Consider the following 288358-nt stretch of genomic DNA (forward strand, 5'->3'; position numbering starts at 1 on the left):
TTGGATGTTTTTCACTCTCCTTCAGGGAGTTTATCCAGATCACATACACACAGAGAAACAGCACCCCTTTTCCCCACCCCACTCCCACTCCAAGTCTGCTGCTGTGTAGTCCTCTCTAACCAAAGATGGGACCAAGGGGAAGGTGTGCAGAATACTCTAGGACTTTTTCTTGATATCCTAAGGGGCAGAGGAGAGGCAAAGGAAGAAAACTAGAGAGAACCAAAGACAAACCTCTCTAGGAACACGTATTTAAAAAACAAAATTTCCAAAAAAAAAAATTTTCCAAAGAAAATACGTAAATGGTCAATAAATACATGAAAACATGCTCAACACATCCTTCGGGAAATGCAAATCAAAACCACAATGAGACACCACTTCATACTCACTAGGATGTCTAAAACAAGAAAGACAGAACATCACAAGTGATAAGAATCTGGAGAAACTGGAACCCTTGTATACTGCTAGTTAGAATAGGAAATACTGCAGCTTCTTTGAAAAACAATTTGGACGTTCCTTAAAAAATGAAAAATAGAAATTCCACTGAGTATACACCAAGAAAATTGGAAACATATGTCCACACAAAAACTTGTACACAAACATTCATAGAAGAGCTATTCATAATAACCAAAAGATGGAATGAACCCAAATGTCCATCAGCTGATGATTAGATCAAAAGTTCTATATCCATACGTGGGGTGCCTGGGTGGCTCAGTGGGTTAAGCCTCTGCCTTCGGCTCGGGTCGTGATCTCAGGGTTCTGGGATTGAGCCCCACATCGGGCTCTCTGCTCAGCGGGGAGCCTGCTTCCCCTCTCTCTCTCTCTACCTGCCTCCCTGCCTACTTGTGATCTGTCTGTCAAATAAATAAATAAAATCTTTTTTAAAAAAAGTTCTATATCTGTACAATGAAATATTATTCAGTCATGAAAGGAATGAAGCATTCATACCTGCCACAACATGGATGAACTCTGAAAATATAACTGAAAGAAGCCAGATACAAAAGTTCATGTATTCTATGACTCCATTTATATGAAACATCCACAATAGGAAAATACAGAGAAAAAGTAGATTCATGGTTACCAGGGGGTTGGGAAAAGGGATAATGTAGACTCATTGCTAATAGGTCAGGGTTTCTGTTAGGGGTATTGAAAATGTTCTAGAATTCGACATAAGATGCTTTTGAATATATTAAAACTTACTTAAAACAAACTTTTGAATATATTAAAACCACTCAAAGGTAAATTTTATTTTTTTTTAAGATTTTATTTATTTATTTGACAGAGAGAAATCACAAGTAAGCAGAGAGGCAGGCAGAGAGAGAGGAGGAAGCAGGCTCCCTGCTGAGCAGAAAGCCCGATGTGGGGCTCGAACCCAGGACCTGGGATCATGACCTGAGCCGAAGGCAGCGGCTTAACCCACCCAGGCGCCCCTCAAAGGTACATTTTAAACGGTATGTGAATTATGTATCAATAGAATTTTAAAAAAAGGAGAATTTGATATTGCTAAAGGACAACTAGGGCTCTGCTGGGAACTCTAATCTCAACTTGAAAGGTTTTTCTAGTTACAAAGAGCACCAGCCTCCTCACTGCTCAACCCCCACAACTCCCTGACGCAGCCCGTAATCCACAATCCTCAGCTACTCCTAGAGGAAAACATACTAAGAGAGACCGCAATGAGCAACTAGAGGAGGACTGAGACACACCTGGCATTAGCAGACATTCTCTGTGAGGGCGTGAGGAGGAGAGCGAAGAGAGGAATGGGAAGAATAGAAGATGAGCTGCTAGATCTCAAAGGGATCACGTGCTGAGATGTAAGGAGGGCAGAGGGGCTCCAGAAAGGCCACTTGGGAATCCCTTCCCAAGTACTGACTATATGTTAATGTGGCCAATATAATTGACACAAACATATTCGACCAGAAGATGGAAGGTCAGCTCTGAGTAAATGCGAGTCTTGTCTGCCTCCTACGCCCCTATATGGGTTCCCACGTTGCTGGCCTAACCTCTCCCCTGGTTCAGGGGCTGCTGCGTCCCTGCCTTTAACTCCCTTCTCTCTCCTAGGACTTGTGACATCCTAGGAAGGGATGTCAGTGTATTGCATGATCAGTTGTTTATTTAACTATGTACAAAATCAGCTCTAAAAAATCAGACTGATATCTAGGGAAGATGCTAGGGAACTGACTATCTTTTCGAAAATAGCTTTTATCATGCCTTTCTAGGCCAATTGTACCACTTAAAAAGCAAAAACTACATGGGTACCTAATTAAAAGATTTCAACAGATTCATAAAGAAAGCAAAACAGCACTGGAATACCAGGGTACCTTAAGGAATTAAGCAACAGAGTATAAGACACCAATGAGTACTAATTTCACAAAAAGAGAGACATCGAGCCACACGTGCCTTCTGACGAAGAACACATCAGCCTTGAGGTTGTCATGACAAAAAGAACCTGGGCTGGGATAAGTGGAAACATAGAGGCCCAGAGGAACAGACTAAATAAACTTTGTTCTGGGGAAGCCATCAGCAAAACCCAGACCATAGGAGATACCATATATAAGTGATCTGGTTTCTTCAATAAGTGAATTGTAAAGAAAAATAAGGGAATGGAGGGGAAAACCTATGGAATAAAAGATGCTTAAAAGGTGTACAGATATATATGTGTGCAAAACCAGACAAGCATTTAGGAATGCACACTTGAGCGTTAAGACTATTAAAAAGGTGGGAAGTAGTTGTAATAAGTTAGGATAGTGGTTATTCTGGCAGAAGAGGGGGGTAGTGGTTGAAAGGGGAGCATACTGTGGGCTTATCATGGGCAGGTGTTTATAGGAGTGTTAAAGGAATTATTTCAACCTGTTCATTTGCTTTTTACGGTTTTCTGTTACTTGGGTTATAACAATAAATTGTTTCTTTAAAAAAAAAGATTTTATTTACTTATTTGAGTGAGAGACAGAGAGAGCACAAGCAGGGCAGAGGGAGAGGGACAAGCAGACAGCCCACTGAGCAAGGATCCCGTGGCAGGACTCGATCCCAGGACCCTAGGAACACGGTGTGGCCTGAAGGCAGACGCTTAACAGACTGAGACACCCAGGCACCCAATAAAATGTTTATAAAATAAAAATTAAGTTGATTAAATGAAGTCAGCTGTGATGGAAGAGATGGAAAGAAAACCCAGAAAATGAAGAGAAAACATTAAGAATAACAGAGCAAAAGTCACATTTATGACCACAGAATTACTTTTTACAGAGAAAACAGAACCCACTTCTCTACCATAAAGTCCGTGTCACCCAGGACTTCCTTCTGTAAAATGCACAATGAATTTGGCCACCCGCAACTCTTTCAATACAATTAAGAAGATGGAAGAGCCCACCGAGAAAGGATTGGAAAAGAGACTGGCTAGGTGAGAGTGCGTGTGGGTCGGCAGAATGTGAAGTGTCTTGAGACCACCATTTGGCAGAGGCCTGGGAAGCAGCAAGGAAAGCTTGGGGCACAGTATCAGTGTTGACCCTCATCAGCAAGACCCCAGCATCCCCAGGAGCAGCTGGAGAAGTCAGGACCCATGCAGGGAAATGTCAGCTGTGTCACAACCTTGGGAGCAGAGAAGTGAGGCCTCTGTGTCTGCCTGCCCACATGTCTGTCAGCGTGACATTTTGGGTCAATAAATATTCATCAGGATGCACCATTTCAGCTGACCTCTGCCACCCCTGCTGCTGGAGGAGAAAATAAACAGGGCGAGTGGGTGCAGAGGACTTCTGCCCTTTTCAGAGCTGCCATTGTGCTCTGTGTGAGCCAAGAGCTCAGACAAATTTTTGCCTCCTTGAGTCCCTTGGGACTTTTGCATCTACTATCTGGCTTAGAACCAACTCATTCCCCGGCATCAGCATGTCAACTATGAAAGAATAATATTCCAGGGGATGTTAGTAAGTCAGTGAGCAACACTGTCTACAGGCAACCCGCCTGTGGGAGAGTTCCCTGGGCACGGTTTCTTTCTTCCTCCTCTGTGCCCCTGGCACCTAGTTCCATATATCTGTTTGGCTTTTCTTCTCATTGCTATTGCCTACATACCTGTCTCCACCACTAGACTGGGAGCCAGTCATTCATTCAATTTCTTTATTGAGCAATTCTTATGTGCAAAGAATTATGCTAGATAAAGTGGCAAATAATATAGTACTCACTGAGCTAAGAGAGAGATATTAGACAAACCTACAAATATATGTGTAAGTACACATATTGTGAGGGATAAGAAAGAAAAGAAAAAGGCAAGACAAAAGTGATTATATAGGGAGGTCTGTGTGATATTGCCAGACCAGGAAAGGCTTCAGTGAGAAAGTGGTAAGTAGGGATTGGCTGGGTCAGCTGTGGAGAGCATGTCATTGGGCGGGGAGTGTGTCCAGAGCATGAGGGTGATGGAGACAAGCCAGGGATGGAAGGGTAGACAGGACCATAAGGTGAAGAACCTGGTCGACTCTGATAAGGATCTTAGATTTTTAACATACGTGCCATGGGAAGGAGCACATACTTAGAAAGGGGGAGACCCATTAGGTGACAAATGCAGTGGACAAAAGACAAAAGGAGTGACAGAGGAACGATGGACCAGAGCAGAGAAGGTGGTAATGGAGAAAAGACAGCAGCTCTGAGATGTCTCTGGGAAGCAGATTTGGTAGGAATGGTGCCTGGATGTGAGCAGTAAAGGTTCATTCCATGACTTCTTGAAGAGCACTTGGGTAGCTGAATGTGCCACTGATGAGCATAACCCAGTATCCAAACAAGACAAGACTAGCATATATGTGCACAAATGCTGAAGCACGACTGGACTCATTTATGAATATTGATATAAAAACTCTAAATAAAAAATTGGCAAATCTGATCCAGTAGTGTAATTCTAGCAGCTAGCCTGTATTATGTATCAACATTTACCACAGGATGAACACTGTCCTGGTATTTGCATTAACTTCTTAACTGAAGCATAACTTAATTACTTATATTAATTCATTTATCTCCATGACTACCACATAAGTACTATTATTATCCTCATTTTACTGATGAATAAATTGTGGTTCAGAAAAGGAACTACTTGAACTATATCAATGTGAATGACTCTCCGGGACATAATAATAAATAGAAGAAGCCAGAAACTTCTTCCCACATATGATTCCATCTATATGAAGTTCAAGAATAGGAAACCTATGACATCTATGGTGTCAAAATAGGGGTTACACCTGGGGGGAAATAGTGATTGGGAGGGAAAGTGAAGCAGCTTTCTTGGGTGCTGGAAATGTTCTTTTTCTAGATGTAGGTGATTTTTACATGATATATACATACCAACCCATTGTAAACTTCAGATTTGTGCACTTTACTATATATATTTTACCTCAGTTTTAATGAAAAGCAATGACATTCTTGGGAAAGGCATTGGGAAGACACAAAAATTTAATATCTTTATAGAGAAAGAACCCTGAAAACCAGCAAAAAACAATAAAAGAATTTAAAAATCAATCTATTAGCAGATGAGGGACACAAATAGACATTTCACAAATAAAGAAATACAGTGGAAAATAAATATATATGAAATCTAAGTCAAAAACTAAGAATGCAAGTTAAATATTAATGAGATATTTTTCTCCTAACAAATTGATTTTTTAAAAAAGTTGATAATACCACGTGCTATGATAATGTGGGGAAATTCACACTCAAATGTTGCACATATAAATTGTTACCAATTTTCTCAAGCCAATTTTATTGAATGTATCAGGAATCTTTTCAACTGTAGATACTTTATTTTTAGGGAGAGAGAGGGTGAGTGATGGGATGGAGAGAGGCAGAAGGATAGAGAGAATCTTAAGCAGGCTCCACACCCAGCATGGAGCCTAACTTGGGGCTTGATCTCACGACCCTGAGATCATGACCTCAGCCAAAATCAAGAGTTGGAAGCTTAAGTGACTGAGCCTCCCAGGTGCCCCACTCAACTGTATATTTAAATGGTGATTCCATTTCTCTAAATTCATTTTATGGAATTACTCCACAAATGTATTTGGCTATACCCATGTTCACCATATCTCTTGATAAAAGCAAAAATTTGGAAATTAGCCCTGCATAGTTCATTAGTGGGAAAATTATTGTATATTCATACAATAGTGTGACATGCCACCTTAAAAAATAATGATGCTGATCAATATTTATTAGCATGGAGATGCCTATAATATATTTAATTTTTCTAATTGGGTATAAAATCATATGTTATTATGTGGGTATTCATATGCATGATATTCATGCATGTTATTCATATGCATGATATAGATAAATATGTATAATATATATTATATAGTTATAACTTCATTAGCTGGATGTTATCTGCAGGTAGGACTATTAGATGATACTTATTTCTTCCCTATAATTTTTCTCTACCTCATGAATTTTTTTTTGTAAATAATAGTAATTTTATTTCTCCCTTTCAGACTTAGATCTAATTTCCTTTTCTGTCTTACAGCACTGGCCAGACCTTCCATGCAGTAGCAAATTTGCATAAGACTGAAATATTAAGTAAGTGTATCCAGGGGTGCCTGGGTGGCTTATGGTTTGTCTTTTTAAAAATTTATGTATTTTATTTTATTTCTTTTCAGTGTTCCAGAATTCATTGTTTATGCACCACACCCAGTGCTCCATGCAATACGTGCCCTCCATAATACCCACCACCAGGCTCACCCAACCTCCCCCCACCCCCAAACCCTCAGATTGTTTCTCAGAGCCCACAGTCTCTCATGGTTCATCTCCCCCTCCGATTTCCCCCAACTCACTTCTCTTCTCCATCTCCCCATGTCCTCTGTGTTATTCCTTATGTTCCACAAATAAGCGAAACCAATGAATTTTTTACAGTAATATATTTTACAATCCTGTGTGTGTGTGTGCACGCATGTATACACAAAATTTAAAAAGAAAACACATCGAGCTAGATTTCCTGGCAGCTTTCATTTACCATGCTTCGCCTACGTTATTTCTCTTTGAACAGCATAAGCTTTAAAAGATGGCGGTCACCATTCATTTAGTGGAGAGTTTCTTACCTGGGGCATTGTTTTTCACCTTGATAGAGTAGTCTGAAGCTGCCTGATTCCTTCTGGACATCTTTTCTGAGTTTTGAGGAGTGTCCTACATTGTAACCCCCAAAGCAAAGCCAGAAGTTACTATCCTAGACTCCCTTGTTGCTGACATCAGACATGTGAATTAGGTGTTGCCCATCAGAAACACCCATGCGCATCCTTAGCTTGGAAGCTAAAGCTACATGGAGGTAGACATGAGTGGCATCCATCCCAGCTGAACATGACCACGGGGGGCTCAGTGGCTGAGCTCCTGGCATCCAGGACCAAGCATTATCAATGCAAGCTACAGTGTCTCTCCAAGAAAAGGAGTGGTTGCCAAGTGTTGGCAGCAATGGTATTTTCACTGGAGCAAACTCTATAGTCTGATTTGGTGTTGTTTCTGGCCTCGTCATTTCCAAGTCTGGTTTTCTTGCCCTCCAGGGGATTCTGGGAGTTGCTTAATATTTGTACAAATTATTTTTCTGCCTAACCTAACCAGAGTGGATTCTATTATTTGCAACAACAACAACAACAACAAAAAAAAACCTGTGTCTAATAGTATTACCTTTTTACAGATGAAGAAATTGGTTCTTTAAAAAATGCAGAAATTTCCCTAAGATTACACAGTAGTACACAGTGAAGCAACAAACACGTCCAAGACTTTTGAGTCAACTTCTAAGCTCTTTAGGAATTTAAAATTAAGGTATTTTAATACTCACCATGAAGCAAGTTCATCAATAAAAGCAAATGTTACCATTTAATGAATAGTTACTACATACCAAAATTGTACATCAGTTGTGAAAGGGATCCTAGAAATCATCTAATCACCCTAATTTACAGATGAGGAGACTGGGGCTTGAAACATGATAGAATTTGTCCAGTGTCCCTCAGGACAGAACATGGGAGAAAAAATTAGGTTTGCTGACTCCCATTTCCTTTACATCAGTGGAGGATGAAGCCATTTCTTAACCCACATAGAAGTGCATATGTCTCCCAAGTCCAGTGACTAAATGAAAATCTTGTTTAAATGTAAGGAGACATAAAAATTAAGTGTATGAGGAATAACCAAATTTAAAATATTGCAAACCAGTTACATGGATACTCTGGACCATGTCACCATCACCCACTTTGGGTATAACTGAGAAGCTTAAAATAGCTTTTGAGGGAAATTCCATGAGAACATCGCCTGGGGAACTCAGATCACATTTCCATCTGGCTCTGACTTTACAGAATCCACAGAACTTAATTGACCAGGTTTGATGCAAGAAAACTATCTTTTCTGCAGAAATTGGGAAAGTTGTTAGATGCCTTGTTAATCCATAGAAAAATACAAGATTGACTGCCTATTTTTAAATAAAAATATTTTAGAGTAAACATAACTATCTGCACATGCATATAGAATAATTTTTGTGTCAATAAAACCCAAGATGTGTTTTACCCTCAGAACCATTTTTACTGACTCTGGGGAGAAAAAAATCTTCTGTCCTATGAAGAAAATTGAACCTTTAAATTTCTGATTCATTTCCCTTTAAATCATCCCAATATTGCTTTTTATGGGTTATGTAATAGCCAAACGGTCTCTAAGGGGCTATTAAATCACTTCAAGCCTTGCTTCCTTTAAAATAGAATAATAAAATAAAAGTTAACATGGAGGAAGTGGTTCCAAGTGAATCTACTTGGTCTACAAAAGTTCGCAACAGTCTAACACTCGAAACATCTAATTGAGTTCTGAATTTTGAAAATTTTTCTTTTCCCAGGAAGAGTCCCCATGAAGACTGCTCGACTGCTCAAAATCTATCTTTTATCAGAAAAATAAAACCCTAAAACCAGAACACCCTGTTTTTCTCCACCAGAAACTACCTTGAGATGTTTTAGAGTGACGGTATTACACCAATCTAAACCATATGTTTAGCCCAAGAGATAATTATCGGAAAACTATACTTAACTAAGAGTCTACTTTTTCAAAACCATTGAGTGGTTCAAATAGTTGAGTGTGCAGTTCACTAAAGGTGAAATTAAGTAGAATCACACATTAATACAAAGTGGATTTCTCTTCTTTTTCACTATTTTTGAGAACAATGCCTCTGAATGGTTAAAATAAATCAGGTATTTTTGTCTTGAACTCTGCTTTATCTTAGTTTTCCCATGAACCTACTTACATGAACAACTTGGGTAATTTGGAAAGATAATTTAAGAAATTTAAGAGTGAAGAAGACCTTTCTCAAACAACAGTTTGAAAACAGAAGAAATCCACCATAAGTTTCCCATTTCCAGGAAATTGGAGAACTGGCCATTCCAGTTTTTGGCTGGATAAAAACTACCTCGAATCTGAAGGCACACAGGCAAAGATGGCAACAGAACACCTTAAGCAGAAGTCGGAAGAAGAAGCCGTTCAGAAGTTAACTAATTTACCTCCTAGTATTTATTCAGTGCCAACTCTGGAAAGACAGTATATTGGGCACTGGTGATATGAGTAAACTAGAGAGACATGCATTTTCAAAAAAAAAAAAAAATCAGATGACTAGAGGTTTGTTTAGGAGTGCCATGGTTTGGTAATAACAAATACTGATTCCAGGACTCCTTGGTGGCATGTTTTGTATTTTCAGAGAAAGGAAACATGGATGTACAAATACCCATTGATGATGGGACTCCTGGGTGGCTCAGTTGGTGAAGCAACTGCCTTTGGCTCAGGTCATGATCCCAGGTCCTAGGATCAAGTCCCACATCAGGCTCCTTGCTCAGTAGGGAGCCAGCTTCTGCCTCTGCCTGCTGTTCTCCCTGCTTGTGCTCGCTCTCTTGTGCTCTCTCTCTCTCTCTGACAAATAAATTAAAAAAAATATTTTAAACAACAAAACAACAACAACAAATACCCATTAGTGACTCTTTATTTTTAGTGCTGTGATAGTCCATCAATGTTTTGCATACCTACTAGAGCTTTCCTTATCTGGGATCCAATGCTATAATCATTATAGCACATATGATTCTCTCAAACTTTTGTTATTTTTAATTAGTCTGTGTCTCATCCTAACCTACTCACACCCAGCTTGTCTTTGCCTCTTTCTTTACTATAAAAATGGAAGTCATTGAGGTAGAACTCTCCCAATTCTTCTCTTTGCCACCTTCAAATTTGTCTGGGTCCTATAAATTTAAGGTAATCTCAATAAATAACATCCATGATATATGGGAGGAAATTGAAAATGACATTAAAATATTTTAGAAATGTTAAAGTGCAGGAAAAGATGTATATATATTCAAAGAAATCTTGAAAATAAAAAGAAATGAGAGATAATTAACTCTACTAGACAATACAATATATCTTGAAACATCAGTAAATAAAAATGTTTGCTATTTAATAAAAAAGGAAAAACCAAAGGAATAGAATAAAGAGTGGACTCAAATATCTATGAAATTTTGGCTTATGATAAAGGTGACATTTCAAACTGGGTGAGGAGAGGAAGGAAGAATTCAAAATATGATGTTGGACAACTGGCTAATCCCATTGGAAAAAATATTAAAACTATATTTCTCTCATCAAAAATAAATTCCAGATGGAATAAAGATATAAACATATAAAAGAAAAGATTTAGAAGAACATAAGGAATAACAGCAATCTTACCTTATACCCTGAGATAACTGAAAAAAAAAATAAGACACATAGAAACAACATGATTTTAAAACATTGGACATCAGGCAACAAAGGACAGTAATCTCTGAAAGATGGACACAGATGACACAAGCTCCAGGATTGCCCAGCTCCATGCCTAGAGAGAGTTTCAAGGCTGCACTATAGGGAAGGGGGAACCAGGTATAGTTCAGTGATCTTTCTACATTGGAGAAATGGAGTTGGGAGTCCAGAAAGATCAAGGCCACTGAAGCCACTATAGAGAAAAGGGCTGAACATAGGGAAAGAGCTCAGAGGTCTTCAGAGGATCCCTTGCAGTATGCAGGTCAGTACTGCTCAGTAAATATGTATGAGTAAACTAGTAGAAGCCCCAGATACTGGGGAAGCAACCATGTGAAAAGTCTAGAGAGAACAATGCCTCACAAAGGGCTGGAAACTATTCCTGCTGCCAACTACCACCATGGAAAAACCTCAAAACTCACAGAGAATCAGGTACTCAGAAGAGTTTGCCTTATTAATGGAGAAAATCTAGTTCTAGGCTGAACACTGCTCTGGTTCTACCTAACAAAGCTTAACAACAAGCTTTAAATGGATTAGTATTTTCCAAGTAACTTAACTGTGTCCTAGAACAAAACTCAAGAATATTCACTGGAATATTTCAAAATAATCAGCATCCAACAAGGTGAAATTCACAATGTCTGCCATCCAATAAAAAAACTTACCAGGCATGCAACGAAGCAAGAAAACATGAACCATAATGAGAAGAAAAGTCAGTACATAGAAACAGATCCAGAAATGACTAAGACAATAGAATTCGTATGTAAGGACATTAACTCATTTATTATAAATACAATCTACACATTCAAGAAGCTAAAGAAAAGATAAAGCGTTCCAAGTTTAGACTTGAAAATTATAAAAAGGACCCAGCTCAAATTCCTAGGGGTGAAAACTATAATGTCTGAAGTGAAAAATACATTGGATGGAAATGACAGCAAATCAGACACTGAAGAAGAAAGTCTTAGGGAACTGAAAGACATAACAATAGAAGTAAGCATTCTAGATTTCTTAAAAAATAATTTTGAAATTATGCGTGTATTTTAACATATTAAATAAAGCAGAAGAGCTGAAGAGGAAAAAAGACTGCCCTATGTGACATGAAAATTAAAAGTTGCTTGACATAAAAACTGAACGAGAGTTTTAAAAGACACATAACAAAGTGGGTTGAAAATATGAACAGTATATTTGAAAGTCCAAGCTAACCTTCTAAAATTACAAAGATTCTTTTTTTTTAAGACTTTACTTATTTATTTGAGAAAGAGAGAGAGTGAGAGCACAAGTAGGGAGGAGAGGGAGAAGCAGGTGTGGGGCTCTATCCCAGGACCCTGAGAGCATGACCTGAGCCAAAGGCAGGTCCTTAATTGACTGAGCCACCCAGGTCCCCCCTAAAATTACAAAGATTCTTAAGATCAGTAGGGGAAAAATGAACAATTTTTCTCATTTGGAAAAGTGAGAAAAGTATGTTGTATAATTATATATTGCTATACAGCAGATTACCCCCAAAATTTAGCAGTTTAAAAATGAATGACAAATACCTACTATCAGGGCTTCTCTGGGTCAAGGATGCAGAGTGACTTATAGGAGAGGTTCCAGATCTCATGAGGTTGCAGTCAAGCTATCCAGAGGGGCCACAGTCTATAGGCCTCTCTCTTTTTTTTTTTTTAAGATTTTATTTATTTACTTGACAGAGATCACAAGTAGGCAGAGAGGCAGGCAGAGAGAGAGAGAGAGAAAGCAGGCTCCCTGCCGAGCAGAGAGCCCGATGTGAGCTCGATCCCAGGACCCTGGGATCATGACCTGAGCCGAAGGCAAAGGCTTTAACCCTCTGAGCCACCCAGGTGCCCCTCTATAGGCCTCTCTGGAGGGGGATTTGCTTCAAGTTCATTCATTCCACTAGACTCTTACACATATTATTTCCTTTGCCATGAATTGCTTCCATTCTTTTTATAGCTGGAAAATTCCTGATAATATTTTAAAATCAGATCAAATGGCATTTTCTCTATGAAGCCTTCTCCTAATTCATTTTTAATCATTTCCTACTTTTTCATCAACCTGACATTGTATACATCTATCTATTGTAACATTTACTACAGTTCATTTAAATTACTTGTTAACATGCCCATCTTCCCACTAAACTCTGGGATCATTGATGTTAGGTATCATATCTTATTTTGCATTATGTTCTTAGGACCAGGCACATTATTTTGTTTGGTGAGTTATCATCTCAATAGATGCAGAAAAGCTATTTGACAATATTCAACATCCACTCATGATAAAAAGGAAATTTTTAATATGACAAAGGAATATACATCAACATCACACATAACTATGAAGTTATTTTAATTGTGTATAAATTAGGGGTGCCTGGGTGGCTCAGTGGGTTAAGCCTCTGCCTTCAGCTCAGGTCATGATCTCAGGGTCCTGGGATCGAGCCCCGCATCGGGCTCTCTGCTCAGCAGGGAGCCTGCTTCCTCCTCTCTCTCTGCCTGTCTCTCTGCCTGCTTGTGATCTCTCTCTGTCAAATAAATAAATAAAATCTTTAAAAAAAATTGTGTATAAATTAAAATCTCCTTTGAGGTAAGTAACAAGAAAGATGTCCAACAATTTCTATCTTCTACTTTCTTTTAACATTACAACAGAGGTCTTAACCAGTACAATAAGGCAGGAAACAGAAATAATAAGTAAAAGGATACTTGGTAAAAAAAAAAAAAAAAGAAGCCAAAATTCATAATTGGAAGATGACATGATTATATATGTAGAAAAACCAATATTATCTGTAGCTAACGATATTTAATAAGAATTTTTAAAAGCTGCTGGATACAAAATCAATATACAAAAATTCTTTTAGAGAGCCCCCAAAATATCATATATATGTAGGAATTTGACATGTGACAGAAATGGAACTGCAGGTCAGTGGGGAAATTATAGTCTTTTCATAAATGGTGCTGGGGCAATTCAATATGCATATGGTGGGGAAGAGAGAGGAAAATGAAACTGGATCACTCTCTCAAACAATACCAAATGTCAATTCATAAACTTGAATATAAAAGGCAAATTATTTAAGCCTTTAGAAAATAGTATATCTTCCTGATCTTCATAATGAGAATTATTTATTAAACATGACATAAAAACACTAATCGTAAGAGGAAAAGATTAATAGACTATATTTAACTTATGCACTATGTTATCCATAAAAACACACAAAAAAGGGAAAGAACAAATCACAGAATTTGAGGATGTATTTGCAACATATCTAACTGACAAATGAAGAGCATCCAGAATATAAAAGGAATTCATACAAATAGATAAGTAAAAAACAAAATCAGTCCATCAGGGATAGAGCCAAAAGACTTAAAGACACAATTCACAAAAGAGGACATTTTTAATTGGCCAATTAGCATTTCCTCAGGCTCTCAACCTTAAGGAAATGTAAATTAAAAAACTACAATGAAATTTTACCCCAGGCTCATCAGGTTCATAGAATTGATTAAGTCTAGTAATGTCAGGTGTGATGAGAATGTAGAGCTCTTGGAATTCTCAGTTAGTGAGAGTACAGATTAGTGCAACCTGTTTTGAAAACTGTTGTTAAATTTGAAGTTATACATACCCTATGGCCAGAATTCTACTTCTGGGTACCTAAGCTCAAGCAACTCCTGTACTTGTCAACTACAATACATGTACAAGAATGCTCATAGCAACATGATTCATATTTGCCCCATGGTTAAAATAACATCTGTCCATCAACAGTAGAATGGGTGAACAAATTGTGTTACCTTCATAGAATGGAGTATTATACAGCAAAAAAATTATACAGACAGACCTAAGGAAGTCAGACACAAAAGAATAATTAAGTTTATGTAAACTTTAAAATAAGACAGAACAAATCATAAACTATATTTATAAGGGACCTATTCATAAAGAGAAACAAGGACTGTTCTGAGGGCTGGTAATGTACTATTTCTTAATCTGCACAGAGGTTACCCATTACTTCTTTGAATACAGTACATTTAAGTTCTATGTATGTTTCTACATGTTTATGACATTCCAAAACTTGAAAAAGGCTTTAACAAAAGATGAGGCAAGGTCAGCTAAACAATCTACTGTTAAACTCTGCTTCATTTCATAGAAAATATGATTAATAACAAAATTTTCCCCTTTGTATCATATGTTATTCTGCAGTCAACATTGAACTCCATAGAACACCCATCAAGCTGACTGATTTAACCCTAAGGCCCAGAATATTTAGTTTCTCAAAGAATCTACCTCCAGGTCTATGGCCATACAACCCCGAATACACTCAATCTTAGAAGCTACACAGGGTCAGACCTGGTTAGGATTTGGATGGGAGACTACCAGGGAATGCTAGGTGCTACAGTAAAAAAAAAAAAAAAAAAAAAAAAAATTCTATCTCCAATAAGTAAGAAATGATAGGAATGTTGCTTACAGAAATATCTGACCTTCAGTAGTATTGAACCAGTTTCCCAATATTTCAATGTATACTTTGGCATTTTTTAATAGAAAATTTAGATTGTTTTTGTCTTAGCTCTCCAGATAAAGAACTTGTATTCACATAATAATAATGAAGATAACAGTGTTCACATATCGATTGCCTGAGTTTTACCTGAGGATTAAAAATGCATTGTGCTTGGGGCACCTGGGTGGCTCAGTGGGTTAAGCCTCTGCCTTCTGCCCAGGCCATGATCCCAGGGTTCTGGGATCGAGCCCCACATCGGGCTCTCTGTTCATCAGGGAGCCTGCTTCTCCCTCTCTCTCTGCCTCCCTCTCTGCCTACTTGTGATCTATCTGTCAAATAAATAAATACATAAATAAATAAATCTTTAAAAAAAATGCATTGTGCTCTTGCTCTGCTCTTATGCATTATATATGTGGTCTGATCCAAAGTCCACTGCAACCCTACAGTGCTAGTGTATTTATAATGGTTTTGCAGGTGACATTCACACAGTTTAGGTAATTTGTATATATGGCTAATAATCTAATGGCTCTTAGCTAGGACTTGAAAGCAGAACTTTTTGATTTCCAACATTAATGTTTTCTGCTATACCACATTGTTTTCCCTGAAAAACCCAAAGTATGTCAAGCTGAAAGTATTAGATTAGCAAAATATTAACCTCACTGAACACCTGCCATGGACCCAGCACAGTAGAAAATACAGAAGGGGTAAGGCATAGTTGAGAGTGTTGAAGGGGTGACATAAAGTCATGCCTTAAGGAACATGATGATATCTCTCCAAGCCTGAGATGCTATGATCCAAGCCAACGGCAAAGAAGTGGCCACACATTAAACCACTGGAAAGGCCGCCTGGGTGGCTCAGTCAGTTGGGTGTCTGCCTTCGGCTGGGACCATGGTCCCCCGGGGTACTGGGATCAAGTCCCGCATCAGGCTCCCTGCTCTGCGGGAATCCTGCTTCCCCTCTGCCTCTCTCTCTCTCTGTTTCTCATGAATGGATAAATAAAATCTTAAAACAAACAATCAAACCAGCCAAAGAATGTACCAAACACCATGCACTTGAGATCAAAGCTGTTTGATATGGAAGTATAGATTCTGCCTCCCTCTTTGTGTTACTTTTAACTTTTATTCATTTATTTTTAAGATTTTATTTATTTGACAGAGAGAGAGACAGCGAGGAGGGAACACAGCAGGGGGGGTGGGAGTCAGAGAAGCAGGTTTCACATCAAGCAGGGAGCCCAATCCGGGGCTCGATCCCAGGACCCTGGGATCATGACCTGAGCTGAAGGCAGACACTTAAGAACTGAGTCACCCAGGCACCCCTAACTTTTAAATTCTTGAGATTTGTGCCTGTGACTGACTTCCACATGTAGTTTGGCAATAAACTATGAATAACCATCACTTCCATGGCTATTTCTAGACAGTTTGGCCTCATAATTGGGCTTTAGCTATTTCCACTCTTGTGATTAGACCCAACAGTGCCTAATAAAGCAGTGAGTGGGGAGTGGGTGGGAATAATGGATACCTTCCCTAGATTAAGGACTAGAACAATGGTGCTTAATCAGAGGCAATCCACCAACTATCACCACCAGAGAAGAGGAAGGCTGCTAAACATCCTTCGATGCACAGGATAATACCTCCCTCCCCATCCCCAGCTCCCCAACAATAAAGAATTATCTGGACCAAAATGCCAACAGAACAGGGTTGAGAAACTCTGGCCTGAAAGAAACTTTAAGAGAAATAGAACAGAAGAACAGAACAGAAGAGACTTTGGGAATATGCCTGATGATTACAAAATTTTTTCAGTCAGCAGAAAGTAAAAGCACACACACATAATTGCTTAGAGGAGATGATGGAAGATCTCAGTTTATATTAGCAATAGAAAAAAATCCAAGAAACAGGCATAATTTAATTTAAGCAAGTTTAAATATAATTTTTAAGTAAGCATTTAAATAAAACTTTAAAATGAGCACACACACAGAAACACATATGACAAATAAAAAAGCACATCATATTCTTGGGGAGAAGCAAGCAATATCATAAAGATGCCTACTTACACTAAATCTATAAACTTCACATGCCCTGATTTTTTAAATGTCAAAATGACTTTTTTTGAACTAGACAACCTGATTCTAAAATTCATATGAAAGAAAACAACAACAAGGAAAATGGGAAAATTATGAAAGACAAGAGTAATAAAGGGAAATTATTTTTACTGAACAAATAACTATTTATTTTTGGTGCATTATTTTATAAACTAAAACCAGTTAGTTTATAAAATCCAGTTTATTATATAATCTATAACATAGTAAAGAAGAAGGAAGACAAGTTTTTTCTAATTCCATCACTCAGAAGTAAATAATTAAATGTTTCTTGGGTGGACTTCTAGTCTTTTCTTTAAAATAATAAAACAATTTTTGATGATCCCAGGGTCCTGGGATCGAGCCCTACATCAGGCTCTCTGCTCAGTGGGGAGCCTGCTTCCCTTCCTCTCTCTGCCTGCCTCTCTACCTACTTGTGATCTCTGTCAAATAAATAAATAAAATCTTTAAAAAAACCCACAATTTTTGAAGCTACAGATATTTAAAATAATGTGACATTGGCATGAAAGATAACTGGAACAAACTAGAATCAAAAAGAGGCACAAGGGCTCCTGGGTGGCTCAGTTGGTTAAGCCACTGCCTTCAGCTCAGGTCATGATCCTGGAGTCCTGGAATCGAGTTCTGCATCGGACTCCCTGCTTGACAGGGAGTCTGTTTCTCCCACTGACCTTTCTCCACTTATGCTCTCTCTCTCTCTCTCATTCTCTCTCTCTCAAATAAATAAATAAAATCTTTTTAAAAAGAGGGGGCACTAATTCGATGGAGATTTTATATATGTTAAAGGTAACATTTCAAATCTATGGACAAAAGATAGATTATTTGATAAATGATATTGGGACAACTGGGTAGCCCTCTGGAAAACATAAAGTTTGATTTACCTGTCATTTATACATATACTAGAACAAACCACAGAATTTTGAAAAAGCAATCTCAAAGTGGAAGAAACTTTCCTAAGTATTTCACAAAACCAAAACCCAGGACTTATGAAATAAAAAGTGAATATATTCAGCTAGGTAAATAGAAAAGAATGACAAATAGGAAAATATATTTCCAACTTAAATCACAAGGAGTGAATCTCCCTACTATAGAAAGAGCCCCTCTAAATCAATAGAAGACCAACAACTCGATAGAGATATAAAGAAAGGAAATGGACTGTCCATTGAAAAGGGAATTCAAGTGGCTCTTAAGTTTGTGAAAAGAAACCAATCTTACTCAAAATAACAGAAATACACAAAGATGACTTACTTTTCACCTCTATCAGATTTTCAAAGTTCTAAAAAATTGTGTATGTGTGTGGGTATGGGGAAAAACATATTCTCACATGTTAGTGATGGGTGTGTAAGTTGACGAATCAGTCAGGTTTGAATTAGAAAACCTGATGCACGCACCTTTCAACCCAGGAATTTTATCCTACGTAACTACTCACACATGTACAAAATGTGTAAGTTATTCAGAGAGGCATTGCCAGGAATAAAAAACTGCTAAGACCTTTAGATGTTTGTTGATAGTGACTATAAAAAGTCAGAAAGAATATAAATACCCATTAACTGTGGACCACAAAATTATTGAACATTTACGGTATGGATACTATATAGCCATAAAAAGTACTGAAGGAGCTATTTATGTGTGAATATGGAGCAACCTCCAGATCTGCAAAATATATTGCTAAGAGAAAGAGTGAAGAGGAGAGCAATGCATATAGTATATCATCATTGGTATAAAAATGGCGGTGGGGAGATACACAGTCACACATAAATGCATATTTGGTCGCATGTGCATAAAATCTCTCTGGAATGATATGGACGCGAGTAACTTCGGGTGTTTCCTCAGGGTTGGGTGATTAGGTGGCAAACATGGAAACAATACTTTATTAGTTGGACATATATTTTTGAACATTTTGGATTCTGAACCAAATTGGACCAACACCTAATTTGAAAACAAACCCCAGCAGGGTCACCCTGGTCTCCAGCTCTGACCAGCCAAGTTTCCTTCCCCTTTTCCCACCTCCCCTGGCCCTTTCCAAGCTGCCGAATAGAGAGTTTCAGACAGGGGGATATCTTTCCTCTACATGCCTCAAACCAAGGTTGGAGCTCTGCATGGGTTCGCAACCGCCTGCTTTTCAATCCACAGGGGTGGAGAATTTAGCTTATTTTTAAATTGGGTGGAATTTAAAAAAGAACTGCCAACATGATTAAATAGACTGGAGAGGCTGGTTCATAAAGAAAGATGAAAAGACCTAAATGTGTGTAATTTGGCTAAGTGACAGCAGGGCCAGGCTGCGGTTAGCACATACAAGTATTCAAACACCGGGACAGGAGAAGAACATTCATGGACATAAAGAGGGAAAAAATGAAAATATGAAAAGAAAAATAAAGTGTCTCGGTCTTTCTGTCTGTCTCTATCTCCAGAGGAGCCCCTCCAGGAAAGCAGTGGATGTCTTGTTCCTTGCACAACATCCTAGAAAATCTTTACCTTTGCAGAATGTAAAGCCCACATCGGCTCCCAGGCTGGGGTTTAGATGTCAACATGGAGGCTGGACTTTAGCTCCCTTTCCCTCTGCCATCTCCTGGATCCAAGTGGCCACCTCACTTGCTTTTTCTCCCTTCCATAAGCATACCCAATGAAGGTCAGACAGTCTTGCAAGGGGAGGGGTCTGTGCAGAGTATATGAATCATTTATTCATATTTCAAAATCTTGTTGGGTGCCTGTGATAAGGCTGGAAAACAAGACTGCCCTTCCCTGCTACTATCAAGGAGTTCGTGATAGCTCATGATGGCTCTACTATCAACGAATGATTGTTGAGATGACCAGGTTGACACAGATCAGCTCAGCAACAGTACTGGGCTGTCCATCAGGTCCAACTCTCTGATTAGTCTCTCATTAGGCTTAACCCTGGAGCCCATGGAAAATTTACATTACTGCAACTCCATTAAAAATTAGTCCCATGGAGGTAATTTTTCTCATTTCAAAAATCCAGCTGCATGGTCTCTTTAGTTGTTGTATCTATCCCATCCCTTGTATTTCCTATTAACTAAACCTCAATCCAAATTCCTTTGAACTTGTGTATCAGTGTGCCAGGATATATGCTAATGGATATACGCAGCAATGTGGTAGACTATATAAAAATTTTGTGTGCATCTATGTATAAAGGCAACAGTATGTTTGTGTGTCTCTGGGTTAATATCCATGTGTTGCTCTGTATCTAAGAAGATGCACATATGGGCAAGATGAGCCAAAACCAAGATGAGCCAAAAATAAAATTTAAGAAGCACTCTGGTATGGATTCCAAAACTAATACCTAAGAGTATATTTTAAAACCATTTGTGGCTTATGTTTATTTAAAGTTTTCCCCATTTATCAGATGAAGGAACTGAGCTGTGGCGGAAACTGGGCCCGATGTGCTTACTGTGGGCAGCAGCAGGTGAGGCCACACCCCTGTGGGCAGAATAAGAGGGTCTGAAGGAATAATAAGTATAATTCTCAATTATCCTAAAAAGTCTTCTGGGTGAGGAGATGAAAAATTGGAAGTTGGGTCCTAGACTGTGGGTAAGGAGAAAATGACTTCTTTCTGGGCTCTGGTTCTCTGAGGAAGAGGCCCTGGGGAGGCTAGCCTGCTAAAGGCTTTCCCACATAATGGGTAGGAGCCGGACTCTGCCATATGCAATCAGGTCAGGAGAAAAGCACGCCCAGTAGCAAGGGAAGAAAGCAGACTCCTGGCAGCTATGCCATGATTAGGTTTACCTACAGATTTCAGAATACCCAAACACACACAAAGAAGTCCAGAAGTGATTCTTCCAAGGATACTGTTGTAACTTCCCCAGGTAGTCAGTGACTCCACTGTCCTTCCCCTCTACCCTCCTCAGCATTTGCCTTGAAGCCTCAAGACTGCCTCATGTTCCAATATGGTTGCCATAACGCATGTCATGGCACTCACACTCATTTCAGGCAGCAGGAAGGGAAAAGGGAAGCATCTCCCAGTTTGACCAGCCCCTGCAAGGAGATTTTCCAGAAGTCCACTTCGATTGGCTTAGCCAGAACTCAGGCTTGTGACCATACCTAGCTGCAAGAACGACTGGGAATGACATCCTTTTAGCATGGTTCATCACCATCTCAAATAAAATTGTTTTTCTGTAACAAAACAAGGAGAAAATGGATATGGGGTGGAAAGTTTTTCTGAAGTATCAGGGCAGAAGTGTGTCCTGTAGCGGACCACTTAAGGATGGCTAGCTGCCAGCCGAAGGATGATTTTGGTGTGTGCTCCCTTTTCGTTCGGTCTGGGGCTGTACCAAAAGTGACATAAGTGTTACTGTCTGTTCTTGGCTGTGCTGTGAGGCCTTCAAGAAAGGGTGTGTGTCCGCTCTTGGGCAGAGGCGAGAGTGGCACCCAGAGGCTGTGGTGTTGATCCAAGAGACAGCCCTGGCTGTGCAGAACCACACAGAGCTTTCTGCAGCAGTGGAGCGCCTTCAGACTCAGTCCCTGGATCGAAGTGGTCCTTGCTGATGAGGGGGACACAAGCAAGACCCCTTTTAGAGGCTCCCTGAGAAACATAAGAGGGTAGGAACTCCTCAGAAGCGGGCTGGGATTGCTGTTGTGCAGGTGAGGGTGAGCTCCGTGCCACACTACGCATGTGAGCTCATTTACAACCACGGACAGGTGAGCCCAAAGGACATTTGCATGACCCGAAACAAAGGATGAATTTCAAAACCGTATGTTCTGTAAAGAAAGAATTGGTTAAGAAAATGCGGCTGCCTGCATTTTAGGCTAAATTCCAGCTTTTTAAAGTGGTTGATGCTCACTCTGGTAAGCTTGGTGATCTTCAAAGCATGTTTCGAGGAACTCTCTAGTATTGTGGAGTACCTCAGAGATCAGAGGGAGGCCAAAGGGGCTAGGCTTTGGTCCCCAAATATCACATAGCTTACAACATATTCATATTTTTGCATTCCATATAAATTTTCATTTGAAAAATTATTCCCACTGCTCAAAAGATTAAAGATTTCTGGCATTAGTATTAAACTTATTAATGGTGATTATCTAATAAAGTTGGTCTCATTACCTTAAACACAGAAAAATTGCAGAAAAACTGAATAAGAGGGTGTGGATGTATTATACCTTCTCTTCTGGGGAAAAAAAAAAAAAAAGAATCCCAGGGTGCCTGGGTGGCTCAGTCAGTTAAGTGTTCAATTCTTGATTTCAGCTCACAGCTTGATCTCAGGGTCTTGGAATGAAATCAGGGTTCATGCTCAGCGGGGAGCCTATTTGAGGATTCTCTTTCTTCTCCCTCTGCCCCTCCTCCTGCTCTCTCTCTCTCTTGCTTTCTCTAAAATAAATAAATCTTTAAAAAAAAAATCCCAGCCTGAACAACATGCATTGAGATATGTCATGCCAGTCGCCATGATTTAGGTATGAAAGAATTTTCTGGACATCATCAACTACAACATTTAGGAAGAGAGGAAGGGATTCTACATGAGGACAAGCTTTGAAAGCTTCTAATTATCCATCTGAAAAGATGAAAGTAGTGGTGGAGGGAATGAGTGGATGGGTGGAGAGTGCAGTAAAATCTGATTAAAGTTTTCCAGGTTATGGAGGATAAAGAAATGGAGAGCCATAGATTCTTTAATCAAATTTGGGAATACCAGACATGGTGAAATTTGAGTCTGAAAGAAGCAGATATACAACACACAAAAGGAAGTACCACTTCTTCCCTACAGAATGAAAATACAAATTGGGTACAGAAAAGATTGAGAGACATTATGGACCACATGCGTTCTTGTGGGTCCTGACTTCAGTGGGTGGCTCTTGGAACTCTAATAGGAGATTATAATCTACAAATGTCGTAGAGTCTATTCTAACCTTTTTGAGCCAGTGTTTTTTAGGGTAATCATGACTTTTCACATACAATACCATCATTCTACTTTCAGACTCAGATACTGGTCTGGGAGGACCATGGACTGACATGGATTCTTATGAGTGTTTACATAATGGGGAGTACTGGCATTTCCTCTTCAGCCAAGTTTTCCTAAAGCAATGAGATATAATGTCAATCAAAGCACAATTTATAGTACACATACTTCTGCTACTCTCGACATAAGAACATATGCATGCTTTGCTTGGTTGGCATTATGCTTTGTTTACCATAACACAGATGATAATTATGACCAGCAAGTACTTATGTCATGCTCTGTTAATAAGAGTGCTTTTAGTAATCGCTATCACAGGTCATTATTCCCGATTAAAAGTGAAATGTCACACTGAATGCTTTGGACAATGAGTTAAGGTAGTATAGCTATATACAGATAGCTTTTTATTAGAACTATCTTTACTGCTGAAATTCCTGCAGAAAAAAAAAATCGACTTTGTTCCTACCAATCCAAGGCTCTATCTTCTAGCGCTTGGTTTCCTTCTGAAACCACGGGATTGGGGCAAGGAGGTTACTTAAGAATGCAATTATTGCGGGGTAACAGAGCTGTGGGCGGCTGAGAGCTCTGAGTAGGCAGCTTATCATAATCAGGGTAGGAGATGTGATTCAGGCTGCTGGAGAGAGGCACGAGCAATCCTCTCAAGACAGAGTCTGCTCCAATACTTAAAAGTGTGGTCCTTCACTGAAAAAACGGGGATTGCCTTTGAATTGAAAAGCTGCAAGTGACCTTCCAAGGTCATCTAGTTCATCCCCTTCAGGCACAAACCCTTAGAACCCATAGTAATTCAATGATAAGGCAGCCTGAGAGACAGGGCCTGCATTCCAGAATCATTCCAACATTAAGAACTTCATTGCCAAGAAATTCCTCTTGGGTTTAAATACAATTCTTCATGCTATGGCCAATTTGCTTTTGTTTTTGTTTTCTATTTTTTTCTCCTGAGAGACAAATAAGCTGGAAGACTAAGGAACCAAAGGAACACAACCTGCCCAAAGTTGGTGAATTCAAAACTAGACAGCTCATTCTGTATCCATTCTTTCCCCCAGATCTAAAAAACAGCAAATGCTTTTCTTGGCAGGCAGAGGGCACTGGCAGGAGGCAGCTGGTCTACCTGTTTGCCGACAACTAAAATCCTCCAAGGCTCAGGGTACAACACACCAGGGAAGCATTTACTAGTGCCAACCAAAAAAGAAAGAAAAGGGTAGAAAAAAGAGGAAGGAGAACAACAATTTAAAAGTCTACAAAAATACCGAGCTATGTGAGTCTGAGCGTGAGGGTGAGCAGGAGGTCTCTTTTTCACCCAGGTAATGATTGTACAAGCCCCATAAGGAGATGGTTAAATCAAACACCGAGATGACTGCTCTTAAGAGGGGAAAAATATGTCAATCACACTTTGCCTTTGACACAAGGAAATTCCTTGAAACTGAGAATGGAGAGTGGAAGGGAGGGAGAATGTCTCCTGATGTGGGTGGCCAGGAAACCGGGGGCCAGAAAAGCATGAGAGGAGAGAGGGAGAAAGACAGAGAGGGAAAAAAACACAAGATTGAATTCTAATCAAAATGCTATGAGGCGTTCACACCAGGCCTTGAGAGAATATTAACAAGGTTACCCGAGGGGGGGCCTTTAGCCCCAGGAATTATTAGTGAATATGGAATTATATTTGCACAAACATTACCAGATGCAAGGAGCTAAATGTCCTACAGATGTGGAAGGAGCCAGAGTATGTTCCAAATAGGCAGCAGCTTTGTTTGTTTTACCCTTCTTGTAAGAGGCTGGGTAGCACGTTTCTGAGGGGTTACATTTCTGGAATGACCACCATACCTCTAGGCCCCCGTTTCTTGCCCATTTCTTCCCCGTTGCGTGCACCAGCCTCAAAAGTATCTCAGCCCAGGTCCACATGGAGTGGCCTTGAGGCAGGTTTGACAAACTTACCAGCTTACCTCTACTAGCTCCAGGTATCATAGTGCTCTAGGTGGATCATTGTGCTTCAAGAAGGGATTTTCTGAAAGATGAAAGAGTTCAGAGTCAGGTAAATCACAGCGATTTCCAAGAGGAGCTGTGAACTCAAATGTAACCAGCTGATGTTGGGAGGTGGGGAACCCAGCAAAATATGGAAAGAACAAAGAGTTTCCTTCTGACATGCCACCATCACATACTCAAGACTCAGTTTAATTTAGATTCACCACTGCTGAAGGAGACATAGCTCATCTCTGTGTTTGGAGTTGTTGCCTTCCAGAGTCTCCTGAACTTGTAACCTTAAATCCCTGCCACCATCTTGCTCATTTTGAGTAATACTTGCCAGTATGGGGGACAGAATTGTTCAGCACATTCATAGGGCATATAGAGGTTGGTGACCACGAAGCTAATGGCATGAGACCCTCCAAGGCCCTGGTAGGGGTTCTATCAATGTGTGGGCATGGTTATATGTTTGGTAAAGTTTATAAAATTAAAGTACTTAACACTAATTCATTAATTGGTGACTGACTTTCCCTCTGCCATATCTCCCTTCATGTAGGTTGGCTTTGGAGTTGAGTTGAAGATCCATTTAGCTTGAGTGGGGTGGGAAGTATTCTGTAGTTCACATCACTTTTGTCTATAGTTGATGCTAGCCCCCCGATTGTAGGAATGGATTTCAACACTCTTATCATTCATTATCTATTCATTTAGTGAGCTGGAGACCAGACCGTATCATGCCGGGATAGGAGTGTAGTCTACAATGCCCAGCCCCGAGATTAGGAGGACCAAGAAGGAGAAACAAGAATTGAAATGTACAGAGTCAGAAGCTAACCCATGAAAGACTTACCTAAATCTTGCAACTCTTGCATGAAAAACCTTGATAGAACTTTTCCCAAATTTGACAACAATCATGAAATTTTGTGTGACATTACAAGCAAGTTGTGTTGCTGAAAAAAAATTCTTCTAAACTATCAATAATAGAAAACAAATTTTGATCAATCATATGAGAGGAAAGTTAAAATATGTTCTCATTCTCTACATATATTACAGAATTTTTGTCAAATGAAGAGGCCATCAGAATATAGAGCAAATATATATATATATGTAATGTATATCTACACACACACAAAAAACAGGTATTTCAGGTAACTGATAAATTAAAACATCATGTTGTTTTCCTGAATTTTGTGACGATCTTGATACTTGTTAGTTTGTTGTGTTTTTTTAAAGTGATTTGTTGTGATTTATTTTCTTATTCTAAGTAAATACTCACTTTACTATCTTTTTTATAAGATATTTATATTTTATAATCAGACTTGTGTATTCTCTAATATTATATAAGCTTTAGACCCAATATACCCAAATTTGCTTCTAGTGCTATGCACTATGTTAACACAACCATTTTTTTTTAAATTTCATTCATCAACTTATAAGGTAGGCCTTGTTGATATCATTTTAGAAAAGAGGAACCTGAGACGTTTAGTCATGGTTTCTATATGGATTTGAATCCAGGGTCTGCCTTACGTGAAAGGAAATAAATTAGTCTGGCCCTAACTGTATTCCCTACCCCCACCAGAGGGCATGCTGAGTCCTAAAGTGATCTTTCTGTGCTTTATCTAGTCTGGTTCAAAAGGCTTCCACCAACACCCTTCTCCTTCCCACCCTAAACCTTCTGCCCCCTGAACTACCTCATTGTTAATAGATCTGATAGCTCTCACTGCCAGACAACTTTTCTTCATTTCCTTTCCATTACTATGAAATCTGCCCTCTGGACCTCTTGGTCAACTTCTTCTTGTGATATTTGACTGTTTTTTGATGGTGTTTACACTTCATTAAAGGAAGAGGAAAGATACTTCAGTTCATCTGGGTGGAAGAACATATCATCTCACTTCTTCCAAGAAGCCCACCACATTCATTTCAGGCAGCAAAATCCCCATGCCATCCTCTCAAAGTCCCTTTATGACTTGCTATTGGCTATTCACAACCACACTGGATGTGTTTGCTTATATTCTCTTTCTTATTAGAAAACTCAAGATTAGCAATGCCTTACAATCTTTACTTCTTAAACATAAACACATATTTGGATTCCAAAATTGTTGTGGGAACTCCATGAAAAGTTCATACTGTATGAAAGGAACCAAAGTCTATTTTTTTCTTCAGTACACCTCCGTATCCATCATGTTGCTTCCAAAATGAAAAATATACAAGTTCATTTTGTATAAAAACAGAAAACCTCACTTCTGTGGTGAAACAAAAGCTCATCAGATGCTGAGACGCTGGCCTGGTTCTCCCATGTTCTAATGCATGGCTTTAATTCTTTCAGTGGGTAATAATGGCAAACAAAAATGCTTCAGTTTCTCTATCTGTGAAATAAGAATTGTGCTATTTCTTTCCCATTTACTTCACAAAAGTCTCATGGGGAGCAGGAGTTAAATGATTAATGACTTAAAGCTCTTAGGCAAACACAAAATGCTTAATAAAAATAATCCTTCCTTGCCACAGTGATAGACACCAGTGGCCTGATGCGAAACCTTGACAGAAATGGAAGGCAATTCAGATAAACTTTGGGCCTTGACCATGAATTTGGGCTTCTTTTCCCCTGGTGAGGACAATCTGGGCCCATGTTCCTTGACTTCCTCCACCGACCTCCACTGACCAGACCGTTTATAGCTCCTGCAGGCTCAAGCCCAACCCCCAAGTTACATCAAGTCTAGCTTCCTGGTTGCAGAGGAACAACATGTGGGAGACCGTAAAATGCGCCATTGTGCGGTCAATATAATTTTATTCTCTCCCTTTCGGGGAACATGCCTGCTCAACCCATACCACAACATTATTAAGAAAACTAGTTGAGATCAAAACTCCATTTTTCATCAAGTTTAGGCCCTTCCTAAGAGAAGCCCTTGCATAGCTCTGGAAAGAGTCTCTGAGTGAACATTTCCTGTCATGACTGAAGGAACTGGGGTGGTGCTTGAAGGGTAAGTATATCTTTATTGGCAGAAACCATAAGGTTGTTTTAAAAGGAACCAGGGATTTTCTGGCCTATTTTTAGGTTATTGTGTTTATTGAACATAATCTCTTCCTGGTTTTCAGGTTTAATAAAGTCATGTGAAATCACCCTGGACGCAAATTTGATCCATGAGTAAATTCAGAAAACTCAAGGTGCATGCTTCTTCAACCAATTCTGCTGCACGTTGGACTGTCTTGTCCTAAAGCAGCTTTTTAAAAAAATACCCTTCTTTAAGAGAAGGAAAGGAAATAAGAGAGTTCCTATTAGAGAAAAGAACCACTAAGCTTTGTCCTGTTTCATGAAACAGAGAACAAAGCAGTACGAGGAGCTTGGACTTTGGAATCAGACAGACCTGGGTTTAGAATCTCAATAGTATCAGTTTCTAGCTGTGAGATCTTGAGCAAGATAAATCTTCCCTGAATCCATTTCCCTGGGGGACAAAATCTCCGTATCATAGAGCAGCAGTGAAGACTGAATTAGATATTGGATAAAGTGCCTGGCAGAATACCTAATTTACAGTAGACAGTTCATATATAAAAGCGAGGCATAATCATGGGAATGAAAATAATACATTCCTTGACTACCCATATATCAACAAAGGGTCTTGAGGATCAATGTGCTGGGCACCAGAGGAAAGGCAAAAACACCGTGATTTACACAAAATGAAATTTACCCTCAAAGATCTGCCCATTAAGTTTCATTTTTGAAAATGTTATTAAAAATATGTCTTTATATATTCTCTGGCTTTGTGTAAAATAACATCCCAATCATAGCATAGGTTCTTGAATTGTGCAGGTTATAACTGCTCTTCCACAATATACTTACTCCTCAGAAACACTGCGTACCAAAAAATTACATGTTCCAATGGAAGGGAAATGGAGAAAAACATATTCAACTTTGTAACCAGACCACTAACAAGACCAGTATTGATGATGTGGGAGAGAAGCCCAGGAAAGCAGATCAGCTGGAGACTGCCTCAGAGGAAATTTAAAGATACATAAAAACAATAATGTGGGGCACCTGGGTGGCTCAGTGAGTTAAGCCTCTGCCTTCAGCTTGGGTATGAGGGATGGAGCCCCGCATCGGGCTCTCTGCTCAGCAGGGAGCCTGCTTCCTCCTCTCTCTCTGCCTGCCTCTCTGCCTACTTGTGATCTCTGTCAAATAAATAAATAAAATCTTTAAAAAAAAAAAAAAGAAAAAAACAATAATGTGACTTCTGCTTCTGGCTGAGATGGAGTATCAGGGACTAGATTTACCAAAAATAAAAACCTAGACAAATACATGAAACAGTAGCTCTCAAGATGATTAGAAACAAGCAATGATGGCCAATGGTCTCTGAGTGATGGAAAACTAAAAAGGTGAGCCCTAGGATTGCCTAGCTTGTCTGAAGAATGTTTCCAGCCCGTGACACAGAGAGAAGGACTTGGCAGTCTCCCTGACTTGAGGAGATGGAGCTGGGCATCCAGGTAAGCCAACATGGCTAGAGTGCTCATCATAGAGAAGAGAAGATGAGAAAATTGCAGAGAGAGACCTGAGATCTACAGTGGGTCCTCTTCATGGTTTCAGTCCATAACTGATTGATCATGGGAGTAGGGAAACTACCTGAGACTACAGAACAAATCACTTTATAGACAAAGAACAAGCTGTCCCAGGGTTCATACAGAGCCAGGACAGCAGCCATTCTTATCCTCCAGCGTGGAAAACCTCATGATTCATGAGGCCGGGGTTAGTAATGAAAAGGTTCCTACCTCAGCAGTGGGGAAGAACTAAGCCTAGGCTAGATATTGCTCTGGTCCCACCAAACACAGCCTAAAAGCAAGGCCCAAGTGTTATCAAACTGCTTTCAGATAATTTGGCCATATTTCAGAACAAAGTTTTATAATATTTTTAAGAATATAAAAATATCCTCCATCTCATAAGATAAAACTCATAATGTTGCTCATCTAATAAAAAATGACCAGGCATGCCAAGAATCAGAAAATAAAACCCATAATGAGGAGAAAAAAAACACAAACAATTAAAATGTATCCCCAAATGACCTAGCATTACTAAATAAGGACAGGAAAACTGTTAAGATATGTGTACACCATATGTTCAAAAAATTAGAATATTGACATATTTAAAAAGATATGAAAGATTTTTAAATTTAAGTTTAATTTTATTAAACAGAACTTCTACAGTTGACAACAAACATGTCTAAAATGAAAAATACATTAGATGGGATTAACAGCAGATGAGACATCATGGAAGCAAAGACGAGTGAATGTAGAGACACAGAAATAGAAACTATCCAAATTGAAGCAGAAAAGATTAAAAAGAAGAAGAGGAACAAGAGAGAAAGAAAGTGTTATTGAACCATGGGACAACTTCAAGCAGCCAAATATGTGTGAAATTGGAGCTGTGAAAGGAAAGTTGGGGCAGGGGGAGATACCAAATATTTGAAAAACGAATGTCTGCAGTATTTTCAGACTCGCTAAAAAATATAAACCCGTAGTTCTGAGAAACTCAATGGATTTCAAGCCAAAGAAATATGAAGAAAATGACCCTAAGGCACATCATAATCAAATTACTTAAAACTAGTGATAAAGGGGAAATCTTAGAAGTCTGAGAATGACATTTCACACACAGTTATAGAAGTAAGGACGACACAGAGTTTTGTCAGATACTATGCAAGCAAGAAGCTAGTGTTGAACAGCTTTAAAGTACTCACAGAAAACAGACTTAAACTAAAAAACGGTCTGCTTGTGATCCTCCCAATAGACAGAGGAAAAAGCATTTGACAAATTCCCATATCCAGTCCTGATTTTTGGAAAAAAAAAAAAAAAAGAAGAAAACTTTCTCAACTTGATACATGGCACCGACAAAGAAACCTATAGCTGAGAAATCATGCGTAATGGTGAAAGACTAAATGCTTTGCCTTCAAAATCAGGAATAAGTCAAAGATCTCTGCTCCATCACTTCTCCTGAACATTATACTGGAGGTTCTAGCCAGTACAGAAGGAAGAAAAAGAAATAAAAGGTGTCCAATTGGGACGAGAGAAGTAAAACTGTCTTTATTCATGGATGACATTGTCTATGTAGAAAATCCAGGGAAGCTACAAAAAAGCTACTAGAACTAATTAGGTTAGCAAGCTTGGAAGACAGAAGATCAATACACAAAATACAATCGCATTTCTATATGCCAGCAACAATTAGAAACTTTAAAATGCTATTTATAATAGCATCAAAAAATACAAAATACTTAGGGATAAACCTGACAAAAGGTGTTTAATATTTCTATACTGCGAACTACAGAATATCACTGAAGGAAACTTGAAAAGACCTGTAAATGGAGCAATACACTGTGTTCATGAATCAGAAGTTTCAATATTGTTAGCATGTCAGTTCTCTCCAAATTGATAGATTCGATGCTTTCCCAGTCAGAATACCCCCAGGTTTTTTGTAGAATTTGACAAGATGATTTGAGAATTTATATGAAAATGACAAGACTCGAAACACTTGGAAGTGGCAGGACAAAGGAGAACTTAGACTATCTAATTTTAAGACATATCATAAAGCCACAGTGATCAAGATGTGGTATCAGAGTTAAGGAAAACAAATAGATCTATGGAACAGAACAGGGAGGCCACAGCTAGACCCACACACATATCGTCCATTGATTTTATTTTAAAGATTTATTTATTTATTTATTTATTTGAGGTGGGAGGAGCCGAGGGAGAGAGAGAAACTTCCAGCGGAATCCGGAATCCCCTTGGGCACGGAGCCCAACGCTCAGGACTCTGAGCTCACGACCTGAACTGAAATCAAGAGTCAGTTGCTTAACCAACTGGGTCGCCCAGGTGCCCCATGTATGGTCCTTTCATTTTTGGCCAAGGTGCAAAGGCATTTAAGAACAGAAAAGAAAGTCTTTCTAGAAATAGTGCTGGCACAATTTTATAATTCATATACGAAGAAGTCAACTTTGATCCATAACTCACACAGATACTGAAAATTAACTCAATAAAGACTATACATCAAAATGTGAAACCTAAAATTGTAAAACTATAAGAAATTATTTGTCAAACCATCTGATGTAAGTTACAGATATCATATCATGACATTCCAACCCTGAGTACTTCAGCATGTATCTGAAAAATTACTATCTTTCCATGTTACTGTTATCATACCAGTAACCTTAACACTGATAAAATATTATCTCATATAGAATCCATATTCAGATATTCTCCATTGATGCAGTTATATCCTTTTCTTGTTTTTTTTTTTAATGTAGGACCAAACCAAGGATTATGATTACATTAAGCTTCCATGTCTCTTTATCTCCTATATTCTCAAATAGTCCTCCTCTCCTAAGTCTTTAAATAATTTCATGACATTGACATTTTTCAAAAGTCCATGCCAGTAGTCTTAAAGGATGTTTAACAATCTGGATTCTCATATTGGTTCCTCAAGTTCTGATGCAGGTTAAATATCTTTGACAAGTATATTACGTAAGTGATGTCGCACATTTCCTGCTGTATCACCATACCTAAGGCTAATGTCATTTGCTGCATTGGTGAAGCTAAGTTTAATCCTTTGGTTGAGTGGCATCTGCTAAATTTATTTATCATAAAGATATCTTTTGTCTTTGTAATTAATAAGCAATCTATGATGTGATATTTTGAGATATATGAATACTGTGCTCTCCAATAACAGTTCACCATTAACAATCCTTTTTCAGTCTTCTATTTTTAAATTGAGATATAATTGACATATAACATTGTATTAGTTTCAGGTGTACAACATAATGATTCAACACATGTATGTACTGTGAAATGATCCTCAAAATAAGTCTAGTTAACAGCCAATATTGAAGATCTCTACCTGGGGTATCAGGGTGGCTCAGTTGGTTAAGCCTCTGCCTTCAGCTCAGGTCATGATCCCAGAGTCCTGGGATCGGCAGGGAGCCTGCTTCCCCCTCTTTCTCTGTCTGCCTCTCTGCCTACTTGTGATCTCTCTCTCTCTCCCTCTCTCTGTGTCAAATAAAATCTTAAAAAAAAAAAAGAAGAAGATCTCTATCTGAATCAGTTCTTCCATTGGTGGTTGAAAAATGGTAAATTTATAATTTTATCATCTCTTCTCTTCTATATGTATTAGTTGACATTCTTCAATTAAAACAAGAGATTTTCTCCTTCCTCCTGCCTTGCTTTTTTTTTTTTTTTTTTTTTTTTTTTTTTTAGTAGTATCACCATGGACACAGGGACTTTTAAAAGTTCAATTTGTCGGGGCACCTGGATGGCTCAGTGGGTTAAGCCTCTGCCTTCAGCTTGGGTCATGATCCCAGGGTTGTGGGATCGAGCCCCACATCGGGCTCTTTGCTCAGTGGGGAGCCTGCTTCCCCCTCTCTCTCTGCCTGCCTCTCTACCTACTTGTAATCTCTGTCTGTCAAATAAATAAATAAATAAAATCTTTTAAAAAAAAGTTCAATTTGTCATGCTATTATATTATTATGATATTTAATATATTATTAATGTGTTATATGTTATTACATGATATATATGTCAATATATGTTATTCTTTGTGTTGCTCAGATTGTCTCAAATTTTGCCATTGGCAGCCCCTTCAGAACTGCTCCTGTGTCCTTTAGACATGACTTCTTTAGTCTTTGAACACTCCCTTGATTTGATTTCTGGTACTACCTATTTTGGGTACATCTTGTGCTTCTTCTGCTCCAAACTTTGAACTGGCCATTTTCCCAAAGAGCCCAGTTGTTTTTAGTAAGGAACAGTATTTAGGCACCAAGACCTAATTTCCAGGTGTACTTACTGCTACTGACACAGAGTTCATAATGAATCCTCCAATTTCCACATCCTTCCTCACCCTTCCCTATTGTACATTTATCTTAAACAGGAAGAACCCGAGCTCTTAACCATCTCAACGTATTTTCTTCTTTTGCTCTATCCTACATTACAAATAAAGTAATTTCCGTACTCCAAACGAATCCTAACAACAAACCTAAATTCCAGAGTTTGTTACAAATCTTTTGATCCTTAGACAATATCCTGTTCGGGTTACTGTGTCCAAAATTTACTTTAATTCTGTTAACCTGCATGGTTATAGTATCAATTTGATAAATGGTTAGGTTTATTTTTTTTCCTGGTTGTATTCACTTTCAGGGTTTGCTTCTTTCAGTCTTTTCAATTCAATTTAGTTTTGAATTTGTAAAACATTTACATACTCAAAAATTCATATTACATAAAAAGATAAACCCACGGACACCTTGCCCCCAGCTCCATCTTATCTAGCTCATTACCTGCCCCTTATCCCACCTAAGGTTACAGGTGGGTAGCCTATCATTTTGGATTTGTCCTTCCTGTGTTTCTATTTTTTGCAAAAATATTTTTATTTTTCCTTCTTTCTAACACAAAAGTTAACATATTCCATAAACTCTGTTGCATCTTGCTTTTTTCACTTAAGAGCATATCCCAAAAATCACTTCATATTGGGTCACAGAGGTCTTCCTCACTGTCTTTCATGGCTTCATCACACCCCAATGCATGGATATACCATAGCTGACTAGTCTCCACAGGAAGGAAATTAGGTTGTTTCCATTTTAATTGCTCTCATAAATATTATCACAATGAATAATGTTAATTATATTGTTTCCTCTTTGTTGTTGTTGTTTCCTTTTTATGTGTCCAAGAGTGTATTAGCTTGCTAGGGCTACTGTGGCAAAATACTGTAGACTAAGTAGCTTAAACAACAGAAATTTAGTTTTTCATAGTTCTAGAGACTAGAATCCAAAATCCAAAATCAAGGTGCCAGCAAGTTTAATTTCTTCTGAGGCCTCTCCCTGTGGCTTGCAGATGGTCATCTGCTTGCTGTGTACGGACATGGTCTTTCCTTTTACTGTGTATTGTCCATGTCCAAATCTCCCTTCTTATAAAGACACCAGTCGTATTGGAATAGGAAGCACACATACAACTTCGTTTTGCCTTAATTACCTCTTTAGAGGTCCTATCTGCAAATACAATCACCTTCTGAGGCACTGAGCATAAATGAATTTGGCAGGGGGCACAGTTCAGCCCATAACCGAGAGTAAATGCTAGAATTGTCAAATTCCACTTCATTGGGTTAATACAATTCTGTACTACCATTAGCAATTAAGTACTTATTTTTTAAATTTCTTAAAATATCTGGAAAGAACTACTGCGTAGCAATGGGCACCCTAAAAGTTTTTCCTTTCATACTGAAGGTTATAGTTTTATTCTTGCTATTCCTGCTGCCCTTGCCCAGGATAACCATGTTTGAGTTCCACAGATTCCATCTAATATGGACATTAATTTCCTATTTACTGATTGCATGTGAGATACTGGATGTTATAGAAATATCTTTTGTAGCAGACCAGACAGGACTTTACATTCTTGTGACTAAGTTTTTTTTTCCCCCTTGAATCTGGATATTGTTTTGCAAAAAATTCCTGCCCAGAAAAACTTCTCTACAGTTATGATTCTGAGGGTGGGGTATTAAAGAAAATGTCTTCATGTGGGCATAGATCCAAGTGTTCCAGCCTGTGTGAGAAAAAGGGAACTGAGCACACTTCATACTAGAAGAATTTAAAATGAGAAGTCCAGATTGTACTGTCCTTAGGGTACAAGAGGAGAACGAAGGGCAGTACTTGACCGTTGTCCCTGCTTTGTAGGTATATCCTGTAAAAATTAATTCTCACTTTAGGGCTATGATCTCATGGGGGAGATAGTAACATTGTTAGAGATTTATAGCTATCTCTAGCCTTCTGCATCTTGTTACCATAGGGTTACCTCCCTCAGTGTTTACCCGTAGGTAGCCAGTAAGACATATTCCCTTCCCCTCTGTGAGTCTGCTCTTATCAGAGCTCTGTTTCTAACTCCCCCCTCCTGTGGTCTTCTTTTGATGAATGGTCTTCTCTTCTGGGCTGTAATTTGCAAGTAGAATCTTAGTCCCTGAACAGTTACAAACAAGTGCTCTAAATCTCTTTAATCTTTCTTAATTATAAAAGGAAACATCCTCTTATATCCTGTTTATATAGTACAGATGTCTATGAAAGTAAAAAGTTAAAGTATTTCCCTGAACCCAGAGATAACAAGTTTCCAGGGATGGGAACAGTTGAGAAACACACTCTCATGCGTTGTTGCTGAGTGTATACATTGGTTAACAAGTTGGAGGCTAAATTAGGAGATAATTATCAAGATGCGAATGCATGTAATCTCAGAATTAGCCATTCCACTTTTAGAACTTTACCCTGAAGATATTAGATTTATTGTCTTTTGTGCACAAGTATGTATTTACAAAAGTGTTCACTGAAGTATTGCTTGCAATAGTAATGATTAAAAAACAATCCAAAAAGAGATTATATAAGCAAATAATAATACTTTCACTCAATGGAATACTATCAAGCTTGTAATTTTCTTTTAAACCAAGATACAAAACTTTACTGATAATTAAAGATGTTTAAGACACAATAAGGGAAAAGCATCAAGTTGTGGGACCTGTACAGAAAGACAGCATGTGATTTTTTGTGACCTTTTTGTAATATGCATGGACTTCTTCAGGAGGGATGCAAAACCAATGGCTAACAGTGTTTCTTTTGGCCCTGGAGACTTGGGGTAGGATGTTGGAAAACAGAACATTTACTTTCGTTTTGTATTTTCCTTTACATTTAGATTTTTCTTTTCCATTAGCATGTTCGTGTGTTCTTTTTAAAATGATACTGGAGAGGGAGGAGTCAAGATGGCGGAGAAGTAGCAGGCTGAGACTACTTCGGGTAGCGGGAGATCAGCTAAATAGCTTATCTAAAGATTGTAAACACCTACAAATCCAACGGGAAATTGAAGAGAAGAAGAACAGCAATTCCAGAAACAGAAAATCAACCACTTTCTGCAAGGTAGGACTGGCGGAGAAGTGAATCCAAAGCGACGGGAAGATAGACCGCGGGGGGAGGGGCCGGCTCCCGGCGAGCGGCGGAGCAACGGAGCAAAATCAGGACTTTTAAAAGTCTGTTCCGCTGAGGGACATCGCTCCAGAGGCTTAACTGGAAGCCCAGGCCGGGTCAGCGCGGCCTCAGGTCCCGCAGGGTCGCAGAAGGATCGGGGGTGTCTGAGTGTCGCAGAGCTTACCGGTATTAGAACGGGGAAGCCGGCTGCAGAGACAGAGCCGAGGAGTGACTCTCAGCTCGGGGTTGCCTTGAACCGGTCGCAGGCTCGGTCAGCTCGGAGCGCGGCCGGAGGCCAGGGTGGCGGGAGTCATTTGGCGCTGTTCTCTGAGGGCGCACTGAGGAGTGGGGCCCCGGGCTCTCGGCTCCTCCGGGCCGGAGACCGGGAGGCCGCCATCTTTATTCCCGTCCACCGGACTCTACGGAAAGCGCTCAGGGAACAAAAGCTCCCGAAAGCGAACCCCAGCGGATTACTCAGCACGGCCCCAGGTAAGGGCGGTGCAACTCCGCCTGGGGCAAAGACGCTTGAGAATCACTACAACGGGCCCCTCCCCCAGAAGATCAACGGGAAACCCAGCCAGGACCAAGTTCACCTACCAAGGAGAGCGGCGGAATTCCAGAGGAGAAGAAAGCAAAGCACAGAACTCATGGCTTTCTCCCCATGATTTTTTAGCCTTGCAGTTAATTTAATTTTTTTTTCTTTTTCAATTTTTTTTTCTTTTTCTCTTCTTCTGCTGAATTTTTTTTAACTTTTACCGTTTTCTTTTTTTAACGTTTTTTAAATAGTTTATCTAATATATATATTTTTTTCCTCTTTTTATATTTTTTCTTTATCGGCTTTCTTTTTTTTAATAGTTTCTTTTTTTTTTTTTTTTTTCTTTCTTTCTGAACCCCTTTTTTCCCCTTTCTCCCCCCTCACAATTCGGGATCTCTTCTGATTTCGCTAAAGCATATTTTCCTGGGGTTGTTGCCACCCTTTTAGTATTTTACTTGCTCCTTCATAAACTCTTATCTGGACAAAATGACAAGGCGGAAAAATTCACAACAAAAAAAAGAACAAGAGGCAGTACCAAAGGCTAGGGACCTAATCAATACAGACATTGGTAATATGTCAGATATAGAGTTCAGAATGACGATTCTCAAGGTTCTAGCCGGGCTTGAAAAAGGCATGGAAGATATTAAAGCAACCCTCTCAGGAGATATAAAAGCCCTTTCTGGAGAAATAAAAGAACTAAAATCTAACCAAGTTGAAATCAAAAAAGCTATTAATGAGGTGCAATCAAAAATGGAGGCTCTCACTGCTAGGATAAATGAGGCAGAAGAAAGAATTAGCGATATAGAAGACCAAATGACAGAGAATAAAGAAGCTGAGCAAAAGAGGGACAAACAGCTACTGGACCACGAGGGGAGAATTCGAGAGATAAGTGACACCATAAGACGAAACAACATTAGAATAATTGGGATTCCAGAAGAAGAGGAAACAGAGAGGGGAGCAGAAGGTATATTGGAGAGAATTATTAGAGAGAATTTCCCCAATATGGCAAAGGGAACAAGCATCCAAATTCAGGAGGTTCAGAGAACCCCCCTCAAAATCAATACGAATAGGTCCACACCCCGTCACCTAATAGTAAAATTGACAAGTCTTAGTGACAAAGAAAAGATCCTGAAAGCAGCCCGGGAAAAGAAGTCTGTAACGTACAATGGTAAAAATATTAGATTGGCAGCAGACTTATCTACAGAGACCTGGCAGGCCAGAAAGAGCTGGCATGATATATTCAGAGTACTAAATGAGAAAAACATGCAGCCAAGAATACTATATCCAGCTAGGCTATCATTGAAAATAGACGGAGAGATTAAAAGCTTCCAGGACAAACAAAAACTGAAAGAATTTGCAAATACCAAACCAGCTCTACAGGAAATATTGAAAGGGGTCCTCTAAGCAAAGAGAGACCCTCAAAGTAGTAGATCAGAAAGAAACAGAGACAATATACAATAACAGTTACCTTACAGGCAATACAATGGCACCAAATTCATATCTCTCAATACTTACCCTGAATGTTAATGGGCTAAATGCCCCAATCAAAAGACACAGGGTATCAGAATGGATAAAAAAACAAAAACCATCTATATGTTGCCTACAAGAAACTCATCTTAAACCCGAAGACACCTCCAGGTTTAAAGTGAGGGGGTGGAAAAGAATTTACCATGCTAATGGACATCAGAAGAAAGCAGGAGTGGCAATCCTTATAGCAGATCAATTAGATTTTAAGCCAAAGACTATAATAAGAGATGAGGAAGGACACTATATCATACTCAAAGGAACTGTCCAACAAGAAGATCTAACAATTTTAAATATCTATGCCCCTAACGTGGGAGCAGCCAACTATATAAACCAATTAATAACAAAATCAAAGAAACACATCGACAAGAATACAATAATAGTAGGGGATTTTAACACTCCCCTCACTGAAATGGACAGATCATCCAAGCAAAAGATCAACAAGGAAATCAAGGCCTTAAATGACACACTGGACCAGATGGACATCACAGATATATTCAGAACATTTCATCCCAAAGCAACAGAATACACATTCTTCTCTAGTGCACATGGAACATTCTCCAGAATAGATCACATTCTTGGTCCTAAATCAAGTCTCAACCGGTATCAAAAGATTGGGATCATTCCTTGCATATTTTCAGACCACAATGCTCTAAAGCTAGAACTCAATCACAAGAGGAAATTTGGAAAGAACCCAAATACATGGAGACTAAACAGCATCCTTCTAAAGAATGAATGGGTCAACCAGGAAATTAAAGAAGAATTGAAAAAATTTATGGAAACAAATGATAATGAAAACACAACGGTTCAAAATCTGTGGGACACAACAAAGGCAGTCCTGAGAGGAAAATATATAGCGGTACAAGCCTTTCTCAAGAAACAAGAAAGATCTCAGGTACACAACCTAACCCTACACCTAAAGGAGTTGGAGAAAGAACAAGAAAGAAACCCTAAACCCAGCAGGAGAAGAGAAATCATAAAGATCAGAGCAGAAATCAATGAAATAGAAACCAAAAAAACAATAGAACAAATCAACGAAACGAGGAGCTGGTTCTTTGAAAGAATTAATAAGATTGATAAACCCCTGGCCAGACTTATCAAAAAGAAAAGAGAAAGGACCCAAATAAATAAAATCATGAATGAAAGAGGAGAGATCACAACGAACACCAAAGAAATACAGACAATAATAAGAACATACTATGAGCAACTCTACGCCAACAAATTTGACAATCTGGAAGAAATGGATGCATTCCTAGAGACATATAAACTACCACAACTGAACCAGGAAGAAATAGAAAGCCTGAACAGACCCATAAGCAGTAAGGAGATTGAAACAGTCATCAAAAATCTCCAAACAAACAAAAGCCCAGGGCCAGACGGCTTCCCGGGGGAATTCTACCAAACATTTAAAGAAGAACTAATTCCTATTCTCCTGAAACTGTTCCACAAAATAGAAATAGAAGGAAAACTTCCAAACTCATTTTATGAGGCCAGCATCACCTTGATCCCAAAACCAGACAAGGATCCCAACAAAAAAGAGAACTACAGACCAATATCCTTGATGAACACAGATGCAAAAATTCTCGCCAAAATACTAGCCAATAGGATTCAACAGTACATTAAAAGGATTATTCACCACGACCAAGTGGGATTTATTCCAGGGCTGCAAGGCTGGTTCAACATCCGCAAATCAATCAATGTGATACAACACATTAATAAAAGAAAGAACAAGAACCATATGATACTCTCCATAGATGCTGAAAAAGCATTTGACAAAGTACAGCATCCCTTCCTGATCAAAACTCTTCAAAGTGTAGGGATAGACGGCACATACCTCAATATTATCAAAGCCATCTATGAAAAACCCACCGCAAATATCATTCTCAATGGAGAAAAACTGAAAGCTTTTCCGCTAAGGTCAGGAACACGGCAGGGATGTCCGTTATCACCACTGCTATTCAACATAGTACTAGAAGTCCTAGCCTCAGCAATCAGACAAAAAAAGGAAATTAAAGGCATCCAAATCGGCAAAGAAGAAGTCAAACTATCACTCTTCGCAGATGATATGATACTCTATGTGGAAAACCCAAAAGACTCCACTCCAAAACTGCTAGAACTTGTTCAGGAATTCAGTAAAGTGTCAGGATATAAAATCAATGCACAGAAATCAGTTGCATTTCTCTACACCAACAACAAGACAGAAGAAAGAGAAATTAAGGAGTCCATCCCATTTACAATTGCACCCAAAACTATAAGATACTTAGGAATAAACCTAACCAAAGAGACTAAGAATCTATACTCAGAAAACTATAAAGTACTCATGAAAGAAATTGAGGAAGACACAAAGAAATGGAAAAATGTTCCATGCTCCTGGATTGGAAGAATAAATATTGTGAAAATGTCTATGCTACCTAAAGCAATCTACACATTTAATGCAATTCCTATCAAAGTAACATCCATTTTTTTCAAAGAAATGGAACAAATAATCCTAAAATTTATATGGAACCAGAAAAGACCTCGAATAGCCAAAGGAATATTGAAAAAGAAAGCCAAAGTTGGTGGCATCACAATTCCGGACTTCAAGCTCTATTACAAAGCTGTCATCATCAAGACAGCATGGTACTGGCACAAAAACAGACACATAGATCAATGGAACAGAATAGAGAGCCCAGAAATGGACCCTCAACTCTATGGTCAACTCATCTTCGACAAAGCAGGAAAGAATGTCCAATGGAACAAAGACAGCCTCTTCAATAAATGGTGTTGGGAAAATTGGACAGCCACATGCAGAAAAATGAAATTGGATCATTTCCTTACACCACACACGAAAATAGACTCAAAATGGATGAAGGATCTCAATGTGAGAAAGGAATCCATCAAAATCCTCGAGGAGAACACAGGCAGCAACCTCTTCGACGTCAGCCGCAGCAACATCTTCCTAGGAACATCACCAAAGGCAAGGGAAGCAAGGGCAAAAATGAACTTTTGGGATTTTATCAAGATCAAAAGCTTTTGCACAGCAAAGGAAACAGTGAACAAAACCAAAAGACAACTGACAGAATGGGAGAAGATATTTGCAAATGACATATCAGATAAAGGGCTAGTGTCCAAAATCTATAAAGAACTTAGCAAACTCAACACCCAAAGAACAAATAATCCAATCAAGAAATGGGCCGAGGACATGAACAGACATCTCTGCAAAGAAGACATCCAGATGGCTAACAGACACATGAAAAAGTGCTCCATATCACTCGGCATCAGGGAAATACAAATCAAAACCACCATGAGATATCACCTCACACCAGTCAGAATGGCTAAAATTAACAAGTCAGGAAATGACAGATGCTGGCGAGGATGCGGAGAAAGGGGAACCCTCCTACACTGTTGGTGGGAATGCAAGCTGGTGCAACCACTCTGGAAAACAGCATGGAGGTTCCTCAAAATGTTGAAAATAGAACTACCCTATGACCCTGCAATTGCACTGCTGGGTATTTACCCTAAAGATACAAACATAGTGATCCGAAGGGGTACATGCACCCGAATGTTTATAGCAGCAATGTCTACAATAGCCAAACTATGGAAAGAACCTAGATGTCCATCTACAGACGAATGGATAAAGAAGATGTGGTATATATACACAATGGAATACTATGCAGCCATCAAAAGAAATGAAATCTTGCCATTTGCGACGACGTGGATGGAACTAGAGGGTATCATGCTTAGCGAAATAAGTCAATCGGAGAAAGACAACTATCATATGATCTCCCTGATATGAGGGAGAGGAGATGAAACATGGGGGGTTGAGGGGGTAGGAGAAGAGTAAATGAAACAAGATGGGATTGGGAGGGAGACAAACCATAAGTGACTCTTAATCTCACAAAACAAACTGAGGGTTGATGGGGGGAGGGGGTTGGGAGAGGGCGTGGGGTTATGGATATTGGGGAGGGTATGTGCTATGGTTGTGAAGTGTGTAAACCTGGCGATTCGCATACCTGTACCCCTGGGGATAAAAATATATGTTTATAAAGCTGTAAAAAAAAAAAAAAAAAAAAAAAGAAAGAAAGAAAGAAAGGATGAATACCCAAGTTTTGTAGCTACATGGACGGGACTGGAAGAGATTATGCTGAGTGAAATAAGTCAAGCAGAGAGAGTCAATTATCATATGGTTTCACTTATTTGTGGAGCATAACAAATAGCATGGAGGACAAGGGGAGATGGAGAGGGGAGTTGAGGGAAATTGGAAGGGGAGGTGAACCATGAGAGACTATGGACTCTGAAAAACGATCTGGGAATTTTGAAGGGGTGGGGGGTGGGAGGTTGGGGCACCAGGTGGTGGGTATTGTGGAGGGCACAGATTGCATGGAGCACTGGGTGCTGTTATGCTGAAAAAATAAAAAAATTAAAAGGTAAAAAAAAAAAAAAAAAAAAAAAAAAAAAAATAAAATAAAATGATACTGGAACAAAAATAGATATAGAGATCAATGAAACAGAATAGAGAGCCCAGAAATAAACACACACTTACATGGTCAATTAATCCACAACAAAGGAAGCAGGAATACACAATATTGAAAAGACGGTCTCTTCAACAAATGGTGCTAGGAAAACGGGACAACTACATGCAAAAGAATGGAACTGGGCCACTTTCTCACAGTATACACAAAAATAAACTCAAAATGGATTAAAGATCTAAACGTGAGACTTGAAACCACAAAACTCATAGAAGAAAACATAGGCAGTAATTTCTTTGACATCTGGCATAGAAACATTTTTCTAGATAAATCTCCTAAGGCAAGGGAAACAAAAGCAAAATTAAGCTATCGGGATTATACCCAAATAAAAAGTTTTTGCAAAGTGAAGGAAATGATCCACAAATCAAAAAGGCAACCTATCAAATGGGAGAAGATATTTGAAAATGACATATAAAATAAAGGGTTAATATCCAAAATATAGAGAGAACTCACACAACTCAACAACAGCAACAACAACAAAAAGAATAATTTGATTAAAATGAGCAGAGGACGCGAATAGACACTTTTCCAGAAGACATCCAGATGGCCAACAGACATGTGAAAACATGCTCAACAGGATCATCAGGGAAATGTAGACTAAACCACAATAAGCTATCACCTCACACCTGCTGGAATGGCTAAAAATCAAGGACACAAGAAATAACAAGTATTGGTGAGGATGTGAAGGAAAAGGAACCCTCATGCACTGTTGGTGGGAATGTAAATTGGTGCAGCCACTGTGGAAAACAGTATGAAGAGTCCTCAAAAAATTAAAAATATAAAATATATATATATATACATATATTTAAAAAATAAAAAATATAAATACCACATGATCCAATAATTCCACTACTGGGTATTTACCCAAAGAAAATAAAAACACTAACTCAAAAAGATATGTGCAACCCTAGGGGCACCTGGATAGCTCAGTGGGTTAAGATATGTGCAACCCTATGTTTATTGCAGCATTATTTATAAGAGCCAAGATATACAAGCAACCCAAATGCCCATCCATAGATGAATGGATAAAGAAGATGTGAGATAGATAAATGGATAGATAGATATAGATAGATAGATAGATAGATATACATTTATCTATCTATCTATATAATTGAATATTACAATATTACTCAGCTATAAAAAGAATGGCATTTGCTACAACATGGATAGGCCTAGAGTATAATGCTAAGTGAAATAAGTCAGTCAGAGAAAGAAAAATACCATATGATTTCACACATATGTGAGATTTCATAAGCAAAACAAATGAACAAAGAAAAAAGAGACAAACAAAAAATAGACTCTTAGGAGTGCCTGGGTAGCTCAGTCAGTTAACTGTCTGCCTTCGGTTCAGGTCATGATCTCAGGGTCCTGGAATCAAGCTCTGTGATGGACTCCCTGCTAAGTGGGGAGTCTGCTTGTTCCTCTCCCTCTCCCCCTCCCCCTGCTTGTGCACTCTCCTTCCCTCTCTCTCTCTCTCTCTCTCAAATAAATAAATAAAATCTTTTTTTTTAAAATAGACTTTTAAACACAGAGAACAAACTGGTGGTTGCCAAAGGGGAGGTAGGTGGGGGGATGGGTGAGGTAGGTAAAAGGGGTAAAGAGTACACTTACCTTGAGCACTGAGAAATGTATAGAATTGCTACTGTACACCTGAAACTAATGTAACACTGTATGTCAATTATATCTTAATTTTAAAAAGCAGAAAAAATATATATAACTTACACCTATAGCTCTTCTAGGGGAGTAAAGAAGAAAAGCAAAGAAAAGAAAAATTGAAAAAGTATTTTAAATAAGCAATTTTCATGTTCTTGGACATAACTCCTACTTACAGTTCCCTGTTAAGTAAAACATAATGCATTTGTTTCCCACTGTCCCCTGAACATTTTCTTTTTTCTACCTCCTTTCTTTGCAATAGCCATTCTACATCATGAAAGAATGGTTGAGTTTTGTCTAAGGTACAGCAGAACCAGTAGGGAAAAGAAAAGTGAGTTGGGCTTTGTCTTCTGTAATTCTTCATTATGTTATAACAACACATCTAACTTCCCAGGCAACACACCAAGGAACGCTTAAGCAAAAAGGAAAAGAGCAAGAAATTCCAAGTGAGGCACTTGGGATGGAGAAGTGCAGATCCTCTCCCTCCCAGACCATGATGCTAGCTAGCATTCCTAATTGTTACATGTTTACATGCTAAATCCTGGAGACCAGGAAACAGTGTCCTCATACCCAAACTGCATTTCAATCTGAAAATGTGGATACTTAGTTACTTTGTTATTGGGGAATACTTGACTGATACTTACTTGAGAAAGACCAAGAATTACTAGAGCGGACTAGGCTAAGGAAAGCTTTATGAAATAATAGTATCTGACCATCCTGGACCTGCAAAAATTTCCCAGGCACACGGGGAGAAAAGTACTGTCTAACCCTCATAGTTGGGCAAGATGAAAATCAGACAGACATTGGATGCATCGGAAGGCAGGCCATCAGGACCGTAGTCTGAGAATTCACAGCTATGTCTCAGAGTTGCTGCATGTGATGGTTGACCGTGTCCTTCCACAGTCCTGACATCTTCTAGAACTATGGCATATGTAAATTAAAATCAAATGAATATTTAATTTCATTTTTAGAATATTTAGGATTATTTTGCAATTCCTCTGGAGAACTGCAGGCTCCTTGGGCTAGCTGACCCCTTCCAGAAAAGGCAACTGGTGTTGACTGCTTCTGAGAAGTCAGGAATGTTATGAAATGGTACCAGGATGTGTCACTGTCACTTGTTTGGTTTGCATTAAAAAAAAAAAAAAATTAATCAACAGTTGACTTCCTTAAGTAGGTACCCGAACAGTGTTACTTGGCCAAGATTTCTGGAAACTGTATCACTGATTAAGTGAAAGCAGGGCCCAAGTCCTTCCATCACCAACCTTTAGCAATTCCAGACGTGGAAAGCCATCTGTACCCTGGCTAGGCCCAGGACAGCTGAATGCTGTAGGCAACAAGTCACCGCTCCTACTTACCATTCCTGAGTCCCATCCAATGATGTCCACTGATGTGCACTGAGTCAGCTAGTGACTGAGCACAGGGCAGATTCTGCTGCAGCTGTGGGAAGGCAAACCTAACATCTGCAACCCACTTCAGAGTTTTCAAAGCATTTTTCCCTCGTCTCTCCTGTGCTCTTTCTCCTATACAACCACAAGGAAGAGGGCAACTCAAATATGGTTTTTGTTACGTACTCAACTTGCATCCCTGCTCAGCCTGTCAAATCAGGCTGAAACATCATTGGTGAATATTTATTTGAGAATTGCCAGAACATTTTTTTTTTTTTTTGCTTCGCAATCATTAAATTGGAAAACCATTTTCCAGCCTTCCTGAATGAGAGTGTGGCTTCAGATGTTTCAAAATTTGCCCAAACTAGTGCCTACATCGTACACTATTCAGTTCAATGAAATGATTATTAAGTACTCTGTGTGCTGAGGGTGTCCCACTTATCACTTGTCACTTGTCACCCCTATTGAGTTCTAAGTGTGTGTAGTTCAGGAATTTTCTTTTATGTTCAATGTCTCAAGCAAGACCAGTTGCTGCTCTAGAAGGATCTGAGGGGTCCATGGAGCACAGTCAGGAGATGAGATAGGGTGTGAAAGACCCTGTAATACATGGGAGCACAGCGTGCCAACTAAGGGAGCAACAGGAGAGGTGCTAACCCCATCTTGGGAGAAGAATATATCTTGTGTGGCTTGAAAATAGATAGCCATCACATCTTCACAGTATGTTAAGGAGAAACATACTGTTTGAATTATAGAAAGTGGTGTGAAAGCATCCTGTCTGGGGAAGGCGGATGAAAGCATGCATATTCATCCCTTGGCTTTGTCTGTGTTCATCATAAGCCCGTCCCTTATCTCATCATGGCCTTGACTCCTCGTGAGCTGCACAGGATATTGGCTCTAAATAGATTCCTGGGAAAGGTCTGAAAACGCTGTGTCATGCCAGGGCGTGGGACACAGTGAGTGAAGGGACCAGGGGTGGACACCAGGACTGGGGGAAAGGGCATTGACAAAATGGCTGGCTCTGTTTAACAAAATAGGCACGGCCGGACACAGACAAGGCCACAGGGCCCAAACCTTGGTAACAACTGGACCATTCAACTGAGATGTTAGTTTTGGGATTCTCTACTTGCTCTCCCCTACCCCCCACCGATGCTGTCCTCCAGGCAAGGTTAGATGCCCCCTCTGGGGCTCCATCAAAGCCCTGACTTCCCCCTGCTGGCACTTGCTTTCTATAGGGCAATCCTCTGTTCACTTTTCACCCCTCTTGAGCTCTGTGTGTCGTTCAGGAATTTTCATTTATGTCTGGTGTCTACCATAATGCTTGGTTCAGAGTAACACTCAGAAAATATTTGTTTCTATTTTTAAAATTAAAAAAATACTGGAAATCCTCAAATTAAAGTAAAACATATACACACACTTTGTCCCACTTCTTTTAAAACAAATTACATAGAGATATAATGTATCTCTATGTATATGTTCCCCATTCATATCCTTCCTTTTTCCTTTGCTGAAAAGGGATATATCAATATTTGCAGTCAATACTGGTTAAGTGAATTAATAAATCAATAAACAAACAAGTCTAATCAAGTTGAAGAAGCCAAGGGAAAGGATGTCAGAAGTCAACTCAACAATCAGAAGGATCATCTCCCCAATCTCAAGATCTTAAGTTCATTACATCTGCACAGTGCCTTCTGCCATGGTTCTGGGGAGTGGGATGTAGGCAGCTCTGGAGCCCATGATTCTGTCTACCATGGAGCCCACGGGGCAGAGAGAGAGAAGATCAAGTACTCTCCTTCTGGAGTGCAGTTTGACCTCGCTCACTTTCCTTCTTTGGATCTTAACTTCCTTATCTGTAAACTGGGGAAACTCACTCAACAAATACGTTACTAACCATCCACCATTCTAAGATTTAGAGATACAGAATAAAACAGACAAAATTCTCTGCTGTTGTGATGGTTACATTCTAGAGGAGGAGCAAATAAATTAAGTAGAAGATGTCAGATGGTAACAAGGGTTGAGGACTGGGACCCGTTTGTCGCAGGCAGAGTAAGGTAAGAGGGAGGCAATGGGGGAAGAGGCCAGAAAGGGAGGCTGTGTTGGAGAATGCAGACCATTTGGGCCTTACAGGCCTTGGTAAGGACTTGGGATTTTTTCCAAATGACATGTAAAGCCACTGGAGGGTTTTGAGGAGAGTGGGTGACCATAATCTGACATACATTTTAATGGGTTGTTCCAGCTGCTAATTAGGAGTAGACCGAAGGGTTTAAAGGAGGAAGCAGGCAGAGAGGTGTTCATAGCTTATTCTCTTCAACTTCCCCTGTCAGGATGCCTCATTCAGGCGCACAGCCATGCTTCCTTTGCAGCTACCCTCCTAAGGGCACCCTGGTCCTCTTTCCAATTCAAAATTCCATTCAGTCCCTCCTTCAGAAACCGCTCAGTTCTCACCTCAGAGCTGTAAGGGCACTCAGGGAATTTGTTTTCCCTTGCCGCATCTCCAGATGAGGGAACAGGGGCCCAGGACTTTCAAAAGCCTGGCCAAGTCCATACAAAGAACAAGGGGAAGAGCCAGGACTGCCCCTGAATCGGAGTCAAACAAAATGAAAAAGTCTTTATACAAAGATGTTTTCCCTGAAATGCTTTTGTTGCTTGTCGTTTCCCTCATTAAACTGGGATTTTGAAGAGTGCAGAGATCATCTTTCTTAGCATTGTATACTTGGCACCTAGCGTGGGGCCTGGTACAGGATAGACCCCCAAAAGTATTTGCTTATGTGGACATAAAAGAATGTCAAGCCCTCAAGAGTCTGTGTTTATATGTTGTAAGCATTGTTTCTCCCCACCCCACTGCAGCCCACTGCCTCACAGTGTTAAATGTCAGACAACTGGAAAGGTCTAAGAATCTATGAGAGCTAAGCGCAGTGTTCTAGGAAATGAGGCCTTATTATTCTGACAAAAGGTGTGGAGTGGGATCTTCCTAACACAGTAAAGGTCGGTGTAGAGACCCTTTCTTTTTCCTTCCTTCCTTGATCCCTAAGCAATTCTAGGATGAGAAGAATAAGGAGAAAGCAGTCCTACTGCATGTGAACTTCTGTGCCCTCGGCATGGACGTCTTGCTCTTACTGAGGGGGAAACTGACAGTGACAAGGTAATTGCTCAGTGTAACCAGGGTTGGTGTAGGAGCTGTGCAACTTGTTGACTGGTAGACAGGCCCTAAGAAGTGCATCCCTGTTCTGTTAGTGACCCTGTGGACTCACACTGAGTCACCTAGTTGCTCATGTTTTCTTTCTTTTTTTTTTTTTAAAGATTTTATTTATTTATTTGACAGACAGAGACCACAAGTAGGCAGAGAGGCAGGCAGAGAGAGAGGAAGGGAAGCAGGCTGAGCAGAGAGCCCGATGCGGGGCTCCATCCCAGGACCCTGGGATCATGACCTGAACCGAAGGCAGAGGCTTTAACCCACTGAGCCACCCAGGCACCTGCTCATGTTTTCTTTAAACGGGAGACTTGAGTTCCCACTACCACGTGTATTCTCTAGAACGGCATCTACCCTGTTGTATTTTAACAAGTTGACAAATCTTCCCTGCAGTACTCAGCTTCCCCAAGGTGGGATCCTCATCTTTCTCCTCCGTGGATCCCAGTACTTTAGATAGTTTCAGATTAATAGTAGGTGGTGGATGAAGTATGGGAAAGAAGAAGGAAGGATGGGAGATGGGTGGGAGGAAGGAAAGAATGCCAGCTTTCCAGGTCCTTCTGCCTTTTAAGTTTTCAGAGTGGGAACCAGGAAACCCTAGCCGAGAAAAGAAGGTGATACAGGTGGTAACTGTAAGAAGTATTGTACATGGTGCCTATGGTAACACAAGATCGCCTTTTTGGTCCTTTAGTTTTACAGGCTTGCAGTAAGCAAGCGGTGAATGAGTAAATAGTGTGAACAGAGTAATGGCGCCTTTGACCGGGTGAACTTGAGAGTAACTGGTTCCCCCTCTCCTCCAGCTCTTGCTCCATCTCCAGGCTCTCTCCCCGGGCACTAGCTGCCAACCTGCCCCCACCCCAGAGATGCACGTCATATTAGAAGACCCGTTATTTCACCTTTCCTTTGAATTTACTCTCAAAATGATTTCCTAACAACATGCTCTTCAAGTTAGTCACATTTTGGCTCAATTCATCCAACAGGTTATCCAAGACAGTTTCTAGGTCTTCCACACATGAACAGTGCAGGATAATAATTAATAGTTATAATAATTAGTGGTAGTGGCATGATTAATTTTAATAACATAATAATTAATAGATAAGAAATCATGAGGTCCCAGCTGGGTCATCTGTCAAAACGGGAGCACATTTCATTCTATCAGCCAAAGTACCAGGAGATCCTTGGTTAAAAATGAGATCCCTGTGTCAGCATAAGCTTATTGGGTTAAGGGCTGGAAGAAACCTTGAGAATTAGCTGCTTCAACCACTCACAATTTGTTTTTCCAGGTAAAAAGCAGCCTGAGAGGTTAAAGACTTTCCAATATCACCTTGCTTGTTTTAGCAGGGTCAGACCCGGGTATAAAATCCAGTGTTCTTTTCAGTACACCCATTGCCTACTGGAACACAATTTCTTCTCTCTTGTTTCCCAATGCTTTAACCCTCCTGATGGAAGTTCATCAACTTAGATGCAGAACTGATACGGACAGATCCTTGAGAAGAGATGCTGGCAAAGAGAGAGCCTGGTGATAAATAGTGAGATGATGCAAGCACGAGGGCTGAATCCAGAAATAAATCATATCTTCACATACTGTTTACAGAAATTGCGTTTTGAGTAATTTCCATAGAAATTATTTTACCCACCACAGGAATGTTTCTCCCTCCCACAGGGATCTGACCGAACAGAAAGAGAAGCAGAATGGAGGAAAAGCAGTAATTTAGATTTATATATAAAACATTAGTGGGAACCTAAGTAATCACCCTCAACTAATCAGAATATTTTATGCATTCTGCTTTTTAGTGGAAAGAGCAAACCACAAGAAAGAAGACATATATTGGAGATTTTTAAAATGCTTCCAGGGCTTATTCTAGGCTTTAAATCCCCCCCCCCACTAATTCCCTGCATTATCTTTAAAATATCCCACTGCACACCTCCCTCTTCTTCCTCACATGTGTTCATTTGTCCATTTAATCAATTTGCCAATATTTACTGAGGCCCCCTCTGACATCTCAAGTAGTCTGATAGGTCAGAGATGAAAACATAGCCTTGCCTTCAAATGCAATGTCTGCTTATAAAGTTATCCTAATAAGATCTAGCTTTTTCAGAGTTGTATTTCTCATTCTGTAGGTGGATAGTTTCCATTTGGCCTTCCAGATCCACCGTTACCATTTTTCAGCCTATTCTGGGCTTCTGGGAGATGGGGGATAGGGTACAAGGACTGACTTTTATGGACCAGATAAATCATGTTTCTTTGACCCAAGTTCAGCAAATGGGAGGAACCAAAAGATAAGATCAGAGAATGAGAAGAGAGGGAGGCAGGGCTATCACCCCTATGCCATCACCCCCATCATCTCATTCCCCACACCTGCCAGGCTATGGGTGGCTATTGGCTACCTTCCTCTCCTAAGATCACAGCACCTGCTAGATAACCCTCTTTGAGAACTCTTGGGTTAGCAGCTCTTCAGTCATATAAATCACTGTGAATGTCAATTACAAAATAATGAATACATTTCTGAGAAATAACAAAAGCAATACGATTGGGAACTATGTGAACTGCCACCTAAGACAACTAGAAAAAATGAAAATGAGTCAGGATACCCTTTCTTGTTTTACCCTTTGAAAAGCTATGTGGAGGGGGCACCTGGGTGGCTCAGTCAGTTAAGCATCCAACTCATGATTCTGGTTCAGGTCATGATCTGAGTTGTGAGATCAAGCCCCATGTCGGGCTCCACACTGAGCGTGGAGCCTGCTTATGATTCCCCCTCTCCTGCTGCCCCTCCCTACACTCGCACATGCATGCTCTCTCAAAAAAAAAAAAAAAAAAAAAGATATGTGGAAAGCCATCTCATGGCCACAGTTAACTGAGAAAAGTTTAGTATTCCCTGTTTTTCATAAATCTAACCCGGCTGTGACAGGATGACAAGTAGGGCCCATTTTATCTGGTGGAGAGTAGCTGTATTTATAGTATTTATAGATCTGATTCTGTTTTTTCTTTACTCATTTGCTTTTTTAGATTCTACATGAGTGAAATCATATGGTATTTGTCTTTCTCAGTCTGACTTATTTCACTTAGCACAATACCTTCTTAGTTCCATCCATGCTGTCTCAAATGGCATGATCTCATCCTTTTCATGGCTGCACAATATTCCGTGTGTGTGTGTGTGTGTGTGTGTGTGTGTGTGTGAGAGAGAGAGAGAGAGAGATCTTCCTTAATCACTTGTCTACCAGGTGACACGTTGCTTCCATATCTTGACTATTATAAATAATACTATAATAAACATAGGGGTACAGAAGATCTTTTCAAATTAGTGTTTTCATTTTCTTTGTAACCCTCCTATTTTTACTCACTTTACAAGTATGAAAAAAGAGTCACATGAAGGTTAAATGGTTCACTGAGATCAGTAATGGGGTCAGCATACAAATTTTCTCCGAGTTCATGCTCACTTCTACTAATTAAGGACAAAAAGTAAAGAAAATCTTAGCTGATTGCAACTGTCAGTGGATTTTGGAAAAGTCTAACTTTTCCAGATCTAACTGGTTAAGATGGGATTTGACTGAGGCAGTGAGGTTTAACACTCTCCCTGTTTCAGAGAGATCAAGATTATCTTTTCATGTTTTTTTTTTTAAAGATTTTATTTATTTATTTGACAGAGAGAGATCACAAGTAGGCAGAGAGGCAGGCAGAGAGAGAGAGGAGGAAGCAGGCTCCCCGCCGAGCAGAGAGCCCAATGTGGGGCTCGATCCCAGGACCCTGAGATCATGACCCGAGCCGAAGGCAGCCCCAGGACCCTGAGATCATGACCCGAGCCGAAGGCAGCGGCTTAATCCACTGAGCCACCCAGGCACCCCTTTCATATTGTTTTTTAAGAAAGATCACGATCTAAGCATGGTGTCTCACTTTCAGTCGTTCCTAGCATCACACCACAGAGATAGAATATGGAAAAGGATCTAATAGAGTTTGATTACTAGACAAAATAGAAAGGAGCCTATTTAAAAAACACTCAAAGAAACTTTGTTGAGATCTAGTTCTTTTTGTAAAATATAGACTCAGAAGTGGGAAGCCTATTCACCCATTATGAAGTAGCTGGGAGCAAAGGGTGATTTTAAAATAGAATGAGTGTTCAGGTAACATATAAGTTTTGTCTTCAGGGCCGTACCTTCTGGAACAGATACGTCATGCAAAGAGAGAGAACAAAGTAAAATGCTCTTCCAAAACTTTAATTCGCTGATTTCTAAGCTCCCTTTCTTCCATGGAACATGTATCCTAAGACTGAGGGTGAACAATGGGAATAGAAAATACTGAAAGTAGTCTCCTACATTTCTAGAAAATTATTTTCCCCATTCTGGATCCATACTTACAGTAGCAATTCTCTCTCTTCTTTGAAGAGCTGTACTCTGATGTGGAAGTTTGAAAAAGGTATATAGAGAAAAGATTAAGTATGAACAAAAGTTCCAGGGCCTGCACCATCCCCATATAATCAGTCCTCTTCCTGGTATCCCACGCTAAGGACTATACCAGTAATGGAGTCATTTCTCTGAAGATCAGTGCATGCAAATTATCCACTTATGTCTGCTCTCTCCACCCTTGTCACCTTCTCCCACTCCCAGTTGTGAAGTAGGAAAGATGGTTCTTAAGGTAAAAAAAAAGTTGAATCTGGAAGAAACTATGCCTTGGCTCTTAATTTTAAGGGAAATGTGCTCTGAGAAAAATTCTATTTTGCTACCCACATCACATAGCCACTCCCTTAATTTTGCTAGATGGCATCTTCCAGGAAAGTGATAGTAAAGTCTCCCTTAAGCCTCCTAAGCCATTCTCCCAAAGACCAGATAGGCCTCCGCTTATTATCCTCACACAAAGAAGATGGTATAATATGCACTTCCCCGCAGACTGCTAGGGAAAGACAGCATCTTTTAATATCAGGGGTCAGAGATGAGTACATCAACCCTTTAAAAATCATTTAGTTGCCTTGACTTGGACGCGTGACACAAATATGTGTCTTCAGGTGAAACCTTGCCTTTGGATCAGCGCTAGCCTTAACTACTTCACTTTATACTGGTATCACTTAATGTAGAGACCTTGTCTGGAGATTGTGGTTCTTTCTATCCTACTCTTATTCATTGTGTGATTTTTGTCAAGGTACTTAGTATCTTTGGATTACTTTCATCGCTATGAAACGAGGGGCAGAACTAGAATTAAGCCAAAGGTGGTGGTGGGGGGGGAGGCAATCTCCCAGTCATTATTAGTTTCCTGCGTACTTCGGTGACACTCAGAAGTGATCTCACAGAAAGGTGGACTCTGTCTCACTTTGACTTAGGTCCTTAGAATCTGAGTCCAGCATAAGATGGCATAGCCCTACCCCAACTTATGAAGAGCAAGGTTTACCTCCACTATGGAATCTCCTCCTCCATATTTGAAAAACATATTTAATATAAAGGAAAGGTCAGAGGTGAATGGGTTGTGCTTTAAGTAAGTTTTGAACATAGATGCCATCTAGTCTTTGCAGTCTGCAAAATTCTTCCTTAAGTGAATAAATATGTAGGGCAACTCTCCATTACCTTGATCAGCATCTAACACCAACCTGACACTTAGAATTAAATTAGAGAAACAAAATTAGATACTTTGAGACTGGAGGGCTGATTACACTGCTAGAGCTAAGAGTGGATTTAAACTCTTTCCTTATCCCATTTAAATCTAACTAGATATAAACTCTCCATTACCGAGGAATAAAGGTGTGTCTGCAGAGGTGGAGGTTCCCCTTGATGTTCTTGGACAAGGAAACCTAATCCTTTCTTCTGACACACATGGTTGCAATAGAAAGCGTTCCCCAACTGCCAGTCTGGTTTTAATCTATTGTTTCAAGCAAGACGAGATTTGCAGGGACTGTTAAGGAAAGAGCAGAATTACCAGAACTTATTATAAAATAAAAATGTTGATGAGATATCAAATTTTAAACAAGTTTTCAAAGTTGTAGGCACAAACATCTGTAGACATACAGTGTATGCCGAAAGTATGGGACTATACAAGTTTTTAATTGTATCTAAAGTCTGCTTTGAGTACAACATTTATATATCATTTTACTAAAGTTCGTTGGCTTACCAATGAACCAAAATAATAGCAGTGGTGAAATAGTGCCAGTAAATACAGTGATGCTTCATTTAAAAACACTGTTGGACAATAAACTATTCCACAAGTGAACTTCTCATGTAACCTAACTATTCCTGCATTATGCAAGCTTGTAAAATGTTAATCACTTTGTATGCAAACATTTCAAAAGCTTATTATACAATTTTTCATTAAAAGATACACTGAATAATAATTTTCCTGAAGATACAGGATTAACTTTGATCAGCATCTAATACCAACCTGACACTTAGAATTAAATTGGAGAAACAAAATTAGATAATTTGAGACTCACTAAAATTTAAAATTCTCATTAAAATATGTTGACTGTAGTGCACTTCTTAGAGGAGCAGAAAATGGTGACCTTACACAATGTTGAGCTTTTTCATGCTACTTTCCCAATGCCAGAAGGTTTCAGAATGCCGTTGTAAGAGTACAAAAGCAGACGAAACTAGCTTTGCTTTAAATTAAAACTAGTGTCTTTTCTGCTGTCAGCTTTCCCTCCCGGCCATTAAAAACATACCAACCTCTGAAAATTAGTTACATACTTTGTCGAAGTAAAATTTAGATTTAAAATATGTGCCTGCTCTGTGCAAAGTATTATACTAGGTGCCGGGAGAAATATAAAAAATACAAAACATAGTCCTTGTTCAAGGAGCAACCTGGCTGGCTGAGTAACACTCAAGAGTCATCAAGTCACTACTGTGCTGGGAAACAATTTATTACTCTAAGCTTAGTTTATTTATTACTCTAAGTTTCAGGTACTTAAAAAAATAGATATTGAAGTTGTTCCACTTGTGTTCAGATATACCCTCTTCAATGGGAGTATGCCTTAGAAGTAACTTCCATGGAAATATCAGTCACGTGAGTCTTTGTAGATAAAAGACTGAAATTACTGCTCGAGGAAATAAAGTGGGCAGGCCTGTGACAGCTTTCTGCTGTAACCCTGCTTTTATTGCTAGGTTTTATCTTCTAATCCAGATGGCTGAACATGTCAGAAGTCTAACCTTACTAATTCCTAGGGTCATTTAATTTAATTAATAACATATCTGTAAAAAACGGTATTTTAATGCTTAGGCATTTATAAAACTGAATGTTTACAAGGGATACTGTGCATCTTTATAATAATCAATCATCACTTTCACGGGCAAGCCTCTTAGCTCAGTTTCAGTAATGACCACATTTTTGGGGTTTTAAATATCTTTTGACTACTTACTTCTTCTAATTTCCGTCATCTGAGCACTTCTATTCCACAGATTCTACCTGGTGGTCTCAAAGAGTTCCATACTTTTAAGTACCATCCGTTTTATAGTTTGGCTCTCTCTCCTGGCCTCCTGACCTATTTAATAGTCATCACATTTGGAACTACGGCACACATCTCAAATTTATGAGACAAAACCAAACTCAACTGATTTGTTTAAGAATAACACTTGATTTTCTTAGGGTTTTTGTTTTTTTGACCTTTATCATTCCAATTCCTTCCCTGCTCATTTCTACACTACACCAATTGCTCTTAAATTTCACCAGTACTTCGTACCACTCTTAAGAGATCTTAATGTATGGTTTTAATTCACAAACTTTGTCTTAACCTGTTAAGATTTCAGTTGCTTTAAGAGTATGGGCATCCTTATTCCATGTATCTTGTACCTCTCCCTGTGGAAATGTGGTAATTTTCAGTATTTGTTCAATAGATAAATATAAGAAAACACATAAAGGAATTCTGACTAATCTCTTCTTGTTATATGTTTATTGATAGGTTCTTTTCCTTCTGGGAGCTTTTTGAGGGCATGAGCAGAGGCAGGAATACAGTATGGATTCTTCTCATAATTTAACCCAAAATGCAAACAATTTCTTCCATCAGGTATCACCTTCTGAAGCCCTCCCTGGACCAGGCTTAAGCGCCACAATTTTATCCCTCTTCCCCAGTCTTGGGGTTTGCTTCTAGAACACTTGAAACAGTGCGTCGTTTATTTGCCTGTTACGCACTAGGCCATCTAAGATAGGTGTTTGGCACCTTCAGTAGCCAGCAGATGGTAGGGTTTAACAAATGTTTGTAGACTGAATGCATCAATGAGGCCACATAAGTCTCACAGGATCACTTAATGCACTAGAGGTGCATTAGAACCGGACTGGGTAGGCCACATTCGTAGAGACACTTCTTTTTTTTTTTTTTTTTTCGTAGAGACACTTCTTAACAGCGGCCTCTGCATGGCTAGAAGCGCAAAGGCAATTTATTTGACTTTCAATTTGAAACGCTGCTACTAAAATCCCCGAAAGACATTCTCCCACCAGGAAGCCTGCTCAAAGACCAGGTCTCCAGGGCAAACACTAAAAAGCCAAGCCCCACCCCGTTCCTATCCCCACCTGCTGGGCAAAGACCGGACTCTAGTACACCGCTGCACAGAGGTACGCCCGGAAGACAGGGGCGCTTACGCAGCAAGCCAAACAGCTGCAACTCTGGGACTGGCTCTCTGGGCAGACGTCACTCAAGTCACTACGGCTCCTCCCCTCTCAAGATGGCGATGCGCTCAATGTGGAAGGCGCGTGGCTGCTGGAGCTGCATCCGGGCACTTCATAAAGGACCCGAAGCTGCTCAGACTCCCCAGGTAACCATAGCTGGCCTTTCTCCCGCCAGCTTCCCATTCAGCTAGGTCCTTCTTCTCTCCCCTCCCTCCACTGGTTTCTCTCCCCGCGTTTCCTCTGGAGAATACCGAGCCGCTTTTCTCCTAAGGTCCACTCTCCTAAGACTGCCTTCCTACTTGGGACGCGGCGACGTCGCAGGGATGCGCGATGACGTCACCCGCCGTGGAGGGGAGGAGCGCGCGTCGGCTTGCCCACTTGGCCTACGCTTCTTTCCCTGTCCCGCTGTTGCCGGGCAACGCGGGAAGCCTAGTCCTCTGTGAAGTTCTCAGACCGGAGGGCGGGTCTTTCCCCAGCTGCCCGCCTTCTCACGGTCCCATTACTCTTTCACCCTTATTACTGAGGGCCCAGCGGAGAAATTAGAGGAGGTCTTGTTAGGAATTGGGCGACTTAAGTCGGAGCGGCCACTTGACATCTTCGTTCTGGCAGGGCGGCATATCAGTGTCACGTGTCCATGCGTCTTCCCCCTCGGGTTCCTCATTCCCCAAAGCAGACCTGCATGGAGCAGGCTCTGTAAGGGAATTATTAGTTGCCAAAGTTTCGTTACCCTGTCGTGCTGAAAGCATGAACACCCGCTTCAACCCACCCCGTCAGTATTTCCAATTTTACCCTCATGGGGGAGGAGGATCTATATATACGTATATACATATATACATATATACATACATATATATATATATATATATATAGCACCTTTCACTTACTCAGATACTTCCTCATTCATTCAGACATTTACTAAATGTCTTACAAGTACGATCTTGGTGGTAGGCACTCTGTTGTACATCTCTTGGGACATATCTTCAGGGACCTACGAAGAAAATTGAGATTCAGTGGTTATCAGATGATTTCTTGGCATCCTCGCATATTCGTGGTCAAAATGCATAGGTGTGTGGATTTTGTGTGGGAACTGGTGTATTGGAAAAGAGCACTAGACTTGAAATTAAGAAATCGAAGTTCAAGAGATTTGTCTGCCACTCGCTAGGACTTGTGGCAGGACAAGTCAATCTCCCCGGATTTATTTTCTTTAATAAAATGGGTGGAGGAAGGGTGGGACTGATTGACCCATTAATGTTCCTTCAAGCTTTGGAAAATCTGTGGCTCCATGATTATGAAGCCAAAGGAAGGCAACGTGATGGAATTATGAAAAACCAAGATTTGAGTTTAACTTGTTTTTCCAGTCATCTCATAAATTACTTAATGTTCTGTAGTTAAGTTTTCCTCTTTGAGATGGGCCTCACCAGATTCGTTTAAGGATAAAGGAAATACCAGAGAGCTCTTTGTCAACGAAACAGCTACTTAAGTGTTATTTTACATTTCAGGCAGCACTGTTAGGTAAGAATTGATTCAAAATTAGATAAATCCATTCAGTACTCCTCTCTTTGAAGTTTGAGGGTTTGATTCTGCAGAACCAGAATTGGTTGATTACTATTTTATAGCTAACTAATAGCATATTAAAACCTGTGGTACCAAAGTAACTAAACCTTAGATCCAAACTTCCTCTTTCCAAACCGAAGAGGTGAGGATGTCATGAGAAATAGAAAATCAGAGAGAAAAGGAAAATAAGCTAGAGCCCACTAATGATTACCCAGGGAGTTTTAGGGCACTAAGTTATTATAAATGATAAGAGAAAAGTTCTTAAACCTCTGTTATTGTTTCAGTGGAATTAATGAATATGGTTATCTTAAGGTTAATCAACTACTAGTCTAGATAGTTTCAAAATGCAGAATTTCCAGAACAGATCAGTGTTTCCAAACCTTTAATTTATCTTTGAGTAGACTAGGAATTAATTGTAAGCAAGAGCATTTCTTTTTTAAAGTATAAGTCTACATGTGATTTTCAGTCATTAACTATGATGGTTTGAAAAGCTAATGTAGTCTTTTGAAAAACCAACTGAGAAAAGATACAAAATTGTTTTCATAGTGTAATTATAATATTGTTTGTAAATAAATATTTATTAAATATATGCACACACAAAAAAGACTGGAAGGAAACAACCAGTCTTAACTTTTTTGTTTTGCTTTGGTCTTCCTAAATAGTGGATTAAAAGTCACTTAAATTTTCTTTAGGCTTTCTATATTTTCCACATGTTCAAAATTGAAGATATATCACTTTTAGACTCAGAATAAAGTGTTAAAGCGTAAATCTCCATATAAATGCATAGTCATTAATATCATCTGTGATATTTTAGATCTCTAAAAACCTAAAGAGATACTTGTCCCACAGTGCTATTATTAAAGTGGCCTTAGAAAAGGAATAGAAATTTATGGCCACTTTTCCTGTATGTATCTTCTTTTTCTCTTGAAAAGCTTCCTTTGAAGTCAAAGCGATTTTTGTGAACAGATGCAGAAATATGTGAAGGAAGAATTAGATTCTTAAACCAGATGTATTGGACATTTTTACGATATCTCATAACCTTTGTAGAAAACAAAAATTATTTTGCAAGAGAATAGTCTAATAGAAAATACATTTTTATCATATGGATGATTCTATCAGAAACTAAGAAATAGCCAAGTTGCTGGTTACTAGTTTGGTTACCTAATCACTCCCTGAGGTAAGAGGCCAAAGTGAGTGAGCCAAGGCAGCGCTGTGTTGAAAACTATGACTGATAAAGCTTTTTGATTCCTAGGTTGTTTTAACGTTTTCTTTAAAAAACAAAATCTTGAGTAATAAGGTTGGCTTTGAGGACCTTTAGTTACCTCAAAGGCAGGCTTTTGCCCCTGAAGGCTAGAGATAGACTCAAGTTTCAAATAAAAAATAGAGAGAATCCGGGAATAACAGTGTTTCAAGCCATACTCATTGTGAGTTATCTACAATTTATGTGAAAGCTCTTTATTTTGCCAGGTGTGACCTCACAAAAAACTGTTGACGTTTGACAAGATGAGAGTAGTCGCAGAGTCAGAGGAATGAAGATTTGACATGCTACTTTTAAATAGTGATGGCATTAGGTAAATTTAAGCCTGTCATCGTTGGCCAAACACAGAATCCACACTTCTTGAAGCCCTAACTTATGATGATGTTGTACCAAGAGTGAAATATTGATGGATAGTAGACTTTTGCAAGAATATTTGTAGTCATTCAGTGTAAATGTCCACATTTTGCTGCAGTTGAACAACAAGCCTCACTCTTAGCTGTCCTAAGCAGGGTGTGGCCAGTATTAACAGACCATTCCCAATGTTAATGGCTACCAAGTTTAGCCATTAGATGAAGCAATCATGCCTGCAAAAAAAAGAAAAAGAAAAAAAAGGCAATATATTAAATTATTGTTCCTTTATTCAGTTCTCATGACTAGGCTTTTCAAACAATTCCTCCTTTTTAAACTTTTTTTCTTTTAAAATGATTTCAGATTTACCAAGTTGCAAAATTAGTAAAATTTACCTCCTTCACCAAGCTTCCTTTTACATAATCATAATACAATGATCAAAGCCAAGAAATAAGTTTGGTACAATACTAGCTAAAGACACATTTCAAATTTCACCAGTTTTTCCACTAGTCTCTTACAGGTCCTGGTCTGGGATCAAATCCAGGATCCCATGTTGCATTTAGCTGGCATGTCTCCTCCAATTTATGGCACTTCCTCACTCTTTCATGACCTTGGCACTTTTGAAGAGGATTGGTTAATTCTTTACTAGTTTGATGTTTTCTCATGATTAGGTTATGGATTTTTGGCAAGAATACCACCAAAAAGAAACTGTTCATAACAAGGCTTTAAGGCAGGTATTAACACCTTATTTTAAATCATGAGGAAACTGACTTTAGTTAAGTAACTTGACTAAAATCACAACGCTGATTAATTGTGGAATTAGGATGGTAAAATTTACTATTGGGATTTCCTTCCCTGTTTAGCAATTAATATTTGTTGGTAGGTTTCTGTGATCTTAATGACATTAAAATGGGGTAGCTTTCCCAGTGATGTTTCCCTTAGCTTGTCTCTGCTCTGTTTTGTTCATACAGCTTGCAACAAGAGCTAATCAGCATGGATAGCTCTAAGGAGCTTCTATAGACATCATTTTGCAAGACAATAACTGAGCTGGTTTGATGGGGCTATTTCATCTCTGTGCTTTTCTTAAATGGTCTTGCATGGACCCACTCGAATGGCCCTTTTAAGCTTAATCCGCCTAGGATTAAAAATCCTTTTTAAAGATTTTTTTTTAAAAATTTATTTGAGAGAGAGACAGAGTGAGAGAGAGAGGGAGAGCATGAGAAGGGGGAGGGTCAGAGGGAGAAACAGACTCCCTGCAGAGCAGGACTCCAGGATCATGACTGAGCTGAAGGCAGTCGCCTAACCAACTTAGCCACCCAGGTGCCCCTTTATTTTTTAAAGATTTTTTTTTTAAATTTATTTATTTGAGAGAGAGACAGAGAGTGAGAGAGAGAAACCTTTTTAGATTGGTTTTCCTTGCGAACTGACTTAGCTTATTAGAAATAATTTTTAAAAGTATATTTGAGTAGATAGTGGAAACTAACTGATGAAAACCGAGAGGAGGAATAGTAAGTAGATGCTGAGGATTTTTGGTAGTAACTATTCTTGGCATCCGCAGCCAGGAAATGCTAAAGAGAGTAAAGGCTGCTCCCTGAGATCTTTCTCAGTCTTTTGCATGGCTGCAGGTTACAGAAGAACTGTCTGCAGAGACTTACCCAAATATATATATTTAAGCCTATATCCATACAAAATCCTGTCTTTCAGAAAAGGAATGGACATGTAGCTAGCACTTTCTATGTGCTAAGTCCCTGTGCTATGTGCTTTATCTTGGGCAAATAATATTGTACCCATTTTATAGAAGAGGAAACTAAGGCTTGGAAAGATTGGATAACTTTCCTAGGTCAGAGCTAGTAAATGGCAGGACTGGGATTCAAATTCAGCCTCATCTGTGCTTTTTCCACCGGTCCAGTCGTCTTCTCTTGCCAAATAAGATTTTGTATCAATTCCTGTTAGATAAAACATAAAAGCAGAGTTTTTCTGATTTCAGGAGTAGAGGAGTAGCTAGAGCCCTGCTTCCTTGACATCACTACCTCCACTCCCCAGACCATCTCCTCCCCCCACACATAAACAAAGACCTGGGAGATGAGGCCACACAATCTTAAATTTCTTATGATGACATTTGAAAAATACTTCAGCTTCCTAACATATCCAAGTAAGTTTGTTGGCTGAGGACCACATATGATGGATGAATTATGTTCTAGGAGCTGCCCAGAAAATAAGTAGTTTGAGAGTATTCACTTTGATATGTGTGTATTTTATCAATAAAATGCAACGTGTGTTCTATTTATTTTAAGCTGCACAGGCACTAAAGATAATAGTAGTTGATTTTTCTTCTTTCCTTCTCTTTCTCCTTCCTTCTTTCTTTCTAAACCCAGCTTACCTCTGTGTAGTATGCTGATCATTGTACACAAAGATGGTTCTCTGGATTCCCTCAGTCATTATTATAACTAACCCGGCCTCTAGCCTCCTCATAAAGAACGGTTATCCAGCTCTGCTCTTGATTCCATTCTACTGCTACCATTCAGGTTCAGGAATTTCCCTTTTAGAGACTGCAACATGAGGCCTAAGGCTTCTTTTTGAATTTCCACAGGAGCCATTTACTCATGGAGGGTGGCCATTGCTCTGCTAGTGTGAGACACTGGATGCAGAGAGATAATTTATAGGCACAGAGGTGCTACATGGACTCCAGCTTGACTTAATTTAACTCTGTCCGAGCATTTACAGTTTTCTCTATATATCATTTCTTAGCAATACCGTATCTTTTATTCCCAATAGGAGGCATAACACTTTCTCTTAACGTCCCTGCTTACTGGATGAGTCAAGATCATGTCAAGGTTTTCACACCACCCTGACATCTGAGTTCTGTTGGGCCTCTAGCCATTTATCAAAATTCATCTCCAGCTTTCTTTTTTAATGGTGCACAGTCATCCTGGCATCTATTGAACGTACTTCTGGTTGGTTAAGGAACTGCCTTTCGACTGCCCGCTTTGTCTCCTAAAAGGCAGAGTTAAGGGCGCCTGGGTGGCTCAGTCATTGGGCGTCTGCCTTCAGCACAAGTCATGATCTCCCGGTCCTGGGATCAAGCCCCACATGGAGCTCTCTGCTCAGCAGGGACTCTGCTTCTCCCTCTCCCACTCCCCCTGCTTGTGTTCCCTCTCTCTGTGTCTCTTTCTGTCAAATAAATAAATAAAATCTTAAAAAAAAATAAAATAAAAGGCAGAGTTAAGCCACCCTGATTTCTAACCGATGCAGATTCTCACAGCTTCTGCTTCTCAATCCCTTGCCCTCTAGGCTAGGACAGCAGCCAGTGGACAGGGCTGTCAGTCTCTCCTTCGCATTCCTGCCCTGATGCTTTGGCTGAGACTCAATATAGGGCCAGGCAAGTCTACTGTGGTTAGAGTCCTGAATGAATGAGTTTGGTTCTATTGCTTCTTATCCCAGGTTTTTAGGATGATAGTTGTAGATTTTTCATTAAGGGTATGTGAAAGCTTAAAATAAAATAACAAATCTCACCTTGCAAAAAATTTTCAAGTGGAATCTCTTATCTTCTGTAATATCCTGTTCTAATTTAACACTTTGTAGTCTCCAAAATGCTTCACATATTCTTTTAATCTTGAGTGCAGCATACCAAGTTTCACTATTTAGTCACCTAAAGTTTTGACTCACTGATTACATTCTCATCTTCTAATTTTTTTAAACAGTTGTAATAACGATGGATCTAAATCAATATCAGTGTTCTTTAAGGTTTTGGTTAAATGGATGTTATTTTCACATTTGTACTGAAATCATTTAGCATTCTGACAAACACCATGTAAACAATAGTAACGGAAGCGGTGATACTAGCACACATTTATGTTTACCATGTACCAAGCATGGTTTTAAGCACTTGACATCAATTAGCTTATTTAATCCTCACAACCCAGGGAGGTTTGTGCTCATATGAACCCCATTTTGTCGATGAGAATAGTAAGAGGTTAAATGACTCACCCAAGGTCACATAGCTAGCAAATGTTAGAGCCAAGATACAAACCCTGATAGCCTGATTCCAAAGTCTGTACCCTAACTGTAGTAAAATGCCATTAAGTTTTGAAACAGATTACCCATGGTAACATTCTGATAACTGCCTTGCAACTTTTAAATCCGTTTCATGAAAGCCACTTATATATCTTGCCATGGTGACATATACAGCAGAAATTATAAATCATCCTTTGTTGTCACTGCTCCTACACTCTTGTTTGTCTCAGTGAATTATGAAGAAGGAGCAAAGCTGTCTTGTGAATTTATCTCCATGTCTCTATTTGGCTACTGCCACTAAAATTTCTGTGTATAAAATCAGGGCTTTAAACACATGAGTCCCAAGGTGCATGTAGGAAGCTCTGTTTACACACAGTCTATAGCTAAAAGGTCAACCTGTGCACAGCCCTGCAGAGGGGAAGTGGTGAGTGCTGAAGCTGATGGATGACCAAAGGACCACTATCTAGGGTCTAGTTGGGATTTATGGCAAGAGTACTTTCTTCAAAAGAAGGGGAGGTGCAAAGTGGGAAGACAGGAGAGATGAAAGTAATTAGTGGTGTGGGCCATTTCTGCAAGTGATAAGTAAAAATGTTATGCTAAGGAATACTCATTCCAAGGATCTTTTAAAGGGGTCTCTAATTCAGTGAATGAATTAAAGTGAACTGTTTCTCGTTAGTACATCAATTAGGATGCTGTTGAGGCTTTAAAATGAGCGACATTGAACAGAATTTATTTTACACGCCAAATAAAAGACTCCTCCTGACCTTTTCCTAATACTCCCCATGAACAAAGACTGCATGGGCCATTCTACTTTATAGTCGTTCAGGCCCACACTTTACTCACTATGTTACCTTGGGCCCCTTTCAGGAAGCAGGAGAATGTAATGGAGAAGGGATATGGAGCTGTTTACCCAAATCCCTGATTTGGATTCCTGTCCTCCCATGGGGAGAATGAGCTAAGCAGCCATTCCATAAATTTGCTGGAAGAGAGAAGAGGTCTCTTAAGCAGAGGCTAAGTGTGCGACATGAGGGTGGAGTCCCAAGGGAGATGTTAAGGACCAGACTATGTGGAAGCTCTTGCCAGTTCTGGGGAGAGAGCCAGGTTGGCCCTCCATGGGATACTAGTTACCTGGCCATCTTGGTTGTGAAGGAAGATCCTTCTCTCCGGGCAGGCAACTTTGGCTTCTCCAATGGCTGGCAACTTTCCAGCCACCCCCACGCCACCAAGCTGTGAAACTCAGTAACCTAGAGAAGCAAGTGTCTAGAGAATAAGCAATCACATGAACATTATACTGTCATTTTAAAGTTTACTGGCCCCTTCCCAAGAGGAAGTACAATAAAGCAGAAGGTACGTGACTCTTGGGATCAGTTAGGCCTGGTTGTACCAATTCTGTGATGCCAAGAAAATTATCTAATCTCACTAAATTTTAGTTTTCTCGTCTGTAAGGTACTCATAATAATGCCTTATAGGAATATGTGGATTCGATTTCCTGCCATATATATATGGCTCTTCGCAAAAGTCTTTTTGCCAGTGCATAGAACCTAGTGGGTCGTTTATGCTGGATGATGATTATTTCTTCAATAACATATAATTCTACTCAGTGAACTTTCTCTCCTCTACCCTTATCAATCTTAATAATCCTTTGATTCCCCCATCACCATACTTTCCTACCCTTCCATTCCCCATCCCCAAAATCATTCTCACCAGATTAATCCCCTTAAAGCAGCATTCTAATTATGGTTTTTCCCCTTGCTCAGCAACCTTTGGGGGCCTCTAATGAAATTTAGTCCCCTTAGAGCTCCACATACAAGACTTTCCACAGTCTAGATCCAAAACACTTCTCTAGGCCATTGCTGTCTTACATGGATCCTTTGTCTTGGTGTTCATAGAATTTGTAAGTTTGCACAGAGCTCTTCCCTTTTACTTCTTTGTTAATGCCACTGTCTCTTCATGGAAAGGCCTTTCTTCCCATTCTTATTTGTCTGTATTTCACCATTTAAAAAAAATGAAACAGAAATACACAATTCCAGACTTCAAGTTATATTACAAAACTATACCAATCAAAACGATATGGTACTGGCACAAAAATAGACACATAGATCAATGTAACAGAATAGAAAACCCAGAAATGAATCCACAACTATATAGTCAGTCTTTGACAAAGCAAGAGAGAATAATCCAAAGGAAAAAAGATAGTCTCTTCAACAAATGGTACTGGGAAAACTGGACAGCAGCATGTAAAAAAAAAAAAAAAAGAAAGAAAGAAACTGGACCACTTTCTTACACCATACACAAAAATACATTCAAAATGAATTAAAGAGCTAAATGTGAGACCTGAAACCATAAAAATCCTAGAGAACACAGGCAGTAACCTTTTTGACATTGACTATAGCAACTTTTTCTAGATGTGTCTCCTGAGGCAAGGGAAACAAAAGCAAAAATAAACTATTGGGGCTTCATCAAGATAAAAAGGTTCTGCACATCAAAGGGAACAGTCAACAAAAATAAAAGGCAACCTTCGAATAGAAGATATTTTGATGGCATTTCTATTAAAGAGTTAGTATCCAAATATATAAAGAACTTATTGAACTCAACATCCCCAAAATAATCCAATTAAAAAACGGGCAGAAGACATGAATAGACATTTTTCCAAAGAATACATATAGATGGCCAACAAACATATGAAAAGATACTCAATGTCACTGATCAGCAAGGAAATACAAATCAAATCTGACACCTGTCAGAATGGTCCAAATCAACAATGCAAAAAAACAAGTGCTGGTGAGGATATAAAGAAAGGGGAACGCTCACACTGTTGGTGGGAATGCAAACTGGTGCAGCCACTCTGGAAAACAGTATGGAAGTGCCTCAAAAGGTTAAAAATAGAACTACCCTACAACCAGCAATTGCACTAGTAGGTATTTACCCAAAGAATACAAAAACAGTAATTCAGAGGGGTACATGCACCTTGATGTTTATAGTAGCATTATCTCCAGTGGCCAAATTCTGGAAGTAGCCTGGGTCCACCAAATGATGAATGGATAAAGAAGAGGTGATATATGTATATGTATATACACACACACAAACATACATATATAAAATAGATATATGATATGGAATATTACTCAACCATCAAAAAGAATGCAGTGACATGGATGGAGCTAGAGTGTAACATGCTAAGCAAAATAAGTCAGTCAGAGAAAGACAAAGATATGATTTCACTCATACGTGGAATTTAAGAAACAAAACAAATGAGCAAAGGGAAAAAGAGAGACAAAGGCAAACTAAGAAACTGACTCTTAACTATAGAGAACAAACTGATGGTTAATGGGAGTGGGGGTTGGGGGGGATTGAATAAAATAGGTGGGGGGGGGGGGCGCCTGGGTGGCTCAGTGGGTTAAGCCTCTGCCTTCGGCTCAGGTCATGATCCCAGGGTCCTGGGATCGAGCCCCGCATCGGGCTCTGCTCCGTGGGGAGCCTGCTTCCTCCTCTCTCTCTCTGCCTGCCTCTCTGCCTACTTGTCATCTCTATCTGTCAAATAAATAAATAAACCTTTAAAAAAATAAAATAGGTGGTGGGGATTAAGGGAGGCACTTGTCATGATGAGCACCAGGTGATGTATGGAAGTGTTGAATCACTGTATTATACATCTGAAACTAATATTACCCTGTATGTTAACTAACTGGAATTTACAACAACAACAACAACAAAAACAGAACTTCTATATTGGTCCCAGGAAACTTTGTTCTGAAGTTGGAAATGGTTGCTCCCATTTTGGAGTTTTATAGGACTTGGTACTTTCCTTATAGAAATTAACACATCCTTCCTTATATTCTGTCTCTGTTTATAGGTATTTGCTTTAGGACAGATGGAGAGTGTGCTCTTTTTTTATTTAGACCTTATATGAACACTCCAGCAGGAAATGGCTTATAATTAATACCAGGATTCCACAGGTGCAGCCTTAGGCTGCTACTCAGCAGGCAGATCTTACCAGAAGTAAGTTCATGGAGACCTCCACCAGTCATAAAAGCTGGGGAGGGAAGGATTCTTCCTGTTGAGCCTTGGCTATGATAATTATATGTGTGAGAAAATGAGTTATTACTTAAATCTTTGGCGTAATAATTCCTCTAACAGAAAGAGCTCAATAAGTATTTGACTGAATGAATTCAGTGAAAAGTAAAGCCAAGGAGGTCAGATGAGAGAAAGGACATACCATTGGCATTTAGCATATTGTTGAATTTAAACCATACAATTTTATGTATATTTCTATGTATCTAATTTTAGAAGATGTTCAGTGTTTGCTGCAGTTCATAAATGATCTTATTATTGCCCTAAGTATCCAGATATTTATAAGTGATTGGAAGGTAATACCAATTTTATTTCAGTGATTTTCCAAGAAGGCTGCTGTCATTTCCAACTTGTTGCTATAACCGACTTTTATTGCTCCTCTAGCTCTAAATTTATTTTCACAGACATAGCTTATTATACTGCAGTTTGCCATGCATATCATTTTAAATTTTGCTACCTCTGTATATAGAAAAGTATACACACACACAGGATTAAGATGAGAACCTTTTATTTGGAGCATAGTTTTGCCTCAGAATACTGTCTGGTTCAATAAATGCCCTGTATTATTAATACAACAACTGATGTTGTGTTTTCTAATATTATAAATCAAGAGTTCATGTAACTCATGAAGGAAATAAAAAGCTCATTTATTATATCAACATAACCTTCTTTTCTTAATTGTCCATCTTAAGTCCCTTTAAAGCAACCTGTCAAACTATGCCTAGTACCTTTGCTCTATTGGTCTTGGTATGCCCTTCATAGATAAATAGTCCTAGGTCCCCCTGCCCTGTTATACTATATAGACAGTGAAGTCATTGATAAGCTTACAGTTTAATGCTGTTTATTTTTCTTTGCACCATAGTAAGAGTAGAACAGTGTGATTCAAGCAGAATTTAAATCTATAATACAAAGAGCTTATATTCTCTTCTTTTTAAAGTGGCCAGTTGTATTTTAGTAGTTGATAAGGAAAGTTTTATTGATATATTTGTTACCAATTTATCCTTGACATGTTTACTAAAACCTTAAATCAACCCAGCATAATCATAGAACTGTCACAGATTGTCATGTCTGTTAAAAGGGATTGGACTGCAGCATCTTCCAGATAAAGTCTGTGACTACAGTGGCCAGACATCTTGTTAAATCAGGGACTGGTTATACCCACAAATCTTTTAAAATGTCTTGCAAATTCCAGTGTTTCAGCATCCATATGACATCTCCCACTTTGTTTTTCACGTTCTAAAATGGAAGAAAAATTCTTTAGCAGACATGTGTCCTTAATTTTGATTGGGAATATATTAACATGTCTATGACTCAACTAGAGACACAGCGTATGCTCTAGTCTTAGTTTAACGTCTAAATAGGAGACTTGGGAGTCAGACTCCCATGATACCTGTCTTCTTGAAGGCCAAATACCCACCTTTAGAATTGGAGATAGGGTCATCCAGCTTCCATCTGGACCACATGTTAGGAGGGATGGGGAGAGAAAAAGGAGTGGATCTTCAAAAAGTAGTAACAAAGCCATGACTGCTGTTAGGATTACTGCCAGATGAATAGCACTTAAATTTGTGTCTTCTTTAGTGAAATCATCAAGAAAAGCATGTAAAGTGGGAAAACTAATTTTTAAAAATAAAGGGTTTTTAACCCTCTGTAGGCTCAAACTCTAGGAGAGAGCCTAGAGTTGATGAATCTGAACAGAGATAGGAGAAGAGTTGCTGGAGTATGAGTGTGGATCTAGGGATTTCAAGGAGGTAGAAGATTTCAAAGATGCAATAAAGAGCAAGATAGTGGTATGGTCCAATAACGACTAAAAATTATTCACTGGTTGGGCGCCTGGGTGGCTCAGTGGGTTAAAGCCTCTGCCTTCGGCTCAGGTCATAATCTCAGGGTCCTGGGATCGAGCCCCGCATTGGGCTCTCTGCTCAGCAGGGAGCCTGCTTCTTCCTCTCTCTCTGCTGGCCTCTCTGCCTACTTGTGATCTCTGTCAAATAAATAAATAAAATCTTAAAAAAAAAGTTTAAAAAATTATTCACTGGCATGTACAATTGGTATGTCACTAAAGATATAATCAAGTACAGCTTCCGAAGAGTTATTGGTGCCTAAGATTAATTTCAGTGAGACAAGAAGTAAGGAAGTAGGGATTGTTGTCTTGTGGATCCTGAGTGAGAAGGAAGTGTCAGAGAGGGGGAAGAGAGCTATAAAGAATTGTCTGACCAAACAAAGTTTTTGGTGGTAGGGCCTTTTAAGATGGAAACGACTTGAGCATGATTATAGGAGCCGGTGAAAAAGGAGAGGTTGAAGATACAGGAAAGAGATGGAAAGAAATAAGAAATGCAATCCAGAGCAAATGATTAAACACACTAGGAGAGACAGATCAACCCCGAGACTGGAGGAAAGTTGACTGTGTGTCTAGATCAGTTTTCTGGGAATAGGGTGGGAAATCAGGGACTTCAAAACTTGTGGGGTATAATTCTCTGAGGGTTTAGCTGAGGAGATGAGATAGGTTAGTGGTTTAGTGTATGAGCTCTAAAGTCTGACTGGGTTCAAATCCAAGTTCTTCTACTTGATAACTAGATGTCCATGGGCAAGTTACTGAACCTCTCTGTCTCATTTTCTTCATCTTGTAAGTTAAAATTTTGAATTCTGTGATCAGACTGCTAGGGTTCAGAGCTAGTAAGCTCCACCACTTAAGTCCCTAACTAGCATTATGTGCTTGGCAAGTATTAACCTTTCTGTGCCTTAATCTCTTCATCTGTAAAACAGAGAAAATAATAGTATCTACCTCAGAGAACCACTGTGAGGATTAAATGAGTTATTATAAGTGTCTAGAACAGTACGAGGCATATTGTAAGGGCTATATGAGTTTAGAAAAAGGATTCAATAAGCAGTGTTGAGAGTTGAGAGCCTAAATGAGATAAGAAACCATAGATTAAATTTAATAGGTAAATTCTGCATTGCTTTGAGATTTTTCACCAAAAGTGCTTGGCCAGCAAGGTGTATAAGTGAAGAACGAGCTTTCTAGCCTTGATCCAGGGTTGGCCTTTTATGTGGCTACTGAGACTTAATGGCAAGAGCAGTTAGGGTTACAAAGATACCAGAGTTCAGGGATGCCTGGGTGGCTCAGTTGGTTAAGTGGCTGCCTTCAGCTCGGGTCGTGATCCCAGCGTCCTGGGATCGAGTCCCACGTTGGGCTCCTTGCTCGGCGGGGAGCCTGCTTCTCCCTCTGCCTCTGCTGCCGCTCTGCCTGCCTGTGCTCTCTCTCTCTCTCTCTCTCTGGCAAATAAATAAATGAAATCTTTAAAAAAACAAAAAAAACAAAAAAAACAAAAAAAAACCAAAGAGACCAGAGTCCAAATGATTGACCTTGGAGCCAGGCTGGGTAGGGAAGAGGAGAGGACAAATAGAGACCGCTACACCAGGAAAAAAAATAGGCCAGTCAGAGGCTCTGATTCCTAAATGAGCTTTGAGAGCAGGTATAGTAGAAATAAAAGCATGAAGAGTTGAAAGGTAGAAGATTTCAGACTGAGTGGAATATTGACATTTATGATTTCAAAAAGGGAGGAGTCATAGGTGATGACAAGGTCCAGTAGCTAACTGTGAATAGGTGCTTAAAGCTGAAGAGACCAAACGAATGTATCGAATCTTGTGTATTGCATGGATACTGTACCTGATCCTTGAACTCTCTTGGATAATGGAAGTTAGGGAAGAAAGAGAGCCAGCTTCCTAAGCCTTTAGTTGATGGAGGAGAGTATTCAAGAGGTGGGAGCATAACAGCAAAGGGCTGAATATGTGTAAACAGTTAATCTCTGATTTTTGTAGCCATGTAAGACATTTTGGTCCATTTATACCCAATGTCTCCTGAACTATTAAAAGACTATTCAGTGGAATATTATTTGGGTTTGTCACCTGGTGAACTGTGTCCTCATCTCTAATTCATGGGAGTAATAAGGTCATGAATATTTTATTTGTATTGATGTATTCAACAAATATTGAACACTTAAAATGTGCAAGGTGTTGGAGACAGACCATTGGAGAATATAGACAAAAATCTTACATTTCAGAGGCAGAAACAAATAATAAGTAATTAAAATATATAATGTGTTGATGATAAAAAGTGATATGGAAGAAAAAAATAAAGCAGAGACAGGAGATGGTAAGTACAGTTTGAGATTAGGTGGTCAGTGAAGGCTTCCAAAAGGGTGACATTTGAGGAAAGACTCAAAGGTGGTAAGAGCATGTACGAAGTGCGTATCTGGGGTGAGAGCATGCCAGGTGGAGCAAACAAGAATGGAAACGGACTAATCTGGCATGTTTGGAGACCAGCAAGGAAGCTGATGTGGCTGAAGAAAAGTGAGCATTTCCTTCATTTAGCAAATATTATAGAGTACTTAGTATGTGTTGGATACTTCTCTAAATACTTTGCAAATATTAAATTGTGTAGTTCTCATAACAATCCTGTATAAACCCTGTGCTGGTGCTAACAGATGAGGATCTATAAAATAGATGTTAAGTAACTTGTCACAGGAGCAACAAAATGCACATGGCCAAAAAGGAGAGGGAGCGAGTGTTCTAACCTTGGGTTGAATTATGCTGCCCAAATAGGTGGAAGTGGGGATTCAATTATGTAGAGCCTCAGAAGCAATTGTGATGATTGTCTTTTACATGGGTTGAGTTGGAAAGCCACTGGAGGACATGGTTTAGAGGAATGTTATGATCTGATGAAGGTTTTAAAGCTTACTCTCACTGCTAAGTTAAAAATAGAATGCAGAGAAGCAAGGATAGAAGCAAGGAGACCAGTTAGGAGGCTAGATCCAAGATCCAAGCAAGAGACAGTGATGGCTCGAACTTGGGTGAGTGGTACAAATGGTTTCATGAGACGTGGTCAGATTCTGGATATTTATTTTGAAGGAGGTAAAGCCAGTAAAATTTTCTGATTAGATGTAGGATGAAAGCCAGAAGAGAGTCAAGACCAATTTCAAGGCTTTTGGCTAGAGCAAGTGGAAAATGAATTTGCCACTTACTAAGATGGTAAAGACTATAAGTAGAACAAATCTTAGGGGTGCAGATGAGGAGTTGAGTTTTAGATATGTGGAATTTAGATGCCTAGGAAACATCGAAGTGGAGATGTCAGGTAAGCAGTTAAGATTCATGAGACCGAAGCTCAAGGGTCAGGTCTAGATGGGGCTGAAAGTATGTGAGATTTTGGTACAGAGACTGGGCGCTTAAAGCTCTAAGACGGTTGTGATCACTTACCTAGTGTTTGTAGAAAGCGAAGAGAAAAGTTCCAAGTACTAAGCCTGTGGGCATTGCAACATTAAGAGATTAGAATAATGAGAAGAACCAACCAAGATAGTAGTAGCCAGATGCGTGGAAGGAAAAGTAGAAAAAGGTGACTGTCCACAAGCCAAATGAGGAAAATGTTTCATAGACCAATGCACATGCACATGTGCACACACACACTCAAGTCCATGCACATACCCCCACGCACACCACATATCATCTATGAATTTAGAATGAGAGAGTACCAGTCACTTTTGTTTACTGATTACCATAGTCTCTACTTGCAGGCAAATTTAATTAGAAAACCAGATTATTAAATAAGGTAGCTTGATGGGTGGGGAATCAAAACAAGGAGAGTTCATTAGATCATCTTATTGGCTGGTGTAATCAAGTCATCTCCATTATGGGACATACCTGCTCCCTGAGCAACATATTCTTGTTCTCTTTCACAGCACCATTTCCCTTGGACAGCTCTTTAAAACACACTGGCCAAGGTTTTCCCAACAGAGCTGCTTTTCTAAGCTTCTACCCTCCAGGGGACATAGTCTTTCTTTAGATATGTTAATATTCCTCATCCTGTTTCTATTAAGTCTTGTCCTCAGAGTTCTTGTACTTTTTGTGGGGGAGGTCACTATTTCCTTTGATTAAAATGTGGACCTTCTACCAAGAAAAATATGTCCATAAACTCTCAAAACTATGTGTGCAATTTCAGAAGCCCATAAACCGTGGTTAAAAACTCCTAAACTCACAAAAGGTAGACTTCCTTTCTTTCAAATAGTGAGCCTTCTTCCTCATTGCCTTCTCTGCCTCTAACCAGTTACAAAGCTGGTCTTATGATCTATGCCATTGGGTTTTTATGTGCAATGGTTTCTAATGAAGTGTTTGTGGTACTTCAATACATAAAGCCTCTTGTCTGGAGAGTGAGGTTGACCTTCATACCTTATTCCTTTCTGTATGAATGGCTTTATAAGTGAACTTTTAATGTATGCAGTAACCAACATGTAAGGCTCACGCTAGCCAGTTCTGCAATTCAGTCTTTAGTGGGGGGTGAGAATCTTACTCTAAGAAGCTGCTGCTTATACATTTAGGAATAGATATATTTTATTAAAGTTTTGGAGGAAATAGAGCAAGATTGAAAATATCTGCTTGAAGGGCAGAAAAATGTCCGCAACATTAAGAACAACACTTATCTGAACTTCACAGAAAGTGTCATGAGAGTGTCAATGATTAGAACTGATCAGATATTTGGCTGTCCTTTTCAACCAGAAGATGAATTTGAACCAGATTACCACATCCATGGTTTAGTTTTGAAGAGAGAGAGAAAAAAAGCCAATTATTTGTCTCTTTGTTCAAAGGCTTTTTTTGGGGGGGGGATATCATAGATCTCTGAACAACTAGTAGAGAATCCAGCCTTTCACATCCATTAAGGTTAGCTCTGAAACTGTTGAATTTGATCTCTTCCATTTGCCATCTGGATACAGTAGAGAAAAAGCTATTCTGCATTGGGTTGCTGGACACCATCCAGAAAATAATATGTCAGGGGCATCAAAGGCTTGAGGCACTTGGTCCAGTCTGTCTAATGATCACAGGCCGGGTCTGCTCTCCAGTTTTGTAGAATGTTTGAGTTTTGCAGTGACAATATATATCCCAGTAAAATAGATCACAAGGATTACTGCCAACTTGTCAAAGCTAGGATTCTTCTTCCATCAGAGACTTTAAAAACGGACCAGATTTTAATTGGGCAAAGCTCGGTTTGAGGAAGCCCCATCTCATCCCAGTCTATCCCCCTTTTCTTAGGGAGGGCACTTCATGAAAGGAGGGTTTTAATTCATAGATTGTTTCATCCCACACCCAAACGCCAAACTTCACGCCTCCTTAAAATTGATCTCATTTAACGTTGTCCTCCTTATCCTCTTTCTAAGTGGGCCCACTATCGGCCAGCTAATGACCATACTGGCGGCTTTCCAGGAATCTGACAACCACATCTCATTATTCACACCAACTGGAGCCAATTGTGGCCGGATTTTTTTTCTTTTTATTCTGTTATTTAAAAATGTGAATAGGAAGCAACAGCAAGCAATGGCATGTCGTTTGGTCTCCTCTGGGATTGGGGAGGAGCCTTGCATAATAGGACCTGTAATATCAGGGAGCATATGGCTGTGTTTTAAGGTAGCTGGAGGCCATCTAACTCTAAGCACCGATAAAGCAAGCTTTGGTTTGAATCTTTGCAGGATGTACTTAGGGATGAATTTATAGCTTGTGCAATAGGGAAAAATGGTAGGACAACTGCCATTCTGTCTCTTATGCTGGGAAGGGAGGGCAGGAAGAGCTGTAAAACCCTAACCACAGACATGACTTTTCCTCGTGGACAGGAATGGTCCCCACGCTGCACCCTAAAGACTAGCGCAGCTCCCAAGTCTCCCACGCTGACAGCTGGGGAAGCCCTTGCTGGGGTCCAGCCAGCTTACTGAAGGGGCATCATGGACAAGCAGCACTCTGGTTTTGTACCTTGTTCAGGTTATCCAGTAGATCCAAAGTTATTATTTATTCTGCTCCAAACTGTACAAACTGTCTGCACTCCAGTCTTATCATTCAGGGACCCTCCTCTCAGAATCTTCCTGTTCTTCTGTTTTTCCCTTCAGATCTCCTGATACTGAGAATAGCAAGTAGTTCTTCTAGATTAAGAAAAACAAACAAGGGGTGCCTGGGTGGCTGAGCAGGTTAAGCATTCTTCTCTTGATTTTGGCTTAGGTTGTGATCTCGGGGTTGTGAGATCAAGCCTTGCGTCGAGCTCGCGCAGCTGGGTGTGGAGCCTGCCTAAGTTTCTCTCTTTCTCTTTCTCCCTCTGCTTCCTCCCCAATCCCCACTCTTACGCTCTCAAAAGAAAGAAAGGAAGGAAGGAAGGAAGAAGAAAGAAAGGAAAAAATCTGCTATAAAGAAAGAAAGAAAGAAAGAAAGAAAGAAAGAAAGAAAGAAAGAAAGAATCTCCTCCAAACCATAAATCAGGCAGAACAAGGTTGCTGATTCTTGGCAGACAACCTTATCCCTCTGAGCTCTGGGCATATACTCATGGCTTCTCTCTCCCTGGCCACTTTTAGGCTAGCCTCTCCCTTTCTGCACTCAGGGGCTTGCCTGTCCTGGGTTTTCCTGCTTTCAGATCCCCTCCCCGACTTAACCACACAAAGTGGAAACAACAGAGGAAAGGCTGTGGTACAAAGTCATTATCAGAGCCAGACTTCCAAGCCTTGCCGCCTCCTCCCCAAGTGACTTAACACCTCAATGCCTTGGTCACCTATGCATGGAAGTGCGACTAGTAACAGTGTCCATGTTCTAGATGTGTTGTGACAGTCAAGGAAGGATCGGGAAGAGCCTGGCATGGCAGGGTGCTTAATTTATATTTACCACAGCTGTTGGTATTATTGGATCTATTTTAGTATAAATAGGTTTGGTTCTTTTTACCTCCACCAATTATTTAACATTTTAAGCCCTTTATTATTTATTGTAGGTGAAAAGAGTGTGAGTTCTACGGGAAGAATTTAGGGGTTAGCCGGCAGGAAAGACTACAGCAACGGGCGTTGGGAGGGACAAAGATCCCCTGCTAGAAGATGAGCTCCCAGAAAGCAGGGGTTGGACCTATTCCTTCACCTTCGTCTCACCAGTATCTAGAACAGTGCCTGGCTGTGTCCTCTGCAGCTCAGTCCTTCACAAACTTACACAATTAAAAAACAACGGCAACAAATTTATCTTCTACCTTTTGTTCTTAAAAAAAAAAAAACAAACAACAAACTGTTTTTTTTCTTTCACTGCCATTATCTCTCCAGACCCCTTCTTAGTTTTAGAGAATCCCCTCTGTGAGCTCAGTGGAAGGCAGGACCACTTCCATCACCAAGGAAGCCCGAGGAGGGGTTCCTCCATTTTAGATTGAGTAAGAAAAGGCACAGGACCCGAGCTCCAGCACTAGGTAGGACTCACCTGCCCGGGCTTTGAATCTTATAGAGGTGAGGGTAAAAGAGGAAGGGGTAGAGAGATAACCCCCTTCTCCCCACCCAGTATGCAGGGGCAGTGGCAACATCCTATCTGGCTTGTTCCTGCTCACTAGTCCCTTTGACTTTAGTTAGCTTAAGTCAGTGTGCTGCTCACAGTCATGGCTTCAACTCTAGATCTCATCCTCACTGGCAGTTGCATAGTTGCAGAACCTCACATTTGAAGCGCCCCACTCTCCAAAACCCACCTGCTGATCTCCAGCTCGCTTCGTCGGGCACTCACACGCCAACGTGTTCCAACCCCAGCGTGTTCCCCAACCCATGGACCTGACTCCTTTCTCGCCATCCTCTACTCCACTCCACGGTCATCATAAATCGCTCCTTGGCAAATATTCTCAGTTCCTTTGCAGTCTCTCCCTCTGCTGCGTGTGCTCAGCAAAACCCAGCCTACTCTTCACTTTCTTCTCACTTATCCCCAAGCAGCCAACGTGGCTGCAGAATATTACATAGTGGGCTACTCGCTTCACCTTTACATTCCCGGCCAAAGTCTTCAAACAGGCACTTATTATTGCCTGGTAACTGTGTTTCTCTAGTAAACTGGTTGGCCTTTCTGAAGGGCAGACTGTCTGAGGGTCTCTGTTATTTCTACTCCCAAGCCTTACCCTGCCTCCTGGCAAACCCATAAGGTTCTCACTTCCTACTTCATAAAGAAAACAGAACAAAACACACATTCCCTATTTTTGTTTTGCCATCTATGCCCATGTTTTCTGTTGTCTCACGTCACCGTGGAAATTGTGTTCCGGCTCTTCAGTCCATCTGGGCCCTGGTTCCCTCTACTCACCTGTTTCTATATTCTCTCTCATCTCCTGTGTCATAAATGTTTCCCCCTCTGGATACATCCTGTTACCATACAAAATGCTCTGATATTTTCCATCTTAAAAGCACATGTCTTGACCTGGTAACTCCCTTTAACCACTGCCCCACTCCTCTGCCCCCTTTCATGGTAGACCTTCCCCCCAAATTGTCAGTACTTGCTGTCTCGACCTCCCCAAACAGCCTAGTACAAGGTGGCGTCTAGTCTACCTCCCTGATCTAATTGTTCTTGTTGAAGTCTTAAGTAACCTTGCCAAATCAGTGGTCAGTATTTAGTAATCCTTTTGCTTGACCAGTCAGTAGCATTTGACACAGCTGAATTTCTCCTTTCTTTATGAAACACTTACTTTATGTGTTGGCTTTCAGGATACACACTCCTGATTTTACTACTGTCTCCTTGGATGTACCTTGTTAGTCACATATCCCGGGTCCTCTTACGCTTGTCCCTGACCTCTGTGTGTTTGAGGCCCCTGAGCTACTTCCTGAGTTCACCACACTCTTTCTGAGTGAGCTTGTACAGGGTTGTGCCTTCTGATTCCATGCATATGCTCCTGATTCCCAGAGTTACAGTTCCAGCTCTCCCCTGTGCCTCACATTTGTACCCATCCACCCAATTAGCATATGCATGGAGAAGACAAGTAAGGATCTTAAACTTGACTTGTCCAAAACAATACCAAAAAAAATGGCCCCAGCTACCAGTACAACCCTTTTCTTCAACCATACACCCATTCCATCAGCAAGTCTTACTGAAATTCCTTTCCAGATATTTGTCCAATCTGTCCACATCTCTCCCATTTGCATGCCAATACCCTTATTGCTTACCCTCACTGCTTACCTCTGTGCCTCCTGAGATTTCCCTGCTTCCCTTCTTGACCACCTTCTATCCCTTCTTGATCCAGAGGCCAGAGTAATCCTTTATAAATGAAAATCTGATCATGTCACTCCTTCCTTTTTTTTTTTAATTTTTAATTTTTTAAAAGATTTATTTATTTATTTATTTATTTATCAGAGAGAGAGAGAGAGAGAGAGAGATCACAAGTAGGTAGAGAGGCAGGCAGAGGCAGAGACAGAAGCAGGCTTCCGCCGAGAAAGGAGCCCAATGCGGGGTTCAATCCCAGGATCCTGGGATCATGACCTGAGCCGAAGGCAGCCACTTAACTGACTGAGCCACCCAGGTGTCCCATTCCTTTTTTTTTTTTTTTTTAAGATCTTATGTATTTACTTATTTCAGAGGGAAAGAACAGAGCAAAAGGGAGAGCATGAGCAGGGGTGAGAAGCAGAGGGAGAGGGATAGCAGACTCCCCACTGAGCAGGGAACCCAACAGTGGGCTCAATCCCAGGACTCTGGGATCATGACCTGAGGTGAAGGCAGACACTTAACCCACTGAGCCACCCAGGTGCCCCTCCTTCCTTTTTCTTTCTTTTTTTTTTTTTTTAAGATTTTATTTATTTATTTGACAGAGAGAGAGAGATCACAAGTAGGCAGAGAGGCAGCAGAGAGAGAGGAGGAAGCAGACTCCCCACCGAGCAGAGAGCCTGATGCGGATCTCGATCCCAGACCCTGAGATCATGACCTGAGCCAAAGGCAGAGGCTTAACCCACTGAGCCACCCAGGTGCCCCCGTCCTTCCTTTTTCTTAAGTAATTTTTAAAATTCCAGTATAGATAACATACAATTATATTAGCTTCAGGTGTACAATATAGTAATTCAGCAATTCTGTACATTACTCCGTGCTCATCATGATAATCCCCTTCACCTATTGCACCCATTCCCCCACCCACCTCCCCTCTGGTAACCACCAGTTTGTTCTCTATAGTCAAGAGTCTGGGTGTTTTGTTTTTTTGGTCTGTGTCTTTTTTCCTTTGTTTATTTGTTTTATTTCTTAAATTCTACATATGACTGAAATTATATGGCATTTGTCTTTGACTTATTTTGCTTAGCATTATACTCAAGCTCCATCCATGTTGCAAGTGGCAAGATTTCATTCCTTTTGATGGCTGAATAATATTCCATTAGATATATTAATATAGACCATATCTTCTTCATCCATTCATCTACTGACCAACACTTGGGCTGCTTACATAGTTTGGCTATTGTAAATAATGCTCCAATAAACAGAGGAGTGCACATCTTTTTTTTTTTTTTTAAGATTTTATTTATTTATTTGACACAGGAGAGATAGTGAGAGAGGGAATACAAGAGAGTAGCGAGAGTGGGTAAGGGAGAAGCAGGCTTTCCACTGAGCAGGGAGCCCAATGCGGGGCTTGATCCCAGGACTCTGGGATCATGACCTGAGCTAAAGGCAGATGCTTAACAACTGAGCCACCCAGGTGCTCCACCTTTTTGAATTAATTTTTTATTCTTTGGGTAAATACCCAGTAGTAGGTTTATTGGATTGTATGGTAACTCTATTTTTAACTCTTGAGGAACCTCCAGGTTTTCCAGTGGCTGCACCAGTTTACATTCCCACCGACAGTGCAAGAGGTTTCCTTTTTCTCCACATCCTCACCAACCCTTACTGTTTCTGGCATTTTTGATTTTAGCCATTTTGACAGGTCTTATGGCTTTGATTTGCATTTCCCTGATGATTACTGATGTCAAGCATCTTTTCATGTATCCATTGGCAATCTGTATTTCTTCTTTGGAGAAATGTCTGTTCATGTCTTCTGCTCATTTCTAGTTGGATTTTTGGGGGGTTTTGGTGTTGACTTGTAGAAGTTTCCATAAATATTTTGGGTACTAACTCTTTATCAAATATGTCATTTGCAAATATCTTCTTCTATTCAGTAGGTTGTCTTTTTGTTTTGTTGATTGTTTCCTTTATTGTGCAGAAGCTTTTAATTTTAATGTAGTCTCAATAGTTTGTTTTTGCTTTTGTTTCCATTGCCTCAAGAGACCTATCTGGAAAAATGTTGCTATGGCTGATGACAGAGAAATTACTGTCTTGTGTTCTCTTCTAGGATTTTTATGGCTTCAGGTATCACATTTAGGTGTTTAATCCATTTTGAGTTGATTTTTGTGTATGGGTTGTACAAAAGTGGTCCAGTTTCATTCTTTTGCATGTTGCTGTCCAGTTTTCCAAAAACCATCTGCTGAAAAGACTGTCTTTTTCCCATTGCATATTCTTGCCTTTGTCAAAGATTAACCATATAATTGTAGGTTTATTTCTGGGCTCTCTGTTCTGTTCCATTGATCTTTGTGTCTATTTTTGTGCCAGTACCATGCTGTTTTGATTACTATATGTTTGTAGTGTATTTTGAAATCTAGGATTGTGATACCTCCAGTTTTGTTTTTTCTTTCTCAGGATTGCTTTGGCTATTCAGTGTCCTTTGTGATTCCATACAAATTTTAAGATTGTTTGTTATAGTTCTGTGAGAAATGCTGTTGGTATTTTGATAGGGATTGCATTAAATGTATGGATTGCTTTGGGCAATACAGACCTTTGAACAATCTTTGTTCTCCCAAACCATTCACATGGAATGTGAACTTCCCATTTGTTTGTGCCATCTTGAATTTCTTCCATCAGTGTTTTATAGTTTTCAGAGTACAGGTCTTTCACCTTGGTTCAGTTTATTCCTAGGTGTTTTATTATTTTTGGTGCCATTGTAAATAGGACTTCTTTTTCTTAGCTTCTCTTTCTGCTGTTTCATTGTTAGTATATAGAAATGCATCAGATTTCTGTATAGTGATTTTTATAGTAAGACCTATTTTATAGTAAGACCTTAAGGCCTACCTTAAGAAGCAAGAAAAATCTCAAATAAACTACCTAACCTTATACTTAAAGGAACTAGTAAAACAAGAACAAACAAAACCCCAAACCAGTAGAAGGAAGGAAATAATAAAGCTTAGAGCAGAATTGAATGAAATAGAAACTAAAATACCAGTAGAACATAACAATGAAACCAGGAGCTGATTCTTTGAAAAAATCAATAAAATTAATAAATCTTAAACCAGACTTATCCAAAAAAAGTGAGAGAGGGCAGAGAGAGAGAGGACTCAAATAAAGTCAGAAATGAAAGAGGAGTGACAACTAACACTACGGAAATAGAAATCTATATGTCAATGAACTGGACAACTTAGAATAATTCCTAGAAACCAGTAACCTCCCAAATTTGAATCAGGAAGAAATAGAAAACTGGAACAGACCTATGACCAGTAATGAAATTGAATCAGTATCCAAAAACTCCCAACAAATGAAAGTCCAGAACCTGGTGGCTTCACAGTGAATTCTATCAAACATTTAAAGAAGACTTAATACCTATTATTCTCAAACCATTCCAAAAAATAGAAGAGGAAGGAAAGCTTCCAAATTCATTCTATGAGGCCATTACCTTGATACCAAAACCAGATAAAGACACTACAAAAAAGAGGATGGCATGTCAATATCTCTGATGAACATAGCTGCAAAATCCTCAACAAAATACTAGCAAACAGAATCCAACAATACATCAGAAAAATGATTCACCAGCGTGCCTGGGTGGTGCAGTTAAGCATCTGCCTTCAGCTCCGGTCATGAGCCCAGGGTCCTGAGATCAAGCCCCACATCCGGGCTAATTGTTCAGTGGGAAACCTGCTTCTTCCTCTCCTCTGCCTGTTGCTCCCCCTGCTTGTGCTCTCTCTCCCTCTCTCTCTCTGTCAAATGGATGAATAAAGTCTTTAAAAAAATGTTGCTGTTTGACTTAATGATTTTTAATATTCCTAAGTCCCGTGATTTTCAAGAAGAAAGTAGACACAAGGACACCAGCAGAAAGGTTATAAAAATATAATTGTGAAGGGGAAATGATACTAATATTATAAGTATTAAAATATTAAAAGGAATTTGTTACAGATACTTACCTTGACTATGGCATATTGTGAAGTGGCAATAAAAGCAAAGTTAGAGTAATATGTTATATGATCCCAATTTTGCTTAAAAAATGTACCCTACATATGTAAAATTTTTCACATTTTTTGATAAAGCTATGTGTGTATATACCCCGAGTCTTAATGATGATTCCTTTAGTTGGGTGTAACATGAAGAAGGAAAGAATTTTTTTAACTTCCTTCTTTATATATCTCTATATGATTTGACTGTTTAAAAATATAATAATGTGACAAGGAGGAATAAAAGACGACATTATGGTCTGAGGTCCAGGAGTGCATCAATTTTTCTTCAAACTTCAGGTTTCCATCTCGAGGAGATTCCAATGGAGATAGATAGAATGGATGGATGGATAGATAGATACCAAAGACAGTGGCATATGAGAATTAAAATACTATTTTATTTTTTTTTAAGATTTTATTTATTTATTTGACAGACAGAGATCACAAGTTGGCAAAGAGACAGGCAGAAAGAGAGGAGGAAGCAGGCTCCCCGCTGAGCAGAGAGCCCGATGTGGGGCTCAATTCCAGGACCCTGAGATTATGACCCGAGCCGAAGGCAGAGGCCCAACCCACTGAGCCACCCAGGTGCCCCCAAATACTATTTTATTATCAACTCAGCATAGGCCTGATACCCCAATGTATTGTTCTGGTAAACTTGATTAGACCAAGACTCTTGCCCTAAACCCTGACCCGAACATGGGGATGTGAGTTACCAGCTGCCTGAGGTAGGGTGCCAGAGTTGGACATCTTCTCCTGAATGAAGGCAAGAGAGTCTAGGGAGCCAGGCCTGGCTCTGAGATAGTCTTGGAGGGAAGGGAGAAAGGGCAAGATTCGTCTAGAAACAAACCCGGCCCAGTTGTGGTCCTTGAAGTTAATCAATTCAACAAGTAGTTCTGTGATCCAGGTGGAGATTAAGAACAGGGGAGGAAAGGAGGTTCCCCTTTCAGTGAACATTACTTGTCATAGCAGCCAAGAGGTTGAAAACTGCTGCTATGGGGTGAGTGAGAATAGAAAATCAGGAAAAACAGGGAAAAAATTGGAGAAACAAGAGGCTAAAATAACAAACAAGGCAATGCAGCTTCATGAAAACCAAAGGAAGGTGTTTGAAAGGATGATGATTAACAGTGTCAGTTGATAGATTCAAAGAGATCCTTGAAGAGCAACAAGACTGAAAACGCCATGGGATTAAAGGATTAGGGGACCATTACTGGGTTTAGAGAAGTTTTAGAGAATACAGATTATGGGGGAAGTTAAAGAGAGGGTAGATTATGGGAAGTAAAAGTGGTGGTGGAGAGAATAGAGTTCTCATAGCAATATTTGGGAAGAGTAGAATAAAGGGAGAAATAACTCCAGGTAGGGGTAGGCCTCTTTCTATTTCTACAGAGTAGGAAAGACTGTGTAAAGGTTAAAAGTGGAAAACAGAAAAAGAAAACTTGATGGAGAAATAGTCTGCAGAACACGAGAAAGGACAGAATCAGCGCTGTGGGAAAGGGCTAGTCTCAGACGGATATTTCCCTTCAAAACAAAAGAAGAGAGAAGATGGTTATCTACATGGAAATATTTGGAGATACAGAGTAGAGAAGATATATTACATTCCAAACTCAGTAAAGCAAGAACCGAGATCATCTGATAAAAGGGAAACTCCTGAGGGCTTACGTGGACTGGAGATTTAAAATTCACTCTAAGGAAAAAGGATCAATGCATTAGCTGGGTTTGGCACAGTCCTCATTGGGCTGTAGAGTTTTCAAGGGCAGAGACTGTGTTTTATTACTCTTGTATCCCCACTGCTTAGCACAATGTTTGGTGCGTGATTAGTGCTCAATAAATATTTGGATGGATGGATGGATGGATGGATGGATGGTCTGATATGTAGTATGTGCTTATTGAAAGTTTATTTTATTGAATTAAAATACACTTGATCCCTAATCCCTAGGGGAAATTAAATATAATCATTAAACATCATTAAACAAAGCCTACCTAATAGTCTACAGTTTGGAAACAGGACAGAATTAAATAAATGGTACCCCTTTTATACACCCCGAATTTTGTGTGTTGGCTTTCTGCATGTTGAGGGTTAACAGTGGTATTTTGCTTTGGCAATATGGCTGAAAGGGAGAGTTGTTACACCTAGCACACATTATTCTGCTGCTTTTGGTTCTGGAATCTGGCTCAAGTTCAGAAATGCCATATTTGCAGCCCCCCGAGGAACCTGCATCTTTCTGCTTTTGCATTCTCATCTGAATGTTCCAGTAACTTTGAGAGAGTTCAGATATCCCTGTTTAAAACTCAATAACTAGTGTGTGTGTTGGAGAGGCTTGGGAACCTGTGTTAGGAATCCTGTATTGTTAAGTTGAACCTCAAGATTCCAGATTCAATGGCATATGCCTTTCCTTTTGTAAAAGACTTCGAAGAGAAAGGAGGACAGAGACTGCTTGAAAAGCAAGACTTCCACTCTTTTATTTTTCTGTGAGATAAAAAGGAAACATGATGAAACTCTAACTCACCCAATAATTCTATATTGAACACCTGTAGTATGCAGAGGACCTCTCCTTAAGACGAGGCTAGTAAATTGCAACTCATTCACTGGAAAAAGTTTTTGGTTATCCTTTATTTAAAAAAAAAATAGCGTGGTCTTCTTTCAGTTTTATTTTATTTATTTATTTATTTATTTATTTATTTATTTTTAAAGATTTTATTTATTTATTTGATAGAGATCACAAGTAGGCAGAGAGGCAGGCAGAAAGAAAGAAGGGGAAGCAGGCTCCCCACTGAGCAGAGAGCCCGATGTGGGGCTTGATCCCAGGACCCTGAGATCATGACCTGAGCTGAAAGCAGAGGTTTAACCCTCTGAGCCACCCAGGCCTGCTTGTTTGGGTTTTAAATCGGTAAACTAACACTCTGAAGTGATTATTGTCTAACAAAGGGTTGTTGAAATGATCCTGATTCCAAAGCCTGTATTTCCCCTCACCTTACCAGTTCACTTCAGGCGTTGGCTGTTTTTTTTTTTTTTTTTTTTTTTTTTTCTTTTCATTATTACTGGGGACTAGTCAGACCAAAGCATTTTTCTCCCTGTTGCTATTGCTGGTTAGGAACTGACACAGAGGAAGGCCTCGTCCCTTGAGCCATTGCTGCAGCCGCTGAGTGGCCGAGGAAATCAGTTTCAAAATATTTTAAGAAGTTGTTTGTCATGGGGAAGTCGTCGCACAACATCTGATATTGATTTTGAGATTCTTAACTTATCCTTTTGAAAGATTCAGATTTAAAAAAAAAAAACCATAAACATATTTCTACTTGTTTTTCTTATGAATCTTGTCCCTTAAGTCAACCCAAAACATCCCTGATCCGGCAGTGTTCTGCTGTGTTTCTGCCCCTGCCAGATAGATGTTCTTCTGGGTGCCTGGTGGGGGGCACGCACTGCTCCCCTTCCAGAAAAGGGGAGGTTGTGCTGGGTTGTAGGGTGGACACGCTCAACCTAAGGACCTAAGGCATATCTACTCAGAAACCCAACTGGATTTATACTCTGAGCTCTCTGTCTACTTGGGAATCTTCTTCAGTGGTGCATTGTTAAAATAAAATATCAGGACATTATCACATAAAATCCCCTCTAAACCTGAAGATAAGATCACCTGCATTCTAAGGAGAGTTGAACAATATTTTCAGCACATCTTATACTAAGAGTATTTCATTATAGATTCAACCAAAACTGCAGTATGTTAAGAATTTGGAGAACTGTTGCGATGGTCCTCTCATTGTCCTCTCCCTGCTGCTACTGAGTGCAGTGGAACTTAATGCCAGACTTTCGACTCCTGCCTTCTATAAGCTTCATATAGTCAGGGTTCACTTCTACTTCATTCAAATGCGTGTACTGAACCACCACTCTGTTGCTGCTGGGTATAAAAACATGCTTTTTGCCCTGGAGGATTTCACTGGCTGGCAAGGGGAGTAAACGTGTAGCAAAAGCAAATTACATACAACCATGAGCTACAACCAAGGGAGACCGGAAAATTATAAGCGCTTATAGCGGGCGAGTAACTCGCCTTGGCCTTGGAAAGGTGGAGAACACTTCACAAATGTAGTGATATCTGAACTGGGTCTTAAAAGAGAAATTGAAATGTGTCAGGTGGAGGAAGGCACAGCAGGCAGAGAGAACAGAAGTGCAAAGGCTTAGCATCTCTAGAAAGAGTAGGGCTTCTCCAGGGCAGCTCATGGAATGGAATGGTGGAAGGATAAAGCTGATTAAGTAGACCTGGGTCTCACCAACTCAGAGTGCTGGTGGGGTGGGGGCCAGCAAAAAAGGTAAAATTGCTGGAAACAAGAGAGAACTTGCAAAAATCCCTTGAGTTTGTTACATAAATCATCTGAGAGGTGACTGGGCAATTTTTTCTGCAACACTGTTTTTCTCTTTTTTAATTCTCATCCAGATTGAAAAGAAACAAAATCCCTTTTGTGTAAAGCAGTCAATGACATTGCAACAGCATCATCTTTACGGGGGGGGGGGGGGGGCCTTCTTCCTGTCTACACAAAACAGCTCCCCATTCCTCTTGGTACATACATTTCTCACTCTTCTTCCCTATTTGATGGTTCAGGCATGAATATTTGAAGTTACTTTCTCAGTAACTAGGATTTTTTGATGGTAATATCAAAGCAAAAGTCAGTGTTATTTTTCACAAAAATGTCAGAGTTTACCAGTTTTGGCAAGCAGTCATGTTACTTGTTGGTACCAAATATTTTATCATGAATAATTCCTCAGCATACAGTAATTGATTATGTAAATAGATGAGAAAAAAAGTACACTTCAAAGTATACTTTCAAATCATGTGATTGAAATTATTGAAAATTAGAGTAATAGTCTATTGTTTACACTGATTATTTTACCCAGGAGAATTTGGTCATAGAGGGGAACTATGTCCAACAGAAAAAATTCCCAATTGGAGAGGGGAGAGGAGTCCCAAACACTCAGAAGTAAATTGCATTTCAAATCATTACAGTTTGAGCATGAGTACTGATTTTGTGGTGAAGCTGTTGAAAACTATCATTTTGACTCAAAGCATATTTACAAAAGTAAAATATACCCATATAAAAATATACAGTATGTAAAAATATACAAAAATATATAAAAAGAAGAGTTAAAAGTTTATTGGAGAACAGTGTTCACGGCAAAAGAGACTTGAGCAATACTTGTTGGTGAATAAAGGCAGGTTTTTGGAGTTGTTGGAAATGAAGTTAAAATATAAAAGAGAATAATTATTTTGGTTTATACATTTACAACTTGATTACCTTAAGAATGCACAAATTCCAGATGAAATCATAGGACTTGGAAACAAAACCGCATTTTGTTGCAGTTAACTGCATTATTGTATAAATGAGATACATGTTTCTTCAGCTTATGCAATAACACATGATGAGACAATTTAATAACAGATTGAAAACAATGTCATCAATTTGTATAAACAATCAGGAAAGGAACGGCTATCTTGATTAAAGAAATATTCTTGAATTTAATAGGCATCAGGAGACAACTGACTAAGGAATGGAGAGTTATTTTATACACACACAAGCAAAGAGTAAATGCAAATCAGAACCATGATTGAGCCACTAAACATGAGTAGAAAATTAAATGTGGTGGCAAAGTTTTAGAGGAGGAGCTAAGTACTTGATTATGTGAAAGTCTAAGGTTTATTGGTGAGTGGAGGAATGAGAACTCTGAAATGCCCCCACTACCGACACATCTTTGACCACACCCTTGCATCTACATACAGATTGCCAATTTTTTCAAACCTTGTTTAAGAGAGGGGGCACCTGGCTGGCTCAGTCAGGGGAGCATGTGACTCTGGGTGTTGGGGTTGTGAGTTTGAGCCCCACATTAGGTACAGAGATTACTTAATGAAATCTTTTAAAAATAAAAATTTCTTTAAGAGGCTGAAAGCTGGGACATTCAGGAAGCCATGTGGGATGTCAAAAATATGTTGGACTATTTGTTCTCTCCCATTATGGGCTGTCATCAAGGGCTTCCAGAGATTATTATAACAATCTTTCAATCATAAAGAGGGATAGTGAATTAATGATTGGCTGACACTGACATCCAAATGTGAAAATTTCCCTCTTTTTCTCCATATTTATTTATTCCATTCAAAGCATTTTAAGAATTTTTTTCTAAACAGCTTCAAAGAGAAATCATGGACGTGTTCACTTTGTCCTTGAAAGTAAAAGTAATAGTTCATTGCTTATGATCTAAGAAAATCTGTATCTCAGAACCATTTGGGCTAGGGTAATTACACCAAAAACCAATCTCTTAAGGTTTCAAAGGGGGATAAAAAAGTCTTGCAGCGGAGAACAGCAGATCATAGCAGCTCAATAGCGCATGTCATGCTCCTTAATCAGATAAACAGTACACCATATTTTTACCAAGGAAAATAGTATGTGCTAAGTTTAAATTTGCCTTTTTGGAGTGATTACAGAGTGGTGAAGGTTTCAGAGCTACCGTTCAACTGTAAGAAATAAATGGAGAAGAGCCAACCATGCACAATAATTGTACAAAATCAATGCAAGTATGATCCTAGGACTTCGGTTTTTCCAGAACAGAGTAAGGGCAACTTCATCCATTTGTTTGTCGTGATCTATGCAAAAATGTGTCCTGCATCTCAGCACCACTCCCTGCACATGGGTTGCTGGGGTCTGATCCATCTCAATAGCCAATGGTAAAAGCTGTGTTCTATTCTGCCTTGTCGTCCCTGTCCCGTCCCCACCCCCCCACACCGCTGATTACAGATCCTGAAAGACTCACCGGCTCAGTTCAACAGAAATTCATTCTCTCACAGCTCTGGCGTGAAATCAAGGTGTCTGTAGGGCCACGCTCCTTCTGAAGGTCTAGGGAAGGATCCTTCCTTGACTCTTCCAGCTTCCAGGGGCTCCCTGCAGTCCTTGGCATTCCTTGACTTGTTGCTACATCCCTCTAGTCTGTCTCCCATGTCATATAGGCTTTTCCCCGTTTCTCTCCTCTTCTTATAAGGACATCAGTCATAGGATTTAGGGCCTACTCTAATCCAGTATGACTTCTTCTTTATTGACTATATCTGAAAACATCCATTTCCAAATAAGGTCACATTCTGAAGGTCAGGTGGACATGAGTTTTAGGGAGATATATTCAACCCATGACACCAAGCAATGGAAATACTATACATTTAATCTTATCTAGAATAATGTCAATTGTCACTTTTTTTTTATTTTTGCATTTTGGGCTTTAAATTATAAATACTAAAGATTATTCTTGTAGTTTTAGTTGAATGTGATATTGGCTTCTAGTGCCAGGATAATTAGTGAAAAATAACATGTCATAAAATGTTAAATTTAAACATTAAACCAAAATTTCTCATAGGATTTTTTCACTTGATTAAAGCTCATTCATGGAGATATGTGCCTCTATCATGTTGATGTAATTTACATGTGTGTGTGAAGTCCACTTATGAAGGATTTTATACACCAAATTCAGGTGTTTGGTTTTGACCCCGTAGGAAAGGAAAAACCAGTGGAGTTTCACTATTTCAAGAAGATATTTCAAGTGGTCAGATCAAAGCTACTGAACAGATGAGATGAGTGGGGTTTAGACCACATTGATGGAGTTGGGGAAGTAAAATTGTATTGGGTAACATCCTGATGACTTAGTAACTGATTGGATGATGATAATAATAATGTAAGGGCCTACTTAGCCTGAGCAGCCCCACCTTGGTAGAGCAGCCATTTTGTTGTTTATGCAGTGAACTTAGATTGACCCTGCCCCCCAGAGGAACTCACTTAGAAACGGGTCTGGGAAACTGGTAAAATATGGCCGACCAGCCCCTGATAAAAGAGCCCATATACCAGGACGTGTCAGGTCAGGGAGAGATAACAGAGCCCAGAATGCAAGGATGAGTCAGGCCAGGTGGAGACATCCAATCAGTAAAGTGCACATACTATCTCCCTGAATACCAAAGAATGTGGGCCCTGCCTTTTGGGCTCCTTCTGGGCTCCTTTTGGGTGCCAATTCTGACCAAAGTGATAGGCTAGTTCAAATAGCCACTATAGGGTGAATTATAATTCAGTTGGCCACCCGTGTGTGACCTAGCATGACTGTGCAGCTTTCTCTGTGTGTTACAATCTCATTGGCCACCTGCGTGTGGCCAGGCTCAACCACATGGCCTTTGCTCTATAAAAGTTAGTCTGTAAGGCAGGGAGGGAGTCGCCTTCTCTGTAAGAGGTGGCCCCAGCCTGTCGGTTTGGTTCTCGATGCTTGGAGCGAAATAAAGCTTTGCTTGACCTTCGCTTTGTATCGGTTTTGTCCTTTTGTCCACGGACCCTTTAATAGTAGCTAATTTTTTCCAGGTTTATTAAACTATTAATTGACATATGACATTATATAAGTTGAAGGTGTACAACATGATGATTTGATAGATGTATACACTGGGAAAAGATAACCACAAGGTTAGGTAAGGGGTACCTGGGTGGTTCAGTTGTTAAGCATCTGCCTTCGGCTTAGTTCATGATCCCAGGATCCTGGGATCGGGCCCCGCATCAGGCTTCTTGCTCATCAGGAAGCCTGCTTCTCTCTCTCCCACTCCCCCTGCTTGTGTTCCCGTCTCACTGTCTCTCTGTCAAATACGTAAATAAAATCTTTTAAAAAAATAGGTTAGTTAAGACATCCGTCACCTCACATTAATTATAATTTTTTGTGTGTGCTGAGAGCATTTAAGATCAATCACAGGTGAATATTTGTTGGGCATTTTCTATGTGTCAGGTACCATTTTGAGCACTTTTTATGTACCAATTTATTTAATTCTTGCAATAATCCTATGAAGTAGTACTATTAAAATTTTGGTTTCAGATGATGGCAATGAGGCCCAACTTCTTGTCAAAGATCACCGGCCTAGTAGTGGGAGCAGCCAGGATTTTAACCCACAGAATCTGAGGAGCAAAGGGAAGGAAAGGGGGGTGACTCTTGAGATTGGGAGGCTGAGTAGTAGGTTGTGTCATTAGCCCATTAGCTGAGACTGAGATACAGAAACACAGCAGGTCTGGGGCAGAGAGTGGGGAGTGGGGGGTGGGGTAGGGAATTTGACGGGAAGGTTGTGAGTCAGTACATTTGATTTTGCATATAATACTAAGCTGGGAGAGCTGCGGGTGGGAAATCCAAATGGATATGTCCAACAGATAGTTGTAATAAGTACTCGAATAATATTCATTAAAAACCAGTCTTTTAAATGGGTTAAAATCAATCTACTTTCTTTTTGAAAACCCTGTTTTAATGTATGCAGTATGCAACTGTAGCAAAAGATAGGGAAAAATCAGTGATCCAGTCTCCCGGCTCCTACGAAGGAAGAGCGCTTTGAACAGGGTGAAATTCTTTGTGATACCGTATCCTCCTGTTGTCCTCTTTCCCTTAAGTCGGAAAGGTAAATGACTCTCCTGCCTGGAACTCTGTGGCATTTTTCAGCCAAGCGGAAAGAGAAGAGGCATTGGTGAACCGTTTGTCCCCACCCGATCACAAGCCAATTTCCTTCCTCACCAACTCCTCCTCATGCTCCCACCCTTTGCTCCAGCATTCCACCGAATGTAACCTCCTTGCCTTGCTCTAGCCATGGGGTATTCCAGTTCAAACCTGGCGGTTTCTGGGAACTGCTTTTGTTGAAATCATTAAAGAAAGAAAGGCCTGTGAATTCTGTCTGCGAAGCACCGCCTGTTTTCTGTGTCATTTCAGTCTCATTAATCAGCGCTGTGGCGAGGTCGACGTTGCGCTGTGTATATTACTGTCCCGGCTCGCCAGCTCCTGCATCTCTGCCCCCAGGCCGACACAGTGGGGAAAAAGAGGGAGGGAAACCATCAATCTTCCCAGTTGCACATGTCAGCAGTGATTCCTAACCCCTTCCTGTTGGCTGTCTCTCTCACCACCTGTGTTTAGAATTAGCATGGAAGCTGTTGCCCAGATGAATAAGAACCACTGTCCCTGTCACCTGCCCTGGTACGGGCCACCACTTCTGAATGAAAACAGGGAGTACATAGGGTAGTTCTCTTTATACAGGGAACAGTGCAGGGGAGAGAGTCGCACATCCCCTCAGAAGTTCTTGAAAGCCTAAATTCAAGCAGATTTGGGGCCATACATCTAAAGGTAGCATCGTATATTGGATCAGAGGGGTAAAAGCAAATAGTTTCTTGGCTGCCTCACTGTATTTTCAGAGTCTCCCTCTAAGTATATACAGCTGAGGTTGAATGAGGGAGGTTCAAGTCCACTACTCACTGGCTATCCCCCATTCACTGAACCCCATTGTGCCTCAGTTTCTTCATCTGTAAAACAGATGATTATCTAGTTCATAGGGCATTCTGTGAGGATTAAATGAGATATAAAGATGGCAGCCCCTGCCCCAAAGCAGCTCATATTCTAGGTGAGAAAATATTTTCTAAGCAAATAAGAAAATATTTACCAAATTGCCAGTGTGATATGTGCAATAATGAAGAATGAATGAATGAAGGAGGGATCTGTTCTGCCCTGGGGATGAGGGGAGACAGAGAATGGAAGGGGGCAGGAGGAGAGAGAGAGAGGAAGAGAATGGGGGAGGCAGGTAGGGGGACTGACTCTGTGTGTGTGTGAGAGAGAGGGAAAGAGAGAGAGGGAGAGGGAGAAGAGAAGATATGTTTAAGAGGTTTAGAATCAGGGAGAGATTGTTAGACCTTGAAGACCCAGGGGATTTGCCCAGCAGAGAAGGGGTTGAAGGCATCGGGAACAGTCTGAATGAACACTGGGAATGAGCTCTGCAGGACTGGCAAGTAACAAGGTCAGCTCCTCACATAGGATGATGGAGGATGACTGGGAAAGGCATTCCTAGCCACACAAGTTTAAACCTTAACTGAGAAGAAGAAAGGAGAAGACTGTGTCGTTATCTCAGACCTTCTTTTTATTTATTTTTTTTGAAGATTTTATTTATTTGAGAGAGAGAATGAGAGAGAGAGAGAGAGCATGAGAACTGAACAAATGTGGATGTGTGTCACTCCTGATGTCCCTTCAAGAGGTGGTCTAGCAATTCCATTTCAAAGTCATTTTCAAAAGACATTTCTTTTCTATGGTTTAAAAAAAAAATAATAAGCATTTACAAGACGTGTGATTTTTCTAATTCTACTTTATCATATGTGTGCAACCTCTTTACATCTAGAAGTCCTAGATGTGGCAAAAGTTTTCCTTTGAAAGGTTGGGCGGCGGGGAGCTGAGAGCAGCTTTTTCATATTATGTACACAGGCCTTCTAAAAACGGCCAGTAAATCTTCCCGAAGTGTGGTCTTCCCATTGGCCAATTCTCCCAGGTCGATCTTCCAACATCAATGTTTGGTGGAACGAAGACCAACTGCCTGTGGCCCATTAACCGTTCCACCCGTCCTTCCTGGCCGGTTAGGACCTCTGTCCACGGTTCTCTATGGAAGGTGAGGTTTCGTCCACTGGGGTCAGAGGGAGAAGCAGACTCCCCATGGAGCTGGGAGCCTGATGCGGGACTCGATCCTGGGACTCCAGGATCACGACCTGAGCTGAAGGCAGTCACTTAACCAACTGAGCCACCTAGGCGCCCTCAGACCTTCTTTTTAAAAGAACTTTCTTCTCCTGAATGTTTCCCACTACCCTGAGGAAGACAACTTCTTATTTTCAACAAAATGTTAATACTTAGAAAATGTCTTGAATCCAGTGGTATTCAAAGCTGTGCTCTGGGAAGCCCCCTCAGAGACTGGCTGGGGTGAGGGCAGAAGAGCAGACAGGGCCGCACTCCCCGCCCTCCTGTTAGTCACCCGCCTTACACAGCTTTTCTTTGGGCTGCTTTACACGATGGGCACATCTAGGGAGAATAGTCCATTTGAGGGGCACCTGGCTGGCTCAGTGGGTTAAGCACCTGCCTTCAGCTCAGGTCATGATCCCAGGGTCCTGGTATTGAGTCCCACATCAGGCTCCCTGCTGGGGGTGGAGGTGTGGAGTCTGCTTCTCCCTCTGACCTTCACCCCCCAATACTCTCTCTCTCTCTGTCTTCCACACATACACATAAGTAAATAAAATCTTTTCAAAAAAGAATATTACATTTGGATAAGGGTACGTAAATAAAAAAGAAAGGCTTTAAAATCACCGTAATCTAGTCCTCACACATTTCCTAACAGTCTGAGGACTATGGTGTGGGTAGCTAGATCTCTCCATTGAGAGCAAAAAGATTATGTTCTCGGACAATCAGCTGCAGATGGGACATCAGGCAGGCACTGATGTGGCTGGGTGACCAGTGACAGCACTTAGGAGGTAAGCCTTGAGTTGGGCGCAAGAGGTAATGAGAAACTCATCTCTCCCCAGGATGATCTCATACTTTAATGAGTTGCAATTAAACTCATTAAATTTTTTTTAATTTTAAAAAATTAAAATTTTTTAATTTCCATTTGCATTTTCTTATGAGGGAAAACTGATCTTTTCATAAGCATTTCAGATTATTCTTTACACTTTTACAAGTTTAGTACTTCTTGATCTCTTGCCTGGGTTTCTTGCTCCATTCAACATAAAAATACAGTATGTGGTAGTGGTTAGGATGTTTATGTCAAAAAAATTTCTGTTGTTGTTGTTTATGTCAAAAATTGACCCTCGCTGCTTTGGTTTTTTTTTTTTTTTCCCCCTTGCTGATTTGGTTTAGCAAGTGGTGTTATCATTAGGAATTTAAAATATTTCCTACCACATATCACATTGTGTTAGAATTATCTATCATCTTCAGATAATATTTTATTTATTTTTAATCACCTTTCCAATAAAAACTTAAGGGACTGGCCAGTTTATGCTGAACCTACATATGACCTTTGCATTTAAATATAGCTTAGCTGCCCTGAGGTGACAAGGCAATCTTTCCTGCAAGCCGAAGTCCCCAGACTTTATATTTTATTATCTCTGTCTGATGGGGAGACATTTGTTGAGTTGCCATTTAACATGTAGGGGGAAAAAAACAAAGAAGACCTGGAGAATATAAGCCCAGGGAGATGTTGAGGTACAAAGGAAATAGCTGCAGAAGAAAAGAACATGGTCAGTGTCCAAACCTGGGGAAAAGCGTTCTGTGGTCTGTAGCTCTGCGCTCTGAGGTTCTGGATTCTGGTCCTAGCTGTACTGCCAGCTGTGTATCCTTGGCCTTTTGGTAAACAGTCTCTGGGATGTGCTTTGACCCTCTGAGAAGACTGTGGGGGGAGGGGAGGTGTTGGTGGGCTGAGGGCACTTAAAGGCCAGGCCAACCTGGAGAGCAAATTCTAAAGGGGCCGCAGCCTAGTGTGGAGGAAGGGAGCGAGCTGGAGTTAGCAGCAAGAGCTCAGCTCTGGGGCTGGCCCCCTGCCTGTGATTTCCCCGAGCAGTATCCTTCCCTAGAAGGTAAGGCCGGAGTGTTTCTGACTGCCGCAGTCCATGACAAGAAAGAAATACACGTGCGTGAACCTTCCTTCCATGACAGGGTCGGAGGACCACACAGAGCCCACAGAACAAATAGACACAGCTCCTGAAATATGGAAGAGGCTTAAATAAGTCTGCAGGCAACTTTTTAAAAGTCAAGTTTATCCCTTTTCAACTCTTGCACAGCCTAACAATAGTGTTTTTCATCTGTGCCCTTAAGGGGCTCACAGGTGACTGGGCTCGTCACTTCTTCATAATTTTTTTCTCTTTAAAATATTTTTCCCTTCAGCTTTAATTATCAGCTTACATATTGCCTCTTGTGGGGGGAGATAGAAGACCTACTTCCTCTTATATTGAATTAATATTTACCAATTCCCAGGTCTGAGCATCTGGTTTCATTTCTAAGCAGAAATGAACCCATTTTTCTTGGTGCTGAGTCAGCATTTTCTCCCCAGAACCCAGAGCTCTCCGTACTTTCTGGAAGAAAAGAGTGACTTGTGGCGGAACAATGCTGAGCGGTGGCCAAAGAAAGCTTCAGAGAAAGCACCTGGCTCCTCCCAGCCAGGGCTGAGGTGCTGTTTTTTTATGCTGAGTCTGTTTCAGCTCTTAAATCACTAACTGGTAGGAAAGGCACTTTCAAAACAACAACAGAGGCAATATCAAACATTGAGACGCTGAAGGAGCCTAGGATCGAAATAGTAGGGTGACAGACATGATAGAATTGGGAAACACTGACAGAGAGCTAAGGAGTGAGAATCTGAAGATGTATCTTTATTTATATACAACTAGAAGAATAAATAGCCAAAAAATAAAATAAAATAAAAGCAGAATACATAGAATTACAGAAAGAGATTTTCAGCCCAATTAGTTAATAATGTTGGTTTTTGGTTTTTAGGGGTTTTGTGTTTTTTTTTTGTTTTTTTTTTTTATCGTACTCTGTGAGAACATGCCCTTTATGGAACCAATTAGACACAGTGGTTGTTCAGCCAAGGCTTTGGGGCACTTTTGACTGTAGTTACAACAGGTGAGCTGAGTGCCCAGTTGGTGTTACATCTGGTTACAGGCAGGCTTGGTAATAAGAGTCTTGAAATTTGTACTTGAAACCTTTGGTTCCTGACACCATACCCAAGCTGAAAGTGTTTCAAAGCTAGTAGGCAGCCTCCTTTTGATGTATTTTATTCACTTGAAATTAAAAGCAGAAGCTCTTTCTAGCTACTCACAAAAACCATCTCATGCTAGAATTAGCAGCTTCCAATTTTTCACTTGCTTTTGGGTGCAGTAATTAAAAGGAAGGTAATTGTGAATTTTGGATCTGCTTCCTACCTTAAGACAGGACTGGTGTTAGCTAGTTGGTTGTCAGATTGCTAAGCATGTTCTCCCTTTGATTTGAACCCCCACCCTCTCTTCTGGAATTGATCAAATCCCCGGGGCTGATGTCGCCCCTTGGTAATGCTGTTTCTGTTACAAAACGAGCCAATGAATATATTGACTGAAGTGGCATTTGTTCAGGAAGTAGCGCCTGAAATACAACCAGGGCCCCGTTTTGTAAAACGCTTCTTTTATTTATTTATTTATTTTTAATCCGCCGCACTGTGATGGGACTGTAGGCTGACACTCCAGAAGTCTCCATGAGTGAGGGCCAGTGGGCTCCTCCTGTAGCTGTTTTCTTTGTGGCTTGCCTCCTGTCCCCTGGGAAGCCCACGCACCTCTCATTTTCATTCTTTTCCAGCGCTAGCGCTTTTGAACACAGAACCCCCGTCCTCCCACCACCCAAACTCCACATTCCAGCCCAGTGATTTCACGGCACCGGGCAGAGCCCCCCTGCCATGCCGACAGGCTGCCTGCTGACTCCTGCCAGGGGATCAGATGGGAACATAAACTCACCGCCGAAGAGCAGGATACTCGCTGTATATTTTTAAGACCAGGAATCCAGCTCTCGTTGAGGGGCTGTATTTTTTTTTAATAGCTCCTTGAAAATTGAACAAAACATTTCTGGTTGCTCTTATTTCTTGATAACATCATTCCCTCTGCGTGGATGTATAGAATCACAGAAACTGGAGAGTGGAAAAGATATATTAGATCATGTCTAGGCCGTTCCCAGTGGTTACAGTTCTTTTTTTCCCCACACTCTGTCCTATGTCGTGCTTTCTCTTTTAGTTTTCTCAAGAATTAGGTTTTTTTGGTTTCTCCTGGGGAATAATTCCTTAGTTTGACCATGGAGGAATGTATGTGCAAATATCTGTAGTCTTTTTTTTTCCAGCTTGATATTCCTACTCTTCATAACCCTTTACATTAGCATAAATAGCCCCTCTTCATCCTAAGTCAAGTATTTCTGGATGGTATATATTTTTTCCTCTTCCATTTATTAAGTTCAGAGCTTGTTTTTCTGCTTTGCTTTCTCTCTTCATCAATCAGTCCCTAAAGCCCATTAATCATTTTTTTACCTCACTGAAAGCTCCTTTGCTTAATTCCCATATCAGGAACCCAGGGCTGATTGAGGTCCCAGGTACTGAAGAAGCCTCACTGATATGTGCTTATTCTATCCTCTCTCTCTCTTTCTCTCTCATCCCTGACCCCCAGCTTCACTTCAGAACCTCAAACTGTTTTCTACAAAAATATTTCTAAATTATGATTTGGGGAATTAGTCATATTAGTCATCTCAAGGCCGTGTGTGTGTGTGTGTGTGTGTGTGAGTGTGTGTGCACACGTGCATGTGGTTTTTCAGTGGTAAGATTATATTTGTTCTCAGTTCCTTAAAATATATTTTTCATATCCTTGGAGCCACATATCTTTCAGGTCTCCTGAGTGCTTGGATTGAGTATAATAATGATGCGTCAGTAGAATGTAGCATTTTATCTTACAGCTGTCATCTCAGAAGTAGAGAGGAAAATAAGCAGATATGGGGAAAACAGGCTGTATTTGTAGGATTTAGAATTCTTGGGGAAGGGGAAGGGCAAAACTTAAATAGCCTTGGCCCACACATATCTAAAGAAGATTAGCCTTTAAAAGCTAGTGTTAGGAATACATACTTTTTATTATGTTCCCTTTCTTTTTTTTTCTATATCTCAATTATACTGAGGTATAATTGACAAAGGAAATTGTAAGATAGACTTATTTTGCTTAGCATAATATCCTCTAGTTCCATCTACATCATTGCAAATGGCAAGATTTCTTTTTTTGTTGCTTTTTAAAATTATGTTATGTTACTCACCATACAGTACATCATTAGTTTTTGATGTATTGTTCCATGATTCATTGTTTGTGGATAACACCCAGTGCTCCATGCAATACATGCCCTCCTTAATACCCACCACCATGCTAACCCATCCCCTCACCCCCACCCCTACCCCCAGTTTGTTTCTCAGAGTCCATATTTTCTCATGATTTCATTTTTTTTAAAGATTATTTATTCATGAGAGACAGACAGAGGGAGGCAGAGGGAGAGGGAGAAGCAGGCTCCCCACTGAGCAAAGAGCCTAATACAGGGCTCCATCCCAGGACCCTGGGATCATGACCTGAACCAAAGGCAGATGCTTAACAGACCGAGCGACCCAGGTACTCTGCAAGATTTCATTTGTTTTAGTGGCTTTTATTAAATGATCTCACTCATACGTGGAATTTAAGAAGCAAAGCAGAGGATCATAGGGGAAGGGAGAAGAAAATAAAACAAGAGGAAATTAGAGAGGGAGATAAACCATAAGAGACTATTAATCATAGGAAACAGTGTTGCTAGAGGGTAGAGGGGGGTGGGAGGATGGGGTAACAGAGTGATGGACATTAAGGAGGGCACGTGATGTAATGAGCACTGGGTATTATATAAGACTGATGAATTACTGACCTCTATGTCTGAAACCAATAATATATGTTAATCAATTGAATTTAAATTAAAAAAGAAAAAAGGAAATTGTGAGATATTTAAAGTGTACATCCCAGTGATTTTGATATACATATGGCTTATGAAAGGGCTTCCTCCCCCTGCATAATTAACACACCATCACCTTACCTGTTTATCTTCATTTAGTTATTTTGGTGAGAATATTTAAGTTCTACTGTCTTAGCAAATTCCACTTATACAATACAGTATTATCAACTATAGTCCCCATGCTTTACCCTAGATCCTCATATGGTTTCCTGGACTGGGGGTCCAAATATTATAAAAACACCCAAAGCAATCTATAGAGTCAATGCAATCTCAGTCAAAAACCCTAACAGTTTTTTGACCGTTTTTTTCCTCTTGGAACTTGATAAGGTGATTCTAAAACACATAGGGAAGGGATGCCTGAGTGGCTCAGTCAGTTAAGTGTCTGCCTTCAGCTCAGGTCATGATCCTAGGTTCTTGGGATCGAGCCCCTCATCGGGCTCCCTGTTCAGCAGGGACCCTACTTCTCCCTCTCTCTCTGCCTGCCACTCCCTCTGCTTGTGCTCTCCCTCTCTCTCTCTGACAAATAAATAAATAAGTAAAATCTTAAAAAAAAAATGTATAGGGAAGTATAAAGAGCCAAGGATGGGTAAGCTAATTCCTCTTTTTTTTTTTAAGATTTTGTTTATTTATTTATTTGTCAGATTGAGAGAGAGGGAAAGAGCAAGCACAAGCAGGCAGAGTGGCAGGCAGAGTCAGAGAGAGAAGCAGGCTCCCTGCTGAGCAGGGAAGCCCGATGCAGGACTCGATCCCAGGACCTCAGGATCATGACCTGAGCCAATGGCAGCAACTCAACCAAATGAGCCACCCAGGTATCCCATGGTTAAGCTAATTCTTGAAGACGAAAGTAAAAAGACATGCTCCACTACATCCCAAGACTTACTAAAAAGACACTGTGGTACTGATCAGAGATAGACACGCAGACCGATGGGAAAGAATAGAAACACAAGATACAGACACAAGCATAAAGAGATGCTTGATTTATGACAGAAGTGACATTTCAGCATAATGGTCAAAGCCAACCTTTTCCATAAGTGGTACTGGAACAATCGACAGCTCCATATGGGGGGAAAGGAAGAAAAGGAATTGGATGCATACCTTACACCATATGCAAAAAACTCCAAATGGATACAGACTTAAGTGTAAAAGATAAAACTTTAAAGCATACTTACACATACATATACATATGCTTTATATATGTATGTATGTATAAACACTCTTGTCTTCATGACCTCAATGTATTGAAAGATTTCTTGTATGCCATAAAAGTCTGTAGTCAAAAATTATATATTTGGTAAAATTAAGAATATCTCTTCATCAAAAGATAACATAAAGAAGACAAATAGCGGGGCGCCTGGGTGGCTCAGTGGGTTAAGCCTCTGCCTTCAGCTCGGGTCATGATCTCAGGGTCCTGGGATCAAGCCCCGTACTGGGCTCTCTGCTCAGCAGGGAGCCTGCTTCCTTCTCTCTCTCTGCCTGCCTCTGCCTACTTGTGATCTCTGTCTGTCAAATAAATAAATAAAATCTTAAAAAAAAAAAAAAGAAGACAATAGCTACGCAATGAGATACTATATTGGCTGTACATATAATTGATAAAATATTAGTATCCGGGATATATAAAAACACCCAAATTAGTAAAAAGACAATCCAATCTGAGAAAAACAGGCAAAATAACTTCAGTAGACTTTTCCACAGAAGAGGGAATAAAAATGGTCAGTAACCCTAAGAGTTCTCAACTTCTTTAATAATCCAAGAAATGCAATTAAACCCTCATGAGGTTCTACCTTGTATCCACCATATTAGCTCAAAATGAAAATACTGGCAGTGTTGATTTGGATGAGGAACAATGACACTGATGGTAGAAATTGCAAAATGTTACCTACTTGGGAGGGGTTTAGCTCACTGTAGTACACTTGAAGATACATAATGCATACCTTAGGACCCAGCAATTAGGTATCTGCATTAGGGAAAGTTGGCGCACAGAACACAAAGACACATGTATAAAAATGTTCTTTTTTTCCCCCTCCTTAAGTTATTTTTTTGGAAATTGGCAGGTGTATAGGAAAGTTGCAAAATTAATACAACAAATGCCATAAAGCCTTACTGGATAGTAGTTAGTGGAAAGAACATACATGGGCTTTGAAGTAAGTGATACCTGGCCTGATATCCCAACTTCACCTCTTACTAGTGTGTGACCATGGACAATCTCTAAAGATCGGCAAGCTTCAGTTATCTCATCTGTAAATCAGAGGCAATAAAATGCCTGCCATTTTGCGTATTGCAATGACTAAACACATTGATGTATAGCAAGCCCTGAGCATAAATGGCCACAACATAGTTGTCAGCAAATTATGGCTGCCATTATTAAAATTTTGTTGCTATTGTTAAAAATGATAATGATTTATTTTATTCCTTCAGAACCTCTTAATGATAGCACATTTACTGATATATATTCATTTTTCATGTTTTACTACAGGATGCAAAATGATTCAAGAGAAAATTAACATTTTTTCATCCCATATTACCTTTTTCCTTCTCATTTTCTGACTATAACTTCAATATTAGAAAGTACAAACCAGTAGGAAAACATGCCTTAACAAAATGTTTTTATGATTTAAAAAAAGCATACAGAATTAAAAACTCCCTTTGAAGAAGTGAAAGAATGATTTAACAAAAGCAAAAGGAAACTGAAGCACAAAAAAGTTCAGTAACTTGATCAAGAAGCAATATTAGAAATAGTGTGTAGGTTTTCTAATTTCTAGCCCAAGAGCCTGCACACTAAGTTGTAATATCAGCAATGATTTCTAAAGAAAACTGAATTAAGTAGATAGCAGTAGCCTTCAGCCCTAATGCTGTTGACTTCCTTACCTTAACTACAAAATGAGTGAAATCACATGTAAAACCCTCAAGCCCCTTTAATCTCCAGTGAAATTTGATTCTGTGTCTGAAGTCTTTGTCAGTGACCCCCAGATCCACAGTCAACTTTTCCTCTTGGGAATGCCTTCTGCACCCCGCTATTTATGTCAGCGAACTGATTTCGATCATGTTGCCACGCTGTACTGTTAACGTATCTCTTTGTAAACCTATCCTCTATCTCCAGTTAGATTGCATTGCTTGGGGTTACAGACTTTCTCATGTGCCTTTTATTTATACGTTTCTGAGTGAAAAAAAAGAAAAAAAATCCAGAACTCAGAGAGGAAGACAGACCATGAGAGACTCTGGACTCTGGGAACCAAACTGAGGATTACAGAAGGGAGGGGCGTAGGGGGATGGGATAACCAGGTGATGGGTATTAAGGAAGGCATGTGTTGTGATGAGCACTGGGTGTTATACTCAACTAATGAATCATTGAAAACTACATCAAAACTAATTATGTACAATATGGTGGCTAACTGGACATAACAACAACAACGAAAAATCCAACCACATTTTTTTTAAAGATTTTATTTTATTCATTTGACAGACAGAGATCACAAGTAGGCAGAGAGGCAGGCAGAGAGAGAGGAGGAAGCAGGCTCCTTGCTGAGCAGAGAGCCCAATGTGGGGCTCGATCCCAGGACCCTGGGAGCATGACCCGAGATGAAGGCAGAGGCTTTAACCCACTGAGCCACCCAGGCGCCCCTCCAACCACACTTTAAATATCCTTTTCCGTCCCTAGTAGCACCTGATACAGAGCTTTGCATGGGCGCAAAATAAATGCATAAGGATGACTGTCAGATTGCAGTTGTAAAAAGTAGAACTAGTCATCGTTGCTATGGTAACATGGCCATGGGATTCATGGAGTCTGCCTTGAAAGCAAATGCTTGTTTTCCTCTCTTCCAGAAAGATGCTGTGAAGCGAGTATTCTCAGGCATTCAGCCTACAGGAATCCCCCACCTCGGCAATTACCTGGGAGCCATTGAGACCTGGGTGAGGTTGCAGGAAGAGTACAGCTCGGTGCTCTACAGCATTGTTGACCTACACTCCATCACCGTCCCCCAGGACCCAGCCGTCCTCCGGCAGAGCATCTTGGACATGACCGCTGTTCTTCTTGCCTGTGGCATAAACCCAGAGAAGAGCATCCTTTTCCAACAATCTCAGGTCAGCTTCTCAGATTAGAACCAAGAAAACTTGTATTATCAAATTATGTGAGGAAAACTTTGAATGAAAGTTTATATAGCTCCTGTTTGTGAGTCTTTGAAAATTGTTCAAGAGTGACCTCATCAGATGCCATGAGTTCATTTTAATATTCATCCTATATTCACATCTTTAAATGTCATCATAGGGCAAAAGTATGTTTCACCTTTTCCTCCACTGTTCTTGCTTCATATACCAAAATGTGGTATCTCTTTAGTACTTACAAATCTGATATTGTTTTTTTCTACTGGGTTGTATCCAAATTGCTGAATTCATACTGTTGACTAATCTCCTCAGGATCAAGGATAGAATTTAGCAACTAGTGGTTTTGCGTACTTTCATTGTTGCTTTACTGGGTATTGCATTTGGAAGACCTATTGGATCATTCCCATTGTTCCTTCTTTGTATAATAGCTTTTGAGAAGACTTGAGAGAACTAGCTGGGAAATTGGAAGACACTGTCCAGTCTTTTGAGTCCAAGCCAAGAAAGGCTTCAAAACAGAGCCAAAATATTTGACTGATATCGTTACTATGGATGAATCAGTTACTCTTGGACGGGCAGATAGCCTGGACCAGAGACAGGGAACTTAAGAGACTCCATAGCCAAGATGAAAAATTTAACTGGATCGTGCCCTCATTACATACCCTCTTGAACCTTATGACAAAGCCACAGCCTACATGTTAACATGTATGCATGCGTGGTATGGGTTATTCATGTGTGTACCTCCTGCCTTGATCATAAACTTCTGACGATTGTCATTTTTATGTATGTTTTATCACCCACAGAACTTAGTGTCATGATTCCCAGAGAGTGACCCTTTAAAAAAATATGGAAGAAATGAATATCTTCAAAAATAAATATATTTATCAACTTAAAGTGTGTTTCTAATTTGGAAATAATATGACAAAATAATAGAATCTGACCATTAAAATGTCCATAAAGGCAATTTACCTCCATTTCCTTCCTCACAGTTGGTCAGAGAGCCTTTACATGCACATAACTTTTCAAATTCAATCTTGGACTGATGTAATTGTCTTAAATACATAAATATACTTGCTTCTGTTGAGCTGATACCTGTCTCCCTGTAACTTCCATCCATTCATTTGATTTCTGCTCTCTAAAAATACAAAGTAAATCAACTCTGTCTTCCACGGGACTGCTCTTCATATACTCAGAGATACTTGTTCCACACTAGCCTTACCCTATAGGTCCTTACCTCGTAGGACTTCTTCAAGCTGGTTGTCCCACCTCAGGAGCACTCTTGCCATCTGTTTGAAAGGAATGTGCCTGTCCTATTTCATGAAACAATGTTTATTCACACGCTTCTAAGTCTGTCTCCAACATTATAACGCTGATCATCATTAGAACCACTTTGTAAAGTTACTGGATACCACTTCACTTCATCGAAGCTGTTTTTAACACAAGCTCCCTTTTGATCCTTCTGTGATACCATTTCTAAAAATCATATTCCCAGTGCCTATTTCCATCCTTCTAGAAGGCGAAAATGTCTACATCTCCACAAAGCCACCAGTTGCCAGACTGCTTTGTTAAGTGACGTTTAAAATTAAAGGCTCATTTTCAACTACATCCAGTGCTTGCACTTTGAGCTCATACCCCAGGAATGATCACCACATTATAATTTTTCCCCTTCTTTTTAAAGGGTTTTTGGCAGTGACCTCTGCAAGCTTCTAAAATTGGCAATAATTGAGGTCTCTTCTTCAGTGTGGTACTTTGTTGTTCAAAACAGCAATGGAAAGCATTGCCCACAGTGTGGGAGACTGTAAGAATTCCCTCATACGTGAGGGATCACGGGAGTCCCTTCCTTTTGATTTTTTTTATATTATGTAATGAGCTCCTTGGTTCCTGTAGTGGTTGTAGGTCTAGATCAGCAAGGGCAGGTCAGGTGTTGCCTGTTTTCCTCGGTGGCCTCAGGCCTCCTCCACACGATCTCACAGGTCCCCTGCTCCCTTCCCAGACTGCAGCTCCCTCCAGGGAGTTTGGGTAGCCTGCCAGGAAAACGTGAACGAAGCACTCATCTGCCCACAGTCTCCACTTTGTCCCACAAAGACAGGACAAAAGACTTCCGCAGGTGCCTTTCTGACCTCAAGACATATTTGGTCTGGACCATTTTCTGCTTTAACTCAGGCAACCAACCTTAAAACAACTCAGTGGATGGACTGGATATTTTATCGGGTTTTCGTTCCTTAATACTTAAAAATGTATGGATGAGTAGGGAGAATAGTGTACTCTACCCCCATCACTTGCTAGCATTTTGTGATTTGTCTCATTGGTGTTGTTCTTTGTTGTTGCTGAAGTATTTTTTTTTAAGATTTATTTATTTATTTGGAAGAGAAAGAGTGTGCATACGAGAGTGGGGGCAGAGGGCGAGGGAGAGAAAGTCTTAAGGAGACTCTGTACTGAGCGTGGAGCCCAATGTAGGGCTTGAGGGGCTGTTCATCGTGGGGTCAATCTCACAATCCTGAGATCATGACTCTGGGTCAAAACTGAGTTGGATGCTTAACTGTCTGTACCACCTAGGTGCCCGGGTTGTGGTTTAAGTATTTTAAGGCAGATAACATATATCATGGGATTTCAGTCTCCAAAATTTCAGTGTATCTCTCTATAAATTGAGGAAATGTTCTTACATAACCACAATACTGTCATCACACCTAACAAAGCTAATGATAATTCCATATGATCATCTCATACCCAGTCCGTATTCAAGTTATGCTGATTCTCCCAAAATGTCTTTTATATTTGGCTTGTTTAAATAATGATCCAGTGAAGGTACACACATCACATTTTTCCCCTATCTTTTTGTTTGTTGCTCAAGTTTTATTTTTATTTCCCATAAAGTTAATCCTACATTTGAAAAGAATTAAAAACTTAGATTTTTTTAGAAGGCACCCGGGTGGCTCAGCCAGTTAAGCTTCTGCCTTCAGCTGAGGTCATGATCCCAGGGTCCTGGGATTGAGCTGCACATTGGACTCCCTGCTGAATAAATAAGTAAAATCTTAAAAAAAAAAAAAAACTTAGATTTTTATATTCCCACTCTTTTCCATGCCTTTGATATGTTAATCGGCTTTTCTTTTATTTACTATAAAATTAGCACTTTTGAACATAAAAATAACCCTTATTTTTTTGTTGTTGCTTTCTCTTTGTGCTCATGTGTATCGGCTGATGGTTAGTGGCTATAAACTACCATTCACGTAGTTGGTCATCCCCATTTTTGATGGGGTTTGAATAGAAACTCTGCTGGCCTAGGGCCCGTAGAATGCCTGGACATCATTTTCTTCAGAGCATCCATGAAGCTTCTAGTTGTTCTGGGAGGATACTGAGAAGGTCTTCCTCATGCTGTATTTTGAAGGCAGGTACTGAATTTATTTCTTAGAACTGTGCTCAGGTAGGAGTGTAATTGGATAAGCTAGTGTCCCTGAAACAGTGATTATTCTAGATGGCTGACCCCATCTCTGCAGTGCTCTAGTAGGAAAGAATTCTCATGGCTTTCGTGTTTTGTGTCTTACCATGCAGTAGTTAACAACTGTCTTGATCAGTATGTGGAGTCTCTACTAAATGGGGGCTGGAAAGAAAATACTCAGAGCATTGTCAGATTTAGAAAAAAAAAGTGAGAAGTTGTGGTTATTAGAAAACTGGCATTTTTAAATGTGGAAGATCTAAAAAGCCTTTTCATGTATATGAACTCACTTTTATTTTTTTATTTATTTATTTTTTTAAAGATTTTATTTATTTATTTGACAGACAGAGTTCACAAGTAGGCAGAGAGGCAGGCAGAGAGAGAGAGAGGGAAGCAGGCTCCCTGCTGAGCAGAGAGCCCGATGCGGGACTCGATCCCAGGAACCTGAGATCATGACCTGAGCCGAAGGCAGTGGCTTAACCCACTGAGCCACCCAGGCACCCATGAACTCACTTTTAATCCTCGAAAGAACACATGAGTTAGGCATTACTGTTCTTTCATAGATGAATACATTGAGGTATGAAAAGATTGAGTAAATTATAAAAATGTCCTTAAAACCATCTCTGAATGGTGCCTGGCACTTAGTAAATGCTTAACAAATATATCTTCTTAATTTAACCTGAGGTCATCCAGGGGACAAATCCAGGACTCTTTTTTTTTTTCTTCTCCCTAAAACACCATTTTTAGAAGGTGTTCTCCTAGGAGAGAACACTATGCTGCCTCCCACCAGGCCTTTGCAGTAACTGACAGCAGAGAGGCAGTGAAGAGCCAGAGCCAACCCTAAGATCCTCATTATTTCTTGCCTGGACAATCTTCTCTCCCCTTCACTCCTGCCTCAGGCTCTCCTGGCAGCAGTCCATTCCCCACACTGTAGTCATGCACATCTTTCCACCTCAGATACCTCAGCACCTCTCTCTTTACCCTCAGGGTAAAAATCTAAGCTCAATTTCTAGAAAGCCCTTCAAAAATGAGGCCCCTGAGAGAAAGGGTGGGGGGGAATGGATGGAATATTACTCAGCCATAAAAAAGAATGAAATCTTGCCACTTGCAACAACATGGATGGATCTAGAGATTATAAAGCCAAGTGAAATAAGTCATTGAAAGACAAATAGCATATGACTTCCTCCTGTGGAATTTAAGAAACAAAACAAATGAGCAAAGTAAAAAAAGAGAGAGAGAGAGACAAACTAAGAAATAGACTCTTAACTATAAAGAACACACCGATGGTTACCAGAGGGGAGGGCTGTGGGGGATGGGTGAAATGGGTGATGGGGTTAAGGAGGGCACTTGTCATGATGAGCACTGGATATTGTATGGAGGTGTTTAATCACTCTGTTGTACACCTGAAACTAATATAACTATACTAGAATTAAAATTTTAAAATGAAAAAAAAAAAAAATGATGCCCCTGAGAACAGCAGGCCAGTGTTGTTTTCACTCCACCACTTTTTAATCATCAGGTTATTTTTGTTCAGATAATCTGATTAACTTTTGCTAATAACTCTTTAAAGCAAGAGTTGGGGGTGGTTTTGCTTTTATTTTGAGAAAAATATGATAAATCAGTTCTTATAAATTGGGTAAGTCAGAGATCAGTTGTCTACATTTTAACACGGTTTTTTGTTAGTTCTTCTCTACTGGGAGTTTTGTTATGCATGTTAGCATTTAATGATCATTAAATATGTAACCAAGAGGGGTGCCTGGGTGGCTCAGTCATTAGGCATCTGCCTTCAGCTCAGGTCATGATCCCAGGGTCCTGGGATAGAGTCCCCCATCAGACTCCCTGCTTGGTGGGAAGCCTGCTTCTCCCTCTCCCACTCCCTCTGCTTGTGTTCCCTCTCTTGCTGTCTCTCTTTCTGTCAAATAAATAAATAAAATCTTTTAAAAAAAATGTAACCAAGAGGATAGGAAGTCAGAAAACAATGATACTTAAAGTGTTGTGAGCCAATGTCAGATAAAATGAGATATCTCTGCATTCCCTGCCCCCCACACAGTTATTTACAAGTAAAATTAAAAATTTTTGAAATTGTGAGTTAGAGAAAAAAAAATTTTTATATTGTATAATGTTCTTTTTTCATGTATATCCGTTGTGTTCAGCAAAGTACTTGGAGTTAAATATGAAGACTAGTTCCCCCCAGGTGCTATTGTTGTACAAGAGAGTAAGTTCTAGCAATCATTTGAAGTAGGGAAAGAATTTAGCTATGTTATAATGCTTATTTTACCAATAATTTTCATCTCCAATCCTTTGCATTCTTTCTCAGCAGTCTGACTGAAACAATTTAGACTTATTGAAGATTTTTCTCATTATTTTCTTTTTCTTTCTCTCCCACTGGCCTCTAGTCATGGTGCTTCCCCTAAAATATGTTTGCCATATGTGGGGAATTTTTACAGAGCCTCTCCTCTGAAAGGTGCGTGTGTGTGTGTGTGTGTGTGTGTGTGTGTGTGAGAGAGAGAGAGAGAGAGAGAGAGAGGATGATTGAGAAAGAGAAAGAGAGAGAGAGAGCCTGCCTGTGTGTGTGTTTGGCAGAGGTTTCCATCCCAATGCCAAAGTCAATGGTCTTTTATTTCCAGCAGGCCTGAGTGCACATCCCATCTGATTCCCACAGCTGTCTCTGAGGTGCACATCTACACATCTTTGGTTGTTACTTTCCTTGCAAACTAATCACTGTGCAGATGGAAGATAAAAGCTGGAGTTCGTAGCTTTGGGCGCTGGCTTTATGCCAAGTCTGGGAGAAAAGGACAGTTTTGACCAGCAGACACCATATTACAGGGCATCCAGAACTGTCCGTGGAAGAGCTGAGGGAGGAAAACGGAATCCTCAGACTGGGAAGGTGGCTTCATTCTCTAATTAGAGTCATGTCTTGTTTTCCAGGAAACTTTAATCAATAATAATATAATAATAATGGATAATAATAAATAGTAAGCAAGTTTTTGCATGAATCCTGGCTCACAGTACAGAAACAAAAGTTGTACATGACTCACGTCCCTTATCTCAGAGGTGTGAGACCAGCAACACAGAAACTTGGACCGACAGTATCATGTTTTCACTTATCCCGGTAATTTTGGAAGCTTCTTTGAGTACAGATTTATATTTGTTGGACTCTCAAAGTCTTTAGGCTACCAACAACAGGTGCAAAGTACAACTCATAATGGAAAGGAAGAAGGCGCTCCTGGCTGGCTCAGTCAGTAGAGCACGGAACACTTGATCTCAGGTTTGTGGGTTCGAGCCCCACATTGGGTATAGAGATTACTTAAAAAATAAATTTAAAATTTTTTGAAGAAAAGAAAGGAAGCAAACAAATGTCCTCATGGATTAATGGACTTGGAGAATCAATTTGTAAAATTGGCATTTCCTCCAAAGTTTCTCAGGAGAGATAAAGGATCTGAATGGCCCCTGGTAGAAATAATGAAGAGAAGTTAGGAAAATCATTATACAACCATACTTCTCATGTATTTCTTTCTCTAGGAAGTATCCACTAGAAGTTTCCACCACTTTCCTTGCCTAGATCTATAGTCCTGTGTGACTTGATGAGCAAGTTAGAGTAGTTTTACTGCCTCCATCCTGGACCACAGGATGAAGTCTTGTCCTAATACTTTCAAGAAGAGTTCGGTTTTATTATCATAGCAAGAGCGAAAGAAGCAGAGGTTTTGCAACCCTATATAGTTGGCCTGAATCTGTGACTTCTTCTTGTTGTCACACACTGGGCAAGTTCTCTGAACCCCTGTTCTAATATCTCCAAGATGGATATTTAAATAATGTGACATATAATACTGGTAAATAGAATCCTTCACTCTTGTCCTATCCCTACCCCACTATAAACAATACTGCTCCCACCCCAGGTGCTTCTTTAAAAAAAAAAAAAAAAATTTTATTTATTTATTTGACACGGGTGGTGGGTGGATAGCAAGCACATGCAGGGGCAGGGACAGGGACAGGCAGAGGGAGAAGCAGACTCCCCGCTGAGCAGGGAACCCGATGTGGGTCTCGATCCCAGGACCCTGGGATCTTGACCTGAACTGAAGGCAGACGCTTAACCAACTGAGCCACCCAGGCTTCTTGATACCGTGAAGATTTTTTTTTTTAAAGATTTTATTTATTTATTTGAGAGAGAGACAGTGAGAGAGAGCATGAGTGAGAAGGTCAGAGGGAGAAGCAGACTCTCCATGGAGCTGGGAGCCCAATGCGGGACTCGATCCCGGAACTCCGGGATCATGACCTGAGCCGAAGGCAGTCGTCCAACCAACTGAGCCACCCAGGCGTCCCGATACCGTGAAGATTTAAGGGTGGAGTGGAATTGGAAAGTGGAGGTCAAATTAATGACAGCACCCACCTTCGTACTCAATAATAAAATATTTTCTGAAAAGGTAATTGTTGAAGGTTTCGGGGGACCTTCTTAAATAGTTTTGATATTCAGAAAAGCAGGAAAAGATGAACAGTTGCTTTTTGAAATACTAACCTTTGGGCATACTTGCTTCAGACTTGATTACTTTGGTTCACAGACCTGTACTCCTGAAACAAATAATACATTATATGTTAATTTTAAAAAAGGAAACAAAGTTTTGCGAGTGTAGTAGACACTTTCTGTTTGGTTCTCTCTAATCCCATTCTTTCTGCCTCCCCAGAGGTAACCACTATATTGAATTTGACGCTTATCATTCCAATGTATGTGTTTATTTTTTTTTTTAAGATTTTATTTATTTATTTGTGAGAGAGAGTTTGAAATAGCACGGGCTATGGGTGGAGGGGCAGAGGGACTAGCGGACTCCCTGCTGAGTGCAGAGCCCTACGTGGGTCCATCCTAGGACCCTGAGATCATGACCTGAGCTGAAGTCTAATACTTAATCAACTGCACTACCCAAGCACCCTGCCAATGTGTATATTTGTATTTTTATTGCATAGGATTTGGCTGTAAAGATCCATATTATTCATTTTGCATGTTTTAAAATTTTATATAAGTGTTATCATACACATAACTTCCTGCATCTATATTTTTGTGTTCAGCATTACTTTGCTGAAATTTGTTCATTTTGACTGCTCTACAGTATCCCATTGTCTGGCCCTATCACAATTTATCCATTTTCCCTACAAAGAATATTTAGATGTTTTTTTCTCCAATTTTTTGTGGACAGGCAGTTGTCTGCACACCAGGGAAAGAGTTATCACCAGAACCTGACCCCCCTGGCACCCCGAGTTTGGACTTCCAGCCTCCAAAGTTGCAAGACAATAAATTTCTGTTGTGTAAGCCACCCAATCTGTGGTGTCTCGTTATGGCAGCCCTAGCAGATTAATACAGAGCTACTCAGCTATTACCATAGGTGGAAGGCTTGTTCTAGCATAGGAGATTCAACATTATTAATATGTCAGTTCTGTCCAGTTTGATCCATAAATTCATTATAATCCAATTACAATGTTGTAGACACTGACAAATTGGATCTGAAATGCATATGGCAATACAGAGAGTGTGTAGAATACCCAAAAGAATTTTGAAAAAGAAAACAATACTGAACAATACTGTACCCAAAACAATACTGAAAAAGAAAACACAGTTGGAGGACTTAAACCACCTTTCTTCAAGACTTAATGCCAAGCTACGGTAATCATGTGAGTGTGATCTTGATATAAGAATAGACTAATAGATCAACGGGAAGGAATAGGGAATCCAGAAGTATACCCAAATCCAGAAGCCAAATGTTTTCAACAGGAGTATCAAACCATTTCAGTGGGGGAAAGGATAGTCTTTTCAGCAAATGGTGTTAGGTATCCAACTGGATCTCTATGTGGGGGGGAGGGAATGAACCTTGGCTCTTACCTCACACCATTCACAACAAATCAACTGAAAACTACCAGGGATCTAAATGTGAAAGTGAAAACTATAAAACTTCTAGAGGAATTCAGGGGGGAATATCTTCTAGACTTTGAGGATAGGCAAAGATTTCTTAGAAAATACACAAAAAACATTTAACTTCAAAGAAAATGATACATTTGACTTCATGAAAAGATAAAGCTTCTATTCTTTAAAAGACCCCATTAAGAAAATGAAAAGGTGAGCCATAAAGGGAAAATATGTGTAACACATACATCTGACAAAGCTTTGTGTCCAAATATATACAGAACTCTTATCTCAATAATATAATAAGACAGCCTAATTTTGTAATTGGTCACTATATTTGAACAGACATTTCACAATTGAAGAAGTAAGCGCATGAAAAGTTCAACATTATGGTCATCAGAGAAATGCAAAATAAAACCAAAGGGATAAACCATTTCACCTAGTTGAATGACTAAAATTAAAAATACTGGCAATACTAAATTTTAGTAAGGCTATAAAGCAGCTCAAACTCTCATACATTGCTGGCAAGAGTATAAAATGACAGTTTCTTACAAAATAAAACATATACTTACCAAATGACCCAATAATTCCAGTCCTAGTTATTTACCCATGAGAAATTAAGACATTGTCTACAAAATGACTTATACACAAATGTTCGTAGTATTTTAGCTACTTGATAATAACAACATCCTAAGTGCTTAGTTACTTAAAATTTTTTTTAAACATTACATCAACTTTGATGAGGCATAATTTACATACAGTAAGATGGACATATTTTAGCTGCTCAGTCCATTGAGTTTTGACAAACATGTGTAACACATGTGTAACCATCACACCTATCAAGACAGAGAACATTTCAATGTCCCCCAAAATTTCCCTCATGCCCCTTTGCAGTCAATCCCTCACCCCTGCTGCTGGAGACCACTGATCTGTTTTCTGTTATTATGGACTTGTTCTGCCTGTTCTAGGATATCATATAAATAGAATTATATAATATGAACTCTTCCGTGCTTGGCTTCTATCACAATAATACTTCTGAGACTCCTATGTGTTGTTACAAACTCCTTTTTTATTGTTGAATAGTATTCCAGTGGCTGAATATTCTATAATTGTTTATCTACTCACCAGTTGATGGATGTTTGGGTTTATTCAGGCTATTATAGCTGAAATATATGAACATTTGTGTACAAGTCATTTTGTAGACAATGTCTTAATTTCTCATGGGTAAATACTTAGGACTGGAATTATTGGGTCATTTGGTAAGTATATGTTTTATTTTGTAAGAAACTGTCATTTTATACTCTTACTCTTACCAGCAATGTATAACAGTTTGGGCTGCTTTATAGCCTTACTAAAATTTAGTTGTTTTTTTTTTTTAAAGATTTTATTTATTTGAGACAGAGAGAGCGAGAGAGCACGAGGAAGGGCAGAGGGAGAAGCAGACTCTCTGCTGAGCAGGGAGCCCAATGCAGGGCTCGATCCCAGGACCCTGAGATTGACCTGAGCTGAAGGCAGATGCTTAACTGACTGAGCCACCTAGGTGCCCCCAAATATTACAGATTTTAAACCAGCCAGAAGCACTGTGAAACCAAGTGTTGCAACTGTTGACCCCACTCCAAGGAAAATATGAAAGAGAGCAATTTACTTAGGAGAGTGCTTTGAATTAGATTGAATTAGATTGAAGGGACTTTAACTGCCAAGAATATCAAGAAATTTTAGTCAAGAACTAAAAAGAGCTTAAATAAGAATATGAAAACCATTTTATAATGTAAAATTTTCATTATTTTTGTTTGTTTTGAAATTGATGTCTTTTCTGGTCTAAACATTATTTATCCAAATCAAAACAAACAAAAAATACCTAGGGAGAGCCATCTTTTACAAATGTATTTTTTTTTTAAAGATTTTATTTTTAGATAATTTGTACACCCACTGGTGAACTTGAACTTAACAACCTCGAGATCAAGAGGTGCAGGTTCCAAGGACTGAGCCAGCCAGGAGCCCCTACAAACATATTTTCTACTTCTTTGTGTTCTATCACAGGATTAAGAACACAACTAAGTGCTTGTGTTTTTAAGGAAGGGCCATGTGACCTCTTAACCTGGGCTTAGTCTCTTCTTAATTCTTAAACTTCTTCATTTCTCTTATCATTTATATATTGACCGCTTCTTCCTGTTGGGATTTTCTCTTGACTCCAATGATACAGCAGTAATGCATTTTTCTTCTACTTCTCTGAGAGTTCATTTGTTTCCTTTATTGACTCCTCTTCTTTAGTTCCTCAGAATTTCTGTCCTGAGATAAAAATCTCTCTATGTATCCCACCTTCCTGAAGTCTTACCTCCTTCCATAAGTTTCAGCCATTTTCTTTCCTGACCTTTGTCACTAGCCCCGACCTTTCTCTTAATTCTAGACTTGCACTCCTAGCTACCTTCTAGACATCTCTTTCTCTCAACTTTAACATATCTGAACCCAGAGCTTTCCTTTTTTACCTCTGACCAGCTTTACCTCCGACCTTTTTTTTTAAATAATTTGAGGTAAGGGGTGCCTGGGTGGCTCAGTGCGGTAAGCCTCTGCCTTTGGCTCAGGTCATGATCTCAGGGTCCTGGAATCGAGCCCCGCATCGGGCTCCCTGCTCAGCAGAGAGCCTGCTTCCCCACCTCTCTTTGCCTGCCTCTCTGCCTACTTGTGATCTCTGTCTGTCAAATAAATAAATAAAATCTTTAAAAACAAACAAACAAACTGTCTGCCATCAAATTCTGTACAGAGTAGCTCTCTTCCCCTTCCTCAAGGTTGCTAGTTTTGGGAGTTGCTTCTAGTAGACTGTGATTATTTTAATTATCCATGTTCATTTCCTGTAAGAACAGGGATCAGCCACCCTTTTGTGGAAAGGCATAGATACTAAATGGGCTTTGCAGACCACATTCAGTCTCTATCACCACCTCCTCTTCTCCTCTAATGCCTCTTTTGCCTTCTCCTTCTTTCTGTCTCTCTCTTTTATTTGACTGCCCTTTAAAAATGTAAAAAACTGAAACAAATAATACATTATATGTTAATAAATCAATAAAATAAAATAATAAAAAATGTAAAAAACATGGGCTGAATGAAAACAATCCACACGCCACATTTGGCCTGTGAGCAGTAATTTGCTAACCCCCACGTATGAGGATTACATGTCCTCATCCATTGCCGTGTGGCTATGAGGGCATCCTATGGGAGAAGTGTCTCTTCATATCCCACTGAGGTTGGGCTCATCCCTATGACTTGATTTAGCCAGTGGAAAGTGAGAGGGCATTTTGTACACAATGCCTCAGCAGAATGTTTAAAAGCAATTCTGTGTTTGTTCTAACTGCTGCTCTTTTCCTCTAGCTCAGGAATTGCATGTTCTGGGAGGGAGAACTCCTTCGGTTTGGGTCTTGGAATGAGAAGGTGTATAAAGCAGAGTTGTAGCCAGCCTACAGCTACCAATATATAATGTGTATGAGAAAGAAACCATTACTGTAAGCCATTTATATTTGGGATTATTTGTTACTCAGCGTAGCTTAGAAATAGCTGACTAATATAATGCAATAGAGTTTTCAAACACATATGTACACATACACATGCATACACAATAAGCAATAGAATTTAGATGGGTGTGACTTTTAACTCAACAGCAGGCTGATAAAAGCTATTTATTTAGCTTTAGAAGTATTGGACTAAGAAGAAGTATAGAAAATCCAAATATGTACACAGAGATATTCATTGCAAGCATAAATACTGATAGTAGAAGAGAGGTTATTATTTATAACATAATTCTTTTAATTAAGATCAGATCCCCAAACAAGGTTCCATTAAGGAGATTTGTGATGGGGATGATGAAAGTCCAATAAAAATAACTGAGCATGAAATCGCTCGTTTCAAGAGGATATGATAAATGGGAACTTGTGAGTCTGCCTTGTCTCCCAAGTGTTTTAACCAAAATTTATAGGACCTGATTCCAAAGAAGATAATGTTTATATGGGAAATAGTGAAGTTGTAAGGGACACTGAAGGTATCTTAGATATTTGATCCAGTATTCACTGAACCAGCTAATTGCTTGAGTGGGTTTGATTGATATCTAGCAGCGATAGCTTTGGGAATCATGATATTCCATACTCTTTTTGTTAATTAGATATTTTTGAGAAAAAATTTTAAATGCAGCAAAATACAGAGAATGATATAATAAACATTCATGTTTCCAACAGCAGGGGTGAATATTGTTAACATTTTGTCATATTTGCTTGACTTTCTTATATTAAAATAATTATAATAAAAAATAATTAAGAAGGAAAAGGCCCCTTTAATCCTTCCCCTACTCCCTGTGCCTACTCCCCGTACCCCTCCTCCCTACGTCTCTTTTCTCCCTCCCCAGGCAACCAAAATTGTGGATTTGGTGTATATCAGTCTAGCCAATTTATGATACCTTTTTACACATATAATCTCATGAACAATATGTAATATTTTCATATCTGTGGTTTAAAGAAAATTATATAAGTGATGCCATATTGGAGTACCTTTTAGCAGTTTTCTTTTTTTATACAGCAGTGTTTTTTTGTGATCTCATGTTTATGCATATAAATCTAGCTCATTTCTTTTATGTGTTGTGTAGTATGCTATTATATAAATATGCCACGCTTTAAATACTTTAAACATTTCTTTAAACTTTTCTAAAAACTTTAAACATTTCCCTATTAATAAATCTTTAATTTCATTCATGCATTCATTTAACAAATATTTATTAGGCATTTACTGTGTCTTGGATACTCTGCTAGGTACTCACATTGTATCAGTGAGGAAAAGAGACAAAAATCTTTGCCATCATGGTACTTACATTCTGTTAGGGTAACACAGTATAAATAATAACTATAATAAATTAGCCAAACATACCGTGATAGGTAATACAGAGAAAAAATTAAAGGATATTAGGAGTGCCATTGAGGGAAACAGATTCTTAGTTTAAACAGTGTGGTCTGGGTAAAGCCCCTTACTAAGATGGTATTTGAGCAAAGACAAGGTGAAGGAGTTAACCATGTGGATATCCGGGGGAGGAGAATCCCAATCACAGAAAGAGCCAGTGCAAAGGCCCAAAGGTGAGAACATGTCTAGTGTGTTGAGGGCCACACAAGGAGGCCAGCATGGCTGGAGGAGAGGGAGCAAGGAGGGAAGGTTGGACTACTGGAATATTACAGGGTTGGATGGGAGGAGATGATTGTGCCTGGTTGGACAGGCCGTTGTAAGGTCTTTGGCTTTTACTCAGAGGAGGTAAGAAGTGCAGGGTTTTGACCAGAGAAGTCACATGATCTACGTATTTATTTATTTTTTTTTAAAGATTTTATTTATTTATTTGACAGACAGAGATCACAAGTAGACAGAGAGGCAGGCAGAAAGAGAGAGGGAAGCAGGCTCCCTGCGGAGCAGAGAGCCCGATGTGGGACTCGATCCCAGGACCCTGAGATCATGACCTGAGCCGAAGGCAGCGGCTTAACCCACTGAGCCACCCAGGCGCCCCTGATCTACGTATTTAAAGGATCACTTCCGCTGCTAGGTTGAGAATAGACTGTATGAAAAGTCAGTGTAAGCCAGGAGCCCAGTTAGCAAGTTATTACAGTGACCCAGCCAAGGGTTGATGGTGCCTGGGCCAGCGCGCTGGGGTAGGTTGTAAAAAGCGTCACGATTCTGAATATCTTTTGAAGGTAGAACTAGCAAGATTTGCAGCTGGATTCAATGTGGAGTGTGAGAGAAAAAGAGACGTGAGAATGTCTTCAAGGTTTTTGCCTAAGTAACTGCAAGGATGGAGTTGCCACCAACAGAGATGACAAGCATGGACAGAGCAGGTTCAGAGTAGAGGAGTGGGAATTCAATTTGGGTGTGTTAAGTTTGAGGTGTCCACTAGGTATCTACGTAAAGATGCTCAATAGATAATTGGATATATGAGTCTGGATTTGAGCAAAGAGGTCTGGCTGGGGTTATAAATTTAAAAGACATCAGTAATATAGAGTGTATTTAAAACTGTGATTGTATCTAAAGCCATGATAGGAGATGAAAATGCAAAACGAGTGAGTGGAGAAAAGAATAGCAGTAAGAAATCAAGGACAAAAACCTGGGTGTCTGCAGTATTAAGACAATATTAATATGTTGACTGACACGAATATGATATTAATGCTTTATCCTAGCCACTACCCTTGCTGGCAGTGGTGCCCCGTTGCCATGGAGTGGTAGAGGTGAAAACCTGACTGGAATGGGCTGATGTGAGGGGAGTCTCATCACCGTGGCAGCTCTGCTGTCTTTATCTTTCTTACTGACGCGAAGCCATTCTCCCCACTAACCGATTTGAAAGGATGGGGAGTTGACTTTGCCTTGAGGACCAGTAATTCGCATGTGGAGGAAAATAGAGATCATACTAAAGATCAGAAAATCCAGACTCCTGAAACGATGTTACCTTTATTGCCACCGAATAATTAATTGCTGATGTCTCAAGGCATAGTTGTGATGAACTGCACTGGGATAGTTATTGAAACTGTTTATTGAGATATATCATACAATTCACTCACCTAGATCGTAAATTTACTGGCTTTTAGTATATTCACAGAGTGGTGCATCTTTCACCAAAATCAATTTTGGAACACTTTCATCACTCCGGAAACAAACCCTGTGGTCTTTGCCTTCTCTACCCACTCCCTGGCAGGCACTGATCTACTTTGTCCCCTGTGGATTTGCCTTTTCTGAACACTTCATACAGATGGAATCATATAGCGTGTGTTCTTTTGTGATTGGCTTCTTTCATTTCCCATAACGTGTTCAGTGTTTATCCATGTTTTAGCATTATCAGTATTTCATTTGTTTTCATTGTTGTATGTATAGACCACATTTTGTTCATTTGTTCATCAGTCAATGGACATTTGGGTTATTTCTGATTTTAGCTATCATGAATAATGCTGCCACGAACATCTGTGCAACGTTTTTTGTATGTTTTCAGTTATCTTGGTATACACCAGGAGTGAAATTTCTGGGTCTATGGTGACTCTGTATTTACCATTTTGAAGGACTGTTAAACTGTTTTGAAAGTGGCCGCGTCACTTTGTATGAGGGTTCCACCACCAGCATATAGGAATTCCAAGTTCTCCGTTCCCTTCCCAAACCTTGTTATTGTCTGTTTTTTTTTTTTTTATTTTAGCTATTCGGGTGAGTGTGAAATGGGATCTCAATGTGGTTTTGATTTATATTTTCCAAATGACTAATGATGTTGAGCATCTTTTCATAGGCTTATTGGTTATTTGGAGAAATGTCTTTTCAAATCCTTTGCTCATTTTAATTGGCTTTCTTTCTCTTTTTTTTTTATTTACTTTTTCCTCAGTGAAATTCATCAAAATATTTATTGAACATTTATTACACATAACACCCAGAATCGTTCAGCTTTTTATGTTATTTTCACATGAGCACTCGATTTTTTTTTTTTAAAGATTTTATTTATTTATTTGACAGACAGAGATCACAAGTAGGCAGAGAGGCAGGCAGAGAGAGAGGAAGGGAAGCAGGCTCCCTGCTGAGCAGAGAGCCCGATGCGGGACTCGATCCCAGGACCCTGAGATCATGACCTGAGCCGAAGGCAGTGGCTTAACCCACTGAGCCACCCAGGCGCCCAGCACTCGATTTTTTTAAATTTAATTTTTTTTCAGTGTTCCAAGATTCATTGTTTATGCACCACACCCAGTGCTCCATGCAATACGTGCCCTCTCTTTAATTGTTGAGTTATAAAAGGTTTTTTTTTTTTTTTTTTTAGGGGCGCACTGGATGGCCCTGTCAGTTAAGTGTCTGCCTTCAGCCCAGGTCTTTGTTCCAGGGTCCTGGGATTGAGTCCTCCATCCAGCTCCTTGCTCAGCGGGGAGCCTGCTTCTCCCTCTGCCTGCCACTTCCCCTGTTCATGCTCTCTGTCTATCTGACAAATAAATAAAATATTTTTTTTAAAAAAGGGTTTTTTAATATTCAGGATACAGTTCCTTCATGAGATGTAGGATTTGCAAGTATCTTCTCCATTTTGAGAATTGACTTTCACTTTCTTGATGGTGCCCTTTGAAACACAAAAAAGTTTTTTCATTTTGATGAAGTCCAATTTGTTAAATTTTTTTTTCTTTTGTTGCTTGTACTTTTGGTGTCATATTTAACAAACTGTTGCTTAACCCAAGGTCATGGAGATTTACTCCTATGTTTTTTTCTAAGCATTTTATAGTTTATACTATAATATACTATAATATAGTTTATACATTTATGTCTGTGACCCATTTTGAGTTACTTTTTATAAATGGTGAGAGGTTGGGGTCTGGTCCAACATCATCCTTCTACATGTAAATATGTGCGTGTAGATTTTCACTTATCTCACCACCATTTGTTGAAAGATTGACCCTTCCCCCATTGAATGGTCTTGGCACCCTTGCTGAAAATGGATTGACTGGGGGCACCTGGTTGGCTCAGTCAGTTAAGCATCTGCCTTCGGCTTGGCTCATGATGCCAGGGTCCTGAGATCGAGTCCCACATCTGGCTCCCTGCTCAGCAGGGAGTTTGCTTCTCCCTCTCCCTGCGTGTGCTTTCTGTTGCTATCTCTGTCTCTCTCTCTCTCAAATAAGTAAATAAAATCTTCAAAAAAAGAGAGAGAAAATGGATTGACTGTAGATGGATGGATTTATTTCTGGACTCTCAGTTCATTCTGTTGATCTACGTATTCTATCCTTATATCAATAGTGCTTTGTTAGACTACTGTACTATTACACTGACTGATTCTTGGCTGTTAAACCAAGCTTGCATTTCTGGAATAAATCCCATTTGATCATGCTGTATATAATTCTTTATATATGTTGATGTATTTGGTTTATTAGTATTTTGTTAAGGATTTATTGGTCTGTAGCTGTCTTTTGTTGTCATGCCTTTGCCTGGCTTTGTTATCAAGGTAATACTGGCCTCTTGGGTTAAGTAGGGAAGAAAATTAATTTTTTTTAAAATTTTCTGGAAGAGATTCTGAAAAATTGGTATCAATTTTTTAAATGTTTGTTGGAATTCACTAGTGAAACCCCACACACACTTAGGGTTCTTTTTTGTCATTGCTGATTGGTTAGTGACTTTCCTGCAGAAATTATATAAAGTGTCTTCGCTATCATGTCTGGCTGCTGCAGTCTGTTGGGTTAGCTTAGTGTTCAGACTTTTCTAAATGCCTTAATTCTATATTTAAAAAAGAATTTTTTTTTAGATTTTATTTATTTATTTGAGAAAGAGAGATCACGAGCAGGGAGGAGGGGCAGAGGGAGAGGGAGAAGCAGACTCCCTGCTGAGCAGGAAGCCCAATGCGGCTCGATTCCAGGAACCTGAGATCATGACCTGAGCCGAAGGCAGACACTTAACCCCTCTGAGCCATCATGTGCCCCTCAATCCTATATTTTTGACCCTTTGCCCCAGAGGTTTATACAGGGCCTCAAGGTGAACCAGAGGTGACAGATTAGGGTCTTCTCAGGTCTCTCCTGGCCACGTGCATAGCCCCAGACATGTATGTGTCCTCTTCGATGGCCCATGAATATGTCCGGTTTTTCCAAAGCACCCAATGGGCATATCATTTCCCAGTTTTTTCCTTTAAGTTTTTGGCTGGCCCCTGACCTTCTCCTCCTGGTATCAACACCTCAGGCAGCTGCAATATAAAATCACTGCTGCTGATTACTTCTGGAAAATGTCCTGTGGATAGGGTTTTTCCCACCGAGTGTGCTCTAAGTGAGGTCCGTTAACAACGCACTCTGCAAATGGGGTTTTTCTACGGAGCTGTCAGCTTGAGTAGTGACAGTTCTCTGCGGATGAGAACGGTCTTTTTGAGAAGCTCCAAACCCAGTCTTCCCTTTCCAATGGCCTGCTAGGCTGCTTTACACAGCTACCCCAGGCATGGACAAGGATGCTGGGAAGACGGTGAGTTAAAATGCCACAAAAGGCTGTTGCTTCTGAGATTCCAATATTTTTCTTAAAGAAGTACTCTTCACATTATGGCAGGCCTTTCGTTAATTTCCCAGAGTTCTGTAAAAACTGCCTTTGACAATTTTTGCTACTTTTCTCGTTGCTTTTAGGGAGGAGTTGATTTTCAGAGCTTGTTACTCTGCCATTCCGGAGGGCCCTCCAGTTGTTTTAAACACCAAAAAAAAAAAAATTTTTTTTTTTTTAATTTGAGACCAAGTGTAGTTAGATTTACTAGCCTTTTATTCTGTTTTCGCAAATTGAACACACTGTGAACTTGTACCCAGAATGTTCTTCATGCCCCCTTCCAGTCACTAACTACCCCTTCCCGCAAGATAACCTGTTTTTAAACTTGGTCTAATTTGAATTATTTAGTATATGCTTTTTTTGTGTCTGGCTTCTTTCACTCAACATTATGTTTATGAAATTCATCCTCATTGCTCTAGTTTTCCATTGTATGAATAGGCCATAATTTATCTCTTCTACTTGGGTGGACATTTGGATTGCTTACAATTTGGAGTTGTTACAATGAATTCTTGCACATATATCTTTGTGTATATGTGCACATTTTTGTTAGCTATATACCTAGAAATGAAACACTTGGGACATTTGTTAAATGAATGGTAAATGTTTGTGGACACAGTCAGTTTTCAACGTTGGTATACCAATTTACATTCTCGCAGTAGTGTGTAAGTATTACGTTTACTCAATATCCTTGCCACACTTGGTATTATTTTTCATTTTAATCATTCTACCAAGTATTTATGGTATCACATTATGACTTTAATTTGAACTTAATGCATTTGGCCCATTTTCCTAGTGTTATCTGCTTTTTTTTTCTAATAAATTTGTAAGAATTCTTTTTTTTTTTCCTTAAAGATTTTATTTATGAGATGGGCACCTGGGTGGCTCAGTGGGTTAAGCCTCTGCCTTCGGCTCATGTTGTGATCTCAGGGTCATTGGATCCAGCCCCGCATGGGGCTCTCTGCTCAGCAGGGAGCCTGCTTCCCCCTCTCTCTCTGCCTCCCTCTCTGCCAACTTGTGATCTTTCTCTCTCTGTTAAATAAATAACTAAAATTTTAAAAAAAAGATTTTATTTGTGAGAGAGAGAGAGAGAGCATGAGCTGGGGGAGAAGGAGAAGGACAAGCAGACTCCCCACTGAGCACGGAGCCTGATGAGCAGCTCTACGTGGGGCTAAATGCCGGGCTCAATCTCAGGACCCCGAGATCATGACCTGAACTGAAGTCAGACCCTTAACCGACTGAGCCACCCAGGTGCCCCAGTTTGTAGGAATTCTTTATGTATTCTGTATACCAATATATTCTGTATGGGTTTACAAATATCTGCTTCCACTCTGTGACTTGCCTTTTTCCTCTCTAATGATGGTGTTTGATAAAGAGAAGTTATTAAACTTGTGGTAATTTAATACATCAATATTTTTTGCTTTATGTTAGTACTTTTTGGATCCCATTTGATTTACTCAAGGAAATCAAATGCAACCAACTGAATTAATTTTTTTCCTGCAAATTTTTTTTAAAAACCTATGATTTATGCAGAGCATTTTCCTCTCCCTTAAAGAACAGCAGTGCTTTCCCAAGAGTGTATATTTTGAACAACTGTCCTCTTTCTTTTTTTTTTAAGTCTTAAACTCTATTTTTTTTATTATGTTGTGTTAGTCACCGTATATACAATGGAATATTACTCAACTGTCTTCTTTCATTCACAAAAGCATCCACCAAACATCAAGCCTTACATAACTCAATTCCAGAAGATTTTTTCTTCTGTCCTATCAAACCCAGCAATTCCATTGAGTATATTTCTCATCCTATTTGTTTCTTTTTTATATATATTTTATTTATTTATTTGACAGACAGAGATCACAGGTAGGCAGAGAGCAGAGAGGCAGCCAGAGAGAGAGGAAGGGAAGCAGGCTCCCTGCTGAGCAGAGAGCCTGATGCGGGGCTCGATCCCAGGACCTGGGATCATGACCTGAGCCGAAGGCAGAGGCTTTAACCCACTGAGCCACCCAGGCGCCCCTCATCCTATTTGTTTCTATTCACCCATCTGCTCTATTTTCAGAGATAGCAGAGCCTATTAGATATGAAGTTCTCTAACTTCTGCTCTCCACTCCTGTCTCATAAGATAAATCCTCGTCTGTATGTATTTCCCCTCCCCCTGCTTCAGTGGAAGACATCTTATAGAAAGTAGGTCTATCCCACCTTAAAAAACAAATAAGATTTTTTTATTCTCTAACCCCTACTAGTTATTCCCATCTCTCTCCTTCCTGAAAAAAAAAAATACCTTACGTATGTGATAAAATTGCATGGAACACCCACACAATGAGCGCATGTAACACTGGTGAAATCTAACTGGGGCAGATGGATTGTATCCAATTCAATTTCCTAGTTGTGATATCATAGTATAGTTTTTATGCAAGATCTTGCCATTGGGGGAAATTGGGTGAAGGTATATTGGGTTGCACTGTATTATTTCTTACAGCTATACATGAATCTACAATTATCTCAAAATAGAAAGTTAAAACAGAAGTCTTTCTAAAAGTTATCTATAATAATAACCACCATTTATTGATTGCTTGCTGTGGGCTAGGTACCATTCTAAGCACTGCCAGGTGGATACTATTGTTAACCTCATTTTATAAGTGAGAAAACTGAGGCACAACGCAAAGTCACTTACACAGGGTCACCCAGCTCATAGATGGCAAAATTAGCATTCAGATCCAGACAGCCTCATTCCAAAGGCAGAGCTCTGAAATGCTCTGCTGTACTTCTTGTGTATCAGTCTTCGTATCCTGTCACACTTCAGTCCACCCCCTATAATTTAGCTTCTCTCCCAGTCACTCCCCTGAAACCGCTTTGCCTGGATCACCAACAAGTCTGTTGTTAGAGCACCTGGGTGGCTCAAGTCGGCTAAGCATCTGCCTTCATCTCAGGTAGTGATCCTGGGGTCCTGGAATCAAGTCCTGAGTCATGCTCCCTGCTCAGCTGGGAGACTGTTTCTCCCTCTCTCTCTGCCCCTCCCCGCCCCACCACCCTCCACCCCATTCAAGCTCTCTCTCTCTCTAATAAATAAATAAAATCTTTTTTTTTTTTAAATGTCTGTTGCTAAATCAAATGGATTCTTTTTGGTCCTTACCTTTCTTCCTGCTGCCATTGACATTGTCCATACATTCAGCAAATATTTATTGAGCACGGTTCCAGACTGCTTTACTGCAGTGAACCGACCAGGCAAAGCTGCCTGCAGCTGAAGGTTGTGTATGTCTTTACTTGGTATAGTTAGGGAGTCAGACTCTTCGGTCACTGCTGACTTGTTTGTGGGTGGTCAACAAGCCACCTTCTGTGTTCCATGCTTTTTTTGTCCCCCCTGTGGCTAAAACAGATCCTATGGTTATTTTGTTTGTTTTGCAACATTTAGTCAGTTTAACTATATTTAGATACCATTTTCACTTTTCCCCAGATAGAAATCTGAACCTTTCCAAACAGTTGTCATGAATATGGATAAATTACGAGAGCCAAATCCTGAAGTATACTATCCCTTCTTGTATAATTATTAACAATAAATTATGAAAGTTACCTTTGCCTTTTTACCTACCTTTCTCTGCATAAGAATAATTTGGATTAGTTTTATGCCCCCTTATTTGGAAATACCAAGAAGATCTCTGCAGAATATTAAATAAGTATCATTCTCTATGTTTCAAATAAAAAGCTACTCCAAGGAAGATACTTGATTTCATGAAGACATGACGGTAGTTTCTTGCATTTCACCGAAACTGAGCACGTAAGCCGGAGTTGAAGGAAAGGAGTCATTTTGTCTCTTTCTGCGTATGCGTGGTTATTTTCTATATTTTCATTCCTTTTCCTAATTCCGTAAAGAAGAGAAAAATTTTTCTCCTGCTTTTATCATGCCAAAAAAACAACTCTTGTTTTATTAGTTCTAGTGGAAATGCGTTTTGCTTGATGATTGGAAGCAGCTATAATCCTCTTGCTTCCATCCAGGGTAACTGTTTTGGTCTGAGAGCTGTTTGTTTACAGCAGCAGTTAGCAATTTGTATGGACAGTGCTGCTCTCAACGAAACCCAAATGCCTCTTGGAAGAAAGATGACAGAGTCAGTCCAGCAACTTGCAAAACTTTAAAAGCAATTCCTTGTCAAACATGTGAAAAACAACTCTTCCCTCTCCGCGACTCGAGTCCAAAAACGAGAAACTATCCTACACCAGATGGTGATTCCTTGCTAATAAAATAGGCCTAGGCTGACTCGCCTCCGTTCCTTTATGTTCCCTTTGCAAAACCCACAAAGAACACATTTGGGGCCACTTTTCAGAGTTGGCAACAGTCTCTGCATTTTAAGGAAATCATATGGACACACACGCAAAAACGCCACGATGGATGATGGGCTCGGGATCCCCAGAGTCCAGAAATGAGATACATAGGCCTTAAGTTCTAGGTCATCAGTTCGAACCTGGCCTGGATCCAAGAATCATCCTCTCTGTTGCCAGATTTGGTTGCTTGATTAAATTTGGTTAAAACAGATTGAGAAAAGGTTGTATTTCCTTGTTGACTAGATCTCCTTTTAAAAAGAAGAGGAAGAAAGAGGAGGAGGAGGAAGCAGAGGAAGAAGAGAAGGGGGGATGGGGAAGAAAGAAAGAAAAGAAAAAAGAAGGGAGAGAAGAAATAGGAACTGAAAAACAAAACAAAACACTCTATAGGATGATAAAGTGATTCCTAAATTGGAAATTACTGCAGGTCTAGAAGATTTAGTCATTAATTTTAAGGCCAGTACCTTTCTCTACTATTTACATGTGAGCTATTAGAGTGGCTTTCATATATTTAGAAATTATTTAGAGAGGACTTGAATGTGTGTGTGTGTGTGTATGTGTGTGCGTGTGCATGTGTTAATAACCTTGGCTTTTTTTTTTTTACACTTTAAAAAAATATTTTATTTATTTGACAGAGAGAGACACAGCAAGAGAGGGAATACAAACAGGAGGAGTGGGAGAGGGAGAGACAGACTTCCCACTGAGCAGGGAGCCCAATGTGGGGCTCCATCCCAGGACCCTGGTATCGAGACCTGAGATGAAGGCAGACACTTAACTGACTGAGCCACCCAGGCACCCCTACCTTGGCTTTTTAAAGCTGGAATAGATGCTTCAGGACAAAATGAGACCCCTTCCCTGAGGAGATGGAAGCAGAGTCTGGTCAGCCACTTGCTAGGGATGTTGGGAAGAAGATTTAAGTACTAGAATAGTAATTGTATTGGTTAGTTTTAAAATTTTCTTCTGCATCCAAAATCCCATGCCTTATAGAATCAGTCTCCTTTGCCTGTCATTTTTTTTTAAATCACCTTGATTTGGGGTGATATCAGCCACTTGAGGTAATACCTGTTGTTGGTTGAGTCTTGCCTTATATGTAAGAAACCATTGACTGCCTTCGCTAATGTCCTGTTTTATTTCTTTAGGTATCTGAACACACACAATTAAGTTGGATCCTTACCTGCATGGTCAGATTACCCCGGTTACAGCATTTACACCAGTGGAAGGTAAATGCCAGCGATCTGATTAATAAACAAAAAGAAATTCAAAGTCTCCATTGTGACTGGTTTTTGTTTTGTTTTGTTTTGTTTTGTTTTCCCTTCTCCTGTTTATTTTTGTGTTCTGCTCTGGGAATCCTGAGTTTACTGGCCTCCCTGATCTGTCACTCACCAGTAGCCTGAACAGCATCTTAATTTCTCTGCCTCAGGGTAGTAAATGCAAAGTAAGAGGGTTCACCAGGATTCCATTTTAAAAACAGGATAAAAATATCCACATTTTTAACTGTTTGATTTTATCTGTGTAGGTCAAATCAGAGTGACCTTTGAATAGATTTGCTAATGACCTTGGACCTACCACATTGTAATTAACAAACAGTCGCAATTTCTGGATTACTGCTCCCTGAAGCTGCCTGCCATCGCCATGCAATTAGCTGGCAGTAAGGCTTAAATGTTTTCACTGTGGGGAGAAGGAGCAGCATATTTTATTTAACATTTAAACAAGTTGAGTCCAGGCAACAGTTCAAGCCCACAGAAAAATTCAGGCTGTACTTTTTCTAGGAAATTCAACTGAGAAAGATAAATTGGATAATTCATAGTACTTCATTTCCATTTATTTTTGCAATTGGATAACCTGAGGGTAGGTAGCCCCCAAGTGCATCAACACTGAATTTCAGTTTCAGACTTCTCTCCAGCATATTTTCAGGGCCGTTGGTTTCTTCAAAAGCTGGTTCAGAAGCTTCCAGATCCATCGCAGAGAGAAACAGTTTTAAAGTGACTGTGCCGAAATAAGAGGTTAAGGGGTAAAGCTGCAGAGTCATTACCTGCCAGGGATTACAAACAAAATGCTAAATGCTGTCATGCTCTATACCATATTTTGGTTTCAGCCAAGACATTCTCATTTTCTCAAAATACTCTAAGTTGAATACCAAAATCCTTTTCAGAAGAACTGAATACTAGTTCAATGTGAATTGCTCCCACTTTAAAATCATGTCTGAGGACCTGCTGATAACACGTGACTAGAGAATGCACGAACTCAGGTTTCCCTCCACTGTCCAAAACTTGAGCATCTCTAGGAAACCTTTCATAAGCCAAAATGGAATAGAGCCAAGAAGCAAGTACCATTTCATAAAGGCCAAAGTCCTCTTCCGTTTTCTTTCAGTTACTGAAAGCAGGCACTAATGTCAGTCTTTTGGAAAAGCAAAGTGGTGTAATGAGAAGTTTTAGGTAGCAGGGGAAACCTATATTCTCAGGAAGCCTTTCTACCAGCCTGTGATTTCTTTTCTTTTTTTTTTTTTTTGTGAATTATTTATTATTTTTTTAGAGAGACAGAGCATGAACAGGGGGAGGGGGAGAGAGAGAGAGAGAGAAGCAGACTCCCTGCTGAGCCCAGAGGCAAAGTAGGGCTCCATCTCATATCCTGAGATCATGACCTGAGCCAGAACCAGGAGTGGGTCCCTCAACTGACTAAGCCACCTAGGTGCCCACTGTGATATTTTATTTGTGGGTAAAAACATGGATTTCAATAAGTGACTCTTAATCTCACAAAACAAACTGAGGGTTGCCGGGGGGGGGGAGGGGGGTTGGGAGAGGGGGGTGGGGTTATGGACATTGGGGAGGGTATGTGCTATGGTGAGTGCTGTGACGTGTGTAAACCTGGCGATTCACAGACCTGTACCCCTGGGGATAAAAATACATTATATGTTTATTAAAAAAAATTAATTAATTAAAAAAATGGATTTCAAATGCCAATCTTATCCTAGAGCATGTAACTGCCTTCTCTGATCATCCCTTCATTAGCAAATATTGGCGATGCCTTATGCAAGTCTCATACCACACTAGGGCTGGAGGTATAGCAGTCAACAGGACAGACAGAAGTAGCCACTTTCATGAGGCTTGTGGTCTCTTTGGGCAGAGACAATTGCACAAGCAATCAGGAAGTGTGAAAAGTGATCAGAAGGAGGGGTCTCGATACTGTAGGAGGATCTAAGAGCTTGGTTTTGATTGGAGGGGAATAGTAGAGTAGAAAGGTGGGATCTGGGCTACGAAGGTCATGGTTATTTGCAGGATTCCACAGGGGGTAACACAGATATGGGAGGCATCTGGGGCACATAATAGGCACTCAATAAATATTAATGCTCTCCACATCTCCCCCCTTCCTTTGTAATTTCAAGTATTCTAATATAAAAGTATTCTAATATAAAAAGACTATAAATTTAATGCAGTAGCACTTTTTAAAAATTGGGTTCTTTTCCCATTTGCTCATGGCCAAACTAAACTTTTATTATCTTTATCCCAAGATTGCAAACTGGGCTTTATCATGGACATTGCAATAAAAAGATGTACTAAAGGAATTCTGGGTTCAAACTTTCAAATTTCCTTTGAGTGACCTATAGCATTCGTTGCTGTAAGCCGGAAAATAGTAGAAGTAACCAGAAGAGTTAAGTATGTACCTGAGTGAGGGAACATCAAGACCGATTCAGAATTGTTTCGATTAAAATTTCTCTTCATTTCATTTTTTAAATCCCATGACTGTTGGTATTTTGGTGTTTTTTTAAGTGTGATTTTGGGGTGCCATGACATTTTTGTCAGTAGCACAGTGGGGGACTTCCCAGGAGGTTTCCACGGATATAACAATATGGCTTTCGATGTTAACTTGTCAAATTAATTAATAATGGAGTTTGTATGATTTGGAACCTAGAGACTCTTCTTCCCGGGCTTTAATTAAATGCACCAGAAATAGGGCAGTGTGGGACCCCTTCCGGGGGCAGTGGTGAAGCGGATTTCCCTTATTCCTGCCTCAGCCTGCAGCAGGAACCCTGCAGTCACATGGTTTTCTGTGTTGCTAGAAGGAACTGAGATATAATGGTAGTACAGTAGCTTTAAAGATTGCTTAACATAGCGGTATCATTAGATTCACAGCTGATATCTTTCCCTCCTCTCTTTTCACCACCTAGGCGAAGGTTGCCACACAGAAGCATGGTGGGACCGTAGGCCTGCTCACATACCCAGTGCTCCAGGCTGCTGACATCCTGTTGTACAAGTAAGGAGCAGAGTGTACCCCTGGGTCTTATGCATACTGATGAGAGAGTATTCGAGCCCATCCCCAAAAGATTTGGCTCACAGGGAATGGAGCTATACAAAGGATTGTGTGAATCAGTTTGTGTCTATTACCCAGTAAAAGGTACAAAATGACAGAAGGCTGTTTTACTGTGAAACTAGTAACATGAAGGGCTAACACTTACACAGCACTTACTATGTGTTGGAAACTATTACAAGTGCCTAGCAGATATTCACCCCGTTAATCTTCACAACCACCTTGGGAAAGTTGCACAACAATCATCCCCATTTTACAGATGAGGAAATGAAAGTACGGAGTGGTTAGTCACTCGCCCCAAGTCATGGAGCTAGCAGAGCTTGGGCCCAAGATCTGAGTGTAGAAAGTTTGGGTAGAGGGTTGTGGTGCTCGTAACCACTCTGCAGTATAGACTTCCCTGGTAATAATTAAGCTTCAAGAGTTTTAAGCATTGCTCTCTCAAACAATCTAGATTCTAAAGCAATGCTGTGTAATAGAACTTGCCTGCAATTATGGAAATGATCTGTGCTTTCCAAGGCCTTAGCTGCTAGCCACAGGACATGTTGGCAGAAGAACGGAATTTTAAGTTTTACTTAATTTTAATAATTTAAATGGAAATAGCCACCTGGATCTGATGGCTACTGTATTTGATCAGCTGTTGAGAGCAAGTTTTTCAACATGCTAGGGTGCCCTACTTTTCCTGGACCCATAATCCCTCTAGTCAGCCAATGCTGTCCCTCTACAGGTCTCAGACCCTACAACCAGAGGATCTGAAGCCTGCCCTATCTGTACTTCTGAACCTATCCCTTTCCCAGTCCTTTCCTGCCATCCCCACATCACCTCCCTTGCCCCCCAGTTAGCCTTCTAGAGATAAAGCTTCCCAGTAGGCATGCACACATAGTCAAGCCTCACTTCTGAGGAAAAGGAGAAACTCTGTCAATCTGTTTTTCCCTGAAGCCTTAACCTTGCGAAAGTGATTCTTCCCTAGGAAAACTAGAATTCTTTGCATGTAAATATGACAATAGCATGGAGCTGACAGTATCTATACCTCGTAGTACAACCCCAGAGCCTTTGTGCCAGTATGATGGAAGCAACCAGAAGAACAACTGCTTAGCTTCACAAATCAGGAACGCCCTTTAATACATGCAGGCTATCTTTAATTCTGCTCAAAACATATACATGAGGATTGTGTGTTGTTTGTTGTATTAATTTGAATGTTGGATTCCTAGCAGCATTTATTACTTTTAGTAAGTAACTTTTGACTTATCCTGGGAAATCTAGGATTTACTAGGATAAATCTAGGGAAATCTTTTTCTCCAGGAGTAGCAAATGGAAGTCTAATAAAGGTCTAATACATTTCCCAGCAAAGTAGTGTGTTTTCTCACCTGGAAATGGGAATATTAATTATAGTTGCACAGAATTAGTCAAAGATTAAAATGAAATATGGGCCAGGCAGTGCTGTGACTGGGAGCTGTCATTTGGTCATGCCTGGTGATGATTGTCTCTAACGATCATAGTCTTACGTCAAATTTCACTTTCAGGAGAGACTTTTTTTTTTTTTTTTTAGAAAGAGTGGATGGAGGCAGGGGCAGAGGAAGAGGAAGAGAGAGAATCTTTTTTTTATTTTTTTAAGATTTTATTTATTTATTTGACAGAGAGAGAGAGATCACAAGTAGGCAGAGAGGCGGGCAGAGAGAGGGGGAAGCAAGCTTCCCCCTGAGCAGAGAGCCCAATGTGGGGCTCAATCCCAGGACCCTGAGACCACGACTTGAGCTGAAAGTAGAGGCTTAACCCACTGAGCCACCCAGGTGCCCTGGAAGAGAGAGAATCTTAAGCAGGCTCCACACCCAGTGTGGAACCTGAAGCTGGGCTCAGTCTCCTAACCCTGAGATCATGACCTGAGCCAAAATCAAGAGTGGGAGGCCTAACTGACTGAGCCACCCAGGTGTCCTGCAGATTTTTTTTTTTTAATTTACTTATTTGAGAAAGAGAGAGAACATGAGAGAGAGCATGAAAAGGGAGAAGGTCAGAGGGAGAAGCAGACTTCCTGCGGAGCTGGGAGCCCAATGTGGGACTCGATCCCAGGACTCCTGGATCATGACCTGAGCCAAAGGCAGTTGCTTAACCAACTGAGCCACCCAGGCGCCCTTGGGGGACTTCTTTATAGAAGCAAAGGCTGAGGTTTGTCAGCACCAGAAGACGAAAGCCCATGAGCACAGGTGATTTCCTTAACAGTTCAAGAGCTGTCCTGTGAGAGTCCTCTAAGCTCAGGGCTGTGAAAGAGAGTAAACCTGAGCAAGAGTGATTGTCCCCTTTGTGATACCATGGAGCGCAGAGTCGGGGGGGACCTTTACCGGTCCTGTCCTGCAATTCCCTAGCTTTACAAACACAGCCCAGGGAGGGTAAGCACTTTACGCAAAGCTGCACAGCCAGTCAGTGGACAGTGGAGCATCTGGGCCTGGTTATGGTCTCCTGAGGCCTATGCTGACCTTCCTTAAGGAACCAGTAGTTATAATCTGGGGCAAGATCATCACATAAGCAACAAGGACGATACAAGGTCATATATACTAAAGCGATTTTTTGCTCATTGCCCAAACTACAATTAGCAGAATGATAACATCCTACCATTGCTTTCATCTTTAAAGTTAGGAGCCAATGGGACATAGCTAAAGGGGTTATTGAGCAAAGGATGTATGAATTGGTATCACCTACCATATGCTCAGTACAAATGTTTCAAGAGTACAAGCAATATTGTAAGAGGCTGACACCTGGCAAGAGTAGCTCCTGATCACTGTTTTCAAGCCAGGCCTGAGGTTGTGAAGGTCTTCTTTTACAGAAAGAAATTTTGGATAATTATTTCTCATAGTTAGTTAATGCTTCCAAGGATAAGTTGCCCCCCAGGTAACTTCCAGCCTCAGTTACCCCCCCCCAGCCAACTCCTGGGAAGCAAAGAAATACCTATACTATACATATTCCTTCTTTAACTCTTACTGATCCATTTGGTAGTTAGCATATACACTAAGAATGCCATGTAATACCTTCCTTTTTCCTCTTTTCTAAAAGGAAGCTGTGGTAGCAGATTGTTAGGTATCCCCATCAGGTTTCTGATGTTTTATATATAATTCATTAAGCAGAGAAATTTATTTAAAGTATTATAACCAGGTAATTACCTACATTCAAGACGACTGCCTCCTACCTTAGCTTAGCAACCATCTACCTGCAATGCCATAATTAGATCCTGGGCATGGAACAGACAATGGCATACTCCTTTTCTTAAGAGAAACAGCCCTACATTTGCCTCCTATCTGGTCTCTGGCCGGACCTCCAGCCTCCGTCTGCACATTCTCTGCTTGTAGGCTCTGGTCCTTTGGGCTCCTTTCTCCTGCCTTCCTCCTTCAGACTGTCACCCTGGGGACCGTTGCTACACACACGTGTCCCACTTTTCTTGGGCATGTGTGTCCCTTGGACCCCTCCAAAGTATGCAGACAAGTACCATAAAATCAGTTCTGGTTTCTGCAGCATTAATGCTGCTAACGTACATTTCTTATCTGTTTCATTATGCTTCGCCTCCCAGGTTTAGAAATGCCTAACTGCTTCGTATTAAGTAGCAGAGACAGGACTCAAACCCAGGTCCGATTTTTAGCCTGTGCCGTTGTTTTCCCTACCGCACAGCTCAAGCACTTGGGGTATTTTTTGTTTGGTTTTTGTTACAGATAGTTCTGGATTTGGAAACAGGTCATAACCAGAATGTCTATGAATATTTACGTTGTAAGTATAACAAACAAGCAAGTTAGACGGATTCAAAAAACATTTGTATTTTCTCCCTCCAGCCAACCTCTATGTAGCCTCTTTACCAAATGCTGATGCAAAGCATGTGTAGATTTTGTGTTTGCTTTTGTCAATAACAGCACTGGAGTAAGTGGGACATGGTGAGCCAGAGAATAAACACAAGGGAAGGGAATGAAAGGAGAACCTTCCAGATAAGCATATGAGAGATTTATTCCATTGTTTTGGTAGAACTTGGTATGAGACCCAGGAATGGAAAGCTGAGACCATCTTAGGCTTGAGAATATAATAAAATAGCAGATATTTGAAGAGGGACAAGATACCGAACAATGGCATTTGCTCCAAGTTTTTATTTTGCATCTGCATTCTTTTTCTGAATATCCAATTTCAAATAACTGGCTACATATTAAGAAAATGCTTCTGTCTCCTTTCCTCTCTCTCTCCCTACACACACACACAGTTTTTATTGACATGTAGTAAATACATGTTAAGTACCTGCGGTGCTGCTTATCCAGAGAAAGGCTCTCTGCATGGACTTGAGCGAAGGGAAGGAAGGAATTAACAGAGGTGGGCATAGTGGTCAGGCACTACACACACGCTAATTATTCAGATTCTCAGAGCGGCTCTGCAAGACAGGTAAGTGATATCATCCCCATTTTACAGATAAAGAAATGAAGTTTGAGAGAAGTGCTACTAAGTCTGTTCAAACAGACATGAGATCGATCGCCTGGGCTAACCAGTGTCTCTTCTCCGAGAACACAATCGGAGAACCATGGGAAGAGGGTAAGAAGAGAGTGAAAGCAAAAGCTGACATGACGTAGGAAAATGAGCAAACAGAGGCCTCAGGAGCTATGAGTAAACAGAACCAAAGCCAACCAAAATCAGAGCGTAGAGAGGATGACGGCTGGTTGGCAAGCTTCACACTTGCTAATTCCAGAGAAGAGATGAATTGACCATAATGTCTGAGAATGCCATCGAGGACAATCGAGATAATCTGTTTCTAAAACTGCTTGAGGGACTTCTGGTTCTTGAATTATACCCTTTCTCTGTGAGGCCGGTCTGTCCCAAATTTTTGTGAGATCCTGAAAGCTGCTGGCCAAACCTCATTGTAGCCGTCTGCCACCATCCACATACTCACCCACAAATGCCAAGCAGGACTGTCTTCTCTTTCTCCGTCACTTTCCAGCTCTAGAGTGAGAACCTACGATAAACCAGAAACCAGAAGTTTCCAGGCTGCGAGCCCCTGGAAAACGACAAATAGCATAGAAGGAAGAGGGTGGTGCTGAGATGTCCACGGATGACCCAATCCTGGAAGCAATGGGAAGTGCTTTGTGATTTTCGGGACGGAGTGAGATGATCTGATTTATATGTTTAACACGGAACTGATTGAAATACAGAGAATGACTTGCAGCGGGACAAGAGCACCTGGGGCCGTCTAGAGGCTCTTTCACTAGTCTGTTTGGGTCATGATGGTGTCAGTGAAGATGAAGTCAGTAAGCTAATGCAGGAGGTAAAATGGGTAGAGTTTCATAATGGATTGGATGGGTATGAGAAGGAGGTCTCAGGTGACCCCACCATTCTGACTTGTGTAGTTGGATTGATGCTGTTGCCATTCATGGAGATCACACCGAAAGAGGACTAGCCAGAAGAATTTATAGCTTCGTGTGGTGTTTTCTCTACTCCTGGAGTCTGTAACTCCCTAGAGGGTATAAACCTTCACTGTATCTCTCACAGGACCTAGCACAGGCCATGCACATCATAGGTGTTCAAGAAATAATTCCTAAATTAGAGAGTCATTAGGCATATTCAATAAGCAGCCCGTGATGGTGAGTTCATCCTTCACGAAAGGAAAAATAGCACCAAACTCCACCCAACCTAGGCCGGTTAAAGGCAGCAGCACTGAAAACTCACAAACACAGCCAAAATAGGAATGAATGAAAGAATGAATGAATGAATAAGAGATCCACTCTCTGTGAGCAGATATATGTAGGCAATGATTATTCATCTGGACACCAATTCTACGGGAGGGTGAGGTAGATCCCAAGTCAACATGAATACAACAAGGAAACAAGCAGAAGAAAAAAAGGAGTTAGTCACCAAGGAAGAAGACCACATGCATTATTATGTGACAGAAGTTATAACAATCAAAATTATGAAAGACTTTTGTTTTCTGTTGGGTCTAAGAAAGAAGCACCGTCAGGATAAGAAAAAAAAAGAAAGAAAAGAAAAGAAAAAAAGGTAAGAAAAGAAAAAGAAAAAGAAAGAAAGGAAAGAGGAAGAAAGGAAAGGGGAAGAAAAGAAAAACTGGGGGAAAGAGAAGGCATTAATATGGATATCATTATGTAGTGTATAAATTTTAAAAGAGCAGTTCTAAATTATTTGAAGTGAAAGGAAGACGATGAGGAGAGAGGTTGAAAATGTGAAGAGAATAAGCCCCATAAGTGAGTGGAATCAAAGACAGGCTGAATTCATGTAAAGTGTAAACTCCGTGGATGAGAAGTAGGGGCCAAGATAAATTATAGGAGGTGAAAAGAGCAGCAGGAGCAGAGGGAAGAAAGGCTAGAAACAAACAAACTAAAATCAGATGAAGAAGCCAAGGCGAGCAATAGGACCAGGTGAAAAAAATTAAATTTTTTAATCTCCTTTTTTTTTTTTAAAAAAAAAAGGCAAAACCTCACAGAATTGTAAGAAAAGAGGCAAGGATCTCACAGAAAACAAAGATGCATGTAGAGTCATTATGAAAACTAAATGTGTTTTCTGTTTAGTTTGGTCTTTGTGGATCTGGAACCATTTTGACATGTGGAAATATTCATTTTGATGTGCCTAAAGTGTATTGATTATGGTAATTGTTTTTTCTGTGTTAGCTGCAGTCCATTGTGATTTCCTATGGGCTACTGTAATTGCTTTTTAACCTGCCCTGTTGGCTAATTTGGTTTGGAGGAGTCAAAGTGACCTCTGCACGTCAGCCTCACTAGAATCACAAGGCGGGACTAGCAGAGTCCAGTCAAAGGAGGGAGGCTTAGAAAGATGGGGTTGTGTGCCTGTACCTCAGAGAGGAGCGCATGCGGGCTTGTGGGCACTGAGGGAAACATAAAAAGGAATGTTGTTAGTTTTACCACTGATGAAGCCAGGGACCTTCTTCTGATCCAGGCTGTGTGGAAGAGAGCAACAGACAAAGCCCTAACGATTGTTATATTGAATTTCCTAAATTCATATATGACCTCAGAAGGAGAGAAACCACTTCCTGATCTATTGTCATGGTCCCTATGCTTTGCCTTCCTTCCTTCCTTCTTCCTTGCTTGCTTGCTTGCTTGCTTTCCTCTTCCTTCCTTCCTTTTTCTTTCTTTCTTTCTCTCTTTCTTTCTTTCTTTCCCTTTCTTTCTTTCTTTCTTTCTCCTTTTCCTTCCTTCCTTCCTTCCTTCCTTCCTTCCTTCCTTCCTTCCTTTTTTTAGATTATATTTATTTATTTGAGAGAGAGAGAGAGAGGGAGAATGAGTGCAAGCAGGGGGAGGGGAAGAGGGAGAGGGAGAGGAACAAACAGACTCCCCACTAAACAGGGAGCCTGATGGCCGGGCTCGATCCCAGGACCCTGAGATCATAACCAAAGCCACAGTCAGATACTTAGCCAACTGAGCCATCCAGGTGCCCCTATGCTTTTTCCTTTCCATTCATTATCTGTCTCTGTTTTCTTTAAATTAAAGGGGTTCTCAGATTCCCTATAACATGCCGTTCATATTTGGGGATTGCCTAATCAAATAGGTCAAATATGTTTTCTATCTGTGTCAGGATTTCTGCTGAGATCTGTGACTATCCCTGAGATTATACGTTAGTATTTATGTTTGTGGTATAAATCACCAATCAAGAAAGCCAAATGATCCTGGTTTGAAAAAAGTCACGATGGACCTCACAGTGAGGGCCCTGATAGGATCAGTCTTTCACTATTTTGTCCTTCATCAGGTCAGATATTAATGAATATATATTCTAATCAATAGCTAGTGTTTATTGAGCTCTACTGTCAAGTACTGTGCTTGGTTATCTCACTTAATTCTTGAAACAGTCCTTTGAAGTAAGCATCATCATGACCCCCAACTCCAGACAGAGGCTCAGAAAAGTAGGAAGGTGGGGCTATGATGGCTCATCCTGTAGCTGGTGTAGTTGTGGTGTAAACTCAGGTAGTCTGACTCCTGGGTCCAGGCTCTGATCCTCTAAACTGATGACGAACTGATTTCACTGTCATTTTTCTATTGCTATAAAACTATCTCGGTCATAGTGCCCTCTTCTTGAGATCATTCCCTTATTCAATAAATATTTATACTTGATCTTAGCCTAAAGGTCAAGAAATGATTACTTATTCAATAAATATTTCTTGAACTCTGGGCAGCTCTAGTGGGGATTAGAAATTAAGAACAAAACAGACAAGCTCTCAAAAAACCTTATTTTTTTAGCAGGAGAGAAAACAACATACAATTAAATAAACAAATGAAATAAAATAATTCGATTAGGAATAATACTAGAAAGAAAAGAAATGGGATATGTGGAAAAGAATAAAAGGGAGGGGTGCCTGGCTGGCTCATTCAGAAGAGCATGTGACTCTTGATCTTGGGGTTATGAGTTCAAGCCCTGCATTGGGGGTAGAGATTTCTTGGTCGGGGGAAAAAGGAAAGAATAAGAGGGAGAAACCAACTGTGGAGAGTATGTTTAGGGAACACTTCTCTGAGGAGGTGATATTTAAGCTTAGACCCGAAATAAAGGAACCAAGGTTTTGGAGCTATGGGAGGAACATTCTAGTAGACCAGAGGAAGTGTCTCCAACAGACCTAACTCCCTGCCTCAGATGTTTGACATGTAAGCTATCCAGGATACATGATTTCGCTGTCTTTATAGTCTTGCAGAGAGAGAGTCAACAGTTTATTTCAATGTTCTAATGTAGTTTAAATGTTCTTACGTATGTTCAACAAGAAAATAATTAAAAGTCACTGCTACTATTTCTGATCTTGTGAACATCTTAGTGCATTTCCTTCAAATCAATTTTTTAAGCTAATATCTCTTCTTTGCCTTCCATGTACAAGGCTCTAGGCTACAAGTTTTGCGTGCATCATTATATTCTCTCTTCACACAACTCCAGGAGTAGGCAGTTGTTTTAAAATAAAAACACAAGAGTGAAGAGGTCAAGTAACCTGTCCGGGCACATGCAGCAGGTCAGGATGGAATCTGACCCCAGAACTGCCCGACGAGAGTCCCCACTCTAACCACCGTGGCTTCTCCTTGGCATGAGTGCAGGTTATATGTATTTTCCCCCAAATTTATATCCTGCTGTTTTGTCTTCTATTTTTCCACATCATTAAATATTGACTTTTTTTTAATTCCTTGTTGTCTGTCTCATGCTATACAGACTGAGCGTTCTTTCCTTTTACCTATTCCAATGATTCCAAAGGTGTGCTTTCTGTGTTTAAATCCAATAGTGATCATCTTTAAACAAAGACCACCCACTGAGAACAAATAAAGGCTATTTATTCAGAGCCTGCTACAGCAGGGGAAACCTCCACCATCCCTTGGATTTCGTGTTTGATGTTTCGAAGAGACTTGAAGACAAGCAGGGGAGCGGAGAGGCTTTGTGGTGGCAAAAAGGAAGATTCGGGTATGCTTTAATTGAGCCTCCACAGGGAGGCTGGAGGCTGGCCAACTAGAAGGGAGACTCTTATGTGATTAGTTTGGGGAGTATATATAACTTTCCCTGGTTGGGCCTGAGTTGGAGGAAGCGAAGACAGAGTCAGGGAGTTGGCACTCATTAATGGAGTCTAGACCATTCCAGGCCAGAGGAGTTGAAATCAGTGTCACGTAATGAATGAACCTCTAGCTGTACAGACGATGCATCTTGAGCACCTTTTTTTTTTTAAGTAGGCTCCAGGGGCGCCTGGGTGGCTCAGTGGGTTAAATCCTCTGCCTTCGGCTCAGGTCATGATCCCAGGGTCCTGGGATGGAGCCCCACGTTGGGCTCTCTGCTCCGCAGGGAGCCTGCTTCCTCCCCTCTCTCTCTCTGCCTGCCTCTCTGCCTACTTGTGATCTCTCTGTCGAATAAATAAAATCTTTAAATAAATAAATAAATAAATAAATAAATAAATAAATAAAATAAAGTAGGCTCCATGCCCAGCACGGAGCCCAGTGTGGGGCCTGAACTTAGGAACCTGAGATCAAGACCCAAGCTGAGATCAAGTGTCTGGTGCTTGGGGCACTTAGGTGGCTGTCAGTTGGGCCTCCACTCTTGGTTTTAGCTCAGATTGTAATCTCAGGGGTTGGGTTGTGAGATCAAGCCCTGCCTTGGGCTCTGTGCTCGGAGTCTGCTGAAAGATTCTCACCTTCTGCCCCACCCCCATGCTCACACCTTCTCTCTCTCTCAAATAAATCTTTAAAAAAGGCGGGGTGGGGGAGCGCTTAACCAACTGAGCTACTCAGGCGCCCCTTGAACACCTTTCTGAAATACAATATACCGGGGCGCCTGGGTGGCTCAGTGGGTTAAGCCGCTGCCTTCCGCTCAGGTCATGATCTCAGGGTCCTGGGATCGAGCCCTGCGTCTGGCTCTCTGCTCAGCAGGAAGCCTGCTTCCCTCTCTCTCTCTGCCTGCCTCTCTGCCTACTTGTGATCTCTCTCTCTGTCAAATAAATAAATAAAATCTTTAAAAAAAAAAGTGAAATAAAATATACCATTTTAGAATTCTGTTCCCTACCTAGCTACTGTGATTTGAAGGGTTATGAGATTTTAGACACTGTGCTAAGTACCATACATGCCTTGTCTCAGTTTATCTCCACAACAACAGTATGGGGTAAATATTATCATTCCCATTTTACAGTAAGAAAGTTGACTATGATAGAAATTGTATGATTTACCCAGAGTAACACAAAATGAGTGTGAGAGTCAGGATTTGAAACTGGCCTATCCCCAAAGCCTGTGCTCTTAAATGAGTGCTATACCGAATCTCTCGCGCTCGCTCTCTCTCTCTCTCTCTCTCACACACACACACATGCACACACACAGCCCAACTACATGAGTATTTGAGGGGCTATATGAAAACAAAACTAATGTTCAGAGGTTTTGTTTAGTAAGTAAAATGTGTTACTTCCATACAAAAGAAGTGTCAAGGAGTTGCTTTCAAACCTATTTGCTTATTCTCAACTTCAGAACATTTATCAGCATTTCTTAGGAAATATACACAGAACTATTTTATGACACAAACAAATATTAGTTTCATTAACTAACAATCATAACTTGCTTTTGACCAGAAAGTACTGAATATATATTCACCAGATTTGTCTCCCCAGGACTTCTGGGTTATTATAAAAGATAATTTTGAATCAAATTGAATACAAATAATATTAATGTAAATATATAAACTTGAATCAAAATTTCCCCCATGTGAATATTCAAAAGAACCTGCTATGAAATCATATAAATTCCTTACGGTTCTGTAACTATAGTACAGGAATGTTCTTATGAAGCTATTAAAAAATTCTGTTAATGAAGACCACCTAGAAACATGGAACCTATCTATTAGGTTAACATAAAAGATAGTATGCATATTATACTGCAGTTATGTAAAATTATACATCCACATAGACAAGAAAAAGACTGGAAAGTAATTTGCAAAAAGAAAAATAATTGCAAAATAATGAGGGATGTTTCAAATTTTTCAAAATGCTATCCAGTGTTTTACTATATTAAAGAAGCTAGTTTGGATGCTAGACAGCTTTATTAAGCAGACCAGTAGCCTGTGGACAATAATTCACAAGGGAAATAAGAAGATCTCTGCCAGTTTTTTGAGAACCACTCCTTAACCAGGTATAAGAGGTTTTCCTCTCCATAACAATGGAGAATAATTTTCCTTTTCTGAAGCTGTTTTGAAAAGCTGTTATTTTTCCACTCAAAATGTACCATTATCATGTAAATATTCAAGTTGACTTTCAGGCAGCTGTTTTCACAGGAGGAACATTAAACTCTTTTGATCAAGAAGTGATAGCAACTTATTCTCTTTTTATTAGCAAGTGTAAACTTATAATCAAGTGTAAACTCCACAGCCAAGCATTAAAGACTTAAATCTTAAGTCTTAAATAAAAGACTTAAAATCTCCTGTCTCTCCCTAGTAATACTTCAGGAGAAAGTTTTCCACATCAAGACTTCTCTGTAATGGTTAATTCTTCCCTTGTTTGATGTACCTCATCGAGATCCAACACTACAAATTTTATATATGAGATTAAAATAATGGTAAACGAACACCTATATTCTAATATTTTTGGCTCGCATCTTTATTTTTTAATAAAATATTATGGGATAAAATTCAGGTCTCCTTTGTTCTTTTTCCCAGAATCACTTTCCTCCCTCCTTCTCTGGAGGTGGCTACAATCATGGATTTGGGGAGGAGCTTCCAGAATGTTATTATACTTACACATGCAGCTGTAAACAATATGTTTTCCTATGTGCTTTTAAGATTTATGTGTCAGTGTACTCTACATGTCTCCTACAACTTGATTTTTTTTCGTTCAATGTTGTTTTTGAGATCTCTCTATCCTGTACTGATAAATATGTTCATTTAAGCTCCCCGTGGCATATTAATTGTACTGTGATTGCAATTTACTGGAAAACGAAGGAGCCTCTTCCAGAAAGATCTTGTTACTCCCCGTATGACAGGGAGGAAAAACTCTTGCCTGAAGAACTTTCTGCCATCTTTGATTTGCAGGGTGGGGCGGAGTGGCTTTCAAGTGTGAGCACAAGCGCTGAAGTAGAAAGCATCTGGTCGAAGCTCGGATAATGTGTGCTGACTGGGTGAGGGAACGAGGAGTGGTTTTAAAATACAATTATGCTTCGAGCATATGCTCTTTGAGATACCATTCCTCCCTCCCAGCAAGATCCTGTCACACGGTGTTGATGGCTGTATTCTTCTGCTATGGAAGAAACAGAACTAGAGTAGACAAATGTCTCTTTGGCATTTGTCCGATACATAGATAAAGACTTGGGTCTCAACATTCCCTCTGTAGTTGGTGAACATTTGTTGAACACCAACAGCGAAATAGGCACAGGAAATGCAGCTGCTTGCAAGATCATTTCAGTATAAGCAGGAGCCTTGCTGAGCTTTTCTGTATGTCTTTTATTAAAGGTCCACACACGTTCCTGTCGGGGAGGATCAAGTCCAGCACATGGAGCTTGTGCAGGGTCTAGCACGAGAGTTTAACAAGAAGTATGGCGAGTTCTTCCCGGTGCCCAGGTCCATTCTGAGTAAGTAACAAACACAGCACTGTTAAATCAGGCCGGGTTTCCAAGACGGGATTGGATAATGGACTGGGGCTTGGAATTTCCTTGGGACTAAACTTGGCTTTCTTGTGGACTGGCTTCAGGATTTGGAACTAGGATCCCCATCTTTCTCTGTCCTGTGGGACAGGCAGACCTCATTACATGATTGAATAAAATAGCCAAAAGAGTTTGAAAAGTATGGGAAAGACTAAAAATGAAAAGTAATCAAATTCATTAAATTATGTAACACACACATGAATGTATATGTGTGTATATTGGTAAATTATATAATACTTTATATTGAAAAGTATATATGGGAAAGACTAAAAATGAAAAATAATTATTTTCATTGTAAAGCATTATATAATTTACCAATTATATTTCTTTAGTAAATTATGTTATATTGAATATATATTAATAAATTAATGTATTAATATTATATTAAATATTAATATAGTAACCTATACAATACTTTATAATGAATTATATATAATATATACATATATTCTTCCCTATTTTATGGATGGAGAAACTAAGGCTTGGCAAGGCTAATTTTGCATCCAAGTCACATATCAAGTTAATGGCAAAGATCTGATTCCAAAGCCATTGGACCTCGCCTTCCCTAGTCACAAGAAAACAAAAGCCATAAAAAGGAGAATTGCTGAATCACCAGCTTGATAAAACAAGAAGGAGTTGATCATTCTCACACCCTCTTTTCTTAAATGCCCAACACTGATAGGAGGTATAATCCCCCCACCGGATCTGAAGCCTCACCAGCAGCTGGGAGACTACACAAGTGTGGAAGGTTCTGGAGGAAAGAAGCTGTGCTTCTCTATCAACATTTTGGTGGGGATGTAGATTTGTGGCAGAGGCAGAGATCATTGAGCCTAAGCTCTGTCCATCTTTATTAAACTGACAACATTTTATAGGAGTATAACATGGGCCCAGTATATGAGTTCAGAAGCATAAGGCAGGTATAAGTTTCTAAGCTATTCCAGTAATTCACACAAACAAAAAAATGGGCCTACCATGCATTGAAATCAAGCTTCTTTTAGCAATAAGTAGTAGTTTAATGTTCTTGCCTATTATTATTTTACTTATTTCAACTTGGATGTTTCTGTAATAGCCATAAAACAGGCAATTATTAATAATACTGGTTTGTAAAGCACAGCTTAACATCTTGATTCTATCAGAGCAATAACCAACTCACGTGTGTGTGTGTGTGTGTGTGTGTGTGTGTGTGTGTGTGTGTTGGTATACACTTACATAACTGTGGTAAAGAAATGAAAGGATTGCCATAGATTGTTAAAATTTGTTGGGGGCAGGAAGGGCAGTGTTCTAGGCAGAGGGTAATTAGCTAACAGGGATGAGCAGAGAGGGAAAAGAGAGAAGGAGAGGAAAGACATAGACCAGACTTTTGAGAAAGGTATGCATGGCTAACACGGAGAATGATTTCATTTGTCTAAGATTAAACATTGTATGTGTATGGATGCATTAAAAGATGCATGAAAATATGATCAACCAAATGCTAACAGTTTTATTACATGTTTCAGGTGATCTTTATTTTCATGCTTATGTAAATGGCTTGAATTTTTCACATGGGTATTTGCTATTTTTATAATCAGATAAAAATAATAAGGTCATATGACAAGAGATCATAAGTGTTGGCGGGAATGTGGAGAAAGAGGAACCCTCGTGCACTGTTGGTGGGAATGCAGACTGGTGCAGCCACTGTGGAAAACAGCACGGAGAGTCTTCAAAAAATTAGAAATAGAAATACCCTATGATCGGGTAATTCCACTACTGGCTATGAAAACACTAACTCAAAAAGATATGTGCACCCCTGTGTTTATTGCAGCATGATTTACAATAGCCAAGATACAGAAGCAACGTAAATATCCATCATCAGTGATGGATAAGGGAGCTGTGGTATTTAGACACATGCTCAATCATATATGCTCAACCGTAAAAAAAGATGAGGTTGTGCCATCCGAGGCAACACGGGTGGACCTAGAGGGTATCATGCTAAGTCAGGTGAGTCAGACTGAGAAAGACAAATATCTTATCTCATTCATGAGTGGAATCTTAAAAGAAAAGAGAGAGAATAAATAAACATAAAAAGCAGAATCAGACCTGTAAATACAGAGAGCAAACTGATAGTTGCCAGAGGGGAAGATGGGGGTTAAGACAAAATGGGTGAAGGGGAGAGGAAAGTACAGGGTTCCAGTTAGGAATGAGTAAGTTACGGGAATAAAAGGCACATAAAAGCCACAGCATAAGGAATATAGTCAGGGTGGTAGCATTGTAGGTGATGGACAGCAGCTACATGTATGGTGAACATAGCATAATGTATAAATTTGTCAAATCAGTGTTGCACACTGAGATTGGAGTAACATGGTATGTCAGCCGTACTAGTTTATAATAATAATAATAATAATAATAATAAAGCCCTTTCGTCCCCTTGGCACTTTCTAAGATCTAGACACTGACATTCCTGGTGTGATGTTTTCTGATCCTGTTCTTGTCTTCTGGCTTTGGTGTCGGTGTGTGTCTGTGCGTTGTTCTCTAGCATCCATGAAGAAGGTAAAATCCCTCCGTGATCCTTCTGTCAAAATGTCCAAATCAGACCCTGATAAACTGGCCACGGTCAGGATAACAGACAGCCCCGAGGAGATCGTGCAGAAATTCCGCAAGGCTATGACAGACTTCACGTCGGAGGTGACCTACGAGCCAACCCGCCGAGCCGGGGTCTCCAACCTGGTGGCCATTCACGCAGCGGTGGCCGGCCTCCCCATAGAGGAAGCGGTCCAGCAGGGTGCAGGCCTGGACACGGCTCGCTACAAGCTGCTGGTGGCCGACGCCGTGATTCAGCGGTTTGCTCCCATCAAGAGGGAGATTGAGAAACTGAAGACGGACCAGGGCCACTTAGAGAAGGTTTTACAGATGGGGTCCGTCAAAGCCAAAGAACTAGCCCACCCCGTGTGCCAGGAGGTGAAGAAATTGGTGGGGTTTCTATAGGAAGCTTCCCCGCATGGCAGAAAGGCTGTTATGTCTTGCGGCCTGTGCACTCCTAATTAATAAAGGCAGCTTTCCTCCCAAATGAAAAATGATGGCTTGGAGACATTTAGTTCTGGTACACAGGACTATTGGCTTCATATGATCAATAAGAATTTGTAACTTTCCAATAGAGCAGCGTTCTAAATCCCATCAGCAAATGCTGTGGCCAAGAAAGAAAGAAAGAAGGCCTGACTCTGAATCCTGAATTATTTGAGGCACACACCTTACCCTGAATTTAGGTACACGAATGTGATTGAGGTGTAATTTGGCAAATAAGGATATCATTTGTCTCTCTCTCTGGAGTACCTACTATTAGGGGTGCTCACTTTATGTGTCCCAGCCCTTTCAAACGTTTTCGTTTCGTTTTGTTTTGAAGTAATCTCTACACCCAACGTGGGGCTCAAACTCACCACCTGGAGATCAAGAATCTCACGCTCCACTGACTGAGCCAGCCAGGTGCCCCTCTTAGTAGTACTTAGATTCTTAGACTTATAATCCTCAGGATGTCGTTTGGACACATTTGTGTTGAGACTTTATAAAAATAAATTGATTATTATAGTTCATTTGTCACTGAGATAGTACCTGTCTAAATGTATTTCAGTTGCTTAACTTGTCCCTGATGAAACCACACTGACTGTCCCAGTAAGTATAGTTTTGTTTTGTTTAATTCAGAAATACATGATATTATCTTCTTTTTTTTTTTAAGATTTTATTTTTTTATTTATTTGACAGAGCACAAGTAGGCAGAGAGGCAAGCAGAGAGAGAGGAGGAAGCAGGCCCCCTGCTGAGCAGAGAGCCCCATATGGGGCTTGATCCCAAGACCCTGGGATCATGACCTGAGCCAAAGGCAGAGGCTTTATTTAACCCACTGAGCCACCCAGGTGCCCCATGATACTACCTTCTGAGAAGGTTCCATGATTTCAGCTTGATTGATTTACAAGAACCCAGGTTCCAGGATCCTGTTCGTAGTTAAGTACTTCTTTTCCTTCGCTCCCAGTTCAACATCACCAGCCCCCTGGGAAATGTACCGGAGGATTGGGATTTTACCCCCAGGGAATCGAGGCCCAGAGAATACATTACCTTGTGCAGTATCTATCACTCAGTAAGAAGCAAGTCCAAGATTAAAACCTTCACTCCTTAAAGACTGCTGTTTTTCCCATTAGCACAGAACCATAAAGAGCAGAATCTATGGGACTCCAAACATTCTTATTTTGAATGTGAATACTTGACATATAAGACCTGAACTATAGACACGGTTCATATCAGTAATTCAACCAATAGCCACCTGCTTTAAATCTGGATTCAGCCAACCTTGGTTGCATTTGCTTCTCGGAATCCCCAAAGCAGATCCCAAGTTCTGTCTCCTAATCTTCTCAAGGCGGAGACGCTTCGAAATATCCTGCCAGACCACCAGACCACCATAATAATGAGGCCTGACATTTCAGATTTTCCCGATGCGTGGAAGCTTCTCACCTCCCCTCTACCTCAGCCTCTTTGAGTAATAACGAGTCACTCTAAAACCTAACTTCTCTGCACATTCTGAATATGGAAATAACAATCCTGACTTACCACAACAGGACCTGTTAGCAAGCTTGATTTTGTAGGGGAAATTGCCTGTAAGTTTTTTTGTCAGTGGGTACCATGATCATAAGGGACTAGAATTTTGGGCAAAGAATTTGTTCAAAGGTTTATTTATTTATTTATTTATTTGGGGGAGGGGAGAGAGAAAGCACAGGGGGAGGGTTAGAGGGAGAGGAAGAAGAGGAGAATCTCAAGCAGGCTCCCTTCTGAGTGCAGAACCTAACACAGGACTCGATCCCATGACCCTGAGATTATGACCTGAGCTAAAAATCAAGAATCCGAAGCTTAACCGACTGAGCCACCCAGGTGCCCTACAAAGAATTTTTGTTCATGTTCCTTAAGGAAAGGAAGTAGAGTAGTCCTTTTATCAGAACTGATGTAAGTACACAAAACTCTGCATCCCGGAATCCACCCCAGGTCCAAAATCCTTTTCGGGATCTTTTTCTGGAATGGGATATCTATAGTTCTAGAGCCTCTTTGGGCATAGTTCCTCCAGGGCTCTTCCCCCCCACCTTAAAAGGAACCAAAGTGTGAATACTGGAAAATGACAAAATTAAAGATGGACCTATCAAACCAATTGTTTGTGTATTTTTTTTTAATCTGCTTACCACACCTTTCATCCACAGAACTAAAGGTACCATGGAAAGAATCTCTGAGGAGAAAAACTAGGGGTCTAGGATGACTTTCAAGGAGCAAAGCCCTCATAGTAAAGGTGGGCTTGTGACCATCCTGCTCTGGTTTTCTTTGCAAGTGACCTGAGGGCTCCTCAGGTCCAAAATCCACAGTCATGACTGAGAGACTTGCCAGTGACCTCAGGAAGTTGGTAAATGAGCCAAGATGAGAACCTAGATGTCTTTTCCCTCTGTGCCACCTACCTACAGGACTCAGCACAATCTTTTCATTGAGAGGAAGAATCAGAGAGACATCGAACTTGTGGCCCACCTCAAAAGGTGATTTTTTTTTTTTAAAGATTTTATTTGTCAGAGAGAGAGGGAGAGAGAGCAAGCACAGGCAGACAGAATGGCAGGCAGAGGCAGAGGGAGAAGCAGGCTCCTGCCGAGCAAGGAGCCCGATGCGGGACTCAATCCCAGGACGCTGGAATCATGACCTGAGCCGAAGGCAGCTGCTAAACCAACTGAGCCACCCAGACGTCCCTCAAAAGGTGATTTTAATTGTCATTTTCCATATGTTTTGTGGAGAGTTGAAATGGTGAAAGATATTTCACATGGCAGTAACCATGGCCAGGTAACTCGGTGTTCTTTAGCTCTACAGGCTGACAAACCCTATTTCAAACCCACTCTGACAGACCATCACTTGGAACACGTGGGAGTATCTTGTGCTATGTAGGAACCTCATAAACATGTCTCGAAATAGTGTCTGAAAATGGGCTAGAGGTTTCTGTTAAATTGTGGGTTGCTTGTTTTTCAGAAATCTTAAAGATGCTGACCCCCACACACTAAATAACACTGTTGAGTTGTCACATGAATCAGGCACCCTACCAAATATCTTAGAATGTTAGAACGCTGTTTTCCACGTGCGGTTCCCTGCCCTGCGGTGTGACCATGACCGGGCAAATTCCCTGGCTCTCTCCCAGACCTACTGAATCAGAAATGTGGGGATCAACCCAGCAATCTGTGTTTCAACAATCTTCCAGGTGATTCTGATCAGAATGAACTTTGAGGGGCGCCTGGGCGGCTCAGTGGGTTAAGCCTCTGCCTTCGGCTCAGGTCGTGATCTCAGGGTCCTGAGATCGAGCCCCACATCGGGCTCTCTGCACAGCGGGGGGCCTGCTTCCTCCTCTCTCTCTGCCTGCCTCTCTGCCTACTTGTGATCTCTCTCTCTCTGCTGAATAAATAAATTAAAAAAAAATCTTAAAAAAAAAAAAAGAATGAATTTTGAGAGCCACTGCTTTATATGTATTCTCTTGTTTAATTCTCAGAACCCGGGACGCCTGGGTGCCTCAGTTGGTTAAGCAGCTGCCTTCGGCTCAGGTCATGATCCCAGCGTCTTGGGATCGAGTCCCACATCGGGCTCCTTGCTTGGCAGCGAGCCTGCTTCTCCCTCTGCCTCTGCCTGCCACTCTGTCTGCCTGTGCTCACTCTTGTTTCTCTCTCTATGACAAATAAATAAATAAAATCTTTAAAAAAAAAAAATTCTCAGAACCCATTCCTGGTACCAGTCTCGTATTACTAAGAAGGAGACCGAGGCATGGGAGTGCTCCGTACGTGCTCACTAGCCTCAGGGACTAATGACTAGCATGTTGGACAGCGTGACTAGAGAATATTTCCATCATCACAGAAATGTCCATTGGACACTGCCATGTGAAGGCATTCAGCTTGCTGATTTTGCTTGTAGTAGGTCAAACACATACAGGTCAGAACTCTCCAGAGAGAGAACTCTCAGCTGGAGAATTCATGAGGATAGTGAAAGGAATAGTTGAGAAGGACAGACCATAGAGTTCCCCCAAACCATACTGGAGTAATAAGAGTTAGCATGTACTAGTCTGCACTTGCTCTAGCTGGGGCATTCTGTGTATTTATATGCAATATCTCACTTCATATTTCTATCAGGCTATAAGATAGGAATGATTAGTGCTGCTCTTTTAAGTAAGTAAAGTAAAGTAAGTAAAGTAAAGATTCAGCCACTTTTGTAAGGTCATACATTGGTCGTTACTCTCTATTATCTCCGAGTTAGGAACCCATTGATACCACTTAACCAATGTGCCCAAGGGAACGGTCTGCCCCTTCTTGACCAGTCTAGATTGTGAGCCTCTCCTGTGTGTCCCGTGACCTCAGCCCTCATTTCGCCCTCCCTGCCTCCTTTCTTCCTACCTGTGCTTCTTCCTTCAATGCTCCTGCAATTATTCCCCAAAAGTTCTTCATTTGCTCACACAGCACAGTCTAGTGTGGTTCAGATTTTCATCACCTGATACAGGGATTTGCCATCAGGTTTTGTGGCAGAGACTCCTCACCATGCCCCAGTATCTCGTCTCTCCTTCCTTCTTAGGGATGGAATCCTCTCCCTTAGTTTTAGCAGAGAACGGAGTGCCAGGTAGGGACCACAGTAGCAGCCTGCCCTTCAGCAAGCAATGGTTCTGTGAATTTGTTCTAGCCAATGGGATATGGGCAAAAGTGATGTGCACAATTTCCAAAACACATCTCTGTTAAAGGAAGTTGCTCCCACACACGCACACCTTTACTGGAACAGCCCATTGGGCCCATGGATAGAAGCCACAAGAGAAAGATGGGGGGAATCAGCCCCTCAGCCTGCATCCCTGAACTCAATAAGCAGGCTGTCTTATTGCCCTGGATTATCCTCCCTAACTCTGGACTGTTATGTGAAAAATAAACTTTTATTGTATTTAAGCCACTTTTTCTGGGGATCTCTTTGTTAAGAGTACCTACTGAATGAGAAGCTCCCGGTGGGGCTCAGCAGTTGGTTTTAACAAGCCCTTCCGGTGACCTGGATGCCTGTTAACGCTTGAGAACCACTGTACTGGAGGACCAAAAAAGAATAAAAACTGGCCTCTGTCAAGGAACTGACATTTGAGATAAAAAGGTACAAATAGATGATCAGTCATAAAAACATAATTATTGCCTTGACGGTCTGCTATTTTCCTGGCTGCTCCTCTTTCTTCATCAGATTAACTCAAAATAATTTAGCTTAGATGTTTACAAATGTGATTGTTTATAGACAGCCTAAAACTTTAGGTCATGCGGGTCGACGCAAATCCAAAAGTGGGAAAATAACTAAAGCTACATTTGTAATAGGGTAAGCAGAGGTTGAATCATGAGGATTAGAATTGATGAGATCTCCTAAAGCCAAGAAAGACAAATAAGCAGAAAGAGTTATTTTATACCATGGGTAGTAAAAGTACAGTACTTATTACCGTGTAAAGGATTATATTGTCTAGAAATAAAAACAGTTGAGAGTGGATTAAAATCATGAGTAAGAAAGTCATAAAATTACATTAAGCACAAATTAGGAATGTTCCAGTTATTCTGAAAGTATCTGACGTTGGCATCATAAAAGGTAAGTACCGTCTTCGCTGTCACCACCCTTTTCATCATGATCTTCAGTGTTCGAAATTCTAGGCTGGACAGGACTAGACCAATGTGGCATCAGTGATGGGCTAGAAAAGAGAATGCCCAAGAATGAAGAATCTTGGACTCAGTGTGTTTTGTATAAAACCTGTACACCCTTCAGATTTAATAGCCAATAAAGGTAGAGGAAACAAAGGAGACAATGGATGCAAAAAAAAATTTATTTCAGATTAAAATCAGTTTGCCATTATTCTTCTTAACAAGAGATGGTTAAGATTACTGAAATCAGTAGAAAATCCAAAAGCTACACAAAATATTATTACAAAATATAGCAAACTGTTCTTATGCTAAACACTTTAGATAGTAGTAACATATAAAATAAGTGTTAGGGGTGCCTGGGTGGTTCAGTCAGTTAAGTGTCTGTCTCCAGCTCAGGTCATGATCCTGGGGTCCTGGGATTGAGCCCCACATCGGGCTCCCAACTCCCAGCTTAGAGTCTGCTTCTCCCTTTTTCTCTGCCTTTCACTTGTGCTCTCTCTATAGCAAATAAATAAAATCTTAAAAAAAAAAAAATAAATACTAGTATATCCCCAAACTGCCATACTTAGGATTCTAGACTCTGTGATAAAGAAGAGGTAGCACTTAGTGTTGCTGAAAGCTCTGGACATCTTTTGAAGAAAGGGTTTAATTTCCCCACCCACTGTTAGGAGCAAAGTCATTTGCTGCTAGAAATCACTTTAGCCCTGGCTTCCGTGTTTCTAAAATCTTTCAGGGTCTTGAAACTACCATCCAGCTTGGTAAGATTATTTCCTTCTTTCCCTCTTTTTCCCTTTAAGGATGTTTCATCCATCTTCTTCCCCAAAATACTGTCAGTCAGGATTCCTATTCCAAATAATTCGGAATCAAAAGCATTCAACAGTCTGGAGGCAAGTGAGCTTTTTATTGCATTTTTATTGGGAGCAAATTGAACTGTGTGGGCAGGCTAGAGAGGGACCCCTCTGTGAGACTCCAGCCGGCCCCACCACTGTACCCCAGCAAGGATTCATGTTACAAGAATTACATCATTGTGATCTGCTTATGTTGGCTGACCAGGCCCAACAGGCCCCTGGGTGTTGCAGGCAGGTTAATTCCTGTCAATCTTCAAGAACCTTCCATGAGAGAGCTCATGGGGCCCCAGAAATCTCTGTCTTTCTTCTTATGACTTTCTAATCTTTTCCTAATTTAACACATGGAGAGATATTTGGCAAAATATAACCGTGTTATATCTTCATGAACACATACAGAGCATAGGAATAGTTGCCTCATTTTACACTTAAGTATTCCCTGTGTACTTTGGCACTAATTAACCTATTTATTGCACTTGAAATTTGCACCATAAATTACTATGCATTTATTGTATGTGTACTTGTTTGTAAGTGCCTTTGAGGGCGCCGAAGATTCAAATGGCTTCACAGGACAGATAATTGTGTTAATTCATTAAATAACCTCACAAATATTTATTCAGCACTTATTTATGTGCCAGGCACTGCTCTAGACACCAAGGAAACATTGGTGAACAAAACAGACAAAAAACCATACCCTTTTTGAATTGATATTGTAGTGGAGAGAGACAGACAATAAATGAGCAAGGAAAGTAAATGGTTAGGCATAAGGTGATGAGTGATGTAGAAATAAAAAGAAAATGGGACTAGAGTGTGCTATGGAACTGACTTATGACCCCCCCACTCCCAAAAATGCATATATTGATGCTCTAACCCCCAGCACCCTGGGAACGTGCCTCTGTTGGGAGACCAGGCCATTAAAAGTGTAATTAAGTTAAAATGAGGTTGCTAGAGTGGGCCCTAGTGTGATCTGACTGGTGTCTTGATAAAAACAGATTAAGACACCTAGAAAGACATCAGAAGTGCTCCTGCACAGAGAAAGGACCATGTGAGGACATAACAAGAAGGTGGCCATCCACAGGCCAAGGAGAGAGGCCTCAGAAGAAACCAAACAGACTGACATCTTGCTCTAGGACTTATTCAACAGTCAGCGACTTCTTGTTATGCCAGCCCTTCCCAACTCGTACAGAGTGCTTGTTTTCAATAGGCTTATAAAGGATGGTGTTGCTGAGGTTAAATTTAAGCAGAAAACTGAATGAGGTGAGGAAGACGGCAAGGTAAAATCTGGGAAGATACCACAGTCCAGAGAGGCCATCAAAGGCAAAAGCAGGAATGTGTTTGACTTGTAACAAGGAAACTATTGTAGGTAGAGACGGGTGAAGGAAAAGGGGAGTAGGAGATGAAGATGGAACTCTAGTGCAACCAAGGCCTTCCAGGCTATTGTAGGATATTGGCTTTTAATTTAGAGCAATGGAACTAGAAGGCCATTGTAGGCTCAAGTTAGAAAAGGTTCATGCTGGGGGTGCCTGGGTGGCTCAGTGGGTTAAAGCCTCTGCCTTTGGCTCAGGTCATGTTCCCAGGGTCCTGGGATCGAGCCCTGCATCAGGCTTTCTGCTTAGCAGGGAGCCTGCTTCCTACTCTCTCTCTCTCTCTGCCTGCCTCTCTGCCTACTTGTGATCCCTCTGTCTCTCTGTGTCAAATAAATAAATAAAATCTTAAAAAAAAAAAGAAAAGATTCATGCTGGCCATTTTATTGGGAAATAGATTATAAGGGTCAGATGTGGGTATGGGAAGACTAGTTAGGGGATTATTTTAATCATCCATATAAGAGGAAAGCCTTGGAGTAGGATCATAGTGTTGGAAGTGGTGAGATGTCAAATTTGGGGTATATTTGTGAAAGGAGAGCTAACAGGGTTTGCTGATAGATTGGTTGTGATATCTGAGAGAAAAAAAAGGAGTCAAGAATATCTTCAAGGTTTCTGACCTAAGAAGTTAGAAGCATGGAGTAGCTGTTTACTGAAATGGGAAAGACTGTAGAGGAAGTAAATTTGGAAAGATCATGAGTTTGGTTTTGACATGTGGAGATGTTTAGCGGGCAATTGGATATTTAAAATTAGAGGTCAGGGAGAGGTCCAGGCTAGAGATATTAATTTGAGAGTCATTAAGATAGAGACAGCACTTAAAGCCATGAGTCTTGAAGAAATCTGCATGTATGAGTGTGGACAGAGAAAAGAGGAGGTCCAAGGACTGATCCTATTTCAAGGTAGAAGGAAATGAGAAAATATGCAGCAAGGAGCCTGAGAAAGAAAGGCCAATAAGACAGAAGAAAAACCAGAAGAGAGCGTTACCCTGGAAGACAAATGAAAAACCTGTTTTCCAGAAAAGGGCTAATCTGTGTCAAGTAAAGTGCAGGCTGAAAAGGACCACTGGGTTTAGCAACGTGGGGGTGACCCTGATCAAAGCAGTTTGGGTGGATGGAGGGGTCAAAAGTTGAATATGTTTAAGAAGAAATGGGAAAAGGGAAATGAGAGACAGTGACCTTGACAACCCTCGCAGGAATAATGCTGGGAAAGAGAAACAGTGAAATGGGACAGGAGGATAGTGATATGGAATGGGGGGGGACAAATAATTGCATGTTTGTATGCGCATGAGAATGATCTTGCAGAGAAAGAAAATGTGGTGATGCAGGAGAGAGAGGGAACAATTGCTGAAGGGATGGGATCCACAGCACCTGTGAACAGGCTGGAGTTAGATGGGAGAGCACAGGAGAGGAGGAAGAATCGAGATGCAGGTGCATTTTTATGTGCGGTCGAAAAGCAAGCGGCCAAAAGTCTCTTCATTGTCTTAATTTTCCTAGTAAAATAGAGATCAAGGTCCATGGCAGAGAATTAAGATAAGGAAGGACACCTTGGATGTTTGAGGAGAAAGGGACGGTCATGGGGAAAAGGAAAAGGAAAGTACCAGGGAAATTAAATGGAAGCAGCAGACGGCATTGAGGCTAGGGAACATGACTTTATGAGGGCAGTCAAGGCAGCCGATTTTTCTCACATTGTACTGTATGAGTGTAGGCAATGTGCGGGAAAAGTTGGATTTTCCTTTAAAAATTTGTATTTAAATGCAATTTAATTAATATACTGTATTATTAGTTTCAGAGGTAGAATTAAGTGATTCATGAGTTGCATAAAACACTCAGTGCTCATCACTTCAAGTGCCCTCCTTAATGTCTGTCCCCCTATCCCCCCACCCACTCCCTTCCAGCAACCCTCAGTTTGTTCCCTATAGTTAGGAGTCAGATTTAACCTAGACCTGGGCTTTGCTAGGTAACTGCAACAAAAGGTCAAAGTGGCAAAGGCTCTAAGCGGGTTTAACAATGGGCCATGGCATCCAAACCAGGCGAGGGGGGAGGTGAGGCTGTGAGGGGTGTGGAAACAGTAAAAAGATAGCAAGATCAGTTGATTGAAGGCCCCAGGGGTGTCCAAGAATTGAAGGAGATGTCAGTCTGAGAATTCCAGCTCATGAGCAGGTAATTCTTGGTACTGATAATAAAGTGTGAGGGATGGCCTGAGGAAGGATTGTATATATAGGGTGGAAAGGATGATCTCAGGAGAAGAGAAGATCAGAGAAGCTAAGGGTATTGTAAAGATCATTTACTTCAATGTGCAACCACAAAGACGTTGCCCAGAAAGGTACTGGAGACAGTGAGAAAGGGCCAAGAAGAAAAACTACAAGAAATGAAGGGGAGTAGTCTTGGGAGGCTGTAGGCTGATGGCCCAGGTTCCCAAGCCAGGGGATTTAGGGAGGAATGAGGGATCTGGAAGTAACAATGAGGAATAAAGGGGACACGTCCTCCACCTCCAGTTGCCAGTACTACGTATAGGCTGGAGCACGAGGTCCCCCACATTTCCAGCACCCCCTGGTAGCAGGCTTGGTCTGGGTAGTGAGCAAGGTAGTTTTCTCCTGGTCTGCCCTTTGGAAGACAACAGGGTGCGGAGGGCTTAAGAAACATGCGGCTGGCCATTGGGTTGGTATTTCTTAACCTATAGATGATTCCTCATCAGTTAAAGCATTGGCGGACTTTTATAATTTCACTGTTTGGCCCCGTAGTCTGATTCTTAGTCCAAAGCACTAGTTTTTATTGTTGCGTTTATTTTGTTTAGAGGGGTTGGGAAGGCGAGAGGCCTGGCAGCTAAATATCTGGGACTCTCCAGGCAGGGACACCCTCCCTAGGACTCTACTCTCATTTCCCAGGGCTGCTTTGTTCTGGAGCCCCTGGGTGTAGGTGGGACAGACCCACGGTTGCTCTGGGGCACTGCATTGGTTCCATCACAGGGACACCATGGAGGTGACATACTTTCTCTGGGCAAAGATATTGCTTTGCACCTGACCCTCCTAGTTTTTAGAGTTATTTCCTCGGTATGAGCAGCTTTGCTTTCTAGAAGTGTACCCACATTAGCTGGCTAAGAGGAAAAGAGTACTGGAGTAAGTAATGATGCCGTCTTTCATGTGGCCGGTAAGCTATTCTTAAAGAAGTTTCCAGAAGAGGCATTCCAAAAATGTTTTGAACAGTCATTTGAATAAGATAGGGAATCCCAGGATATCTTCTTTGAAGGACAACTCCAATTTGAATAAATAAATTCCGGTGTTTAAAAATGTATATATCGGCCCCATTGCTTTCTAGTCATCTTTCCATCCTTTAATCCCTTTAAAAAAAAATGGAACTGATCAAAGGAAAGAGCCCTGCCTTAGTGACAGTTGCTATTCACCATTGTAACAGGCAGGATGTGTGGCTGAGATAGAAAATCTTCTGATTTGGTGGAGTTAGGATCAAACTCAACACTGTTCACTTTCAAATTTAGTCGATATCCAATTCAGATAGGGGAGACTTTTGAACATGCCAAGGCAGAAACACAGTGAGGAGTGAAGGGAGGAGCTATTCCTTATCAGGAAGCCCAGTATTCAAATGTCTGTGCCTTATGCTCTACATCTAGGTACAGGGTATTAAAGAAAGGCTCCTTAAGAAAGCAGAAAGTCTTTCTGTTTGGAAAGTCACAAAGAACGACCAACAACTTGACCTTGAGTGTTTATGTTTGCCATGGGGAAATTTTATTTTATTTTTTTTTAAGATTTTATTTACTTATTTGACAGAAAGAGAGAAAGCACAAGCAGGGAGAGAGGCAGGCAGAGGGAGAAGCAGGCTCCTGGCTGAGCAGGGAGTCCCGGACTTGATCCCAGGACGCTGGGATTACAACCTGAGCTGAAGACAGATGCTTAACCAACTGAGGCATCCAGACATCCCACCATGGGGAAACTTTAAGTGAAAAATACAAAGAAGTGGAAAACAGAAAGCTCCTTGAAAGTGAGCTTTATGTCTTTTTATATTACATAGTCTGACACAGCACATAAGCCTATGTGATAAGTTGGCTTCCTTGGGAAAATCCAATTGATTGGCACACCTTTTCCAAAAATAGAACCTTCCTTGAGGATATATTAAGCATGGCTCTTTCCCAGTTCCCTTTTGCCAAATAACACACAGTTACAGAAAAGGTTATCAAGGACATACTTGAAATAGGACCAAATCAACTAATGCCCCAGTGGATGGAACCTTTGGGATGACCTCATCGGTACCCACACAAACCCACTGAGTTAGCCAGTCCTCACAGCTTATAATGGAGCAGCTAAAAACAAACAAACAAACAAACAAACAAACAACAAAAAACAAAAAACAAACCTGTGGCTGGGGGAGTGGAGGAAATAACTCGAAAGAGTCATCTTCAGCTTAACTTATCCCCTTTTCTATGTTTCATAACCTAATGTGGGAAGATAAGGGAGGAGATAATGATTCTGGAGAGAATTTGGGCAGGAGGAGATCTGACCTGATTAATGGAGAAATCCAAAGAGAAACTTCCATACCCCTGGACTACTGTATACTGAGATACTGTCCCTCAGGATACCTGGCACTGTCCAAAGGGATGTCTGAACACTACATTTCTCTTAGCTTTTTCCATCTTAAATAATTGGGTCTTCCTCCTTCACCTTATTCTAAGATAACTGATCAATATGCCAGCAAGATGTAAGATGTTTTATATAATCAAAGTAGTAACTTTGAGTCTCCCATCCCAGTATATAACAGTCTGGCAGACCAAAAAAAAAAAAAAAAAAAAAAGTAAACCCATTAAACATGGTCAGTCCTTCACAATCTGGCAAAACTAGTTTTGGTTCAGATGGCAAACTTACTCATGAAATGTGTCTTGGAGGAGTTTTTAATTGAACGTAGTTAAATATCTAATCCGTTTTGTGCACCTTTGTTTTATACTTCTCAGTCTGTCCACTCACTCAACAAATATTTATTGAATGCCTCCTATTATTAGCAAGGTACTATGCTGGGCACAGAGAAAACTTAGGTAAACATGATAACATATCAAGGATATTAATACTGATCAATAAAACCCTCTAAAATGATTCACTGTGAAGTATTCTAAACAAACGATTTTTTAAAATGTGGTTATTGGGGTGCTTGGGTGACTCAATTGGTTGAGTGTCTGCCTTTGGCTCAGGTTGTGATGGGGGTGGGGCTGGGATTGAGCCCCTGCTTCCTGGCTGTCTGCCCTGCAGAAAGCCTGCTTCTCCCTCTACCTCTGCAGCTCCCTCTGCTTGTGCTGTCTCTATCGTGCGTGTTCTCTCTCTCTCATAAATAAATTTAAAAATCTTTAAAAAGATAAATAAATACAATTTGGTTATTATCTTCCCTTGCTCCTCCTGATGAGCCCTTTCAATCCTACTATAGAAGTACTGAAAATACTTTGGTGGAGCGAAGTACAAAAAAACCCTGTTTGCGGTATAAAAGAAAAAATGAAATTGGCAATCCCCTTCTGCTCTTAGAAACATGAGGACTTTGCCTGCTCTGGGGGTTCCTGTTCTTTTGGAAGCCCTCAGCTGGTCTTTAGCAGCAATGATGACATAAAGGAAAATTACATTCTGATGCAGAATTCAGCCCCTTCATCTTTCTCCTTTCTCTACAGCATGAAGCTAGGGGCCCATAGAGGATCTAATATCAAAAGGAAGACGGTAATACCACTACATGGAGAAAAAAAAATAATTACCAAATTTCCTGAATAGTAAACAGCCTAAAAAAAGAAGAAGCTGAACCCTTTGATAGCTTGGCCCTTGGTCTGCCCGTGAATGCCTTAAGGATTATATCATCAGACAGACTCCAGCAGCCCGTGCTATTGTTTCAGAAGGAGGAAGCAACGAAGAAGGGGAGGAAGAAAAGGGGATGGGTGGGAGCAGGTCTGCCCCTTGGGGAGGAGAGTGTTTGATTTTGAAGGTGAAGTTATCAAACGTTCATGTAGTGAGGCTAGAAAGACAAATTGAACAATTTCTCAGCGTCTGTGGAAAGGAGGTTTCTCAAGGCCATTTCTCCTTTTCTTGGGGGATTAACGTAAACGTTTGGATTCAATAACTTTTCTACCACAGATGACATTAGCTCAAAAGAGGGATAAAGCGACCTGAAGTTACCCAGAAAAGTTATTGCTGTAAACTATCACCTGGGGGCAGTCTTGTGACTGTTAAGTTTCTTCCGCCTCATTCTCGCCAGGATTGCACTACCTTTTTTTTTTTTTTTTCCCTCTCTCTCGCTGGGCTCAGTTTCTTTATCGGAGGTTGAGGAGTAAGAAAAAAAAGGGCAAAGGGGAAGGACCTCAGGAACTAAGCCTCACGCCCTTCTCGATCAGGCGGGAGGCGATAGCACCAGACTGTTGGGAACAGTCAGTTTCCTTTGGGTCTTTGAAATGAAAAGCCTTGGAAGCTGAGGAGGCGGCAGGGTGGGGGCCGCAGACAGCGGGTCCTGGGATACTAACGACCTCGGCGCGGATGGCAAGAGCCAGAGGCCCGGGATTCCCGAGATTCCGGGAATTTACGGAGACCCCCGACCCGGGGGCGGGGGCGCGCGCACACACACACACACACACACCCATACACACACGTCCCCGCCTCCCTACCCCACCGCGCCGACAATGCCGCGCGGGTTCCGAGACGCCCTGGCTCCCGCCCACGACCGCGCGGGGACTAGTTGGCAAAGGCGGAGGGGGGTATAGACCCCGCCGGGCGCTGCCTGACCAACGTGGACACTCCCGCGGCGGCAGCAGCCAGGCCTGCCCCTATCTAGCTGCCGCCCCAAGCCCTCGCTCACACGCTAGTGCCGTCCCTAGTCGGCTCCGGAGGAACTTGCCGGCCCGAGCCTGAGCATCCACAGCTGGCGCGGGGCTGGCTGGGGCCTCCCGCTTCCCCCCATGGCCGGCCCGGGACACACGTTGCAGCGAGGCGGGATGGAGGCTCACTAGCTGCATCCTTGGCAGTCGGGCCTCCAGAAGGTCCGAGTCCCGCGTGCTGTTTCGACCGGGATGGTGTCTTAGCATTAAGAGCTCCTAAGACCTTCCTGCGCTAGAGGCTAAAGTCGGGGCAAAGGAAGTGGGTTGTAGTCTCCGCCGGGCGGCCGGCGGGAGCGCGGGGCCTAGACGGTTCTGGCCCTCGGCGTGCATGTGCTGGTGCAGCCAGGGAAGCGGCTGAGCGCCAGCGCAGTCGGGAGTGCGAGCCGTGAGAGTGTAGAGACAAACCTAAGAGCCCCAAGTCCGAAACAAAGCCAGAGCCACGCTCCACAAAACAGCGGCGGGGAGCCTGGGTTTACGAGGGAGGGCTTCCTCAAGGCTTTACCTTCCCCCACAGGCCCGGCGAGCACGCAGAAGAAGGGGGCACCCGCAAAAGTCAGGAAGAGGGGAAGCTTCCTGGAGGACTTGGCCTCGGCTTTAACATGGAGCCGGAGGCCTCCTCGGGCCCAGGACCACACGCCGGTTTGCGCGGCGCGAGGTGGGCGATCCGAGCCCCGGGTACCGCCCGCAGGCTCCAGGGAACTCGCCGCGCGGACCCATTTCTCCGGAAGTTGTCCCCAGAGGGGCAAGCCCTTAGTGGAAAGGAGGGCGAGGCCTTAGCTTTTCCAAAATCTTTTAAAAAGAAAGAAAGAAAGAAAGAAAGAAAGAAAGAAAAGAAAAGAAAAGAAAAAAATTCAAGACAACTCTCCCCACACACACACTCCCCCCAACCGCGTGCCTCCAGAAGACCTGGAAGAGGCATATCTGGGTTAAGGTGAACAAGGCGCCTCAGTCCTTCTTCATCTCGAGCCCTTAGAAATAAGGCGAGGGGGCCTTTGTGCCCCCTCGCTGGCTGCCGCAGCCGCCCTTGCGGCCCGCCCACGTGGGGAAATTGCCGCGGTGGGTTGCGTGGGAATGAGTCCCCGCTCGGAAACCTTGCGAGGGGCTAAGGGACACGGGGGAGCCCGGGTCGAAGGCTCTTCGGTGTCCCTGTGGGTGTGAAATCCGCGGAACCCGGGTCCGAGAGGCGTATTTGGAGGTAGAGCTGGCTTTCTAGTGGGCCCTGGCCAGGCTTTCGGCCACGCTGCTCCCGGCTCCCCCAGCTTTTTCCTTTTTTGCCTCTTGAGGCCCCACCCGAGTTCCGCACGGCGCTTCCCGCCTGGGACAAAGGCAGGCGTAGCAGCCCGGTCTCCGTCTGAATATCGCGGACGTGCCGGAGTCGCCCAAGGAGCTCCTGCGCTTCGCAGGGCGGGGACCCAGAGCCTGACCTAGAAGCCACTACTCTCTCTGCGACGACTGGAAAGCGCAGAGCTGCGAAGGATGCGTTTGGCACCGCCCGCTTCCTACGCTAGAGCGGTCGGCGGCCAGACTCCCGTTTCCAGCACCGGTGGGCGGTTGGGGTCCACAAGCAGCCTCGCTGCCTCTCCCACTGGCCCGCAACACTTTGGGCGCTGCTGCTGAATCCGGGCCGGGAGGGGAAGCGCACGCCCACCCCTGGGTGGTGGCCGCCTGGCCTTGTAATTTAGCGATCCAACGCCACAGGGGTGTGAGCGTCTCTCACCGGCACAGGTGCAGTGAAAATGATCGGGCGCGTTTAAGTCCGAGGCTCTATTTCCAAAAACTAGTTGCAGAAATAAGAACGATGTTTAGAAAAGGAAAAGCCGTTTTCTTCACTTGTTTAAGGTGAAAGTGAAAATGTTTGCAGCTTGATATAGCTGAATGATTTTTCTCTGTTGTCTGCTTCACTAGATACAGCTAAGGCGAATGGACAATTAGGGAGGTCGCGTGCAGTTTACACTTCCTCTGAATCTGTAAAAGGAAAGGCTCCCGTTCGCAGTGCCCTCTCGTCACTGCCTTCGCGTTGAGAGACTTGTACCCGCCTCGGCCGTTGGCGTAGGATGTGCTTGAATGCAGCCACATCTGGACGAGTTCCGGTGACTTTCAACCCGCCCCACTCCCCCGCCTTTGCCCCCGTCCTTCCAGCGGCATTATATTCATTGGCATTTGTGGTTGGCTTTTCTATCTTTGGGGACGTTTTACCTTCCTCCCTACTCTTTTGTCACACCCTACCTTAGTTGACCAAAAACAAAGGAGGGGGGCACTTTCAGACGGAATGCCCATATTAGTACCTCTTTGCTTGGCCTAGATTGTAGAATTCGAAGTCACTACCCAGGAATATGCTTGTACATGCAAATACCTAGGGCAAGCCTGCTGAGCCTTATTCACTAGCTCTAAGTCTCAGAGGGTCTGAGCATTCAATACTAGGGAGTTCAGATCGGATTTTAACCAACTATGGCAGGAAGCCACAGGCCACTGTCTCATTTGCTGCTTCGCATCCAGAAAAAGTCACACACTGATAAAGCAGATAAGTTAGTAAAGATGCATGAAAATGGTTGCAATAAACAAACAAGCAAACAAACAAACAAACACTAAGTGATATTTTGAACTTATTTGCAGAATTTCTGAATTTGGAAAGTAGGAAAAACTCTTCTTCCCTTCTGCTTTTTCTGTAGGTGGATTACACTGTGTGCAAATGACATTGTGTAGTACTGTTACAATGTGTGTATTTGTGTGCACATGTGTTTGTGTGTGAGAGGGTGATATTGAAGTGTGCACCTATGGAAATTGCCCTAAACCAGTCTCTTCCCCTCCCCCACACCCCCACCCCCCGGCATATGCAGTGAAAAGAAATTATTTCATTGCAAACTTTATGATTCCCAACCTCCTTAGACTGCTCCTGGAAGGGGAACAGGCTTTAGGAATGGAAAGCATTATTTAAAAGGGATTTAGCACACTCTGCTTCTCAGCATTTCCCCCAAAGGTAGTCGGACTGGAAGTTGGAGCTCAAGGCTGTCCCTCCCCCACTTCCACAGAGGCACAGGAGGAAAAGTGTGAACTCCTAGGGCGCCAGCAGACTCGTTACCACCTCTGGCAATGACCCAAAGTGTGCATGTATCTTGAAGTCCGAGCCCCATTGCTCTGATTGTTCAGAGCTGAAAGTCCCACAAACCTTCCATGAAGTCAAATCATGGATGAATTTGTACTCAGACACACACACACACATTTTTACAAAGGAGAGCTTAGTAAAATGCCCTACACGTGGTAGACATTCAATGATTATTTGTTGAGTGAATGAATGAACTCATGTATATTTATTCTTTCCAAGGCAATTTTTAAACTAAATAAGCTTGTATATGCATATGTAACATATATGTAACAAAGAATTGTGTGCCCAGAATATAGGGGAATTTTTGTGTCTGTCCCTTTTTGCTTTCCAGTTTTCCCCGAGCAGCCCCCTCCCCCAAATCCCTGCCTGAGGCACAGGTCTCTGCAACTAGTTGGTAAGCTTATCCGTCCCCCACCAAAGCCTGTCAGTCAGCCAGTAAAAGCAAATGCATTGCTTTGGTCACGTCCTTACTTCCCTCACAGATCACACTCATGTTTCTATAAAGGTTCTTCGGCTAATTTCATCCTGCACACCCCCACATTCCTTTATACTCTCTATAGGTGGTATAGTGCTTGGGTTTCACAGGCCTGGAAACAGCCAGATCGCCTCTGTTAACAGACCTAGCCTCAATCAGCATTTTCACAGACTGGACAAAGTTCCCAGGAAAGCTTTGGGTCTTAATATGGGAAAGGATTGCCAGTTCCGGGAAGGACAGAAGCCACTGTTTCCAATCTGGCTGAGACTAGTCTCATGCTCTAGGTTTGCATTAAAAAGATGTGTATGAAATCGCAATTCTGTGTGACTTATAAATTACAAACCTGTTGCCTTAGAGAAAAGAGTCCAGTGCCAGGACTTCTGAGCTCAGTGGGTCTCAATACTGCTATCCAGTAGACCCCAACTCATCATCCCTCTGAGGGAGCTGAAAGACCCTTTTCTGTGCCCCAGCCAGCCTGCTGCCACCTGGAGGACAAGGATATTTTCTTCCTCTGTTTCCCCCATACCCTTTCGAAGAGGAGCAAGCTGGAAGGAGTAGCCAAACCACAGCCCTAGTCACCACAGGGCAGGAGCCCTGCTAACTTCTGTTCTGTTGGAAGAGTCTGCCTGAGCCTGAGAGACCCAGGAAAACAAAGACAAAGACTCTTCCCTTTCCCCTCCGTTATCCTCTTCCTCATCTCTCATCTCTTCCTTCATAGTCTCCCTAGCATTTGGAAGTCCAGGAGGTCCAGGAGGTCCAGGAAGGGGGCTGTCTCTAAAGGCTTTGCCTCCAAGGCTGCTGCCTGCTTCATCAGGAAGGACAGTGGGGGCAGGGTCAAAAAAGAAGTATTTTAAAACTCCACTAAAGCCAAACTGGAAAAACAAAACAAAACAACTCACAAAAACAAACAAAACCAGTGGCAGCTCTTCAGAGGACAACCTAGAATGTTTCAGACCACATTGCCAGCCCCACAGGAAGGATATCTCCTCTTTAAATGAGATGAACAGTGATCAGGACTCAGGGGTTGGGGGAAAGGGGCCCCACAAATAGACTGCGGAGGTGGAAGGGAGTCCAACTTGTTTCTCACCAGAACAGCTAGAAAAATGTCAAACTCTAGTTGCCTCTGGAGCTGCCCCATGGTGACCTGTTTCCAGGAACAGGCCTGACCCAGGAAATAGTTCTCCCAATGAGGCTTTGGATTTGGGTCGGGACACTTGTGATCCTCTGTTTCCTCACCAGTCTGTCCCATCCACATCACAGGCTAAGGCCCAGAGGGGCTTTGCTATTTGCTAGCGCTTTACAGTTTATAAAGAATGAGAGCGGTGACAACCCAAAGGCTAGTCTAGCTCGAGGACCTGGGCAGCCTGCCGCCTGCCGCCTTCTTGAAGTTCTCTGGGGGCTGCTTTCTGGGTCGCCTTTAAAAAACGAAATCAAACCCAACTCAACAGTGTTGAATCAGCTGTTCACTCTACCTGACCCGCCTCCCGATGTGATCTACAGCCGCGATCGTTAATGGTCACCTAGGGACAAATTAAAGAATTCAAAATGCTGAGCTTGAGAAGCCGAATTCCTTACACTATCTGGGGTCGTTAATCACCCAGCAGAAACCAGCCCAGCAAGCAGGAAAAGTGGCTAGAGGGACAGAAAGACAGCGTAGGTCTGTGCGCTGGTGTTTGAGGGTCTCAGGTGGAGGGATTCCAATGTAGTTGTGCACACGTGTCCGATGTGCTTGGAATCCGCGGCACAGTTGACGGTCCCCAGGAACCGTAAAGCCCGTTTCTTTGGCTGCTCTAATCGCCCTGATTTTACAAATATATGTGAACTTGGTGATCGTCACCAAGGTAGTAAGGTTAGTTCGTGACTCGGTGGCCCAGTGAGTCGGGTCTACGCCCACACGCATCGGCTTCCCAAGAAAAAGCAGCCTGTTTTTTGCCCAACGCGGTGAGAAGAACCGGAGATTCGCGTTCAGAGAGTCCCTGGGCCTCCTGGGAATCCACCTCCGGGGGCGGGGTGGGGTTTAGGGTAGTGCACCGAACCGGAAGGCGCGTGCCTGGAAAAGTGGGATGCTCGAGCCGTGCAGAGACAGGAAAGCAAGTATCTGGGGGTGGAGGGGTGTCACTTCTGTGCAGACGAGGAAGGGGAAGCTTCACCAAGCACCACCATCTAGGGTGGGGATCGCTACAAAATGAATATCCGGGAAACCTGGCGCTTGGTCTGGGTAGTCTGTCACCAGGTCTTCCAAGGAATAAGCACTCTCCCAGAGCCAGCCCCCTGCCCATCCGGAACCCAGGAGTTCGGGCCTGGACACCCCTCCTCCTGGGGCCTGGACGCCGGCAGCGCAGCTCCCAGACTGAGACGCTGGGAAGCCCAGGCGCTGCGCTCTTCACTCCTCGCTGTGCCTGGGCGGTGGAGGGCTTCCGGTGGTCACACTCCCCAGCGGGCAGGCTCCCGGCACCCAGGCTCCAGGGCCTGCCCAGGCCCTCTTTTCAACTCGATTCCACAGTTAGCCGCTCTTCTAAGTAGCCCCAGAGCTATATAGAGACAATTTGTTTAGTGAAGCTCCTAAGACAATGGAAAGTTACGAGGTTTCCTGGATGTTGTGTTCGGGAGGCGGGGCCGGGACCCGCTGACGGCGGTTTCCCCAGCCCTGTTCCCCCCCACCCCCCGCCCTGCCCCCTCAGCCACCGGGCAGCGGAAAGAGGCGGCAGCCTACTCCTGCCCTTCGGCCGGACGACTCACGGCTGCCGCGCCCGCCACCTCTGCACCTGCCTGGCTGAGGTGAGATGCCCGGCGCGCGCGTTGAGGGCGGTGCGCGCACGCCGGCTTCTAGTTGCCGGAGCGGCCGCGGGGACGTCCTCGAATGATGGGCTGGAGAAGGGAGTGTGAGGCTGGGGGGTCGTGGGGGGGGGGAGTCACCCCTCAGGGACTGGGAAGAATAATTTTTGGCAACCTGGGTAAAAGGTCCTAGGTAATTTTGCCTCACAGTAACTTAGCACCAGTCAACCAAGTTTTAGGGACCTTGGTTTTCTTAACTAAGATTGAGAATAACAACATTATGTTGTCTCCACGTCCCGGGGGAGTGACAGCTCTCTGGTAGGAGATGCGGTCCCCACGGCGGCTGGGGAGAAGCGGAACCCAGGGCAGGAAGAAAGCAGGCGCGTTCTCCGTGATTTTAACCCATCCTGTTCCGGCAGGAAAATCTGAGATTTAAAACATCAGAAATGGCCACGCAGGGATAACGCAGGTCAAATACAATCGCGGTGACACTGCGCACTTGGGCTTTCCAGGAAAGGACAGACCGCCGCGGTTTGGGAGCAGCCGAGTCTTCCGGCTTGCCCCCGGGCGGGCCCCGAAGGGCGCGGGAAGCCCAGTGGGGACGTGGCGGTCCTCCTACTCGCCGTGCTTGGGAGGTGGGTTCAGCAGACGGGAGAGAAAAATCCCTCATCTCTGCCGCCTGGCTCCGGGATTACCTGGCGGCGAACGCCAAAAGGCGGCCAGCCCCTCCCCGGGATTCAACCCAACCTGGATTCAGCCTCTTTGGCTGCAAAAATTCCCAAGCCCTGCAAACTCGCCACGCACTTCTCGCGGCTTCCGCCGCTGGACCCCGACCACCCTTACGAGATTTTGGCGTGGCGGATGCCAAGCCCTGCGCTTCACTTAAGGAAAAGGCGAGGGGGCTTAGGGGAGCTCTGACCTAAGTGACCAGGCCTGAATAGCTGCCCAGTTGACCTGACACGTAGAAACAAGTTCACAATCAAGATCTTGGCTACCACCTGCCCGGAAAACCTGGGACTGGCCCGCGTCCCCCCGAATAATTCGAATCCTAACCTAGTTCTCCCCAGTTCTCCCGGCAGAGCAGAAGTGACTTGCCTGCCGGAGCGCAGAGGAAGCTGACAAGGAGCCTCTGCCCGCTACCTGGTAGGAACTTGGCGATTGGTAGCGTCTCCACGGTTTATTTGGGTATTTGGTGACCCCATCGTTCTTGATTAGCCACCCTCGCCTTCTCGCTCACCACGCCCCTACGCAGTCCCCTAGTCAGTGTTTGGGCTGGAACCTCGGGGCTCTGAATCTAGAGCGAGTGGAGCTGGTGAAGGTAAAGTTCCTCCACGCTCACAGAAACAGGGCAGTTACGCGGTTCCCCGCTGCGCATCCCACGAAGTTGGAGGAGGAAAAAAAATTTAAAATACACTGGGCAAAATTCATTGCTAAGAACACTTTGAAGTTGGGTAACTAGTCCTGCGCCACTCTGCCCCACTCCGCCCCACTCCTTCCCCCATCTCCCCCATCTCCCTGCTCAGCCAGATGCACCAGAAAGCGGCACTTTGATCTTGCAACGGAGTAATTTATATTTCTTTAAAAATTTTTTTTCTGTGCAAAGATGATTGGACCGGGGAGAACATAATGCAATTCCACGGGCTTGGGGCTGAGGAGTAGCTTTCTGGGCCGGGCCAGGGCTGGGCCCGGGATGCCAGGCACATCTGTTCGGGCCGGTTTGCAGCGCATTCCTCCTCGCAAGGGTTTTTTTCTTCCTCTCCCCTCGGCCGGACTGGTCCGCGTGATTCACCCTAGGCAGGAAGCTGGGCTTTATTTGTCTTTGACCTAGAGATGCTAGGAGAGGTGTGGAGAGGTTGGCCAGGGTGGGGGGCGGGGGGTGGAGGTCCGGGAGCGGGGGGCGGGAGTGTGCAGTAAGAAAAGCAATGAGTCAGGCTCTACGTTCTGTGCATTGAATTGGAAGAGAGGGGAGGAGGAGCTCAGAGAGTAAAGACACTTTCTGCCTTGCTGCGAAGAACTTAGTACCCGCCAGGAAAGGGGCAGCTGCAGACTCCGTGGGTGGAGGGCCAGTATCAACCCGGTCTTTCCCGCCACAGGGATTAACTGAAATAAAACCGAAGTGCAAACTTTTCTGGCACTTTGCCTAATAACCTCAAATTGGATTAGATGCTTGAGAATATTGAACTCCGTACAGCGCCAGTCAAACGCCGACTCCTCCCACCCGCACACCCAGCAGAGAGGTCCTCCCTTTTCTGCGGAGGTCTGCCGGCCGAGCTCCCACCGTTCAAGGGCATGCTTGGAGACTCGGATTCCCTGGGGTCCTCAGCCGGCCAGCCCTTTCACCCCACTACTTCCTATTCTCTAATTCAAATCTCTCCTCTTTCCTCTCTGGGAGACCTTGGGGCTGTGTATCCTGCAAGTCACAGATCGTGGAAGAGACATGCTGAAGGCTTACCCATCTTGGGTCTGCAGGCGGGTCTTACTAGGCCACTGGGGTCTCTGGAGGAGTCTGGTTTGTACTAAGAACCCTAAGCTAGGTGATTGGCTACAGGGGCTCTGCTCTGCCTGAGGAAGACCCTTTCCAGGCCACGTCCCTAATCCTCTGTCCTCACTTACCCTAAATTCTGTTCTGGGAAGATGGATCAGAGTGGGGGACACTGATTTAAGGCCCAAGCCAGGGTTAGGATTGTAGGCAGTGAAGCAGTCCTGCCCTTTTCCCTTCAATTTCCCCCCTTTCTCCCCCTTTTCTTTCCTTTTATTTTCCCTTTCTTTCCTTCCTTCCTTCCTTCCTTCCTTCCTTCCTTCCTTCCTTCCTTCCTAAGTTTTGTCTTGTCCTTCTATCCTTTCTATCTCTTATGTTTCTCTGGATTTTATTTTCTGTAGCCTCTCATCCCTAAAAGTCCCAATCCTGTTTCTCAGGCTCTGAGGAGGCCACTCAAATTGCCCACCAGCACTGCTAGATCAGGGAAAGAGCTTGCTGGATGCCTGGGAACAAAACAGGGGGCAAAACAGAAGCTGACCGTCTTAGAGTGGTAAGGGCTTCCCAGGGCCTGAGGTGAAGGCCTGAGACAGGGACTTGCTCCCCCTGCACATTCTTTTCCTCTCCTTTGCTCTAACACCCCCACTCATGCCCCTCCCTCTCCACCCCACAGGACACATATGAAGTCCGCTTCTAGTTACAGTGTAAAAATTCAGGAAAAATAGATGGAAAGGAGGCAAGTGAGAGTCCCAGGCAGGTAGAAAAGGGAACTGGGTCAGGTGGTTAGTTGGAAAAATGCATCTTGTGGCCCTGAGGAAAGCTCCTGGGCCAGAGAGATGGGGTGGCCATTACAGTGAGAGCACAGGGGAGGCTGGAGCAGCATGGAGCTCCCGCCTAGGGAAACAGCCACAACAAGGACTCCAGCACATCACTACACTGCCTTGACAGGAGTTTTCCTGCAGCGTGTGCTCAGAGCAAGTCGGCCAGGGAGACTGGATTTGCCATCAGGGGGAGAGAAAAAAGAGCCCAAGAAGAGAGGCTGCCGGCATTCCACCAAGAAACCAAAATCAGGAAAAGGGAAAAAGGCGAAGGGATGGTCTGCCTGAGTTTCATCCTCTTCCCGCTTTCTGGATCCTGCAGGAAGCAGCTGGCTAGGGCCAGCACCTGCACCTCGGCCATCCCAGGGACTGTTCTCCATCTAAAAAGCTCCCTTCACACCCACAGCCCTAACTCCCCAGGCCTGCCTGCCTTCATGGGTTGTAAAGGGAGGAGGCTGCAGTCCCCTGGGCATGGAAACAGGACTGGACTCTGAGTCTCACAGAACCTGAAGGTTTCCTGGGGTATCCTTGCTGAGGTGCACACTTTCAGGAGTGAGGACTCTGATGATGAGTCTGTTTTTCACCTCAGGCTGGCTCGTCTGTGGCTCCACAGTGAGCCCTCCTTGGGCACCAGGCACCTCTCCTTTTCTCTCCTTTCCTACCAATTAAACCAAAGGCTATTCCTCCCAAGCCAAGGTATTTCTTCCAAACTCCAAAGTTCGCCCTTATGCTGGTCCCCAAGGCCCTAGGAATTTTCCCTCTCTGTTCCCTTTTATGCAGCAAATCTGCTCTCTGGGGCCTCTGCTATTTTGAGGAATAAACTGCTGATAACAGTCAGTGCTGGGGACACAAGACCTGTTCCTTATTTGTGTTTCAAACAGATTTGTGCTGGAGAAATGAGGACTAAAATATACTATGGACCTCAAAGTTGAGCCCTGAGAATATGTGCACAGGTGGGAGGGGGAGGGAGGTGGGAGGAGGAGAACTCACTTTGAAAATATTTGAGGGTCCACCCATAGGGAACAGCATCTTCCTAGCGACCTTGTTTTGTCATCTATGCCAGATTAACACACTCTGTTCTCAGGAAACTCCCAGTCTGAGGGAGAAGTGGTGGTCTACATGGCACTGGCTGCCATCTACCACGGGGTGGACAACTGCCACTGGGGACCTACAGGTGCTTTGAACTGAGCTGGGATGGGGTGGGGCTCAGTTGCCTCCTAATTGCTCAGTTACCAGCCTGCAAGTGTTTTGGAGATCTGTGCCTGGGGGAGGGGATGGGTGATGTGCAGCCAAAACCCTTTCAGGGAATAGGTGGTTTAGGGGTTGAATCAATACAGGATCTGAACACTGTAAAGCCCATGCTTCTAAAGCAAAGCATCTCTGGTCCACTGGACTGCTGGGCCAGGAGGGAAGGTCCAAGGCTGGCAAGTCTGAGGGTAGAGGCCAGCTTGAGGCTGGTACCACGGAAAAGCCACGGGAGGGAGCCAACCAGAGCTTGGCAGCTTGATCTCAGTTGAGCTCCACCAGAGACGACAGCCTCCCCCCACAACCCCAGTTCCCTTCCCCTGTGGCTGGTGGCATTGTATCTTTTCTGTTCAGCCCCTATGGGGTTTCACCCTGAGGAAAGGCAGGATGGATCTCTAGTCCTTTTATCTCCTCCCTCACACGGGGAAGGCCTTGGGGTGTATTTCAGATGGGTTGGGCTTTTTTCAGGCTGCCTGAGACAATTCCTTCAGACAATTCCACCAGTTCCTCCCAGCCCATTCCCTTTGCTGAAGTCCCTTAAAGGCAGAGACAACCTAGGCATATAAATTGCATGTTAGTGCATTTGCACACAGAGAGGCTGGAGGTATAAGGGATTGAGAATGTTGGCTATAGAGCTAGAATACCTACACTGAAAGCTGTGAGACCCCTGGCAAGTTACATAACCCTTTTGTACCTCAGTTTTCTCCTCTGTAAAATGGGACTAGTAGCACTGGTTCTTGGTTCACAGAACTTGAAGTAGATGGAAAGACTCAGTTTATGTAAAGCACTTAGTACAAGGCCTGGCACAAAAGAGAAGGCTCAATGAATATTAGCTCTTTACAAGTGGTGCAGACGAGAAAGAGAGGAGATACGAAATGAGACTCGGCCCCACGAGAGGGAGGCTGTGGAAATACATACTTCTTAAGGTTTCTTTCTGACTTTCCTGGAAGGAGGGGCCTCTGGATGGTAATGCCTCCACTGGTTTTCGAGCTGGGTCAGAAGTTCTCATTTCCTGTGAAAGCAGTCAAGGAGAGCAATATTGGGGGCAGGTGTTGGTGGTACAGTGCCCACCCTCGTGCCACTGCTCTTGGCCTGCAAAATTCTCAAACATTCTGGGGCTGTAGACACCACTCCGGATTGGGAGAATATGGATGCACTAATTGTTCTGCCCTGGGAATGCCTTCATTTGCCTGGATTGGTTGACAGTCCTATGAAGTCTCTGGAAAGTATGTAAAGTTAAGTGGACACTTTTCTGGCTTAGAGATAGACAGCTTTCTTTGCCCCTGGCTTCCTGGGGTGCTTGGCTATGGGCTAGAGTATGATGACTGACCCCTTCCCCCCGCCCCCCGTTTTTTGAGTTCCACCAACATGGGACTCCCACCCCCATTCGCAGCGGCAGACCCCGTAACTCTGGCAATGTCAGCTTCTCCATGGACACCCATTGTGTGTCTTTGTTCTGAAAGACCACTGGAGTTGGAAAACAACTGCAGATATGCATATATACATAATTGGTTTTATATTATAGGTGTATGTTTTATATTTATAATAATGTTTTATATATACAAACATTTCGAGGGCTCATTTGCAAAGATGACAAAGGTCTCCGCTTTGGTAATATCCCTATGCCAGCTAATTTCCTCGTCACCAGCAATGTGATGCCCATCACCGGGGAGTTCTGGGTACTTTTTACACCCCTACTGACTTGGTTTTGTTCAAGAAGGGTGGAAGAGGTGGCTTATGAATTATGGACAAACGCTGACGAAAAACCTCCTGTGACCTAGCTTGCAGGCCTCTTCCCAGCTCCTCCTTCTCCAGGCAGAGGGCAGAAGCAAGCACAGTTCTGGCCCCTATAGCTACCCCAACTTCCGCACACCCGAAGGCTTAATTCCCCAGCCGCTCCTTGGAGCTATGCAATTGGAGTTGGAGAGCCGTTTTCCTACTCTCTTTGTATAATGGACAATTTGTTCTTCACTCCTGAAGAGGGAGAGATTGATCCATAAGGAGGCTGTAAATATCTACTTGCCGGCTTTTGCCAATGCCGGCTCAGGCCCAGCTAGCTCGACTAGTTCTACCAAGGACATTTTTGCTCCTGGGTGGCCGATATTTTATTAGTGACAAGTGAAATCCAAACACTTACAGCAAAAAAGCCATCACATCAAGGCCCTAATGTATCAAATCATTTACCTTTAACTGCTGGTCTTTGTGGGTACCCTTCCTCCCAGCCTGACTACTGCCAGCCACTGTCCTCCATCCCAGCCCCAGGAACCCCTGAGTATCTCCTTTAGGTCCCAGGACCTTCCCACTGTGTTAGACTGTGGGGCCTGGGACTTCTCCCGCTCTTCATCCCTGTAAGCTTTAGATAATCCTTCCTCTCAGTGGAAAAACCAAAGGGAACTCTTAACCTTGCTTAGCCAACCACCTGCAAAACCCAGCAGGAAAAGAGAGATGGAGTCACATTGAGGGGCAAACCTGGAAGAGCTGGGAGTCCGCATGTCAGAAAGAACTCAAAAGGATGCTCTACTCTGTCTGGCTCCTGGAGTTTGGCATTCTGGCCCAAGGAAGGGACTGGATACAATTAAAAACTAAACAAGACAAACCCCTGCTGCTCCCACTTGGTGTCATTTCTCACTGCCCGGTCTTTCAGTCCCCGCTGGGTCTTCAGGGCTTTGGAGAATGCCCTGGTCTCCCCAAGGCACTGAGGCCTCAGAGAGTTGGTGCTCCTCATTTTCCCCTTCCTTTGTCACCTATGAGACTGTGCCTACAGATGAAGATCCATGCAGACGAAAGAGGACGTCATGGCAGCCACACGGATTAAGATTCTGGAAGCCAGGGAGAGCTCAAGGGACCTGTGGAGTTGGGGGAGAGATGCACCAGGAGGCATTCTGGTAGATTTCTGCAGACTTTGGGGCCAGCTGAGTGTGTGGGCAGAATGTTTCCCCAGATGGGGCATGCCTGATGCTTTGTACCCAAGACTGGGTTGTTTCCACATGCATGTTTGATTCTAGAACGGCATGTGTGTACACACCTGTAGTTGCATGCAGTGCGTACATACTACTGTGTATGTGTATATTGCCAGACAGATAAAACCATAAGCTTCGTATAGTCATGCAAAATAGACGCATGAACTTTGTACTTACAAGGTTTCTATACAAATATATAGTAGTTACGGATGTACCCACGTTTATTTTGGGGTGCACGCTGGTGTCCTCAAAATTGGCTGAATTTGGTTTGGGTTGCCTAGGGTTTCCCTGCAACCCTGAGCTCAGGAAGGTCCCGGAATGTTACTTTCCAGCCCAGGCCAACCAAGGCGAAGGAAAAGGGCTGGAGGGCCTTCCAGAAAACCCCCTAGCCTCCCGGCCACCACGTGCCCGCCTCTCCCAGCTCCTGGGGATGCAGAGGCAGGCTCCTCCTTCACCCTCAGTGGGCTCAGCGCAGGCTCGAGGTTTCGCTTCCTGCGAAGGCTGGCAGGGCAGAAGCTGGCGGCGTCCAGGGCGGGCACAATCTGAAGGCGAAGGTCCGGCTGCCGGGTTGCACCATACGCCCAGGGAAAAGAGGCGCTGGGCCTGGGGTAACAGGATTTCCTCGCCTCCTGGGCGCGGCCACTCTGGGCATGGCCGCACAAGGCCCCCTTTGTGGAGGGGCCCAGCTTCTGCGCAGACCGAAGGCAGCGAACAATAGCGCAATGTTGCCGCCCGCCGGCCCAGGCTCTCCCGGTTACACCACGGCCGCCGAAGGCGAGGAAACCGGGTGGCGCTTTTTTATAGTCACAAACATAAAATCGGGGCTTTCTCCCCTTTCGCTCGCCCCCTACCCCAACGCCGATAGAAAGCAGATAAATTTATGAAGGGCGAGCTAAGAGAATAATTACAGGGTGAAGGCCGTTAAATTTTATTTCCAGTCCCAAAGGCAAAACCTGCGATTTTATTGCAAACATCTGGAAGGACCAAGAGGTGGGCACGCTGCTGGTTTAAAATAAAAACAAAAGATTTTATTTCGCGAAAACAAAAAAACATCATTAAAGACCCTTTCGCCCCCACGGACATTTATTTTAAAAAGTGTGAGGGGGTGGCAGAACAGTCAACGACGCGGGTCCCAGAGCGCCCGGCAACCTAAACCAACCCGGACACTTGGACACGCGGGCTGCGGGAGTGGGCCTGCGCACTCTCTGCGGGCCGGCGTCCGGCGGGCGTTTCCAGAAATCTGCTCCCTCCCACGCCCACCTGAGGGCTCCAGGCCAGTTTTGCCACCCCGTAACTGGGCACCAATTTGGAAGAAGAAGTGAAAAGTGGGTACGTTGGCTCCGTATTCCCCGAAGAGACGATCACAGGAACAGTAAAACCTCAGGTCTGTTCCGCCTCCGACCGATCATCTTGCCTGCTTTGCTTAGTTGTAAGGTATTTAGGGCTCCTTCACTCTCCCGGAGGGGAGACTGAGGCACAGGCCATGCATTGACTTGCCTAGGGTCACACAGTTAAGAGCAGAAGGGGACCTGTTCGCTAGGCTTCATCTGCCTTGGAGTCCTGAGGGTTACCCACCCCATAGTCGCCTCATAATGTTTTATATCTAGTGCCTAGACAGGCTGAATTCATTGTAATTGCCTCACCCCCACCGGGTGTCCCACTCAAGTGTTTAAGGGCAGACTAAGGTGTCCTGCTGGCAACTATTTTTAAATTTGTTTTCAATTACTCAGAACTGCAAAGTCCCAGTGCCTGGTAGATCACCTTGTGTTGAGGCATTAGCATTGGTGGTATTCAGTGTGGAGAAACAGGAGGAGGACTGGTATATGGGCGAGGTAGGGCTGTGTTCCCAGGAAGTTTGTCCTTATGATGCAGAACTCTGTTGTTCCTTTGAAAAATCAAAATATCTGGACTTGCCAGTTTCAAGTGAGCAGTCATTATGCTGCTCTTTCCTTCTGGGTATTTCTCCTGTCAAGGCTAGGACTGGCCACCCATTTCCCATAGGTCCCTTCAGGTAGTCAGTAGGGTCCTCTCTTCCACTTTCCCCTTGATTTCCTCTGACTCTTCAGGTGCTTAATAACCCCTTCCTCTTTGGGACACTGCAGGGGATGGGGTGAGGGGAGCTCCAGCTTGTTCCTTTTCCATCAGGGTGAGGCCTGAAATAGACCAGTAGACCACCCAAGACCCAAGGTTGGAGGCTAGGAAACCCGGCCATTGCCTCAGGAATTAGCCTCACGCATTGGGCATCCCACTTTTATTCGTAAAGCTTAAAGGAGAGAGAAATGGGTCATGAGATTTTGAAAACCCTTTAATATAATGACTGGAGGAAACTGCATAGCACACCCCCAGATTTATACATTTAATCCCCCCAGTGCTCCTTTTCTTCTCCCAATCACATAAAATTATACACTTAAGTCACAGACATCAAACCATCCTGCTTAATCTTTCTCCAGACCTCCCTACCCATCAGTATAAGGTCAAGAACCAAGGAATGCAGGACCCTGGGCTGGGTTGGGGAATGGGGGAGACTTAGATGACCCTACAGTCACAAAAAGAAAATATCCCTGCCCCTCCCATTTACCTGGAGGAGCACTCCTATTTTCCTCACTGATCCAAAGCAACCTGGCTTCATGACCCTCTGATTTGTTTTAATGGCCTACCCCACAATTCTAAGATATGTGTATGTATGGGAGGGAGGTGGGGGCCACTTACGTGTCACCGGAAGGAAGGATGTATGAGCGCCTCGGAACTCTGTGCAGAGTGAATGTTTGGGGGTGAGGTACAGCTGCATGCTGTTGAAGGGTATATGGGTGTATGGTCACCTTCATCGTGCAGGCTTTCTGGACCTGCATAAAGGTACCTAGGTAAACCAAAAGTTTCTCTTTTTGAGAAACGTTCACAGCCCCAGGGAGGGTGTATGTCCTATGGTGCATTTAGTTCACAATCCAAACTAAGTCTGCGGAGGGAAGGCGAGAGGCTGCCAGAGGGAGATGGGTGATACAGGCAATGGGGAGGAGGAAAATGCTGGAAAGGAAGAGAGGCTGGCCCCACTGCCGCTATCCCACTGGGCCTGGTCCCAGCAGGCCCCAGCAGTGACACCAGAATCAGGAGCCGACAGAGAGGAGAGCCTCAGAGGAAGGTAACTAACTGCCTGCTCCTGGCCTGCCCTTGTCTCCAACTCTTTTGCTGAGGCCCTGCGGTGGTGATTGCGCTGTCACTTTCTGCCAGGGCTCCTGGAAGCAGCGCAGGGTGGTGACTGAGGTGGGAAACGCTGCGTCTTGCCACCCAGGCTCCTGGAGTTTGCGGTGCAGCACAGAGGGAGACGCGGAGGGGCTTTGCAGCGGGCTTCTAGATCCCAGGGGTGCTTGGAGTGCTGTTCCGGGATCCCCAAGCCTGAGAGAGGCTCCTGGAAGTCACTGGAGGCCAAGCCTGGCTGAGTCGCACTCAACTGGTGGCTTCCATTATTCTTTCTGCATTTGCTGAGCTACGGGCTTCCTCTAGTCTGGCTGACACCCAGTGTGAGGGGACTCCCAAAGTGTTCTTATTTGCTTTCCTCTGGAGAGGCCCAAGGTGGATTCATGACATTCAGCCCTTCCGTCCAGCACCAGAGCAGTTCCAACTACAGTGTCAAGGACTAGATTTACCCTGTGGTCAGGAGGCGAATGTGGCGTTTCAAAGGCCCGACAGGACCCTCCCTTCTTGCCCCAAGGTGGAAGGGCAGATGGGCGCTTGTTCTTCGGGAGTCTGTGGCTGCCGTGGATCCCTCTGCCCTAGGCTTGCTGACTCTGTTCGGGGCCTGGCTGTCGGCTAGAATTGTCTGCTGAGCTTCTCAGTCTGGTCTGTCGCTTGCACTGGTGGGCTGGCTCTTTCCTGCCTCTTCGCACGGGGATAGAAGAGTGTCGACCAGGGCACTGGGATGAGAAGATCAGGCTGTGGTTAGGCTGCAGTCTGCGAAATACGAGACCTTTTTTTCTGCTTGGCAGGATCAACTTCTGGGCCCCTCTGAACCCGCTTAGTATTGGGCTGCGCTCGGGGTCTCATGCGGCAGGCGACCAGTAGCGTAACCCAGGAGGGGGTGTGGGAAATTAGAATGGCCAGAGTGCTGGACTGAGTTCCAGAGAAATCCCTGACGACCGCTCTGTCAAAGTTTTTTGGTTTTGTTTTTGTTTTTTAAAGGGTGGAGAGGGAGGATCATCGAGCGGGGAGAGCTGGGTTCCGAAGTAATAAGATTTGAAGGGAATTCTGAAAAAGCTCTTCCGCTGTCAAAGTTACTGGCCGGCCTTGCCCATCCCTTCTCTGTGGGTTCTCCAGAACTGGCGCTCCGGGCAGTCAACGCTCAGATCAGCATCCACGCCGAAGGGAAGGCGAGCATTTGCTGCGTGCGGGCCCAGTCAGGATATCAGCCGAGCGTGCGGTAAACCGGACGCCGCACCGCGGGCCTCTTGCTTTGCCGAGTCTACGTCTCCTTCTTCACCAGGTAGAACTGGAAGGAGGAAGCGATCATTAGATTTACAATTACAAGACCCTGGATAGTAACGGGGCGTCTTTGTTTATTTCTTTCGTTTTGCGTTAACCAGAGTTGCTTAGAAATCGTATAACAGGAAAGTAACCTGTGTGGCGAAATCTCGGCTGACCCAGAAGAGTTTATAGCGTCTGGGGGCTGAAGCGAGATTATCGGGGTCGTTTTCGGACAGGTTGAGAGCCCCCAAATTCCAGAGCAGTAATTAAAATCTCTCTGGGCTTGCTACGTCTATGAGACTTAGCAGATTTGGGAGGAAAAGATACGGATTTGGGACGGGCAGGGGTTTGGAAAGGCGAAGATCAGACCTAGACTTTCGGCCCTCCCCTCTCCCCCACAAAGAACCCGTGGGGGACCGGGAAGCCAGGGGTTAAAGCGGCCCAGGAGCATCCCCGGACTGCCCGCGCCCGAGCCTTGGCCCGAGCCTCAGTCTCTCCCCTCCTCTCATTGGCCCGCGCACCTAGGGTTTCTCCTGTTCCCTCCTCGCCATTGGTCGGGGGCTGGCTTTTTTTCCCCTCAGTCTTTCTCTTCCTCCCCCTCCCTCTCCCTCACCCCACGGACAGGAGCGCACCGCCTGCCCCCAGCTCCTCGCGAAGGGAGGAATTTAGAAAAAAAAGTTTCCCAGAAGTTTGGATCAGAGGAAGGACGGGAAGACCAAGAGAGGAAGAGGGAGAGGGAGGAGAAAAAGGGAGAGGGAGGAGAGAGAGAATAAAAAAAAGATGAAGTCCAGTCTACACAGCCTGTGAGCGCCTGCCCCGGTGGGTGGGAAGCAGGACTCGGGCGCTCATGCAGCGAGCGGGCGGCGCTCCGGGCGCTCGTTCCTAGCGGCTGGGGCAGTTAGGGGCGCGGGTCGGAGCCGGCTGCGGAGGGCGGGGAAGGACGCAGGGGGAGGGTGCCGAGGACCCGCAGGGCCGCCGCCTCTGTCTCGGCCTCTGCGCCGCCGCCTCTCCCGGGCCCGGCCCGGCGGGCGCTCCAAGCGTGAGGGAGCGGGCTGCTCCCTCAGTAGCGGGAGCGAGCGGAGGCCGGGGTGCGGGCGGCTAAGATGAGTGAAAGGAGAAGATCTGCAGTCGCCCTGAGCTCGCGAGCACATGCCTTCTCCGTTGAAGCCTTGATCGGCTCAAATAAAAAGCGGAAACTGCGAGACTGGGAGGAGAAGGGGTTGGACCTGTCCATGGAGGCGCTGAGCCCCGCGGGCCCACTCGGAGACACGGAGGACGCGGCCGCACACGGCCTGGAACCTCACCCGGGTGAGTGCGCAGGGCCAGACCAAGGGAGGCGGGCGGAGAGGGGACGCCGGGCGGCCAGCCTGCGGGCGGTAGGGTGTGGAAGGAGGCCTTGCTCCCTGATGCCCTGCCTTGCTCCGACGCGGCTTTCCTTTTCTTTGCGCAAACGTCTTAAGCTTTCCGCAAATTCGCTGCAAACAATTTGGGGGGAACTGAGCCTTGCATATTCGTCGTCAACCTCAGGCAAGGAGGCCTCGCTCGCACCCCCTTCTCTTCTGGGAGCGGAGCGCACTGTTCTGGTGTCTACAGCTGAGCGGCCTCAGGCCCCCGGGGGTTAAGGAGGGGTACAGATCGAAGGCGACCGCGGGAGAGAAGAGGGGCTGGGATTCGCTCCGGAGATCTCCAGTGGACTGGCGTGGAGTTCTCTGGCTCAACACCCAGTCTCGGGAAATGCCCAGTTTGTCCCATTTAGCCTTCGACCTCGGTCCTCGCCCTTCCCCCACCAACTTTTCTGGGACTCAAGTTCTTGTGTTTCCCCTACTCCGGAGACGACCGAGCATAATTATATTTCTACTTCGGTGGCGTTTACGGAAAAGGGATGTATGTTATAACCCTTACCCTGCGCCCTGGGTCACTCTTCAGGGCCAACATCTCTATGTATTGGGGGAAGCGGAGTGATTAATTATTGCCTCGGATCTATCCATGCACATTATATGCACACAACACGTAAAACACAGAGCGGATGTTGGTGTCTCTATTTTAGCAGAAACCTGAGCGGGTAGTTGGTTGAGGGGGAACAACTTAACGTTTTGTATTAAGTGCCAAGATTTCAACTGTGCAAAACAGCCCGGGGGAACAGCTGTTGTCGGAAGAATCTTGCGCGCGCGCCCGCGCAAGCGCGGGCACGCGCGTCCACACACACACACACACACACACACACACACACACACACACGGTCGCAGCTTGCACACACACACACACACACACACACACACACACACACACACACACACACACACACACACGGTCGCAGCTTGGTTTAGCGGTTTCAGAAACTTTCCAGCCAGGGCTTCTGCTGCCATTCTGGAGGTGCTCCTGCTGACCAGCTAACGTTGGGGAGTAAACCTGGGTCAGCGCGCCGGAAAGCGGAACGCCAGGGTGGGGGCGGCGGCCCACAAAGGGATGAGGGTGGCTACGGGCCCTAAGAGCTTGGGGACAGAGCATTGGGGCCCAGGGGCTTGGGGGCTGGAACACTGGCCAACCCAAGGAGGGACAGCTGTCGCTTACATTTTCTCTTTCGGCAGTGACAGTTCAATTTCCATGCTCCTGAGGCTAATAATAACGCGATTAGCGGGTGACTTGCAGAGACCGAGTTTTATGAATTCTCCGTGTTCTTGTGGCCCGTTACGGTATTTGAGTTTAGTGCTGGGGAATTATTTTTATTAGTCGATGAAAAGAAAATTAAAAGGAGATTTATTTCGTCTGCTCAAATCTTTCTCTGTCTTTGGATGCGGGTGCCTGTCCACGCGGACCCCTGTGTGGGCAATCCAGAAAGGAACCGGTAGCTAATGTGTGTTTCCCATCTTTGGCCAGACCCTGTTTCCTCACCGCATTTATATGTTGTCAAAATCCACTTGCGCCTTCACACAGTTTAGTGAGAGTTCTTTCAGGCCTCCTGACAACTCATGGTTTGGAAGGTTAGTTTATTTTACTTTCCTAACGGAAAAGACAGAAGTTACTTAACTGTGCGTGGAGACACCCTGTCCGCAGGTACTTTTCTCTAGGGAGGGGTCCAGGTCCGCTGCACCTGGTCTAGGGTCGCTTGTTCAAAAGGACCAATACCTGTGATCATAATCAGGGACTCAGCTTGCAGTTTTCTCTTTTCCCGGGTCATAGTGAGGAGAGAAATGGTTGGGACTAGGAGAGACCATTTCAGAGACATAAACCCGAAGACCTGTTGTCCAGAATGCTCTTATCTCGCTCCCACAGTATGAGGGTAGCGGGTGAGGACCTAACATAGGACTTTATGTCACACCGAGTTCAGCTGACCCATTCCCATTTCTTTCTTTCTTTCTTTTTTTTTTTTTTTTAAGAAAAAGATGGGCGTTTGGATTAGAGAAAACGAAATACGTTTGTGGGGTTGAGGCCCAGGAGTAGGAAGAAGCTGAAAGCTGAGAGCACTCGCGGGCCTTCTGCGGACCGGGCTACCAGCCCCGCCTGGCTGCGTCGTGCACCAAGGGGTCGTCCAAGTTCGAGCCCCAGCAGTGGCCAAAGCTTTCTTAGGAACCGGACCTAGAAACAGAAAAGATCTTTCAGAAAAACTGCGTGGTGGAGTGGAGCCCCCGCAGTCCCCAGAGTGGAGGAGGCGGCGCTGCAGGCTCTGGGCCCGGATGGTAGCAGCAGAAGGCGAGTCCAGGGCTTGGGGTCCCTTGTAGGCCTTTCTTTCTTTTTCTAATCCGGCGCCCTAACGAACACGCATACATCACCTTTAAAGGTGTGTGTATGGTAATGGAGGTGGGAGAGGGGCCCAGGTGACTCCATTGTGCCCGAGACAAAGTCTCTGCTGTCCTTGGTCTCAAATTGTTTAAACTCTATTCCCGAATTATGACCGCGAGCTGGCTGGACCCGCGGCGTGGCTCGCCTGCGCTAGCCTGTTGATAAGAAGTCAGAAATGGGTGGGGGAAACGACAACAGAAATAAAATTGCCACGGAGCTGGGGAAGGATTAAACACGCATGCAGACACAGGACACCCGCCTAAAGCAATCGTGTTTATCATTTTCACCATTCCCTCCCTCTGACTGGTACCTCCGTTTTTCCAGCCCTTCCTGTCCGTGCCTTAAAATCCCAGGATCCTGCGACAACCCAAGGGTTAGATTTTAATGTTTAACTTTTATTCAAAGACGTGGCCTTTTGCTTTTTCACAGCCCGTTTTTCTTTCCGCGTCCGGACAGAGCTGGCTTTAGTTGGCGCCGAGCGCCCGCAGCCTGGGGCGCCAACCTGCAGCAGCGGGGGACCAACCCAGTCTGTGCGCTGTAGGAACTCACACGTCAGAGGACACACCGTATGTATTTCAAAAATTTCCACCGAGCCTGCTGGTCGCGAAAAACCCCGAGGCCCAAAGGGCCTTGGAGAAGGGCCTGTGAGGTGCCCTCATTATTGCCAGAACTCGTCTTCTGGAGAAGCTGCCAGACGCAGCCGCCGCAGGCTCGGGAGGGTCTCCGAGGAGCCTGATTCCCGGGCCTGCTTACCCCCGCCTCTCGCCGAGCAGCAACAGGGAATACTTTTGAGCCAGGATGGCCCGGAGCAGCTGCTCCGGCTGCGGCCTTGGAAGTATATTTCAGGCACGCGGCGGCGCCATCTGCGCTCGGACCCCAGCCCCGGCTCCACCCGGCTTACACCGCTCGAGTCTGGAGTTTGGGCCTTTCCCGCCCAAATCCACAGCCGAGTAAGGCCGAGGTCCGGTCTCCCGCGGAGCGAACTAATTCAAACCTTCTGCGAAAGGATTTCCCCCTCCAGGGCCTACGGCCCTGAGCCTTGCAGCCGCGGTGCTCCAGAGGCCTAAGAAGGTGGCGGCGTACGCGGGTAGGCACACAAAGCAGGCGCAGTCAAGAACGTGAGGGCAGGTCCCTGCTCCGCGCACACGTGCACATACGTCAGGCTCGCGCGTCCCGTGCACCTCTCCGCGCAATCCCTAGTGAAATGAGACAGGAAACGCCCGTGCAGTGCCCCAAGGCACTTTCTTCTTTCGAATTACCGAGATCAACAGTTCACGCGAATTAATCTGCCAGTTTATGGCTTGTTTGCTCAGAGTAAGACTCCCAAGATTTTAATCCTGACATCACCCCTCCACCCACCCCTAATCCCCAATAGGGAAACACAGGGTCAAAACGGAGGAAGTGACTCTTCACTGACGTTTAAGTAATGGAGAAAAAGCGATGAGTTTGAAGCCAGTGGGGAGAATGTGCTTGCGCGGGGCAAGAACCAGCCAGGGCGCAGGCCGGAGCTTGGACTGCCGGCAAGGGTGTGGGGTGCGCTGGGCGAGAAGCCATAGTGTAAGTCTGAGGTAGAGCCCGGGGCGAGAAGCGCGGGTTCCTCAGTGGTACGTGAGCCCCAAAAGCCAGTGCAGGTCTCGAAGGTGCCAGGCAAGAACCCTGAGGATGAGCCAAATGTGGTGCCTGCTGGACATGCGCAACGCTCTCGCCTGCCCAGTCAAAACGGCCTTCCGCGGTGGCCGCGTCTTTGGTGAGTGACCTTGTGTGAAGGGGACTGAGGAGGTTAGGCTAGATCTGAATTCGTCATAGGCTGGTGAGGATGGATGTGCTCGGGAATGAATGCCAAAAGGACTTTTGTCGCGCAGGTCGGACGTTGGCTAAGTCAGACGCCCCCTGGATGCGCAGGGCCTGGAGAGCACACCGCGGTGGCTCCCGGGAGGTGGGCAGGGTTATGAAGATGTTCTGTGTAAATCCCTGGCCCTGGCGCTGTGGCACAATAGAAGCCACCAGGAAGAAGGAAACTGTTCTAACCCCCTCTATCCCGTAGATGGAGCAAACGGATGGAGGGCAGTGGGGAGGACAGGGAATTGGGAAAACCCTAATACCCAGAGTTTGGAATGTGATGGAAGGGAGCCGGAGTGTGCTGTTTTGCACCCCCTCAAGTCATCCCCCGTCCCCCCGCGGGCTTCACAGCTCCTTGTGAGGCACGTAGAAGGCGCAGGGCTAACCGGCGAGCCTCAGGTAAAGGTCTCTCCCTTCGCGGCTGGGCGGTGCAAGGCCCCTCGCTGGGCTCCGCCGTCCGCCTCTGCCCCTCTGAGACTGGTCCGTCGCGCCGGGAGAAACCTTCTCTGGACAGATCAGCTCACAGCGTAGGCGCTCAGAGGTTCTGAATTTGCGTCTTCCACGCCCCACCCAACACCATTTCTTATTGAACACTTTATTTATTTGGGTTCAGACCTAGCCACTTTCGGGTTCCTGATTTTATAGGTTAAACTTCCAGAAAGAGAAGTTCGCGGGGTGACGTTCATGCAGGGGGAAGGGGGAATTAAATTTTTAATAGTGGAGTTCGTACTGAAATTATATCGACGTATACCCGCTGCCGGTTACCTGTCCCCCCCCCCCCCACTTCAAATGGTATCATGGCCATCTTTTAAATATTAAAGGAAGTTAGTTTAAAATCTAATTAATACACCCAGCACCCAAGGAGCCACTGACGAATGGGGGCTAAACCTAAGATGATAGGGTATTAGTGGTTTGCGTTCGCCCATTTATTTGTATAATTTCCTTCGTGTGTGCGCACAGGAGTTTAATGGAAGCTAGTCCCTCATCATTAATCGTTCATGTTGGGCCACAAGGGGAGAAGGACAAATACCTTTTGGCTCAGAAGACCAGAAACATTTTGTTCATCCAAGCTTCTCCAGGGCACTGCTTAGTATTAAAGAGTGAAATATTCCAGGTCTGTCACAATTGTTCTCTGTATTGCCAAAAATATAATATTAATAAGATGAGGGGACTTTTTTGAGTCCTGATTATGGACTTGGTTAGAAGTTTATTTCTCACACCCAGGAGTAAAATGATTACTTCTTAAATCTGTCAGTTCCCTCTCTAGGTGATTGTAGAGTTAAAAACAAAAACAAGACCGGACTGAGCAGATTCCACAGGGATAAAGAGCAGAGAGCAGATGGGCATTTCACTTCTCTTTCTGGAAACGCAGAAATCCATCTAATGATTATTATGGGGGGGGGGTGTAGCTACTTATTGCTTTCTTACTCCCAAAAGAAAAAGACAAAGTAGTTCAGCAGGAGAGAATATTTAAGTGGTTTTCTAGTTTTGACCTTTTGGGATATTTTTCCACAGGGTAAAGTAGGGAACTGGTGTAATCTTTCCCCCTTCTTTCTCTCATCCCTGTGGTTTATTTTTGCCTTGCCTTTTCTGGTTTCCAGCGAGCCCTGAATTTTATAAGTGCATGACTGCGATATAGGGGTCTGCACTGGGAACAGCAATTAGCAAATTTATAAATTAGGGCCTGTTTACACGTCTTTGGGCATGGATAATCATTACTTAATTTAAGTGAGGCCCTTGCTCTAAGTGTCAGGATGGAAAATGAGACTCAGTAGGGAGGATAGAAGGTGAAACGGGAAGAGGTGGGGGAATTAAGCAACTGGTGACGACAAATCAACATTTATGCAGTGCCATTACTGGCTTCACTTTGAGGCAGGACATTCTGCTGACTACAAACTGATGATGAGCTTTTTTGATACAAGAAAATAGGCCTTGCATCTGATACTCTGTTCTATACTCTTTTTACCAGCCAGTGTTCAGCTATGCCCTTTAGGTGTAAGCGTTATAAAATGTATTAAAGAGTATATAATCAACTGTATGTGTTTACACACAAATTTATATGTGAAATCTACCGCTCTGAATGAGACATAGAAAATATCTCAGGAAATACCAGAAAAATATTAGAGAAAATAAACTGCCCCTCTTATTTTTGGAGCCAGTTAACAGAAGGAGAACACATAAAATTTGGGGGGTCAGAAATTTTGTCATCTCTAGGTATCCACTTGACAATTCCAAGAGAATTCCAGATTTGAAACTTCTTGGTATTGGCATTTTCACTTAACTATCAAATTAATTTAAGATTTTGACCAAAGTCCAAGAGAAAACACTAGAAAAGGAAACTGTACAGATGCAATTTAAAAGAGCAGGAAGAGTGGAGTTTTTTTTTCTAACTAAACTTGGCTTTTAAATTTGTGAATAATGCCACCTTCATTTCGGATGGGCAGAATGTTGGCTTGTATTGAAGTATAATTTCATGTCCTTCCATGCAGAGAGTTAACGGAATCACTAAGGGAAATCTGTTAATAGAAATAACGAGAGAAACTGTGATTTGGGGATAATAATTTAACAACATAGAAATATGTGCAAAAATACTCTCTCTATTTGTCCTCTTGTATTTTCTTCAGTATAGCTGCGGAGGCTAAATGAGCTGTTTTCCAAATCGCCACACACTTTAGAAGATTAACAGCAAACCCCCCCCCCCCCCAAGTCTGGATTGCACACGCAATATCCTAACATAGCCTTTTTTAAAAAACCGAATATTACAGGTAACAGTAGAGTTCCCTTGAAAAGGATCATCAGAGGTCATTGTTATGTACCTAGCTGGGAGCCTTAGAGTTCTAGCGTCTAGTTCTCAGCGGAGTGAACCGAAATTCTTACTCCCAACACCCACTGTTTTCTCTGCTGTCCCACAGTCCCAAAAGTCTAGTCGAAACCCCAGACGGGGGCTCGGAAAGCGGTAAACCCCTCTTACGCTCCCCCACTTCTCCTCCCCCCACATCCTGTACCCCTCCCCCCACTTCCTATACGCACGGTGAAACGCCCATATTTTCCCTCTCTTAAAAAAAAAAAAAAAAAAAAAAAAATCAGATGAAGTTTCACCGGGGAAGGATTTGGGATTGCATCTCTTCCCGTGAAACTATCCCTGAGAAAATAGGGCGGGTCGAGTGACCTTCCGAAGTTAGAGAATCGGGCCACAGCCGCGTCTCCCCTCCTTCGGCCCCTCGCCCGGGATTTGGTGGCGCCTTTGGGCGGGAGCGGCCGGGTCTAGAGCGCCCGGGCCTGGCCACGGTGCGCGCGGCCCCGGCTCCTGCTCTGGCGCTCGAGGCTTGGTCCCTGCCGGCGGGTCCGCGCCGCCGCTGGAAACCAGGAGGTGCGCAAATCCCGAGGGATAGTCGGTGCCCTTCTCAGCTCCCTTTACAGCCTGGAGCAATGCGGGCAGTCGGGTAATCGGGAAGGCCTTGGTAAAAGACCACCCCTTCTCCCCGCAAAAAAATCAAGGAAAAAAATCCAAACAAACAAAAAACCCCAAAACAACACCCCCCCAACCGAACCGAAACAAACACAAAACCCCCCAAACCCCTAAACGGAACCCAAGGATCTTACACCTCGCGCCCCGAGGGGAGTCTGAGCTTTTGCTTTCATCAGGCTGAGCAAATATCCAAGGAATTAAACTGACTTCAAAACATTAGCAATTAGAAACCAAGAATCCTTCGGCCTGAGGAACTTTTAATCCCTAACCATTTCCAAATGGGTAATTCTAGGGTCAGTAAATATCATAGCCACTTTGTTAAAAAGGAAAGTCATTCTGTCGGTTCTTGGAGAAGCCGAGGATCCCCGGGTGCCTCAGAGGGCACGTGATGGCAGCGATGACCCCTGGCTTCTAGAATCCCCGCATTGTTCAACTGAGAAAAAGGGACAACAAACAATTGCCCTTCACGCTATTCTTGGAGATTAAAAACAGTGAAGTAATTCTTCTCCTTAAAAAAAAAAAAAAAAAAAAAAAAGGAAAAAACCACCCATAGAAATGACTACTAGCCACACTACACTCTAAGAAATGGGCGGGAATGGCTTCCTGGCTACAGCTCCACTTTAGCTGGGAGGGGAGTCTTCCCTGGAAGGCTTCAAAGTATCAATCCCACCAGGCCCCAGGGCCCAGAATTTTAGCCTAGGGTTTAGGGAACTTGGGTGGTGTAGGGCTCCTGTTCTTGCTCCTTCTGAAAAATATATAGTTGATTTTCGCCATAGGGAGGGGCAGGCATTGGTGCCAGTAAGTGAGTGATTGTGAGCACAGTAGTGCTTTCCCTGGGTTTGAGAAAGCTTCCTCTATCTAGTAACCTTACACTTTTATTTATTTTTTATTTGCAACAAAGCTGAGGGAGGGATTATGTACTGATGCACTATTTAGGGAAAAACAAGGCTTATGAGAAAATCTATGAGCAAGCTTGCATAAAAACGTTTCAGGAAACTTAATTGCTTATGTGGACATCTATGAGTCTTCACTATACTACAAAGCTTTAACACAGGCCCTCATAGTGTAGATTATATCCCTGTATTATGGTAGGAAGAGGGCTTGACTAGCTTAAACTGGACTTAGAGTCTAGCGCTAGCTTTCTCATTAATTTTGGAACCAGAGATATTTGTTCTAAAAGCAGACATATAAATGTTGAAAAATTGTTTTAAAGTTGTTTCATAGCCTCAGTTCCTAGTTTGTGAAATGAGGGAGAGAGATTCAAATGACACCTGAGGCCCCTTTAGTTATAGGATTCTGTGATCTTGTTACCTTTTTTTTTTTTTTTTTTTTTTTTTGTAATACTAACATTTTCTCCTGAGGTACCTTAGCCATCACTTGACCCATCCTTTTGTTGGAACAAGGGAAGTTTTACTGCAGTTGTAGAAAGTAACAGTAATAGCAATTCAAGGTAAAAAAAAAAAAAAAAAACCAAAAAAGATTTTTTATTGCTAAAATTAAGAGCTTCCATAAAGCTTTTGAAAAGTTTTTAGATTAATATCACATGTTCAGAAGTTCTGGATCTAGTCCCTTCTGTTTGATGTAACCTATTGTTGTTTGTGTGACTATTCTATGGCGTTAGTAAATTTAAAGAAAATACAAGTTATCTATGCTTTGGACATTTTCTGTGCCATTCTCAGAAATAGCTGGAAAAACCATGCATTTGAAAAATGAAGACTGAGAAAAACAGCTTCATCACTTGTAAATTGAATGGATGAGTCCTCCCTTCCCCCCCAAAAAATCAGTTGCCCCTCATTACTCTCTGAGCCTGATGGAAAGCACTAGTAACTATTTTCCATGTCTAGTCTGCTAAGCCGAGGTCTTGATCTGGCAGAGAAGTGAGAATGCTAAAAGGATGACTTAGTAACAGGCAAAACGCTTGTCAACAAGATAGATCAGAAGACAGCTTAGCATTCAAGACCTCTATTCATAGCTGCTGAACTTGAGGGCAGGGACAGACCAAAAAACTGGGCCCAGCATACACCTAGGAAGGGTTCTCATGTTTCTATCTGTGGGACTGTCTCTCCTTATAGACTTACACAGCTGGGCCAGGGACAGCTCCCCACTTGTATTTGATGTCCCCATTCTCTACAGCCCCAGCCCCTGTGTAGACTTGTGTCCTCAGGGACCTTATGGATTTACTGTCATCCCCTTTCACTACCACCCTATAAACTGGTATAAGGCAGGGACCTTGTCTTCATTGTTTTTGTATCTCTAGAGCCTCGTACAGGTGGCTGGCACAGAGCAACACTTACTATATAATGATTATAAATAGCAACATTTGTTGAACACTGTGTACCAGCCACTGTGCTAAGTTGTGTATTATATACTACAGTGATATAACATAACATAACACAATATATAGTTGTATGTAATACATATTAAAATACATAGTATAGTTATTATATAATGTGTGTTCTAAATCCCAGTATGATAATTATGTATATTCCAAATAATATACAACTATATATATAGAATGTATATGTGTGTGTATGTGTGTGCATATAGAATATACAAAGTATACATACCCACACATCCCAAAGCACTGGTATGAGACAGTAATAATCTTACTATTATCATTTCTATTTGGTGCAATGAATGAATGAGTGATATGAGATAGTGGTTAAAAGCTCAGGTCTTAAGCTTAAGAATGCTTCCTGAGACCTGGTTCAGCACTTGCTAGACCTTGGGCAGTTCCTTAATCTCTCCCAAACCCAGTTTCTGCACCTAGGAAATTGTAATAATAAACATATTAATCAAAAAGTGGTTGTGAGGGGGTGCCTGGGTGGCTCAGTGGGTTAAAGCCTCTGCCTTCAGCTCAGGTCATGATCCCAGGGTTCTGGGATCGAGCCCCACATCAGGCTCTCTGCTCGGTGGGGAGCCTGCTTCCTTCTCTCTCTCTCTCTTTCTGCCTGCCTCTCCCCCTACTTGAGATCTCTGTCTATCAAATAAATACAATAAAATCTTAAAAAAAAGTGGTTGTGAGGATTAAATTAGTACCCATAGAGGAACAAAGGATTTGGCAGTGTCTGTGATTCCTGTCAATTGACTTGACAGTGATTATTCACTTTGGTGACCAGCTTGATAAGAAATTGTTGCAAATTATAAATCTAGCAGGCACCACTGCTCTCCCCGGTCTTTTGCTTTAAGTGGGATGTTTGGGACTTGAAGGGCCATTGGTACTTGGTGTATAGTCTATGGTTAGAAACAGAGGAGCAAAGCTGAGTAGGAATGGCTGGCTAACGAAGTTAAATAGGACTTTGCGGGCTGTTGCTATTCAGGGTTCCGCTGAGGCAGAAAGCCAGCCTCCGAGTAAGCATCTGAGGCGGGGAGAGAGGGCTTCAAGGGTGAGGACCAGCTGTCTGGCATGCAGTAAGAAGAGAGGGTAGGTGGAGGATGGGGCAGGGAGCCTCAGCCTTACCAGCTCCCCAGGAACTAGGCTCTAGCAGAGGACAGAGGGGCCTTTCTGGATGTGGGAAGTGGAAGAACACAAGCATGTTTTTCTGGTTAGTTTCTGATATTTTTACCTGGAGCCCAGAAATCCCCAAATGGTCAGGTTTTATCCTATGGGCAATAAGGAAGATTCGTTTTGTGAAGCCTGTGTTCCGATGGCCCCCAAGGTTGGGCAAAGTGAACCAGTTGCATTTAGTAATTGAAATCCCAGTAAAGGATTGTAGGTGTTGCGTAGTTGAGGGAAAAAAAAAAAAATAAAGGGACCAAGTTTAAGGACAATCTATAATGAAGTTGACTGTCAGGAAGAGGAGACTGGGAAGTCTTTTTTTAGGGAAAACAACAGAAGCCCCAGCCATTGTGTTAGAACTTACATCTGGCTGCATGATTTTGCAGTTTTCTTCCTTCCAGCAAACAGAAGCCTGGATTTGATCATTTACTTTTTTTTTTTTTTTACAAAACTAGTTACACCCCAGACTTTGTTTATATTGATTCCTGGTAGCAGAGGAGGAAAGTGCATTCCCAGGGGAAGAGGAGCTTAGATCTCTCCCAAGGCCTCCTCCATGGAGCTCAGCACCCTTTAGCAGTAACACCCAGGCCCTGCCTCACCATCCAGAGGCGGGGGGAGCTACTCTGCCCTGGCTAGAATTCAGGTTTCAGTCTTCTAAACATATCTGTGCACTTCATTTTATCTCCAAGACAGCTGTTTCTTTACTTCCCCAATCTTACAAACATCCTCTTCTCTCAGAGTGCCCACCGTGCTGACCGATAGGGACTCCTACGGATTGAGGGCACACTCTGTACCAGGCACTGTACTCATGGTTTCATTCACATTGTCTCCTTGCGTTCATCCAATAGTCCTGGAAGGGAGGTGATTGTTTCCCCATTTTATGCATGAGGAAGTTGAGGACCAAAGAGTTTTAATAACTTGCCAGTATCCTTAACCACTACACAATATTGCCTTCCCCAGTACATGGCTCTTCAGTGCCCTAGAGGGAACTTTCAACTTTTGTAGATGGAAATCTATGCTTGCTGCCTGTGCTGTTCCCCAAACAGAAATTATTAAATCATAAATGAGAGAGAGCTCATTTATAATTTCAGGGTCTCTCTCTTAAGATGCCTTCTCCATACAGGCTGGAGGAAGTCTCTGTGTGACAGTGATATAAGGCGGAGTTTGGGAGCCATGGTCTTTGGAATAGGAGGTGTGCACCCATGCTAAGCTGACTTGCTTTTCTTTGACTTTCATGCACAGAAATCTCAGTGTCTGAAATGTGGTGGCTACATACTGAATTTGATCTGAAAACTCCTCAACCTAAATCCCCTCATGCAGTGAAATTCAGGGGAAACTTTAACTGCCCTGTTTTACCCATTCCCTTCTCCATTCACAACGGGATGGATGGAATCTTATTGGTAATTGATTCAAAATGGAACAGCTTAGAAACATATCAGTTGCAGTGAGGAGCAATTTGTGCATTTCTAAGTACTGTTGATTTTTTCAAACTCAGCAATCACAGCTGAAATCCCTTTGCCATGGATTGAATTTACAAAGGAAGAGATTCTGATTTCCACAGTGGCTTCTTTTTAATGCCCAAGGATTAGGAAACCGCCTTGAGGACCCACAGCAAGTACAACCGCTCTCAGAGTCCCGGCTTTAACTTTAACCTCTGAGTGGCTGCTCTGATTCATTTATTTTGTAACAGCTCTATTTAGAGCAGCCTTATTTGGTATGGCATCACTTATTTGCAGAGATCTTTCATCCCTAGACACACTTCCACCCTGTGCTCCTTCACTCTTCTAGCATGTTCTGCGTAGATGTGCCCCCAGTGGCGAGTTTCCGGGAGCTTAGTAAAGGGCTCCAGGGTTTCTGGTCCACCTGTTCACTGTCTTTCCACCACTTTCACTCCCACTCCAAGTAACCTTCCTCTCTTAGGAAGTCTGATGTCTCTAGCAGGGATTTGGAGAAAAACCACACCCCCTATTTCAGTGTATGGACTGTACATTAATGTGTTTCTTGGCTGTGTCACTGTAAGGTCTATCGAATTCCTGTTTGTTGTGCCCAGTGTTAGAAAAGCGGCTTTTAGAAACCAAAAAAGAGAGAGCTGTAAATTCTGTCTCTGTTTTAATGCTTTGCTTTTCCTGGCTGCCCACCCCACTTTGTGCAAGCAGCAATTCATGGGATTCAATACGATCTTGCATCAACAAAAGCATATGAATCTCTGGGCCCATTTCCTTTCCCAAGGAACCTGTGTGGAGCCAGACTCTTGAAATATAGAGTGTGGCAGAGGAGGAGATGAATGCTGCAATCCTGGATGCTTTGCTGGCGCTCACTCAAGAGATCTGTTCAATGACAAAGGTAGATTCTGCAAGATGTGAAATGAGCCATGCCTTGGCCATTTCATTTTCCCCTCTCATTCAGAGCCCTATCTGCACGGCCAGTATTAATCCTGGGAACGTTAGAGCCCATCTGGTGCAACTGTGCATTACCCAGATTAGACTGTGACATCACAGAGATTTAAGCCATCTCTGTGATATTTGGACTGGGTGGTAGGTAGTGCAGGAGGCACTCCCTACAGACACAGGACAATCTGAGGGTGTAGGAATGAGCAAATAGTGAAGGCAGCCCTGGCGAGTATGTGTGTGTGTGTGTATGTGCATGTGTATGTGTAGGGGAGGGCTGGCAGGGGTGCCGAGGGGTGTTAAGGAGAGCTGGGAGGAACGGTTCCCCCAGCCTGCGTGGGTGAATTGGTTCCGGATGTTAACATTTTTTCCTGGGGCTTGACTACATTCTTCTTTTTCTTTGCCTGTCTGTTTTCCTGCCCAAGCTGTTAAGGCTTCCACAGCTGTGTGGCTCATTGCTGGTGAGTGTTGAGAATGACATATCTGGCTTTATTGCAAGGGCAATTTTGGGGCATGTGTATAGGTAAACTTTTGAGAGGTTTTTATCCAGCATCTTTCAAAAATTTTGAGGTTTTTGAGGTGGGGGCATTATCTTGTCAGGTTAGTACCAATCCTGTATTGCATTGGATGACCTCTATTAAGGATTAATTAGGGAATATTTTGGAAAGCAGACGGTCCTTCATATCTCAGAAGCAGAAGGGACTGGCTGGTGTGGAAGACTAAGACAACAGATGGAGGCCAGGGATGCAGCAGAACACAGCCGAGAACACGGTGTGGGGCAGTTAGGGTGCATAGTTCTGGCCATGTGGCTTTGGGCAAGTGACTTCACTCTGCCTCAGCTGAGTACATGGAGGCTGAGGGGACTATGGCCTGCTGCAGGGTTGCTGTTGAGAAGTCATTGAGATAACAAAGTCGAAGCACTTCTGGCACAGTGCCAGGCTCATAGAGCGTACCCAGTATAAGCATTTGTCTCCCTTGATCATGCTTATACTTTTACTAAATTAAGAAAACTCAGAAGCTCTTCAGTGTTCTGATGAGAAACTTTTTGGTGAGTGCCAGACACAGGATTGTCCCAAACCACTTTTCTTAGCTGATATCCATTGCTGCCCCATTCATAGCATGTTCGTTCACACAGGCTGACTAATTTTTTAAGTGGACACATAATTGATATCCACAGTGTATAAGTTTAAGGTGCACAGTGTGTTGACTTGATACATTTATATATTGTAAAATGATTACCACCTTTTGTGGTGGAGAAATTTAAGATGTATTCTCTTAGCAACTTTAAAGTATATAATACAGTGTTGTCAACTATAATCACAATGTTCTTCATTAGATCTTAATATTTATCTTCTCACTCTAAGTTTTGTTTTCTTTGACTGACATCTCCCTGATTCCACAACCCCCCAGCCCCTGGTAACCACCATTCTACTCTGTTTTTATGAGTTCTGCTTTTTGAGATTCCACATAGAAGTGAAATTGTGCAGGATTTGTCTTTCTCTGACTTATTTCATTCGGCAATATGTGCTCAATGTCCATTCATACTATGGCAAATGGGAGGATTTCCTTCTTTCTCTGAGTAATATTCTACTGTCTCTGACTGCTATCTATCTAACATCTTTATTTATTCACCCGTTGAAAACAAGTAGACACTTGTTTTCATATCTTAGCTATTGTGAATAATTGCTACAGTGAACATGGGAGTGCACAGTATTTTTTTTGAGTTCCTTTCTATACAGTCTTTTTTTTTTTTTTTTTTTTTTTGGCTTCACAGGTGAATTGTACCAAACATTTATTTTTTTTATTTTTTATTACACTCAATTAGACAACATATAGTACAACATTAATTTTTAATGTAGTGTTCAGTGATTCATTAGTTGCATATAACAGCCCGTGCTCATCTATACAGTCTTTTTAATCATCCCCCCAGCAGTTGCTCCTGCTCCTCCTCCGGTTTGGAACACTTTCTCCCTTCTCCTTGCCTAAAATTTCTCCTGAAGAGAGCTTATCCTGCTTTCAAGACCCATCTTGAGCACTTAGTATGACAGAAATCTTCCCAGATGAAAAAGGGCAATTTGATACAAATGGGGTCTCTTTATGGCTTCCTCTCAAAATGGCGCTAGTGTCCTCCTTTCATTTTGTAGTCATAAAGGAGTCTCAGCTAGATGATATTCGGCTCTCAAAGGAGTAACCAAGATGGTAAATATACAGGGGTCCTTTGTTGACTTCCCTCATCAGCAAGCTCCTCTTGAGAGGAGGTCTTCAAGTAATCTGATTAGACCATTTCTGAACAAGGCTTCTGTCTTGCTTTTGGCTTCATAAAATGGAAGCCTACAGGCTTACCAACAAGCCAATAACTTGACTTTAGTGTTTCTTTCTTTGGCAGGATATATGCCTGTTATGTTCTTGCTGTCCTGTTAGATAGACACATACTTTTCAATTCTTGAGCAACTGATGCCTATAGCCAGGAGACAGTGCCTAGCCATCTTTCTTTGTTCTGTGGCTATCTTTGCACAAATGCACACACACACACACACACAGACACACTCACATAGTGCTTTCTATTGCACTTTTCTACATTTTAAAACTGGTCACTGAAGAAGGGGGTAAAGTAGAATCCTATAAAACTTAATGCTTTGTACTTTTCTTATGACATTTAACACATTTTGCCTTGAAGGATAACTTTTTGGAGAGCATATTTGTTTCAGAAATGGACTAGAGTGGAAAACCCTGGGGACCACTGTGTCTTACTCATCTCTGAATTGCTGTTAGCTCTCAACATTTGTAAAATGGAATCCGTAGTTGTCAGACTTTAGTGATGGATTTTGTAACCATTACAGCCACTTTGCAGATGATTTGGCTTCAAGATGGTCCTAGACGCCCAGCATGAGGTGTCTGCCAGTTGCCTGTAGGTGTGATCTTGGACGTGTCAATTGATGTCTCTATATTCTGGAGTCTTTCTATCTCTCATAGAGATAAGATCACTGAATTTTAGTAAGAAAGAGAGGCAGTCTAATTGCACTACTAATACGGCATTTTTGTAGCTGATTGCTGAATGCTTTCTGTATGGATCCTACTTTGGAAGCTCTCTCCTGATGAGGGATCAGCAATTTAAAAGATTTTATTTATTTATATGACAGACAGAGATCACAAGTAGGCAGAGAGGCAGGCAGAGAGAGAGGGGGAAGCAGGCTCCCCGCTGAGCAGAGAGCCCAATGCGGGGCTTGATCCCAGGACCCCGAGATCATAACCTGAGCTGAAGGCAGAGGCTTAACCCATTGAGCCACCCAGGCGCCCCAGTATCAGCAATTTAGAATCATGGTTAGTCTGTGGGTGTACCTCTGCCCCATCCCACCCTGTTTTTTTTCAAGCCTTATGTCCATGGCAGCCTCTGTTTCCTGCCCAGCATGGGAGAAAAAGAAATAGAATAAAAGGCAATCTGAAAATCCCCAGTGCTAAACTGAAGTGCAAAAATATCTCCAAATGAAAGACAGATTGCATGCATTTTCCCGAGAAAGCAGCACAGAGTTCCGTTGAACTGAAGCAGAATGACAGCAATTCTTCTGGTGGTTCCTTCCCCTGAGCAGTTGGAATATGTGAGTGAAGTGACAGGAGGTCTCAGCTCAGGCCTTGGCCCCAAGATGTGGGGAAAGGCAAATTGTCAGGAGGAAAAAGGAGAAAATCCTCTGAACCATAAGGTAAGTTTTGAGCAGGGCAGGGGCCTGAAGGATGTAAGGGAGTTCTGTGAGAATGCATTTCAGAACCAGCACAGTCATAAAGAAGAGTGAGGGACTGAGATGTACTAAGAGCCAAGTACTTTTTGGGATCTGTCAATTACAAAGAAGAGCCTTAGTGCTATCCCGGCTCTGACTCAGATCATCAAGGGGAAAAACAGTCTCAGTTTGCCATTTCCTTTCATCTTTTATGCCTCATGATGTGCCTTACAGCTGTGAGTATCTGGAACCTGCTTTAGAGGAAAAGGCTCTCCAAACTTGTCTTGTTAGGGCTCTCAGCTACTGTGCCCACAGTGGTGGCTAGTCACTGGGACCGACCCAATGTCATTATGGTTTCCCAGGGCTCGTGGCTTCCAAGCCATTATTACATTCTGCATACAGCAAACTGGAAGCAAACTTCCATGGAGGTCAACAGACCTGAAGCTCCAAGTTGTGGGAAAAGAGAGCTTCTCTACACTTTATATGTAAACAAGTAGGATCATTTGAGTCTGTCTTTCTCTAGTTGAACATCTTTGATCCTGAATCATGAGGCTACTTCCTCAAGATGAGCCTCTAAATGTTAATTGCCAACAGACTCTGGGTATTGTTTAATGTGCTGGTGTCATCTGGGAGCCCACCATTCCAACACAGTGTTTATTCTAGATCCTCTTTAGAAAGAGAATGTGTTTCAGAAACTCGAACTTGGGGATGGGGCACATGGGCATGCACTCATATCTAGTTGTGGATCATGAAGGACCCTACTGACAAATCTCTGAAGGCCAACAGGGTTTTTCAGATGCTGTACGTAGTGTATCCTATATTGTCCATAAGAGGTTTGAAATTTCATTATTCATGGGGCACCTGTGTGGCTCAGTTGGTTGGGTGTCTGCCTTTGGCTCAGGGCATTATCCTAGGGTCCTGGGATCGAGTCCCATGTCCAGCTCCTTGCTGAGAGGGGAGTCTGCTTCCCCTCTGCCTGCCTCTCTCCCTGCCTGTGCTCTCTCTCTCTGTCAAATGAATTTAAAAAAATTTCATTATTCATGCATTGGCATCCTGATTCTTTTTTTAAATTCAATTAGCCAATAATATAGTACATCATTGGTTTTTGATATAATGTTCAATAATACATTAGCTGCATATAACATCCAGTGCTCATCACATCATGTGCCTTCCTCAATGGCATCCTGATTCTTAACTAGGCTTCCTTAAGGTCTCTCATGGTCTAGAAGGTCAGGAGCAGTAACCACAGATATAATTCCAGAAAGTCATTGCCTTGTGGCCCTTGTGGTAATCACACAGATTGAGCTCCTTTGTTTTCTATTTCACAAAGATGTGGGGTGGAGGAGAGGATGATAGGATCTTGAGCTTGTAGGATGAGGGGAAGGCGTCCCCTTTGAGAAAGCACCTTTATCCAGGATGCTAAAGAACTTGGCACAGATACTTTAGGGGAAAGAGACGCTCTGACCATTGTGCCAGTTGCCTTTCATGACTTTCTTTTTTTTTTTTTTTAAAGATTTTATTTATTTATTTGACAGAGAGAGATCACAAGTAGACAGAGAGGCAGGCAGAGAGAGAGAGAGAGAGAGAGGGAAGCAGGCTCCCTGCTGAGCAGAGAGCCCGACGCGGGACTCGATCCCAGGACCCTGAGATCATGACCCGAGCCGAAGGCAGCGGCTCAACCCACTGAGCCACCCAGGCGCCCCGCCTTTCATGACTTTCAAAGCTTCTCTTTAACCAGCTCTTGTTAATAGTCCCTGGTAGGTGACGCAGTGGTTATGATACCTGGGCTACTCTGTCTTAGGGAAATTCTGTCTTTATACTTAAAAAAAAAAAAAAAAAACAAACAAAAAACCCCAAAAAACCCAAAACACTGAAGAGCTTGGTACTCAGGGTTGAGTTTGAGGCCTCATATCTTTGTCTGGAGGGGGCTCTGGACAAACAGATGCGCTCTGTGTCTGGCTCAGGGGCCGTGTTCATTGCAAACCTGAATCTAACATCCACATCATGTGTTCTCTTTAGATGGGAAGTGTGGCACCAACACCCTTTTTCAGAAGCCCAAACAAGTGCCACCAGCCCCTCAAACTAGTTTCATGCTTAGAGCTTCTGGGTCTTTCCTTCCTCATGTAGCAGCGTCAACAAAACGGTTTACCTATGAGTGCAAAATAATATCGGTACCAAGTCTTCTGATATTTGAGTAAAACCTGTAAATAAATTCCTACTTAACTTTAACCTGTGGGATTGATAATTAGGTGCTGCTATACCTTACTCTGGAGTATGTGGATTTTTGCCAAATGGGGAATAGAATTTCTGGATGATAAACTTACTTTTCAATGTACAATGGTTGTTTGCTGTTTTCAGGTATTCTAGAGTGAAATGCTATGCAGGGCAAAAAAAAAAAAAAAAATCCATTGATTAAGTGAAGGCAAATTCCCATCACGTAAGTAATGCCAGGGTTTTGTATTTTTGTTGGGCCTGGAAAATGGACACGTTTTGTATATCAGATGACTAGAATTTCACCTCCTGCTTTGGCCAAGCTCGCAGATTCCATGATTACTGCTTGAAAATGACAGCGTCCTGTTTCAGGGAATTTCTCAAAGAAGAATTCGAAATAGTTTACAGGGGTCAACTTCAAAAACGTTGCTTATGTTATGGTTAGGGAAAGAGCCCTAATTCCATTTTTGGGATAGAATACTGAATGGAAAGTCTTTTTTGTTTAATTTGAATTCAGTTAGCCAACAGATAGTGCCCACCTTAATGCCCATCATCCAGTGACCCCATCCCCGTGCTCCCTTCTCCTCCAGCAACCCTCAGATTCGGAAAGTCTTATAAGGGAAAAATGTCAGCCACCTCCTAGTAGCAGGTAACAGGCAGTCTAAGAAGATCATCTGGCCTCTTGGCACCCTTAGTTCTGGATGCAAACTGGGGAGAAGGCAGCATGACCCAGCTGTCTTTCAGAAGTAGTGGAAAACAGCCGTGTCTGGCTACTATTATTGTTCTTTTTGAGACAACCGAACATTTTATTAGGAAACTTTCTCACCATGGAAGCATTGGGGACCCTCCCAAACCCTCCCTTCACCTTCACTGTCATCACTGTTCTTGCTGAACTTGCGCACTATCTCTTTTCTATTTTGCTGGAGCATTTTATGTATGTATGTATGTATGTATGTATGTATGTATTTTTAAGATTTTATTTATTTGAGAGGGAGCTAGCACATGTGTGCACAGGCAGGAGGAAGGGCAGAGGGAGAGGTAGGCTCCCTGCTGTGCAGGACCAGGACCAGGACCCTGAGATCATGACCTGAGCCGAAGGCAGATGCTTCACCATCTGAGCCATCCAGGCTTCCCTGGATGGAACATTTTAAGGCAAGCCTCAGGCTTTCTGGCATTTTACCACTAAGTACTTCAGTACTTGAGTAGACCTCTGAAGAGGATCATCTGCTGACCTAGATACAATGACATCATTACATAACGTGATCAATACGTGTTCCTTGATACCATCTTAGTCCACACTCAAATTTCTGCTTTGTTCAAAAACTGTTAAGCCCTCAGGGCTACCTTTTCTCCTCTGATTTTGCCCACCTGTTTTGTTGTTGTTGTTGTTGTTTTAAAGAATTCCAGGGGCACCTGGATGGCTCAGATGGTGAAGTGTCTGCCTTCGGCTCAGGTCATGATCTCAGGGTCCTGGGATGGAGCCCTGTGTTCAGCTCCCTGCTCAGTGGGGAGTCTGCTTCTCCCTCTCCCCCTGCTTATGCTCTCTCTTTCTCTCAAATAAATAAATAAAGTCTTAAAAAAAAAAAGAATGCCATATATCAAACAAAGGTCTGTACTATGCTGACTCTGCCCGGTATATCTGAAGGGTGTGTTTCCAGGACAGATTCTGGGGCCCCAGCATGGTTGACTTCTTTTAGGACATCTGAACCGGGAGGAGGTGGTAAAGTCTGTTTTGGAGAAGTCCTCAGATGATTTTGATGGGCAACCAGGTTTGGAAACCACTGCTCTCTACCACTGTGTTTTCCTTCAGAATGCCCAGGAGGGGACTGGTCAGTGCATGTTTGGCATATGACAAGAATTCTCTGGAACCTGTATTTTTAAGACTATTGTTCTACTAACCCCCAAATAAATGTCATATCTGAGAAAATTTGTTATTATAACATCAGAAAATTACTTTTTGTTTTAATAGGAATGACGAGTGGCTATTGAAATAATGTGGGCCTGTAAATAATATCTGATTACAGGCTCCCTAGACAAATAAGGTTCAGGATGTTTTTCTAGTTGTGGCAAATACAACTTGTTGTTTTATAAAGGTCATGGAAAATGAAACTCCTTCAGGGTTTTCATATTGGCAATAGAATACCATTCTAGAAGGGAATTAAATTAGAATTAAATTTAATTTTATGCAGGTTAATTCAGGGAGCTCAGCCCAACATTTGCAACTCTTAGAATGATATTTAGTCCCGAATGGAACACCAGGTTGAATAAAACCTAAGTTTAAAAGTGAAACCTTTGATTAACCTTTATTTTTGTCTACATGGCTCTAGACAGCTGCTTGGTGTGTTTTATCTTCCACTTCTCAGTTTCCTCCTCTAACTGATACATGGAATCCACGGAGTTTAGGGGGAGGGATACAGCTATATTTTTCAGGTACATGGAGAACGTAAAACCTGAATTTGGTGGTGAGCATATTATTTGAAGTTATCTTGATTAAAATACTGTCTAGTAATGCTGCTCCTTGCAGGTCATTTCTTTATTTTTTAAAAAGGATTTTATTTATTTGAGAGAGAGAGAACGTGCACACATGAACATGAGGGGGGGAGGGGAAGAGGCAGAGGCACACTGAGCATGGAGCCTGAAATGGGGCTTGATCCCAGGACCCTGAGATCATGACCTGAGCCGAAGGCAGACACTTACCTGACTGAGCAACCCAGGTGCCCCCATTTTTAAAATTTTTACCCAATGTTCCTACGACTGTGAAAACTGGAATGACCACCTGTGATAGGGTCATTTTTGGTCTTTTAGTTTTGTGATTTTTTGATGAGAGCCTTTACTAAATCAGAATGATACTAAAGAAATATGTTGATTAACATTCTGTTACAAAAATTATTGCTAATTTCTGTCAGGTTCCTTACCAAATACATGTGCAGTTTCGTGAGCAATGGTCGTTAGTCCATATACCTTGGTGTTTGGTTTTGTCTGTATTTGAAGGTTGATACTGTGAGTATCACAGGGTCAACACTTTTGTTTTTCTCCAGTGGCGCTCTGCTCGTACCTCTAACAGAATGTAGTAGTGGTGATATGGGGGTACGATCATCTGTTTACATATTTCCTTGACTAGACTTGGCATTATCTGGAAGTCAGGAGTCTGGCTTCTCTCTGTGGGTCCAGTCCTTATACCACCCCTGCCTGGCAATAAGGCCTTAATTTATATGTGGGGCAGTTAATGAATGAATCATAACTTTGGGTTTTGTGAGTGTGATTGACTGTTTTGACTAAACCAACAGACTGTACAATGTAGTCAAATTGCCGACTTTTCACCAAAAAGATCACTTGTGGAATACTGCTAATATTTTACATTTGCATAGAAGTTTATTTTCTCAAAGCTTTGTTCTAGTCTGAAAATTTATGTTACTCTCTTTTGATTCTCTCAAAAGCACATAGAACGGAGCCACCAGTCATCTTATTCTAGGGGTGGGGCAGCAGATGAAGACAAGTTGCCCCAAATAGCCAAGGATGAGTAGAGCTCTGGGAGAGGCCTGTGGATTTCTCGCGAACTTCGTGCCCCACCAGCCTCATTCCACCGTGCTTCCCTTATGCCGGCAATGGGGTGGGAGGTGAGAGGTTGTTCTGGAAGCAGGCGGAATACAGCTGTACACTGTGAGGGCATCTGAGTGTGTGCAGTGGGATTTCCTCGAGTGCTGCAGGGGTCTAGCTGAGGGTTATGCCTTTGGCAGGAGTTAGCAACGTGGAGAGTTTCCTTCACTCTTTTTGAGGAGCCAGTGTTTCTGGCCCAAAATGTCTACTTGTATGTTTCCTCAGCGACTGCCCAGTAGACCCAAGAGCACTTGCTCTGCGCTATTTGTTAAATCCCTGCTGAAGGACGGAGATTGTCAGGTCCCTCCTTCTGGGGGTGGGACTCTGTTGAGTCATTACCTCTGTACCTGTTGAATCGCTGACTGCTTCGCAAGTGTGTTTGTAGGTTTCCCCTGCAAAGACTGGAATCAAAGCCTCAAAATCACAGGATAGGTCCATTCTTCTTTTCCTCTTAAAGTACTAGGATCTGTGTCTGATCTTGATGACCTGTAAGATTCCATTCTCTAATTGGCTGTGACAGTTGTTACTGACTCTCCTTTTTTGCTTATAAATTAAAAAAAGAAAAACACCCCGATAATCTGTACCTATATTAAACAGTACTAGTAGCACAAAAAGTAATTAAAGCATAAAGTGAAAAGTAATCTGCCATCCCTGGTCCCCTAGTTTATGATCCTAGGACCTGTCACCATTACCAGCGTCTTTTGGCTCATTTCAGATAGATGTGGGAGGTATACGAGTCATTGTAGGAGTGATATGTATGAATCATTATGTATAAGTACATACATATGCAAATACAGAAGCCTTTACAATGAAAACACTAAGTGTGGTGTAATGCACATAACTTTGACCTTATGACTTTAGTTTTGAATTGTTATACTACCAAGCATTAAATGGATATACTTAGGAGTTCCTCTCCCTGCTGTTTTAAAGGACACATAGTATTCCATTTAGTGGGGCTAGCATAGGTTTTATCAAACCTATGTTAATGGACTTTTAGGTTGTTTTCAGTCATTTGCTTCTATAAAGATAGCTCCCTCGTTATTTTGGGTTACCCTTGTGATAGTATTTATAGAATAAATTCTAGAAGTAGAGTTGTATACTTGAAGCTACAGCATTTAACATTTTGATAGGTATTCCAAAATTGCCCTCACCCAAAAGGTGCAATTTACACTTCTACCCACAGGGTATGACAACCTATTTTCCCACCCACTTGCCAACAATATATTAGAAAATGTTTCCATCTTCACTAACTAATATCCTTGTCTTTGAAAAATGTTTGCAAATTGATCTTGTCATAAATTCTCTTCAGCTCTCTCCCCCCACAACTTCCCATTTTTTTCCAGGTACAGAACTTAACTTTATAGGTCTATAGGGCAATTCCTTCTTCCCTTTAAAGAGGCATAGGGTTTTGTTTAATCTCTCAGGCTTCCCTGCTCCTCCATTTACTACCAATCATTACTTTAACTTATTCTTTTAGGATCCTGGGGTGCAAGTCTTCAGTGCCGGAGGCTTTCAAGGTGTTGAGTAAATAAGAAATGGCAGCAAACATTTCTTGTTAGTGAGAGAGAGAATAAAAGGCATGTCACTCAGGGTTTCTGGGTGCAACTTTGGTTCAATTATCTTCAGATGTTTAAAATCAAGGCTGTTTCCAGACCATTTCAAAGAACAGCAGGGCAGCCTGCTGAGAACTGTGTGAAATGAACACCCTGTTACAACTAATTAGTGTTACTGTTTTCCTTGCAGTTGGGAGTGAGAGGAAATATACGAAGGGTGTTTATCCCTTCCTGTAGTAGGAAAGAATTGGGACCCCTGGAAAAGCCTGGAGGGGGACCCAGGGTAAGATGCCTACACGACTATCCCCCCTCTGCCCAAAGAATGGCTGTGAGCGGTCATGATGCGTGGTGCTTATTCGATCCTTGTGCTATGCTTTCTTTGACCCATGCATGAGTTCTTCAGGTGGTTTTTATAGGAGTCCTAAGACAAATAGTTCATTCAGCTAAATTCAGCAACTATTTATTGAATACTTACAGTGTGCAGATGAGTAAGGAACAGTCCCCGCCCCAAGGTCTTAAAAATGTAGGCACAAAGAATAAATGACTAGGTATTTGGAATTCCTGCAAGATTTTGAGGAGGATAGTGACGAGCTTAGACTGGGTTTCAGTTGTGGCTGTGTCCATCCTTGACTGGCTCTGAAAATTCCGGGCAGGTGGCTTAACTTCCTCTTACTTCAGTTTCCCTACCCGTAAAGGTTTGTTTTAAGAATTACATAAAGTTGTCCGTAGTTTAGTGATCTGTTAACGTTAGCAGGTCATCAGAACTGTGCCTTAGGGTCCTGGGATCAAGTCCCGCATCAGGCTCTCTGCTCAGCAGGGAGCCTGCTTCCCCCACCCCCCTGCTGGCCTCTCTGCCTCTTTGTGATCTCTCCATCAAATAAATAAAATCTTAAAAAAAAAAAAAAAGAACTGTGCCTTAGGAAGATCCGTGTGATAGTAGCAAATCAGATGATAAAGCGTCAGATGGGGAAAGAGAAGGATGGGGAGATCAGAGCTGAGTCAGGACAGGTCGGTCTGCATGGCAGGGACAGACAAAGCCTGAGTCACGCTCCTTTGTCCTAGAAAAGATGGCCGCCTCATCCCAACTCAGTGCTAGGAAACGTTGAGAGTGTGTTAAGGCACAGTGGCTCCCCACAGGTCAGCAGAGGGGACCGATCACACTCTTGTCACAGTGGTAGTTCATTCAGTCAAGCGTGAACCTCGCAGCCAGGCTACTGGGTGCCTGGAGGCAGAAAGACAGATAAACACAGTCCCTGCTCCCAAGAAGACATACATCAACAGAGAAATGGAACCCAGGTGATAAGCACTCCCACAGAGTGTGTGCTGAGTGTGTGGGAGCACAGAGCAGGGGCACCTGTCCCGGCCTGGGCTGGGAAGGAGCTGAGAGGTCACTCCTAGTTTCTCGATTCCCTCCAGGTATCCCAGAGTCAGAGCCTGGATGAAGGAGGACCTTGTGTGAATTCCCTATGCTTGCTGGAGCCTCTGCTCTCTGCCACCCCCACAGCTGATACCACTACCACCCCTCCTTCCTCTGCTCCTGCCTCTGCTGGGCCTGCTGCCTGCAGGTCTCTGGCTAAGGCTGCCCAGTGCCCATGACAGCAGCAGTAACAAATTGTTCCTCCCTCACACTGACAGGATAAGTTGGACCAAGCCCAAGATGATTAAATTGCACTTCAAGCCGCTGCTGTGTGGACCAGGCTTCGATTCCAGCCAGCCTTACCCACTTCAGAGCGATGAGTAGCAAACATTTGATTGAGTCAGAGTGGCCACTGGTCCCTGTTTCCTCATGCCTGCTCAGCTTTGGAACATGAAGGCCTGATCCTGAGGGAACACTAGCCCGCTTGGGGGCACTGTGTCACATCCTGTAAATTACAGCCCTGTGCTTCCTGCCCTGGCCTGCGTTCCTGCAGTCCTTCCCTTCATTCTCCAATTTGGGCTCCTGGTCACCCTGTGCTGCTGTGCAAACTTTGTGCTTTCTGGACCTGGATCCCTCTTTTGGGGATCTTGGGAAGCTGGTAGCTGCCTATACCAAAGCCTGGAGGAGCTCCGTCATTGAATCTAGTCACCCAAGTCAGTCACCTCGAAGGTTAGATGGGGGAACTGGCTGGTGGTAAGTGCGGCGAGGAGCTACAGATGTTCTTGGCCTCTGATTTGCATTGTTGCTTCTGTCCAGTTGCAAGAATGTCCTGGGCTCCTGAAACCAGCGCTTCCTGGTGTGAATCAGTTGGAACTCGGACTGTATGGAAGGTGGCAAGTTTTGCAGTGCAGGCCCACGGGGTGTACTTGGGCAGAAAGTCACGTCAGGCCCGTAAACAGCAAGAAGGAGAGGCCGCCAAAAGCAGAGGCAGAAATAGCGGAGGGGTCCCCTCATCCAGCCTCACTCAGACCCTCCAGCTCCTGCCAGATGCTCCCCTCCCTTGCTCTGCCTTCCTGCTTTTTCTTCTTTGTTTTTCTTTCTCTCTCCAAGTTTTGTTTTGCTCCAGGGACTCCTCAGCTGGCCTGCAGGGCTGCAGTTGGCTTGATGATCTTGGAGTTGCTGGGTCTCTTTTTGGAGTGCAGGAGAGAGGCAGAGAAAGCTGGTCTCCTCCACGGAATTCTCCTCTCTGGGAAGCCACGGGAAACATGCCTCTCTGTTCTACCCCGAGGCAATATATTCCAGGTGTTTCTCCTACAAGGAGGAGAAATTGGCTCCTAACTCAAGTCTTAATCACGGTGTTTTTGGAAATGTTGAATTTGTTGCAGACACATGTGCTTATTCTGGTTTTGAAGTCAGAGTTCATCTCTTTCTCACTTGGGCTGGAGGTAACTCTCGTCGCACCCTGAACTGAGTTTATTCTCTATTTGAGGATGACGAATTAGGAGCCTGGCGGAGGACTGACACGGTTCTGCAGAGCACAGCTCTGCCTTTTGCTAGTGCCCAGGGTGGCAGGGCAATTTTAGGAGATGGGTAAAACACACAGCAATCAAACAGGTGCAGCCTCCACGGTACCTCCAGGGAGGGCTCAGCCCAGCCCAGCTTGGCACCTATGGCGTGTGTTTTCCAGCTACAGAGACTGGAGCCCCTGCAGTGCTGACAGAGGTCAGGTTCTGGAAATATCAAGGACCATCATCTCTCAGGCACCAGCCCGAGACACCTCGTACATTTCATGTTCTGATGCAGGAGCGCACCTGGCAGACCACAGCTTTCTGCCTTCCGGCAGGGAGAGCTGATGGTCTCAAGCGCAGATGTCTATAAATACACACTCTCAGGCACCTGAAAGCTTTCTGGCCGTGGGGCAGAGGGACTCCTTTCCAGCCCAGCACTCTGAGGTGGGAGGACTCAGTGAGATAAATATGGGAAGCCCCAATCCTGCTCCTGGTGTGGACCCTTCCTTCATCCGCCCCACCTCCCCTCTCTTCTTCATCCCTACCTTCTCCCTCCAGGGAAGTTACCAGAACCTGCGTTTACTTTCCCATTATGTGTATATGTCTAAGGGAAGAAGACTGGTAGGATGTCTCTTCTCTGAGCAAGCCTCCCTGTTAAGTAGTATGAGTATACCCGACCACTCAGCCCTGTCTTCGACTCCCCCCTGCCCCCAAATTGCCATTTCACTTACTGCTCCAACCTCTATCTTGCCCCTCCCCCCACCCCTGCCCCGTGAAGAGACATCTGTTTAATATTTCCCTTCTTTGGAACCAGGCCATTGGAAAGCAGACGAGGCAGGGCTGGCCAGTGGAATTGGCAGGGAGTTGGTGAGCACCTCAATATTGCCTAATAAGGCAAGACATTGGTAGAACGCAGGCCAGGAACTGTGGGGATTTGGCTACTCTGCTGGGGGAGGGCAGGCTGCTGGCGATATGAGAGGATATTGTGGGGGAAGCAGTGTTCAGCCCTAGACTGTGTTTCCCAGGGCAGGGCCAGTGCTTGGGTGAGGCAGTGCTTACCTCGCTATCAAGGTAAGTAATGTTTTAGTGCAATATTAAATTAATCAAGTTTAGTGTGAAAAAATCCATGGTGAGCTAAATATCAAAATCTTGAAGTGACAGTAGTACCGATCCTGTCTGTCTTAGTCAACTCGGCCTGCCACAACAAAGTGCAGACGGGGCGGCCTAAACAACAGACATTTATTTCCCTCAGTTTGGAAGGCTGAAGTTCAAGATCAAGGTCTGGCAGAGTCAGTTTCTGGTGACAGCTCTCTTCCTGGCTTGCAGTTGGCTGCCCTTTCCCTGTGTCTGCATATGGTGGAAATAGAGGGAGAGAGACAGAGACAGAGCATGCATACCAGTGAGAGAGCGCACTCTGGTGTCCCTTCCTAAAAGGGCACTAATCCCATTTTGGGGGGTCCATCCTCATGACCTCCTCTAGCTCTAATTATTTTTCGAAGTCCCCATTTCCAAATACCATCACATAGGGGGTTAAAGCATGAGCATACAAATTATAGGGGACCAAACGTTCAGTCCATAACACTGTCTTTATTTAATATTTTGATATTTTGTTCATCACTGATTTTTGTATTTTTATTTTTAAAAATATCGCATAAAAATATTGTGTATTTTGATTACGGAAGTTTTCGGTGTTACCTTCAATGTTGTCTTACTCACCTCATCCTTGTCCTGGCCCTGCTCTAGGGAAACTCCAACACCTGGATCTGGGGAAGGGGCATTGTGTCAAGGCATCACCCTGAGCTAAAGGTTGATCACTCATTGTATTGGTCCAGTGCTGACCAAATTCTTCATTTCCTTTTTCTTCCTTGATTACTGTCAAGGGTAGGGTTGCATTTTCCACACTTAATTATTTCTGTTGTTCCATAGGACTTTGCATTTCATCCAATAACTGCAATCATTAGTTAAATGTAATGTTCCATAATCAAATCTAAATTTTTAAAAGATTTTATTTATTTGAGAGAAAGAGACAGAGCATGAGTCGGGGGGTGCAGAGGGAGAAAGAGAAGCATATTGCCCAATGAGAAGGGAGCCCAATGCAGGACTGGATCCCAGGACACCAGTCATGACCTGAACCAAAGGCAGAGGCTTAACCAACTGAGCTACCCATGGGCCCCAGTCAAATCTCATTTTTAAAATTTCTCATATGAATGGATATAGTCAGGAACCAGGGAACCCATTCCTGAATCTTCAGCTTTATTAGGCAAACTTCTGCTGTAACTTCCATAATTTTGGTGCGTCTGCAGAGCTAATCTAATTTTAAAGATTATAAGTGTCTTTTTAGCTCTTGAATAATGTGATTTTTTTTTCCAAAATCTTTTTGATAGTTTCCCCAAATTAAATATTTTTTTAACTTTTGATTTTGACATAATATCAAATTTACAGGAATGTTATAGGAACTATTCAAGGGATTACTGTCCATATACTCTTTACTCAGTTTCACTAATTGTTTATATTTTGCCTCATTTGTTTTCTCTTTCTCTTTGTGTATACATGCACACATATATGAACACACATAGATATGAGCAAACACATGTATGAATGCACATAATACATATAAGCATAGACCTACACATACATGTATATATATATACATATATGCATACATATAAATATATAATTGTTTTCTGAAACATTCCTTAGTAAATAGGAGACTTCATTCATTCATTGACACAATCTGTTATACAATCCACAGTCCATATTCAGTTTTCACCATTTGTCCTAATGTTCATGACAGCTATTCCTTTTTCCGGGATTCAAGATCTAACCCAACATCATGCATCAACTTTGGTTGTCAGATTCCTTTAATGTCCTTTAATCTGGAACAGTTTCTCAGCCTTTCCTTGTCTTTCTTGACCTTGTTAGTTTTTGAAGGGCAAAGTTCCTTTGTAGCCTGTTCCTAAGTTTGGTTTGTCTGATGTCTTCTCAAGGTTATGCGTCTTTGGCAGGAATACCACAGAGTGATGTATCCTCAGTTTACCATATTGAAAGCCCATGATAGTGGTTTATTCTAGTTTTGGGGATGCTGACTTCCTTTTTTTTTTTGAGAAGACATCACCCAGCTGCTTTTTTCCCCCTCCCACTTGTATTGAGATTTCATTGACATATAACATTGTGTAAATTTTAGTTGTACAATGTGATAATTTGATATATGACTATATTGTGGAATAATTGCCATGATAGGGTTGGTTGTGCCGTCTTGGTGATATTCCCTTTGGCCACTTGGTTCAGGTAGTGCCAGACAGTTCTCTCTACCATAAAGTTGGTTTATTCTCTTTTGAAATTAATAAATAATTTATAGAGAGTTATTTTGAGACTCTGTGTTTTGTTCCTAATCAAACTTTCTCCCACTTGTTTTAGCACCCACTGATGATTGTTTTCCATTTTTGTTTAGCTCAGAGTATTAAAAAAAATTCTCTTGAGATTTCTTCTTTGATTTATATGTTGTTTGGAAGCATGTTGTTTACTTCCCAAGGATTTGGGGATTTTTCCAGCTCTCTTTCAGCTATTGATTTTTAGTTTGGTTCCATTATGGTGTTCAAGCAGACACTGTGGGGGGAGGGGAATAGTGTCCTGTGATTGGGGCACAGGTGAGCCTGTGCTCCTGGACCATGAACTTCATCAGTTCCTCTCGGGTTCCTCCTCCCTTCCCTGTGGTTGGGACAGGATGGCTGGAGGGGGGCCAGAATTGTGACATTTCCCTTCCCCAGGTAGGTTAGGCTCAGGAAAATAGTTTCTTCTGAGGGCGGGCCTTGTTGAGGAAAGTATGTTGTGGTATATTTCAGAAGGTTCCTTTTTTTCTCCCTGGACTGGAAACATGAAGGGATTTTTCTTTGCTAGTTGCTATGAAGAGCTCCTGGCAGAGCTCCTGGTGGTAAAAGTCACCCAAGTGTGGGAGCCCCCTAGGACCGAGGCCCCCTGGAGTTTCTAACTCTCATACTTATCCAGGTCGAGCCTCTAGCAATTTGTCCATTATAATCAGGTTTTCTGACCCTGACACCATTCCTGCAGGGGTTTGTGCTCTTGGGTTTCTGTTCCAGTAAGTTAAGAGTCTCAGTGTCTGCCTGTCTATCTCTTCAGTTCTGGGGATGGGGCGGGGAGTGTTTGGCGCTGTGATCTCGTTTCTCTGACATATTCCAGGGGAATTGTTGACTTTTCAGTTTGCTCCGTTTTTTAGTTGCTGTTAGGGTGGAGTGATGACTTCTAAGCTCTTTATATGCTGGCCTGGAAACTGGAAGTCCATTGATGATCGTATTTTTTTCTCCATCCTTCCTTCTGCTTTTATTAGCTGGTCTTCTAGTACAAGGAAGAACTATTCTTTTTTATTAGTGAGTTAAGTAAAATATTTATGTATTTATGCATTTATTTATTTAAATGGACTCATGGACTCATAGGTTCCTATATCATTTAAAGGTTTATAACCTGTTCTTATTTATTTTGACACTCAGATCACACCTGGCTTGGCCAGTGGAAGTCTTTTCCAATTAGCTTTTGTATGCTTTGACGTGTTCCCATTTTTCTTTGAGTACTTTCTTACTTTCTGATGCAACATGATATTGCAGGCTTGTCTTGCACTTTTCCTGCTCCAGCCCTAGAACAATATAATTAAATTTTAATACATCAACTACTTTCTTTTTTGGAGATGATATTCTAGATGAAGATAGAAGTTGGATTCCATGTTATTTGTTAGGTTTATTGTGCTACACACTATATTCTATGTGTGACGTCATTAGCATTTCCAATGAAAAGGTGTCATCTGTTAGTCGTCTTCTTTAACTCTATTGTTCTTCTTTGGTTTAGAATTCCAGGCCTGGGTATAATTTGCACAGGTGTATTGATGTATCATTTTCATTTAGGTAATTGTCTTATTTGGGTGTGTTTGTTAAGAACTGCAATTAAAACCCCCCAATTAACTCAATATATCTAGTGATGGTTGGTTCTGTGGTTAGTTCTTGTTGATTTTCTAGAGCATAAAATATGGTCCCTGCTCCCAAGTAGTTTATATTCTAGTTGGGAAGGCAAGAAGAACCTCCATTAAGCCATGGCAAATGCCACATGAAAGTGTATAAATCATCACTGTATTACATGGGTACCAACAGTAAGTCTGTACCAACTCTTAATGGAAGCGGATGGAGAAGGCAGCAAGACCCCACAGCTCATAACCATTAGGACAGGAAGTCTTTGCAGACCTTGGATGAACTCTGCACATTTGCCTTGCCTAGAAAGATGAACTGTTTCATAGATGACCTTTTAAACCTGGGCTATGAATCTCAGTGGGACGCACATAGGGAAGAGTAGGCTGCTCTAACTAAGTCTTGGGTCTCACTGAATTTCCACACAGAAGAATTCCTTTGAGCCTTGAGCAGGGTAATGGAGTTAAAGTAGGAGAGCATGACCTTATGACTTTCTCTGCCTTTATTCACTCCTGATTGTCCTAGAGCTGGAAGCTCTGAGCTCTTGTGAGTGATGTTGCCAGACTTGCAGAAAGGATATTACCTAGCAGAAAAGCATGCCAAGGTTTTTTCCTGGCCCAATAATTGTATATCTCCATACTGCCTACATTCAAGGTTGTAAATGCCTTGGGGGCAGGAGCTCTGCATTATTCATATTGGCATCTCCTATTGTATGTGGATAGGAGTTATTCATGCATTGATTGTTTTTCTGAAACAACTGCAATTACTTTGTGATGTGTGACATGGGAGATACAGTGATGAGATTTGTTGAATTGTGCAAATTTATAGCTTGTGTGTGTGTGTGTGTGTGTGTGTGTGTGTGTATGTTAGCTTAAACTTGTGGCCCTGGAGTGGCTCTAGATGTTCCTTTGTAGAAGCAAAATCACTATAGCAGTTCCAGACTTCACTTTTCCTAAACATTTTTTTTTCTTAACCATATTGTTCCTTTTTTTTTTTTTTTAAAGATTTCATTTATTTATTTGATAGAAGACACAGCGAGAGAGGAAAAACAAGCAGGGGGAGTGGGAGAGGGAGAAGCAGGCTTCCAACTGAGCAGGAAGCCCTATGTGGGCCTCGATCCCAGGACACTGGGATCTTGACCTGAGCCAAAGGCAGTCACTTAATGACTGAGCCACCCAGGTGCCCCACCACATTGTTCCTTATTTAAAAAGCAGATGGCCTTTTAAAAGAAAGGGGTACCTGTATATTGAAAAGTCTCTTTTAAATAAAAATAGAACTATGACCTCGATGATCTTCAGCGTTGAACTATAGGCAAACCTAAAGCAAGAGAGGCCTTCCTGGCAATCCTCAGATGAAAACATGTAAGTGACTTCTCTGCTGCCCATGAAGATGGCTCCTGGAGAGATGGTTTACATTCTTTATGCTCCCTTCTTGGGCCTTATTTTTGGGCCCGTGAAGCCTGAAGCTTGGCATCTCATAATTCTTCCAGCCAGGAGATGCTTGGGATTCTGCCCCCTAAATGGTAGGGGTAGGTTCTGGTAGAACTCCAGGGCTCTACTGGATACGGACTGATCACCTCGTGCAGCCCTCACAGCTGGGATGCCCGTGTACATCAACTTTGGAAACCAGCACTTGAATTAAGGAAATCCCCCAACCTGAAATGAACATCGGCTTGAGTTATTAAGCCCAGAAATATTTCCTGTCTTTGAGATTTGCTGGTAGGCCATGCTTGCCTTAAGTTAAAAGGGTCAGGTTTTCCCGTAAGCACTTGAGCTTGAGCTCTCTTGCTATTTTGGGTAATCGCCTCTCCACACACATATGCTTAATCAGGAGCGGGAGCGGAGGGAGTTTCGTCGACTTTGTCCTGGGCTGCATTAGGAACCCTTCCTTGGCCAAGTGAGTACTCTTGATGAGTTCGCCCCCTTCTGTGATCATGTTGTAGGGCTTTTGATTAGACATTGTTGTATGTAATCCAGCCCCCTGTTAACAGGCATTCCTCCAAGTGACGACAAGGTCTGGCCTGTAGTGGATGATGGCTCTCCCCCCGGGATCTCCTGGGGACAGGCTGGTGCTTTTAGAACTGCCGTGCGCCTTGATCTTAATTTATCTGTTGTATTCAATATCATTGGAAGCCAGGCAAAGGCCAAACAGCTGACCTCTGTTCCAGGGCTGTGATTCTGCACCCACTCCAAGCTGCCTTTGATCCTGGCTTTGGCAAGCCAAGTAGGGGAACTTCTTGGTCCCTGAAGGTTCATCTGACTTTGTCCATTTGTGACATTTAGTCATCAAATTACAGTTTGATGTGGTGGCAGGTTGGAGAAAAAGAAGGCTTTGACAGTCTACTAGAAAGTAGCTGATCAGATTGAGGCTTTTTCAGGTGTCTGCAGGAAGATGAGTATTCCCCCCAGTCATCACCTGGCTGTCATGTGACATGAGGGATAGGACACTAGGCTTTGTTTGGGCTTCCTGGTTTGAGACTTGGAAAGGTAGGCAAAGCCATTATACACAGCCCACAGTGTTGATGTTAGGACTACTCCCGCTCCAAATACAGACCATTCCTTGGCCTTTTTGGAGTGTTTACTTAGAGTGAATCCAAATATGCTGAAATAATGTCTACCTTTGTAGAGGGCAGGAAAATAGACCCCAAGTTTTATTGAAAAAATTTCATGGAGAGAATTGTTGACTTACTTGAGCATGAAGGTCAATAAACTGGAAAGAAAAAAAGAAAGAAAAACTTGAAACAGCCTTGTGTGTAAGGTATTAGTGCTGAGTTAGGAAGACATGAGTTTCAGACAATTCCCATATGTGTAACTTCATACATATTATGGGCACATGGCTTTGCTCATGCATCTTCTGTTACCATCCGAAGTCTTATTGTGGGAACTGTGAAATAGTGAAACTGCATTTTAAAATGTGTTTTATAATTAGAAGCAGTGGCCTTGAAGAATTTTGTCACAAAAATCAAGTGTTCAAGAGAACACTCTCAGTCTTAAAGAGAATAGGCCGGAAACCAGTCTCTAGCTATGTGGAAAAATGTCAGGACTGGGTCTATATACTTTAAAAACAACAACAACAACAACAACAACAACAACAACAAAGGAATGCCTCCCTTTCTCCCAGCTTCCTTTTGGGGCTGTTTTCTCTGTTTCTCTGCTGCTCTAAGATGCTTGAGCTGAGGGTGGATGGAAATGGCTGGGAAATATACCATTCCTTAAAGTGCTCAGAGTCTTTTCCTGGTGGCGTCCTGTTCTGCTGCTCTGAAAAGAATTTCAGGTAAAAGAAGTCCTTGATTTCCATTTTTTGTTGTTTTTTTTTTTGTTTTTGTTTTTGTTTTGTTTTTGGGCTCTAGGGCAAGAAAAAAGTCTTTGTCAGCCTTCTCAGAGCCGAACAGTAACTGTGGTTCTGTCTGTGGCACCTCCTGTGGCTAGCCCACCTGGGAAGGTCAGCCATTCTTCACGTGGGCACCTAGGATGGGCATTTGTAGGTGTTCAGGGCTATATTAGGCCAGGCAGCCAGGGAGGCAGAGGGGTTCAACACCTGGAACTGCTGGTTGGCTCCAGGATTGTAACAAGGCTTATAAAAAGGGAGTGCTGAACAAGGTTGTCTCTTCATAAGGGCCCATCTGAGACTTGAGAGTCTTGGTTTCAGCCTGAGGACCTGGTTAGTTTTAAGCACAGAGAAACTGTGCTCCTTGTAGTACACTTACATCATCTGAAGGCACTGCTCGAGAGTCCCATTCAGATTTCTGACACTGCTGGGGATGGGGCCCTCTCCCATGTGTGGCAGGGATGGCACAGAACAGAGAACCCTGTAGGGGCTATAGGTCTGGTGAAGCATCAAGGCCCACGTAGGGATAGGAAGCATTGGCATCAAGCTGGTAAACTTTGGAGTGTGTGGTGGGAACTGGTAGGGATGGGAGCAGGAAGCAGTTTTGGTCTAGGCCAGTGGTGACCTTCAGGCTCCCTGCTGGGATCAGGAACAATGGGGTGTTGCAACCAAGGCCATGAGGCAGAGCAGAGAATTGTACCTGCGTGGCTATAGGTGAACTTTAATGACTGCCAAGGAGGGCTCAAGGGCCATTTGGAGACCCTGCCAGCCAAAGTGGGAGGACCAGGCCTGGGATTCCACAGATCTGCTCCAGGCTCGGAGCCAATGATTGGTATTATCGTTACTCAAGACCTCCCTGATTCTTATTCTGAGGGACTGAATGTGAGCACTGTGTGGGACTCTACTAAAGTCAATGTTAGGGTCTACGAAGAATGTAGAATGCCAAGTCAGGCAGGGACAGTATCACCTACCATGGAGACATAAACTCCCTCCCCATGCTTTTGTTATCCTCTGACAGATGGAATTTGGACATTTCTAGCCTTTGAGCAAGGAGATTCATTTCTCTACCGTCAAGGAAACTTATTCCAAACTGGGTCTTTTATGACATTAGGGATGTAGTTCTTTTTTTTTTTTTCTCCCCTAGTCATTTGCTTTCTGGAATATTCCACCCTTATTGTACATAGCTAGATGACATCTGAACAGTGTAATGATTTTTTATCTGTTCTTAAAAATTTACATTGGTTGTAGTGTGAACATGGCTCATGGGTGCTACTTTTTTGGGTGGCATAAATGCTAGCACTCATTCAGAGTGACCCTGTGACATCCTTGGCTTTCCTGTTTTGACTGCCTCGTTTGGCAGAGACCCAAGGTCACACATGCTGAGGCTGAAAATGACCTGCCTGGTTTTCCAGTGAGAAATAGGGAGCATACCATGCTTTCATACCAGCAAGCCATGAGAAATTGAGGCTGTTCGTTCTTACTCTTCTTGATAATAGTGAACTCTGTGTGGTCTCCTGATTAATGCTTACCTCTCGGAGAATGAAGGGCGGGCTCAGAGTCACCAAGATATGAGTATCAGTCTTTAAAACAAAACAAAACAATATAAAAAATTTAAAAAGCTGAAAATGCCACAAAATAGCAGCAGCAAAAGCACAGCAGATGTTGGGTAGCTCAGGCCTGTGCCACTTTAGACAGGCTTCTCTGGGAAGGCCTCTGGCCTGGTGCTCTTTGTGGAGTTTGCTCTGAGGGTAGGTGTTAGTGTCCAATGCAGCAGGTGGCAGATTCTTCAATGGTCCAACACGGCTCTGGCCTCCTTAAAAACGAGACCACATCATGTGCACATAGGCCCCAAGGATACATGTAGAGGGAGGTTCTCTTCTTGCTGGTGGGTCTCGGCTCTGCATTAGACAGCCTCTCCTTGGGTCCATCGTCCTTAATCCTTCTTTGTCGCCGCCTCCCGGTGGAGAGCATGTTAGGCGTGGCCTTATCAGAGGAGGCTGTCGGGGAATCTGTCCTTCACTTCCGCGTATGCCCCGCCCCCAAAGCTGCGTGACTGTTTGCAGCCCAGTGCTGCTTTGTGTTCTGTCTTGGGAGAAACAGCCCTTAAATTTTTTTTTTTTTTTGAAGTTGTGCACTTTTTCCTTCAGCCTCCATACCCACTCCTGCCAAGTTGTGCCATTTGGCCAGAATGTGCCAAATTAAAAGTTAAGAATTTTATTGTGTACTCCGCTAAGGGATGGTTTTCATTAGGATGTTATCTTCTATCTGTATATTTTAAATGCACATGTATTTCAAGAGCCACAGAATGGAATACTGGAAATCAGGACTGTTTAGAGAATCTGGGCTGGGGGGTTACTGCAACCACAGGGCGTGGAAAAGAAGTTCAAGATCATTTTGCCTTGATGTTGTTTGGAGATTTTTGTGAACTCAACTGAGAGAGGCCTGAACTGTTTCAGTTTAAAGCACCAGTGTTTTCCTTCTGTGTGCTCCTAGTGTTCAGGGTCCTGGCCGTCTAGACCACCTTGCCACATTGAACCAGTGCAGCCCGAGAGGCAGAAAATGTAGCAGCTGCTTCTGCTACCCTCGGCCTCAAAGGCTGAGGCTAAGGACCGCACTGCTAGGTGCCTGCCAAGGCCTTCGGCTTTCTTGAATGACTTGATCACACACTGATGTTTCAAGGCTGGGTGCTCCCCAGCTGGAGCCCTGAAAATGCTTGCATGGCATCCCTAGAGAAGGAAACTAACTTGAAAGAAACTCCCACAAAGTAAATCACCAGGACCGGATGGTTTTCATCCAAGAGCTGGGGAAGGAAATGAAGTGTGAAATAGCACAGATACTGATGAAGACATTAGTTCTCCATTAAAACCACAACTGTGTCAGAGCAGAGGAACTTTGCTAACATGATGACCTTATTGCTAGAGGAGAGAGATTAGTGGCCTATCTGCTGCCTCCAGAAGACCTGGTCTACTTGGAAAGAATGGCACAAAATATGAACAATAGCACGATTAGCCTTTATTCCCCTAAAGCAGGTAAGAAGGACAGTGTGCTGATTCATGTGTGATAGCATTTTAGTAGAAGCCTTGGAATAAATATAATAGTGAGTATGTCACACGTAGGCTGCTGTCCCCTACTTCTGTGCCCTTGGCACACATCGCTGATCAATCTGTTGCTCTTCCCTTTGAACCTGGAGTCTCACACTCCTCAGTTCTGTGCTCCTGACTGCCACCATCAAGTGACCATAGTTGACACATGTGTTAAAACCCATTTTCCCTCCTTGCTTAAGGAGATGTATTTTTTTCATGGACCACATGGTTCATAATTAAATTATAAAAAATGACAAGAAGGAAGTCTTTCACAGGTAGTTAGTTAAGAACAAGACAAGAAACACATCACATGCTTTCTTCTAAAGGCTGAGTTAGCAGAACATCCATCTCCACAAATAGTTTTGCGAGAACTGAATCCAGATGCATAATCCCAACTCAAATCTCAGTAGGGTCTTTCCGGAGGGAAGAGATGTCACTTCCTCTTTGGCAACAAGCAGCAGGCTCCAGAAAGTTCTTTTGAGGAATGAGAATCAATAGCAGCATGCTTCGTTAGGCATTTCCTTGCAGAGTTTGTAAACGTTGTCGAATCCAGCCACAATAGCAAGTCGTTAAGGCAAAGAAGTGAGGTATGCTTTGAGAGAAGAGCTACACTGAAGTCCAGAGAGAAGAGAGACAGGAATGTTAGACTTTGGAGAAGCTCAGTAACTTTACAGAAAACTTGGAGTTTTGCTGGGACTGGCCTTCATTTCACACTAAGGGAGCAGAAGGCCAGTTCTGCTGCAGGTCTGGGAATCCCACGGGCCTATCCACAAAACATTTTGTCATTGGAATGAACAAAGCCTCCTGTCACTGATAATGACAAAGTGATTCAGCTATAATAACTGTCTACAGCCTAGTGATGTCCATATAAAGGGGTCCGTGATGGAGCAGATCTCTTAGAGTGTGTAATGTAATCTGATCATTTAAAGAAAACTACCTGTGTGCTGTGATAGGGGATGGACTATTTTCCTTGATTGGTGAAGAGACGCTATATACTTTGATTAACAGAGAATCAGAATATAGTAAAGTACCTACATAGCACGGAGAGCCCCTAACTCCACCGTGATCTCTCATGGATAGTTCAAGAACTTGTCATGCTGTGAGGTCATCACAGGGGCGATGGCCAGGTGTTGGAGCTCAGGGGCCACAGTGGCGATGATGTGATGGGATCCACTGGACAGCAGACATGGGCACTAGTCCCCACCCCGCCATTAGGGACCCAGGGACCTTGCTCAGATCTAGCAGAATCATAGGTCATGGGATGAGATGCTGGGGAGGGCATTTTGTCTAGATCTCTGCCTCAAGGAGCTAGGGATTCTCATCAAGTCTGTTTTCAGGAAGTAGTTGCTCAGCAAGAGTAAGTCAAGTGCACAACATGGGGGAGGCGTGGAGGAGTGAGAGGAGACAGTGCAGGCTCCCAGGCAGCAGACCTCACGTCACATTTTGCTTTTGCTTCGGAGCCTCAGTTTCCCATTTTTAATGGGTATGGACACATCAATGAGGGTTTATCATGGTGTTTCAAGAGCAGGGAGAATTCTCTGCAGGTTAAATGATGAAATGTGGTGCTGATGACCTAGATTTTGAAGGCACATTGTAGTTGATAAAGTGCTTTTATCTGCATGATTTCATCCTGCTGAGGACTCATCAAGTGGATAAGCAGTGGGATTCTTATCCACTTTCTACAGATGCCTCAGCTGACACTCAGTGGGACACAGTGGCTTCCTTAAGGTCATACCAAGGTCAGAACCAGGGCTCCAACTCCTGCCTTCTGGTCTGAATCCAGGGTTCCCTTTCACACAGAATGACAGATAATGGAGAGTTTACTCTATTTATCATTCACTTTTGTGACAGTGGAGTCTTCCGCGTCACAGCATGGTAAAAATAGACTCTGAGGGCAAGAGGGTTCTCAGTAGCAAACAAACTGAGCTCACCAAAATTGTTCTCGTGGGCAGGCTCAGTTGCCGTGGCCTTTAGGAAAGCCTTGGCAGGCCTGCAGCAGCAATGTCACCTACTCACTGTGCCCAGCCTTCCTGAGGAGCTGTCTCCTGCGGGACTGCCCTGGAGGACACAGGGTGGGGGTGGAGGGTGGGATTGGGGGGCAGGGATCGGGGGAGGGTTTCTTCTAAGGCATGGGAGCCACTAACCTGGAACCCATCCCTGGTGAGGGATGACTGTGTGTCCCACAGTAGCAAAATTACTGTGGTTTTAGGCACACAGAAGGAGAAATGGGCCTGGTGAGCCTGGGCCTCCTTTGCCAACTGAGGATTTCTGAGGGGCAGGGGGAAGGAGAGTGAAGGGGGTATGAATGAGTCAAAGCAGCAAGGCTGAAAAAAAGTCCCATTTCATTCACATTAAAGATAATTTTTAATTCCTCCCATCTTCCCAAATGATTAAAAAAGCACATTTATATATACATGTATATGTGGTTAAAATGCAGATAAATAAGAAATAAGAAACCATACAGAGAAAGTTTAACACTCACAGGGAAACACAACCACTTTGTCTTTGTGAGGGAGACAAAGAACGTGTTTTGTGAAGATGCCCTGCTGGTATTCTGTGTCGTATTTTAAATATTTCTCTTGAAAATATCTGGTGAAGGGGAAATGCTTTACATTACAGCAGAAGAACTTAGAAATTAGACATTTTCCCCACTTGGAGAAAGCCTCTCAAACCAGTGGTCCTCATCCTTTTAAAGTCATGGATTGCTTTGAGAATCCCATAAATACCATACATTCTCTTCCCAGAGAAATGCAAGTTCTTACAAATTTAACCTATGACTTTAGGTCATATAAACCCCCAAAAGCCCCTTCTACTTACATTAGGTTTAATAGCCTCTTCCTTGAAAAAATTAGAAATTAATATTTTACAAAAAATTTTTCCTTTATAAAAGATTCACTGCATGCAATTGAGATGGGTTATAATTAAAATGTATTTATACAGCTAGTGGTCACACAAAATATTCTGATTTCTGTGAAGTTATACTGTGAAGTAGCCTATAACCTTGTATTTCCATCTGTAGTCATTGCGCATTCATATATGCATATATGTGAAAGCATAAAGCTTACTTAAAAATATATACATATATTTATATATATAAAATGTACCACACACACCACACACACACACACACATATTTTTAAGTAAGCTCTATGCTCAACATGGGGCTTGAACTCATGACCCGGAGATTAAGAGTCACATGCTCCACTGACTGAGCCAGGCAGGTGACCTCACATTCACTTTTAATTTTATCTTACTTTTTTATGAATTCTTTTAAAGATGGTGCATAGTGTGTACTCAATTGTAATTTTTATCTGATAACACATGTGATATTTGGTATAATGAAAATCTGCCTTCACTGTTAAATCAGTTTTGATTACACATAGAATATGGTATATAAAGTAATATTTTAATAGGTACAATAGCCCAAACGCCATCTATGAGATCTCATCCTTTAGACTTGTGAATTCTGGGAAAAAATTACTTCCACATGTTCCTAAAACTACTTAAGATTTTTGACTGGTTGGTGGTCTGTTGATTCTAAGTATCTGACCTGTCAAAAACTGCCATCTTTAAACTCCAGTGATGCATAGAGGCTCAGAATTAGCCAGGGCTGAATTTATTACAGAACAAAGGGAGGTGATGATTAACATACCCATCTGAGCAGTAGGGGGGAAAATAATCCTTGAATGGATTAGATGCCATGATCCCAAAACCACGTTCTCTTGAGTGTTGGGTCCTTGCCCAGAAATGGGGAGAGGCCAAACACTGATGCCTTTTACATGACAGGGTATCTCCATGGGACTCTAGTCAGGGACACTGGTGCAGAGGGTTGAGGGTCAATGAGGAAAAAGCCTTTCTTTCTCCAGTGCTCCAGTGGAGCTGAGGACTAGACCCACTCCATGTGCAGTAACCCTCAAAACTGTCAGCCAACCCAATTAGTGTTATTCAATTATCAGTCTGCCTGTCTGGGAGGAGATTACATTCAAGTGTAAATAAAAAAGGTTTTTTTTTTTTTTTTTTTTTTTTAAACCAGTAACTGGGAATAACTTCCATTTTTTTTTTTTTTTTTTTTTGGACTCCAGTAGGCTACTTTCAAGATGGGCATAGAGGCTTCCAAGAAGATGACGTGAATTATTATGTACTGTTCCCCAAGAAGTTAAGAGTCCTAGGCAGTCTCTCCCTGTTCACTGGCAACATCTGGTAGATTCTGTGCATCCCCAGGGTATAATTCTAGGGAAATGTGTGTTTGTAAGAATAGTCCATGGATAGACCACTAAACCTATTTTCTGATAGATTTTCCCACAATTCTCTCTTTCCTGTAACACGTCTTATAAGCTTTATAAAAAGTCTGGATTTTACAACAGGGTGAAATGGTAGCATTGACGGAGATTGAGTCTCTGAGAGGGGCCTCCAGCAGATGGGGACCCTCATGAGAAGGAAACAGACCATTTGGAAAGTCCTTTTGACCCTCATCCTCTGGAGGGAATTCCAAGCCCAGGTGCTCAGGAAATCTCCTGTCACTCTGAGATGGGTTGGGACACGGTGCCATGCCCCAGGCTTCTAAATACAGTTCAGGCTGGGTCATCATGACATGCCAAGCTGGCACCACGATGGGGATTGAGTGGGAACTGTGACAGTGCTTAAATGCCACGGCCCTGGGGCTCCAAGTCTTCCTGGGCTGGGACAGGGAGAGGGAGTGAAGAGCCTTATGGGGAGGAGGGTGAGAGCAGCTTTGGCAAGGAAATCCTGCTACCTCAGTGATAGCACTGCTCCTTCGGAGAGCAGCAGACACCCAGCAGCCACACACCAGCTATTTTAGAAGCTGTCCGTGTCTGAATTTCTGACACACTTGGAGGACACTGTCTCTTCAGGAGTCATTCTGATCAAGGTAGGTAGGCCTGGGGGAAAACAGAGGCATGCTGGAGCCAAGGTGTTGGTGGAAGAACGAGTGGAGTTAAGTGATCCTGGCAGGATTACTCAGGGAGGCAGGAATGAAATTAGGAATAATGTGTTGACATTGGGATTCCCAAGTCAGCCTTCCAAGTCAGCCTTCATGTAGAGGACAGTGTTAGGCAAGCCCTTACCTTGCCCCACTCTCTTCTTTGCCATTACAAAAAATTTGCTCTACGGTGAGCATCCTTTGACAACTCATTCTCTTCTGGGGAGGGCCTTAGAAGGAAGAAAGAAGACCGGAGAAGACAGGAGGGGGGTTTTTCGGGAGGGTTCTGGAGCCCTGGGATGTGAGTATGGAATTCCAAGTTTGGTAAGCATCTCTGGCTGAGGGTCAGTGAATTGTAAATATAAAGCCACTGCCACAAACATGATTAATCCAAGGTGTGCGTTTCACTCTCAGTGCTTGCCTTATACCCCCAACTGGATTCTTTTCCCTTGTCAAAGCGTTTGGCTTTAGGATTTCCGAAGGAAGTGTGGCACAGTGGATGGGTTAGGCTTCAGACCAAGACTGGGGTCCTTTGTTTCTTTCTGGTACTTCTAGGTGGGTGGCACTAGGCAGGTCACCTTGGCTAAATCTCCCTGATAGGGTTATAGTGCACAGCTCTCAGACTTCATCCCCATGCTCCCTGGGAGATTCCCTTGAGCTCTAGATCTTTCCTGCCTCCTCAGTGTGTATTTTCCTTAGCCTGAGCCAGAGGGTGAGTGCTCTTGACAAGGCTGTCGATTTGGAGTCAGGGGATGCTGCGGCCTCCCAGCTCTTTCATGTGTCCCCCTTTCTCGTGGAACAGTGCCCTTGGACTGCGTCTCCAGCCAAGGTTGACCGAAGTCAAGGTTCGACTTTTCCTCCCCAGCCCCATTTCCTTACTGAAGGTCCAGCATACATCTTTCCCCAGTGATATTCCCTGTTGTTTCTTCTTTTACATCCTAGTCATTTTCGTTCTCAATAGCATGGCAGCCATTGTCTACCAGGAGAACATCAAGTAGGCAGACCCATACAAAAGGAGGGTTTCTTAGCTGACATTTTCACTATTTCTTTGCTTTCCTTCCTTCTGCCTTTCCACCGTTTCTTCTAACACCATTCAATTTTGATGGTTTCTGCTCTAGGCCCTAAATTATTTTCTCACCATGGGATCTACATTTTACATTTTCTTTATTAGGATTTAATTTTCTCTATTTGAAAGAACACAAACCTTCTTTCTCTTTCTCAGATATGGACAGGATCTCTCAGATATTGGGGAAGGATCTAACCCTTGTGGTCACTCCCCTTTCCACATGATGGAAGGAAGTAACATTTAATATACTCCTGCTGTGTGCCAGGGGCTTTACTGAGAGTTATTGGCATCTCTATTTTAGATGAGGAAATTGGCTTAGAAAGGTTAAGTTGATTGCTCAAAGTCATAGATCTGGGTCTGTGTGATTCTAGAGGACTGTGCTTTATCCCCCTTCCTGGCTGCATCTCTGGAAACCCGGCTTTACTGCAGACAGCACAGACCCTAGCTGAATGGGGGTGTGGAGGGGGCAGGAGTCACGGTGTTCCTAAAAAGAGGGGTCACTCTGTTTCTGAAGGAGAGGGCTTGTGTGCCACCTTACTTCTCCCTCAGCATCACTAGCTCTAACACTTGAAGGCCTTACTCTTTTCCCCATTTTTATTTTCATGACCCCTGGCACCGTCCCTTCTTAAGTTGCTATGGAGGAGAGTTAGTATCTGAGAATTTTCCAGATGCTTGGCTGCAAGTGCTACTCACAGAAGTGACTGAATTCACTGAACTCATTTGAAGCCTATGAAAAACTTGAGGTCAGACCTTGCCAATCAGCTTAACACAACCCACAGTCATGGAAGGAAAAGTAGGTGGGATGCCAATAATTTAGGTTATATATGGAGGTGACCCCATTGAGATTTCATTGGGAACATGGCATTCAATGAAGATCCTCATTACCAGAGGTACATTGGTCTCTGGAAGATCAGAAGATGAATAGCATGCAAGTCTCTTCATCTGGCTTCAGTCTACACTCCCCAGCTCTTTGGTCATATCTCTTCTCTTGCCTTGCTAAACATACAGCATTTCATTCATTCATTTATTCAACAAAACCAACATTCTGTCGAGTGCATAGTAGGTGCCAGGCACTGTCCCCGGTACTGACGATATAAGAGGAGTAATGCAGATGTGTTCTGAATTACTTGCTGTTCTCTAAACCTGTTTGGTAGACTTTACTGCTGTGTCTCTGCCATAAAGTTCCCCTTTCCTGGAAGATCCTTCTGCCCCTGTCCCCCATTTCTGGCATTTTATTGCAGATATCTCTTCATTAGGCCCAGAAAAGACCCCTGGGGTGGAAGAGAGTCTTCTCATCTCTAAACTTCCATAGCATTTTGTGATGTTTCTCTTAGATGAACATGAAAATGAGCATTTATCTATCTCTTTTACTGTTTTACTATTGATAAGGTATTCACATACACATACATGCATGCTGTGTTAGACAGTGACACAGTAGGTACTAATGATGCCCTCATTTTACAAATGATAAAACTTAGGCTTCAAGAGGTTAAGTGACTTGGTTGAGATTAGACAGAAAGGAAGAGGTAAACTTTAGAATTTGCTCTTTTGAATTCCAAATTCCAAATTCCAGACCCCAGTGTGCTATGTGCCATGTTGGATTTTGACTAATCTATTTTATTAGAATTATTGACCCCCTCCTGTCTCCTAAGTGTTTTTGTAAGTTCCTGAGAACATAGATCATAACTTATTCAGTGTTGTTCCCCTCATATGACCTTACACATTGGTAGGTCTAAGTGAGTTAATTTGCTGAGTAATTAATTATTTGCTGAGTAAATAAGTGATTTATCAAACAGATGGATTTAGAAGATTATTGGGGAGGTCGTTATATATTTGCCAGCCATGTAGCTCTCTTATAGTCCTTAAACAGGATGGCTCTTTATGTTTGGCATGGTACGTTGGGTTTTAAACTTAGTGTAGCTGGTGGTCTCTTGCGTATAATTTGAAGAGAATTTTGTGTCCCTGGTTCTGCTCAAATGTCTATTCTACTTACATGTTTGAGATCTCCATCTCCAAGGGCACTGTCTCTGGAAGTTGAATTACACTTATTGTTGGCTGTTTACTTCTTCCCCTTTTGTGTATTAGCATGTATTTGTTAATTTATTGGTGCTCAGTGAGAATATCCTAGCAAGGTATAAGGCAAGTTCTTCTAGGGCCTATGGGGAAAGGGTTCCTTCTCACTTCATGGAAATGAAGGACCACTATGGCAGATGACTTATGGTGCTACAGCTGTGGTCAGGGTGGTGGTGGGAGATTAGAAGTAGTTGTGGTTGCAAAGAGCAAACAACCACTGGCTTGGGGATGAACTAATGTGTCACTTCACCCAGAAAATATGCCAAGCGCCTCAAGGAGGGGCCTGTGTTGATAGCTGCTGGCTCAAAATTGACTGGTAAATCTTGAAGACCACCCAGCCAATTAGGATCAACTTTTGGAGGACCTCTGGTGTAAGAGGTATTTAGATAGAATATTGCCATGTGGCTTGTGACCAATTTTTAATTTTTCTGTTTATGCATTTTCCGTGCTTTCCATCAGGAGTATTTTCTGAACCAAAAGTCAATCTCAAAAATTTTAATTTTATAGGAAGAATGAAATAAAATATTTATATAGGACTGTTCTAGGAAACACAAGACCCATATTTGTCTTCATTTTTTCTTGGTCTTCCTGATTAACTTCATCATTGGCATGTAATCTTATATGTGAATTTCATACTTTACTGTTTACTAATGCTTTCACATACAACGTGATCAGATGAATCTTCCTCAAATATAGATATCCATTTAGGACTATCAAAAACTCTTGGGCCATGAACTGTGACCTGAGTTAAGCCTAAATAAATCAAATTCTGCATAAGTAGGAACTAACTCAGTTGCCTTTTTTTTTTTTTTATCTTTCAATGCGGTCATTACACATTTCTCAAAGTCCAAACATTTTCTGAGTACCTTCTAATGTTGTTTTGCTTATGGTCTAGGCTAGAGTGAAAGAGTGACTTGACATTGACATTGATCTTCAGGACCTGTCACCTTTGGATGTTTTACCCTAGGGGAACTGGGGACAGGAAGTGAAGTACAACAAAAGGTGGTTTTTTGTACTTGTGCTTACTTATTAAATAATATTAAGTCAGTGAAGATATCTCAGATGTTCCTGAACACAACCGCCTGGCTACTGAGAGCAAAATTCCTATCTGACTCTGGCTTGAATTTTCTCCTCTCCCCAAAGAAGTGACAATGCTTTAGTTCCCATGGATCTATATCCTGACTGAACAAGCTGAATGTTAGCTCTGCATTTCCAAGTTCAGTGTGGGAAGCACCCAGCTCTGCAGGACTCATTTTGAAAATGGGGAAAGAGTGTTGAGTGGAAAGAGCATCAACTCTAGTGTCAGGAGGACTCAAATCCCACTATGACTAGTTACATAATGTGAGGTTTTCTCTCAGTCTCACCAAGCCCCAGTTTCCTCCTTTACAAAGTGGCAACAGTAATGCCTACTTCATAAGGTTTTCCATGAAAATTGCATGAGATAATGTATGTGGAATATCTAGTGTAGTGCTCATAACTTCTCTTCCTTTTTTGCTTCCACTTTCAAAGTATGCTGGAGCGTAAGAGGCTGAACCTTTCATGACATTGAGCCTTTGATCAACAAGAAATAGATACAAAAATTACTGCTGCCACTTCATTGCAAAGCCTCTTTAAAAGGCTGAGTTCTCAGGGATGACTTTGGGTCCCTGCCTCTGGTTCTGTGTGTCACTGAGAGAGATGCTGGTTGTCAGGTGGCGAGTGCTTTAGGCAGCTGAGAGATATGTGCTTTTTGTCTCCTTAATTGGCTTATTGGCATGGGAATTGAAGGCTTCAGGTTACCTCCCCCCTTTTCCAAATAGAACTTGGAGGGCATGGAGAGCTCAGATACTTCATTCCATCACTAAAGTCATCTAACAGGCTTGTTTGAGTGTTTGCTATCATCATAATTTTACTTTAATCCGACCTGGGTTATAGTTCATTCCATTGAAGCTCTGGACTGGGTATCAAATTTGGGCTCAGTCCGTACTCGGGTCCGTGCCAAGTGCTCTGCTTCTGCCATATTTAGAATTACTCTATGAAAAATTTCATCACCAAATTTTGCTAAGCTACCTGATAAAATCTGACATCCCAGAACCAATTTCCATTGCAGAGATCCTCTAGAAATAGGAGTTTACTTGAGCCTGGTGCAGAAAGTGCTGTCTGGGTTATAAGCTTCTGACGTCTGCCCTGGTGTGAATGGGAACCCTTAGATGGCTGTGGGAGTCTTGGTTTTGGAGACTTCAGGACTTAGGAAATAGACCAAAGAGTGGCTGACCCACCCGTATCAGATAGGAGGTACCGCTCAGTATAGTCATGTTCCAGTTATTGGTAGGAAAAAATGATTGATTGATTATCATCTGGGTTGTGTCTTTCTCCTTTGTTTCAAACTGGTTTCTTCCTTGGAGTAGCCAAAGTCCAAGCTTATGGAAGTGGCACTGTACATCTAATCTCAGAAAATTCTGCATCTCTTATCTGCCTACGGTAGTCTTCTGTGACCCCTCTCCCATACTGAAACTGGGCTGTTGTACATCATTCATATAGAAGATGTGACAAAGCATTAAATTCAGCTTGTGGGAATTCACAGTTTAGGAGGGAAGTCAGAACTATCATCACCTCCACTTAAAAAACGCTTTGATATAAAGAAAGCAAAGTCTAAACTCCATATTATGATACCCAAGTTCCTCCTGGAATATAATAAACTCCATGTGGCCAGAGATTTTTTTCCCCCCTGAGGTCTCAAGGATCTAGAAGAGTGACTGGCACATAGTAAATGTTAAATAAATAGTCACTTAGTTGAGTTTGAGTTGAACCTGACTTCCCACCTTTATCTCTTATCTCACCTCTCCCCTTCCCGTATGTATTTTAAGCTCTGGCCATATCAGTCTTCTTGTAATTCTCTAAAAATGGCAAGTCCTAACTGGTGCTATTCCCACTAACTTAAATTCTATCCCCCTAAATTCTTTGTGTGCTCATATTGAACTTCTATTTCAAGTCCATCCTCAAATTACATCTTGAGAAGGCTTTTTGATCCCAAATCATTGACTTGCTTGCTTTTCAAATCTCCTTAATACCTTGCTCCCATATCTATTGGAACACCTATCATAGCCAGTCTTCTTTAACAGTTTGTGTGTCCTTTCCTATGAAATTGGATTGTGAGCTCCTACAGAGCAAGAACCTATTTTCTCTCTCTTGGTCTATTACTATATAACCTGATCTATACAAAACAGAAACATTTGGTGAAATAGAAATGGAAGTAAATGTAGTCTCATGTGCCTGCAGTCCCCAGGAGGTGGAGCTGATGTAATCTGGATTTTGGTTTCAGTAATATATAAAATGGAGATAATAATAATGCTTAGATTTGTTTTATTAAATAATGTTATGTATATAGTCTTAGCCGAGCATCAGATACTTAGTAAGTGTTTAATAGATGTTGACCATTAACCCTTTGGTTGGGATAGTTCTTGTGGGGTTATATTTGTCTCATAGTCCTAAGTCACTAGCATTGTTATCAACAGAATCGTTAATTTCTGTTTTATCATAAAGCAATAAATATAATTTTCTAAGCAAGGAGATATCTTCCTCCAGTCCCTAATAGTAAAGATAAGGAAATAGTAATAGATAAGATAAGGAAATAGTAAAGATACTGAAACTGAGGCTCTGTGAAATGAAATGACTGTCCAACACCCCACTCATGGTGAACAGCAGAGCCCCAGGCATAAATGTGTTCTATTCACTGTAGTAATGAATCATTCCTCAAAATTATTAGTTAAGTGGAGACAAAAATTGCCTGGAAGACTGTGAAATCTGTTTTAACAGTGTCTGGTTTTGATATTAAGTCAAAATACACATAAATTAGGCATTTTCTGTGCATGCCAACCAACTCAACTTATCATGGTTGAGTTGCTGTTGTTAGGCTTGGTGGTCTTTAAGCTGCACTACTAATCCATCTAGTAAACATTAGACTTAAGAGGGACTTGATAGCACCTCTAATTAAATGTGTATGTGCTGTGTTAAAATGATTAAGGATAATGAGGGCCAGAATAGTTATGTGACTTGGCCAGGATCAAACATATTAAGCCATTTCATTTGTAAGGATGGTTATAATAGTTGAGGGTTATTACAGAATTGCTGGCTCTTTTGGCTGGGGTTGAGCCCAATATGATCTTGGGAGAGATCTGATCATTAGATCAGGAGGCAGAAAACTTACCTTCTAGGTCACGTTGTTTATTTTCTTAGTCTCAATTACCTCATTTATATAATGGATATAAAACTATGCCATTTCTACTCCATCAAATGGAAGGATATATTAAATAATGTGTAAAATGTAGATGAAGGAACTGTTTTCTTATTGCTATTATTTTGCATGAATTGAGACTTGAAAACTTGCAGTAAGCTAAACCCAACTTTCTGTGGGAACTTAGTGTTACTGTGTCCATTTTATCAACATGAAATATGTCAGAGATAGAAAACAAGTGACACTATGAGCTGATGGTTAGAGTCTCTTGTTTAGGGATTTTTTTGGGATGGTAATAGACATGTCGGTTTGACTGTATGTGTCATACGATGTTCTCCAGTGACTTGTAACTTGGATCCATGCAAGTTCTCAAGTCTTCTTTAACTTCCTTAGTTATATATAACTTTATCATTTATGTTCCTGATTTGCCAAAACTTCCCTGTTCAAATGCTATCCACAAGAGACATCTGACAGCCAAGAAGTCTTTCCAGGTCATTCAACTGAGTTCCTAACAGTTATTATTGTTTTTTTTTTTTTTTTTTTTTTGAAGGCAGGAAATTACAAATTGTGAAGAACAAAAAAGCTTGAAAACACAGAGGTGTATTCTGATATTCAAGGCACTGGTTGTATTTCTAAATGGATGGTATTTGATTGAAATAATCTGCATTTCTTATATTCATGACTGAGTTAACTTGATTATGCATTCTGATTACTAGCTGGAATAAATGATCTGGTTAGCCTAAATATTTGATATGACTATGATTTAGAAACACATCTTACAAAGGATTCAGTTTTATTTTTACCTAAGGGGTTGGTTTTAACTCTATTTTAAGGGTATTATAGGGTAGCTTACTTTATGTTATTGAAAATGTGAGCTGATGCCTGTATTCTGTATATAAAATCACTTGGGCTCTATTTTGTGAGGGAGTGAGAATCTAGGAGCACAGAGCACTTCCAGGGAAACAAATAGCTGTGTCTGAAAATCCTCTTCATGGGCAAATCCTGCCTATGCCTCCACGTCTCGTCCAGTTCTTTTCTAGTTAGCCTGAGTTCCCCAGGACTGTTCCAGTTTTCTGAGATCCCTGTCTTTGCTGGATTCCTATGAGACATCCAAGGCAATATGCAGTGGTGTGGAAAATTATGTGGTAGTACTTGTCTTGGTTTCTATTTGTGAATACGCTCAGTTTCCATTGGTCCTGTAAATACTTTGAGGCAGAGCCTCATTCTGCACTTTGGTATATCTCAGGATCTAGCACAGTGCTGGGCACATAGTAAGCACCCAATAAACACATAATTAATCAACACTAACTGGGAAACTTCTCGAGGTCTGGGATTCTGTTTCAAATTATCTACCTGGTACCTCATATAGGGCCACATGCTGATAGGTGCTTATTGATTGATTTGATTGAAACTATAAACAGAATTCCCACTGGTTTCTTTAACTTCTATGATAACGTGAATCTGAGCCCTCAGACATTCTCCTCATTTAACTTGTCTTGCCCAAGTAGTTTTAATCTGATGCTTCTAATTGAGGTTGCCTGGGTTATCCCTGAAAGTTGCATTGGAAAGTATGCATTAACACTCTCCAAGTCCTTAGAGGGGAAGAGATTATAAGTTTTCAGCTCAATCCTTCTAAATGCATGATAAGGAAATAGGTTTGTCCAGGTGATTCATTATTAAATGAACTAAGAGTCCATTTAGTGTTAAACTTTGAGCTCCCATTTTATTTCAGATGACATGGTGTGTTAAGAGTAGAGTCTCTGGTTTCCTCATTCTCCAGCCATAGTCCCCATTCAAATCCCAACCCGTTTGGCCCCCACTGAAAAGTTATCAGTTAGCATAGTGATACCTTTCCCTTCCCTCCATCTTCTTAAACACTCATTGGAGAAATCACATGTCCAAAATTTCTAGCTTTTTCATAATCGTAGCACAGTATGGTAAGCGGATTTCATACCACTTTGCTCCCAAAGGTAGGACAAGACTATTTTTTAAAACTCTTGCTTTGAGAAGTTTTTGAAAAGCTCACAATACTCGTGGCAAGTGAGGAGCTCTTGGCATGTCCCAGAAACAATGGGATATGGGAATCCATGTCTCAGGGGATCAGAATTCCCGTGTTTGGCCAAGTGTGTGATGCTGATACTATGGCTTTACATCGGAAAGGCATAGAGGATCAGGCGAGGATGGAGATGTATCCCTCAGCAGCAGCAACTTCCATGTTAGGTGAGCAGCTCCACTTTTCTGTGCTTGAAGGAGACCAAAGTTAGCCCCTGTTTAGCACCAAGTATAAGATTATATGCTTGGACATGTAAAACACACACACATATACACACACACATATGTATATATATTTGTGTGTGTGAAGATGGTGACTGGACTAGTGATTGTGGATAAACTAGATTGGGGCAGTTGTCATTTCGGAGCTTGGTTCAGTTCTGCAGTACCCTGAATGTCTTCAGAAGTGAGGGGTGGGGACGGGTGGGGACCTGGGGAGGGTGGAAAGAAATGTCACTTTGCTCCCTGTGAGCACTGGCAGCTTTGTGGAAGACTTGCCAGTGATGCCGCCTGGGTTTGAGAGAGGAAGACATCAAGGCTTGAAGGAAGGAAATGGGAAGGTCTTGTGGGATGGGTTTTCACAGGTCTAGAAACCTGCTGCAGGTAAGTGAGGATGGCAGCAAAATGGTCTGACTTTCTGTCCCATCCTTCTTCATCCTGCTCTTACCAAGGACTAATGCCCAAGAGGCTCTGACCTTTGACAGCACCGAACAGTCAGCTGTCAGCAAAAGACACTGCTGTTTCCAACCTTTATTTGTGCATGTGTTTATTGACAGGGGAAGCAGTCAGAATCCTAGATGTTAAGGGAGGGTTGGGGAAATAGGTTCTCAGGCTTAGTTTGCAGTATTGTTTGACCTAAGAAGACTGTATCAGCTAATCTGAGTTTGGAAAATTTTAGGAGATAAGATTCTTGGCACCGGGCCTCTGAGAGTAAAAACGCTTTAAAAATTACAGTAAATTCCCTGGTAAATTTGACTCCAGCCTTCTCTATCATGCTATGTATCCCCCCGCCCCCCCCACCCCCCGCAAACCCCTTCGTGAATATAGGAGACACAGGAAGAAAGGACCATCTGGCACAGCATGCCAACTTTTTATTTGGTTGCTCTCAATCCTACCTTCCTGTTTGGATCACCCCTCCCCTCTGCTCATACTTCAGAAACCAATCAAGGTGTCTCCTGAACTCATTTATTCCCTTTGTTTCAACCGCCTTCTTGGGTAACTTTTCCATATGCCTTACAACAGACATTTTTTTTTTCCTTTTTCCATCCAAAATGGCCTGATTGGACTCTTAGGAAAAGCCATTTACTCAAATACATGACAGAGTGCTTCTAAAGATCCCAAACAACTTTTCATTACTTTTGATGACCAGGATATATAAATAGAGAAAAAAAAATTGCTCTGTTTAAAATTTACTGGTGGATGGGCAATGACGCTTAGTAGTAGAACATTAAAGAATACATTATTAGCATTGAGCCTCACCCCCCACCCCAACCCCCAGTGAAATTGTCTAGATTTGGAGCTGTGATCTGTAATTATTATTATTATTTTTTAATTTGGCATTTATTTTATTGTCCCTGTTTGGCTTCTTCACTTCACCATGGTGACATTAGTACTCTTTATGTTGCCTATTGTGGACCAGTTTTGTTCAGCTGTTGCTAAAATGCCAGATGTCATGTTGGGAACGCAAAACCTAAAAGATGGTCGTAAATCTCAAAAACAAACCATAAAAGAAATAATAAAATACCCTGAATGCTGTGCCCTGGAGCTTCCCAGTTTTAAGTCACCAAAGCAGGGTGGTGGGGGTCGGGGAGGCTCAGCAGTTTCTCACCTAAGACTTAATTGTTTATCTTGCAGATTCCGAGCAAAGCACTGGTTCAGACTCTGAGGTGCTCACTGAGCGGACTTCCTGCTCCTTTGACACTCACCCTGACTTGGGCTCTGGTGCTGCAGGCCCTGTGCCTGCTGCCATGTCTTCCATGGAAGAGATTCAGGTGGAGCTCCAATGCGCTGACCTCTGGAAGAGGTTCCATGACATTGGAACTGAGATGATCATCACCAAAGCAGGCAGGTAAGGACAAGTTCCTTTGGATGGCTAGATTCCGAGAATGGAGACCAAAAGTAGGAGCTGTTACATGTTTTTCTTTTCACTTACTTGTGGTAGGTAGTATTGGTGATCCCAGAGCTACTTGTGCTCACTTTTCTGCATATGGACATCTTGGTAAAGTGATCTTGAGTTTACTATGATTTTGCTGTTTTCCTCCAAGGGCCATTCCAATGTCTCAATCACCTCTACACTCACAGGCATTTTCTGCCTACAAATGTATATCAGCCCATATGGGAGATTGATGGTACATAAGGACCACATGGTAGATTTCCAAAGCAAGTGTTACTTCACCATCCAGTGTTTTTTGAGAGAAAAAGCTTGCTCCCCAAACAACAGCTTGCATCTCCTAAAGCATTAAAAGCAGCCAGATGGGGCACCTGGGTAGCTCAGTAAGTTAAAGCCTCTGCCTTCGGCTCAGGTCATGATCCCAGGGTTCTGGGATCGAGTCCCGCATCAGGCTCTCTGCTCGGTGGGGAGCCTGCTTCCTCCTCTCTCTCTGCCTGCTTCTCTGCCTACTTGTGATCTCTGTCTGTCAAATAAATAAAATCTTTAAAAGCAGCCAGATGTTTTTATAAGAGGTTTGTTGTTTGTTTATTTGTTTGTTTTGGTAAGAATAGGGCTTGGTACATGTCTGAGCCCTTCTTACTGATCCATGTGTTTTATTGTTGGCTTGAAATTATTATGAAACTTTAATGGCAACCCAGTAGAAACTGTTGCATCACTATGTAGGATGATAAAAGTTTTTAAAATACAATTTCTCTTGAAATAAACACTTTTAATTAAGCCATTCCTTCACTGGCATCTTTCAGTTTTCCATGGTTAGGCATCTGTTTTGTGCTGGATGCTCAAAATATATTATGTCATTTAGACATCACAGGAATGCTCTAAGATAGGATATAATAATCCTATGCATGGATGAGGATGCAAAGGCTGAAAGAGGTTAATTAACTAAATTAACTAATTAACTAAATTAACTAATTAACTAAAGTCACGGATAATAAAGGGCAGCTTCAGAATTCCACACAAATCTGTCTAGGTCTAAAACAATGGTCTTAACTGTTTAAAATTCCACACTGTTAAGAAATGGTTGTAGTTTTTGCCCCTTGGATTAAAACTGAAAATGGTTTAAATAAAAATAAATTTGGACTAAGCTTTTGAGTATATAGGAATAGTTAATTAAAGTTAAAACAGTTATGCTGTTTTCATATTTTCAAAGCCAATCTACGTAGTCTTATGTCATGGGGACCAAAAAGACCCACCCGATTGGTCATAAGCTATCTTCATGAACATGGACATTTAAAGTAAAAGAGCACTTGAATCCATGTAGAGAAAGCTCCCAATATAATAAGACATCACAAAAACATGAAGTCAAAATGAACCTGAAATCTTGTTCATTTTATTTCTCCTTTGGAACCTTCTTCCTTCTCTAAGTTTTGGTGGTGAATAAAATCAGCAAAAGGCTTCTTAGGAGGAGCAACTCTGAAGGGGAATTATTTCCAATACCATCTCTTTCTTGTTGCTTGGGTTTCAGTCTACTTCTGGTCTACATTTTGAGATCTTATGATTTAGACGGAAACAGCAATTCTAGGACAAAGTTTTTATTCTTTTTAGTTTTTGACAAGGGGGTTCATTTGGAGAGAGGGGAAAATATTACCTTTTTTGCCTATGAGATTTTCCAGTTTTTTAATTTTGGGTTCTCACTCACTATAGGGGGTTTTGTGTATTCCAGTCAATATCATTTCTGATATCGTTCCCTTGTTCCTTGCACTTCTATGAATTCAATTCCCCCAAATACATTTTTCACAGGTCTCCTGTGACCTTGTTTCATGAATACTTCAGTGTTTTCATTTCCACATCTCTTACTTCACAAATTCAGTTGATAGCTACCTAGATATACCCAGATATTCCCAGAACAAACATATAAAGTTTTTTTTAAAAGATTTTATTTATTTGACAGAAAGAGAGGTCACAAGTAAGCAGAGAGGCAGGCAGAGATAGGGGAAAGCAGGCTCCCTGCTGAGCAGAGAACCCGATGCAGGGCTCGATCTCAGGACCCTGAGATCATGACCTGAGCTGAAGGCAGAGGCTCACTGAGCCACCCAGGCACCCCTAAATTTTGTTCTTTAGTCATATCCTGTTGTTGAGGTTTAGGTATGTTATTCATTTCTCCTTTATTGGATTGCCTCAGCCTTTGCCATTGTTCCATGTAACTCTGCTCAAGAAATTCTGGAACAACTCAAGAACATACAAAGAAAGACTTCTCTTCTCTGACTTTTCTTTCTTTCTTTTCTTTTCTTTTTTTTAAGATTTTATTTATTTATTTGTCAGAGAGAGAGAGGAGCGAGAGCAAGCACAGGCAGACAGAGTGGCAGACCAGAGACAGAGGGAGAAGCAGGCTCCCTGCCGAGCAAGGAGCCGGATGTGGGACTCAATCCCAGGATGCTGGGATTATGACCTGAGTGAAGGCAGCCACTTAACCAACTGAGCCACCCAGGTGTCCCTTCTCTGACTTTTTTTCACCTCCTCCCAGTTCCTCAAGTCTGTTTCTTCCTTTTCACTTCCTTTCTCTTCCTTCATAATGTCCTTTCCAATTTTAATCTCAATTTTTATTTTCTTAGTTACATAGTTTTGCATGACTCTCTGTTCCTTTTTCCTGCTGAGATTTTCATCACCATCTACTTCTCACTCCCTAAACTGTCATCCTTCTGATTCAGAACTACTGCAGGCTACAGAGCCCTCAATCTTCGAATGTACCAACATAATCTGTAGAATCAGCACCATGGACAGAGGTGCTTGTAGGGATTAATGGGTTTGGAAGACATAAGAATTGGCCTAAATTTAACCATAAAATTAAAACCAAACAGATCTCATTTTGTGAATATGAACGATTAATTTTTCCCTAGGGTGTTATGACTTCACTTGATATTCTGTGCTAAAATACTGGCAAAAAGAAAAAGCAACTTTTGGTAAATTTTTAGGAAGAGAATTCAAATGTAGTCATAGAATTTCAAAGCAAGAGGGCACTTTAGAGATTATATAGTCCCTTTTCTTTGTTTCTTAGGTGATAAGGTTAAATAACTTTTCCAAAGTCGCACCTCTCATTCATTTAGAACTTGGGTATTGGTAAGAAACTGGTAGCTCTTCCACTCAAGGTTATGTGGGTGTTCCAAACAAAACAGGTATTGAATTTAGAAACACTTAACCCTTTTTCTTGGAGTCATGAAGAAAAGACATTCATCTCTTGCAATGTAACACAGCCTCTGTAGATGTCTGAGAGGAACCACATTTTCTTACCTCAGGTAGCAAGTGAGAGGACTTTCTTTCTATCCCTGGAAAGGTCCTCTCCAACCATTTATAAGTATAAGGCAATCATAAATCATTATTATTGAGAAGGTTTAAATGTTTAAATGTAAATGTATATACATCAAGATTCCCAAATTTTTGGAGAGGATTAACATAGATCAAATTGCTTACTCTATAGTGAATGCTAGATTTAGTGATTATGAGAAGTCCATCATGGGATTTCATTAGCTCACCATAAGACTAAAATATAAGGCTTTCTAATTAAACTTGTGAAGCTAGAGGTAGAAAATCCAGAATGATATACCAATAGAAGCTTCTGAAAAGTTATAAAGTAGGAAGAAAGGAATGTTGTATATTATTCTTTGTAAATACTTAAGAACTAGCCATCATTCCTATAAAGATCTGTAGTCCCTCTTGTGCCTTCCCCCAAATAGGATTATGATGCCACTGACCTACTACCATAGGACACTTTCATTTTGATTGCTTCTGGTGAGCAGTGCAGTGTGTGGCTAGCACAGAAAGCCCCTCATGTAAACAACTAGGGCACATATGCAAGATGGCTGCCTGGGGTCAGGGTATGGTCTATGGCCGTGAAATGGAGCAAAGCCAATTAGGCTGTATGTGGATCAAGCCTGTGACCTTGACCTCATTAGCACCGTGCTCTGCCCAGCTCAACTAACTGGCCCCAGATGGTTAAGCTTAATGCAGCATTTTGTGTACAAGTACCCTAAAGCACATTCAGGCAATCCACATTTTTTTGAACTGAGCACTTTTTATGTCTGACTCCTAAATGAATGACATACAAAAGAGTTTGATGTTTTTCTTCCTTCTTATGGTTAAAGAAGAATGGAGAATTTTATTCTAGACCCTTGAAACTCAATACTTGTCTGGGTTGCTCCCTCTCCTCCTCTTCAATTATGAGAGTAGTTGTAAAGTGCCATATCCTGACCTCGCTTGCTTTGGCAAGTTTAACAAGCCATTGTGGTAGAAACAAGGTACTGCCCAGAGGCCACTAGAATTCATTTGGTATTTGCTCCCTATTCCACAGAGTCCTCCTTCTGACACATGTTGACAGCCTGAGAACTTGCAGAAATTTTCCTACAGTTTTACATAGTAAAAAACCCTCAACTTTGTTGGCCCTTTGCTTGGGGAATGGTAGCCTCTTCCTTTTTTCTTCTTTCCTGGAGAGATTACTTTTACATAGACTCAATCAATCAGAAAACATTTCATCATCACCTGTAATCAACTGTGATAAACTACTTGACTTATGAAAGTCAAGTAGCTACTTGACTTTGATAAGCTACTTGACTGTGATAAGCTACTTGACTTATGCTTATGAAAGCATAAGTTATTCAAGTATGTGAAGTGTAAGAGTGTAAGTATTTTCAAGAATGGTATAGTCTGATAGGAAATGTGTGTGTGGATACCTAATCACATTAAAGATTAACTAATAATATAAATCAGGGTATGATATGAGCTCTTTGAGTGTATGAACCATAAAATAAGTCAATTTAAGAAATGGTGCTATTTCAGCAATGAATACTTAGCATATTTTGTAGTAATAATTTCCAAAGTAAAAAAAAGCAGCCGACTTGGGAATTAGAGGCATTGGACTTTGGTGTACTTAGCGTTCTTGATAAGAAGAAACTCTCTAAGTTTTTATTCCTGCGACTTCTCTCCCTCTGACTGTTGAGTTTACTGCCTATTCCCCTTCACAGGAGGATGTTTCCTGCCATGAGAGTGAAAATCACTGGCCTGGACCCACACCAGCAATATTACATAGCAATGGACATTGTGCCTGTGGACAATAAAAGATACAGGTAATGATCACTCTGGGGTTTGGAATTGCAGACATCACCAGCATTCCAAGACAGTTCTTTAAACTCATTAGATGAACCATTTTTACAGTGCCCTGTATGATGCACTATACAGGGAACAAGGAGGGGGGATATGCCAGTAGCCTGTAGCAAAGCACCATGTAGGAAGTAGTCACTCATGATTAGAAATCAGGACTTAGTAATGGTTTTGTCTGGAATCCTCCCTATGTCTCTGGACAGAGTGGGACTGTATAGTATCTGCCAGGGTTGCAAAAATCAAAGGGATATTATGTCTAAAATTAATTCACTTAACATTGAAAGTGATTAACATATTGAATGATTTGGTTTATGAAATTGCTGAACGAGTTGAGATGATTTATTTTTGAGAGGCAAAGGAGAAGTGGACCAGTACAGTATATTTAATCAGATATCTAATGAATCATGCTGTGGATGATGGAGGGGAAGAAGAGGAGAATTGGGTAAGATTTCAAGAAGAACATTTAGGAAAGGAGAATTATTGTTTATCAATATGGGTTGTGAGCAAGTTTGTTAAATAACCTTCCTTCGAAGTCATTACAGTCCAACACAATGTCTATGTCCCTTGGATGGCTTACACATAGGCTTAATCTGTCTCTTGAGATGTCAGTCAGAGCAGTGAATCATGGCTCATTTTTGAAATGTTTGAAAACTTGGCACTGAACTTATGAGGTGGGTGGGGAGAGATGAATGAATAGGAAAGATGAGGACGAATAGTAGAGGGAGAGTAGAGGGAGAGAGCTGGCCAAGAGAGAAGTGATCTGCATGCATGACTTAAGACAGGAGATGTTTCAGGTCTGTTTTAGAGGATCTTGTGATTTGGACTGTGTGCCTCTGTTCACTACCATCCAGGTCCTGTGTGGTCCTTTATAAGTGAGAAGCAGGAAAATACCAGATCCATAGAACGCTCTCTTCAGAACTACAGGGCAATGGGCAAACTCTGGAAAACTGACCTCCTTTGCTACTAACAACATCTCATTTCCAGGGGCTTTGTGGGAGAGTCATGATGATGATGATATTCAAAACTGGGTTCAAAGAAACACTAAAACACTAACTGGGAAGACTCTGCAGTGTTTCTGGGAATGGTTGCACTGAGGCAGAGACACTCCGTTTTCATAGAAATGCCTCAAAATTCAGATTCTCAGTAAGGAAATGGTTAATAAGTGAGAGGCTTGGAGGGTCTCTGCACATGGCTGTGTTTTATAGGACAATATGGAAGATGTTTTTAATAAGGAACCAAATCCTGAACAAGTGGCCCACGGATTATATGGTTTGCATTTGAGAGGTGAAAGGTTGCAGTAAAATACCTTTTCCATAACTAGACACGTGGGCTCAGGATGCCTGTGTGCACACAGGGGTGCAAGGCAAGGAGAGGAGAAGAAAGAAAAAGGACTGTGAGAATGTTTTCCTTGTGAGTGCTGCAGCTTTGATCATTAACCACAACCCTTTGCTGCCCTCCCCCACCCCACCTCTTTCTCTGTTTTTTTTTTTTTTTTTTTCATCTCCATCTGATTGTCTCTGGTCCTCTACCCTACTGCTTTTCTCTCTTTTATTCTCTGTTTAATCCCTACTGTTTTCCATCTTGTCATCTCTCTGTCTCTCCCGACTCCTATCTCTACTGGCTTTCTGGGCCTCTATTCCCTCTCTATATCTGTCTCTGATCTCTCCTCTCTCCCTCTCTGCCTCAGATACGTGTACCACAGCTCCAAATGGATGGTGGCTGGCAATGCGGACTCCCCTGTACCTCCAAGAGTTTATATACACCCTGATTCTCTAGCTTCTGGAGACACCTGGATGAGACAGGTGGTCAGTTTCGACAAACTCAAGCTGACCAACAACGAGTTGGATGATCAAGGACATGTGAGTCAAAGAATCCCATCCATCTCCCTCTTCTCCCATTTTGGCTCTAGAACTGACTAGCCCTAGGCTTTTCCAAACAGGTAAAATAAGAAGCTCTGTGCCACTTGGAGTCATTTTAAGTAAGTAGGCCTATAAGTTTTTTTTCCCCCTCTGGTGAAATTTCATTTATTACAAATCTCACATTGAGCAAACGTCTGCTGGACATTAGGTTGTGTTTATCAGACAAGAGTTCTCATGTTCCAGGAACCCACAGTCTAGTTGGGGGAGAGTTTGAAGAGAGAAACACAGGACAAGCTTAAAAATGGGAAAGAGGGGCGCCTGGGTGGCTCAGTGGGTTAGGCCTCTGCTTCAGTTCAGGTCATGATCTCAGGGTCCTGGGGTCGAGCCCCGCATCGGGCTCTCTGCTGAGCGGGGAGTCTGCTTCCCCCTCTCTCTCTCTGCCTGCCTCTCTGCCTACTTGTGATCTCTCTCTCTCTGTCAAATAAATGAATAAAATCTTTAAAAAAATGGGAAAGAAATGACAACAGTCACTCAATAACTCACAAGGTGATAAACTCAGAGAAACAACTAAGTGACAGTTTAGGCTGATTTGTCAAGAAATTTATGCATTTTTAAAAGAAATTTATGCATTTTTAAAAGAAGAACAGGTCCAGGTATAATTAGAACACTTGATTTTATTAATTTATCTTTAGTGGCAAGGCATACATAGAACTTTTTTTTTTTTTTTAAAGATTTTATTTATTTGACAGAGAGAGTGATCACAAGCAGGCAGAGAGACAGGCAGAGAGAGGGAGGGAAGCAGGCTCCCCGCTGAGCAGAGAGCCCAATATGGGGCTCGATCCCAGGACCCTGAGATCATGACCTGAGCTGAAGGCAGCGGCTTAACCCACTGAGCCACCCAAGCGCCCCAACATACATAGAACTTTTGCTGAATGCCAGGGTCCAGACTCGGGGCTACAGGAAGATTGAAACACTAAAGCTGTGGCTCTTATCTTTAAGGAAATGACATTCTTCCAAGGAAGGGAGAATGCACATACACCGTTCACTCTCACAGCGAGTGGTCATAAATTAGGTAACAAAGTGCAAATAACAGCTTATAGAATTTAAAGACAGCATGAGCCTGTGATGAAACTTTGAAACAGGAAGGAGCCACTGTCCCATAGCAGAGTTTCTGAGACCTTTTAGTGGAGTGTTGTCTTCTGGTATTGGGACAGTTGTTTAGTATTGTCCAGTCAAGGTAAGGACTGGCTTCCAGTTTCTTATACATCTTCCCCCGCCACCCACCCCCTATCTGTGTTCTTCCTATAATGCTTCTCTCCTGCATTTGTATTTGCATGAGGGCTTGAAAAGGTGTGGGGACCTTTGGGCCACTCTGGCATCATGTGGCCCTTCTCATTTCAGATCATTCTGCACTCAATGCACAAATACCAGCCTCGAGTTCACGTGATCCGCAAGGATTTCAGCAGCGACCTTTCACCCACCAAACCTGTCCCTGTTGGGGATGGAGTGAAAACATTCAACTTCCCTGAGACGGTGTTTACCACAGTCACAGCCTACCAGAACCAGCAGGTAAGAGGCTGCCTTTGAGAGAAACCTGCTGTATCTGCTTTTAAAGGAGCTTATTCATGCCTTCAGTAAGAAATCCTTGGTCTTCGACAGGATACTGAGGAACTGGAATGAGAGGGCCCAGGCTTGCTGTGCAGACATCACGTTGGCGATGACAAGGCCGTGATGCCTGGTAGCAGCTGCTGTAGTCTAGATTTAGATCAAAGACAAAATCTTTGACCAGGAGGACCGATTCTCCTGAGTCATTTTCATGTCTCTCTGTACTCGCACCCTCATTCATGGTCTGTCCTGCATCCTGGCAAATGTTCCTCATCATTTGCTATTCCTTTGCAAGTACCAAGGTTTGATTCATTCCTTCCGTCTTCTCTGCAGTTTTCTGGGTATCCCTGCAGCAGCTACATCAAAGTCATCTAGCCTCTCAAACTCCATTGAAGACCCACTGCTTCCATTTACACTATCAGACTAAATTTACCTCTGTGTGATCACCAGCCACACCCTAACATCTGTGTTTTTATGTCAGCAATATGTTCACTCATTCCATAAATGTTAGAGAACTTGAGAACCTACAATAGTCCAACTTCAGTAGAGAAATTGAGCAGATTAGGACTTACTTCTCCAGAAGCAAAGGAGAGTTTTAGGTGAGTGAAAGACACGTAAATACATAATGATAAAACTGGAATAATTTAGTGATAATAATAATTTTGGGGAACAAGGGAAGTTTTCCTGGAAGAGCTGTTGCTTTCTCTGATGATGAGATACACCTAAGAATTGGCCAAGATTGGGGTGCTTGGGGGGCTCAGTCGGTTAAGTGTCTGCCTTCGGTTCAGGTCGTGATCTTGGGGTCTTGGAATTGAGCTCCACATCGGGCCCTCTGCTCAGTGGAGTCTGCTTCTCCCTCTGCCCTTTCCCTTCCCCCTCACCCTGCTTGTGTGCTTGTGTGCTCTCTCTCTCTCAAGAAATAAATAAAGTCTTTAATAAAAAAAAAGAGTTGGCCAGACTAATGGGGGAATTACGTGGAGGTGGGATATGGAGAAAAGGAGAGAGACACCACGTCTGGAATTGTTGTGGGCATTCTAGACATCGTTCTTTTTTTGAGAAGCGTGAGTAGATGGATTTATAAGTGATCTCACTTTATGCAGTTCCTGGAAAGTTGCGTATAAATCTCATTTTTTTCCAAATTAGACAGTATTTCATCTTTTGACAGTTTGTCTAATTAATAGGATCCTGAAGTGAATCCTTTTCTGAAAACAAGAGTTTTTGCTTATTTATTTTGCTTGAAAGTCTGTGTGCTTTTATTTTGGGGCTGCTTGGAGCAAAATGAACTTCTGCCACAATACTTGTGTCGGATACTATGCTAGTGTTCTGACAAAGAAAGAAATAGAGGAAAAATATTCATGTACTAAGTATTTATTGAGTGCTTACTATGTGCCAGGCAAGTGAAGGTGAGTGATATAAACTTTGGTTCACATAGAAAGAGCATTTTGGTCTTTCACAGTACATTTGCATAAGACTCCTGAGATGTTCTTTGCCTCCGGAGGAATTTGATATGCAACAACGCTTTAGTCTATAGACATGTCCTATACTCTTGTTGGGCTCCCTCAGCTGCTCTAAGTCATTCCCAACTTCCGATTTTCCTTGTGGTTGCCACATTTGACCCAAGTAGAGGAAGAGTTTTAGTTTGCTTTGGCCCCTTTAAAAAAAAAAACTCTTGAGTGCCCTCAAACTCCTTAGGTAGTAAAATACATAGGCCATGGAGGGTCCTTACAGGAATCTTTAATAATCAAGATTTTTCAAGCTCTGAAACAAGATAGTGCAGCAACACATACATGCCTTTTGGAGTGACTGGAACCTTGGGATTAACTGTGGTTCAGGAGAGGAGGAGTGCAAGTCTAAGTTCTTTGAAAAACTGATGGACTTTTTCCCAAGACACCCAGCCACCATTTTAATATTAGTTTCTCGTGAAGGCAGAGATATGACAACAAATATTGCAACTTTAGAATCTAGTTTGTAGGGCAAACTAGAACACTAGTGAATGAACATTCTGCTGCCTTCCCCACATCAGTTGTAGAGGCCATGAGGGTCAGTATTGTCACCCAAGCTGAGATTAAATCTTTTTTTTTTTTTAAGATTTTATTTATTTATTTGACAGAGAGAGTGAGCACAGGCAGATAGAGTGGCAGGCAGAGGCAGAGGGAGAAGCAGGCTCCCTGCTGAGCAAGGAGCCCGATGTGGGACTCCATCCCAGGAGGCTGGGATCACGACCTGAGCCGAAGGCAGCTGCTTAACCAACTGAGCCACCCAGGCGTCCCCCAAGCTGAGATTAAAAAGCCACAACTCACCGTGGCAATGTCAGTGAAAGAAGAACAAAACATGGCTGCCTGAAATCCCTCTCATTTCTTCTATCTCCTCTCACAGCATTCCCATGTCTGAGGACATTCTACTCGTATAAATATTTTTGTCTTCATCTGGACTGGGGTGGGGGCAGTGGTGGTTTGTTGGGGGTGGGACACCATGATTAAATTCGTGGGATTTGGTAACAACCTGGTTTGATTTCTGACCTTTCCACTGGAGAACTATATGACCCTGAGCAAGTTTCTTTTTTTTTTTTAAGATTTTATTTATTTATTTGACAGAGATCACAAGTAGGCAGAGAGGCAGGCAGAGAGGCAGGCAGAGAGAGAGAGAGAGGAGAAGCAGGCTCCCCGCAGAGCAGAGAGCCCGATGCGGGGCTTGATCCCAGAACCCTGAGATCATGACCTGAGCTGAAGGCAGAGGCTTAACCCACTGAGCCACCCAGGGGCCCCCCTGAGCAAGTTTCTTAATTCCCTTCCTCAGTGTTTCCTGGCCTGAAAACGTCCCAGCCTCATGGAGTGAGTGACAAGAACTACAGGAAGGAATAGGCATAAAGTCACCGGCACAAACCCAGCATCTGATCACTAGTTGTCAGCCTACATTGGTCAGTGGCTGGGTCTGCACAGGCATGGAGGGGATTGGGGAGTAGAGTCAGTTTTCCAGAATAAATTGCTTATTAAGGAGAAAGTGGATTGTTGGGAATTGGAGGACCTGCATTGTCTCTCTAAGGTATTATAATCAATAGGTAACCGGTTTGATCTTTCTGTTCTCATGTCAGGTTGGTGAATTCATGATGTGCTGACATCCAAAATAAATGAGTCACGCATATTCAGTTCTGCCCTGTTTGACATCAAGATAACAGCTTTTGCCCATTTAATAAGTCTTCAGTCCCTGGATACATCAAGGAACAGGATTATGTAACATTCCCTTTGGCTGTGTAGATGGGCTTTCATACAACACAGTGTCTTCTAGTAAAGCAAACTAACCTGAGGTCTTTCTCCCAGGAGTCTGGAGGTCTGTATCCTGTTACCCGGCAATCATTTTCAGACTTGTCTCGGAGATGGCAGGTTGCATAAACCATTCTCTTCTGTGAGCTAGATCACCTAACTACTGTGTTTTTATTTCCTTCAACTGTCTTGAATGAGAACAATTACTATTTTATGGCAAAATTATTTACTTCATGGATTTCTTTTTAAGGGAATGGTTAGGAGGCATGAGAGAGTAAAGAGGAAAAGTCAATGGTAGGGGGGTCACACACTGTGTTCAGGAACACAGTGAAGGAAGGACAGTGCGAGGAATGGAATTGAAGTGGAATGTTATCCAGTCTTCCCAAAGAAAGGCAATGGGCTAGCCATTTGGAGACTCGGGTTTTCATCCTAAATGAACTACTAGCTATCTATGTCATTCTGAACAAGGTATTTTCTTTCTGGGTTTTGATTTCTTCTTCAAGAAAATGATGGGTCAGCCTCTGTTTTCTAAGTTCTCTATTAAGCTCTGAAATCCTAATTTCTCCCTCTTTTTTTTTTTCCCCCTGCATGTTTTTAGTTGAGGGTGGGGAACAATTTGTTGTTTTCAAACAGAGGCATTCAACACACACAAGTATTAAAATTTTATTTTATTGAAAGTTGAAAAATTATTCGAGTGTTCCTATGGGTCAACTCTTTTTTACCCCCACAACAGTTGAGACCAATAGAGTTGGGGCAAGTCCACACTTGAAAGGTGGGAGCTTGGTGTTTTGTTGCTTGTAAACAAGATATTCCAAGCTATACTATTCCTTTGTCAACCCTGCCAGTCCTCTGCATTGTTAAACCTGTTTCCTATGGACTCTGAAAAACAATCTGAGGGTTTTGAAGGGGCGGGGGGTGGGAGGTTGGGGGAACCAGGTGGTGGGTATTGGAGAGGGCACGATTGCATGGAGCACTGGATGTGGTGCAAAAAACAATGAATACTGTTACGCTGAAAATAAATAAAAAATAAAAAAAAACCCCACAGACTAAAAACCTGTTTCCTGTTGGCTTCCATCTTGCCACTGAGGCTGGCTGGAGACCTGACCCTCTACACATCCAGTCTGTTACTAAACTCTGTTGCTTCTACTGATGGAATATTTTCTTCTTTCTCATCTTATTGCTTCTGCCCTTGCTCTGGGCCTACCCTCCCTCCACTTTAGGCTGTTGTGACAGTTTCTAGCCGAGTCACCTGGACTGTGTGGTTAATGTCTCATGAGCCATCACATATTCACTGAGGGATGGGTCTTCCTAGAACACAGTTCTGATCGCGTCATTTCCTCTGTCAAAAATTGTCTGCTCTTTGGTGCCGAAGGGCCCAAGATCTTGAGCCCAAGTTCTCAAGTCTTTCAGTTAGGTCCTCTGTAGCTAGTTCCCAGCTACATTACTAGGCTTATTTCCCACGAGTCGTCATCACACATCCATAAGAGTTCAGCAATCTAGTTAGAGTTTTACTCTTGTTTGCACTTTGTAGCAGCTTTGCTTTTGCTCGTGCTGTTGTCCTTCCAGGAATGACCCTTCTGCTTGTCTTTATCTGTCTAGCTTCCTTCTATTCTTCAGGTTCAGTACAAACACAGTCCTTCCTGATGTTTTCCCTTACCACGTTCCATGCATTTTTCAGCTGTGAATGAGCTTTCCCTCATCGAACTGTTAGCGCACTGTACCTCTCTCTTGATCCTGTCACCTTCTAAGCTGTGTGCATGACCAGTCTTCCTCTCAACATGTTGAGTTTTTTGAGAACCAAACGCTGTGGCTCTCAAAACGCGGTATGATGTGGTAGAAAACAGTAGGTCGGGAGTTAGGAGACTCAGGTTCTCGACCCAGTCTGCCCCGGACAGACTGTACAGCCTTTGACTAATCCCTCCACCTCCGAATCCTCATTTGCAAATCGGTGGTTTGCTTCTCAGCTGCCAGTCTATGGAGACATTTTTTTTATAGTCCACCAAAAGATGGGAAAGATAAAGGCAGGATGGGGCGGTTTATACCTGCAAGCATTCATTTAAATAGACTGTATCTTATTTTGTCCTTTTAACCTTTTTGATACTAAAATGTCACTTATTTTATGAAATAATGGTGGCAGGAGATCCTAGATAGATGTAATTCTTTTTGTTTGATAAAGACCTGGAATATCAATGTTGATCCCTCAAATTCCCTCCCTGGAGGGAGGGAATTAGAATCATTCTGAAGCCCAGAAACCACTAATTAAGAAGGACCCTTCCATCTGTGTAAATCTAAGGCATTTGTGTCTGCCATGGTGCACAGCACAGTGCTTGGAAAAGGACTGAATGAGTAATTAGCCAACACACCTCCACTACCAGTTTCCTTACATAGCCATGGTCCTGCTTCTTTGGATATAAGTAGTCGTGAAATGTGAAGAAAGAGTTTCTATTTTCATGAAGTATTTTATGCTTTTCTTTCCCCCCCTTCCCGTTCCTTCCTCCTGCCCTTGCTGACTGACCCATAGACTCCCAGGGCTGCTAGCATACTGAAGTTATTATTACTATTATTTGCTCTTGGAGTGCCAATTTGGCAGGCCTGAGGCAGAGACGAAGAAGGTACACCATGCCCAGATTCTCATCGTGGAGAATAAAGTGGCAGAGGTGGGAATAAAGGTGACTCCACTGTATGCTTTTTCTTGAAGGAAGCTGACGCCAACATGTCCTCATGGGATTAGCAGGAAATTTCCATTGCAGCAGTCTTTGTTTTCTCTAAGGGGAAAAGGACTGCTGAACCTTGATTTTTTTTTTTTTTCCCAAACAGGAAACTAGATTTCAAAAAGACACAGCCCTGTTCTCCTCAGGTAACACAGTCTTATTTCTTGATGAGAATTGGCTACACGAACCAGATAGGAAGTCTGAAACCACAGCCAGGTTTGTGTAAGCAAATCCAATAGGAGTTCTGAGCCACTCATTATGTCCTAAACTATCGAGCCAGTTGTGCTCTAACTTTCCAATCAAATCAGTGCAGAGGTTTTTATTTTTTACTTTTCATATGGGCTGAGTTTTTTTTTTCCCTTCCCTGATGAACACCTTTCAAAGCAATATGGTTTAAAAAAAAAAAAAAGAATAAGAGAGTGTTAAAAAGGGAAGGCCTTTTCAGCCTTGGTATTGTAAAATCATACGCAGGATATTGAAGTTTCATTTTTTTGTAGGTTATGTGATTTATGTCTGCACTGTGCACAGGGAGGTGTACCTCATTTATTAACTGTCTGGACGTTTCCAGGCAAAAAGTCAGTGAAAATGATTAAAACCAAAGGTGGCAAGCCAGCAACCATGTCTTCGTGTGCTACGGTCTTCTATGATGCAGACTGTACAAATCAGGATAATGGAAATCAAATCAGGGAAGAAAAATGTTCCCCAACCTCTGTGCTTTCCATGTCTCCTCCTTGTCATTGGAGCAGGTTTTGAACATGACCACTGCAGAATAGTTTTAGCTGCACGGACAGTAATTAATAGACCTTGTTCTGCCCAGGAGGACATTGGAGACTTTTGTCTGTGGTACTGCAGTGAAAGCAGATAGGATCGAGGGAGTTGTCTGGTCTGTATTCTCTAAGGCTTGTTACGGCTTTGCGACTGGTGATCCTTCTTTCCCACATTATTCAGTCATGCACTCACTCACTCATTCACTCATGGAACAAATATTCATCAAATATGGAAAATTTGGAAAATATGGAAAAACCAGGAAATAGGCCTGGTTCTTACCTGAAAGCATCCTATTTTGGAGGGATGATCAGGGAGGAGCTTTCTCAGGAGGCAACATTTAGCCTGAGACTAGGATGAAGCATTGGCTCTGTGAAGAGCTTAGAAAAGAACTTTTTTTTTTTTTTTAAACTGGAGGTAGAGTGAGTGTGAGGGGCCTGAGTTTGATGCACTTCTGCTCTGAGAGCAGCCGAGCTTGACAGGAGCTTGTGGCCCAGGCATAGGGGAGTGTGGGTGGGGGTGAGGAGCTAGCCAGGGGCCCTGCAAGACCAGCCAAGGAGTTTGGGTTGAGTTTTGAGTAGAGGGGTAGCCACTGACAAGAATGACGTGGTCTACATACATGTTAACAGATCACTTGAGTTGCTGTGTAGACTGGACAGGGACAAGGGTGGAAGAAGAGAGATTAGTCCTGAAGTTATATGTAGCAGTTTTAGTGAAGGGAGGACTGTGTTCTGGTTGAAGGTGGGGAGATGGAGACTGGCAGCCATATTTGGGTCTAGTTGATAAACATAAACCATGGAGTAGGATTGGAAATGGACTATTTAAATGAGTCTCCCACACTACTCCAGATGGCCTCTAGATGTGTGGTGTGTGCGCCGGGCAGAGGCCGCAGGGATTATGAGTTCTCACGTGGTGGCTTGTGGGTCCCTTGCTGTGGGCCTCACTGGGCTCTGCTGGTGACTATCATGTCTACTCTGGGTCCCTTGTGTAGATGTGCTCTATTGAAAGAAGACTGCTGAACTTGTGCTATCGCATTTTTGCCTCAGTTGGACCTCCTGGGCCTCCCTCCCTGGCTGGCTCAGCCTCACCTCGGGGCTCAGCTGGGTCATCTGTTGGGCTCCTGCCCAGGCTGTAGTCCTCTGTGTTAGGTCCACCTACCTTCCCTGTCATGGCATATGAGAACCTCTAAGTCCCTGACTCCCCCACAGAGAGGGCGATAGGAGGCCTGGAGAGGCTAAGTTGTCCTCTTCCTGATTCTTCAGACCAGGTGGCATTTTTACTTTGATGTGACTGGCCCTGCATGTGTGTGTGTGTTGGGGAGGGGGCTGCCAGTTTTCCTCTGAAGCTCCCCACCTGCACCCCTGGATTTCGGTTTGAGTAGGGAGCTAAGGCACGTGCAAGTCCACGGGCTTGCTTCTCTCTCGTCTGTTTCCTCTTTTTTCATACTCTGCTGAGGTGGAAGGGGAAGATCTCTTACTTCTTTTTCCTGTTGAAAAGAATCCACCTCATGTCACATCCTTGTCCTCCACAGAACAGCAGGCTTGGTGGCCCAGCTGTCATTTGCATTCCCTTTCTATGCTATATGAAATGCTCGTGAAGAGTGGATTCCGCCAGGCTGGCTCTTCCTATGGGAACAGTGGGACTGTGGATCATTGAGGTTGAGAATACATTGGTTTATTCCTCCAAATTATTTGTCTGTGTTACCTAGAGGATGGGTAGACCTCACCAAAGTGGTCAGTGTGAGCATCAGCTGGGGTCATAGTTCAGTTTATATTGCTAAACTTGCTCTCTTCTGCCTGTAGGGTATACAGACACCTAATCAGGGCAAGACAGGCTTTCTGAGATACGGCCTCAGGTAGCCTCTCTTGCTCTCTTTTGCTGCCTCTCTCCCCATACCCGGCGCTCTGGTCAAATTGGGCTTCTCGGTGCTTCTCGTGTGCCCTTCATTCTGTCATGCTTCTTTGCTTCCATGCTCTGTCTTCTGTAGGCCGTGTCTTATGAAATGCTTCCCTTGTTCCTTTCTCCCCTTTTTGCACTTTGCGTTCAAGTCCTATACATCCTTCGAGGCCTGGCTCATGTGCTGTCTCTGAGGTGAAACCTCTCAGAGCTCTTCAACTTGGGACTCTCACGGCTCCCTCTAAAGCTCTCTTTTGCCTTCATTGCAAACCTTACCAATTCCCATCTTGTGTTAGCGTCTATGTGTTAGCGTCTATTCATCTGCTTTTTTCTTCTAGATTATAAGCTTCTGGGGCGGCGGGCACCAGACAGTCCACAGCCATATATGGACTGTGTATCACTGTCACCTTTGCCTTCTGTCACCTTGCTTTGCACACAAAGGTACTTGACAAATAAATAATGGGTATGCAACTACACAAAGTTCTCTAAATCTCACATTAAAAGCTTTGAAACAAGTATAGAGGTGCTGTTTTTCCTAACATTTGGTGGCACTTTTCTATTAAATCTCCATGTAGACCTCTTGGCCTGAGAGAGAATGAGCTGTGGGAAGCAGGTTTTCAACCTTTTTTCTCAGGGCCATGAAATAGAATGTCATTTTATTTACAGGGGTCTGTGGAGGCCCCCAAAACATGGCAGCACAATCATCTATCAGAAACTGCTATCATAAATGAGCTGGACAGGATAAGCCAACTTGAAAGAGAAAATAAAATATTATAACCCTAACTTGAAAAGAAAATATGGTGTGCGGTTTATTGCTGTGGATTATGGAGGAAGAAAGAACGGATTTTAAGTCAAAAACAGAAAAGCAGTGACAGTCTTTAAAGTCCATACAATATTCACAAGGCAGACACTAGACTTTAGAGAGCCAAAGCTTCAGGCTCCTGCTCTGGTCTATAAAATAGATGTAAAATTGCTTTTGCTACATTATTAGTGCTGCATTATTAGTGTGCCATTCTAGAAACAAGGAATGTTTTAGGAGAAACAAAAATTAACTTTGGTACTTTCAAGTCAGAGTCTGTTGCTCAGAATCTCACATTGCCTTTTAAAGACCTTTAAAAATTTCAGCTTTGGGAAATTCCACTCTGACAAAGTGAGATGGAAGAGAGACTTGGAAAAGACTTACAGTGTAAGAAATAACTTCAGCTGTCCCGGTGATAAGCTCTGCAATGATCAGAAGTGGGAAGGTCGTCTTTAATAATGAGATTCCCTTCTTCCTACAATCACCTTCCATTAAAAGCACCTTTCCTCCTTCCCTGAGCTCCCTGACCCCCACCCCAAAGTCTCTGTTGCTTGAAGCTAGAGAGTCATTAACATCTGGTTTAGACAAAAAAATATCAAAAATGCCTCCCATGACCAAGGCTGAAAGTGGAAATGTAAGAACACATGTGGAATTTGTTGGTCAGGCTTGGTCTAGTCTGGGGGCAAGGGGGTGGTGTGTACAACCCTCGCTGAAGAGTTTGAGGGGCTAAGATAAGATGTGATAGAGAGGGGCTTATGCTCTGAGTGGAGGTTGAACCAGATGGCTCCTAAGGACCCATCCAGCCTGGGTCACATAGTCATTCATGTCTTCTGATTTGCTTGTAAGCCTTGGAGACTGGATGTAGCCTGCCCCACTGAGTCCCCCGTTTATAGATTTTCCTTTGGGTGCAAATTGAGAAAAGTGTAGCTACTTTCAGTGTCTTTTACAAGAACATTTTAGGTCATTAAAGGAGCCATCTCGAGGGGAGGGAGGGAAAACTAGAGTGAGATGGTAAGTCCGGTCAATTATATGGTTCTTTCAGGTTGAGGCAGGTTGCCTAAGGTTCTGATTCCTTTGGATTGGATTGACTGGTTCCATTTGTTCATCATTCACTCACTCGCTTACTCGCTCATTCACCCAACAAGGGCTTTTCAAGTTCTTCCTGTATGTTATGTACCACAGACTTGACCATTGCCCAGTTTTCTAGTTCCATGCCTTTGTGTGTCTAGGCAAGTGATTTATCACCTTTTCTGGGGTAAGAAATGTGAGCAGAAGGGAGTTTACAGTCACATACTGAGAAGACCTCAGTTTTTAGGGAGAAGTGGGTCAGGTGGGTCAGACATCTGGGTGCCAGGCCCAAGTCCTATATCAACTTCCATTCAAATCTCAGACTTAAAAGAATCTAAATAAAAACAACAGCTGTTACCAACAGAGTGATTTCTGTTAATTTTCCAGGAGCAATGCAAAAAGGAGTCAGTTAATATAAATATAATTTATGTTCTTTGTTTCCAGATCACCAGATTAAAAATTGATCGAAACCCTTTTGCTAAAGGATTCAGAGATTCTGGAAGAAACAGGTAAGAATAATTGGGAAAGACATTTCTTTTCTTCATGACGTCATCCATTCCCCCCCTCCCCCCACACTCCATTGGTGGCTTTTGGCTCCTGCTTTTGGGGGAACACTTGCACGCTATGCCTCTGTGCTGACTCAGGCAAAGAGAGATGGATAGCTGATCTGAGAATCAAAAAGCTGTCCCCAAGAGATTGAGTTTTCCGGTTTTTGTTAACACTCTGTACATGACCAGATCAGATCCCTCATGGTGTTTTTCTCCCTACATCATGCTTGGTAATCCAGTCCCTTAAATTAAATTTTATGGTGATTTATTACCACGAAACGATTGCTCCTTTTTCTGCTAAGTACTCTAGGTGGCTACAGCACATACAGTGATAACCTCATTTACTTTGTATTATCAAACAAGGACTTGTGGACAAATAAAAATTATCAGAAGGTGATCACCTTTAAGATTAGCTAAAAAATGTTAAAAAAATTAGCCTTTTCTCTTAAGGAATATTCCCCAAATATATTAGATGCTGCCTGCCTTAGTAAAGATAGTTTCTAGAACGCAACCTTTCCTGATGCTCCAGCATTAGGATTAGGCTGTCATGGAGGGAAACTCTTAGGACCCGCTGATGTTTGCGGGACTGTTTGCTCTTGTTGTAGGTGATCTTAGCAGCTGTGGCATTTTTCTGTTTAATTCTGCTTCTCTCTAAATCCTTTCTTTCCCACCGTTCCTATATAAAAATAAAATCTGTTATCCCAAGAGCTAGGGGAGAATGGAAGTTGCTAGGAAACACAGATCTATCAAAGGTTATTCAGCCAGAAAACTCACTTCATATAAACCCTACAGAAACCACAAATGTGACACGTGTGTCTTGTAAAGTGTGTAGACTTTGCAATAACTATTTATGTTAGCGTTCAGACCTTTCCCTCACTTGGGGCATTTCTTTACATCTGAATGACACAGACCGTCAGGAGTTCCCTTTGCTATCTTCTCTGCAAGAGTTTTCAGATAAACTCTCTAGTATTATATTTACAGTATAGCACATTCTGTTAGAACCCAGACTTATGCTAAAAATCATCTATAGTGATCATTTCCTTTACAAAATTATTTATGGAAACACTTTTTTAAAAAAGATTTATTTATTTATTTGAAGAAGAGAGAGGGAATACAGGGAAGGGCAGAGGGAGAGGGAGAGAGAAATTTTAGCAGATTCCTCACTGAGCTCAGAGCCTGCCTTGGGGCTCAGTCTTACCACCCTGAGATCATGACCTGAGCCAAAACCAAGGGCCAAGTGCTTAACTGACTACATGACCCAGGACCCCCCAAAAGCACTGCTTTTTTAAAAAAAATTATTTGTTTTTTAAATTCCACTATAGTTAGCATACAGTGTTGTATTATTTTCAGGTGTACAATATCATGATTCAGGAATTCTATACATTACTCAGCACTCATCACAAGAAGTGTACCCTTCGCCCCCTGTAGAAGCACTTCTTAATGAAACTCTTATTGTATATTTAAAATATATTTAAATTGCTATCCAATTTTATTTACCTCAGAATTTCTTAAGGTTATGTCTATTGAGTAAAGTAAAATTCACTTCAACTTCTAGTTTGAAAACTTCAGGCCACAGGCTTTCCTGTTCAGTGAAGACCTTTGTCTTCCAAATGTAGCCAGTGAGGAATGCATACTTATTCCTTCCATTTGAGACAGGCCTCTTCCTGCCCGCTAGCTTATATTCCTTGTTCAGGTCATAGAACTTGCCTGTGAATGGTGTCCTGTTGCTTCCTTTTTGGGGCTCTGCATTCGGGGCTTACTAAGGACCTTGATGGTGATGATGTGCTCAGAATAGAAGCTGGCCTTTCATACAGAAGCTGCTAGGGTGTTTAAGATCATTAGGTCGAGTCTGTGGGTGGATTTCCGGGGTTCTGTGAGTTCCCAGATAATATAAGGAAAATTGAGTGTGGATGAGCGGGTGTACATTTTCTGGGGAGAGGTCTGTAGCTTTCTCCAAGTTTTCGAAAATTTCCATGACCAAGTGTTAAGAATTTCTGCTCTAGACACCATGAGGGGTCAACCCTAATGACTTTAGTTATTCAACTACTTTCTCTTTCTTTCCTCTGGTATCCCCAGTGACACTTAGTATTTGTTTATTTTCTTATTGGAACTCTAAAGATTGTTTTGATTTTTTTCTTTGCTTTTTTTCTTCTACTGGAGTCCTTGTTTTTCAGAGGTGTGACCTAGAACAGAAAATTGGAATAGATAGGCTGTACTGACCAGCATCAGTGCTCTGCTCTAAGAACTGGAACCATGCTTTAGTCTGGTGAATTAGACCATGTAGCTTGAAGCATTTGCCTCTGGTTAGGAAGTTGTGATGACATCTTGGTGCAAGTCCCAGGGTCCTCCTGTCCCCTCACTGGGCTAGAAGGGACCTTCACATCATTTAGCTCTGGCTTGGGTCTGCTTTGGGGCTGGTGAATATCTTCCTGCTCAGGACAGACAATTATTTGTCCTGCCTGGTGGGCTACTCTTCTTTGTAAGGAATCCATGAAAGCAGAACTCTGGATCCTCAATAGCCCATTTTAGTGACTTATTTATTTATTTTTCTGAACATGTTGATTCTTTGTGATGTATGCCCCGTTTAAAGCTTCAGGGTACTTTAAGTAATTTTAAGTAATTACCAGAATTATCCGTGATTGAACACTTACTGTGTTCCAGACCTTTCACTTAGGTTTTTTTTTTTTTTTCCCAATTTTTAAAATGACCTATATTTTACAAACGAAGGAACTGAGACTCAGAGAGCTTAATCAGCTTTTGTAGGGTCACAGAGCAAAGCTGGAGTGCAGAGTAACTTCTGGGTTCCTGACTTCAAAGCCTGTGAACTTCGTGTTCTATCATGCTAACAGTTTCAACTCAACGTATTTTATCTCCAACAGATATGGAAACTAGAACTCTTCCTCTGAAAACACTTCGTTTACTTAAAGGTACTACTCAAGTACCCAGAACCCTCTCTTTTCCAAATAAAACAATCTGTATATTCTCCACCTGCCTTTGCAGCCATCCTCATGGCTTTATCATCTACTTGCTGTACCCCCTGTCAACAAGGGATTCCCTAGTAGAGGACAGAAGTCAGGCTGAACTTCCCTAGCAGGTGAAACTGTGACATAATGGCCTTGAAGTCCCTTGTCTCATGAGAGGGCAAAGGTGAATCATTGAATATAGAAGTAATTTTTGTCCTCTAGCAGTCTGGGAATACAGACTCATGGAGGCCCTTGTTTTCTGTCTTTAAAAAATTTCAAAATGACCTGATAATCAGACTTGAAATCTCACTCCCTGACTGCAGGGTCTGATGAGGGCAAGAACCATTAATGTCATTTTGCAGATGGGAACGATTGATGGATGAGGATATAGGGGATTATTATTTTTTTTTAAATATTTTATTTATTTATTTGACAGAGAGAGAAATCACAAGTAGGCAGAGAGGCAGGCAGAGAGAGAAGGGGAAGCAGGCTCGTCGCCGAGCAGAGAGCCCGATGCGGGGCCCGATCCCAGGACCCTGGGATCACGACCCAAGCCGAAGGCAGAGGCCTTAACCCACTGAGCCACCCAGGCGCCCTATAGGGGATTATTTGTAAATCTTCTGGGATCTGGTGGTTCTTTGCCAGCACCAGAATCCAGTTCCTTACTGTCCAACAAGTGCCTCACCTATTGCCCTTCTTGTGTTACCGGAGTTCTTATAAGTCTCTGATCATCCCCATGCATTTTTAGACATCAAATGACTCATAGCGACGAGCATGGTTTGATGAGTTGCATATAAATGTACCCAAAACATACGGATTACATTTCCTTTAAAAACACACGGGCTTAAAAATTAGGGCGGGGGGGAGTTCTTGGCCAATGTTTTTTGGTTATGCAGAACACAAAACATTTGTGGAATACTTTGGAGTTACAGAATTTGCCAAACCTCAAACCAAAACATGTTTAGGTTTGTCGATCTCAATCTATCCCAGTGTGATCCAAAGGCTCAGGGAGGGAGGGGTGTGGAGGGAAGATGGGGAGGACACAGCACCCTCTGCACTCTCTTCCCTTGCCTCTCCTGAGTCTCTCCCGCCCTTCCAGTCTCTCACTGCGGAGTCTTCTGATTGGGGCTGGCAGGCAACAGCAGTGTCCTGGGCAAAGAGAAGAACTCGAGGGAGCTGGGCTGAAGATCCTTATTTCCATGTAAAGAGATATCTGTGGAGAATACTCCTGGCTTCTAGCCCTCTCGTTTTCTCCATTCCCTCACCGGGCACCAGAGTGACCCCTCTGATTGCTGAGTCTGGGAGAAGGAACTCTTGAGGTCCTGCTTTCCTGCACACAGCATACATTCTAGGTTCTTGCCCTGTGTCGCAGGTTCAGCACAGGAGGCCTGCTGTTCTGGGGGGCTGGCTTGCTTCAGGGGAGTCCTGACCCACTCATTCAGCTTCCACATCTATGCCATAGTGTCCACACACCTTTATCAGCAATGAAACTGGTATTTCGGTCTCTGTGGCTTTGGGCTCCTACATCCTTCTCGGACTTTATTTTGAGTTCAGATGAGGACAGGAGGTGACATTCACTGGGCCTTTCAGAACCCCCACAGAATCCCCAGTGAGTCCACAGTGTTAGCCCTGTGGTGTCACTGTCCCCAGAGCTTGTCACAGCCCTCCCTGCTTCCTTAGGAAGTGCCATTCACACACTTCAGTGTAAGGAGGTCGCCACTCTTCAAACCGCACTTAGGGAGTGGTTGCTTTGCCTTCCCGTGTAATTGTGTCCCTGATAAGAAGTCTCTACCAGAAGTGTGTGTTCATGTTGAGGGGAGGAGAGGTAGACAGCTGGCCCTTTTGGATGGAGACATTGTCAGATTTTGCTTCCAGGGATTGATTGTCTCTTTAATGGAAGGGCAATTGTGTTTAATTCCAAATTGTCCCTCCTTCTAGATTTCTCAGAAATCATGTGGCTCAATTCTGGCTTTGGGTAGAGCCATGCGTGTTTACCCATCAGCAGGCCTAGCCCCAGGGCACAATATCCAGAGTGATCTCTGGGACATTTCTCCTTCCCGAAGGAGACAGTAGCCCCTTGCTATTCCTAGGGAAAACAGATCCCCTCAGCTTGATGAATTGATGTCTTGGGATCTGTGTTCCTGGGCTCTGCCCGCTGCTACAATGTACGTTCTGGAAAACTGGGACTGTACCTTTTTAAGGTTTCTAGTCTTAGATTATTTCCTACAGTGCCAGGTACACAGAGTAAAATGATAATTGTTTACTTAGTTACAAAACAGCAAACAGAGTTGATGAGTGACAGAGAAATTAAAAACCAGGAACTTGGGAGTGAGAAAACCTTACCCCAGGCAACAGCAAATCAGGTGTAGCAACAGCAGGGAGCTAGTTTTAGACACCAACTAAAAAGGGAAGAAAGAGTGAATCTATAAATAGGCTTAGTTTGAAGACTAAGGGCAATTTTGATTCAAATCTGGGATGGACTGATGCTGTAGACACTGATTTAGCCTGTCCTAGAGTAGACATGCACACCCTTGAGGCCAGCAGAGCTGTGTCTGAACAGTGGGGATGTGTTTATACTTCCTGGAGAAAAGGAGGACTCCCAGCAAGTTTCCTGGGAGCTTCAGGAAAGAAGGGGTCCCAGAGGCTGAGCCCAAACAGAGTGAGGTTTAGTCGAGAAAGGTCGCTCAGTATGAACAGAAAGAGAAAATTATATCTTTATGGATGGGCACCCCAGCGGGCAGCACATTCCAAAGAGAAGACAAAGGTCATGGAGCTGAAGAGAAGCAGGAGTGTTTGCATTGAGTCCCATGGTCAAGAAGCAGCCTCAGGAGGTCCCTCTGTCCCCATGCTTGGCGAGCACACTGTGCTCAGCTAGAGGGAGCATCACAACCGCAAAGACTGTGCACTGAAAAGGGATAGCCAGAGGAGCAGAAGGAAAGAAGACACTGTGGGTCTCTCAGTCCGCATCTAACGTGAAAGCCTTGTTTCCGTTGGGAGTGGCTGCCAAGATTTTACAGAAGGCTCAAGTCAGCTTGGGAAATTTTATGTAATTCCCAGGGACTTCTCCAAAGCAAACACATACATAAAAAGGAGAGGATTAAAATTATGATCTGTATGGGGAGTAAAGGTTCTACGAACTTGTTTTAAAAGAGTGCCATGGAGTGCATGACTCTGGGTTCTCTCTGTACCCTTCATCTTGTCTTTGACCTTGGCCTTACCCTTCCTCCCAGACTCCATTGCTTCTAAAGCAACTGCAAGGGGGATTGTCCCACATTACATGGTTTCCTCCAGATACTCCGAGCTGGCATGGTGCCCTAGAAGCCACTGCTGTTGGTTCCACAACAGGCCCAGGTAGAGTGGCTCTTCTGCAGTTTAGGGAACTGGTACAACTCTCTAGTAGGGGATCTTTTTCTCTATGGAGGCCACCCTCGGAGGCTTAACCATGACTCACATCCCAGCACTTCGGAGCTGATAGCAAGGAGCCGGTGTCAGGCCCTGTATCATGGAGTGGCTGGTTCACATGGAAACTGGCTTTAATAGGTTGCCTGTCACTGAGAAAACAAGAGGGCCTAGAGGAGGCAATGTGTGAGCTAATTCTCTGCCAGCCCTTCTCTTTTCTGGGAACGTGGCTGGCGGCAGTCCTCCTTGGTACCTAGTGTCCCTTTACATGGTGCGCCGGAGACGGATCTAAAAATGGAGCCATTAACTGCATTACGGGAATAGATTTGCTTCTTGGAGGAGGATGCTGAACGAGGCTGATAACCCAAAGGAAGGCATCTCCACTGATGGGGAGGAAAATCTTTGGGAGGAGAGGATTTTCCCGGGACCCCTCTTAAATGGCCGCTGTGCCAAGGCCATGCTCATAGAGTGAAGATCCACTTCCTTGGACACAGACAGGAAACCCTATCGAGGCGCAGCTCCTTCTCTCAAAACTCTGCATGGAATCAGAGTGCCTCCAGTTAATGGAAGTGAGAAGGAAGGAAGAGGGAGAGTCAGCTAGATCCCAGCCCCAGGGTCAGGTCATCTGTGCTTAGATCTGAAAGAAACTGTTTTTCTTGGTGAGCTGGGGAGGAAGTATGCAGTTAAAGTCTGTTAGAAGGGTTCTCTGTTAGAACCAGGTGTCTCAAATCTTGTTCACCCCCTTACCTACCTACTAAGCTGAACATATGAAATTACTATATTTGTGGGCCCAAGAGGTGAAATATCAGCAATTTCATACATTTCAACCTTGTATGTTTATTTCTAGGAATTCAAATCCCAAGTGTTCAATAATAATAGTAGTAATAAGCATGTCACACGCAGCCCAGGTTGTCCCTTTTTGGTCTCCGAGCTGACTGGTATTGTTACAGTGTTTCCCATTTTAGGGATGGTAAAACTGAGTAGGGTGAGATGCTAGCTTTCACAATTTGCCAGTCCAGCCAAGGCAGCATCCAGAGGGTGATGTCCCTCTCCCTCAGCGAGGCACAGCTTGCCAGTCATCAGACAGCCCTGCCCTCACCCCTGTCCGGGTCCCCATTGCTCCTGAAGCCTCATGTAGCAAGCCGAGAGCCAGGGAGCGGACCCCCTGCCTTCTTTCAAACCAGCACGACTTCCAAGGGTCTCCCTCACTTTCAATTTTTATGTTTTTATTTGTTCTCCCTCGGGCCACTCCCTATATTTTTCCAGCCAATCTCATCCTGCTCGTTCCCAGGAATCCTACTAACCCCTGTAGGTTTTGCCTACTCTTGTGTTATCCCTGGCATGGGAGCCACTGAGCCGAGCAAAAGTAAGTCATCCGTGCTGGGCTCCCTCTCAGGAACCATAGCATCTACAGCTCAAGGTAGCTGGCCTTGTCCTAGACTCCAGTGATGGCCTTCCTGCCAGATTCCCCCTCTCCTTCCAGGCTGTGGCTGTTTATCACGTCCCCTGGCTTACGGTCTTCCAGCCGGTACTTGACATTTTTCTCTGCCTTGTTATTTCTTCTTCCTCCTCCGTCACGAACCTTTTCCACCATTGTCCTCTTGGCTGTGTGGGTTTGCCAGGGAAAAGTTGGCAGTTGTTTTATTATCTATGGCACTTTCCCAGGGATGGTGTCATCTAACAGAGTGACGTCTTTTTAATGGCTAACAGATTGGAGCTTGAACTATCTGCAAGATAATGAGGCCTACCGGGGCCAAAGGGACACGTTTTTGGTTCTCTGAGGAGAGAATGAGACACGGAATTGGGTAACATGAGGGTCCCTCCACATTCAGTCTGGAGCCAGAGGGCTGACCCAGGTTTGGATTCCTGGGAAGTAAGAATGTTTTCTCCTGTTACAGGTCACAGCCTGAGCAGCTGGTGGTGGCATTTCTTTTGCTTGGGGGTAGAGCAGTGGTCCTCGAGCTTTCATTATGTTTTTTTCCTCTTTGTTATATTTTATCTTTAATCAATCTGCATTTATTATAACAATTAGGAGGGAGCAGTGTTATCTCTGTTTTAGAGGCAGGGAGACTTGGGCATGAGATGGTGATACGGCCTGGCCGAGATTACACAGGGGATCAGCAGGATGGCACTGTGAATCCAGGCAGTCCGTCTCTGGAACTCCTGATCTTCTTCACCACTAAGCTCATCTGCTTGTGCGATTTCATGTTTCCCAATTCAAGTCAGACCACTCCAGTCAAACGTGAAGAAACTTAATCTCTTAGCCTGCATTGTGTTGTCAGCCATTTTTCTCGAGGCAATGAAAACTCCTTAGGGACTGCCATTGCTTCTTTTTCAGACTCCATGTGGGGACAGGGTTCCCAAGTTGGGAATCACTGGGTGAGGAACAATTTCGACTCAGCCCCAAGCATCTGTCCATTGGACACCTGTTCTTCCAAACCACTGTGACAGCCAATTCATCATGTAGATGTACTTACTGCATCATCTAAAGCCAAGTTTTGAATGATGGCTCCCCCTCCCCCGCAATTTGTAGACCTCTATCAGGAGGTCTTTTAGATTATTCCTGGACCACCAATCTGTAGAAGCCAATTACAGATCCAGGGGAGAGAAAGATGTGGAAGGGCTGACCTCACCTCGGTGGATGAAAGACAGTCTAAGAAAAAGGATTAGGAAGTTGATGTATAGTAATTAGGTCTGAAAGAACAGTATATTCTGGTTCTTTGTCTTTTCAAGTGCTGGAACAGGAAGAGAAAGGAAAGAAGAGCAGAGGTACAGGACCGCCCATGGGATAAAATCCAGGCCCCAATAAATATCTCTGGTATCCGCCCCACCATCTCATCTTGCACCTGGAGCTGCGGCCGCCCTGAACTATTTTCAGTTCCCAGAACGTGCCTTCTCTTCCATACCCCCACGTCTGTGTATATACTGTGAACTCTCCTGGGAAAGTTCTTCCTGCCTCTTGTCTGTGTGGAAAACTGCCGAGTACCCTTTAATACTCAGCTGAAATAACTGGTCTTTAGGGAGCGTTTCTGGAACTTTCCAGGTGGAGGAAGTACTTCTTGCTCAGTGCTCTGTGGTCTCTTCCATGTATCTTTGGTGTAACATTCATCACACTGTTGTGTAGTCAGTGATTTACATGCTGTTCTCTTTGTATTGAACAGAACACTCCTGAATTGGGATAAAGACCCTATGTCTTTTTTGTCTCTGTATCTCCTGGACCTAGCACATTTACTGGCTGAAAGTCTTCTTTATGATTTCAAAACCCCATCTCTGTAGCCCTTGACTGTCTTCTGTTAACAGATGACCAGTGGCCTCATCAGTGTTCCTTTTGTTATCAGAATCACTGGCCAACAGCTTGGGGAAGAGTTAAAAGTCAGAACTACAGAGAAAATAAATCAAAGAAACATAAAAAGCAACCCTCTATCATCGCAACACAAATAAAACACAGAAAGTATGCAGCAGAGTGCTTTCTATAGGTTCATGAAGATAGTCATAATTGTTATTATTATCATCAAATATTTGCTGAACTTTTTTTTTTTTTAATGAGAAGTTTGGAAGAACAATTCTTTACAGTCTGGCTGTTTTTCCAAATCAGGTCATCTTGAGGCATCATCAATTTGCAAAAGAGATCTTTGGCTTGTTTCCTCTCCTTCCTTGTCTCCCTCCTCTTCAGCACGTTCTGTTGGTTTGGCCAGTGAGAACACTGAAAAGTCTACAGAGAAGAGGCTTGGAAATCAGAGGGGTGATTCCAGCCAAAGGACTGAACAAAGAGGGTTTGGATATGGCCTCTGTTGTCACTGGAGCAAACAGGGAAAAGTAAGCAAGAGGGGAGACACTTGCCAATATGATCATCTCTGATTGGAAACCTCAGACATTGGGTCTCTGGTGTGCAACAGACCCGGAGAGGCCCACCATGTGGAACATGTTAATGACGTGAGGTTACCTAAGCCTGCTTTTTAAAAATCTGTTTTGGACAATGAATTCGCTTTTAAGAACTTTATGATAAAATTTTACAAAGCTAGGGTAGAATGATGATGAATAAGTAAGCAATGTATTCCTCATAATAAACTTTGAACAGACATCAGTGGCTCAAGATATTAGTGGGTAGTTGGCAGAGACTCTTATAAGAGAAGATGAGGGTAGAAATGACTGGTCCCCGAGAGGGGGACTCAAACTGTTGTAGGTCAGAAATTCCGTGACCGGAACAGAAGAAACCAAAGGAAAACTGAAACCCCTCTGAGACCTGAGTCAAGAAAGGCACAAGCAGCTATAGGAACAATTCCCAAGTCTCCAGTACTAAAAGATTCCTTTTGTCTGCACAGTCTTGATTTTACATCAAGTTGTTTTTCTAAGTTTTAGGCTGGCTAAAATTCATGAGATAATGGTGCAGTAGTAAGACATAGGGTGAAAATTGACTCCTTTGCTTATTCATTCAATGCATACAAATTGAGATCTGACCGTGTGACAGTTGTCACCCTAAGCACTGGGACACAGAGAAATGGGATCCAGAGTAGACACACAAGTGATGAAAAAAGCTAGATTGTCTAATTCTTAGCTTGCCACCTCACGTCACCAAATCCTGATATCTAGCACTAGTACTTTCTAACAATCACATCTATTTGATGAAGCTCAATGGAGTTTGAGGACAATAAGATGTGGCATAGAGTGAACAAATAGGATTAATTTTTATAAAAAGAGATATGCTTTGAATATGTAAGTAGATTCAGGAATATCTGGGATAAATCTATGAAAGATGGATCTACAGCAAAGCGTGGTGAGGGATGGGTGATCTCAGTCATTATTTTTCAGTAGTCACAGCCCTTCCCTACAACTCCACCACCAAAATGAACCTTCTGACAGAGCCCTGGACTGGAGGGAGCATAGCTGTGTCCATATGTGATACCTTGTACATTACATTCTTAACTGCTAAGGAAAGTCTTCCTGATGAGAATGTGGAAAGTGTCTGGCACTTGTCACCATTTACTCACTGGTAATGGAACCAGAGAGTACAAGTTTTGTCAGAGATTTCAGTCCAAGATCAGAAAGAACTTTCTAACATCTATTAGAAAACTTAATGTTTTCTTGGGAAATACCCCAGCAGAGGCTGGGTAACCATTCAAGATGACATCCCAGGAACTGGAAGTAGGTAATACTTTCCCAGTTTTTAAATCTATGATTCTACAACTCAGTCTTTCAGTTGGATTTTAGATTTGGACAGATGGGTAAATGGTCACTATCCTATATAGTGTTGATGGCCTAAATAAAATTATGAATAACTTTGCCACAGGCTTTTTGCCTATTATGAAAATGAAATCAAAGTTTTTCTATTTCTTGAATAAATATGATATGGGCAGTATATCAGTGTGTAATTGTTTCTTCACAGTCATCTGTCACTTTCTTGTGAAGTGAGAAGGGACTGTTCTTTGTCCTTGAGTTAATGTTTTGTCCCTCATTGGTAAATGCTCCTGGGAAGAATGAGATAGGAGGTGGAACAACAAAGACCTTACCATTTGCAGTGAGCCTCCCATGCCATTAAAGGGAATCCTAAGATGTTCTGGTGGGTGGCCAACATTCCAGAACGAGGCGGTGAGATCCATGCCTGGCCTGTCTCTTTCTTACAATCATCAAAGCTCAGCATGGCTTTATCTGCCTATCCTTTTATTATTCTAAACTCCCTAATTGCTTGGACTCTTTCTCTCCATAAATAGTTCCATGTACTGTATTCAGCATTAATGTAGGTGACTATGTGGACATGTCTTCTATTCCTACTTTTAACAGATTAACAGCTAATAAACACCATGCAACACCCTCTCTTCTCAACCTCTTCTAAAAATACAGAGTTTGATTTGCCAACATTGGTGTATTTAAAGCCTCCAAGATTCCAGGGAAGACTTTAGAAAGTTAACTGTGCAAGTAAAGCCTGTTCCGAGAGGAAATTTTCCAACATGAAGAGCCAATCAGTGTCTCAGCAGCTCATCTGAGAAGAACCTCAAGGGATCTTCTAGACATTTATAAGGAGAGGATAGTTGTTCTCACTTAAAAATAAAGCTTCTCAGTTTATTCTTGGTCTGCAGGACTGAAGAGAACCCTGGAAATGTATTGCCTAGGGAGGAAGACAGGCAGCATAAGTTTCATCTCAAGAGGGAACATTTGTCTTTTGCAGGAAGGGATGCCATGTTACCTTCTAGAAACTTTGGAGTGGAAGGACAATGATACCTACTCTTTTCCACCTTCCTTGTCCATAGTCCCTGTACTTCCGCTCCCTCCACTTAGATGGAAGTGAAGCAGTCTGTTTTAAAGAAAAGTCAGTAATAAGAAGCTTTAATGAAGTTAAAAATTCAGAGCTTTAAACAAAACCCAACCAATACTTTTTTGAGGATATGGGATATCAGCAAGTATATGACCAAGATAACTTGGATAGTTATGTTGAAGGGATGTCCCTCAGCACCTCATATATATGGTAGAGCATTTATTGAAGGGTAAAGTAGGCAGTGTGTGCATATTTTAATTAATGGAACCTCCAGTATCAATGAAACAGAAGCCTTAATGTATTTGGAAAATACTGGATGTTTCCTGAGGTCTGATGGTCTCAAATATGTGACCCTCAAAGACCAGCTTGATTATTAGATTTTATAGAACACAGACCAGTATTTGCAGAAATATATTGGCCCTTTTCTCTGAGGTATAATTTCTCAGACCAAACCCCTTCTTTGCCTTCAGGTGGGAATTTTTTGTTGAGACAGAAACTCAAGTGTGTTTGCTTGCTTGCTTCTCCTTTTGTTGCTATTACCCTGCTTGTCTCTGTTCATTTAAGCGATTTGATGGTTCTGTGGACTCCACATACTGACTGGTAGGGGTGACTCGGGGCAGGCTGTGTCCGTGCACTGCGGTAATGATGAAACATCATCCTGTGCTTGAGAAACCGTCAGTGCCTCTCTGGGCTCAGCTCTGGGCTCAGCTCTGGTCATGATGGTATTCGTGACCTTGACCTTTAACAATTGTTTTTTTTTCCATGAAGACAGGACCTCCTTTGAAGAAAGCTCTAAGCAAAATTCCATCCTGGTTATGACTTGCTTGCACATAATCTGAATTGGGTTAATTTCTTCTTCCTTACGCATTTCAGTGTCATCTGTTCCTTGTGCTCTTCTAGACTAATTTCCTCAGGGGGGGGGGGTGAAATCTTTCAATGCCTATGTACATACCACCTGTCAGACAAACCACTGCAGGATCTTTAAAAAGTCAGTGCATTTCTTGGCATGATTTCCAACCTCCTTTGTTGGCTTTTCTCTCCGCAGAACCGGACTGGAAGCCATCATGGAGACTTACGCGTTCTGGAGACCCCCCGTGCGCACACTCACTTTTGAGGATTTTACTACCATGCAAAAACAGCAAGGTAAGGCCCGAGGCCATGGCCTCTTCTTAGTGATAGTGCTGGGGAGAGAGTGGGAGCAGAACTGAATACAGCACATCTGGGCCCAAGCCAAGCCATGGGTCACACTGGTTCTTCTTGAATGAAGAGTACTTGGTAGCCTTGTAAATAACCAAAGCATAACCACTTGTGCAAAGAAGCCAGCTCCAGATGCAGCGTTCTCTCCCTTTTCTGAAAAGCAAGGTTGTGTTCATGTTTACAATGGGGGTGAAATGATTATTTCTATGCCTAAGTGTTCATATAGCCCTTGGCATTCAAAGAGATATTTAATAATAATTTCATATATATGCCTCATTGCAGCCTTATCAGTTTCCTTATTCTGGTTTTGTAGAGGAGAAAAAGCTCAGTCCAAACAATAGGAATGAACTGCTTAGATCTGACAGTGAGGAGGCGATCACTGCAAGCCCATCTGAAACTTGCAACTTATGCTCCCTCCTTTTCTGCTGAACACCTGGAAAGGCACGACACCTGTCTCAAGTTGATGTGCTGGGTGAACTTTTGCCTTGCACTGTTCTGTGCTTTTCCTCCAGTTTCTCCCTTCTCTGGTAGCTCAGGTTGGGAAGCCAGTGACTTTAGCAAAGATGGCTTGTGGGCTGACCTCAACTCTTTTCCTCAGTCAGTGGCTCTTCCCACGGCAGGACACCTTCACCTCAGGAAGCTTCCCAGAGTGTCAGACACTTTATGAGTCTCTCTCTCTAACCTCCTTCCACCCCAAAGTGACATCAGTCAAAATTACAGAGCTTACTCTGTTCTGTCACAGGGCTGCCATTAATGGAACACTAAGTTTTGAAATTGTTGGCTCTGTCATATGGGAAACCTTTCTAGGACTCGAAGAACTAGGACTTAAAGATTATATTACATTCCTCTCCCAGAGGAGCTTCTAGCAGTTTGCGCACTAAATTAGGTTTTGTAACCTAAATTATTGAAATCTCTCAGGTTTTAAGATGAAGAAGGTGATTAAAAGGGTAGGAGTTGGGGGCAGACCCCTTGGGTGAGGCTCTTATCCCCACTCTTTCCTAGCTTTGTGACCTTGGCCAAATTCCCCATTCTTTCTGACACTTAGTTTTCTCATCTGCAGAATGGAAAAATAGAATTCTTGTGAGGATTAAACGAGACAGTACATTTAAAATGGAGTAGGCCCTCACTATATGCTAGCAATCATCATCATCACCATCATCATCATCATCACCACCCCGCCGTGTCCCTGTGCATGGAGACCTGAGAGGAAGTTTCCTCAGGGATGAGAGATAATGCCTTTCTGATGATTAACTATTTAAAGCATAAACCTCATCATGGGGATCTGATGAGACAAGTAATGCAGAATTTCCATCCGTTTTTTGTTTTGTTTTGTTTTAAATGGAGGAGAAAAGGAAGCTTTCCTCATGAAGCAACTTTCTCCTCATAATTCTGTGAGAGAAGCAGGGTCAGTACATATTCAGGATGCTGCTCTTGCTCTAAGGCCCTCATGGGCCCTGAGAGGCAAAGGTGTTATGACATTTGGGAGATCTGGGCCTTCATCTTTGATAGCCACGAACTCCCTTTATAACCTTGGGCAAGTTACTTTTAGCGAGTCTGTTTCCTCACCTACCAAAGAAGGGTAACTTTTCATTGAGGTCTTTTATATAAACAGGCTTCATAAGTGAAAATGGGTCATTTCCACGCAAAGACACTTACTTGATCTGGTGTATTTCTGAGGTGATTTCTTGTTTCTCTGCCTTTCTTTGCTCATTGACTGCCCAAACTGGCTAAGCAAGAATTTGTATCATGGAGGCCGGTGTGAGAAGACTGGCAGGGATATGGCTAGTTCCTGAGAGCAGGCATTGGTGGTGACATTATGTTCACTGCTGTACTCTTGAGAACTGTCACAGGGCCTGGCAGCCTGGAAGGACCTAATGAAAGGAGGTCACTTGGTGGCACCGGGGCTCAGGTGGGCAGGCTCACTGATACACTGGCCTGGAGCACAACCACCTGGAATGCTGTGTGGATAAGGATGTGGAGTGATGATTGGGGTTGACAGTCTGCATTTCACCAGCCTGTGGGGTGGTTGGGCAGGTGTTGACCCTTGGAAAACTGTGGCTTAAGAGAAACTGAGCTTTCTTTCTTTTTAAGATTTTTTATTTCTTGTATTTTTTAAATTATTTTTTTATTTTTATTTTTAATTTTTAAAAAGACATTATTTATTTATTTATTTATTTATTTACTTACTTACTTATTTATTTAGAGAGAGCATGAGCCAGGGGAGGGGCAGAAAGAGAGAGGGACAGGAAGAAGCAGACTTCCTGTTGAGAGAGGATCCTAATGAGGGGCTTGATCCCAGGACCCTGGGATCATGACCTGAGCTGAAAGCAGATGCTTAACTGACTGAGCCACCCAGGCACCCCTATTTTAATTTTTTTTAATTTAAAATTTTTATTAGTGAGCTTACAGTACAATATTGGTTTCTGGAGTGGAATTCAGTGATTCACTACTTAACGTACAATACCCAGTGCTTATCACAACTAGTGCCCTCCTTAATGCTCATCACCCACCTAGCCCATTCCCCCGCCCCCCATTAATCCTCAGTTTATTCTCTACTGGTAAGAGTCTCTTATGGTTTGTTTCCCTTGCTCCTTTTTTCCTTTTCCTCCTTTCCATGTGTTCATCTGTTTTCTTTCTTAAATTCCACGTTGAGTGAGATCATATGGTATTTGTCTTTCTCTGACTGAGTTATTTCACTTAGTATAATACTCTCTAGCTCCATCCACGTCATTGCAAATGGCAAGATTTTATTTTTTTGATGGTTGACTAATAGTCCATCGTTTATATACACCATGTATGTCTTCTTTATCCATTCATCAGTCAATAGACATTTGGGCTCTCTCCATAGTTTGGCTATTGTGGATAATGCTGCTATAAACATTGGGGAGGCTGTATGTCTTCAAATCTGTATTTTTGTATCCTTTGGGTAAATGCCGAGTAGTGCAATTGCTGGGTCATAGGATGGTTCTATTTTTAATATTTTGAGGAACCTCCATACTGTTTTCCAGAGTGTCTACACAGTTTGCATTCCCATCAAAAGTGCAGGAGGTTTCCCCTTTCTCTGCATCCTTGCCAACACCTGTTGTTTCTTATGTTGTTGATGTTAGCCATTCAGACAGGTGTGAGGTGGTATCTCATCATGGTTTTGATTTGTATTTCCCCGATGATGAGTGATGTTGAGCATCTTTTCATGTGTTTGTTAACTATCTGGATGTCTTCTTTGGAAAAGTGTCTATTCATGTCTTCTGCCCATTTCTTAACTGGATTATTTATTTTTTGGGTATTGAGTTTGGTAAGTTCTTTTTGGATTTTGGATACTAACCCTTTATCAGATATGTCATTTGCAAGTATCTTCTCCCATTCCATAGGCTGCCTTTTCGTTTTGTTGATTGGAGAAACTGAAATTTCAAAGCAAAATGTCACACTTATTTAGTGACTCCATTTTTTATTAGTCGGGGGGGAATGAACTTGGAATTATTGGATACATATGGTAGTAGGATGGGGCTAAAGGAGAAGCCAAAATTCTATTAAATTGTTTAATTGGAATACATTTTTGAACTATACACTGAACTTGATCCAGATTTTCATTATTAAGAAATATGTGGCTTGGTTTCTTGACGTTAACAAAGGAGGTAAAAGAAACAACATCCAGTCCCTCTTCCCTTAAGAACTAAGAGTTCCAGTAACTCTGGACAGTATCACTCATAAAATGAAGAAAAGAGACAGAGCCATCTGTGTTGAACTGTTTTGTGTCTTAGAAGAAGTGGAGAGTGTTGAACTTGTAGTGGAAACTTCAGTGGCAGACAGAGTCTTGTAGCAGTTCCCTTTTGGTGAAGTGAGTATTGGCAGCATTGGCGCCAAACTTAAGTTCCACATGATGATTGCCTCACCCAACGTCTCTATAACCTCATCACTTCAGACATGTGAATATCTGGCATGTCAAATCTGTGGCCCCGAGCCAATTTTGTGCTCCTGTTGCTGCTGCTGCTGGAGACTGGACCCACCCTTCTGTCTGAGTGAGATTAGGAGGCTGCTTTTTTTCATCCCGTCCTTGTGGTCATTTTTGTTTCTCTCTCATGAAGACCCATTTGTTGATAAAATTTCAAAGGAAAAGCCCTTAGTTGAATTAGCCACCATTTTGCAAAACCCCAGATCTTCCTATTTTAAAAAAGATACTGAATGGGTATTCTGTATAGTTGTTTTCTCCTATGGAGAAGAATGCATGGGATTCATCCTCCTCAGCCTTTTACACAAAAAGAAACCAAGGTACAGAGCAGTCTACTTGCACGTTTGCCGCTAAGCGGTGGCAGAAGTGAGTTGAGGATTCCCAGGTGGCTCTCCATCTTGATGGGGCCCTTGCCTTTCCACCACTTTCCTTTCTTCATTCTTACTCACTAGAGCATTAATTCACTGCAACATTTTTTTTTTTTTTTTAGTTTACTCTTCCACTTGATATTTTCTTGTCAGCAACTCAAACGTTAACTCTAAATAGGTCAGTATTTTATTTTCATCAAGTTAGATGTCTGGTCTTACCTTCAGACATCTCCACTGAGAATCTTCCAGGGAGTTTATACGTTGGGAGAGTCTGAAGCTAGGGATTACATTTCTGGAGCGGCTTCTGCCCAAACACGGCTAGTGGTGGGGCCAAAATGAGCCAACCATGGAAGTGGTGCTTGGGGGATGTTGACTGAGGGAACACAGATAGAGAAGAGAAAAGAAATCCCAGGCCAGTTATGGACAAGGGCAGTCTTATTGTTCTTTTGATGTATACTGTGGAGCTATTTGTTTGGCCCAAACTGAGGGAGCCTCTGTGAGTGCCATCCTTCTCCGTGGGGTCTGACAAATGTTGTTTAAAAGGAACCATCCTGGACCAGTGACACCAGAGCCGGCAGAACATCTTCATCTGTGGAAGTAAGGGGACCTGTCATTTACAGAAACCCTCTCTTCTCCTCAACTGGTAGCAGACAAAACAGAGGGATTTTAACACTCTTGGTGCTTTTTATATCTGTCAGGCAGTTAAAAGGATGTTGAGCATCTCTGTCAGTGTTAGGTGTTTCATCAGTTTGATTTGTAATAATTACAAATTACGATTACAAGGTTGGTCCTTGAAAGGGATTAGATGCTGAGAATTCATACCAGTAAAAGGTAGAGAAAGGAGGACAGTTCAGTGGACAGCGTGGCTTTGAACTCCTGTGGATTGCCGAACAATTCAGAGATTGCCACTTAACGCAGATCTCATTTATCACTAAGATCAGGAATGATGCCCATGAGCAGCTCAGATGCCCCCAACTGAGGGCATCTCAGTTGAGTTCACTAAAACAGTTATTGGTGACATATCCTATGTTGTCCCAAAGTCCCTTATGCTCAGTGTGTCCAAAATTGAGTCTGATTTACCTCACAGACTTGGTGCCCTCTCCTGGAGGAAGGACACTGCTATCCACTCACCATCTGGGGTGTTTCCTTCCCTCCCTACCCACCATAACCAACAGTCACCAAGTTCTGGAACCCACCCACACCTCTAATCTCCCTTGCACCACCCTGCTCCATACTCTCACTTGACTTCATTCTCAGCAACCCCCAACCCCTGCCATTGTGGTAACATAGCTGCCAGCAGCTCTAGACCTCCATCTTCTTAAGTTTAAATCTGATGGTAAAGGTCACATGCCCTTCTTAAGGTTTCTAGCAAAATCTCACCGAATCTCACTGACTCTAACTGTGTCACCTCTGAACCAATTACTGTGCTGGGGGCCGGGAAATATGTTGCTTGGACCATCCAGTCCTTAGTCACCTGCCTTCCTCAGAGGTGGGGGGAAAGGGCTGAAGGGGGGAGGGGAGGGTTTCTCAGTGGGAAGCTGGGTAGTGTAGCCAGGAGAGAGGCAGATCAGCTCTAAATGGCAATCACAACCGATGTGTATACAACACAGGGAAGGCAGTAAAACAAGTAGCAGAAAAAACAACCCAATTAATGGAAGGCGAAAAGATGGGGCCAGCCCACCTGGGGCAGTGTCACAGGTGTGAGACAGGGCCATGCAGGAAACACAGAGACTCAGAACCCAGAGGACCTATGTGAAAGATGAGAATTGGGTGAATATGTTAAAAGCTATTTTAAAAGGAAGAGGTTCAGATCCATGTATGTCTTTCAACTTTATGGAGACGGATGCATTGGGAGTCTTTCTAAGATCGAAACCACACAATTCTCATTAGCGCTGTAAATGTTATGCATCTGCATTTTAAGAAGGGTACTCATTTCAACTAAGGGTAATTCCTTAGTAGGGATGGACAGGCCTGGGATCATGACCATTAATTTCATGGCCTCTGGGTTCATTCCCTGGGATGAGTCCGTAGGGTGTTGACATTTTACCTTTTACCCATTTGCAAGCCTCAAAGAAGGCTGCTTAGGGCCACGGTGACTCCGCCGTGTCCATTCTTCAGGGACACATGCCACTGAGTGATAGGAGAGAAGAGTCAGGCTGATGGAACCAAGTAATCACATGGAAACTTATTCTTTACTAGCCCAGATGGGGTATTGTTTTTACTGTTTTTCAACTTGGGGGTTGGGGGAATAAAGCACAACAAAATAAACCCCAAAGGAAACTGTATATGGAAGCCTCCATGTTATAATCTGGAAGTGATCGATTTAAAGATGCAAAAGTCAGCAGGTTTGGTATTCAGGATTTTCATGGTCACATTTAACTTGTCTTCATGGTATACAAGTATATTCTAGGTTATTGTCCTCGTATGGAAGCACTGCTAAACATGTATTCTTTTTGGTTAGTTTGGCCCTGAGCCTTAAATATTGGAACAGGCTAATGTGGAGGATGAATTTCGATGAGCACTTCCTCGCTTGGGTCCATGGGTAAAACAGGATGCAGGGAGGAGGGACGGGTGGGGGATTGGTCTTGGAATACCAGAGACTTTTCAGCTACTTGGGCATTACATTTTCATCTGGAGGATGAATTTCGATGAGCACTTCCTCGCTTGGGTCCATGGGTAAAACAGGATGCAGGGAGGAGGGACGGGTGGGGGATTGGTCTTGGAATACCAGAGACTTTTCAGCTACTTGGGCATTACATTTTCATCACCTCTCAGAAGTGGATTAAGACCTCTGAGGACAGTGGGAAAGACACCAACTTACCTATCTGTGTTCAATTCTACTTGCTTGGGCTGAGAAGAGATAGACATGGGGCACCAAATTTCCATTCTGGGCAGGGGTGAGGGGAGAGTGAAAGATAGTCCAGAGAGGAAACAGAGGTGGTTTAGCTTTTGGGAAGATTGGCTTAATGGGCCCATAGTGGTTAAGGGCCCAGTGTTCCATCATTCACAGCCATGAAGGCAGCCTGTTACATCCGGGCACCTAGCTGTGACATAGGCTCACCTGTGTGCGGGGAGGCCAAGAGGCTCATCTCCATGGATAGGAGCCAACACTTGAGAGTTGGAACCCGAATGTCCTAGGATTCCTTTCTCCTTCCCTTCCTCCTTTTTCACTTACAGAAGGGCAGAGAAGAGGAAACAATTATTTACAATATGCTGAACCTTGACAAATACTTAATGCCTATGTGCACTTTGTATTATGTTATTTCATCTGTTTCTCAAAATATCCCTACAGAGGGAGACACTCAAAATTCTGCTTCCATAGAGAGGCACGCTCACAAGATGCCATACTCAGTAAGAGGGCGGGGCAATCCAAAACTCTGTAGTCTGTGCTCCTCTAGTAAATAAGGTCTCAGTCCAGACTCTTAGAGTATCTGGGAGGGGATGAGGTGAGATTGTTATGCAGGAAAGGGAGGTAGGCTTTTCCTGTGAGAGGCAGCTCTGACCCCTCTGCGGGAAGTGTGCCCAGGCCTCCCACTCTGCCCTAGTTCTTCTGTGATGCGAGGCCTCAAGGCAGCCCAGTGTTGAGATGCACAGGGAGGACTGCCTGCCTCCTGAGGCTTTATTTAGCCCTTGGCTGGTTCTCCCCATCTTATACAACAACCGCTAGTCCGTGAGGTAAGAGAGTAACGACTTCTCAGTATCTTGGCTTGCTTCTCTGCAAAATATGTACCATAGTCTGCTCTTTCTATGTGGACTATGAAAAAGAGCTATTATTTGTACTGAGTACTCTTAAGTGCATAGCAGCGTTTCTTCAAACGCTAGTTCATGTGGGGGCTCCCACCCCCTGAAACACAGCAGGCCACCAAGTCTCATTTCCAGGGAGTGTCATTTAAAAGCCAAAAGCAAGCTGACTACACACTTTTTAGCATGTACCTCTCTCATCTGCTCAGCAGAAATCCCTGTAACTTGTTAATAGTTCCCTTCTTATTTTTTTGTAGTGAAACCAATTGCGGCCTTAAATCAGTACCATTCGTTCCATCTTGGGCCATCTGAGAAAACCATTTAGAGTTGTAAAAAGTCATCTGCTCCATCTTGCCCTTCCTGCTGCGAGACCAGGGCCAGAGCTGATGGAGTATCCCTAGAGCAGGACAGTGCAGTGTGCTGAATGGGTGGTCTCTTCGGGGACCGCATAAACACCAGATCTGGGGGAGAGCAAGGATGGACTTTCAAAGAGTGGAGACCAGATACATGTCCCATAAAACACAAATCTCTTTACAGCTGGAGTCGAGTTTCTCCATTTGTGCCATTGCACTTATTTCCCTGAAGCTCATAGCATTTAGGGTAGAAGAGGAGGAAAATGTGTAGAGTGCCACTTGCAGAGCGGGAATCTCTGAATTTCCCATAAGGCCCTGGAGGCAGGTCACTCAGGGGTCCAAAAACAAGAAGTAGGAGATGTCCTTCCACATGCTTCTCAGCCGTCCCCTTCCCAAACTCCTTTACATCAAAATGGTTCCTTGAAAAGTCCTTGCTATTGGTCATTCACATTGTAGCATAAATTTAATCCTCAGATGCCAATAGAATTCTGAGAAGGACAGAAACAGAAGCCTGTCAGTTTGAGACCCTCTGTCACAGATGAAGAGAAGGAAGAGGCAGCCCACATTGCCTGTGGTCATGAGCTGAAGGGAGGCCAGTGGACCTAGAATTAGTTTGGTTTACTTCTCACCTTGGTATATACAATAATGCCTTACCTCAATTTGTGGAATAAAAATCTTCTTACCTCTCTTAAAGGAATTTAAGGCATAAAGAAGAAACAGGATGGAGAATTTCCTGAAATGACTCTAAAATCAGCAATTGTTTATTCTTCTATTTTGGAAGTTCATTGGGGGAAATTTTTTGACCAAGGAAGAGATGATATTAGTTGGGTTTTGTAGAAACTCAACTCTGAAGAAACTATTAACGAGCTAAATTTGAACTTCCCCAGTCAATACCACTACCATATTTGTGGGTGTAGGCTGAGGCTAAAAATGAAATTTAGGTTTCTCTTTGAGGTTATCTGCCCCTCGGTTTGCACATCTGGACCCTCCTCCCTGACACGCTGTGGATGGTTTCTCTGGATCCCAGTATTTCCAGAAGCCTGCTGGTTTTCTTCACATTTCTCTCACTGATAAAAAAACCTTATTCCTGCTCCTTTACACTTAAAATGTCCTTTACCCTTCTATAGCTGCTCAGGTTCTAAGAATCCTCACGAGAGTTGTGGATGAGCTAGGGGCACCATGCTCCTTGGGGGAATCAGGGCTCTCACAATTCCAGAAAGTTCCCAACCTTGTCCCAAAGGAGGAATTCCATCATGGTAGAGTTCCTATATGGAAGACAGAGCAGCCTCCCATTCTGGAATTCAAATGAAAGATCCGGCAGCCCCAGCGTTCACCACTGCCTTTAACTGCCAATGGGTGGGGCAAGATGGGCTGTTGCCCAGTTGCTTCATAGCCCTGGGAAAGGAGAGGCTTGGAAGGGTCATTTTTGCCTTCTGAAACTGAGTACACATGTGAAGTAAGGAGGTTGAGTTGAACTGGCTCTTCCTTTGTTGCTGCTTCAGCCCCCGATCCAGTTCTAACATCCGCATGTCCGAGGAGCAACTCTGTCAAATACAGTGTCAGGAACTTGAGGAGATGAAAGGGACCTGGAGGTCTGCTCACCCTGAGTGTGGTCTCCAGACCAGACATCAGCATCAGTCTCAAATGCAAATTCTCAGGCCCTGCCCCAGACCTGTAGAATCAGAAGCCCTGGGGTAGAGTCAGCAATCTGTTTTAACAAGCTTTTTATGTGATTGGTGCTTTGAAATAAGGAATTTGGTTGGTATCACTGGTTTTCAACCCTGGCTGTACATCAGAATCCTTTGATTCTCATGTAGTTGGTCTGAGATGGGATCTGGAACTTAAAGCTCGTGGCTTCTCTTAGCTTGAGAACTACTGGATCCGATTCAGTTTCTCATCTCCTGGATAAAGAAACCCAGAGAATATAGGGATGTGCCCAGGGTCACATGGAGGTTTTGTGTGGCAGGCTGGGAGAAAGGAGGGCTCCTGACTTTGTGACCTATCTGGACCTGCCCTAACAAACATCCCAAATCCACAAACTACATTTACAGTCTTGGTTCCAATCTCTGAGATGCAGGACAGGCTTTTCTAGAGGGAGATTAGCAGAGCCTCTGAATTATAATGATTTAGTTACAGGTTAGCTTTGTTTTATGCTAACCTAGCTCTTCTGGTTGTGCTCATAATATCTTTCATATGACAGGACTTTGGTTCCACACCTCACCTCCTCATAATACCTGGGCCTCCTGCTCAGCCTTTCCAGGCCTCAACCTTGATTTGGCACCTTGCCCCAATACCCCATTTCCTTTCCGGGTGAGGGCCTGAGATTTGGTATGCTGTGTTTTTAGCTGGAGGACTAAATATGGCAAGGTCAGCAATAGTCCCAGGTGACAACACGTAGTTAATGCATTTCCATGCACAATGTGGGGAAGCTGAACTGGTGGATTTTAAAGCTGGTTGTCAAGAGGTCTTACTGGAAAGTGAATTTGCTCATGAGAAATGACAATGTCAATATTGGAGGGCTTATTTTTTCCTTTTAAACAAGACTTTGAGGACACACACAGACACAAGAGTTTAGTGTTCTTTTGTGTCCCCTCTTTTGGACTGTGTGTGTGTGTGTGCGCGCGCGTGCGCCCATGTACCTGTGCACAGGTAGAATCAATTGACCTAAGTCTGCCAAGTTAAGAGAAAGTGATGGTTCTATAAAAATCAGCCCATCTTGGGCATTTGAGGGCACCTGCTGCCTGGCTTGCATCTGGCCTGCACAGACTCCTCTTAAAAGGCCTCTGACTCACTCTGGAAAACAGTATGGAGGTTCCTCAAAAAGTTGAAAATAGAGCTACCCTACAACCTAGCAATCACACTACCAGGTATTTACCCTAAAGATATAAATGTAGTGATCCGAAGGGGCATGTGCACCCGCATGTTTATAGCAGCAATGTCCACAATAGCCAAACTATGGGAAGAACCTAGATGTCCATCAGCAGGTGAATGGATAAAGAAGATGTGGTATATATACACAATGGAATACTATGCAGCCATCAAAAAGGGGAAAAGCTTGCCATTTGCAATGACGTGGTTGGAACTAGAGGGTATTATGCTGAGCAAAACAAGTCAGGGAAAGATAACTGTCATATGATCTCTCTGATATGAGGAATTGGAGAGGCAGGGTGGGGCATCATGGGGGGCAGGGAGGGAAAAAATGAAACAAGATGGGACTGGGGAGGGACACAAACCATAAGAGACTCTTAGTTTCAGTAAACAAACTGAGGGTTGCTGTTGGGGAGATGGGGGAGGGATAGGGTGACTGGGTGATGGACATTGGGGAGGGTTATGTGCTATGGTGAGTGTTATGACCTGTGTTAAGACCGATGGTTCACAGACCTGTACCTCTGAAACAAATAACATATGTTAATTTAAAAAAAGGCCTTTGGCTCAATGGTATTCATCTTTTATTTTTTAGGGGGCAGCACAGGCACATCCCCGACCACCTCCAGCACTGGGACACCATCCCCTTCAGCTTCTTCTCACCTTTTATCTCCATCCTGTTCTCCTCCAACATTTCATCTGGCCCCCAACACTTTCAATGTGGGCTGTCGAGAGAGCCAGCTGTGCAATCTAAACCTCTCTGATTATCCACCATGTGCCCGAAGCAACATGGCGGCCTTGCAGAGCTACCCAGGGCTGAGTGACAGTGGCTACAACAGGCTCCAGAGTGGCACAGCTTCAGCCACTCAGCCCTCAGAAACCTTCATGCCTCAGAGGACTCCATCCCTGATCTCAGGAATACCGACTCCTCCCTCGTTGCCTAGCAACAGCAAGATGGAAGCCTACGGTGGCCAGCTGGGGTCCTTCCCCACTTCCCAGTTCCAGTATGTCATGCAAGCTGGTAATGCGGCCTCCAGCTCCTCGTCACCACATATGTTTGGGGGCAGCCACATGCAGCAGAGCTCCTACAACGCCTTCTCTCTCCACAACCCTTACAATCTCTATGGATACAATTTCCCCACTTCTCCCAGGCTAGCTGCAAGCCCAGAAAAACTGAGCGCCTCTCAAAGCACTTTACTCTGTTCTTCTCCTTCCAATGGGGCCTTTGGTGAGAGGCAGTACCTGCCCACAGGGATGGAGCACAGCATGCACATGATCAGCCCTTCGCCCAATAACCAGCAGGCGACCAACACCTGTGATGGCCGGCAGTATGGGGCGGTCCCAGGCTCCTCCTCCCAGATGTCTGTGCACATGGTTTAATGGCCTGTCCAAACACCAGGGAGCCCACTGCAGCCAGGGCCCCAGCGTCTCCATGAGCAGATCTTCCTTTCTGGGAGCCGAAGCCTTTGAAAAATGGGAACTGTGTTTTTTGTTTTTTGTTTTTTGTTTTTTTTTTTTTTTTTCTGGAGGAAGAAAGCACATACCCAAGAACAACAAAAGACATTTAAGCCACTGAAGGAAATACTTGCAGTGGAGTCATCTCCGACTCAGTGGCCATTCTCCTGCCTTCCCAAACCTTAGTTTTATAAAGCATTGCCTACTCCAGAGTGGCCTTTGAAGAAACTGAATAATCATTTTATAATAATGTTAAGGGAGATGCTAGCATGTAGCAGCCATAAAAAGTTACCCTGACATGAATAAAGACCTACCTGCACATGCATACATACAAACATACATACATACATACGTGCATGCATGCATACACATATATATTCACACAAACTCTTACACCAACACACACGCACACTGACTTGGAAGGGGGTGAACTCTGTGCAGGGGGGCCCAGGTGGGGGCTTTCACCAAAAATCCATCTCTACAACAGTAGATGGACTAGGGCAGCAATGGCAGTCAACCTTTCTGCCCCGTAGCCCACCCTGTTTCTGGAACGAACCGTGTATCCTGGAGCCCCTTCTGGTCCATGAGGGTAGACAGACATCAGCACTACAACTGGACTTGGCTTCCTGAAAATGATTGCTTTTGAACTTTGGCTCTCCTCACTTGGCGTGCTATCGCTGACGTTCCCAGGGGTGCCTGTGAAAAGGGAGTAAGAGCAGCCGAAGGAGAAAGGAAGAGAAGGAGTAGTGAGCAAGAGAGAGAGGCGGAAAGCAAGACTGAGAGAGGAAGTGTGAGCAATGGTGAGAGTTGTAATGTATGGAGGAAATTGGTTTTGGTTTGGTCCCCCCTTCTTCCCCCACTACAGGTTCTAGAAAGAATCGTGGCATCACGGAGGAGTAAACCTCTCTGGGACATTATGCAGAGTTGGGGCACTGGTGACAGGGACCGGGGCAAGGAATGCACTTCCATCTTGCAGTTCTGACCACTGTTTTCCAGAAGGGGGAGTGCCCCATGTGGGCAGTGCTAATTCCAGAGCCTGCAGCTGGCAGGGGAGGGGAACCGGAAGGAGTATGAAGAAGGAAGGGTGTTATAAGCCTGACAGATCATACCAAGAGCAGAGGTGACATAAAGAGGCCTGGCCCTCCACATGCCAGATCCAGACACCTGACCTGGATCGCCTGCCCCGTAGACCCCTGCGGCAGGAGAAATCCGGGCGCGTCCCAGGGAATTACAGATGGGTCTTCTCCATCCTTCCACCTGCCCTTAGATCTCCAGTTTTTTTTTTTTTTTTTTCAAATAGTTCATTGCATTTTGAAGTTTTGGGTTTTTTCCTTCATCTTTCCCTTCCCTTTCAGATCCTTTAATGTTAAGAAAACAAGTGAAGTTTGGTGCAAGCTAAACTTTTTAAGTGGTGTGGAAATGCAAATAATACCAAGTAAAATAATAACAAATATTATTAAGATTTTTGGTTTTGAGGTGTTGTAGATAAATGTATTTATGTGCCTAGTGGGGAATCCAATATTATGAGTATTAAAAAAGGGGGCAATAAAAAGGGTATGTAAAATATGTATGAAGTAAAGGTGTATAAAAAATTTGCCCTTATGCACGGAACTCTGTTTCTAAGTGCCAAGCACAGAAAGCCGCTAAATAAAATCTTTGCAATTGTCTTATGGCGTGTTTGTACGGAATAAGTAAATAGCAGTGTATGCATTTGCGTTGTGCTTTACAATGAGCATGGCACTCTCGTCTCTGCTGCTTGGCGTGATCTTTATGTAGACCTCCTCAAGCAGATTTCTGCATCCTCATTTTGACTAGTGAGGTTGAGTGGATCCTCCGGGATTGAAGAGCCGGTTGGAGAGGGAGCGAGGACTTGAAACCAGGTCTGGCTCTAGGGGGCTGTTTGCTTTTGTGCCAGCTGCAGAATCCAGCCAGTCCCAACAGCGACCCTCATCCCGGCCCTGTGCCCTGCGCGTGATACCATTCTTTATATGTGTATGCCAGCTCATTCCCCCATAATTCTGTGAGATAGGTGTTATTTTGATCATCATTTCAGAGATCTGGAAACAAGCTTTAAAAAAATAAGTATGGGATGCAGGCCCTCGTGTAGCAAGTGATTGAGCGGGCCATTGGAACTCTGGGTCTGTGCCTGGTTCTGCTGCCTGAGCCACCCCCCA

General features: G+C 42.5%; 2 protein-coding genes and 1 long non-coding RNA gene across 13 annotated transcripts; 2 read left to right on the forward strand and 1 right to left on the reverse strand.

The window, feature by feature from the left end:
• Positions 1-12592: 12592 nt before the first annotated feature.
• Positions 12593-58858, reverse strand: LOC125098566 (uncharacterized). 8 transcript variants are annotated; one of them, XR_007126877.1, is made up of 6 exons: positions 58406-58858; positions 55639-55801; positions 25168-25229; positions 21369-21440; positions 14203-14563; positions 12593-12641 (listed from the first exon to the last, which is right to left on the reverse strand). It is a non-coding gene; the product is annotated as an uncharacterized LOC125098566 (long non-coding RNA). The 8 variants fall into 8 exon arrangements; XR_007126875.1 differs by lacking the exon at positions 12593-12641 and having other exon boundaries at positions 13305-14563; XR_007126881.1 differs by lacking the exons at positions 12593-12641; positions 14203-14563; positions 21369-21440; positions 25168-25229 and adding exons at positions 35718-35737; positions 51321-51426; positions 54280-54315.
• On the forward strand, positions 58524-150925 carry WARS2 (tryptophanyl tRNA synthetase 2, mitochondrial). Of its 2 annotated transcripts, none has more exons than XM_047727502.1 (6): positions 58524-58647; positions 105888-106145; positions 130954-131034; positions 133980-134065; positions 147029-147147; positions 149732-150925. In XM_047727502.1, exons 1-6 carry the CDS (start codon positions 58558-58560, stop codon positions 150178-150180), a joined length of 1083 nt encoding a protein of 360 aa, XP_047583458.1. In that variant the 5' UTR covers positions 58524-58557; the 3' UTR covers positions 150181-150925. The 2 variants fall into 2 exon arrangements, with proteins under 2 accessions (XP_047583458.1, XP_047583459.1); XM_047727503.1 differs by lacking the exon at positions 149732-150925 and adding an exon at positions 147902-148868.
• Positions 150926-183820: 32895 nt separating this feature from the next.
• Positions 183821-287850, forward strand: TBX15 (T-box transcription factor 15). 3 transcript variants are annotated; one of them, XM_047727489.1, is made up of 8 exons: positions 183821-184547; positions 239730-239943; positions 245001-245102; positions 246824-246995; positions 248397-248564; positions 259544-259608; positions 273305-273402; positions 285325-287850. In XM_047727489.1, exons 1-8 carry the CDS (start codon positions 184343-184345, stop codon positions 286107-286109), a joined length of 1809 nt encoding a protein of 602 aa, XP_047583445.1. In that variant the 5' UTR covers positions 183821-184342; the 3' UTR covers positions 286110-287850. The 3 variants fall into 3 exon arrangements, with proteins under 3 accessions (XP_047583445.1, XP_047583446.1, XP_047583447.1); XM_047727490.1 differs by lacking the exon at positions 183821-184547 and adding an exon at positions 188494-188766; XM_047727491.1 differs by lacking the exon at positions 183821-184547 and adding an exon at positions 228233-228420.
• Positions 287851-288358: the final 508 nt, after the last annotated feature.

This window comes from Lutra lutra, chromosome 4 (assembly GCF_902655055.1).
Source record: "Lutra lutra chromosome 4, mLutLut1.2, whole genome shotgun sequence".
NCBI classification, from domain to species: domain Eukaryota; kingdom Metazoa; phylum Chordata; class Mammalia; order Carnivora; family Mustelidae; genus Lutra; species Lutra lutra.

Excerpts from the sequence above, each read along its gene's own strand:
- WARS2 (XM_047727502.1), top strand. The coding sequence starts at position 58,558 with ATGGCGATGCGCTCAATGTGGAAGGCGCGTGGCTGCTGGAGCTGCATC. Across the intron at positions 58,648-105,887 it reads AAGCTGCTCAGACTCCCCAG|AAAGATGCTGTGAAGCGAGT; the intron begins GTAACCATAGCT and ends CCTCTCTTCCAG. Across the intron at positions 134,066-147,028 it reads GCTGACATCCTGTTGTACAA|GTCCACACACGTTCCTGTCG; the intron begins GTAAGGAGCAGA and ends CTTTTATTAAAG.
- TBX15 (XM_047727489.1), top strand. The coding sequence starts at position 184,343 with ATGAGTGAAAGGAGAAGATCTGCAGTCGCCCTGAGCTCGCGAGCACAT. Across the intron at positions 245,103-246,823 it reads GTGGACAATAAAAGATACAG|ATACGTGTACCACAGCTCCA; the intron begins GTAATGATCACT and ends TCTCTGCCTCAG. Across the intron at positions 248,565-259,543 it reads CAGCCTACCAGAACCAGCAG|ATCACCAGATTAAAAATTGA; the intron begins GTAAGAGGCTGC and ends CTTTGTTTCCAG.